Below are 288,358 nucleotides of genomic sequence, written 5' to 3'. Positions count from 1 at the left end.
TGTCAGCAACACTTTTACAAAGTCTTCTTGACACTTCAAATTCTCAGTGTATTTGTAAATAATGATGGCAGATTTTTTTAAATTTAATGATTTTATACTTAAGGATTTTATATCAAGTTATGAAGAAATAGCTGCCATTGGAACTTATCTTTCCCCATAAATACTTCAAACAGGATTTTTTTCTTTTAGAAAAGGGAGTCATTTATTAGAGACAAAACCAACCCTTTAAACCCTTCAGCAGAGTTTGAAGATGACAGAGGAACCAACAGTGTGGTAGTAAGCTGCTCCATTGACAAGGCTGGGCACTCTGCTGCAATGTCTGCAATGGAACAGTCAGACCACAATGCCAGTGACCAAAAGAAGGGACAGACTTCAGGGTCTGCTGTCTCACCCAACACAGGCAGCAGCGTACCAGTCTGAGATGAAGGTAAGCCATGCCAGACTCTGTACACTGACAGCGTAAGGTCGGGTTCCGAAGTCACAGCAGCAGCCTGCTCTGTCTCCAGCTCCTGGGCTTCAGCTCCATTTGCAGAGACTACTGACATTTGTCCCCAAAGCCCAGTTGTCTCCATAGATAAACCAAGACTGTAATCACAACACCAAGGACAGGACTGTGTTGCTTTTTTCTGTTTTGTTTTTTCGAAGGGTCTGAGGACATGGAAAATAGAGCACACCACTGAAAGAAAGTGTGTGTGTGAGCATATGTGTGTGTGTGTGTGTGTGTGTGTGTATGTATGTGTTTTTGTGTGGTGTGTGTGTATGTGTTTGTGTGTGTGTGTGTGTGTGTGTGTGTGTGTGTGTGTGTGTGTGTGTGTATACATAGCTAGTACATTATCATGATCAGAAAGCACAAAGACTCCTGGCTGCTAGAATACATGCACTGGTTCAAGAGGCAGTTACTGAGGACTATGAGGTAGAAGCTGTAAAAAGAAAAGGGTCAAAAAGTTCAAATTTTCACCCCTAATTTGCTACACTGATCAAAAGGAGTCCTCACGGCCCACGAGTCTATTAGTTTAACATGTCCACAGCTTACAACCACATGTGGCTCTTACGAGAGACGGCAGCTTACTCGAGGCAGCCATGGTAAACTCTTCTCCATGCTCAAATGACAGCAAGCCCCTGTTTGCTACACGGTATGATCTTAGCAGATTTAGTCGCTGTTTACTCATAGCTATCTATGTGTACATATGTATAAAACCGTGTCCTGCTCATTGCCAACACGGTTGGACACACTCATTGCACCAAACTCTTCTGTATATGATGTAAGAAGTCATTCAATGTCTGTAGATTAAATAAGTCACTTCATACCACAGAAAGTATTGAATAAATTTAAAAGAAAAAGTTAAAAAAGTAAAAGAATAGGACAAAAATTCTGCCCTATGTCTAGGAAATGGAGTACCTCAGAGGAAACTGGTACCAAAGTTTTGGAAGATTCCCTGAAGAAGCATCGGTTTGCTAATTGATTTTCATCCATTTAGTGCTCAAAGTTCTAGAACAGCTCCTTGCTGTTTGTAGTTTTTAAATAAGTCAACTTCTCCATTTCCCCAAAAGCTAACAGTCTGGGCTCCGGAGAGAGCCTGACCCTTCTGAAAGGTCCACTCTCCCAGAGCACAGAAGAAAAGGGCTCTCTCCATAGGGCTCCAGCACCCTCTGTGAATGCTCCCCTCAGTCGCAAACTCCAGTGACACTGCAGTTCTGTGAGCAGGCATACCTCTGAGTACCAGGCCAGCTTGCAGAGGGAACAAATCACGAGATGAGAGAAAAGGGTGAAGACGGTGCTCTGGTCACTTCTCACACGCTCCATCATACTTCCAGGGACCAGGAGCTGCTGGACTTGGAGTGGAATGGCTCATACCACATCCTTTGTAAGTCACCCTTTTAGTAGGCCATGGTGAGGAGGGGCAATAATGTAAATGGCACTAAGTAGAGGAGAGCTGACTGGGCAGCTTGGTGGATGTGAGGTGCCACAGTCCAGTCACTGTGAGCAGACCTACAAAGTACCGGATGAGGATGCGGTGGAAGTAAGAGACCTTCTGAATGTGCCCAGAGATATTAGCGGGACCAGGGGCCCCACAGGAGTCGCCACTGGCTTGTTTCTTGTAACTGTCATTGAGAAGAACAAAGCATAACAGGAGGCCAGGCATCACAATGTCCCCGATGCCCAACCCAGAGAAGCGACTGCCAGTGGACCTTGAGAAGACCAATTATCCAGGCAAAGACAGGCAAGAACATCCCGCTCCACATTGGTTCCTAGGTGGAACTTCCAGGACAGATCATCGAGGGGATTGTCAGTTGGCTGTGTGGCCACTTTCACCATGACATTGCTGTTGAAGATGTAGACCGAAAAAAAAAAAAAAAACACCCAGAAGACATCATAGATGAGAAGCCCTGAAAGAAGCAGGCAGGAAAACTTGAGGCTTGGCAGGCAGACAAAGGCAATCATGAAAACACTGAGGCCCGTGGCCAGAGCATCCATAAGAAGCCAGTATCCAATGAGAACCCAGATGAGGACGAGCATGATGAACAGGGAGAATGACAGCAACTTGGCAACACTGAGAGGCCCTTATTCTGAGGTTAGCAGGGTTTTGTTAAATACTGGCATATTAGGAGAAGAAAAGCAAAAGCTATTGTTGCAAGAACTGCTGAACATATTATGAAAATGACTTGTACTGAGTCAAAGAAGAAGAAGAACATGACTAGGAGACCGACATCCCAATTGGAAGGAACAGAGCTTGGGTAGAATCAATGGTCTTGATACTGTTATTGGTGCTGCTGCGGTTGAAAGAGCCAAAGGAGCTGTTGCTATCTTTCTCCTTATCTTGGTTTTCTTTCTTTTTTTTTTAAGGTGTGTGGCACCATCACCTGACTATATATATATATATATATATGAATATACTGTAGCTGTCTTCATACACACCAGAAGAAGGCAATGGATCCCATTATAGATGGTTGTGAGCCACCATGTGGTTGCTGGGACTTGAACTCAGGACCTAAGAGACCTGAAACTACCATAGACTATAAGAAGACTGGATATCAGAAATGTCGACACTTCACTGGAATCCACCTGGGAATAGGCCCACGAATAGGTCTGCTTCGCTGTGGGGCTGCCTCTCGGAGCTCCATGTCTTGCTCAGCCAGTGGCAGAGGGTCCCGCTAGGGGCCCGGCTGCTAGCTCTCACAGCAGACTTCTATGGACTCCAGTGGTCTCCAATGGACTCTGATGGACACTGATGGGTCCCACTCCTAGGCCCCAGAGCGGGCCCAGCTCCAAACCTTCAACTTGATCGGTCACCATGTAAAAAGTCCCAGAATAAAGAACTGTGACAAGTTGGGCTTTTCCTTCATCCTGGCCTCTGCTCAAAAATAACTTTTCTAAATAATAAGACCAAGGAGCAAAGTCCAAAATAATAGAAGCATAGGAAGACAGAAATCAAAAGGCCACTGTGAGAGGAGCTTCCAAGATTTAGATGCCTCAATGTTGTTCTCATACCTGTGATGTTCGTGCACACAGAGGAACATCAGGTATTGCAGATAAAATAAAATAAAATATAGGCTTGATGTGATTGCAATGTTCTAAAAAGACATTGAGATTCAGCCTAACTCTGAATGGAGACGTGGAAGAACATGCCAGAACGTTTGGAGTCCACAAGAAGGATCAATATCTCCTTGTGAATGGTGACTCCTAACAGGAAGGGAAAAACAGAAATTAAATGAATAACAACAGAGCAATAGTGTGTCTTTGACTGTGCGATTCTTCAGAATATAAATTCCTTCCAAGAACAAAATGTAATATCTCTTATTCTTTAATAAGGAAATGACTTGCCAAACCTAGAACGAAGCTACAGCAACATTAGATATTCATTTCTTTAATTATATTTTGGTATAAAATAAGAGGAGTTAAAACTGCTTTAAACTTTCACAATAAGAATCTGTAAAGGGAAAATTAGAGAAGTAATTAAAACAGAAATAATTAGAAGCAGAAAAGGAAACATGGCCATGGCCAAACAATAGTGAGAGCTATGAAACTCAGTCAGCAAAACACAAACTTCTAATGTCAGAAGTGTTGTTTTAAGGGAGCACAATGAGAGTTCTCTCTGACATTCAAATATTTAGGAAATCATTTTGTGAAGAGAACTGTCAATGTATTCAATAATTTAGGTATAATATAAAATTTCAAAATGTAATTGTCAAAATTCACATCAAAAGTAACAATAGTAACAGCTTCACTCATATTAAAAGGGTAATCTGTGTGTTTGTGTTTGTGTGTGTGTGTATGTGCATGATATGTGACAGGTAACGTGTCATGACACATGTGGAGGTAGAATGAAAACTATTTGTTATAGATGATGGCAGAATTGTTTTAATTTAATGATTTTGTTCTCCTCTTTTTTTTCCCATGGGTCCTGAGGAATAAACTCAGCTCTCCAGGTTTGTGTGACAACTGATTTTTTCCACAGAACTATCTCCCCTGTCTAAAAGGGTGCTTGTTCTGTGGGGTTTTTTCCAATTATCTGGTTTCACTGTCAAATTTCAATCTTTCATTGACCCTTGAAAACATTTGTGGTCTCTGCAATTCTGCGGAAACCTTCAAACTCATAGCTACTTTTTCTCTGACTTTCTTTTTTTTTTTTATGATCTTGTACACCTATTATTGTTTTTATTTTATACGTACTTAATGGATTTTCATGCCACTGAAAATGGTACCCAATAGCTTTTTTTTTTTTTATTAACTTGAGTATTTCTTATATACATTTCAAGTGTTATTCCCTTTCCTGGTTTCCGGACAAACATCACCCTCCCCCCTCCCCTTCCTTATGGGTGTTCCCCTCCCAAACCTCCCCCCATTGCCACCCTCCCCGCATAGTCTAGTTCACTGGGGGTTCAGTCTTAGCAGGACCCAGGGCTTCCCCTTCCACTGGTGCTCTTACTAGGATATTCATTGCTACCTATGGGGACAGAGTCCAGGGTCAGTCCATGTATAGTCTTTAGGTAGTGGCTTAGTCCCTGGAAGCTCTGGTTGCTTGACATTGTTGTACTTTTGGGGTCTCGAGCACCTTCAAGCTCTTCCAGTTCTTTCTCTGATTCCTTCAACGGGGGACCTATTCTCAGTTCAGTGGTTTGCTGCTGGCATTCGCCTCTGTATTTGCTGTATTCTGGCTGTGTCTCTCAGGAGCGATCTACATCCGGCTCCTGTCGGTCTGCACTTCTTTGCTTCATCCATCTTGTCTAATTGGGTGGCTGTATATGTATGGGCCACCTGTGGGGCAGGCTCTGAATGGGTGTTCCTTCAGTCTCTGTTTTAATCTTTGCCTCTCCCTTCCCTGCCAAGGGTATTCTTTTTCCTCATTTAAAGAAGGAGTGAAGCATTCACATTTTGATCATCCGTCTTGAGTTTCCTTTGTTCTAGGGATCTAGGGTAATTCAAGCATTTGGGCTAATAGCTACTTATCAATGAGTGCATACCATGTATGTCTTTCTGTGAGTGGGTTAGCTCACTCAGGATGATATTTTCCAGTTCCAACCATTTGCCTACGAATTTCATGAACTCGTTGTTTTTGATAGCTGAGTAATATTCCATTGTGTAGATGTACCACATTTTCTGTATCCATTCCTCTGTTGAAGGGCATCTGGGTTCTTTCCATTTTCTGGCTATTATAAATAAGGCTGCGATGAACAAAGTGGAGCACGTGTCTCTTTTATATGTTGAGGCATCTTTTGGGTATATGCCCAAGAGAGGTATGGCTGGATCCTCAGGCAGTTCAATGTCCAATTTTCTGAGGAACCTCCAGACTGATTTCCAGAATGGTTTTACCAGTCTGCAATCCCACCAACAATGGAGGAGTGTTCCTCTTTCTCCACATCCTCGCCAGCATCTGCTGTCACCTGAGTTTTTGATCTTAGCCATTCTCACAGGTGTGAGGTGAAATCTCAGGGTTGTTTTGATTTGCATTTCCCTTATGACTAAAGATGTTGAACATTTCTTTAGGTGTTTCTCAGCCATTCGGTATTCCTCAGCTGTGAATTCTTTGTTTAGCTCTGAACCCCATTTTTTAATAGGGTTATTTGTTTCCCTGCGGTCTAACTTCTTGAGTTCTTTGTATATTTTGGATATAAGGCCTCTATCTGTTATAGGATTGGTAAAGATCTTTTCCCAATCTGTTGGTTGCCGTTTTGTCCTAACCACAGTGTCCTTTGCCTTACAGAAGCTTTGCAGTTTTATGAGATCCCATTTGTCGATTCTTGATCTTAGAGCATAAGCCATTGGTGTTTTGTTCAGGAAATTTTTTCCAGTGCCCATGTGTTCCAGATGCTTCCCTAGTTTTTCTTCTATTAGTTTGAGTGTGTCTGGTTTGATGTGGAGGTCCTTGATCCACTTGGACTTAAGCTTTGTACAGGGTGATAAGCATGGATCGATCTGCATTCTTCTACATGTTGCCCTCCAGTTGAACCAGCACCATTTGCTGAAATGCTATCTTTTTTCCATTGGATGGTTTTGGCTCCTTTGTCAAAAATCAAGTGACCATAGGTGTGTGGGTTCATTTCTGGGTCTTCAATTCTATTCCATTGGTCTATCTGTCTGTCTCTGTACCAATACCATGCAGTTTTTATCACTATTGCTCTGTAATACTGCTTGAGTTCAGGGATAGTGATTCCCCCTGAAGTCCTTTTATTGTTGAGGATAGCTTTAGCTATCCTGGGTTTTTTGTTATTCCAGATGAATTTGCAAATTGTTCTGTCTAACTCTTTGAAGAATTGGATTGGTATTTTGATGGGGATTGCATTGAATCTGTAGATTGCTTTTGGTAAAATAGCCATTTTTACTATATTAATCCTGCCAATCCATGAGCATGGGAGATCTTTCCATCTTCTGAGGTCTTCTTCAATTTCTTTCCTCAGTGTCTTGAAGTTCTTATTGTACAGATCTTTTTCTCTGACTTTCTTTTATCGATACTTTGGACTCTAAGATCTTAAGTGTGAATTTAACATTTCTAGTTTATTCTCTTTTTGCATTTCTATTTTATTTTTTATTATTTATTTACTTTACATCCTGATTGCAGCTTCGACTACCTCTGCTCATCCCACCTCTGCTCCTCCCAGTACCTCCCTCTCACATCGTCTCTGCCCCTCCCCCTGTCTACTAGACACCCCTTCTTCTCTCCTCCACAGAAAAGGGGAGGCCTCCCATGGATACCAAAGAGCCTTAGCATATTAAATTGCAGTAAGACTAGTCACATCTTCTATTGAAGCCTGATAAGACAACTCAGTTAGGAGAAATGGATCCAACAGAGTTAAATAAAGTCCCTGCTCCTGCTTTGGGAGTCCTACATGGAGATCCAGCTACACAACTGTTACATATCTGCAGAGGGCGTAAATTCATCCCAAGCATGTTCTCTGATTGGTAGTTCAGTTGCTATGAGCCCCTATGAGCCCAGGTTAGTTGATTCTGTAGTTACTCTTGTGGTGTCCTTGACCCCTCCATCTCTTTCAATTTTTCCTCTACCTCTTCCACAGGATTCTCAAAAATCTACTGAATGTTTGGCTGAAAGGCTCTGCATCAGTTTTCTGGGTGAACTGTCTTTGATGACCTTTATACTACAAGTATAACAGAGTATCATTAATAGTGTCAGAGATGGGCTCCCTCTCATTGCATGGGTCTCAAACTGGACCAGTCATTGATTTACCACCCTTCATTCAAATTCTGCTCCATCTTTTACCCCTGTACATCTTGTAGGTCGGACAAATTGTGGGTCTAAGGTTTTATGGGAGAATTGGAATCCCAATCCCTCTATTGAAATCTTACCCGGTTACAGGAGATGGTCAGTTCAGGATCCATATATTCTGTTGCTTGAAATCTTAACTAGGGTCACCTTCATCGATTCCTGGGAGATTCCATTGTCCTAGGTTTCTAGCTTGTCCCAGATCTATTCCAGTACTCTCTTCCTTTGTCCACCCCATACTTGATAGCTCATGTTCCTATCCATACTCCATACCTACTCCCCAACCCAGCCCTGTCTCACCACCCCTCCCCCAAGTCTAATCTATTTCCATTTCTCAGTGAGATTCAAGTCTCCCAACTAGGTCTCCCATGTTACTTAGCATCTTTGTGTCTCTGCTTTTAGCATGTTTATCCTGAGCTTTATGTTTAATATCTACATATGTCTTATCATATTTGTCTTTATGGGTCTTGGTTACCTCATTCAGGATGATCATTTTTAGTTCTATCCATTTCTCTTCAAATTTCATGATATTGTTTTTAAACATGATCAGGTATTGGGGGGTGCGGGGGAACAGGACTAAAGCCCCGAGGGCCAGCAGAAAGATCGAAATAGGCAACCTCAGGAAGTAGGAGATGGAGAGACCCTCTGAAATGTATCAGAGACCTGGGAGGTAAGAGACTCTCAGGACTCAAATGGATGGATCTTAAATGAAATGCCCTACAGTGGGGAGAGGGAACTTGTAGCGTCTACCTCCAGTAGACAGACAGGGCATCGAGTGGAGGGATGGGGTTGCCATCCCACAGTCAAAAACTCCGACCCAGAATTGTTCCTACCTGAAAAAATGTCAGGGTCAAAATTGAGAAGAGCTTGAGGGAAAGGAGGTCCAGTGACAGGCTGATACTACGGCATGCTTATAAACAAGAGCATAGCATGATTGCCCTCCAAAAGGCCCAAGAACCAGCTGAAAGAGTCAGATGCACATATTTAAAGCCAACCAATAGACAGAAGTTGGTGCCCCATGTGGTCAAATTAGGAAAAAGCTGGAAGAAGCTGAGGAGGAGGGAAGACCAGCAGTCTCAAATAACCTGGACCCTTGAGATAGCACACACCCTGAACCACCAACCAGGCAGCATAAACAAGCTATCCGAGACCCCTGACACCTATACAGCTGAGGGCTGTGGGTCTTGACTCAGTGAGAGAAGATACACCTAACCCTCAAAAGACTTGAGGCCCCAGAGAGTCAGCAGGCCTGGTGGGGTGGGGTGGAGGGGTGGGGGAAGGAGGTATGGGATGTGGAACAGTCAGTGGGTGGACACGGAAGGTGATAAAGACTGCATTGTAAAAAAAGATTAATGAATAATAATTTTAGAAAGCTGAGTAGTGCTCCATTGTGTAAAGGTACCACATATTTTTATTTATTCTTCAGTTGAGTTACATCTAGGTTGCTTCCAATTTCTGACTGTTACAAATAAAACTGCTATGAATATAGCTGAGTTCCTGTGGTATGGTGGGGCGTCTTTTGGGTATGTTTTTAGGGATGGTATAGCTGGGTTTTGAGGTAGATATATTCCCCATTTTCTGAGAAGCCACCGAAGTGCCACTTACAGGTTAACTCGGGCTCTTACTCTGCTAGAATGAGCTTAGAAAAGAAACAGAGGATATACTTGGAGATGGTTGAATATGTCACACTCTAAAGGTTTACTAAAAGGTGGTTCACACCTATATATCCAGCATCAAAAAGCAGAGGCAGGATGATTGTGAGTTTGAGGCAAGCATAAGCTACAGGATCAAACTGTATAAAGCCGCAATAACTATATCAGTTATGGGAAAAGATGTTCAATTGACACCAAATTTAATCTTCCTATCATTTCTGAATGTATTTCAAGACCTTCTGCATAGGACTGCATGTGTCCTATCTGTTCTCCTCTGTGGGATATGCTCCCTGGAAAGGATTGGCCTTTTATATTGGCATATGGTTTCACTTTCCAACAGTAATAGAAGTTAAATCCCAGAGTTTTCTTTCCACACTACTAAGGTGGAGAGATTTCCTATTGTTTTCTCTCTGTTTAAAGGACCTGAAGTTGACCTTCAAGGCTAGAAGTGTCAGTGAAAAATGTGGGCTAGCCCAAATGAGGAAGTCTCCGGAAGTCTTGAGATGTGCCTCATAATACCCACCAGACCACAACAAAAGGCACTTTGTTAAATCGCTGATTTGTCAGTGAAATCAAAAGGTGGAATGAAATGATGGTTATTTCTAGTTTGATTCATTTTAATTTCTACTCTATATTAAAGACGATATTTAAATAGAAGGAATAGAAATGTCGGAGGAAAGAAAAAATAACCAAACCGGCATGTAAATGACATACACAGAAGCACAGAATGCTACAAATGGATAGTGAGTCAGTCCCGCTCAAGTGGCTCCCACTTTTTCATAGAGTAACCTGGAGGGATAGAGAGGAAAATTACCTTGCCAGAAGCAAACAGGGAGTCCATGCTGCCGTCTAAGGACAAGGTATCCCTGGACTCCCATATGCTCCTTTAGCTTGAACACAGACAGGGCTTGGGTTCTTGTCTCTTTGTTTTCATTTCATTGTTATATCTTTATGATTGATATGACTTTATTGTTGCTCTTTGGAACTGAATGCCCCAGACATTTGCTTTATTTTTTTTCTTTATTTTTCAATCATAGGTGGAATTTGATGAAAGCACTACAGAGTATTGAAGAGCACCGAGTGAACAGAATGATGTAAAACACCAAAATAATTTCAGTATCAATTTCTAAGTGCATGTTATGAACAAGAAATAATATTTTCAAAATGTGTGAGTGCTATATATAGTTACAACCCACTAGCTCAGAGCATCAGCTCTACGGGAGTTAGCCTAAGTCATTTGCACATATATCACTTACTAGTAGTTTGACCTTAGGAGAGTCGCTTAACCTCTTTGTATCTCACTTGTCCACCAGAAAAACCAGGATAATGACTACCAAGCCAGCAGGCAATAATGTGAAAATAGTCACTGTGTGGGGCATACTTGATGCTATGTGTCTGTCCAAGCTTATGTAATCACTCCTATTACTCTCGCTGTCATCACTCTGCTAGTGAAAAGTCTTCCTTCCCATCAGCACCAACTGCCTTTTCTTTGCATTTGTCATTCTCTATATTTCACTTAAGATTTCTGCCAAATCCAGCAAGGCTGCTTTACAGAAATTTTTATCTTGTTGTGCCAGTGGAAACAAAAAGGAGTTCTGAGAGACCAGAGTCAATAAGGTTCCAATTTTCCCCGTGTGTAAGTGAATGTGTGTAAAAGAATCCACAGGGTTACACTGGGGTCCAAACATCCAGTCTTTATGTAACTATCATGCATAAAGATGGCTCTTCTATGTCCCTGAGGAATGCAACTACATCATCACTATTCCGTAGAATTCTGTTCTACTCTTTCCACAACTGTCTGTGAAATATCTAAGAGGTGCCTTCTCCCTATCATAATGCATTCAGACTTCAATGTTTGTTACTGTATTATAACAGGGACTATAGTGTTTAAGTCTCTGTAGCATCAGCCCTATGATGCCTGCTTGGTGGCATACATATAACCCAAAGCTTCTTCACTTTTTTTGGTCTTTCAAATAGAATGCAGAATATAAAGGTTAATTATTTCTAACCACTAACAAATAATTGGTAATAGCAGCCGTCATGGTGACACTTGTGACAACTTTGTGATAACTCTGTGACAAGCAGTCATGGACAGCTAGCTATGCCATGTAGACAGAGCTCTGTCCTGTCTCTTCTACAAGAAGGACATGGAGCAAAGCCTCCTTAGAAGGCACTGTGGATGTATCAGAGGATGGCCTTATCTGATATCAATGGGAGGAGAGGCCCTTGGTTCTGTGAAGGCTGAACACTCCAGCATAAGGGAATGCTAGGATTATGAGGCTGAAGTGGATGGCTGGGTGGGAGAGCACCCTCATAGTAGCAGGGGGAAAGGGTGGGTACCATAGGGGGTTTGTGGAGGGGGAACTGTGAAGGGGATAACATTTGAAATGTAAATAAATAATATAACCAATAAAAAAAACATCATGGGGTAATATTTAAGCTTCATTTCAAGGAATAGAACTGGATAATTTGTGAAATAATTTTCCATAAATAATAGTCAAGTTAAAAGAGTAGGTAGAAAGTGCTAAAAATGCCAGGCAAGATGATGCTTAATTACACACTAAGAGAAAGGAAGCTAAAAGCTTACATTCTCACTAATGCACAAGGGTATAATAACAGATTCTCAACTCTACATGTACCTATTTTCTTTTAGTGAGTTAGATATATTTTTATTCAAAAAATTTTCAAGTTGAGGTCACATTAGGGATGCTGGTTATATTGACAAGAGCACACGTCTCTCAAAGATTCCAGCCATCTTTGTTCCCCTTTTGATACAGAGGCCTGAACTCAGAGCCTTCCTTCCACAAGCCATGTTGGTGCTCTCACGACAGCATTCTCAGCTTTACCTCTGGCAAACACTGGCAGACCTTTCAAAGGTGTGTCTAATATCTACTCTAAAATATGGAAAAGAAAAACAAACACTGTGGCCTGTCTGTGATGTGAGCTTCAAATATCACAGCTAGAAATTGGCTAGAGCTCACTCAGAGGACTATTTTGCCAGAAGTGCAACATAGGAGGCCTTGAATTTCTGTCTGTTCACCTGCAGTTTTCTTTACAGCTCCCATTTTAGAAGGGCTTGACACACATCTGTTTCTTCCTACACAGTAGATGTGCAGGTGTATGTCTGCCTCTGCCAGCAACGGTGTCCAGAGCTGTTCTCTTACTAATGCAGACCTCCCTGAATGTCACCATACATACACATCTCTGGTCATGTGTGAGTGAGCCAAGTTTCCTCTAGTTAGAGATATTTTAAAATTATTTCTCTTCTCTTACATCCCTACTTTCCCCCCATTGCTTATGCTAAATAATTCACTTCAATATTCCAAAATTAAATGAGTCACTCAATCCACCTCTATGTTCTTTCATGGTTAGAGAGAAGATCAAAAATTCAGGGGAAGAAGTCTATGCCTAATGGGCTTAGAGAAAGGACTTCCTATGTCTGCACATAAAATAACCTCTGCTTCTAAACAGAGACTTTTGTTTTTAGCTATATTTCGTTTGCCAAAACAGACATAATTTGGGGAGACTGTCTGGGCAAGGGAGTGAGAAATTCACTGTAGCTTTGTTGTTTATAGAGTGTCCTCTGAAGCCCAGGGTTTGGAGCCTTTGTCAGTATAAACTGGAAGCCCCTGTGTTACATAATGCATTCCTTGAAGAATGTCTCAGATACATATACACTTAGTGCAGGGCTGATACTTACATTAATCTAATGGGTGGTTTGTATATCTCCTAAGGGAAGGCATAGATTTTGAGCACAGCTCTTGGATTGTAATTCAAACACCACCTCATCACCCTAAACCTAGCTGGCAGCAACCACATCTACCAGTAAGGTTAGTTACTGCATTCATGTAGAAGACTGAGTGACTGCTCTGCCTCTGTTGCCTGCAGGAAATGCTTGCAAATCTTACCACGCAGGTGTCTGGAAGAAATGATCTGAAAAGAAAGGAACGAAGTTCTTTTGGAGACTATGGATGACTCTTCATTTAAAAGTGTGGGTTTTTCTGTACTAGGACTTTTCCTGAGAACAAAAACAATAAGTCCCCATTTATGCTAAAGGGTTAATTTAGTTTAATTTGATACATCAAACTGGGAATGTCTTATTATCGTTAGCAAAACCATATCATTCTTTATCTATTACTTATTTCTCAAGTGAGGCAGGTACTACAGGGAGAATTGCCATTGATGGCTCATCTTCTTTCCCTTTCTATAACACATTTATTTTAACCTCAGAAACCAACACTGACAGGAGACTTTATGAAGAAAAAATAAAAGTGTGAGATTGGAAATTCTTTTTAACCAGCTAAAGACAGATTCAGTCTTTGTCACCCAGTAAGTTGCACCTGTTTAAATAAAATCATCATTCCTTTTTCTAGCTTCAAGTGTATTTTCGTATTTTCCTCCAAAAGACTGGCATCTGAACTGAATGTCTTATGATCACATTTGATTATTAACAGGTGGCAGTGAGAATACATTAAACATAAGCTCAAATGACATTGGAAATGAGATATTAAATACTTTTTGGCAAGTAGAAAATGAATATATGGGTAGAACTTAGAGTCAAGGGCAAGTGTGTCTTTGCATTTAAGGAAAGACGATCCCAAATTGCTCACCTGAGGCACAGCCAAAAGAGGTTGTAAATCAAGGTGTGCACAGGATGTGTGTCTCTGGTCTCAGTAACAGTCATGTCTCTACTATTTCTGTGACATAACAGAAAGGGCAGAGTGGAACATGAACTGAAGAAGCCCCAGAGAACAGATGTACTTTGGAGTTCTGATATCAAGACTAATGGTGTACCTAAAAGATGTTAAAGATTTAGATAAAATTAACTACAGTTTAATTTTATTTCCTTTTCCAGGCCAAATTGTTGCTCTTTAAAACTCATTTTCTCCATTTCTCTGATATACCAGCTCTTTCTTTTTACCTTCCCAAATTTTCTGTCGGTCTCTAATAGTCTCTTTGGTTTTGTGATTCCCCAGAGGAATGTGAGTAAGATCCTCTTTGATGCACAGAATCAAATGTGCTCCATTAGTGATCTCTCCCAAGAATTTCTGAAGTTTCATATGTGGGTCATCAGTTTGACAGAAGATTGAGAAAGACCACAGGCTTTTATAGTTTTCAGTGTGATTTCAAATAAGTTTTCCTCTAAGAAATGCCCCCGAGCACAAAAATCCAGAGGTCTAGGATTTCCCCCTCCCAAAAGTGAGTGAATTTCTTTTATTGAGATTATAAGGTGATTACAACGTTCCTTCTTTCTCTTTTCTCCCTACCAGCCCCACCCCCGTACATTTCTGCTTGCTCTTTTCCAAATTAGTTGTCTTTTTATAGCTATACATTGCTTAGATGTATTTGCATAAACATATTACTAAATATAACCTGGTAAGACAATAAAACATTAATTATATATATGTTTTCAAGCATAACCATTTGGTGGTAGAAAATCAATTTGTGTGTTTTACTTTTTCTTTTTTTAAATTGGATAATTTTTATTTACATTTCAAATGTTATTCCCTTTCTAATTTTCTGGCCATTAGTCCTCATCCCATCCTCCTCCCCTTCTTCTATAAGGGTATTCCCCTTCCCAACCATATCCCCTCCCTGCCCCACAAGATTCTGCTGCACTGAAGGGTCCAACCTTGGCAGAACCAAGAACTTCACCTCCCATTGGTGCCCAACAAGGCTATCCACTGCTACATATGCATCTGGAGCCATGGGTCTGTCCATGCATACTCTTTGGGTAGTGGTTTAGTCAATGGGACCTTTGTTTGTTTGGTATTGTTGTTCTTATGGGGTTGCAAGCACCATCAGCACCTTCAATTCTTTGTCTAATTCCTCCAATGAGGACCCAGTTCTCAGTTCAATGGTTTGCTGCTAGCATTCCACTCAGTATTTGACATGCTATGGCTAAGCCTCTCAACAGACAGCTATATCAGGCTCCTATCAGCATGCATTTCTTGGCTTCATCAATATTATCTAGTTTTGGTGACTGTGTATAAATGGGCTGGATACCAAGGTGGGACAGGCCCTGAATGGCCAACCTTTCAGAATCTGCTCCATACTTTGTCTCCATATCTCCTCCTATGGATATTTTTGGTTCCCCCTTTAAGAAGGACTAAAGTATCCACACTTTGGTCATCCATAGCTGAGTAGTACTCCATTGTATAGATGTATGAAATTTTCTGTATCCATTCCTCTGTTGAAGGGCATCTGGGTTCTTTCCAGCTTCTGACTATTATAAATAAGGTTGCTATGAACATAGTGGAGCATGTGTCCTTGTGGCATGTTAGAGCATCATTTGATTATGTACTCAGGAGAGGTATACCTGAGTCCTCAGGTAGTACTATGTCCAACTTTCTGAGGAAAACTCAGACAGATTTCCAGACTGGTTGTACCAGCTTGCAATCTGACCAACAATGGAAGAGTGTTCCTCTTTCTACATACTCCCCAGCATCTGTTCTCATATTAATTTTTGATCTTAGCCATTCTAATTGGTGTGAGGTAAAATCTCAGGGAATTTTTTTGATTTGCATTTCCCTGATGACTAAGGTTGTTAAACATTTCTTTAGGTAGTTCTCAGCCATTCAATATTCCTTAGCTGAGAATTCATTGTTTACCTCTGTACCCCATTTATAATAGGGTTATTTGGCTCTCTGGTGTCTAACTACTTGAGTTCTTTGTATATTTTGGATATTAACCCTCTATCTGATGTAGGGTTGGTAAAGATTTTTGCCTGATCGGTTGGTTGTCATTTTGTCCTAATGACAGTGTCCTTTGCCTTACAGAAACTTTGTGTTTTGTGAGGTATAATTTATCATTTCTTGATTTTTTAAAATAAACCATTGGTGTTTTGTTCAAGAAATTTTCTTCCATGCCCATGTGTTCGACTCTTCTCCACTTTCTTCTATTAGTTTGAGTGTATGTGGTTTTATGTAGAGGTCCTCGATCCACTTATAATTAAGCTTTGTACAGGGCTATAAGAATGGGTCAATTTGTATCCTTCTACATGCTGACCTCCAGTAGAACCACCACCATTTGTTGAAAATGCTATTTTTTCCATTGGATGGTTATAGATCCTTTGTCAATATCAAGTGACCATAGATATGTGGGTTCATTTCTGGGTCTTCAATTCTATTCCACAAATCTATCTGCCTTTCTCTACAACAATATCATACAATTTTTAACACTATTGCTCTATAAAACTGCTTGAGGTCAGGTGTGGTGATTCCCCCAGGAGTTCTTTTATTGTTGTGGATAGTTTTCACTATCCTGGGTTTATTGTTATTACAAATGAATTTGCAAATTGATCTTTCTGATTCTATGAAAAATTGATTGGGAATTTTGATGGGGATTGCATTGAATCTGTAGATTACTTTTGGCAAAATGGCCATTTTTACTATATTAATCCTGCCAAGCCATGAGCATGGAAAGTCTTTCCATCTTCTGAGATCTTCTTCAATTTCTTTCTTCAGAAACTTGAAGTTCTTATCATACAGATCTTTCACTTGCATAGTTAAAGTCACACCAAGGTATTTTTATACTATTTGGGACTTTTGTGAAGGGTGCCATTTCCATAATTTCTTTCTCAGCCTATTTATCATTTGAGTAAAGGACAACTACTGATATGCTTGAGTTAATTTTGTACCCAGCCACTTTGCTACAGTTTTTTATTATGTTTAGTAGTTCTCTGGTGGAACTTTTGGGATCACTTAAGTATATTATCATATCATCTGCAAATAGCGATACTTTGATTTCTTCCTTTCCAATTTGTATCCCTTTGACCTCCTTTAGTTGTCCGATTGCTCTGGCTAGGACTTCAAGTACTATACTGAATAAGTAGGAGAGAGTGGGCAGCCTTGTCTAGTCCTTGATTTTAGTAGGATTGCTTCAAGTTTCTCTCCATTTAGTTTAATGTTAGCTACTGGTTTGCTGTATGTTTAGGTATGAGCCTTCAATTCCTGATCGTTCCAGGATTTTTATCATGAAGGGGTGTTGAATTTTGTCAAATGCTTTCTCAGCATCTAATGAAATGATCATGTGTTTTTTTTTCTTTGAGTTTGTTTATATAGTGTATTATATTGATGGATTTTCATATATTGAACCATCCCTGCATCCCTGAGATGAAACCTACTTGATCATGATGATCATATTAATGTGTTATTGGATTTGGTTTGAGAAAATTTATTGAGTATTTTTACATCTATAGTCAGAAGGGAAATTGGTCTGAAGTTCTCTTTCTTTGTTGGGTCTCTGTTTGGTTTAAGGATAAGCATACTTGAGGCTTTCATAGAAGGAATTGGGTAGTGTTCCTACTGATTCTATTTAGTGGAATAGTTTGGACAATATTGATATGAGATCCTCTATGAAGGTCTTATAGAAATCAGCACTAAACCCATCTGGTCCTGTACTCTTTTTGGTTGGGAGACTTTTAATAACTGCTTCTATTTCTTTAGGAGTTATAGGATTGCTTAGACCGTTTATCTGATCCTGACTTAACTTTGGTACCTGATATCTGCCTAGAAAATTGTCCATTTCATCCAGATTTTTCAGTTTTGTTGAGTATAGGCTTTTGTAATAAGATCTGATGATATTTTTTAAATTTCCTCAGATTGTGCTGTTATGTCTCTCTTTTCATTTATGACTTTGTTAATTTGGATATAGTCTCTGTGCCCTGAGGTTGGTCTGGCTAAGGGTTTAGCCTTATGTTTGGTCTTCTCATGGTATCCTGGATTTCCTAGATGTTTGGGGTTAGGAGCTTTTTGCATTTTACATTGTCTTTGATGGTTGTGTCAGTGTTTTCTATGGTATTTTCTGCCCCTGAGATTCTCTCTTCTACTTCATATATACTGTTGGTGATGCTTGCATCTATGACTCCTGATCTCTTTCCTAGGTTTTCTATCTCCAGGGTTGTCTCCCTTTGTAATTTCTTTATTGCTTCTATTTCCATTTTTAGATCCTAGATAGTTTTGTTCAATTCCTTCATCTCTTTGGTTGTGTCTTCCTATAATTCTTTAAGAGATTTTTGTGTGTCCTCTTTAAGGGCTTCTACTTGTTTATCTGTGTTGTCCTGTATTTCTTTAAGGGAATTATTTATGTCCTTTTTAAAGTCCCCTATTATCATCATGAGATGTGATTTGAAATCCAAATCTTTCTTCTCCGGTGTGTTTGGATATCCAGTATTTGCTTTGGAGGGAGAACTGGGCTCTGATGATGCCAAGTAGTCTTGGTTTCTGCTACTTAAGTTCCTGTACTTGCCTCCCCACATCAGGTTGTCTCTAGTGTCAACTTTTCTTGCTGTCCCTGACAATGGTTTGACTCTCCTATAAACCTGTGTGTTAGCACTTCTGTAGATCTCTTTGTTTGTTTGTTTTGCCAGATCTGGAGACAGAGTGCTGCTCCTGGTTTTGTGTGACCTGAAGCCTTCAGGTAGATCACTTCGAGCAGAAGAGTTGGTCTTGTCTCTGCTCTCAGGAGTGTAGGTGCTCCTGGCAACTGGCTTTTGGTTTTCCACGAAGGGTCCTTCCACCAGAAGGGCCCTTCTCCTTATTTCTCCTAGGTCCCTGTGCCCAGAGGGCACAGAGGGCACTAGGCGGGTTCCTCTTAGGTTAGGAATGTGGGCAGAAGTCTCCTCTGAGCTCTCAGGATTGTCTGTACTTCTGAGAGTCCAGCTCTCTCCCCCTGTGTGTTTTTCTTTGGGGAAGGCTGTTTGTCCTTTTCTAGGCTTTCCATAGTTACCTTTAATTCTTTTTGTAGGCTTGAGAGCATTCAACAAAAATGAAAACATGGATAACACCTGCTCCAACTTCCTAAGTAACTGGGTCCCTCAGTATCCAGGGACACAGAAATCCCCATCCAGCCAGTGGCATAGATTCCTTTCAGTCTGAACCTGTGCCCTGAGCAGACCTTAGGTGCTGACTCCCCACACATTCCCACAACACACAGAGGAAGCCCAAATCGAAGGTTCTCTGAAACACCTGGGATCACAAAATCTATCCCAACACAAGAATAAATGGGTCCTCCAAGATTCAGGAATGCAGGAACACCCACCCAGCCAATGGCACAAGTTCCTTGCAGTCTGAACCCGAACACAGAGAAGACCTGGGGTGCTGGTTCTGAATACACTCTTACAATACCTAGAGAGATCCTGACACCTAGGTGCTCTGAAATGTCCAGAATCACAGAGGGAGCTCAACTCACAGGAGATCAGAAACAACTAAAAGCACTGGAGCTCTGGCACTCTCAAGTTCACACTTAAGACCAAAACATCTTTCCCAACACCCAGCATAACTGGAACCCCCACAGGAACCAAAGGATCACAAACCCCCACACATCCAGAGGCATGGGGTCCTTCCAGCTTACACCTGTGCCCAGAGACAACCCAGGGCTTTGGCTCCCCACTCCCTCCTACAACACCCTGAGAAAGCTTGGTTCCCAGGAGCTCTGACACAAAAAGATTTCAAGAGTTTGGTCACACCAGGATTTCAGGAACCCAAAGGCAGCTTGACTCCCAGGAGCTCTGACACATCAAAGATCTTAGGATTCCAGAATAACAGAGTCATAGAGACAGCTGAACTCTGAGGAGATCTAGCACAACCAGGATCAAAGGAGGGACAGGCTTACATCAGAGACAGCAAGGGTATAGTAGCACTAAAGATAACCAGATGACTAGAGGCAAGAGCAAGAAACTAACAGAAACCAAGGCTACTTGGTATCATCAGAACCCAGATCTGTCACCACAGCAAGTCCTAGATACCCCAACACAACAGAAAAGCAAGACTTGGGTTTAAAAGATCACATCTCATAACGATGATAGAGGACATTAGGAAGGACATAAATAACTCCTTTAAAGAAATACAGGACAACACAGGTAAACAAGTAGAAGACTTTAAAGAGGAAACACAAAAATCCCTTAACGAATTATAGGAAAGCACAACCAAGCAGGTGAAAGAATTGATCAAAACAAACTAGGACCTAAAAATGAAAATAGAAAAAAAAAAGAAATCACAAAGGGAGACAACCTTGGAGATAGAAAACCTAGAAAAGAGTTCAGGAGTCATAGATGAAAGCATCACCAACAGAATAGAAGAGAGAATCTCAGGGACAGAAGATACCATAAAAAATATTGACACAACAGTCATGGAAAATGCAAAATGAAAAAACTACTAACCCTAAACATCCAGAAAACCCAGGACACAAGGAGATGTCCAAACATAAGGATGATAGGTATAAAAGAGAATGAAAACTCCCAACTTAAAGGGCCAGTAAATATCTTCAACAAAATTATAGAAGAAAGCTTCCCTAACCAAAAGAAAGAGATGCCCATAAACATACAAGAAGCCTGCAGAACACCAAATAGATTGGACCAGAAAAGAAATTCCTCCCATCACATAATAATTAAAACACCAAACATACAAAACAGAGAAAATATTAAAAGCAGTAAAGGTCAAATAACATATGAAGGCAGACCTAACAGAATTATACCAGACTTCTCAACAGAGGCTATGAAAGCCAGAAGATCCTAAGCAGATGTCATATGACACCAAGAGAACACAAAGGCCAGCCCAGGCTACTATACCCAGTAAAACTCTCAATTACCATAGATGGAGAAACCAAGATTTGTCCATGACAAAACAAAATTTACACAGTATCTTTCCACAAATCTAGCCCTACAAAGTAGACACAAGGAAAGAAACTACACCCTAGAAAAACAAGAAATTAATCCTTTTTCAACAAAGCCAAAAAAAGATAGCCACACAAAAATAATCCCAGTTCTAACAACAAAAGGAACAAAAAAACAACAAAAAGTATTCCTTAATATCTCTTAACATCAGTGGACTCAATTCCCCAATAAGAAAACATAGACTAAATAACTGGATACATAAATAGGACCCAGGATTTTGCTGCATGCAGGAAACACACCTCAGTGCGAAAGACAGACACTACCTCAGAGTAAATGGTTAGAAAAAATTTTCCAAACAAATGGTCTGAAGAAACAAGATAGAGTAGCCATTCTAATATTGAATAAATCAACTTTCAACCAAAATTTATCAAAAATAGAAAAGAATACTTTATATTCATCAAAGGAAAAATCTGCCAAGATGAAACCTCAATTCTGAACATCTATACTCCAAAGGCAAAAGTGCCCTCACTCATATAAGAAACTTTACTAAAGCTTAAAGCACACATTGCACCTCATACAACAAAAGAAAGAGATTTCAACACCCCACTCTCATCAATGGACAGATCAGGGAAACAGAAACTAAACAGAAACATAGAGAAATTAACAGAAGTTATGAACCAAATGGATTTAATAGATATTTATAAAACAATTCATCCGAAAACAAAAGAATATACCTTCTTCTCAGCACCTCATGGGACCTTCTCCAAAATTAACCATATAAGCAGTTACAAAACAGGCCTCAACAACTACAAAAAGAGTGAAATAATCACATGCATCATATCAGATGACCACAGACTAAGGCTGGTCTTCAATAACAACAAAAACAACAGAAAGCCCACATACACATGGAAGTTGAACAATGCTCTACTCAATGACAACTTGGGCAAGGAAGAAATAAATAAATTAAAGACATTTTAGAATTTCATGAAAATGAAGGCACAACATACCCAAACTTATGGGACACAAGAAAAGCAGTGATAAGAGGAAAACACAAAGCTCTGAGTGCTACAAAAAGAAACAGGAGAGAGCATACACAACTAGCTTGACAGCACACCTAAAAACTCTAGAAGAAAATGAAGCAAATACACCCAAGAAGAGTAGAAGGCAGGAAATAATCAAACTCAGGGCTGAAATCAACCAAGTAGAAACAAAAAGGACTATACAAATAATCAACAAAACCAGGAGCTGGTTCTTTGAGAAAATCAACAAGATAGATAACCCTAAGTCAGACTACTAACCAGAGGTCACAGAGACACTATCCAAATTAACAAAATCAGAAATGAAAATGAAGACATAGAAAGAGAAACCAATGAAATTAAAAAAAACAGATCCTACTATAAAAACCTATACTCAACAAAACTAAAAATCCTAGATGAAATGGACAATTTTCTACACAGATAGCAGGTATCAAATTTAAATCAGGATCAGATAAACCATCTAAACATTCCCATTCCCTCTAAAGAAATAGAATCAGTCATTAAATGTCTCCTAACCCCCCTCCCCCCAAAAAAGCCCAGGACCAGATGGGTTTAGTGCCAAATTCTATGAGACCTTCAAAGAAAACCTAATGTCAATATTCTTCTAACTATTCAACAAAATATAAATAGAAGGAATACTAACGAATTCATTCTTTGAAGCCAAAATTACTCTGTACCTAAACCACACAAAGACCCAACAAAGAAAGATAATTTCAGACCAAACTTCATTATAAATATCAATGCAAAATATTCAATAAAATTCTTGCAAACCAACTCTAAGAACACATCAAAACTATCATTCATCATGATGAAGTAGGCTTCATCCCAGGGATGAAGGAATAGTTCAATATATGGAAATTAATGTAAACTATTTTTACTTATTATTATAAAATAAATTATTTTTACTTATTATAATATAAATACTTACTTATAATAAAATTAATTATTTTATTAATAATTATTATTAAATTAATATATGGTATTAATGTAATCAACTATATAAACCAACTAAATGAAAAATATATGATCATTTCACTAGATCTTGAGAAATCATTTGACAATATTCAACACCATTTCATGATAAAAGTCTTGGAGAGATCAGAAATTCAATGTCCATATCTAAACACAGTAAAAGCAATATACAGCAAACCCATAGTCAACATCAAACTAAATGGAAAGAAACTTCAAGCAATCTTATTACAATCAGCGACTAGACAAGGCTGTCCCCTATTGTCCTACCTATTCAATATAGTACTCAAAATCCTAGCCAGAGAAATTAGAATACAAAAGGAAGTCAAAGGGATATAATATCACTATTTATAGATGATATGAAAGTATACTTAAGTGAACCCAAAAATTCCACCAGAGAACTTCTAAACCTGATAAACAATATCAGCAAAGCAGCTGGATATAAAATTAACTCAAACAAATCAGTAGCTTTCCTCTACTCAAAGGATAAACAGGCTGAGAATGTAATTACAGAAATGACACCCTTCACAATAGTACTAAATAATATAAAATACTCTAATGTGACTTTAATCAAGCAAGTGAAAGATCTGTATGACAAAAACTTCAAGTCTCTGAAGAAAGAAATTGAAAAAGATCTCAGGAGCAGCTCTCTGCTCCCAGACCCGGTGAGAGAGAAACCCAACCGCCTGGTCAGGTGGGCACTCCTGAGGCTGCAGAGCGGAAGAGACCACCAACACTGCTCACCCCTGCCCACATCCCTGGCCCAAGAGGAAACTGTATAAGGCCTCTGGGCTCCCGTGGGGGAGGGCCCAGGAGCGGCAGGACCCCGCCGGACCCTGAAGGAAACAGACCGGATAAACAGTTCTCTGCACCCAAATCCCGTGGGAGGGAGAGCTAAACCTTCAGAGAGGCAGACAAGCCTGGGAAACCAGAAGAGACTGCTCCCTGCACACACATCTCGGACGCCAGAGGAAAAAGCCAAAGACCATCTGGAACCCTGGTGCACTGAAGCTCCCGGAAGGGGCGGCACAGGTCTTCCTGGTTGCTGCCGCTGCAGAGAGCCCCTGGGCAGCACCCCACGAACGAACCTGAGCCTCGGGACCACAGGTAAGACCAACTTTTCTGCTGCAAGAAAGCTGCCTGGTGAACTCAAGACACAGGCCCACAGGAACAGCTGAAGACCTGTAGAGAGGAAAAACCACACGCCCGAAAGCAGAACACTCTGTCCCCATAACTGACTGAAAGAGAGGAAAACAGGTCTACAGCACTCCTGACACACAGGCTTATAGGACAGTCTAGCCACTGTCAGAAACAGCAGAACAAAGTAACACTAGAGATAATCTGATGGCGAGAGGCAAGCGCAGGAACCCAAGCAACAGAAACCAAGACTACATGCCATCATCGGAGCCCAATTCTCCCACCAAAACAAACATGGAATATCCAAACACACCAGAAAAGCAAGATCTAGTTTCAAAATCATATTTGATCATGATGCTGGAGGACTTCAAGAAAGACATGAACACACTTAGGGAAGCACAGGAAAACATTAATAAACAAGTAAAAGCCTACAGAGAGGAATCGCAAAAATCCCTGAAAGAATTCCAGGAAAACACAATCAAACAGTTGAAGGAATTAAAAATGGAAATAGAAGCAATCAAGAAAGAACACATGGAAACAACCCTGGATATAGAAAACCAAAAGAAGAGACAAGGAGCTGTAGATACAAGCTTCACCAACAGAATACAAGAGATGGAAGAGAGAATCTCAGGAGCAGAAGATTCCATAGAAATCATTGACTCAACTGTCAAAGATAATGTAAAGCGGAAAAAGCTACTGGTCCAAAACATACAGGAAATCCAGGACTCAATGAGAAGATCAAACCTAAGGATAATAGGTATAGAAGAGAGTGAAGACTCCCAGCTCAAAGGACAGTAAATATCTTCAACAAAATCATAGAAGAAAACTTCCCTAACCTAAAAAAAGAGATACCCATAGACATACAAGAAGCCTACAGAACTCCAAATAGATTGGACCAGAAAAGAAACACCTCCCGTCACATAATTGTCAAAACACCAAACGCACAAAATAAAGAAAGAATATTAAAAGCAGTAAGGGAAAAAGGTCAAGTAACATATAAAGGGAGACCTATCAGAATCACACCAGACTTCTCGCCAGAAACTATGAAGGCCAGAAGATCCTGGACTGATGTCATACAGACACTAAGAGAACACAAATGCCAGCCCAGGTTACTGTATCCAGCAAAACTCTCAATTAACATTGATGGAGAAACCAAGATATTCCATGACAAAAACAAATTTACACAATATCTTTCTACAAATCCAGCACTACAAAGGATAATAAATGGTAAAGCCCAACATAAGGAGGCAAGCTATACCCTAAAAGAAGCAAGAAACTAATCGTCTTGGCAACAAAACAAAGAGAATGAAAGCACACAAACATAACCTCACATCCAAATATGAATATAACGGGAAGCAATAATCACTATTCCTTAATATCTCTCAATATCAATGGCCTCAACTCCCCAATAAAAAGACATAGATTAACAAACTGGATACGCAACGAGGACCCTGCATTCTGCTGCCTACAGGAAACACACCTCAGAGACAAAGACAGACACTACCTCAGAGTGAAAGGCTGGAAAACAACTTTCCAAGCAAATGGTCAGAAGAAGCAAGCTGGAGTAGCCATTCTAATATCAAATAAAATCAATTTCCAACTAAAAGTCATCAAAAAAGATAAGGAAGGACACTTCATATTCATCAAAGGAAAAATCAACCAAGATGAACTCTCAATCCTAAATATCTATGCCCCAAATACAAGGGCACCTACATACGTAAAAGAAACCTTACTAAAGCTCAAAACACACATTGCACCTCACACAATAATAGTGGGAGATTTCAACACCCCACTCTCATCAATGGACAGATCATGGAAACAGAAATTAAACAGTGATGTAGATAGACTAAGAGAAGTCATGAGCCAAATGGACTTAACGGATATTTATAGAACATTCTATCCTAAAGCAAAAGGATATACCTTCTTCTCAGCTCCTCATGGTACTTTCTCCAAAATTGACCATATAATTGGTCAAAAAACGGGCCTCAACAGGTACAGAAAGATAGAAATAATTCCATGCGTGCTATCGGACCACCACGGCCTAAAACTGGTCTTCAATAACAATAAGGGAAGAATGCCCACATATACGTGGAAATTGAACAATGCTCTACTCAATGATAACCTGGTCAAGGAAGAAATAAAGAAAGAAATTAAAAACTTTTTAGAATTTAATGAAAATGAAGATACAACATACTCAAACTTATGGGACACAATGAAAGCTGTGCTAAGAGGAAAACTCATAGCGCTGAGTGCCTGCAGAAAGAAACAGGAAAGAGCATATGTCAGCAGCTTGACAGCACACCTAAAAGCTCTAGAACAAAAAGAAGCAAATACACCCAGGAGGAGTAGAAGGCAGGAAATAATCAAACTCAGAGCTGAAATCAACCAAGTAGAAACAAAAAGGACCATAGAAAGAATCAACAGAACCAAAAGTTGGTTCTTTGAGAAAATCAACAAGATAGATAAACCCTTAGCCAGACTAACGAGAGGACACAGAGAGTGTGTCCAAATTAACAAAATCAGAAATGAAAAGGGAGACATAACTACAGATTCGGAGGAAATTCAAAAAATCATCAGATCTTACTATAAAAACCTATATTCAACAAAATTTGAAAATCTTCAGGAAATGGACAATTTCCTAGACAGATACCAGGTATCGAAGTTAAATCAGGAACAGATAAACCAGTTAAACAACCCCATAACTCCTAAGGAAATAGAAGCAGTCATTAAAGGTCTCCCAACCAAAAAGAGCCCAGGTCCAGACGGGTTTAGTGCAGAATTCTATCAAACCTTCATAGAAGACCTCATACCAATATTATCCAAACTATTCCACAAAATTGAAACAGATGGAGCCCTACCGAATTCCTTCTACGAAGCCACAATTACTCTTATACCTAAACCACACAAAGACACAACAAAGAAAGAGAACTTCAGACCAATTTCCCTTATGAATATCGACGCAAAAATACTCAATAAAATTCTGGCAAACCGAATTCAAGAGCACATCAAAACAATCATCCATCATGATCAAGTAGGCTTCATCCCAGGCATGCAGGGATGGTTTAATATACGGAAAACCATCAACGTGATCCATTATATAAACAAACTGAAAGAACAGAACCACATGATCATTTCATTAGATGCTGAGAAAGCATTTGACAAAATTCAACACCCCTTCATGATAAAAGTCCTGGAAAGAATAGGAATTCAAGGCCCATACCTAAACATAGTAAAAGCCATATACAGCAAACCAGTTGCTAACATTAAACTAAATGGAGAGAAACTTGAAGCAATCCCACTAAAATCAGGGACTAGACAAGGCTGCCCACTCTCTCCCTACTTATTCAATATAGTTCTTGAAGTTCTAGCCAGAGCAATCAGACAACAAAAGGAGATCAAAGGGATACAGATCGGAAAAGAAGAGGTCAAAATATCACTATTTGCAGATGACATGATAGTATATTTTAGTGATCCCAAAAGTTCCACCAGAGAACTACTAAAGCTGATAAACAACTTCAGCAAAGTGGCTGGGTATAAAATTAACTCAAATAAATCAGTTGCCTTCCTCTATACAAAAGAGAAACAAGCCGAGAAAGAAATTAGGGAAACGACACCCTTCATAATAGACCCAAATAATATAAAGTACCTCGGTGTGACTTTAACCAAGCAAGTAAAAGATCTGTACAATAAGAAATTCAAGACACTGAGGAAAGAAATTGAAGAAGACCTCAGAAGATGGAAAGACCTCCAAGCTCATGGATTGGCAGGATTAATATAGTAAAAATGGCCATTTTACCAAAAGCAATCTACAGATTCAATGCAATCCCCATCAAAATACCAATCCAATTCTTCAAAGAGTTAGACAGAACAATTTGCAAATTCATCTGGAATAACAAAAAACCCAGGATAGCTAAAGCTATCCTCAACAATAAAAGGACTTCAGGGGGAATCACTATCCCTGAACTCAAGCAGTATTACAGAGCAATAGTGATAAAAACTGCATGGTATTGGTACAGAGACAGACAGATAGACCAATGGAATAGAATTGAAGACCCAGAAATGAACCCACACAGCTATGGTCACTTGATTTTTGACAAAGGAGCCAAAACCATCCAATGGAAAAAAGATAGCATTTTCAGCAAATGGTGCTGGTTCAACTGGAGGTCACCATGTAGAAGAATGCAGATCGATCCATGCTTATCACCCTGTACAAAGCTTAAGTCCAAGTGGATCAAGGACCTCCACATCAAACCAGACACACTCAAACTAATAGAAGAAAAACTAGGGAAGCATCTGGAACACATGGGCACTGGAAAAAATTTCCTGAACAAAACACCAATGGCTTATGCTCTAAGATCAAGAATCGACAAATGGGATCTCATAAAACTGCAAAGCTTCTGTAAGGCAAAGGACACTGTGGTTAGGACAAAACGGCAACCAACAGATTGGGAAAAGATCTTTACCAATCCTACAACAGATAGAGGCCTTATATCCAAAATATACAAAGAACTCAAGAAGTTAGACCGCAGGGAAACAAATAACCCTATTAAAAAATGGGGTTCAGAGCTAAACAAAGAATTCACAGCTGAGGAATGCCGAATGGCTGAGAAACACCTAAAGAAATGTTCAACATCTTTAGTCATAAGGGAAATGCAAATCAAAACAACCCTGAGATTTCACCTCACACCAGTGCGATTGGCTAAGATCAAAAACTCAGGTGACAGCAGATGCTGGCGAGGATGTGGAGAAAGAGGAACACTCCTCCATTGTTGGTGGGATTGCAGACTGGTAAAACCATTCTGGAAATCAGTCTGGAGGTTCCTCAGAAAATTGGACATTGAACTGCCTGAGGATCCAGCTATACCTCTCTTGGGCATATACCCAAAAGATGCCTCAACATATAAAAGAGACACGTGCTCCACTTTGTTCATCGCAGCCTTATTTATAATAGCCAGAAAATGGAAAGAACCCAGATGCCCTTCAACAGAGGAATGGATACAGAAAATGTGGTACATCTACACAATGGAATATTACTCAGCTATCAAAAACAACGAGTTTATGAAATTCATAGGCAAATGGTTGGAACTGGAAAATATCATCCTGAGTGAGCTAACCCAATCACAGAAAGACATACATGGTATGCACTCATTGATAAGTGGCTATTAGCCCAAATGCTTGAATTACCCTAGATCCCTAGAACAAACGAAACTCAAGATGGATGATCAAAATGTGAATGCTTCACTCCTTCTTTAAATGAGGAAAAAGAATACCCTTGGCAGGGAAGGGAGAGGCAAAGATTAAAACAGAGACTGAACGAACACCCATTCAGAGCCTGCCCCACATGTGGCCCATACATATACAGCCACCCAATTAGACAAGATGGATGAAGCAAAGAAGTGCACACCGACAGGAGCCGGATGTAGATCGCTCCTGAGAGACACAGCCAGAATACAGCAAATATAGAGGCGAATGCCAGCAGCAAACCACTGAACTGAGAATAGGTCCCCTATTGAAGGAATCAGAGAAAGAACTGGAAGAGCTTGAAAGGACTCGAGACCCCAAAAGTACAACAATGCCAAGCAACCAGAGCTTCCAGGGACTAAGCCACTACCTAAAGACTATACATGGACTGACCCTGGACTCTGACCCCATAGGTAGCAATGAATATCCTAGTAAGAGCACCAGTGGAAGGGGAAGCCCTGGGTCCTGCTAAGACTGAACCCCCAGTGAACTAGTCTATGGGGGGAGGGCGGCAATGGGGGGAGGGTTGGGAGGGGAACACCCATAAGGAAGGGGAGGGGGGAGGGGGATGTTTGCCCGGAAACCGGGAAAGGGAATAACACTCGAAATGTATATAAGAAATACTCAAGTTAATAAAAAAAAAAAAAAGAAAAAAAAAAAAGAAAAAGATCTCAGAAGATGAAAAGACCTGCCATGCTCATGAATTGGCAGGATTAATGTAGTAAAAATGGCCATCTTGCTGAAAATAATCTACAGAAACAATGGAATCTTCATCAAAATTCCAACACAATTCTTCATTGAATTAGAAAAACCAATTTGCAAATTCACTTGGAATAACAAAAAGAAATGAGGATAAAGAAAAATATTCTCAACAATAAAAGAACCTCTGGGGGAATCACCATCCCTGAGCTCAAGCTGTATTACTGAGCAATACTAATAAAAATGTAAGGTATTGGTACATAAACAGGCAGATAGATCAATGGAATAGAATTGAAGACCCAGAAATAAACCCACACACCTCTGGTCACATGATCTTTGACAAAGGAACTAAAACCATCCAGTGGGAAAAGGACAACATTTTCAACAAATGGTGCTGGCTCAAATGGAGGTGAGCATATTGAAGAATGCAAATTAATCCATTTTTATCACCTTGTACAAAGCTGAAGTCCAGGTGTATCAAGAACCTCCACATAAAGCTAGATACACTCAAACTTATAGAAGAAAATTGGGGAAGAGCCTTGAACACAAGTGCATTGGGGAAATTTTTCTGAAAAGAACACCAATGGCTTATGTGCTAAGGTCAAGAATCAACAAATGAAACTTCATAAAATTGAAAAACTTCTGTAAAGCCTTGGACACTGTCATTAGGACAAAACAGCAACCACCAGATTGTGAAAAGATGTTTACCAATCCTACATTTGATAAAGGAGTAATATCTAATATATACAAAGAACTCAAAAAGTTAGACTCCAGACAATCAAATAATCCTATTAAAAATGTGGTACAGAGCTAAACATAGAATTCTCCTCCAAGGAATATTGAATGGCCATGAACCACCTAAAGAAATGTTCAACATCCTTAGTCATCAGGGAAATGCAAGTCAAAACAACCCTGTGATTCCACCTCACACCAATCACAATGGATAAGATAAAATATCAAGTGACAGTAGATGCTGACAAGGATTTGTTGAAAGAGGAACACTCCTCCATTGGTGGGATTGCAAGCTGGTACAACTACCCTGGTTAATCAGTGTGACAGTTCCTCAGAAAATTGGATACAGTGCTACCTGAGGACCGAACTATACCTCTTCTGGGCATATACCCAAAATATGCTCCAACATATAGTAAGGATACAAGATCCACTATGTTTATAGCAGCCTTATTTATAAGAGCCAGAAGCTGGAAAGAACACGGATGTCCTTCAACAGAAAATGGATACAGAAAATGTGATACATTTACACAATAGAGTACTATTCAGCAATTAAAAACAACAACTTCATGAAATTCTTAGGCAAATGGGTGGAGCAAAAAAATATCCTGAGTGAGGTAACCCAATCACCAAAGAATACACATGATATGTATTCACTGAGAAGTGGATATTAGCCCAAAGCTTAGAATACCCAAGGTACAATTTACAGACCACATGAAGCTCAAGAAAGAAGACCAAAGTGCAGATGCTTGAGTCCTTCTTAGAATGGGGAACAAAATACTCACCGCAGGAAATACAGAGACAAAGTGTGGTTCAGAGACTGAAGAAAAGGCCATCCAGAGACTATCACACTCACCAAATCCAGTCACTATTGGGGATGTCAAGAGGTGCATGATGATAGGAGCCTAATATAGCTGTCTCCTGAGAGACACTGCAGAAGCAGGGGAAAAGGGGATAGGGGGTTTCTGGAGGGAAACCAGGAAAAGGTGATAACATGTGAAATGTAAATTAAAAAATCCAATTAAAAAAAGAAGAAAAATATGTCTGGTACTGGAAACATAACTCACTATTCAGTGCTAATGAAGTCATGGATAGTGGAGAAGATCTAACAACTATTTCTGTACTAACCAGCATAATCACTAGCAACTCACAGATAATATGTATTCTTCAACCCTTAGCAAGGATACTTTTCTTTGCAATAGAGAGAGACCACCAAGAAAAACCAAAACAAATCAAAGTACAGAGTTGTGTACCCAAGTTCCAGCTGGTACATCTACTAAATATTCCATCACCTATGCCTCATTTACCATTGCAGAAACACAGGCAAAGAATCAGAAAGTTTTCTATGAGATTGTGTCTTTCAGATATGTCAGAAGCTGCACTCATAAAGACTCAACAACATAACTGCTGAAACATGAGATGAACAAGAGACAAGCTGAAAAGAATGAGGAAAACCTATAATTTTATAATGCATATTTCTGATAGGCATTAGCCTAATTAAGAAGCAAACCTTACAAATTACATCCATTAGCAGCTAATTACAAAATCTTCAACCAAGCAATTAGCTTTATGTCTGGATTTTTCCTGTAAAACAGGGGTAAATAATCCATCTAATTCCAGAAAGCCTCCAAGTTCTGTGGGATGAGAAAAAGAAGGGACACCATTTCAATGGTGTTTCTGCACTGGCTCTATCTGCTAGTATAAAGAGATACATATCACGCAATAGCTTGATTACCTTCAAAATCTGGATTTTTCAGAAGGGTGGTAGAGGCCCTTATATTAGTTTCTTTAGGCTTTTGTTTAGATTCCTTGAGCACATTCTCTACACCCTTAATATTTTACACTACAAGCCATATTATCTTTTATTTATTGTTATCCTCATATTAATTTCTCAAAAGCAGCTGGTGTAGCAAGAGGGACAAGTCATTGATCTTCAAATTTATCTGCAGGTCTTACATATCCTAAGGTCAAAGTGGCCTAGAGAGATGGATAGAGCACTGGCACTCACCCAAAAGTTGTGTGTTCCTCATACATAAAAATAAACTATTGGCTTTAATATAAGTCCTCTCTACAATAAATATAGCAGGGCATTCTTCAATAATTGAATGGATGTCTAGGATTCTATGATGAAAAGGCTTGTGTGTGGAGTACTCAGTAGAGCTTTGTAATGGCAGGGGTGGTGCGAATGGGATGAGGGGAGATGAAGGAGGCTGTTGAGAGATGTCAGGTGCTCAAAAAAACAAACAAACAAACAAACAAAAAACAACCTGCTCTATTATTCCCAATCAAGTCTTGGCACAGAGTAAGCAACACGTCTTTCATTTTCATGAAAAGTTTTCAGTTCTCTAAGATAAACAATAGGACTCAGATATGTTACTGCCTAAAAGGCTACACTACATTAGTCCCAGATAACAGGTGAACACTGAATCGTTTATTGGCTCTCCCAGGGGTACACCTTTCATTGATCATTAATCAAAAGTATTCCATCTTTATCACATGTGAGTAGTGTTCCACAGCAGAGCTATCTGGGTCTCAGCTGACATCAGCTAACCTGAAGCCTTGTCCCTTCAAAATGTCTGCCCTCGAATTAGCATTCCTGGGTTAGTTCAGAAGTAAAGAATTATTTGACCACCAGGTTTCATTCATTTTTTTCTGTCTCTCTTTATTTCTGTCTCCCTTCCTTCCTTTCTTTCTGTCTTTATGTATTCTCTCCTTTATTTTTTGTCATGTGTTTCTTGTTCTTTTGCTGTATCTTCATTTTTTTCTTTCTGTCCTCATTTCTGTTTTTTTTTTAATTTCTTCCTTTACTTCTGTTTCTCCTCCCTTCCTTCCTCCTATCTGTTCTTTCTGTCAAAAAACTACACAAATGGACTTCAAGACAATACTCACATAATCGTCTAAATAGGTACAGGAAAAAGCCTTTTTAAAGAGGGAGTATTTTAGTGGGATTGCTTCAAGTTTCTCTCCATTTAGTTTAATGTTAGCAACTGGTTTGCTGTATGTGGCTTTTACTATGTTTAGGTATGGGCCTTGAATTCCTATTCTTTCCAGGACTTTTATCATGAAGGGGTGTTGGATTTTGTCAAATGCTTTCTCAGCATCTAATGAAATGATCATGTGGTTCTGTTCTTTAGTTTGTTTATATAATGAATCACGTTGATGGTTTTCCATATATTAAACCATCCCTGCATGCCGTGGATGAAGCCTACTTGATCATGGGGGATGATTGTTTTGATGTGCTCTTGAATTCGGTTTGCCAGAATTTTATTGAGTATTTTTGCGTCGATATTCATAAGGGAAATTGGTCTGAAGTTCTCTTTCTTTGTTGTGTCTTTGTGTGGTTTAGATATAAGAGTAATTGTGGCTTCGTAGAAGGTATTCGGTAGTGCTCCATCTGTTTCAATTTTGTGGAATAGTTTGGATAACATTGGTATGAGGTCTTCTATGAAGGTTTGATAGAATTCTGCACTAAACCCGTCTGGACCTGGGCTCTTTTTGGTTGGGAGACCTTTAATGACTGCTTCTATTTCCTTAGGAGTTATGGGGTTGTTTAACTGGTTTATCTGTTCCTGATTTAACTTCGATACCTGGTATCTGTCTAGGAAATTGTCCATTTCCTGAAGATTTTCAAGTTTTGTTGAATATAGGCTTTTATAGTAAGATCTGATGATTTTTTGAATTTCCTCTGAATCTGTAGTTATGTCTCCCTTTTCATTTCTGATTTTGTTAATTTGGACGCACTCTCTGTGTCCTCTCGTTAGTCTAGCCAGGGTTTATCTATCTTGTTGATTTTCTCAAAGAACCAACTTTTGGTTCTGTTGATTCTTTCTATGGTCCTTTTTGTTTCTACTTGGTTGATTTCAGCTCTGAGTTTGATTATTTCCTGCCTATTACTCCTCCTGGGTGTATTTGCTTCTTTTTGTTCTAGAGCTTTTAGGTGTGCTGTCAAGCTGCTGACATATGCTCTTTCCTGTTTCTTTCTGCAGGCACTCAGCGCTATGAGTTTTCCTCTTAGCACAGCTTTCATTGTGTCCCATAAGTTTGGGTATGTTGTACCTTCATTTTCATTAAATTCTAAAAGTTTTTAATTTCTTTCTTTATTTCTTCCTTGACCATGTTATCATTGAGGAGAGCATTGTTCAATTTCCACGTATATGTGGGCATTCTTCCCTTATTGTTATTGAAGACCAGTTTTAGGCCATGGTGGTCCGATAGCACGCATGGGATTATTTCTATCTTTCTGTACCTGTTGAGGCCCGTTTTTTGACCAATTATATGGTCAATTTTGGAGAAAGTACCATGAGGAGCTGAGAAGAAGGTATATCCTTTTGCTTTAGGATAGAATGTTCTATAAATATCCGTTAAGTCCATTTGGCTCATGACTTCTCTTAGTCTGTCTACATCTCTGTTTAATTTCTGTTTCCATGATCTGTCCATTGATGAGAGTGGGGTGTTGAAATCTCCCACTATTTTTGTGTGAGGTGAAATGTGTGTTTTGAGCTTTAGTAAGGTTTCTTTTATATATGTAGGTGCCCTTGTATTTGGGGCATAGATATTTAGGATTGAGAGTTCATCTTGGTTGATTTTTCCTTTGATGAATATGAAGTGTCCTTCCTTATCTTTTTTGATGACTTTTAGTTGAAAATTGATTTTATTTGATATTAGAATGGCTACTCCAGCTTGCTTCTTCTGACCATTTGCTTGGAAAGTTGTTTTCCAGCCTTTCACTATGAGGTAGTGTCTGTCTTTGTCTCTGAGGTGTGTTTCCTGTAGGCAGCAGAATGCAGGGTACTCGTTGCGTATCCAGTTTGTTAATCTATGTCTTTTTATTGGGGAGTTGAGGCCATTGATATTGAGAGATATTAAGGAATAGTAATTACTGCTTCCTGTTATATTCATATTTGGATGTAAGGTTATGTTTGTGTGCTTTCATTCTCTTTGTTTTGTTGCCAAGACGATTAGTTTCTTGCTTCTTCTAGGGTATAGCTTGCCTCCTTATGTTGGGCTTTACCATTTATTATCCTTTGTAGTGCTGGATTTGTAGAAAGATATTGTGTAAATTTGGTTTTGTCATGGAATATCTTGGTTTCTCCATCTATGTTAATTGAGAGTTTTGCAGGATACAGTAACCTGGGCTGGCATTTGTGTTCTCTTAGGGTCTGTATGACATCAGTTCAAGATCTTCTGGCCTTCATAGTTTCTGGCGAGAAGTCTGGTGTGATTCTGATAGGTCTGCCTTTATATGTTACTTGACCATTTTCCCTTACTGCTTTTAATATTCTTTCTTAATTTTGTGCGTTTGGTGTTTTGACTATTATGTGACGGGAGGTGTTTCTTTTCTGGTCCAATCTATTTGGAGTTCTGTAGGCTTCTTGTATGTCTATGGGTATCTTTTTTTTTAGGTTAGGGAAGTTTTCTTCTATGATTTTGTTGAAGATATTTACTGGTCCTTTGAGCTGGGAGTCTTCACTCTCTTCTATACCTATTATCCTTAGGTTTGATCTTCTCATTGAGTCCTGGATTTCCTGTATGTTTTGGACCAGTAGCTTTTTCTGCTTTACATTATCTTTGTCAGTTGAGTCAATGATTTCTATGGAATCTTCTGCTCCTGAGATTCTCTCTTCCATCTCTTGTATTCTGTAGGTGAAGCTTGTATCTACAGCTCCTTGTCTCTTCTTTTGGTTTTCTATATCCAGGGTTGTTTCCATGTGTTCTTTCTTGATTGCTTCTATTTCCATCTTTAATTCCTTCAACTGTTTGATTGTGTTTTCCTGGAATTCTTTCAGGGATTTCTCCGATTCTTTCAGGGATTTTTTGCGATTCCTCTCTGTAGGCTTCTACTTGTTTATTAATGTTTTCCTGTGTTTCCCTAGGGGAGTTCTTCGCGTCTTTCTTGAAGTCCTCCAGCATCATGATCAAATATGATTTTGAAACTAGATCTTGCTTTTCTGGTGTGTTTGGATATTCCATGTTTGTTTTGGTGGGAGAATTGGGCTCCGATGATGCCATGTAGTCTTGGTTTCTGTTTCTTGGGTTCCTGCGCTTGCCTCTCACCATCAGATTATATCTAGTATTACTTTGTTCTGCTGTTTCTGACAGTGCCTAGACTGTCCTATAAGCCTGTGTTTCAGGAGTGCTGTAGACCTGGTTTCCTGTTTCCTTTCAGCCTGTTATGAATATCGACGCAAAAATACTCAATAAAATTCTGGCAAACCGAATCCAAGTGCACATCAAAACAATCATCCACCATGATCAAGTAGGCTTCATCCCAGGCATCAGGGATGGTTTAATATATGGAAAACCATCAACGTGATCCATTATATAAACAAACTGAAAGAACAAAACCACATGATCATTTCATTAGATGCTGAGAAAGCATTTGACAAAATTCAACACCCCTTCATGATAAAAGTCCTGGAAAGAATAGGAATTCAAGGCCCATACCTAAACATAGTAAAAGCCATATACAGCAAACTAGTTGCTAACATTAAACTAAATGGAGAGAAACTTGAGGAAATCCCACTAAAATCAGGGACTAGACAAGGCTGCCCACTCTCTCCCTACTTATTCAATATAGTTCTTGAAGTTCTAGCCAGAGCAATCAGACAACAAAAGGAGATCAAGGGGATACAGATCGGAAAAGAAGAGGTCAAAATATCACTATTTGCAGATGATATGATAGTATATTTAAGTGATCCCAAAAGTTCCACCAGAGAACGACTAAAGCTGATAAACAACTTCAGCAAAGTGGCTGGGTATAAAATTAACTCAAATAAATCAGTTGCCTTCCTCTATACAAAAGAGAAACAAGCCGAGAAAGAAATTAGGGAAACGACACCATTCATAATAGACCCAAATAATATAAAGTACCTCGGTGTGACTTAACCAAGCAAGTAAAAGATCTATACAATAAGAACTTCAAGACACTGAGGAAAGAAATTGAAGAAGACCTCAGAAGATGTAAAGATCTCCCATGCTCATGGATTGGCAGGATTAATAGAGTAAAAATGGCCATTTTACCAAAAGCAATCTACAGATTCAATGCAATCCCCATCAAAATACCAATCCAATTCTTCAAAGAGTTAGACAGAACAATTTGCAAATTCATCTGGAATAACAAAAAACCCAGGATAGCTAAAGCTATCCTCAACAATAAAAGGACTTCAGGGGGAATCACTATCCCTGAACTCAAGCAGTATTACAGAGCAATAGTGATAAAAACTGCATGGTATTGGTACAGAGACAGACAGATAGACCAATGGAATAGAATTGAAGACCCAGAAATGAACCCACACACCTATGGTCACTTGATTTTTGACAAAGGAGCCAAAACCATCCAATGGAAAAAAGATAGCATTTTCAGCAAATGGTGCTGGTTCACCTGGAGGGCAACATGTAGAAGAATGCAGATCGATCCATGCTTATCACCCTGTACAAAGCTTAAGTCGAAGTGGATCAAGACCTCCACATCAAACCAGACACACTCAAACTAATAGAAGAAAAACTAGGGAAGCATCTGGAACACATGGGCACTGGAAAAAATTTCCTGAACAAAACACCAATGGCTTATGCTCTAAGATCAAGAATCGACAAATGGGATCTCATAAAACTGTAAAGCTTCTTTAAGGCAAAGGACACTGTGGTTAGGACAAAACGGCAACCAACAGATTGGGAAAAGATCTTTACCAATCCTATAACAGATAGAGGCCTTATATCCAAAATATACAAAGAACTCAAGAAGTTAGACTGCAGGGAAACAAATAACCCTATTAAAAAATGGGGTTCAGAGCTCAACAAATAATTCACAGCTGAGGAATGCCGAATGGCTGAGAAACACCTAAAGAAATGTTCAACATCTTTAGTCATAAGGGAAATGCAAATCAAACAACCCTGAGATTTCACCTCACACCAGTGAGAATGGCTAAGATCAAAAACTCAGCTGACAGCAGATGCTGGCAAGGATGTGGAGAAAGAGGAACACTCCTCCATTGTTGGTGGGATTGCAGTCTGTTACAACCATTCTGGAAATCAGTCTGGAGGTTCCTCAAAAATTGGACATTGAAATGCCTGAGGATCCAGCTATACCTCTCTTGGGCATATACCCAAAAGATGCCTCAACATATAAAAGAGATACGTGCTCCACTATGTTCATTGCAGCCTTATTTATAATAGCCAGAAACTGGAAAGAACCCAGATGCCCTTCAACAGAGGAATGGATACAGAAAATGTGGTACATCTACACAATGGAATATTACTCAGCTATCAAAAACAACGAGTTTATGAAATTCATAGGCAAATGGTTGGAACTGGAAAATATCATCCTGAGTGAGCTAACCCAATCACAGAAAGACATACATGGTATGCACTCATTGATAAGTGGCTATTAGCCCAAATGCTTGAATTACCCTAGATCCCTAGAACAAACGAAACTCAAGACGGATGATCAAAATGTGAATGCTTCACTCCTTCTTTAAATGAGGAAAAAGAATACCCTTGGCAGGGAAGGGAGAGGCAAAAATTAAAACAGAGACTGAAGGAACACCCATTCAGAGCCTGCCCCACATGTGGCCCATGCATATACAGCCACCCAATTAGACAAGATGGATGAAGCAAAGAAGTGCAGACCGACAGGAGCCGGATGTAGATCGCTCCTGAGAGACACAGCCAGAATACAGCAAATACAGAGGCGAATGCCAGCAGCAAACCACTGAACTGAGAATAGGACCCCCGTTGAAGGAATCAGAGAAAGAACTGGAAGAGCTTGAAGGGGCTTGAGACCCCATATGTACAACAATGTCAAGCAACCAGAGCTTCCAGGGACTAAGCCACTATCTAAAGACTATACATGGACTGACCCTGGACTCTGACCTCATAGGTAGCAATGAATATCCTAGTAAGAGCACCAGTGGAAGGGGAAGCCCTGGGTCCTGCTAAGACTGAACCCCCAGTGAACTAGACTATGGGGGGGAGGGCAGCAATGGGGGGAGGGTTGGGAGGGGAACACCCATAAGGAAGGGGAGGGGGGAGGGGGATGTTTGCCCGGAAACCGGGAAAGGGAATAACACTCGAAATGTATATAAGAAATACTCAAGTTAATTTAAAAAAAAAAGAGGGAGTATTTGTCCTGGGACACAATCAGAAGGGAAAGTCTATTATGATAGGGAAGTTGTGGCAAAAAGCAACTTGTGGCTGCAGCAGCAGAAAAATGGGACTGCTTGCTCACATCTCTGCAGGCCAGGAAGCAGAATAGGTAAATGTCCATTATAAATGCTTTGAACAACTAATAGAAGAAAAACTAGGGAAGCATCTGGAACACATGGGCACTGGAAAAAATTTCCTGAACAAAACACCAATGGCTTATGCTCTAAGATCAAGAATCGACAAATGGGATCTCATAAAACTGCAAAGCTTCTGTAAGGCAAAGAACACTGTGGTTAGGACAAAACGGCAACCAACAGATTGGGAAAAGATCTTTACCAATCCTACAACAGATAGAGGCCTTATTTCCAAAATATACAAAGAACTCAAGAAGTTAGACCGCAGGGAAACAAATAACCCTATTAAAAAATGGGGTTCAGAGCTAAACAAAGAATTCACAGCTGAGGAATGCCGAATGGCTGAGAAACACCTAAAGAAATGTTCAACATCTTTAGTCATAAGGGAAATGCAAATCAAAACAACCCTGAGATTTCACCTCACACCAGTGCGATTGGCTAAGATCAAAAACTCAGGTGACAGCAGATGCTGGCGAGGATGTGGAGAAAGAGGAACACTCCTCCATTGTTGGTGGGATTGCAGACTGGTAAAACCATTCTGGAAATCAGTCTGGAGGTTCCTCAGAAAATTGGACATTGAACTGCCTGATGATCCAGCTATACCTCTCTTGGGCATATACCCAAAAGATGCCTCAACATATAAAAGAGACACGTGCTCCACTATGTTCATCGCAGCCTTATTTATAATAGCCAGAAGCTGGAAAGAACCCAGATGCCCTTCAACAGAGGAATGGATACAGAAAATGTGGTACATCTACACAATGGAATATTACTCAGCTATCAAAAACAACGACTTTATGAAATTCGTAGGCAAATGGTTGGAACTGGAAAATATCATCCTGAGTGAGCTAACCCAATCACAGAAAGACATACATGGTATGCACTCATTGATAAGTGGCTATTAGCCCAAATGCTTGAATTACCCTAGATCCCTAGAACAAACGAAACTCAAGACGGATGATCAAAATGTGAATGCTTCACTCCTTCTTTAAATGAGGAAAAAGAATACCCTTGGCAGGGAAGGGAGAGGCAAAGATTAAAACAGAGACTGAAGGAACACCCATTCAGAGCCTGCCCCACATGTGGCCCATACATATACAGCCACCCAATTAGACAAGATGGATGAAGCAAAGAAGTGCAGACCGACAGGAGCCGGATGTAGATCGCTCCTGAGAGACACAGCCAGAATACAGCAAATATAGAGGCGAATGCCAGCAGCAAACCACTGAACTGAGAATAGGTCCCCTATTGAAGGAATCAGAGAAAGAACTGGAAGAGCTTGAAGGGGCTCGAGACCCCAAAAGTACAACAATGCCAAGCAACCAGAGCTTCCAGGGACTAAGCCACTACCTAAAGACTATACATGGACTGACCCTGGACTCTGACCCCATAGGTAGCAATGAATATCCTAGTAAGAGCACCAGTGGAAGGGGAAGCCCTGGGTCCTGCTAAGACTGAACCCACAGTGAACTAGTCTATGGGGGGAGGGCGGCAATGGGGGGAGGGTTGGGAGGGGAACACCCATAAGGAAGGGGAGGGGGGAGGGGGATGTTTGCCCGGAAACCGGGAAAGGGAATAACACTCGAAATGTATATAAGAAATACTCAAGTTAATAAAAAAAAACAAAAAAAAAAATAAATAAATGCTTTGAACATATTCTTTGAACTATAAGACATTTTAGAAAGCTCAATAATCTATACCCCTATACTATCAAGTACCAAATATCACATTTGGTTTAGCTATCTTTTGATCCATAGACTAAATAGTAGAAATTAGACTTAATTCAATTTGTTTTTCAAATTCCTCTAGGCATTGGTTTTCTATCTTTAAGGTATGTTTTCCTCTCTGTGGTAATTGTATGCTTTGAAATATGACAACATTATTTCCCCTTTCCATTTCCTTCTTCCAACCCCTCCCTTGTAACTCCCTCCCTCTTTTCAAATATATAGTCTTTTTTCATCAGTTCATTATTTCTACATATAAAGATGTAACCTGCATACTTTGTCTTCATTTTTATTTTATTTGTATCAGTATTTTGCCTATACGTATGATTGTATACCATGTGCATTCAGTGTCATCATAGTCCAAAAAATTACTGGAGCTGGAGTTCCAGCAAATTACAAACAACAATGTGGGTGCTGGGAATGAAACCTGTGTCCTCTTAAAGAGTAGGAAATGTTCTGAATACCAAGCCATTTCTCTAGGCCCCGTAATTTAAAAACCAACCAAAGGAACAAAGAAAAAAATTGTATGCATGTGTGTCTATATGTGTCTATGCCACATGGTTGTACCTCCCCAAACAAAGCCACACTCTCATTCTATCCTTTATTCTCTTCCTATCTCTTGTCCTGATTTCTCCATTTCTATTTTCTGTTCTCTCTCTATCCGTTATTTTCACTTTCTCCTTCTCTACGTCTCTTTCTACATTTATCTTCTTTCTTCCTTATATTCTCAAAATCTTGTGTATTTCTCTCTCTCTTTCTCTCTCTCTCTCTCTCTCTCTCTCTCTCTCTCTCTCTCTCTCTGCCTTTCTTTTCTGATTATCTGTTTGTCTAGTATCCAACACCTTCTGATCTCACAGGATACTGTAAACATTTGGTACAAAGACAGGCAATTTGGTCCTCTTTATTATGTCTTTTCCCACACCTATACCATGCAGAGTGCCGAAGAAAAAGAGAAAGAAGCAGAGAGAAAAGCTGAGGGAGAGGGAAAAAAGCAAGAAAGAAAAAGAAAGAAAGTGCTAGAAAAGGAGAAGGAGAGGGAGAGAGGTGAAGTCTAACAGTTTCTTTGGTGTCTTATGCTTCATATTTAGATCTTCCATGCCTTAAGAGTTCATTTTTATTCAGGATGAGTGATACACTACTTAATTACATTTTTGTATGTATGGGTATCCATTTTTACCAGTGCCGTTTTTTGCAGGTTCTGTCTTTTCTCTAATATGTGTTTCTGTGCATCTTTTCAAAAATCAAATGACTGTAATTACATGTTCTCATTTTATTTCTTGGATATTATTTACTCCATCTTCACATCTGCTTTTATACCTGAACCATATTGTTTTAATTACTGTCTGTCATATATCATGTCTGGAATACTGTCTGACTGTTATGGTGAACTAGAGTATTTATGGTTTGCTATTAATTTCAGGACAGTCTCTCGGTCTTTGTTTCTCTTTTTCTTTTCTTTTTCCCCTATTTCTGTGAAGGAAGAGGTAGTACTTTTAATTGGAATTGCACTGATTCCAATCAAGGCCTTAAGTAGAACAGTGACCATCAATCCTACCAATACAAATTCATTCTATTTCTTTCCTTTTCCTAGTGTCTTTCTCTATATCTTTCCTCATAGATCTGAAGTTTTTTCACTGTAGAGCTCTTTGTTAGTAAGTTGTCACCATCTACTTTTTTGGTGGACATGCATGAGTGATGGCAATAGGGCATTTTCTTTGTGATTGCGTGCTCTCTCGCTATCTATCTATCTATCTATCTATCTATCTATCTATCTGTTGTTTGTGTGTATACATTTCTACCTGTTTTGTTTTGTTTTGTCTGTATGACTGTGACTTTTCTAACTAATAAGCCCTGTTAAGGTATTAAGGGTAAAGTATAATAATAAAAAGTTTAAGCACCAAGTTTGAGAAAGAGAAGTCATGCCCTTTGCATATTCTTGAGGAATGGGTATCAAACAGCAGTGAACTTTAACACTTACTTATCTCTAAGTGCAGCTTCATAGGTTTGTCCTGCAGGAGAAGTGAAAAGTGAAATGAAGAAGGATACTTCAGCATGACAGGATCACTCTTAGGGTCCTAAAGAAAGCTGGAGTAGCCTTGTGGTTTTGCACATTTTTCCCATTCTAAGCTGTGGCCCCACCCTTCATTGTTTCTCCCCTAAAGTCTCTGGCACAACTTCAAAGTGCTATAAATGGATGATGCACATCTAACTTCTAATACATCTTCTTTCACCTCTGTATTTCTGGTGAAATAGACTGGTGCCAGCAAGTCTCATTTTCTCTCATTCAAGTTTGAGATAATAGAATTACACATCAAAGGACTCATTTGTCTATATATTATAATGTGTGTAGTTGATGAGCCATAAATTTTTAAAGAGACCCACATTTCTATTTAAGGAGTTCCAGATCTGGCTAGCAAACAAAGATCTTATTGATACCTCTCTAAGATTTATTAGTCCAGAAGATCACAGATGGACACAGACAGACAAAACCAAGTAGACATGCACACACATAAAATAAAAACAGAACCCAAAACAAACCAAAAACAGAGGCTAATGCAATCAGTCTTGCATGACCAACTTAAATTTATAAGATCAACTTATTACAGAGAACATCATTCCCTTCATACTCAGGATTAGAAAAACATATGTTTAAGTAGTACAAAACATGCTTTCATAGTATTCAAAATGCTATCATAATTGCTATCAATTTGTAACATTTTTGGTTATACCAGAAGTCCCCAGTTTTAGCCTGGGCACAAATAGTAGATGCAAGGTCATAAAGGAAGTAACTGTCCACCATCTTTAAAACTACAGTAAGAGCACAGACACCAGGTTCCAATTAGAAGAGAACAAAAAGCAAGATTACTCTGAGAAAAGTCCTCACCCCTCATCTTGGCAAAAGTAGACATCTGGAGAAACAGGCATGTGATGTCACAAAAGAAATAATGATAGTTAATCATTTGGAAATAGATAGATAGATAGATAGATAGATAGATAGATAGATAGATAGATAGAGTGGATGCTAATAAATTTAGAATACAGATGAAAATCAGTGGCTCGTTTGTTATGTCTGTATTTTATGTAGAGATGTGTTTTGCCTGCATATAGAACTATAAACCTGCCCTATGTATTCAGACGACAAATTTGGGCATCTTAGTCTTAAGGAACTAGAGATCAAACAAAACATTCATTAATGTTTGATGAGTGGTTCAAAATAGAAATTTTAAAAAATGTTTCAGAAACAGGAAGAACATTCCCAAACTTTCTATGAAGCTATTCACTATAGTCTGAAAGAAAATCAAATATGCAAGAATACCTCTAAGCAAGCAAGTCAAAGACATCTACAATGAAAATTTAGGTCTCTGAAGAAATAAAGTGAAAGTAATCGAAGGACATAGCATGCTTTTGGAATAGAAGTGGGGAAATTTTTATTCTATCAAAGGTCATGATGTGGAATTCAAATTAAAAGTCTACCCCATCCTTCACTAAAACAGGAAAATAAGAAAATAAAGACAGAAGGAAAGACTGACTGTCCTAAAATTTATATGGAATCACAAGAGACTCTGACACACCAAATCAATTCTGGTAGAATTCTAGATTTAAAAATATCATACAGAACCTTGGTAATGAAAGCAACATGTTACTGGTACGAAACAGACATATAAACTGAGAGAACAATGTTCAAGACAACAGCATGAGAAGTTGATATTACAACCATATAATATTTTTAAAAGATGCCAAGAGAGAAAAAGGAAAGAGGAAGAGAATGAGAAAGATAAATGGAAGAGAAGGGGCTGAGAGACAGAGAGATGGTGAGAGACAGAAAAGAAGAGAGAGAGGGAACAGAAAAAAGAAAGGCTGGTGGGAGAATATGAAAGAAAAATTGAAATGGATACAGGTAGAAAGAGAAAGGAAGAGGATTATTTAGAAGAAGACAGCAAGCAGAAAAGAAGAGAAGGATATAGATGGTGACTTACAGGCTGTAGTCTAGGGTATTCAACAGTAGGTACCTATGAGTCTAAGAATCAAATAGCTGTTCAGTCAACGATGTTGAATATCTTAGCAAGTCTTCAGAATACACCAGAACCCCAAAGAAGTAGGCTTTAATTAAAGCCAGCAAAGAAATACACTGGCTAATGAAGCAGGAGCAAGCAGACAAAGAACAAAACCATCCTTCCATATACTTATAAAGGCTTCCAGCAGAGGGCATGACCCAGATAAGAAGTAGATCTTCCCACCTCAAAAGGTCTAGATTAAGCTGTGTAGGTGAATCTGGGATTGCATTAGAAACCCCAAGTTGTTGGAGATGCCAGTGTTTTGGTATGCCTTCCAAGGAGAGCTACAGACTAGACATAGCCCTATCTCAATAAAGAAAAGTGTATTGCTGCCAGCGAAGCAGGGGGGAAAGAGTGATGTAAGAGTCCTTGACATCAAACATGGAGGTATAGGATTTGGAGTTTGCCCTGCTGGGTTTTAGTCTTCCTTTGAACCAGTGTTTTCTCTCTGTGTTCTCTTTCCTCCTATTTGGAATGGTAAGGTTTATTCTATTCTGTTGTATGTTGGAAGTACTTGAACTTTCTTATTTTGATTTCACAGGGGAACTAATAAGTCTGAGAATAGACTTTGGACTTTTGACTTTTAAACAACATTGAGGCTGTGAAAGACTATAGATACTTTGGACTGAACACATTATGGTATGGTGACAACCCTAGGGAAACCAGATAGTAGAATATTATAATCGAAAGAAAATGCTTCCCATAAGCTCATATTTAAATGCTTAGTCCACTAGTTAGAGGAGCTGTTTGGGAAGGATTTGGAGGTATGGGATTGTTAGAGGTGTGCCACTAGACTTAAGCATTGTGGTTTCAAAATCCTTTGCAAGACCTTGTCTCATTCTCTAAACCTGCAGCTTGTAGATCAGATACGAACTCTCAGCTACTACCCAAGCCCTATGGCTTTCTCTCTGTGAGCACATGACCTGACATGATGACAGTTGAAATGGCAAGTAAGCCCAAAATTAAATGTTTTATTTTATAAGTTGCCTTAGTCACGATGTCTCTTCACAGAAATAGGAAATGAACTAAAACAATGACTATTTCTACAAAAATCCAGGTTTGGAATCAGTTCAATTCCAAATAAAAGTCCCTCCTCATCTTCCCAGAAATACGAAAAGACATGAAAGCAAGAAAGCGAGGAAGGAAGGAAGGAAGGAAGGAAAAAAGGAAGGAAGGAAAGAAGGAAGCTAAAATACATAAAAATAAACACAAAAAACTGCAGTTTATCAACACAAGCCAAATAGCAATATATATTACAGACCCTTAGTGATTAAAAGAATACATTATGGCACAAAAACAGACATGTAGTTTGAGAGAACAATACTCAAGACTACAGCTTGAAAATATGTAACTACAACCATCTAATATTTAAAAAGATACCAAAAACACATATCAAATAAATGATAACAGTGTTAACAAATGATGCTGGGCAGAATAGAGTCTCCTATGTAGAGAAAAAAAATTACACACATATCTATCACCCTGCACAAAAACTAACTCTAAGCTGAAGAAAGACCAAAAGATGAAGTAGAAGATAATGCAAGTATAGAAAAATATCAATAATACCCTACAAAATATAGGTGGGGAAAGGAAATATCTGAAGGAGGTTCCATTTGTCCAGCATTGTAAGCCAATAACTGATAGCTGTAATATCATAAAATTTAAAAGTTTTTGGAAGGTAAAAAGACAATTAATGGAAAAATACATTATTATTTCTTTTGCTTTTAAAGATTCACTTAATTTTTATGTACATGGGTGTAGTGATTTGACTATGCTACTATTAGGAGGGCTTCACCTTCTTGAAGTAGGTGTGGCCTTGTTGGAAGAAGTGCAACACTGTGGAATGAGCTTTGAGGTTCTATGCTCAAGCTCTGGCCAGTGTGGAAAGACAGCCTCTTTCTAGTTGCCTGCAGAAAAGAGTCTTCTACTGAAGGATCAAGATGTAGAAATTTCAGCCCTTCCACAATGTCTGCCTTCACATTGCCATGCTTCCTGCCATGATGATAAAGAACTGAACCTCTGAAACTATAAGATAGCCACAACTAAATGATTTTCTTTATGAAAGTTGCCTTGGTCATGGTGTCACTTCACAGCAATGGAAACCCTAACTAAGACACTGGGTATTTTTTCTAAATGATCCATCTTTGCACCACTGGTTTACTCAAACCAGTAGCCAAAGGCTACAGGAGAGCATTGGATCCTAGAGGGAGAGAAACAGGAGGGTTAGAAGGGGCAGTAGGACAGAAAACAGGAGGAAGAGGATAAGGAAAGTATGAAAGAAAAAGAGGGAATGGGGGAAGAGAAAATGAGAGGGGGAGAGAACGCTAAAGATAGAGAAGAAAAGAAGGACAAAGAGAGAGAGAAGGACAGTGAGAGATATAAGAAATAAGGGAAAAGAGGGAGATGAATGAAGGGGGTGGGAGAGAACAAGACTGAGAGTGGTTGAAATAAAGGAAGAAAGCAGAAGAGAAGAAGAGGATGCTGAAAACAAAAAAAAAGATATAGTGGTTTGAATAAGAATGACCCCCATAGGCTACTGTATTTAAAAGACCAATCATTAGAGAGTGACGCTTCATGGGGATTAGGACTTGTAGCCTTGCTGGAGTAGGTGTAGCCTTGCTGGAGTAGGTGTGGCCTTGCTGGAGTAGGTGTGGCCTTGCTGGAGTAGGTATGGCCTTGCTGGACTACGTGTGGCCTTCTTGGAGAAAGTATGTCACTGGAAGTAGATTTTGAAGTTTAAAATGCCCAAACTAAACCCAATTCATTGTCTGTCTGTCTGTCTGTCTATCAGTTATCTTTCTATCTATCTCTATCTCTCTGTCTCTGTCTGCCTGTGGATTAGGATGTAGCTCTCAGCTACTACTCCAGTGATGATCCTACCATGCTCCCTGCCATGATAATGAACTAAACTTCTGAAATTATCATTAAGTCCTCATTTAAATGTTTAGAGTATTTTGTTTTCTTTAGTTTTTAAGTGTTACCTTGGTCATAATGACTTTTCCCAATAATAAAACACTAAGATGGAAGGAAGAAAAGGAAAATTGGCAGAAGTAGAAGGAAGAAGAGAGAGACAGACAGTGTAAGAGAGGGAGAAATAAAGAAAAGCAGAGGGAGAGATATATAAAGAGAGGAATTGAGGGGGGAAAAGCAAGAGACAGAGACATATGAGGAAGAAGAGGGAAATAGGAAGATGAAGAGAGAGTGGTGTAATAAAGAAAGGAAGAGAAAACATGAGAAAACAGGAAGAAAGTGAGAGTGGTAAGAGAAAGGGAAAGAGGATGGGAGAAACAGAGGGAGGGAGTACATGTGTTGTAAGAACATGTCTGAACATAAATTAAATGCTTTCCTTTGTAAAAGTTGCCCTGTATATGGTGTCTCTTCTCAGTAATAGACCCTAGCTTCCAATTCTTTGAGAGACCTGGTTTACAGGAAATAAAGCAATGATAGGGCAGGATACCCAAGGTTGTGCTCTGGCCTTTGCACACTTGCATATACAGAGATTTACGAGCCACCATGTGGGTACTGCAAATTGAACCCAGATCCTCTGGGAGAGCAGCCAGAACTCTTAAACACTGATACAGCTCTCCAAAACTTTGATCTTTATTTTATGCTATCCCAGTTAATATTTTTGTTTCCTTTTCTTTTAAACTAGAAATATTAGTAAAATCTGGATCAAAATGATTCAGTAAACACCAGTTTGTAATTTTGAATGTTCATAGATTGAACTACAGCAATTCCAGGAACAGGAAGGGAATTGGCAGAAATGATTCTCTGGTTCTAAGGCTTTTGCTAGTCAGGAAATAAGACTAAGGAATCCTTCTTGAACTTTCCTCCTTCTATTGCAGAAGGACTTGTCTCAGATAGTGTTTTTATTACTGTGAAGATTAGAAAGAAAAGCATTTTATTGCATTTTGCTTATAAGTTCAAAGGTTTAGTCCACTGTCACCATGACAGGAAACATGGTGGCACACAGTAGACATGGTTCAGGACATGTAACTGAGAGTTCTACATATATATTGACAGGCAGCAAGAAGAGAGCCATTGGGTCTAGCTTAAGCTTCTGAAACCTCAAAGTTTAGCCCCAGTGACATACTTTGTCCAACAAAGTCACATCTACTCCAACAAGGCCACATGTCCTAACCATTTCAAATAATGACATTTTTTTATTGGATCTTGTATTTATGTATTTTGTATTTTTTTAAATGTTATCCCTTTTCCCAGTTTTCCCTATGGGGACTCCCTATCATATCCTCCCTCCCCCTACTTCCCCACCAACCCAACCACTCCCGCACTCCTCCCTGCACTGGCATTCCCCTACACTAGGGCGTTGAGCCTTCACAGGACCAAGGGCCTGTCCTCCCATTGATGTCCAATAAGGCTATCATCTGCAACATATGTAACTGGAGCCACGGGTCATCCATGTGTACTCTTTGATTGTTAGTTTAGTCCCTGAGAGCTCTGGAGGGTCTGGTGGGTACATACTGTAGTTCTTCCTATGGGGTTGCAAACCTGTTCAACTCCTTCAAATCTTTCTCTAACGTCTCCATTGGGGACCCCTGGCTCAGTTGAATGGTTGGCTGCAAGCATCCACCTCTATATTTGTCAGGCTCTGACAGAGCCTCTCAGAAGACAGCTATATAAGGCTCTTTCCTGTTAGCAAGCACTTCTTGGCATCCACAATAGTGTATGGATTTGGTGTCTATAGATGGCAATCTCTGAATGGCCTTTCCTCCAGTCTCTGCTTCACACCTTGTCTCCTTATATTCTCTTTTGAGTATTTCTTTCCCCCTTTGGAGAAGGACTGAAGCATTCACACTTTGGTCTTCCTTCTTTTTTTTTAAAGATTTATTTATTCATTTATTATATATAAGTACACTGTAGCTGTCCTCAGACACACCAGAAGAGGGCACCGGGTCTCCCCACAGATGGTTGTGAGCCACCATGTGGTTGCCGGGAATCGAACTCAGGACCTCTGGAAGAGCAGTCGGGTGCTCCCAACCGCTGAGCCATCTCCCCAGCCCCTGGTCTTCCTTCTTATTGAGCTTCATATGGTCTGTGAATTTTACCTTCAGTATTCTGAGCTTTTCAACTAATATCCACTAATCTAATATCAACTAATATCCAACTAATATCAGTGGGTGTATGCAATGTGTGTTCTTTTGTAACTGGATTATTTCACTCAGGATGATATCTCCTAATTCTATCCATTTGCCTAAGAATTTCATGAAGTCATTGTTTTTAATAGCTAAGTAATAGTTCATTGTGTAAATGTACCACAGTTTTTGTGTCCACTCCTCTCTTGAAGGACATATGGGTTCTTTCCAGCTTCTGGCTATTATAAATAAGACTGCTATGAAAATAATGGACCATGTGTCTCTGTTATATGTTGAAGAATCTTTTGGGTTATGCCCAGGAGTTTTATAGCTGGGTCCTCAGGAAGTATTGTGTCCAATTTTCTGAGTAACTTCCAGATTGACTTCCAGAGTGGTTGTACCAACTTGCAATCCCACCAACAATGGAGGAGTGTTCTTTCTCCAAATCCTCAACAGTGTCCACTGTCACCTGAGTATTTGATCTTAGCCATTATGACTGGTATAAGGTGGAATCTCAGGCTTGTTTTGATTCGCATTTCCCTGATGACCAACGATGTTGGACATTTCTTTAGGTGCTTCTCAGCTCTGTACCACATTTTAAATAGGGTTATTTGGTTCTCTGGAGTCTAATTCCTTGAGTTCTTTGTATATATTAGATATTAGCCCTCTATCAGATGTAGGATTGGCAAAGATCTTTTCCCAGTCTGTTTGTTGCCATTTTGTCCTATTGACAGTGTCCTTTGCCTTACAGAAGCTTTTCAATTTCATGAGATCCCATTTGACTATTCTTGATCTTAGATCATAAGACATTGGTGTTCTGTTCAGGAAGTTTTCCCCTGTGCCCATGTGTTTGAGACTCTTCCCCACTTTCTCTTTGATTACTCTCAGTCTTTCTGGTTTTATGTAGAGGTTCTCGATCCACTTGAACTTGAACTTTGTACAAGGAAATAAAAACAGATTAATTTACATTCTTCTACATGTTGACCTCTAGTTGAACAAGCAGCATTTTTATCAATATTGTCTTTTTCCTCCACTGGATGGCTTTAGCTCTTTTAACAAAGATCAAGTGACCATAGGTGTGTAGGTTCATTTCTGGGTCTTCAATTCTATTACCATTGGTCTATCTGCCTATCTAGGTACCAGTACCTTGCAGTTTTTATCACTATTGCTCTGAAATACAAATTGAGGTCAGAGATGCTGATTCCTTCAGAAGTTTTTTATTGTTGAGAATATTTTTTCTTTATCCTCATTTTTTTGTTATTCCAAATGAATTTGAAAATTGCTCTTTCTAATTCTATGAAAATTGAATTAGAATTTTGATAGGGATTTCATGGAATTTGTAGATTGTTTTTCGCAAGATGGCCATTTTTACTATATTAATCCTGCTAATCCATGAGCATGGGAGATCTTTCCATTTTCTGGGATCTTCAATTTCATTCCTCAGAGACTTGAAGTTCTTGTTATACAGACTTTTCCCTTGATTGGATAGTCACACCAAGCTGTTTTATATTATTTGTGTGTATTGTGAAGGGTGTCACTTCCATAATTTCATGCTCAGTCTACTTATTCTTTGAATAGAGGAAGGCTACAGAGTAGTTTGAGGAAATTTTATATCCAGCCAAGTTGCTGAAGTGGTTTATCAGGTTTAGGAGTTCTCTGGTGGAACTTTTTGGGTCACTTTAGTGGACTATTGTATCATCAGAAACAGTGATATTTTGACTTTTTCCTTTACAAATTGTACCCCTTTGACTTCCTTTTGTTGCCTAATTGTTCTAGCTATGACTTCAAGTACTATATTGAATAGGTAGCAAGAAAGGGGCAGCCTTGTATAGACCCTTGTATAGATTTTAATGAGACTTTTTCAAGTTTCTCTCATTTAGTTTGATGCTGGCTAATGTTTTTCTGTACGTTCCTTTTACTGTGTTTAGGTATGGATCTTGAATTCCTGATCTTTCCAAGACTTTTTTCATGAAGGGATGCTGAATTTTGTCAAGTGCTTTTCCAACATGTAATGAGAAGATCATGTGGGGTTTTTTCCTTGAGTTTGTTTATATAGTGGATTACATTGATGGATTTCCGTATTTTGAACCATCCCTGTATCCCTGGGAACAAGCCTACTTGATCATGATGGATAACGATTTTGATGTGTTCTTGTATTCAATCTGTAAGAATTTAAATGAGTATTTTTGCATCAATCTTCAGGATCTTTGTTTGGTTTAGGTATAAGCCTAATTGTGGCTTCAAAGAACAAATTGGATAGTGTTCCTTCCCCTTCCTCTCCTCCTCCTCCTCCTCCTCCTCCTCCTCCTCCTCCTTCTCCTTCTTCTCTCTCTCTCTCTCTCTCTCTCTCTCTCTCTCTCTCGCTGCCTATCTCTGTCTCTCTCCTCATTTTTGTGCATGTATGAGCAGGTGTGTGTCTGTGTGTGTGTTTGTCTGTGTGTCTGTGTATCTCACTGTGTCTGTGTCTGTCTGTGTGTTAGGGCCATTGAAGAGAATGACTTTTAGGAATTGGTAGTCTTTCCTCACTCATAGTATCCCTTGTTTCTGCTAGGTGTGTAGTCCAGGCTACCTAGCCCAAAAGCTCAAGTGAGTCTCCTATCTCTGCCTCTCCTTTCACTATATAAGTGCTGAGATTACAGACCCATGCTACTACATATAGGTTTCTATGCAGCTTTGGGAAACAGTAAGGGAGGGAGGGGTGAACTCAAGCTCTGGAGACTTGTAAGATGAGCATTTTCCCCTGCTGAGTCATCTCTCCAGTCCTCAATATTGTTTTCTGAGACAGGCGTTCTTGAAGAGCCTGGAGCTCAACATTTAAGCTAGAATGAGTGGCCTGTGACTCCCACGGAACTATCTCTCAGTCTTGGCTTCCCAGTGTTGTGTTTTCATTCCTGCGCTGCTGTCTGTCACAGTCACACCTTGTTTTTTATGTGGGTGCTATTGGTCATGTTTGCGAGACAATGCTTTACCCACTGTCTTAGTAAGGGTTGTATTGCTATGAAGTGGCGTAATGACCACAGCAACTCTTATAAAACAAAATAAGTTAAACAAACCCTTCATTGGGACTGGTTTACAGAAGTTTAGTCCATTATCATCACTACACAAAGCACAGTGATGTGCAGGCAGGCATGGTGCCCGAGCTGAAAACTTTACATTTTAATCCAAAGGTAGCAGAAGGAGGCCATGTTCCACACTGGGCATAACTTGACTTTATGTTCACAGTCTGCCCCCACAGTGACACACTTCCTTCAATTAGGCCACACCTTCTCCAACAAGGCCACACCTCCTAATAGTACCGCTCCCTATGGCTAAGCATTCTAACGTATGTATCTATGGGAGCCATTCACTTTCAAACCATCACACAGGCCCACCAAATTATCTGCCCAGGTCCTCTAATAACTGATTTAAAGAAGAAAAAAGAAACTCTAGTCAGTTGTTATTATTCTCATCCAAAGTAGGGGGAATTAAGGTCCAAGGATGTGGGTAACTTATCTCAACACAGTTCTCCAGTTAAACTGATTCAAACTCTTGTTTTCTTTCAATGGGATGATGGTAACTATTAAATTATACTTGGCAAAGAAAAGTAAAAGCACAAAAACCTTGTGTGTGGACAAAAATGGGGCACTGTATGAATTACCCAAAGGGGGTCAAGATTTTCTATTTAGTTTCTGTGCTGGGTAGTTTTATGTCAACTTGACTTACAGTCTATCAAAGAGAAGGGACTTCCATTAGACAAGGCTGCAAGAGACCAATAGACAGCACTCTTCCATAGTCTCTCCATCAGATCCTGTCTCCACAATCCTGGCACATCTGCCTTCCATATGAAATTCCATATGAAATGGAATTGTAAACAAAATAAATCCCTTTCTCTCCAAGTTGCTTTTGGTAATAGTATCACCGCAAAGCAATAGCAATCCAGAGAGGAAAAATAAGGGAGGTGGGGGGAGGGTTTGCAAGATACCATTAATAGGCCACTAGGTGGCAATAGAACCCAAGAAATGTAATCTGTAGTCAATTGCTTTTACAGATTGAAAGTACAAAATGTATATTCTCTGGTGTTAAACAGGGAGGCAAAGTTTAGAACAGAGGCAGAAGGAACACCCATTCAGAGCCTGCCGCACATGCAGCCCATACATATACAGCCACCAAACTAGATAAGATGGATGAAGCAAAGAAGTGCAGGCTGACAGGAATGAGATATAGATCTCTTCTGAGAGACACAGCCAGAATATGGCAAATAGATAGGCGAATGCCAGCAGCAAACCACTGAACTGAGAACGGGACCCCCGTTGAAGGAATAAGAGAAAGAACTGAAAGAGCTGAAGGGGCTCGAGACCCCATATGTACAACAATGCCAAGCAACCAGAGCTTCCAGGGACTAAGCCACTACCTAAAGACTATACATGGACTGACCCTGGACTCTGACCCCATAGGTAGCAATGAATATCCTAGTAAGGGCACCAGTGGAAGGGGAAGCCATTGGTCCTGCCCAAACTGAACCCCAGGTGAACAGGATTGTTGGGGAGAGGGTGCTAATGGGAGGAAGATGGGAAGGGGAACACCCATATAGAAGGGGAGGGGGGGAAGAGTTAGGGAGATGTTTGCCTGGAAACCGGGAAAGGTAATAACAATTGAAATGTAAATAAGAAATACCCAATTTAATAAATATGGAGGGGAAAAAAAGAAGACATCTTCAAAAGAATAAAAAGAAAGAAGAAGGGAGTAGAGGAAGGGGAGGTAGGGAGGGACTTGGGGGAGTAGAGGGAGGGGCAACTGTAATCAAGATATGGTGTATAAAAATAATTTATTTTCAATAAAATTAAAAACTTTTTTTAAATTTCTTTTATTACACCAGATCTCTTGTATCCCAAGAAAGTCCCAGACTTGCTGTACAGCTGAGAAAACCTTCAACTTCTGATCTTTTTCCCTCTCCTTTCTAAGTGCAGGAATAACAGGTAGATACGTCCATGCTCATTCTGCAGTGTTGGCTTTCTACATGCCAGACAAACACTCTGCATGATCCAGATTCCCAGGGCCCCCAGTCTCTAGGTAAAAGTAAAATTTCCCTCAGGGGACATTGTCTGGCTACAATAATCACTACGACAACAATGTCTTTTCATCTTTAGAATATATTTTGGGGAGTGTCAGAGAACATGTGTGCAGGTGCACACAGAGACCAGAAGAAGGTGTTGGATCCCCTAAAGCTGAAGTTACCGGCATTGTGAACCACTAGCACAGGTACTGGGATTTGAACTTGGTTTCTCTTAAACAGCAACAAGGTTTTTAACCACTGAGCCATCTCTCCAGCCCCTAAACACAGTCTTGAACCCACAATGTATATTTTTGCCTCCATTTTATTTTTCTATGAAACTTTGGTGAGAAGCACAAAGTACACACTGCACTGAGAATTGTATCATTTTTCTTCTTCCCTTAGTAATCTCAACATTTTCCTTTCTTTCTTTGTTTGTTTTGGTTTTGGTTTTGTTTTGTTTAGTTTTTTGTTTTTTGTTTTTTGTTTTTGTTGTTGCTGTTTTTACTTCTTTGTTTGTTTGTTTAGTTTCTTTCTGGGGCTTCATGTTAACTCACCCATCCTCCTGCCTCGGTTTTCAGAGTGCTGGAATTGCAACCAGGTGACATTACATCCAGCTGGAGTTGGTTTTTAGGTTATATAGCAGTGCTGCATGTGTGGCTTTTTGCTTCTCAAAAACAACTTTTTAATTCCACCTGCACACTTAGAGTTTATCTTAAATCAGGGGCTAATGCACCATTGATCACATTAAAGCATAGTTGAGGCACAAGTGCAGTGTAACTGATAATAGAGTATTGCCTAGCATGCACTAAGACAAGCGGTCCTCTCCCTGCCACTGCCTGTAGTGTGTGAGAGTGAAGGCCTCTTTCACTGGAGAGGTGAAAGCAGGGGAAGCAGGAATTCTAAGTCATCCTTGGCTACACAGTGAGCTTGAAACAAGCTTGGGATACATGAGACCTTTCCAGTATTCAATAGGCAGAGTCATGTGGCTCTCTATGAGTTTACGGCTAGCCTAGTGTACATAAAAAAATTGCAGATGAGCCAGGGCTACATTGTGATTTCTTCTCTTAAAAGGTTGGAGATTGGAGGTAGATGACTTCTTGGCTTAGGACATCTATGACTTGCAAAGGCTATGGATTCAGTTTCCTGCACCCACATGTGGACCCCACGTGAATCTGCAACTCCAGTTCACAGGAAGCTTCTGTCTTCTGACTTCTGAGGGCACTAGGCCAACATGGTTTCACAAACACACATAAATGCAAGCAAAATATTCACACATATGAAATAAGTAAAGCCAATTTTTAAGGTCTTGCCTGTCTACCTGTAAATTTCCTTAGTTTTGCAATCACATTGCTCAGCAAGTGTCTGGATGCCCATACTGCTTCTACTGCGCTAACAGAAGAACAGGAGTGGGTGTCATAAGAAGCCAGATGGTACCAATTTTAGAAACCCACTGTCTGTAAATAAAACTATCAACTCTCTGATGTCCAAAATAAAAGAATTCAAGACATTTGATACTTGTAAAAGGTGGCTTCTGCTCAAATGTTTGGGTATTAACCTTACTATCCTCCAGCCATTTCATTCACAGTTTCTTCTGTGGTCTTGGAGTTGGTGGTGATGTAGGAAAGAATCAAACTCTTATCCATCAGCCAGCAAGAGACTGTACTATTGGAGCACTGTGTTACAAAGACACTGTTGGCAATATTTTTCTTCTGAAGCGACATGACATTTTCCCTTCTATTTTCCCTTTGCTGCTTTAGTAAATGATAAATGCTTTTCTATTTGTTTGTTTCTTTGTTTGCTTGCTTGCTTTTGAGACAAGGTTGTAGCTCTAATCCAAGCTTGCTAAGAACTTGAGGTACAGCTTAGGCTAACCTCAAACTCCTGTTCCTCCTGCCTTCACCTCTAAAGTGTTGAGAGAACATATGTACATGACTATGCCCATGGTTGTTTTATATTTGGTTTTGTGTCTTGTATTGAGACAGGATCTCCTTAACCAAATCTATGCTACCCTGTAAGTGCTGGGAACTGAACCCAAGTCATCTGTAAGAACAGTAAGTTTCCTTGACTACTGAGCCAATTCTCCAATCCTTAAAGATTTTTCCCCTGAAGAAGTAAAAGGAAATGTAAACATGTTCTATGATAGAAAGGGTAATGAAACATAAAAAACAAAAAATGGGTGTGGTGGCTGGAGATTTCACTCATTTGGTAGCATGTTCCTTCCACATGAGTGAAGAAACAATATAAAAAACAGATGTGGCAGCATTAAATAATCAAAAAGGAGTAATGTGAGCTAAACGTGGTCTCCTGGACAGATGTAACTCTCACTGTAGGAGCAAGGAGCCTCCCTCCTCTTCCTTATCTCTTTCTTTTTTAGTTTGTTGTTTTTGAGGCAGGATCTCACTGTGTAGCCCTGGCTGGCTGGAAACTCACCTTTCTGAAATTTAGAGAAATCCAACTGCCCCTTTAACCCCAGTGCTGAGATCAGAGATGTTTGTTACCATGCTGTTTATTGTTTCTTTACTATCTTTTTTTTTTAATTTGAGACAAGATTGCCTATAGTGAAGGCTGGCCTCTAATTATGTAGATGAAGATATCCTTGAACTTCTGGTCCTCTTGCCTCAACCTCCTCCTGAGTGCTAACATTACAGAAGAGCACTGCCACAACTGACCTAGAACCACATAAGCAAGTGACGCACACTCCCAAAACACTGAAATTCATACTTGGACACTGAATAGGACAACAGTTTCTCTGAACCCTTGGCACTACCATCCTGAGCTGCTGGGCTCTTTTACATCACATGTTCTATATGACTTGTTCAAGCTCTAGCATGAGGATTAAGTTAATTCCAAAGAAATCAGAACCAAGGGATTGGAAGAGTTATCTTCCCGATACTCTCGAGTATCTAGCCATATCTGAGCCAGCCATACCTGACATCTTGACTTTTTTTGTTATATCAATAGTATCCATTCATCTCTTTGAAAGTGGTTTCAACTTAATTTCTGTTACAGACAAATAAAAATGTTCTATTAGAAGTCATATTTTTTAAGGGTGGATATGTATATGCATGAGGTTTATGTCAGGAATCTCCCTTCACCTAATCTTCACCTTAATGTGTATGCTGTGGTGTGTGTTTGTGTTTTAAATATATGTGATTTCAGTACACAGAGTGTGCACCTGGAGAAGGGTGTCCTCCATCTCTCTACCTTGAGACAGTGTCCCTTATAGAACCCAGTGTTCATGCTTTTTCAGTAAGGGTGTCTGCTAGCCAGCACATTCCATAAATTCTCCTGTCTTACCACTAGCCCCATATCACTGAAGTTATATCCATTCCCAGCTTTCTGCATGGCATTAAGGACTTGCACTGAGGTCCTCATGCTAGCATGATAAGCACTTAATTTACTGAGAGATCTCTCCCCAGCTGTATGTCACATGTTTTCAATGAGTAAATATGAGTAAATATGCAACTATTGCTGAATTAAGAATGAAAATTTGATTGGAAATTTTCTGCTGCACGTGAACTCAAGAGCAGTGGTTCATAGTACAGAGGCTGCAAGGGGCCATAGAACATTCTGAAAACCATCACAACCAACTCAAGAAAGGAAAACCTTATCTTGACTTTTCTTCTCAGTAGGCATTATGGCCTTTAAGCAAAACTTCCAATAGGAGAGCAAGCATTTTTTAGAAGTCTGTTGAGGAATGTTTACAACCTGTTTTGTTAGGCCCAGCATACTTCTGTCTCCCTAGAGCAACCTTGGAGGAGCAGTTCCTCCCTCCTACAATGTAACATGTATTGCATAATTCAGATTCTTGGTCTGCTAAAACTGGCGGTGGCGGTGGTGTGTGTGTGTGTATGTGGGGGGTGGGGGTGAATTAACAAATCATTGAGCAGGTATAAATCAGTGAGGAATTCTAACCAAGCACCAGGGACACATAGGAGCAGTGGATATAGGATTTCACTTAATTGCTCCTCCCACATGCTGCATGTGTCAGGAGGTGAGGGTTTTCTTTAGTGTTAAAACAATCAGGTATTTATTTAACCACATCTTTTAAGAAGATAGCATGACCCCAGGGACAAAGCTTTTGTTTATTTTCTCTTCCAAAACTTGTGTTTTCAGATGGTTAAGGTATTGCATCACTAATACCAGCTTTTGGGGGGCTGAAGGAAGAGAATTGATGTAAGTCTGAGGCTCACCTGGAATACATACCATGACACAATCTCAACAAAATAAACAAACAAACAAGGTTGAGTAGATGGCTCAGCCAATAAACCATTTGTGACTCAAGAATGAAGACCAGAGTTTTGATTTCCAGAATCAATATAAATGATGACTAGGGGTCATGGTATACTTGTAATCCTGTAAAGAAATTGTAATCTAGCAACATGGATGCTCTAGCTAGTTTGTAAAAGAAAGCCGCCATATTTGAAAGTGATGTCTAATTGAAATGTGGTAAAGTAATGATTCAGAGAAAGATTGGATAGAATGAGTCAGAGTCACCCAACTCTCATAAGAACAGAGAGGAAAAAGAGGCTACTAAGAGCAGTGGAGTGCAATTCAGTTTAGTTCCTATAATGCAGTGGAGTGCAATTCAGTTTAGTTCCTATAATGCAGTGGAGCTCAGTTGAGTTCAGTTGCATGCAGGTCAGTACAATTCCATTAAGTACAATTGAGTCAGTGCAGTGAAGTTCAACAGAGTTCAGTTGAATACAATTGAATTAAATTGATTTCATGCAGTTACATTCAGTTCTGTTCAGTTCAGTTGAATCAGTTCACTAAGTACAGTTCAATTCCTGAAATTCAGAGGCAGTTTTTCCAAGGAAAGCAATTCAGTAAGAAACCAAGAGAAATCCAGTTTGAATCAGTCAGCTTGGAAAAAAGTTTTGTGCCAGTCAGCTGAGTTAAATCAGACATCCAATGTTCCAAAAAAAATTGAAAATAAGAAAAAGTGATCTTATTCAGCAGTAAGCCTTTGAGAAGACAGTTACATCTGGTAAATAAAAGTTACTTTTACATAATCCCAACAACAGGGTTCAGAGACAGGAGATCTCAGGGTGTACACTGACTACGTATAAACTAGCCAGACAGGTGAGGCCAGGAATCAATTGAGAGATGCTGCCTCAAAATATAAGGTAGAACGTGAGCAAAGAAGATAATTAATACAAGTTTTTGGCCTCCATATGTACACTTAAATATGCATGCACATCTGCACATGTCCCCACACATTCATACCACATATACATGCAAAATTCAATAAATAAATTGATGAGAATATAATTACGTTGGTAAAGTGCTTGTCCAGCATTCATGAAGCTCTGGGTTCAACAGTCAGCACTATATAAACTGAGTACGGTGGTGCATGCTGCAATACCAGCCTGTGGTATGTAAGGAAGATGATCTACAGTTCAAGGTTATACTTAGCTCCCGTGTTAGGGCTCTCTAGAGGAACAAAAGCAATGGAATGAATATTTATCACAAAAGGGGGCTGTTATATTGGTTTATATGATACAGGTTGAGTTTTCTAACAGTGTCTCTCCTGACACTGAAAAACTGAGAGTCCAGGATTTGCTTGATCAACACAGCTGGGTGTCTCAGCAGTCCCAGTCTGGCACTGGAGGCCTGGAGAATTCAATGTATGTTGGAAGCCTGAAGAAGCTGGGTTTTGATAGCAACAAAAGAGAGCAGCTGTGACAACAGCCTCTGCAGCAGTTAACACTGTAGATGAATTCACCGGCTGTGCAGGAAAGCAAGCAGGTCAACAGCAAGAAACTTTTTCTTAGGACCTTCTTTAACCTGGACTGCCATCAAATGATGCCACCCATGGTTTTGGTTTTCATTTGTTTGATTGTTCATTTGTTTGTTTTAAGGTGCATAAATTCACTATTGATAACTCTAACCTTTTCCCTTAAAAGAAATATGAGAGAAGCCACTGCCTAAACAGAGACAATCTTTCTGTAATGTCAATGCACTTAAGGATTTAAGTAGGGAAGAAAATCTTGTGCTAGTTTTTGTTAATTTGACATGCTCTTGGACATATCTGGGAAGGGGAGACCTCAAATGAGTGGCCATCATATTTGCCAATAGGTAAATCTGTGGGGCATTTTGCTTCTCTTGCCCTGTCTCCCTCTCCCTATTTCTGTCTCTCTACCTCTATCTCTTTCTGTCTCTATCTCTGGCCCTCTTTCTCTGTTTGTTTCTTTGTTTTTTTAAATAGATTCATTGTTCATACAATATTACATATATATATATATACATATACATATATATATATATATATATATATATATATATATTCTGATTAGTATAGTTTTTTCTTTAGCTCCTGGATTCTGAAACCAATTCAAACTAACCTGGAATGCTAGCAGTGCACCTTCATTGAATCCACTTACGCAGTCAGTTTCTTTGAGCCTCTATTTGTAATGGAATGTCATGCACGTCAGTTCTTACCTCTGAATTACTCACAGCTTGAGAAAGCATCCATAAGACATATCAGTGCACCTCAGGTAGAGTGGATGATCATTCCATACAAACAATCCAAGCACAGTTGGGCTGATTATGGTCAAGTAAAATGTGTATGATACCTAACATAGTTACAATCTGTATATATATACAACTGATGGTGTTTTAAGGGCTCCTGGGATACTGCTGCATTTTCTTTTTTTGTTGTTTGTTTGTTCAAGATTTGTTTATTTACTTCATGTATGTGAGTACACTGTCACTGTCTTTAGACACACCAGAAGAGGCATCGGATTCCCTTTACAGATGGTTGTGAGCCACCATGAGTTTGCTGGGAATTGAACTCAGGACCTCTGGAAAATCAGTCACTGCTTTTAACTGCTGAGCCAGCTCTCCAGTCCACGGCTGCATTTTCATAGCCCACCTTGTGTAACTACAGAAAAGAAGCTTGTAAGATTGGACAAACCTGTGGCTAAGGAGATCGTAGGCTTAGTATGAAAGTCGCTGCTGTTGTTTGGTGACATAGTGAGCCTCAGGTGAGTGAGAACAGGGGAGATAAGGTGGAAACAAGGGAATTCAGGAGACAAGGGACAGTGTGGAATCAGAAATGAGATAAATGGCTACTGGTCAAGAAGACTGGATACAATCAAGATTGAGTGAAAATTTTGAATATTGGAAAGGTTTTGGTTTTGTGATTGATTTTGTTTTATTTCTTTGGAAACAAGATCTTACTATATAGTCCTGGTTGGCTTAAAATTCAGTATGTAGATCAGGCTTGCCTCTTGAGAACGGGAGAGATAGAATATGTGCCACCACCCCTGCTTGTTTTGTACCTTGATTACAGTGTTCATAACTTCTACACTTGTGTCAGCAATGCTCATTCAACAGTATACTCCAAATTGTGAAATTAAATGAAAATTCATTCCTGTAAGTTATACATGTTAAGCTCCTTTTTATGAAAGAAAAACAGTAAGTACATTTAGAATGCTAAAAGAAGAAATTTGCAATCTTGCCCCATAATTAAATTGAAAATGTTATCATTTCTTTATTGTGAAAAGGCTGTATGACTGGCACAGATCAAAGTCCAAGGGACACCCACTGGAATTTCTTGTGACCCAGAGTAAATAACGGTACCAGGGACACATGTTTAGGAGTAGAAATAGAAGATAAACATTTTACTAAGAGAGAAATAGAAATAAACATTTCATTAAGAAACAAAAAGGAGAAGCCAAGTGTGGGATCCAAAGCCAAGCAGCAGAGTCAGGGATGACTCCTGTTGTGGTTGATAGGGCTCCTACATGAAGACCAAGCTGCATATCTGGTGTGGGGGGGTATGGGTGTGTGTAGGGGGCCTAGGTACATTCCATGCTTACTCTTTGATTGGTGGTTCAGTCTCTGTAAGCACCTATGGGTCTAGGTTAGTTGATTATGTAGGTTTTCTTGTGTCCTTGACCCATCTGGCTCCATCAATACTCCTTTCCCCTCTCCCACAATATTCCCCGAGTTCTGCCTGATGTTTGGCTGTGGGTCTCTGCATCATGTTGTTCCCAGACTGCTTCCCCACATGTAATGATGTCACTGCCTGAAATCACAGTCAGTGGGTCCTGACAGGAAGAATTAGGTGGGAAATGGAGACCTCAAACATTGAGTGACCATGATAAGAACAGACTCTCGGGAGAGAGGCTTCAGTGAACTAATTCATTTAATTAGAAAAACAAAAGCTATTTAAACCTTTAGGGAGTGAGTAGGGGTTTTCAGAGAGAGTATACATCACTAGCCAGGCCAGGGTGATGAGAATGCTTCATATGCATAGGGAATAATTTCAGATCTTGCTGGGCATAATTTTATAAGGAGAAGAAGTCCACCCAGGCAGACAGGCTACATGACCTCCTCTGAGGGACAAAGATAGGGCACAGGACTGCATGGGTATGGAGGCCCAGGGCAGGGTAAGGGGAGTATTCCCATTCCTGCCAATCTCAGTATGAGATATGAGTTTAGACACATCTCAAAACCACTCTTGCTCCATCCAGGCCAGCTCCCCATGGCTCTATGGCTCCATAGCCCTACAGGATCTGTTTCCAACAGCTGCCGGTTGAAGCCTCTCAGAGGACAGCTACACTAGATCCCTATCTGCAATATCATTAATAATATCAAGGATGGGCTCTCTCTCATGAGATTGGTCTCATCTTAGGCTAATCATTGGTTATCCATTCTCTCAATTTCTGTTCATCTTTAGCCCTGAATGTCTTATAGACAGGAAAAATTGTGGTTCAAAGGTTTCGAGAGTCAGTTGGTATCCCCATCCTTACATTGGAGGTCTTGCCTGGTCACAGGTGGTGGCCATTTCATATTCTATATCCCGTATTGTTAGGAGTCTTAGCTAGGGCTACCCTCATAGGTTCCTTGGAGTTCCTCTTCCTATGTTTCCAATTTATCCCAGTGATACCTTCTGCCAAAACCAATTCCAGTTCTCTCTCCATATGTCTTCTTCACACTTGATCCCTTCTGTTTACTTTCTGACCCTTTATCCCACCCAGATCCCTACCTCTATCCTCCCCTGATGTCTACTTTATTTCCCTTTCAAGTGGGATTAAAGTATCCTCCCTTAAATCTTCCTTGATCCTTAGCTTCTTTGGTTCTGTGGATTGTAGAATCCTATAGTTTATGGCTAATGTCCACTTAAAAGTGAGTATAGACCATGTGTGAGTTTCTGGGTTATCTCACTCAGGATTATATTTCCTAGTTCCATCTATTTGCCTACAAATTTTATGATGTTCTTGTTTTTAAAAGATGAGTAATGTTGTGTGTACATACCACATTTTCTTTATATATTCTTCAGGTGAAGAGCATTTAGGTTGTTTCTAGTTCCTGGATATGATGAATAAAGCTGCTATGAAAATAGTTGAGCAAGTGTCCTTCTGGCATGGTGGATCATCTTTTGGGTATATGCACAGAAGTGGTATAGTTAGGTCTGAAGGTAGAACTCTTCCAAATTTTCTGAGACTGCAAAATTGATTTTCAAAGTGGTTGTACAAAATGAACTCCCACCAGCAATGGATGTGTGTCTCCTTTCTTCATGTCCACACCAGCATGTAATGTCACTTGAGGTCTTAATCATCACCATGCTAACAGGTATAACATGAAATCAGAGAGTGGTGTTCACTTGCATTTCTCTGAGGATTAAGGACATTGCACATTTCTGTTAAGTGTTTCTCAGCCACTAAAGACTCTTCTGTCAAGAATTCTCTATTTAGATCTGTATCCCATTTTTAATTGTGTAATTTTGTTTGTTGGTGTCTAATTTCTTGAGTTCCTCATATATTTTGGATATTAGCCCTCCATCAGATATAGGGTTGGGGAAAATTTTTCCTGCTGTTTTTGTCCTTTCATGGTGTCTGTTAACTTACAGCGGATGTTCAGTTTCATAAGTGCTCATTTATTAACTGTGCCTGAGTTGTTGGTGTTCTGTTCAGGAAGTCATCTCCTGTACCTGTGAATTTTTCTTCTTAATTGCACTGTTCTAGCTCCATATTCATCTACTGATGCCCTTTTCACTCCTTTGGTGAGTCGTTGTTCAGTTTTAAAATTTTCCAAAGGCTCATAATGATGAATGTGGCTTTCATTTTTTTCTGTATGGACTTTAGCACCATACAAATCTTGCCACATTTCCATTTCAGTGATCCAGGCACACCCCATCATTTGTCTTGCACTTTTCATCCCCCTCTGAGATGTTTTAGCAATTTACATATTGAACTACCATATTGGGACCATTGCTTCAGAAAAAAGCCAATTCATGTGCTGGTTTAAAGTATTTCGATCTAACTCTCCTAGCTCACTAACATTTTGACCCATCATACAGCCCAACAAATCCACTGATGGTCAATACTGGTCCTGAGGTACCTGATGAATTAACTATTCTGTGAACACAACCTTATAGGCCCCGGTGAGCTATATTCCAAATGCTACCTCACATGTGTCCAGTCCCTTCAGTCTTCAATAATTTTGAGACCTTCAGCCAGCAGTGACCAAGTGAATAGTGGTTACCTAACCCCACATATTGCCTTGGATCATGCATCCTTATTTCAGCAAGAGAGGTATGTAGTAAAATCACTTGTTTTTACCACTTGCACAGCAAGTGGATGAATGTGATCTATCTGCCCTCATCTCTATAGCATCACAAGCTGGCTGCAATAAGACTCTCCGTGTATCAAAATCTTTTCTCATTAATGCAGTGTGGATGTGAAATATTCTAAATACTCTATTTTTTCTGTAGTGGACCTTTGTTAACTTTCTCATACTGAACCTTGGATTCACCTATATTTTGAGGCTATATCCACACTTGTGTGGTAAATCGTTTTCAAGAAAGTAGGCCATTGAATACCACAGAGATGAAGATAGGGGCCCTGGGCACCCCGACAGACACTACATTTTCAAATGGAGCATCATACCTACATATTGTATCACTCAAGTAGGGATGATGCAACTGCTAATAGAGCAAGAATGCATGCCATTCCACACTACATATGAAAGAACAACAATATTGAAACTACTCCCGCAGATTTCCACACTCAGATAGCTTAACTTAAATTTTATGTGTTGTCATCCATATCAGGGACAACAGTCTTTGAAAATAGATGCTTAGTACTGTCTGGTGCATGAGGCACTAAGATCAGGCCAAAGAGATGATTGTACCCAAATCTAGCTTGGTATAACAATTAACTTAATTGAAGCTACTTGCAGGATGATGATGATAAATGAGCTGTTAACAGGCACATGGGCAGCTGATATACAGCTGCACTAACTAAAAACAGTCTCTTCCCAAATAATTGTTATATATGTATGTATCCTAAAAGAGTGTGGAGACTTCATAGAAACATTATTTACTGCTGTGTAAGCACCAGTACTCCCTCCCAAAAGGGCATGTTAGCCAGCCCAAGATGTAGGAATCATCTGTAGCTATTCACAGCTACTCTGATTTCAAGAGCACAACTACCATGTTATTAGACACAGAAAACAGAGGTCAGCTTGAAGGCTGCTTTAAGAATGTACACTGGCAGCTGGCAAAGATGGTGTGTGCCTATAATCCCAGTAGTTAGGAGACAGAGGGATGAAATTTTCAACAAGTCTGAAATTTTCAACAAGCCAGGCCTATAGAGTGAGATACTAACTATAAAAAGAAAAGGGAGATAGGTATAATACATGTGGTAGACTGTTAAACTGGCATGCAAGAAGCAGAGGGTTCTGGTCACAACTTAAAGTACACGAACCAAGCACGGCGGTGTGTCTAATCCCAGCAATCAAGAGGCAGAGGCATAAAGATAAAGAGTGCATGTTCTCTTCATCAATATAGCAAGTTTAAGTTTTGAAGGCAACTTGGTACATGTGGCATATCTAAAACAGAAAGAGAAGACAGAGAGGAAGGAAGAGGAGGATATGAGGAGAGAGATTGTGATGGGGACAGAGAGACTGTGTGATAAAGAAAGATAAAAGGAGGGAATGGAATATGAGAGACAAAGAGGCAGTAGAAGAGTGAAAGAAACAGAGTAAGTAGGGGGAAGAGAATGAGGGTGAGAGTGGAGGAGAGATTGAGGGACAGAGAGGAAGGCAGAGATATAGTAAGAAGATAAGGGAGAAGAGGGGAAATGAAACTAAGAAACAAAGAAGTAGGTAGATGGGGAAGAAAGGGAGTAAGTTGAAGAGAGAAAAATAAATATGTGTGAGAGAAGAACAGAGGCAGAGAGAAAACGTGAAAAGGGGGAAATAAGGGTGAAAAAAGAAGAAGACATGGAGAGAAAGAATGGCAGAGTGAAAAAATGGGGAATCAAAAGTGAGAGAGAAAAGAAGAGGAAGGGAAGAGAGAGATGAAGGGTGACAAGGCAAGAGATAGAGAGAGGGAAAGGGAGAGAAGAGGGGGGCATAGTGAGAGAAATTGAAAGAGATAGTAGGATATAGAGAAAGACAGTTGGGATAATGAGACAGATAGATTGGGTGGAGAGAGACAAGGAAATGAGAGAGAGGAGAGAGGGAGAAAGAAAGAGGAGAGAAGAGAGGGTAGAACAGTAGGGGAGAGAGAGGTAGATGGAGGAAAGATATAGAGAAGGGTAGTAAAGAGAGTGAAAGAGAAGGAGAAAGAAGTATAGAAAAGTAGAGGAAGAGAATAGAGACGGAAGAAGAGGATAGGAAGGAGAAAGAGAAGAGGGAGGAGGAGACACAAAGATACAAAAGAAAAGTGAGACACAGGAGAGAGGAAAGAGAACAGAGAGATGAGGGAAATGGGAGAGTGGAAGGAGAGAAGATGGGGTGAAGTAAAAGAGAAAGAGCAGTATGAGCAGAGAAAAAGGAAAGTAGAGAGCCAAGAAAGAGGAGAGTTGAGACAGGATATCACAAGAGTCGGTGAGGACAGAGAAAGAAGAAAAGTGACAGGGAGGCTAAGGAAATAAAAGAAGGGTGATAGAAGAAAGAGAGAGAAGAGAGAAAGAGAAGAGAGGAGAGAGGACAGAGGACAGAGAGATTTGAAAGAGGGAAGAGAAAATTAAGGAAGATTTGAGAGGAGAGAAAGAAGGGAGAGAAACAAAGAGAGATAGAAGACTATAAAGAGAAAACAGAGATGAGAGTACCCAGAGAGGGTAAGAGATAAAAGAGAAAGAATGAAGATAAGAAGGAAGTTACCGAGATGGAGAAAGAGAGAGACTACATAGAGGCAGAGAGGGGAAAGTACCTGGTAGAAAGGGGAGAGATGGTACAGAGAGCAGAGAGAGGATGAGAAGGAGTAGAGGGGATGGGAGAGAAATTCAGAATAGATATAGATTACAAAAAAAGATGGAAGAGAATGGAGAAAAAAGTAGAGTGAGGGCAAGAAAAGAATTGTCGAAAGAGGGAAGATAAAGGAGAGAGGGAAACAAGGAGGAAAAGAGGAAAAGGAAGGGAGAAAGAAAAGACAAAAAAGAGAGTGTTTGAGAAAGGAAAGAAAGAAGAGAGAAAAAAGAACTAATAGTAAAATGAAGGGGAGATTAGAGCAAAACAAGAGAGGAAAGAGAAGAGACAAGAGAGAGCAGGGAATGGAGAAACGTGAGAGAGTCAGGAGCAAATGGAGGAGTAAAGAGGAAGGTATATTAGAGACAGCAGAATGAGGAGATGGGGAGAGGAAAGCAAAGGTAGGGAAGACAAATAGAAGAGAGAAAGGAGAGAGAGACTGTATATGTGTAGAAAAAAGATAAGAGACCGAAAAGAGAGTAAAATGAGAGAAGTGAGGTGAAGGAAAATGAATGAGTAAGGAGGAGGAGGGGAGAGAGAGGATAGAAAAGGAGAAATGCAGAAGAAAGGACAGAAAATGGAGTAAATGAAGAGCTGGAGGTAGAGGACAGAGAGAGGAGATTTGTAGGAGAGAAGAAGGTGAAAGAGTGAAGACAGAAAGAGGGACAGAGACAGAGGTAGGAGAGAGAAAAGTCAGGAAGAAAGGTGAGAAAAATAGATGAAAGGAGATAAAGAAGGGAAGGAATCATTAGAGGGACAAATAGAGAATCTAGATTGAAAAGAGAGTGAGAGAGGAGAAAGGATAGAGGAGAGGTAAAAGAATAAGACAAGTCAGAGGGAGAGAAATGTTGGAGACAAATGAAATGGGGGAGAGTTTGAGGATGTAGGGGGGAGATAAAAGAGAGAGAATGAAGAGAACAGAGGAAGGAAAGACAGACACTGGAGAGAGAGAAGAAATAGTGAGGTATAGAAGTGGTAGATAGAAGAGGGGTGGGAGAGGGAGAGAGAATGGAAATAGAGAAAAACAGAGAAAAAGTAAATATAAAGAGATGTGAGGACAAAAGTAGAAACAGGATCGAGGAAGAGGAGAAAATAGAGAAGAGACTTGAGATTAGCAGAAAGAGGCAAGACAGAGAAGAGAGAGTGAGAGAATGAAGGAAGAAATAGAGAGAAACTAGCAGGGGGGATAGAAAGATAGGAGAGAGTGGAGAGTGTTAGAGGAGAAAGAGTTGATACTGATGATTGTTATGGGGAGAGAAAGGAGGGAAGGAGAAAGAGGGGAGACAGAGCATGGGGAGAATAAGGGAATGGGAAAAAGTAGGGTAAATGAGGGATAGAGAGGTATTGTAAAAGAGAAGAGATAGGAGAGAAAAGTACAAAGGAAATGAAAAAGGAAAAGAAAGATGATAGAGAAGAGTGAGCAAAGAGAGAGATAGGGAGACAAAATAACAACAGGGAGAGAGACAGCAGTGGGAGGAGAGAGAAAAGACAGATGAGACATACCTAGAGTAGAGAGGGGATTTTGTGGGGGAGAGAGAGAGAGAAGGGGGAGAATGGGAGAAAGACATGAAAATTAGGTAGGGAGAGAGTAATATGAGGGTGAGAGGGGAAAGAGGGAAAAGCAACATTTGAGAAGGAAAGAATATGAGAGTAAGAGGTGAAAGAGTTTAAAGGACAAAGGGGAGAGAGAGAGAGAAGGGAAATGAGAATGAAGACAAAGGCAGAGAATATATATATATATATATATATATATATATATATATATATATATATACACATATTAAAGAGGAGGGAGATCCATGATAGGATAAGGTAAGAGAGATGGAAGAGACAGAGATAGAAAGGGTCAAAGATGGTGGGAAGAGTGAATTATTGAGAGAGAAGAGAGAAGAGAAAGCAAAGAGCAAAGAGAGGGAACAGGCAGAAAAATGAGAGACAGAAATTGAGTGAAAGAAACAGAAAAGGGAGAGAGGAGAGGGAGGACATAGTAAAATGACAGAGATCAGCAGGAAAAAGAATGGAGAGAAAGAGTAAAGAAAATAGTAGAATGGAGAAAGGTGATGATCAAAGAGAGGGAGGTAGGACATGGAACTATAGGAGAGAGAAGGATAAAAAAGAAAGAGTAGAGGGGGATTTCTAGGGAGAAATCAAAAGACAAAGACAAAAAGTGGAGAGATAGAAGAGGCACAAAAAGGAGAGAGATGAGAGATAAAAGAGAGAAGGGAGAGGTGAATGTTGAGAGAGATGGGAAAGAGGAGAGAAGAAAGAAAGGAAATTGGCACAAGATGGGGAGTAGGAGAGTGGCAGAGGAGATATGGGATATATAATTAATACTGGAGAGTGATAACTAGAGGGATAGAAGAGAGAGAAAGGAGAGAGTCCAAGAAAGAAAGAGAAGGGAGAAAGATAGCAAGGGGGATCTTAGAAGAGAAAGGAGTGAAAATGAGGAGAGGGCAGTGAGATAGTGGGCTAGGAGAGATTGAGGAGAGGAGAAAGGAGGAGAGAAAAAATGGGGGAGAGGAGAGAGAAAGGAGATAGAAGTAAGAGATAAAGAGAAGAGATGGAAGGGGATAGAGAAGTGGGAACTTGAATTTGGAGGAGCAGTTTGAAAGAGCATGAGGAGAGGAATAGGACAGATGGAGTGGTAGAAAGAGGGCAGAAAGGGTGAGGTTACAACAGAGACGAAAGACAAAGAAGAGAAGAAAGAGATTTGAGAGAGGAGACAGAGAGATGAGAGAAAAGGAGAGAGGAGAAAGGACACAGAGAACAAAGAGGGGGAGGTACATGGAAATCAGTTTGGAAGCTCCTCAGAAAATTGGACATTGCACTACCTGAGGACAAAGCTCTTGAAACCACTTTCAAAGAGATGAATGGATACTATTGATATAACAAAAAAGCTCTACCTCTTCTGGGCATATACCCAAAAGATGCTCGAACATACAACAAAGACATATATGCTCCACTATGTTCATAGCAGCCTTATTTATAATATCTAGAAGCTGGAAAGATCCCAGATGCCCTTCAACAGAGGAATGGATACAGAAAATGTGGTACATCTACACAATGGAGTACTACTTGGCTATCAAAGACAATGACTTCATGAAATTCATAGGCAATGAGTGGAACTAGAAAATATCATCTGGAGTGAGGTTACTCAATCACAGACAAACACATATGGTATGCAATCACTAATAAGTGGATATTAGCTCAAAAGCTCGAATTACCCAAGATGCACAGACCACATGAAACTCAAAGATGACCAAAATGCAGATGCTTCACTCTTTCTTTAAAAGGGGAACAAAAATATCCATAGGAGTGGATTGGGAGGCAAAGTTTAGAGCAGAGACTGAAGGAACGACCATTCAGAGCCTGCCCCACATATGGCCCATACATATACATCCACCAAAACTAGATAAGATCGATGAAGCTAAGAAATGCATGCTGACAGGAACCGGACATAGATCTCTCCTGAAAGACAGAGCCAGAACATGTCAAATACAGAGCCAAATGCCAGCAGCAAACCACTGAACTGAGAACGGGACCCTCGTTGGAAGAATTGGAGAAAGGACTGAAAGAGCTTGAAGGGGCTTGTGACCCCATAAGAACAACAATGCAAACCAACCAGTACTCCCAGGGACTAAACCACTACCCCAGAACTACACATGGACTGACCCTGGTCTCCAAATGCATAGGTAGCAGTGAATAGACTTGTTGGGGCACCAGTGAAAGGGGAAGTTCTTGATCCTGCCAAGGCTGAACCCCCAGTGTAGGGGATTTTTGGGGGGTGTTAATGGGGGGTTGATGGGGAGAGGAACACCCATATAGAAGGGGAGTGGGCTGATAGACAAGAAACTGGGAAAGGGAATAACATTAGAAATGTAAATAAGACATATCCAATTTAATAAAAATGTAAGAAAAAGAAAGAAAGAAGTATATGAAGAGAGAGAAGAGACATGAAGGGATATCTGAAATATAGGAGACTTGGATGTTGTAGAAGAGTGATAAATAGAGACAGAGTGTGAAAGTGGCAGGCAAGTGAAAGAGCAATAGGAGAAATGAGAGATGGGAAAGATGTGAATGAGGGTGAGGAAAGAGAGGGAGGTTAAACAGGAGAGAGGATAGAGAGGGAAAGCTGAGGGCAGAGAAAAGAAAAAGAGCAGAGAGTGAGAGGAAATAGAGAAAAGTTATATGGTTTTATAGATTAAAAATAAGCATGAAATCTAGAAGACACTAGAGAAGAGTGACTGATTCCTTTTTTTTGTTTAGGCTACTTATTATTTTAGATGTGCTGGATTGTACAGTTCACCATTGTCTGCTTCTATACTACTACATAACTATATTATTTATTAGTACATCCACAGGCACTGATATATCTATGATTCCTGCTAACACATCCATGTGTATTTCTGTAATAATACATCTATGTAAAACTGTACTCATGTTCTTCCAAGTCTGCTGCTTTATAAGCACTTCTGTAATGTTGAATCTTTGTGCATGCTACTATAAGAGGAGGTGTTGATTCCCTAATTGGTTCTTGATTGTGTCAATAAAGGAAGCAGAAGCTAATTGCTGGGCAAAGGGGGAAAGATGGGACTTCCAGGTACCAGGAGGAAGAGAAGAAACGGTAAGTTTTTGGACCAAGCTTGAGAGCGAGTGGGCAGCTGCAGACGTGTAGGTCTTGGGGACCCTAGAGTTTACAGCCTCTGCTGCAAGCAGGGGCCAAAGAGGATGGAGGGAACTAGTTGATTAGATTAGAGCAGGAAATTCTGCCTAGTTTTAAAATAATAAACTGTCTAGTGTTTTTCTTTCATGGCACTAAGTTAGACTGGAGGAAAAATGGAGCTTGCTGAGAGGAAGAGGTAATGAGGTAGAAGGCAGGCTCCTGGGAGGGAGTATGATCTCAGGGATAAGCTAAGACTACAGCCCTGGGCAAAGGAAAAGTATGGTTTTTTAAATTACATGCACACACTATTTGTATTTCCATGTTCTACTCAAACAATCATATGTGGGGCCTCAGAAGAACAAGTGTAACCAGTCCTGTGATACTGCAATATTGAATCATTGTATTGAATATTGATCACTGTTTTCATAGTACATTAGTGCATACTGTAGTAGTTAGCACACTGATCTGCACTTTTGTACCAGCAAATGTGTATTTTCATGTATGCTGCCTAATAATACATGCATGTATACTTTTGTTCACAGACATCCATGAGTTTCAGTGTACTAGTAAATGCATGGACACACTGATTAGAACATCAGAGTGTACAATTTACTTGTTCATTATTCACATCTATGTGCATGTGCAGTGCAGTAATAGTGAGTTTATGTGTACTTCTTTACAATTGAACACATTTTCACTGTTCTTTGTGTAGGTCTATGTCTGGTGCCATGGTAGTGCATCTATGTTTGCTGCTGTACATGTACATTCATATTCAGTACTGCACTCTAACATTGAGAAGAACTGACTTACTACTAAATAATGTGTGCGCTGATATTTTAGTATAGACATGTGCCCCCCTGCACCAGTATGTTCTGCTATCTTAGTTAATGCCCATCTATTTACACTGCATTAATAGGATTTCCATTTAGACTAAGACACTGATATGAAGTACATTAGTGAGAAAGACCTGTATGCTAAAATACTATTGCATCCATGTTTAGCGCTCTACTTGTGTGTTCCTATCTAGTACTTCCATTAGTGTTGGTTTACCAGTACATCTATTATGTCCTGCTATGATAGGACATTCCTATATGCCTCTATAATAGAACATCTGTTTGTAGAATTTAATAGTACATGCATGAGTGAGGCTCTACAAGTGTGTCCCTAATCATTACTCCACTATTAAATTCATGTGACCATATTTACTATTACAAACATAAATATTTCTGTATTACTATATTCAAGTACACTTCTATAGTAAATTGTGTATACTCCTGTACTAATGTATCAATGAATACTCCCAAAATTATTGTATCTGTGTGAACCATTATAAATCCATGTACACTGCTACAGTGGGATCTGCAGGTGTACTTCAGTATTAGTTGATCTTTGTGTACTGCTTTGCTGAGGCACATTCTTCTCTTCATCTGTACTGTTCGTCCTTCATCATTTATATATTGCTACATGACTATGTAACATTGTAGTATTATATCTATCTGTACTGCTGCTGAATACATCCATGCACAGTTGTAAAAATGTTCTTCTCTACTGTGTCACTTGTACATCAATATGCCGCAGAGTACAAGTGTTTCCATGTGCACTGCATTTATATTATATCCATATGAACTGGTTTAACAAGCCCCTTGGGTACATAGCTGTATTATTATATCCATGTGCACTGATGTCAGCCTTGTCATATACTATACAACTGTCTGCATATCTGTTTTGCTTTAGTTTTCACACAGATGCATATAACAGGCCATACTAGAATATCTGTATGAAGTTCTCTACTTCTGCATTAATTCATCCATTTTTAAAGTATTTGAAGATTTAACTATATTAAAGTCTGTTGCTTTAGCAGCACAGTCATGATCACTGCCGTCACAGAACATTAGTGCACACTGTAGTAGTTAGCACACTGATACTTGCTTTTGTACCAGTACATTCAAATGCACAGCTGCAGTATTGTGTCTGTGTGTGCTCTTGCCTTGTAGTTACTTGTGTCCTAGTTTATTAAAACATCTTTCTGTCTTTAACATTGTATGTATGTACACTTCTGTCATGGTACATCCTATGTGAATAGATGTCATAGTACATCAGCTGTGCTGTGGTTAGAGTACATCCATGCACACTGATCTTTACAGATCTCAGTCTGTACTCCTGTACTTGTATATAAATATGAAAACTTGTATCAGATCGTCAATTTGCATATCTGTACTCCCACATCAATAATTCCATGTCCAGATCACAATAATATATTGATGTGTATGGTTTTCAAGTAATTCTGTGATAACTGCTATGTTAGTACTTTTCTGCATGGTACACTTGTAGTACAACCATTCTTCCTGTGCTTTATATCCATGAGCACTGTGTACTTCCAATTCAGTTACACTGCTTTCCAGTTCAGCAATATGCACTGCCACTCAAGTATACCTTTATTTTAAATGTACATCAGCTTGTCTAGCATTTGTAGCACCTTTTTTGCAAAGATGCCATTGTGTATTGCTTTAATAATAGATCCATGGTCTAGTGATAAATCTACATGCCTTGATGTCTTAGTATATTCTTGGGTGTTCCTGTCTAGTACTTCCATGCATGCTGTTATAGTACATCCATGAGTCCTGCTGTAGTATTACATTTGGGTATTTCTGTAATATCTGGGTATAGCTGTACTAGTGAACCTACATGTGCTGCTTTGCAAGAACATGTATGATTAATTGTATAATACTTAATTTAATGTGTGCTCTATTACTTATTTCCCAAGTGTGCTGCAGTTCAAGTATATTCATGTGCACTGCTGTTCATGGACATCCATGTGTTCTCATGTACTGGTAAATGCAAAGGCATGTTGATTAGGAAGGATATCAGTGTGATCTGCTCTACTTCTGTACCAGCACATTTAGGTCTGTGTGCCGGGCAAGACTAGTATGTTCAGCTGAGCTTCTTTACTAGTGAATCTATGTTCACCTCAGATCCAATTGATCTATGTGTGCTACAGGTGTAGCACATCTGACTTTGCAGCTGTATGTGTATGTGTCCATTGGAATAATAGAACATTGAGGCACACTGATCTACTAACACAAAAGTATGCACTACTCATCTAGTACTTGGGCCAGGCTTGGTGGTGCACATCTTTAATCCCACCACTTAAGGGGCAGAGTAAGGGGATCTCTGAGTTCATGGCCATCCTAGTCTATCGAGGAAGTTCCAAGATATCCAGGACCTGGGCTGGACGTAATGAATCATGCCTTTAAACTGAGGACTAGAGAGGCAGAAGCCTCTCTAGTCGATGTCTATGAGCTTGAGACCAGACTATTCCACATAGTAAGTTCCAGGCCAGCATAGACAATCCATATCTTAAACAAAACAAAACAACAACAACAAAAATAAATAAATAAATAAATAAATAAATAAATAAATAAATAAATAAATAAATCACCTTGGCCCAATTAGGTGAATTGGCTTATAGGATAAAAATGCTTGTCTGTGAGCCTAACAACCAAAGTGGCATCCCTTAGAAAGAGAAAAAGGACATCTTAATTTACCCTCTGACCTTCACATTCACACTGTAGAACACCCTTTATCACCATGCATACATAAATCTTATTTATTTACTTTACTGAGGGACTCCAACATAGAAGTGTCTTGATCACAGCCTTGTTTCATGTATAAAATGTTCCAAGTGGTGAAAAACTGAAGGTGGTATTTGGGCGACCTCTTCTGGCAAATGGGTCTTCATGCGTTTTTCCTGAGCACTAACCCGCAAGATAGCTCCACTGCTTCATTTGACTCTCTAATGACATTTGGACAGAGAAAAAAAAATGATATGGCTATGTATTCATATGATATGGCTACATCTAGACGGAGCCCTCTGTTACAGTGATGTTTCATTTTTAAGTGGATGATGTAACCTTTGAACTCATTTTGTTAGGCTTCCTACATTTCATGAATATTATATATTCTTCTGCATGGGAAATACCAGCAGTACATTTCAGGTTAAGTTAAAGAGGCTACAGAAAGACAAAAGTGTAGTAGAAGGGTTGTGATTAGGAGAGTAGGGTGGAAGCAGGGATGGGGATGGGAATTGAGCATGGAAAGTTATCTAAGTAGTTAAAATAAGCACTGTATGTGATTTTGGTTCCCAGGACCCACCTAGTTAAGTTCCATTTCCTGAATATGAATGCCCTCTTCTGGTCTCTAACCACACGTAGCGTGTATGTGGTACACCTACCTATACAAACAGGCAAAATACCCATAGACATAAAAATAAGATAAAGTTAGCTGAGGAGAGAACATATGTGTACATGGATGGGATACAGCCCTTTTAACCAGGGTGTAAAAAGCTTTCCCTAGGCAGAAAAGTAAGGATAACTTATTACTCAACCAGAGCCACAATATATCAGAATTACATAGGCAATCAAAATTACTTGCATTCTGATAACAGAAATATCCTCATTTACACAGAAGGAATTGCTTTTTGGGAAATGCTAGGCAAAGCTGTTCACCCTAACCTAAAGAAAATTCTTCCTATAAGGCTAAGTCAGGGAGACTTAAGCTTTGATATATATTTTTAGCTTAGTTCACAAAGATAAACTTCTAATTTTAGGCAATGGCATTATATTCTTGCCTATAAATATCTATTGTCCCAGAAAGTAGAGTAGTAGAAGTTTATATATATATAAACCAGGGAATGCTCTAAGATATTTTATAAGGAAAAATAGTGCCTACATAAAATAATGCTGGAATAGGTTTTTAACATACTCATTTCTCCTAACACATTATATTTTTTAGGGTAGCTTACAAAATATCACGTGTAAAGCAAAATTTTTCTGGGCTTTACACTTTTCATTTTTATTCACTTAAGTGTGTGCGTGCAGTGCACTGGTTGTGAGGTTTCTGAAATTCATTTTAGCATAATGAAGGTTGATCTTACACTCTACTCACAAGTAACTACAACACTCTTGATATTATCTACAGTGACAAGATCATCTTAGCTATCCCTTTACTAAGAAATGTGTCTTGAAAAAAGAGGGGTTTTTTGTTTTGTTTTTCTGTTCGTGTTTAGCCTGGAACTATTGGTGTAGATGAGGCTAGTCTACTACCAGAAATCTGTCAGCCCCAGCTCTCCTCCTTGAGTAATGGAAGTAGTAGCACATACCACCATGCCAGGCAGTTTCTTTTTGACATCCCAAAACCACATATGATGAAGTTCATATCAGCTCATTCATTCATGTAGTTCAAGATAATGACTGAATTCTGCCATGACATCTGACATGATCTGTAAAATGAACTATTTGGAGGTCAGGGTCCCATTGAACTAGTCAAGAGACACCGGCCTGTGCTGTCTAATGACATTCAGTGCCTTGGGATTCCCTAGCCATACCTCGGTCTGAAAGATTTCTGGATTTTGTCAGGCTGAGGGGTTGGTATGTCTCCCACAGGAGAGCACATGTGAGTTTCCTTGACTAGTGTTGGGTTTCTGTTTGAGAGAGGAAATGTGTGTGGGGAAGGTGACTCAGATCTGTCTCCATTTTCAGCTTTGGGACAAAGCAAGGCAACTATGGTAAACATTGCTCATGTGCAGTGAATTCTTAGTTCCACAAGGTGGCAACCTGCATCTGATATTCACATCCTCATAGCCCCAGGACAAGAATGATGCATTTGCCAGAAGAGGTCAAAGCAGAAATAGTACCATTCATTTCCACCACCTGTTTAGTGGGACTACCATGACTGGCCAAGTAAGGACAATCATTATACACAGCACAAAGCTGTTGTCAGAATGGAAAAAGGTAATATTTAAAGTCATTTTATGGGACCCTAATATATCACACAATGTTATATTAAAAGCCTCTTGATGTAGAGGCATACGAATAGAAAAGGAAGAGGTAAATCATTTTTATGTGTAGATGGTATATTCTGAAAACTTCAAGGCCATCAATGAAAAGGTCACTGTTGGCCAGGGAAGCAGGTACACTAACTCAAGATCTTCACCTCTTCCTCTGCTCTTTCAGATGCAACTGCAGTGTTATCCTTAGCTCTACAGTGTACCACCTGTGGTAGACTCCCTTTGCTCCCAGCCCCCATCTCCAGCCACCTTCCTTACTAATTTCATTTCCCCAACTTGCTACTTTATCATAGCTCCCAACTACAGCAGGCGCCCCCCTGGAAACACACAGGCCACTCTGGCAAGGGAAACAAGAAGTCTAACTGCAGATTTCCACCTCTCCCTACATTTATCCTATCCAAACCCCAGTACTATCTCCAGGTCTGCAGCAGAATGCCTCCTGCAACCTCCTATTCCATTACCAGTGAATCTCACACATTGTCTACCCCAAATTCTCTCCCTTCCTGTCATTTCCATGTCCAAGCCCCCAATTCCAGCAGCTACTCCCTGGCCACTCCAACCATGAAAGCCAGTAGACTAATGGCAAGACATTAGGCTTCCCTCCAATTCTCCAAATTCAAATCTCCAATTTCACTCCCAACCCTGTAGCTGACCTTCTGCAGTAGTCTGTTCTCACTCTCTGCCCTTATGTCTAGGGACCTAACTAAGCCGATCATAGTGGACCTCCCTGTGAATCCTGCCTCTGTCCCTCCCCAGTGATCTCTGATTTCAAAGTGTCAAAATTCACTCTACCTGGATACCCCAGTGCCCACATCTTTCAGGATGCCAGAATTATTTCCTAAATGGCAACACACAACCAACACACTCTCCTAAGAAGCAGAGAGGAAACAGAAACCAAGAAACAAAACACCAATCCCAGAAAGACAAGGCAAGATATTAGTACCTATAATTAAAATTTTCCTAATACCAAATGTCGATACACCAGCATAAAAACATCATGAATAACAGTCAGGACAACATTTCACCATTAGAGCTCAGTAACTCTTACCACAGAAGACAGTGTATATTCTGGTGTGTGGTGTTGGTCTGGTGCTAAAATGTACTCAAATGCTAAACTCTATATCCCAAGATCTGCTTGCCCCAAGATGAGTATGAGAGAATTTGCAAGTACACCAGCTTTAATTTTGCAGGCCTTGCTCCCTAATTCAAAACTATTGGTTAAATAAAGATGGCTACAGCCAGTTACTGGAGGGAATAGATGTTGGCAGGTTTTCACTTACCTGGCTGGAAGTCACAGGTAGGAACCATGAGGAAAATGAAGGAGGAGTGTGAAGAAGAAAGAAGAGGAGGGAACAGGAGGAGTCCACTAGACATGATGGACCAGGAGCATCTTCCTGAGAAAAATGAACCCTGAGGACAGGCTGGTAGAACAGCAATAACCCAGGAAGACACAAACAGCAAGTATTTGTGAAGCACAGTTGGGGAGGTAGCTAGTCTAGCATTAGAAAATCAGATTAGTGATAATCCCAGTGATTGCCAGAACCACATAAATAAATCAAGGTCTGAGTCTCATTCATTTGAACGCCATGGTTAGATGGGGATAGAAATAATTCTGCTAATTTACATTTGCCACATCTTACTTGGGATGTAAAACTCAATTTAACCTGAGACAATAGTAGGTAGAGAGGCACAGAACACAGCTGCTAGGACAGACTAGGGTGGTGCTTTGAAGCTACTACAGGATTAAAAACAGATGCTGTTAGACAGTACCAACAGCACTGAAAGCTGTATGGTTCTAAATGGTCAAACCCCAGGCTAGAAAAAGCTAACTAGGGGACTCCCTTCCAACTTGACATGCTGCTGCATTCCCCAAGCAAGCCTAGGTGGAAAAGTCAACTGAACCAATGCACTTCCCAGGGGAGGGCACAGCTCCAAACATCTGGTTCATCTTCTCTCCTGGTAGCCTCTTGGCCCAACCTCCCTCACTGTGCCCCTGCATCTAGGCAAGAGCAGGGTATCAAAGCTCCACTCCCCTAGACTGCCTACACAGTGACACACTTCCTCCAAGAAGTCCACATATATTTTAACAAGGATACACCTCCTCATAGTGCTACTTTCATGTGCTAAGCATATTCAAACCACCCACATTACACTCCCTGACCCCTACAGGCTTACGCAAACATATGAGCTTAGGGGGAACCATACCTAGCCAGAGCAAAATACATTTAGTCCAACATCAAAAGTCTCCATAATCTCTCACAGTCTAAACAATGTTTAAAAGTCTAAAGTTCAAGTCTATTCTGAGAGTCTTGCAATTTCTTGAATGTAATCCCCTATAAAATCAAAATCAAAAAACATATCACACATTTCCAACATCACAGAATATACATTACCATTCCAAATCCTAGTGTGGAAATACTGGACCAAAGCAAGATAGAAAAACAGCTAGGCAAACTCCAAACACTGTTATCTCCTATCTAATGTCAAAGCATTCATCAGATCTCCAACTCCTTTCATCTTTGTTGACTGCAAAGAACATACTTTTCTTAGACTGGCTCTACTCCATTTTAGCAGCTTTTCTTGGCAGGTATCCCACAGTTCTGGCATCTTGAACATCTTGGGGGTATCCAAAGCAACTTCAACTTTATAACTTCTTATTCTAATTTCTGCTATCCACAGATGGTCTTCTGTGTTCCTCCAAAGATCTTTGGTCCTTTTTCCAGTTCTTCCCTCTGTAGCACTCTAAGCTCTGACAGACATCACTTCACTGCTGTTGCTGCTCTTGGTGGCCACCATATGGTACTGCATCTCCAATATGCTGGAGTCTTCTGCTGCAACTAGGCTTCACCAATAGCTTCTCATACACTCAATTCATGGTGCAAAGATTCAACTTCTTTCCATGACTGCTTCAGTCTTAGGCTATCGACTGCAACTGCAGCTGCACTTTCACCAGTAACCTTTCCTGACCTTTTATAATGCTGAGGCTCAGCTGCTACCCATGACCTTGTCATGCCTTGAAAACCAGTACCACCTGGGGTAATTATTACATTATTACCACCAGCTACTACTAGTATGAGGTCTGAATTGAACCTCCTCCAGGACCTCTTGAAATGAGACTCACAGAGGCAGTGATGGATGCAAAAGCAAGAGGAGTTTAATCATTCTGGCATGTCAGGGTCATCCCACTTCAAGGGAAGATGACCCTGAGTGGATTTTAACAGGGAATTATATACCTTGCAAACAACTGGGGCAGAGTCAAACAATTGGGGCAGAATTTGCACAGTGGTAACTAGGCAGGATACTATGCACATTTGGTGGAGCAAAAACAACTTTCAGATCAACTCAGTATACCATTTAGGACTTTTAGTTGGGAGTCAGGTAGCTTTGTGGGACAGTTTGGCTTGCAGCTGTTCCAGGAACTAAATCAGTTTATTTCTTCCTGGAAGGGAGGGGGCCTTATGCTCAGAGGTTTGTGGTGGGATTTTCCCACTGGCCCCTAACTCTGGCTCTTTTGCCAGCATATGGTGTCTATTGCTTGAACACAGCTTTCTTTGTGTTCTCATAAAACACTTCCCACAAGATTTCACCTCAGTGAGACTGGTCTCTTCTTAATTACCTCTAATTTCTTGGCTCCAGCTAAGCACCATCAATTTTTCCAGTAACCCTTTGTACTCTTGACTCTAAAGTCAAAGCCACATGTCCGAAGCTGCTGAATTCTGCTATTTGCTGGGACTATAACATGCCCCTCCAATTGTTCTATTACAGCATCACCCCCTTTCTGTTTTCCAAGTCCTCACCGTCTATGTTGGCTGTCCTGAAACTTGATCTGTAGACTGACCTTGAACTCCGAGATCTTTGTACCTCTGTCTCCTGAATGCTGATATTAAAGGTTTGTATCACCATGCCTGGATCCTAGCCTTTCTTTACTTTTTCACATGATCTTTATGAGTTTTATATTGTATTTCATTCCAGATATAGTGAAATCAATAACCCAATAGCCATCATAATCAATTCCTTGTCAATTTGACACAATCATACCTCCTTATGTCCAAATGAAAACAATAACCAGGTCAAAATAATGCCTAACACGATATAATTATCCTCAGTTCAACTGCAAAGGTGTAAACAATGCACAGAAATAGGTGGAATTTTGCCCAGAAGTCAGCACTCCCTTAATTCCACTTTATCCTTGAACATAGGATTTAGCTCCATTTCACTTCCTGAAACCTATTTAATACTTGAACCACATACATTGGTATTTTTTTCTTTCTAATCTTACTACACTTGATTAAAACACTTCTCATAACTACAGGACAAAGTCTAGTCTAGAATTGTTTGAGACTTCCTTTGTCAATGCAATTAATCTAAATCTCTTCACCTTAGCCTTAGGCAGACCCTTCAGACAAGGTAGATGCTCCTGGTCCATCATGTCTAGTGGACACTTCCTGTTCCTTTCTCTTCTTCCTTCTTCACTCTCCTCCTTCATTCTCCTCATGGTTCCTACCTGTGACCCCAGCCAGGTAAATGAAAGCCTGCCTACTTCTATTCCCTCCGGTAACTGGCTATAGCCACCTTTATTTAACCAGTAGTTTTAAATTAGGGAGCAAGGGAATTGTTTAAAAAAAAAAGGCCTGGGGTTGGGGATTTAGCTCAGTGGTAGAGGCCCTGGGTTCGGTCCCCAGCTCCGAAAAAAAAAAAAAAAGTCCTACATTACCTGCAGGAAATGACCCTAAAGGTACTTAAAAGAATGAAATTTGGTAAATGACTGTGATTCATTTTACAGAGTTTGGTAAACTGAATTATGAATATCATACTATAGACATATTCAGGATTTAAATGATCAACTGCTTTAACTTCTAAAAAGGTTGACTCTGTAATTATACATTTATTAGAAGTTATGGCCATTATGGGAATACTTATACAAATTGAGATTGGCAATGTTCAAGCATTTGTCTCTAATAAAATGTAGCAATTATTACATATTATAATATAAAATATATAACAGGTATACCACACATACTACAGAACCACCATACTACAGGACAAAAAATTATGGAGAGATCTAATCATACTTTAAAATAAATGCTTAACAAACAGAAAGGAAAAATACAGACCTCAGAGACAGATTACATAGTTTGTATTAACGTTGAATGTTTTAAATGTAAACAACAACAAAAAACTAATGCCTAGGAGATATTGGGTTATGAAAAAAAGCTGCTTAAATAAAACCTGTTTATTTTTAAATGATATAACCTCAGAATGGAAAACAAGGAATGTGTTACACTGGGTGAGAGATTTTATCTATGTTTTCACAGGACAGACGAGGCTATGGATTCTTTCTAAACTGATTTTTTTTTAAAAAAAAATAGGTATAACAAGGGGAGACCTCCTGAAGATCTTGGCTGCAGACAGAGAAAAATGAAATAAAAAAGACAGGTCAGGTAATATGATTTGCTTATCCCTCCATATGGGAACAGCTCTGAAATTGGCTCAGACATGAAAATGTCTCCAGTTAAAGCTGCAGCTTGCAAAGCAAATAATTATTTGGTTACGTAGGCCTCATGACTTATCATAGCATTATTTTAAATGGAATAGATAAAAATTTATATTACAGTTCAGTTACAATCCAAACTAGCTTAAGAAAGAAAGGTGTCTTTCACCTGTTCATACAAGAGCAAGGAATCTTCATTAACTGTTATGTCCACCTTGCACATTCTATATATGTTAATATAAAACTGTGTATTACTTGTGAAAGTTGCTATGCTCACAAAAAATAACAACCAAAAGTGCAGCCCTGACAAAATTCAATCTCGGGATGCTGAGACACCCAATTCTACCTCTCATTACCTCAATGATGTTTCCACAAAAGACTTATATCCAGAACAGCTTCTCAGCACACAGAGACCAAACAGCAAATGTTACAGCTAGCTTTCTTGAACATTTTCCAATTTCCTTGTCACCTCCCAAAAGAAATACATCACCTCAAATCATCAGGAAGCAATTTTAGAGAATGAAATTCCATTCTACTAGCCAGGATGGGTAGGTTTTGGTCATTCTATTGGGTGATGAATACTTGTCATACTAAGAGGTTGGTTACAAATTATTAAGTGGTCTTGATCCAAGAAAAGATAAGATATGAGAGATTAGACTTAGAGATTGTTCTCTTTTCTCTATTCTTTATTTCTTACAAAGGTGAGGAGTTGAAAAGAAAAAGGGGAGTGTAGGAATAATAATAGATTACTAAATCTACTCTTAACCCAAAAAAATTTATAGACATAATCTTATGTTAGGATAGATCTTTGAATATTGATACATATTAATATCATATTAATATGTCATAAGTCATATTTTGTTACTTTGGTATAGATGTTTATATACTGATACAAAATTTGAGGTTATTTGTGTTACAATATACTATTATATTATGTTTCAACTCTTTTTTTGTTGTTGTTTTCAGTTTTTTTTAATTTATTTAATATTTAATAATAATTCTTTGGTTTCCGGGCAAACATCCCCCTCCCCCCTCCCTTTCCTAATCGGTGTTCCCCTCCCAACCCTCCCCCCATTGCTGCCCTCCCCCCAACAGTCTAGTTCACTGGGGGTTCAGTCTTAGCAGGACCCAGGGCTTCCCCTTCCACTGGTGCTCTTACTAGGATATTCATTGCTACCTATGAGGTCAGAGTCCAGGGTCAGCCCATGTATAGTCTTTAGGTAGTGGCTTAGTCCCTGGAAGCTCTGGTTGCTTGGCATTGTTGTACATATGGGGTCTCGAGCCCCTTCAAGCTCTTCCAGTTCTTTCTCTGATTCCTTCAACGGGAGTCCTATTCTGAGTTCAGTGGTTTGCTGCTGGCATTCGCCTCTGTATTTGCTGTATTCTGGCTGTGTCTCTCAGGAGCGATCTACATCCAGCTCCTGCCGGTCTGCACTTCTTTGCTTCATCCATCTTGTCTAATTGGGTGGGTTTCAACTCTTACATAAGGTATTGAAATTATACAATTCACTTGAAAACACAATGTAAAGTTCTAGTCCCTTTACTGCTACTTTTACAACTGTTTAGAATAATTAAGAAATGCCAGTTGATAGACAATCAAATGCATGGCCTTGTTACTTTATCACAAACTTGTTTCCAAGATTAAACAGATAGTAGATAGCCAAGAACAAAGTTCACCTGGTCAGATATGTTATGGATAGATACATGGTTTTCAAAAACCTCAGAGACTTACAGAATATGCCATTTAAAGATTATTTTATTAACTTAAGGCCTTTTGTCATGAGATAGGTTACCTCCTGACAGTACACTATTTTACTTTAATGAAGATGATAAGCATCAGAAAACCTCCATATGGAGTTACTTCAAATATGGCAAGCTTCCACAGAGCAAAAACTGTCATTGATCTGACTGCAGACAAAATGTTATCTGAAAGGACAAACATAACACAGGAAAGTTGACTACTAAACTTTGACAATACTAGGTAAGCAGCCCTTCATAATTCCTACTTTATCAAAGGTCTGTCAGATATACTGGGCCAGGAGGCTGAAGATGGATCCTGCAACATTATAAAGACATTTCTGGAGAACTGTTCAGGTACACACCTATGTCTGCCATTTCTATAATTTTAGAAGCCACTTGCTCTGAACTTTCTGCTTACTTGGTAATACTTATTCCTTCTCAGATCTCTGATGTTGTTGAATACTAAATCATTTTATTCTCATAAATAAGCTTAAGTTGTTCAAGATTTAAGAAGATGTTTTTAAATCTAAGAAAATGTTTTTAAGTTAGTAATACAAGTTGTGATATAAAATGTTTTAGGTCCAAACTCTAAGCTCATCAAATTATGGTAGGTAATAGAATAATTTATTGAAAGTTGACAAGTTCAGACAGACTAGACTTTATGAATGCAACTCCTACAGAATACTTTCAATAATTATTTCTTTTTAATTCTTACATTATAGTGTTTGTTATTGTGAGAGAAGGTGTTTTTTTATTTAGGCAAAAAAGGGGGGGTTGGGGATTTAGCTCAGTGGTAGAGCGCTTGCCTAGCAAGCACAAGGCCCTGAGTTCGGTCCCCAGCTCCGAAAAAAAGAAAAAAAAGAAAAAAAAAGAAAAAAAAGAAAAAAAAAAGAAAAAAAGGGGGGGAGGAATGTTGGGGATTGGTCTGATGCTGATATATGTTCTAATGTTAATTTTTTTACCTCAAGATATGGTTACCCCAAGATGAGAAAATTCCCATGTACAGCAGCTTTCATTGTACAAACCATTCTCCCCAATTGAAAACTATTGGCTCAATAAAGCCAGTTACTGAAGGGAATAGAGATAGGTAGGTTTTCAGTCACCTGGGTGGGGGTCACAGGTAGAGACCACGGGGAAAGTGAAAGCTGAGAATGAAAGAGGAAGAAGTTGGAGGGTACAGGAGGTCTCCATTAGATATGATGGACAAGGAGTATCTTCCTGAAATAAATGGATGCTGAGGACAGGCTGGTGGAGCAGAAATAACCTAGAAAGACACAAAAAGCAAGTATTTGGGGAGTACAGTTAGAGAAGTAGCTACTATAGTGTTATACTAGTGGTGATACTCCAGTAATTGCCAGAACCAAATAAATAAATCAAGGTCTTATTCATTTGAAGTTAAATGGGAATAGAAATATTTCACTAAATCACATTACAATATAGCTGAAGCACAAGAACATCATTTATGAGGTCCTCAAGGAAGAAATGAAAAATCCCTTAAAGAAACCTATGAAAACACAAGCAAGTAAGGGAAGGAAATGAATAATATTGCTCAATAGTCAAAAGTTGAAATATAATCAATAAAGAAAACACACACTGAAATATCTTAAAATAAAAAAATAGGATCACAAATAAAAACCACAGAGAAAAGTTTCACCAACAAAATACTAGGGATGGAAAGAAGAATTTCAGACTTAGTAGAAGAAATGGATATGTTAGTCAATGAAAATGTTAAATCCAAAAAATTTTCTTGTACAAAATGTCAAAGAAATCCAGAGCTCCATTAAAATCTAATAATAATTGGAATAGAGGAAGGAGAATTCCCACTCAAAGACCCTAAAAAATATTTTCAACAAAACTGTAGAAGAAAATCTCCTTGGCCTAAAAAAGGAGATGCCTATGAAGGTACAAGAAGCATAAAGAACATGATGTAGACTAGACCTGAATGCTTGACACATAATATTGAAACACTAAACATACAAGAAAAAAAGAAAGATAATGTTAAAAGCTGCAAGGAAAAGGAACAAGTCACATATAACACAGGCCTGTTAGAATTAAAGACAACTTTTTAATAGAGACTCTAAAAACCAGAAAGCCCTGGAGAGACATTACACCACAGATACTAGCCCATAAGATTATACTGAGCCAAACTTTCAGTCATCTTAAATGAAGAAAATAGGACACTCCATGATTAAAAGAAATTTAAGAAATATACTATCTATAAAAGCCATAGAGGTTGTGCTAGAAGGAAAACTCCAACCTAAATAGATTAATTTTATTGAAGAAAACACAAGGAATAAATAATTCCAAACCTGCAAAGGCAAAAAGGGGGGGATGAATACTCATGCATATGTGCACACGCACGCGTGTGTGCACACACATGCACACACACACACACACACACACACACTCACTCACTCACACTATCAACACCACTACCACTATCAGAAACAAAATAATAGGAATCAACAATCATTGTTTGTTGAGATCTCTCAACATTAGTGGTCTTAATTCTCCAATGAAAAGCTACAGATTAATAGAATGAATAGAAAAACAAGATCCATCTTTCTGCTTCATCCAAGAAATACACCTCAGCTTAAATAATAGCACACTTCAGAGTAAAGAGTTAAAAAAACTATTCCAAGAAAATATATCTAAGAAACAAGCTGGCATAGCTGTTTTAATATCTAACAAATTAGATTTCAACCCAAAACTTTCCCGAAGACATTGGAAAGGACATTACATACTCCTCAAAAAAAAATCCTACAAGATGACATTTCAACTCTTAACATCTATGCCCCAAACACAAAGACAACCAAGTTTGTAAGAGAAATACTACTACATCTTAAATCACATAATGACTCTCACACACTGATAATAGGAGACTTCAATACCCCATTCTTATCAGTGTACATGTCATTAAGACAAAACCTAAACAAATAAATACTAAAGCTAACAGATATTATAAACCAATGAATCTAACAGATATCTACAGAACATTCTATCCAAACACAAAAGAATACACCTTCTACTGTGCACCTCATGGAACTTTCTCCAAAATTGACTACATACTCATACACAAAACAAGTCTTGGCCCATAGAATAAAACTGAAATAAGTCTCTGCATCCTATCAAACCACCAAGGACTAAGGCTGGATAGCAACAACATCAGAAACAACAGAAAGCCTACAACTCATGGAAAGAAACTGAACAATTCTTTACTGGATGAAAAATGGCTCAAGACAAAAAATAATGACATTAATAACTTTCTAGAATTCAATGAAAAATAATACACAGCATTTCTAATCTTATATGGTATAATGTTCATAGCATTAAGTGTCTACACTTTTTTAAATTGAGAGATTTCATACTAGCAGTGTAACTATTTTAAAGCTCTAGGACAAAAAGAAATGAGCATAGGAGTAGATGGCAAAATATAATCAAACTAAGAGCTGAAATCAAAATAGAAACAAAGAGAGCAACACAAAGAATCAATGAAAGAAGAATTGTTTCTTTGAGAAAGTCAACAAAATAGACAAACCCTTATCCAAACAAACTAATGGCATCCAACTTAACAAAATCAGGAAAAATAGTAGACATAGCAACAGACACTAAGTAAATACAGAGAATCATGAAGACATACATTAAAAAGATATATATCACCAAATTGGAAAATCAAAAACAAGTGGATAATTTCTCAATATATACCACTTACCAATGTTAAATCAAGATCAGGTAAATAATTTAAATAGACCTATAACACCTAGTATAATAGAAGCAGTTATTAAAATCTCCCAACCAGAAAAAAACAGGGTCAGATGGTTTTAGTGCAGAATTCTACCAAAATTTCAAAGAAGAGTTAATGTCAATATGCCTCAAATTATTCTACAAAATAAAAACAGAAGGAACATTGCCGTATTTATTTCATGAAACCACAGTTATCATGATACACAAACCACATAAATACTCAACAAAGAACAAGAATTATAGACCTATTTCCATTATGAGCATAAATGTAAAAACATTCAATAAAATATTTGCAAACCAAATACAAGAATACATCAAAAAGATTATCCACCATGATCAAGTAATCTTCATCTGACAGATGCAGGGATGGTTCAATATACAAAAACCAGTAATGTAAGTCACCATGTAAACAAACTGAAAGACAAAAACCACATGATCAGCAGGTGTAGAAAAAGGCCTTTGATAAAAAAATCCAATCATGATAAAAGTTCTGGAAAGATTAGGTATACAAAGAATATACCTCAATGTAATAAAAGTATTTTACAATAATATCATAGCCAACATCTATATAAGTGGAGAGAAACTCAAATCAATTCCACTAAACTCAAGAACAAGACAAGGTTGTCCACTCTCTCCATATCTATTCAATATAATACTTGAAGCCTTAGCTACAACAAAACAACTGAAAGAAATCAAAAGTATACAACTTGGAAAAGTGGGAGTCATTGTTTTCTTACTTGCAGGTGATATGGTAGTATACATTAATGACATGAAAAGTTGCACCAGAAAACTCTTACAGCTGATAAACACTTTCAGCAAAGTAGCTGAATACAAAATTAACTTTAAAGAAAACATAAGGAAATCAAGAGAACAACTCCATTCACAATAGCTTCAAATAGTATAAAGTATCTTGGGTAACTCTAAGTATTTGAAAGACTTGTATGATTAAAAACTTCAAGTCATTAAAGAAAAAAAATCACAGAACATATCATAAGATTCAAAGATCTCTTATGTTGATAGATCAGTAGGATCATAAAAAGGGCCATCCTACCAAAAGCAATCTACAAACTTATGCAATCCCCATCAAAATGTCAACAGTTCTTTCCAAATCTTTAAAGGAATTTTTCAGCTACACATGGAAATATAAGACAAACAGGATAGATAAAACAATCCTGAAAAATAAAAAGAATCCTAGAGGTATCATCATTCCTGATTTCCAGTTGTACTACAAAGCTAGAGTCATAAAAACAGCCTGATACTGGCACAAAACCAGGTTCATTGAACAATGGAATTAAATTGAAGCCCCAGGCACAAATCTATATACATCTACGACCACCTTATTTTGTTAAATAAAAGAAGCCAGAAATAAACACTGGGGGAAAAACAGTGTCTTCGCCAAATGGTTCTAGTCAAACTGGACAGATGCATGTAAAATTTAAATAGTTCCATACTTATCACCCTATACAAAACTCAACTCCAACTGAATTAAAGACTTCAACATAATACCAGATTCACTGAAGCTGAAAGAAGAGGAAATGGAGAATAACCTTGAACACATTGACACAGAAAAATTGACTTTCTGAACAGAACATCATTGGCATAGGCACTACAATCATCAAAGAGCCTCATTATATGGACAAAAGGGCAACTGACAGAATGGAATAATATTCTTACCAACTCCACATTGATATAGAACTAGTATAAAAACATAAGTAACTCAAAAAATCTAGATTTCAGGAAAACAAATAGCCTATTTTAAAAATTTGGTACAGATATGAACAGAATTCTCAATAGAGAAAACTCAAATGGCCAAACTTAAATGTTCAACGTCCTTAGGTGTCAAAGAATACAAATCAAAACTATGTTGAAATTTCACCTTATACCAGTCAGAATGGTTAAAATGAACAAAACAAGTGATGCCTTGTACTTGTAAGGACGTGGACTAAGAGGAACACTCCTCCATTGCTGGTAGGAGTGCAAACTTGTACAGCATCTATGGATATCAGTATGGTTGTTTCTTGGGAAGATGGAAACTGATGTACCTCAAGATCCAGCTATACCACTCCTGAGCTCATATCTAATTGATACTCCATCTACTCTAGAGATAAACTCAGCCATGCAAATGTTGTTCTACTGTTGCTGTATTCATAATAGCCAGAAATTGGAACAACCTAGATGTCCCTCAACAGAAAGATGAATTAAAAAAATGTGGCACATTTGAACAATAGAGTTTTACTCAGCTCTTTAAAAATTAACATCATAAAATATGCAGGCAAATGGATAGAACTGTAAAAAAATCATCCTGAATCTCTCCCCCTCAAATACTCATCTCCTCCCTGTCTCCACTTGATCGTATATTTCATCCCTCCCATCCATCCATAATTATCTATTTTATTTCCTTGTTCTAAGAACATATATTTGTTCTTTCTAGTCCTTTACTCTTTATCTAATTTCTCTGGGTCTATAGATTGAAGCCTGGTTATCATTTATTTAATAGCTAATATCCCCTTATAAGTGAATAGATACCATCTATTATCTGGGTCTAAGTTACATCTAATTGAGCTGTTGGCCAAAGGGTTCCATGGGAATCCCCAAACATCCCAGTATGTTGCCAAGACAATAGGCTCCTATACACAAACTGGTATCAAAGCCCCATTGTTGAAAACCACACACACACACACACACACACACACACACACACACACACACACACCTCATTGACTATGGAGAAGTGGAACTGGTGTTTACATAGAGCCCTACGTGATAGCACCTTTGGTGCAGGAAATACTCTCCCCTCTATGAAAAGACTAACATAAACACCAAGCAACCCTCTGATCTGCAATAATGTACTTTCGACAAAATTCTAGAGTAATGGTGGAACAAATCTTCTGGGAATAGCTATTAATAACTATTTAATAACTGATTTGACTTAAAGCCCTCTCCATGAGATGGAACCTGTAACTGACACTGCTTGGGGGACCAAGAACCAAAGTCTAGATAGCTCAGGGATCCAAGGTTAAAACTACTAGTCTATAAGAGAAAAGGTAGTGATAAAATACAAAGGTAATGATATTCATTGATCGGTGCCTTGGGTAGTCATCATCAGAGAAGCTTCCTCCTGCAGTAGATGAGAACAAATACAGAGATGCATGGTCAGACATTGCATAGAAAGTGAGAGACTTTGTAGTACACTTCTGTAAATGTGAGGTCTTTATTAAACTACTCCCATCAGATCTCAGACAGATAGTGTGTCAGGACCAGGCAGGTAAAGAACACCAGAAAACATACTCCTCTAAATCAACACAAGCAAAATTTCTTACGACCTCACAGAGACTGAGACAGCATGCCTAGGGTCTACACAGGCTTGCACCAGGTTTTCCACATATATATTAAGGCTTCCAGTTTAGTGTTTTCATGGGTAAATAAGGGTACGAATGAGAGAGACTCTGATTCCGTGTGCCTTCTCCTTGGCTCATTCCCTTTTTTTTTTTTTTATTATTAACTTGAGTATTTCTTATATACATTTCGAGTGTTATTCCCTTTCCCGGTTTCCGGGCAAACATCCCCCTCCCCCCTCCCCTTCCTTATGGGTGTTCCCCTCCCAACCCTCCCCCCATTGCCGCCCTCCCCCCATAGTCTAGTTCACTGGGGGTTCAGTCTTAGCAGGACCCAAGGCTTCCCCTTCCACTGGTGCTCTTACTAGGATATTCATTGCTACCTATGGGGTCAGAGTCCAGGGTCAGTCCATGTATAGTCTTTAGGTAGTGGCTTAGTCCCTGGAAGCTCTGGTTGCTTGGCATTGTTGTAATTTTGGGGTCTCGAGACCCTTCAAGCTCTTCCAGTTCTTTCTCTGATTCCTTCAATAGGGGACCTATTCTCAGTTCAGTGGTTTGCTGCTGGCATTCGCCTCTGTATTTGCTGTATTCTGGCTGTGTCTCTCAGGAGCGATCTACATCCGGCTCCTAGTGCTTCATCCATCTTGTCTAATTGGGTGGCTGTATATGTATGGGCCACATGTGGGGCAGGCTCTGAATGGGTGTTCCTTAAGTCTCTGTTTTAATCTTTGCCTCTCCCTTCCCTGCCAAGGGTATTCTTTTTCCTCATTTAAAGAAGGAGTGAAGCATTCACATTTTGATCATCCGTCTTGAGTTTCGTTTGTTCTAGGGATCTAGGGTAATTCAAGCATTAGGGCTAATAGCCACTTATCAATGAGTGCATACCATGTATGTCTTTCTGTGATTGGGTTAGCTCACTCAGGATGATATTTTCCAGTTCCAACCATTTGCCTACGAATTTCATAAACTCGTTGTTTTTGATAGCTGAGTAATATTCCATTGTGTAGATGTACCACATTTTCTGTATCCATTCCTCTGTTGAAGGGCATCTGGGTTCTTTCCATTTTCTGGCTATTATAAATAAGGCTGCCATGAACATAGTGGAGCACGTGTCTCTTTTATATGTTGAGGCATCTTTTGGGTATATGCCCAAGAGAGGTATAGCTGGATCCTCAGGCAGTTCAATGTCCAATTTTCTGAGGAACCTCCAGACTGATTTCCAGAATGGTTTTACCAGTCTGCAATCCCACCAACAATGGAGGAGTGTTCCTCTTTCTCCACATCCTCGCCAGCATCTGCTGTCACCTGAGTTTTTGATCTTAGCCAATCGCACTGGTGTGAGGTGAAATCTCAGGGTTGTTTTGATTTGCATTTCCCTTATGACTAAAGATGTTGAACATTTCTTTAGGTGTTTCTCAGCCATTCGGCATTCCTCAGCTGTGAATTCTTTGTTTAGCTCTGAACCCCATTTTTTAATAGGGTTATTTGTCTCCCTGCGGTCTAACTTCTTGAGTTCTTTGTATATTTTGGATATAAGGCCTCTATCTGTTGTAGGATTGGTAAAGATCTTTTCCCAATCTGTTGGTTGCCGTTTTGTCCTAACCACAGTGTCCTTTGCCTTACAGAAGCTTTGCAGTTTTATGAGATCCCATTTGTCGATTCTTGATCTTAGAGCATAAGCCATTGGTGTTTTGTTCAGGAAATTTTTTCCAGTGCCCATGTGTTCCAGATGTTTCCCTAGTTTTTCTTCTATTAGTTTGAGTGTGTCTGGTTTGATGTGGAGGTCCTTGATCCACTTGGACTTAAGCTTTGTACAGGGTGATAAGCATAGATCGATCTGCATTCTTCTACATGTTGCCCTCCAGTTGAACCAGCACCATTTGCTGAAAATGCTATCTTTTTTCCATTGGATGGTTTTTGCTCCTTTGTTAAAAATCAAGTGACCATAGGTGTGTGGGTTCATTTCTGGGTCTTCAATTCTATTCCATTGGTCTATCTGTCTGTCTCTGTACCAATACCATGCAGTTTTTATCACTATTGCTCTGTAATACTGCTTGAGTTCAGGGATAGTGATTCCCCCTGAAGTCCTTTTATTGTTGAGGATAGCTTTAGCTATCCTGGGTTTTTTGTTATTCCAGATGAATTTGCAAATTGTTCTGTCTAACTCTTTGAAGAATTGGATTGGTATTTTGATGGGGACTGCATTGAATCTGTAGATTGCTTTTGGTAAAATGGCCATTATTACTATATTAATCCTGCCAATCCATGAGCATGGGAGATCTTTCCATCTTCTGAGGTCTTCTTCAATTTCTTTCCTCAGTGTCTTGAAGTTCTTATTGTACAGATCTTTTACTTGCTTGGTTAAAGTCACACCGAGGTACTTTATATTATTTGGGTCTATTATGAAGGGTGTCGTTTCCCTAATTTCTTTCTCGGCTTGTTTCTCTTTTGTATAGAGGAAGGCAACTGATTTATTTGAGTTAATTTTATACCCAGCCACTTTGCTGAAGTTGTTTATCAGCTTTAGTAGTTCTCTGGTGGAACTTTTGGGATCACTTAAATATACTATCATGTCATCTGCAAATAGTGATACTTTGACCTCTTCTTTTCCGATCTGTATCCCTTTGATCTCCTTTTGTTGTCTGATTGCTCTGGCTAGAACTTCAAGAACTATATTGAATAAGTAGGGAGAGAGTGGGCAGCCTTGTCTAGTCCCTGATTTTAGTGGGATTGCTTCAAGTTTCTCTCCATTTAGTTTAATGTTAGCAACTGGTTTGCTGTATATGGCTTTTACTATGTTTAGGTATGGGCCTTGAATTCCTATTCTTTCCAGGACTTTTATCATGAAGGGGTGTTGAATTTTGTCAAATGCTTTCTCAGCATCTAATGAAATGATCCTGTGGTTTTGTTCTTTCAGTTTGTTTATATAATGGATCACGTTGATGGTTTTCCGTATATTAAACCATCCCTGCATGCCTGGGATGAAGCCTACTTGATCATAGTGGATGATTGTTTTGATGTGCTCTTGAATTCGGTTTGCCAGAATTTTATTGAGTATTTTTGCGTCGATATTCATAAGGGAAATTGGTCTGAAGTTCTCTTTCTTTGTTGTGTCTTTGTGTGGTTTAGGTATAAGAGTAATTGTGGCTTCGTAGAAGGAATTCGGTAGGGCTCCATCTGTTTCAATTTTGTGGAATAGTTTGGATAATATTGGTATGAGGTCTTCTATGAAGGTTTGATAGAATTCTGCACTAAACCCGTCTGGACCTGGGCTCTTTTTGGTTGGGAGACCTTTAATGACTGCTTCTATTTCCTTAGGAGTTATGGGGTTGTTTAACTGGTTTATCTGTTCCTGATTTAACTTCGATACCTGGTATCTGTCTAGGAAATTGTCCATTTCCTGAAGATTTTCAAATTTTGTTGAATATAGGTTTTTATAGTAAGATCTGATGATTTTTTGAATTTCCTCTGAATCTGTAGTTATGTCTCCCTTTTCATTTCTGATTTTATTAATTTGCACGCACTCTCTGTGTCCTCTCGTTAGTCTGGCTAAGGGTTTATCTATCTTGTTGATTTTCTCAAAGAACCAACTTTTGGTTCTGTTGATTCTTTCTATGGTCCTTTTTGTTTCTACTTGGTTGATTTCAGCTCTGAGTTTGATTATTTCCTGCCTTCTACTCCTCCTGGGTGTATTTGCTTCTTTTTGTTCTAGATCTTTTAGGTGTGCTGTCAAGCTGCTGACATATGCTCTTTCCTGTTTCTTTCTGCAGGCACTCAGCGCTATGAGTTTTCCTCTTAGCACAGCTTTCATTGTGTCCCATAAGTTTGAGTATGTTGTATCTTCATTTTCATTAAATTCTAAAAAGTTTTTAATTTCTTTCTTTATTTCTTCCTTGACCAGGTTATCATTGAGTAGAGCATTGTTCAATTTCCACGTATATGTGGGCATTCTTCCCTTATTGTTATTGAAGACCAGTTTTAGGCCGTGGTGGTCTGACATCACGCATGGGATCATTTCTATCTTTCTGTACCTGTTGAGGCCCGTTTTTTGACCAATTATATGGTCAATTTTGGAGAAAGTACCATGAGGAGCTGAGAAGAAGATATATCCTTTTGCTTTAGGATAGAATGTTCTATAAATATCCGTTAAGTCCATTTGGCTCATGACTTCTCTTAGTCTGTCGACATCACTGTTTAATTTCTGTTTCCATGATCTGTCCATTGATGAGAGTGGGGTGTTGAAATCTCCCACTATTATTGTGTGAGGTGCAATGTGTGTTTTGAGCTTTAGTAAGGTTTCTTTTACGTATGTAGGTGCCCTTGTATTTGGGGCATAGATATTTAGGATTGAGAGTTCATCTTGGTGGCTCATTTCCTTTTATTGGTTTATCTTATCCAACTTTGAGGTGGTGGAGGGTTTTTTTTGTTTTCTTGTTTGTTTGTTTGTGTTTTTTTTGTTTTTGGTTTTTTGTTTGTTTGTTTGTTTTTTTCAGGGCTGGGGACCAAACTCAGGGCCTTGCGCTTGCCTGGCAAGCGCTCTACCACTGAGCTAAATCCCCAACCCCTTGGAGGTATTTTTTTATCATGTTTTATTTTGTTATTTTTAATATTATCTCTTAGATAAGATTATTCTTTTTTAGTGAGAGACGGAAAGTTGGACTTGGATGAAAGGGGAAGTGAGAAGGAACTAGGACAATTAGAGGTGGTAAAAACCATAATCAGATCATATCATGTGAGAAAAAAATCTGTTTGCAATAAAAAGAAAGAAAAATAGGTTGGTAAAATTATCTCTTTGGCCATTGTCCATTGTCACCCCTTGAAAGTGTTCCACTTTACTCCTTAATCAATCCTGTCTTCCATATTTAAAAAAATACATGTCATAGTCCTATTATATCTCCATATCATTTTAAAGTAAATATATCTAGTCAGATCTTCAGCTCTACATACATATGTATTAAAGCAAATATTAAAGAAGTTGTAAAGTCCATGTTGTACAGTGACCTAAAATAAATCTAACTAAACAGCAAGAAAGAAAAAGAAAAGAAAGAAAAAGCCACTATCCATGTTAAGGAAAAGTTTCAAGCTGATTGAGCTTTAATTATCTATGAACTATAGGGGGAAATAAATCAAAAGTATGTCATAATATATTGGACAAAAAACTGGCTGTATTTTTAATTTTAATATTATTATTTAAAATAATAAAATTATTTTTTATTAATGGGATGTAAAAGTGGTTGTGGGTGTGCATGTGTACACATGGTGCAAGTACATGGCAAATGCTATGTGATCTTATTTTTAAAATACCCTACCATCTGCACACAGAACTCTGTCCTTCCAAGGCAGTTTCCCCAGTGGCTCTAGCATAAACGATACACTAAATATACATAAAGTATTCCTTCTACCTCCCTGTGGACAAGTGGCTTCATATTGACAGTGTTACATATAACACATAGTTTGTTTTATTTTTGTGTTTAATTCTAAATTTTCTTTTTTAGCATTCTAGAAAAGAAATTTTAATATGAGAGGGTCTATATATAAAAGTTCATATATTTATTTATTAATCATCTGTCTATGAAAATTTATAACTTGTATGTTTAACAATTTTATGGAGCAGTAATTGAAAAAATAAAATTACATGTGATATTAAATTTTAGGCTTCACTTCATGCACAATGTATTTTATTTTATTTGTTTTCATCTTTATTAAATTGGGTATTTCTTATTTACATTTCAAATTTTTCTTTCATTTTTTTACTAGAACCCCCTGCTATTATTTCACACACCTCAGCAGAGCTACAACTACATCTTCACAAATGACAGCACCCTTTTCATTGACTTGTCCCTGACCATCTCAGAACAGTTCTCTTTGCCCACTTCTGCTTGGACAGTGCATGTGATATGGATCCTTGCCACAAGAGGGCAGAAACTTGCTTTCAGAGGAAGGAATTCTTCCAGGTCCAGTGAGTCTTTGTAATAGCATAATTCCTAACCTGATGACACTGGACAGAGGGGATTTTTTTTTCCTCCTGACATTAGCACAAAGCAGGATCCTATCTTGTGCCCTGGTGTGGATTTTGAGCCAGCCAGGAATAGCTCTTGATTTCATGTCTGCCAGCTACAAACAGGAAAAGGGAGTTTTGTGTTTAAAAGCTCATGCTAAGAAAGGCTTAGGATTACACTCCAGTCCCAAACACCCAGGTTAGTCGCTGGCCAGCTAACAAAGTCTTCATTGACTTGAATGTGTGTGCAAATGATCATCTCTGGTGGATACCTACAACATTTCTAGAAATTCCAGAAAAAGCCCCAAAGACCATACCTCAGGATGCCAGAGGTCTTGAAGTCCTTGTGAGAGAAAAAGACTACTGCACTCAGACTCGTAAGGGGTGTGCAACCTGAGGCGTTCCAGAACCCTGGAACTCCATTTGATCCCTTTGCTGCCTACTGCATGACAGAATTCATTGCCCTTACCCCAAAAGAGAACAAAATTGAATGTCACCTCATCTGTCACCCTCAGAGGTAAGTCTGGTTGTGGTGCCTTCTGTTAAATACACAAAGAAGAGACCAGACACAGCCACTGATCCATGTGAGAAGTCCTCAAATTCCATTGGTATTTTCTTTCTTTTTTTTTTTTTTTCTTTTTTTTTTTTTATTAACTTGAGTATTTCTTATATACATTTCGAGTGTTATTCCCTTTCCCAGTTTCCGGGCAAACATCCCCCTCCCCCCTCCCCCTCCCCTTCCTTATGGGTGTTCCCGTCCCAACCCTCCCCCCATTGCCGCCCTCCCCCCCATAGTCTAGTTCACTGGGGGTTCAGTCTTAGCAGGACTCAGGGCTTCCCCTTCCACTGGTGCTCTTACTAGGATATTCATTGCTACCTATGAGGTCAGAGTCCAGGGTCAGTCCATGTATAGTCTTTAGGTAGTGGCTTAGTCCCTGGAAGCTCTGGTTGCTTGGCATTGTTGTACATATGGCGTCTTGAGCCCCTTCAAGCTCTTCCAGTTCTTTCTCTGATTCCTTCAATGGGGGTTCTATTCTCAGTTCAGTGGTTTGCTGCTGGCATACGCCTCTGTATTTGCTGTATTCTGGCTGTGTCTCTCAGGAGCGATCTACATCCGGCTCCTGTCGGTCTGCACTTCTTTGCTTCATCCATCTTGTCTAATTGGGTGGCTGTATATGTATGGGCCACATGTGGGGCAGGCTCTGAATGGGTGTTCCTTCAGTCTCTGTTTTAATCTTTGCCTCTCCCTTCCCTGCCAAGGGTATTCTTTTTCCTCATTTAAAGAAGAAGTGAAGCATTCACATTTTGATCATCCGTCTTGAGTTTCGTTTGTTCTAGGGATCTAGGGTAATTCAAGCATTTGGGCTAATAGCCACTTATCAATGAGTGTATTTTCAAGTGTAGGAATATGTGGTGGCCATCGCTGGTTGTCTTTAATATGTACTTCTTTGTGTTTCTGTCAGTTTTGTTGGTTAGATAAAATGGAAGTGGGAGTGAGCTGCCCTAGAACCCTGGACTCTACTGCCCCCAGCACAGCACACAATTTACTGCAGGCTCAAGAGTCATGCTGAGCAGTTCACCTGTGCTCTGCTCTCCCCCATTTCTGGAATTGATTATGGCTGTTGGTGCTGCTCTTGCAATGATGATGTCTGAGTTGTTTCCCAAGCAGTGACAGCCAGAGGTGTCCACAGCACCTCAAGGGAAGTTTTTGAAGATAAGGTCAAATATAACCTTTGTTTCTTGCATAGAAAACACCAAATGTATAAAATTGATTGGCCCTCTTTCGGGGTCAACTAGTCAAGTGACAATTCAGGCCATGTAGATCCAGATGACTGGAGATCCCAGCCACATTGAAAAATTTCCCTGTCTTGATCAGTGGCTCTCTTTGATGAGACAGAGAGACCCCTTGACTTAAGACCTGTGCCCTCCTGTTGAAAACTCCAAATCCTTTAGGTTCAGCCAGGTCATCCAGAGAAAAACAAACCACCTACATGTTCTCTTAGTCCCACCCTCCTGAGCACTCTCTCCCGGCTCTGACTCTGAGCAGTTGGTTGAGACAGGGGAAGAAAAAGTAGTTCCTCTGGCTGTGGCCCAGGGAAGAAGAGGAAGTTTCTCACCTTCCCCTTTCATGGTTTGTCTCCTTTTCAACCAATGATTTATAATTAGGAAACTCAGAACCTTTCTCCATACTTTGCTCCATACTTTGTCTTCATATTTCCTCCTATAAGTATTTCATTTCCCCTTCTAAGAAGAACTGAAGCGTCTATATTTTGGGGTTCCTTCTTCTTAACCTTCATGTGGTCTGTGAATTGTATCTTGGGTATTCCAAGTTTTTGGGCTAAAATACACTTATCAATAAGTGCACACCCTGGTGTTCTAATGTGACTGGGTTACCTTGGGATGATATTTTCTATTTTTTTAATTTTCTTTTTGTTTTTCAAAAAAATCACAGGGTTAGTAACAACAGCTACTACTTAATCACACTTTTTCTGTGCAATTTTATGGTAGCTAAAGAAAGCAGAGATTAAGCCCATTGTTCAAAAGGGAAAAAATGAAGTTCATACAATTCAGCCTAGCAATAGACTACTGGAACAAGGGTCTCAACCCAGATTCCAAATCATATGCTATGACTACATTATACATTTTTGAATTTCCAGTTTCATAAATGAAAAGCCTAATGGTCACATATTCATAGATAAAGGCCTGCTACTTACCTAATACAAGTATGTCCATTTTACTTTTTTTTTGTCTGAAGGGAACTGGCAGAATTACTATATGCAGTTACTCTGCTAATTAACCTTCAACTATTTGTATAGCACATAAGGGGATGATATTTTCTTTTTTTCTCCTTTTCTCCATCTTTATTAAATTGGTTATTTCTTATTTACATTTCAATTGTTATTACCTTGCCCAGTTTTCAGGCCAACATCACCCTAATCCCTCCCACTCCCCTTCTATTTGGGTGTTCCCCTCACCATCCTCCTACCCTTACCGCCCTCCCCCCAACAAACCTGTTCACTGGGTGTTCAGTCTGGGCAGGACACAGGCCTTCCCCTTCCACTGGTGCCATTACTAGGCTATTCATTGCTACCTATGCAGTTGGAGCCCAGGGTCAGTCCATGTATAGTCTTTGGGTAGTGGCTTAGTCCCTGGAAGCTCTGGTTGGTTGGCATTGTTGTTCATATGGGGTCTGAAGCCCCTTCAAGCTCTTCCAGTCCTTTCTCTGATTCCTTAAACGGGTGTCCCATCCTCAGTTCAGTGGTTTGCTGCTGGCATTCGCCTATGTATTTGCCATATTCTGGCTGTGTCTCTCAGGAGAGATCTACAGAGATTCTAGTCAGCCTGTACTTCTTTGCTTCATCCATCTTATCTAGTTTGGTGGCTGTATATGTATGGGCCACACGTGGGGCAGGCTCGGAGTGGGCGTTCCTTCAGCCTCTGATCTAAACTTTGCCTCCCTATTCCCTCCCAAGGGTATTCTTTTCTTTTTTTTTTTTTCAATTTCTTTTTTTTTTATTAACTTCAGTATTTCTTATATACATTAAGAGTGTTATTCCCTTTCCCGGTTTCCGGGCAAACATCTCCCTCCCCCTCCCCTTCCCTATGGGTATTCCCCTCCCAACCCTCCCCCCATTGCCGCCCTCCCCCCACCAGTCTAGTTCACTGGGGGTTCAGTCTTAGCAGGACCCAGGGCTTCCCCTTCCACTGGTGCTCTTACTAGGATATTCATTGCTACCTATGAGGTCAGAGTCCAGGGTCAGTCCATGTATAGTCTTTAGGTATTGACTTAGTCCCTGGAAGCTCTGGTTGCTTGGCATTGTTGTACATATGGCGTCTCGAGCCCCTTCAAGCTCTTCCAGTTCTTTCTCTGATTCCTTCAACGGGGATCCTATTCTCAGTTCAGTGGTTTGCTGCTGGCATTCACCTCTGTATTTGCTTTATTCTGGCTGTGTCTCTCAGGAGCGATCTACATCCAGCTTCTGTCGGTCTGCACTTCTTTGCTTCATCCATCTTGTCTAATTGGGTGGCTGTATATGTATGGGCCACATGTGGGGCAGGCTCTGAATGGGTGTTCCTTCAGTCTCTGTTTTAATCTTTGCCTCTCTCTTCCCTGCCAAGGGAATTCTTGTTCCCCGTTTAAAGAAGGAGTGAAGCATTCACATTTTGATCATCCGTCTTGAGTTTGATTTGTTCTAGGCATCTAGGATAATTCAATCATTTGGGCTAATAGCCACTTATCAATGAGTGCATACCATGTATGTCTTTCTGTGATTGGGTTAGCTCACTCAGGATGATATTTTCCAGTTCCAACCATTTGCCTACGAATTACATAAAGTCGTTGTTTTTGATAGCTGAGTAATATTCCATTGTGTAGATGTACCACATTTTCTGTATCCATTCCTCTGTTGAAGGGCATCTGGGTTCTTTCCAGCTTCTGGCTATTATAAATAAGACTGCAATGAACATAGTGGAGCATGTGTCTTTTTTATATGTTGGGGCATCTTTTGGGTATATGCCCAAGAGAGGTATACCTGGATCCCCAGGCAGTTCAATGTCCATTTTCTAAGGAACCTCCAGACTGATTTCCAGAATGGTTGTACCAGTCTGCAATCCCACCAACAATGGAGGAGTGTTCCTCTTTCTCCGCATCCTCTCCAGCATTTGCTGTCACCTGAGTTTTTGATCTTAGCCATTCTCACTGGTGTGAGGTGAAATCTCAGGGTTGTTTTGATTTGCATTTCCCTTATGACTAAAGATGTTGAACATTTCTTTAGGTGTTTCTCAGCCATTCGGCATTCCTCAGCTGTGAATTCTTTGTTTAGCTCTGAACCCCATTTTTTAATAGGGTTATTTGTCTCCCTGCGGTCTAACTTCTTGAGTTCTTTGTATATTTTGGATATAAGGCCTCTATCTGTTGTAGGATTGGTAAAGATCTTTTCCCAATCTGTTGGTTGCCGTTTTGTCCTAACCACAGTGTCCTTTGCCTTACAGAAGCTTTGCAGTTTTATGAGATCCCATTTGTCAATTTTTGATCTTAGAGCATAAGCCATTGGTGTTTTGTTCAGGAAATTTTTTCCAGTGCCCATGTGTTCCAGATGCTTCCCTAGTTTTTCTTCTATTAGTTTGAGTGTGTCTGGTTTGATGTGGAGGTCCTTGATCCACTTGGACTTAAGCTTTGTACAGAATGATAAGCATGGTTCGATCTGCATTCTTCTACATGTTGACCTCCAGTTGAACCAGCACCATTTGCTGAAAATGCTATCTTTTTTCCATTGGATGGTTTTTGCTCCTTTGTCAAAAATCAAGTGACCATAGGTGTGTGGGTTCATTTCTGGGTCTTCAATTCTATTCCATTGGTCTATCTGTCTGTCTCTGTACCAATACCATGCAGTTTTTATCACTATTGCTCTGTAATACTGCTTGAGTTCAGGGATAGTGATTCCCCCTGAAGTCCTTTTATTGTTGAGGATAGTTTTAGCTATCCTGGGTTTTTTTTATTCCAGATGAATTTGCAAATTGTTCTGTCTAACTCTTTGAAGAATTGGATTGGTATTTTGATGGGGATTGCACTGAATCTGTAGATCGCTTTTGGTAAAATGGCCATTTTTACTATATTAATCCTGCCAATCCATGAGAATGGGAGATCTTTCCATCTTCTGAGGTCTTCTTCAATTTCTTTCTTCATTGTCTTGAAGTTCTTATTGTACAGATCTTTTACTTCCTTGGTTAAAGTCACATCGAGGTACTTTATATTATTTGAGACTATTATGAAGGGTGTCGTTTCCCTAATTTCTTTCTTGGCTTGTTTCTCTTTTGTGTAGAGGAAGGCTACTGATTTATTTGAGTTAATTTTATACCCAGCCACTTTGCTGAAGTTGATTATCAGCTTTAATAGTTCTCTGGTGGAACTTTTGGGATCACTTAAATAAACTATCATATCATCTGCAAATAGTGATACTTTGACCTCTTCTTTTCCGATCGGTATCCCTTTGATCTCCTTTTGTTGTCTGATTGCTCTGGCTAGAACTTCAAGAACTATATTGAATGAGTAGGGAGAGAGTGGGCAGCCTTGTCCAGTCCCTGATTTTATTGGGATTGCTTCAAGTTTCTCTCCATTTAGTTTAATGTTAGCAACTGGTTTGCTGTATATGGCTTTTACTATGTTTAGGATTGGGCCTTGAATTCCTATTTTTTCCAGGACTTTTATCATGAAGGGGTGTTGAATTTTGTCAAATGCTTTCTCAGCATCTAATGAAATGATCATGTGGTTTTGTACTTTCAGTTTGTTTATATAATGGATCACATTGATGGTTTTCCGTATATTAAACCATCCCTGCATGCCTGGGATGAAGCCTACTTGATCATGGTGGATGATTGTTTTGATGTGATCTTGGATTCGGTTTGCCAGAATTTTATTGAGTATTTTTGCATCGATATTCATAAGGGAAATTGGTCTGAAGTTCGCTTTCTTTGTTGGGTCTTTGTGTGGTTTAGGTATAAGAGTAATTGTGGTTTCACAGAAGGAATTCGGGAGTGATCCGTCTGTTTCAATTTTGTGGAATAGTTTGAATAATATTGGTATGAGGTCTTCTATGAAGGTTTGATAGAATTCTGCACTAAACCCATCTAGACCTGGGCTCTTTTTGGTTGGGAGACCTTTATTGACTGCTTCTATTTCCTTAGGAGTTATGGGGTTGTTTAACTGGTTTATCTGTTCCTGATTTAACTTCGGTACCTGGTATCTGTCTAGGAAATTGACCATTTCCTGTAGATTTTCAAGTTTTGTTGAATATAGGCTTTTATATTAAGATCTGTTGATTTTTTGAATTTCCTCTGAATCTGTAGTTATGTCTCCCTTTTCATTTCTGATTTTATTAATTTGGACGCACTCTCTGTGTCCTCTCGTTAGTCTGGCTAAGGGTTTATCTATCTTGTTGATTTTCTCAAAGAACCAACTTTTGGTTCTGTTGATTCTTTCTATGGTCCTTTTTGTTTCTACTTGGTTGATTTCAGCTCTGAGTTTGATTATTTCCTGCCTTCTACTCCTCCTGGGTGTATTTGCTTCTTTTTGTTCTAGAGCTTTTAGGTGTGCTGTCAAGCTGCTGACATATGCTCTTTCCTGTTTCTTTCTGCAGGCACTCAGCGCTATGAGTTTTCCTCTTAGAACAGCTTTCATTGTGTCCCATAAGTTTGGGAATGTTGTACCTTCATTTTCATTAAATTCTAAAAAGTCTTTAATTTCTTTCTTTATTTCTTCCTTTACCGGGTTATCATTGAGTAGAGCATTGTTCAATTTCCACGTATATGTGGGCATTCTTCCCTTATTGTTATTGAAGACCAGTTTTAGGCCGTGGTGGTCTGACATCACGCATAGGATCATTTCTATCTTTCTGTATCTGTTGAGGCCCGTTTTTTGACCAATTATATGGTCAATTTTGGAGAAAGTACCATGAGGAGCTGAGAAAAAGGTATATCCTTTTGCTTTAGGATAGAATGTTCTATAAATATCCGTTAAGTCCATTTGGCTCATGACTTCTCTTAGTCTGTCGACATCACTGTTTAATTTCTGTTTCCATGATCTGTCCATTGATGAGAGTCGGGTGTTGAAATCTCCCACTATTATTGTGTGAGGTGCAATGTGTGTTTTGAGCTTTAGTAAGGTTTCTTTTACGTATGTAGGTGCCCTTGTATTTGGGGCATAGATATTTAGGATTGAGAGTTCATCTTGGTGGATTTTTCCTTTGATGAATATGAAGTGTCCTTCCTTAATTTTTTGATGACTTTTAGTTGAAAATTGATTTTATTTGATATTAGAATGGCTACTCCAGCTTGCTTCTTCCGACCATTTGCTTGGAAAGTTGTTTTCCAGCCTTTCACTCTGAGGTAGTGTCTGTCTTTGTCTCTGAGGTGTGTTCCCTGTAGGCAGCAGAATGCAGGGTCCTCGTTGCGTATCCAGTTTGTTAATCTATGTCTTTTTATTGGGGAGTTGAGGCCATTGATGTTGAGAGATATTAAGGAATAGTGATTATTGCTTCCTATTACATTCATAATTGATGTGAGGTTATGTTTGTGTGCTTTTCTTCTCTTTGTTTTGTTGCCAAGACGATTAGTTTCTTGCTTCTTCTAGGGTATAGCTTGCCTCCTTATGTTGGGCTTTACCATTTATTATCCTTTGTAGTGCTGGATTTGTAGAAAGATATTGTGTAAATTTGGTTTTGTCATGGAATATCTTGGTTTCTCCATCTATGTTAATTGAGAGTTTTGCAGGATACAGTAACCTGGGCTGGCATTTGTGTTCTCTTAGGGTCTGTATGACATCAGTCCAGGATCTTCTGGCCTTCATAGTTTCTGGCGAAAAGTCTGGTGTGATTCTAATAGGTTTGTCTTTATATGTTACTTGACATTTTCCCTTACTGCTTTTAATATTATTTCTTTATTTTGTGCGTTTGGCTTTTGACTATTATGTGACGGGAGGTGTTTCTTTTCTGGTCTAATCCATTTGCAGTTCTGTAGGCTTCTTGTATGCCCATGGGTATCTCTTTTTTTAGGTTAGGGAAGTTTTCTTCTATGATTTTGTTGAAGATATTTACTGGTCCTTTGAGCTGGGAGTCTTCACTCTCTTCTATACCTATTATCCTTAGGTTTGATCTTCTCATTGAGTCCTGGATTTCCTGTATGTTTTGGACCAGTAGCTTTTTCTGCTTTACATTAACTTTGACAGTTGAGTCAATGATTTCTATGGAATCTTCTGCTCCTGAGATTCTCTCTTCCATCTCTTGTATTCTGTTGGTGAAGCTTGTATCTACAGCTCCTTGTCTCTTCTTTTGGTTTTCTATATCCAGGGTTGTTTCCATGTGTTCTTTCTTGATTGCTTCTATTTCCATTTTTAATTCCTTCAACTGTTTGATTGTGTTTTCCTGGAATTCTTTCAGGGATTTTTGCGATTCCTCTCTGTAGGCTTCTACTTGTTTATTAATGTTTTCCTGTGTTTCTCTAAGTGAGTTCTTCATGTCTTTCTTGAAGTCCTCCAGCATCATGATCAAATATGATTTTGAAACTAGATCTTGCTTTTCTGGTATGTTTGGATACTCCATGTTTGTTTTCGTGGGAGAATTGGGCTCTGATGATGCCATGTAGTCTTGGTTTCTGTTGCTTGGGTTCCTGCGCTTGCCTCTCGCCATCAGATTATCTCTAGTGTTACTTTGTTCTGCTATTACTGACAGTGGCTAGACTGTCCTATAAGCCTGTGTGTCAGGAGTGCTGTAGACCTGTTTTCCTGTTTTCTTTCAGCCAGTTATGGGGACAGAGTGTTCTGCTTTCAGGCGTGTAGTTTTTCCTCTCTACAGGTCTTCAGCTGTTCCTGTGGGCCTGTGTTATCACGTGCAGCAGAAAAGTTGGTCTTCCCTTTGGTCCCGAGGCTCAAGTCGCTCGTGGGGTGCTGCCCACAAGCTCTCTGTGGCAGCAGCAACCAGGAAGATCTGCGCCGCCGTTTCAGGGAGCTTCCGTGCACCAGGGTTCCAGATGGCCTTTCGTGTTTTCCTCTGGCGTCCGAAATGTGTGCAGAGTGCAGTCTCTTCTGGTTTCCCAGGCGTGTCTGCCTCTCTGAAGGTTTAGCTCTCCCTCCCACGGGATTTGGGTGCAGAGAACTATTTATCAGGTCTGTTCCTTCAGGTTCCAGCGGTGTCTCAGGCGCAGCGGTCCTCCTGCTCCTGGGCCCTCCTCCACGGGAACCCAGAGGCCTTATACAGTTTCCTCTTGGGCCAGGGATGTGGGCAGGGGTGGGCAGTGTTGGTGGTCTCTTCCGCTCTGCAGCCTCAGGAGTGCCCACCTGACCAGGCGGTGAGGTCTCTCTCCCACGGGGTCTGGGAGCAGAGAGCTGCTGTGGGCTGGGATCCACGGGTGTGGCACTCCGGGTAAACACAGGACATGCCTGGTCCTAGAGGAATTCTGCCTCTGTGTGTCCTGAGTTCACCAGGCAGGTCTCTTGCAGCAGAAAAGTTGGTCTTACCTGTGGTCCCGAGGCTCAAGTTTGCTCGCGGGGTGCTGCCCACGAGCTCTCTGTGGCGGCAGCAACCAGGAATATCTGCGCCACCATTTCCGGGAGCTTCAGTGCACCAGGGTTCCAGATAGCATTTGATGTTTTCCTCTGGAGTCCGAGATGTGTGTGCAGAGTGCAGTCTCTTCTGGTTTCCCAGGCGTGTCTGCCTCTCTGAAGGTTTAGCTCTCCCTCCCACGGGATTTGGGTGCAGAGAGCTGTTTATCTGGTCTGTTTCCTTCAGGTTCCGGCAGTGTCTGAGGCGCAGGGGTCCTGCCACTCCTGGGCCCTCCTCCCCAGGTCCCAAGGGTATTCTTATTCCCCTTTTAAAGGAGTGAGGCATTTGCATTTTGGGCATCCTTCTTGAGTTTCACTGGTTCTATGCATCTAGGGTAATTCGAGCATTTGGGCTAAAATCCACTTATCAATGAGTGCATACCATGTGTGTTTTTCTGTGATTGGGTTACCTCACTCAGGATGATATTTTCCAGTTTGCCTATGAATTTCATACTCAGTGTTTTTGATAGCTGTGTAGTATACCATTGTCTAGATATACCACATTTTCTGTATCTATTCCTTTGTTGAAGGGCATCTAGATTCTTTCCAGCTTCTGGATATTGTAATAAGGCTGCTAAGAACATAGTGGAGCATGTGTCTTTGTTATATGTTGGAGCATTTTCTGGGGATATGCCCAAGAGAGGTATAGCTGGGTCCTCAGGTAGTGCAATGTCCAATTTTCTGAGTAACGTCCAGCCTGATTTCCAGAATGCTTGTACCAGTCTGCAATCCCACCAACAATGGAGAAATGTTCCTCTTTCTCCACATCCTCGTCAGCATCTGCTGTCACCTGAGTTTTTGATCTTAGCCTTTCTGACTGGTGTGAGGTGGAACCTCAGGGTTGTTTTGATTTACATTTCCCTTATGACTAAAGATGTTGAACATTTCTTTAGGTGCTTATCAGCCATCCAGCATTCCTCAGCTGTGAATTCTTTGTTTAGCTCTGAACCCAATTTTTTAATAGGGTTATTTGTCTCCCTGTAGTCTAACTTCTTGAGTTTTTGTATATTTTGGATATGAACCCTCTATCAGTTGTAAGATTGGTGAAGATCTTTTCCAAATCTGTTGGTTGCCCTTTTGTCCTAACAAAAGTGTCTTTTGCCTTACAGAAGCTTTGTAGTTTTATGAGATCCCATTTGTCGACTCTTGATCTTAGAGCACAAGCCCTTGGTGTTTGGAAATTTTCTCCAGTGACCATGTGTTCGAGACTCTTCCCCACTCTTTCTTCTATTAGTTTGAGTGAATCTGGTTTGATGTGTAGGTACTTGATCCACTTGGACTTAAGTTTTGTACAGGGTGATAAGAATGGATCAATCTGCATTCTTCTACATGCTGACTTCCAGTTGAACCAGCACCATTTGCTGAAAATGCTATCTTTTTTCCATTGGATGGTTTTGGCTCCTTTGTCAAAAATCAAGTGACTATAGGTGTGTGGGTTCATTTCTGGGTCTTCAGTTCTCTTCCACTGGTCTATCTGCCTGTCGCTGTACCAATACCATGAAGTTTTTATCACTATTGCTCTGTAATACTGCTTGAGTTCAGGGATAGTGATTCCCCCTGAAGTCCTTTTATTGTTGAGGATAGTTTTAGCTATCCTGAGTTTTTTGTTATTCCAGATGAATTTGCAAATTGTCTGTCTAACTCTCTGAAGAATTGGATTGGTATTTTGATGGGGATTGCATTGAATCTGCAGATCGCTTTCAGTAAAATGGCCATTTTTACTATATTAATCGTGCCAATCCATGAGCATGGGAGATCTTTCCATCTTCTGAGATCTTCTTCAATTTCTTTCTTCAGAGGCTTGAAGTACTTATGATGCAGATTTTTCACTTGCTTGGTGAAAGTCACACCGAGGTATTTTATATTATTTGAGACTATTATGAAGGGTGTCGTTTCCCTAATTTCTTTCTTGACTTGTTTCTCTTTTGTGCAGAGGAAGGCTACTGATTTATTTGAGTTAATTTTATACCCAGCCACTTTGCTGAAGGTGTTCATCACCTTTAGTAATTCTCTGGTGGAATTTTTGGGATCACTTAAGTATACTATCATATCATCTGCAAATAGTGATATTTTGACTTCTTCTTTTCCGATCTGTATCCCTTTGATCTCCTTTTGTTGTCTGATTGCTCTGCCTAGAACTTCAAGAACTATATTGAATAAGTAGGGAGAGAGTGGGCAGCCTTGTCTAGTCCCTGATTTTAGTGGGATTGCTTCAAGTTTCTCTCCAATTAGTTTAATATTAGCTACTGGTTTGCTGTATATGGCTTTTACTATGTTAAGTTATGAGTGTTGAATCCTTGATCTTTCCAGGACTTTTATCATAAAGGTGTGTTGAATTTTGTCAAATGCTATTTCAGCATCTAATGAAATGATCATGTGGTTTTTGTCTTTCAGTTTGTTTATATAATGGATTACGTTGATGGTTTTCCGTACATTAAACCATTCCTACATGCCTGGGATGAAGTCTACGTGATCATGTTGGATGATTGTTCTGATGTGCTCTTGGATTCAGTTTGCAAGAATTTTATTGAGTATTTTTCCATCAATATTCATAAGGGAAATTGGTCTGAAGTTCTCTTTCTTTGTTGGGTCTTTGTGTGGTTTAGGTATAAGAGTAATTGTGGCGTCATAGAAGGAATTCCATCTGTTTCAATTTTGTGGAATAGTTTGGACAATATTGGTATGAGCCCTTCAATGAAGGTCTGATAGAATTCTGCACTGAACCCATCTGGACCTGGGCTCTTTTTGGTTGGGAGACTTTTAATGACTACTTCTATTTCTTTAGGAGTTATGGGTTGGTTAAATGGTTTATCTGTTCCTGATTCAACTTTGGTACCTGGTATCTGTCTAGGAAATTGTCCATTTCCTGCAGCTTTTTAGGTTTTGTTGAACATAGGCTTTTGTAGTAGGATCTGATGAATTTTGAATTTCCTCTGATTCTGTAGTTGTGTCTCCCTTTTCATTTCTGATTTTGTTAATTTAGACACACTCTCTGTGTCCTCTGGTTGGTCTGGCTAAGGGTTTATCTATCTTGTTGATTTTCTGAAAGAACCAGCTTTTGGTTCTGTTGATTCTTTGTATATTCCTTTTTGTTTCTACTTGGTTTATTTCAGCCCTGAGTTTGCTTATTTCCTGACTTCTACTCCTTCTGTGTGTATTTGCTTCTTTTCGTTCTGGAGCTTTTAGGTGTGCTGTCAAGCTGCTCATATATGCTCTCTACTGTTTCTTTCTGCAGGCACTCAGAGCTATGAGTTTTCCTCTTAGAACTGCTTTCATTGTGTCCCATAATTTTGTGTATGTTGTATTTTCATTTTCATTAAATTCTAAGAAGTCTTTAATTTCTTTATTTCTTCTTTGACCAGGTTATCATTGAGTAGAGCATTGTTCAACTTCCATGTATATGTGGGCATTCTTCCCTTATTGCTGTTGAAGACAAGCTTTAGCCCGTGGAGGTCTGATAGGATGCATGGGATTATTTCTATCTTTCTGTATCTGTTGAGTACTGTTTTATGACCAATTATATGGTCAATTTTGGAGAAAGTACCATGAGGTGGTGAGAAGGAGGTATATCCTTTCATTTTAGGGTAGAATGTTCTATAAATATCTGTTAAGTCCATTTGGTTCATGACTTCTCTTAGTCTGTCTATGTGTCTGTTTAATTTCTGTTTCCATGATCTGTCCATTGATGAGAGTGGGGTGTTCAAATCACGTACTATTATTGTGTGAGGTGCAATGTGTGCTTTTAGCTTTAGTAAGGTTTCTTTTATGTATGTACTGTATTTGGAACATAGATATTTAGGATTGAGAGTTCATCTTGGTGGATTTTTCCTTTGATGAATATGAAGCGTCCTCACTTATCTTTTTTAAAGACTGTTGGTTGAAAATCAATTTTATTCGATATTAGAATGGCCACTCCAGCTTGCTTCTTCAGAGCATTTGCTTAGAAAGTTGTTTTCCAGCCTTTCACTCTAAGGTAGTGTCTGTCTTTGTCTCTGAGGTGTGTTTCCTGTAGGCAGCAGAATGCAGGGTCCTCATTGTGTATCCAGTTTGTTAATCTGAGTCTTTTCAGTGGGGAATTGAGTCCGTTGATGTTGAGAGATATTAAGAAATAGTGATTGTTGCTTCCTGTTATATTCGTATTTGGATGTGAGATTATGTTTGTATGCTTGTCTTCCCTTTTTTTTTTTTTTTTGTTGCAAGACGATTAGTTTCTTGCTTTTTTCTAGGGTGTGGCTTGCCTCCTTGTGTTGGGCTTTACTATTTATTATCCTTTGTAGTGCTGGATTTGTAGAAAGATATTGTGTAAATTTGGTTTTGTCATGGAATATCTTGGTTTCTCCATCTATGTTAATTGAGAGTTTTGCTGGATACAGTAACCTGGGCTGGCATTTGTGTTCTCTTATGGTCTGTATGATATCTGTCCAGGACCTTCTGGCTTTCATAGTCTCTGGTGAGAAGTCTGGTTTAATTCTGATAGGTCTGTCTTTATATGTTACTTGACATTTTTCCCTTACTGCTTTTAATATTCTTTCTTTATTTTGTGCATTTGGTGTTTTCACTATTATGTGATGCAAGGAGTTTCTTTTCTGGTCCAATCTATTTGGAGTTCTATAGACTTCTTGTATGTTTAAGGGCATCTCTTTCTTTAGGTTAGGGAAGTTTTCTTCTATGATTTTGTTGAAGATATTTACTGGTCCTTTGAGCTGGGAGTCTTCACTCTCTTCTATACCTATTATCCTTAGTTTTGATCTTCTCATTGAGTCCTGGATTTCCTGTATGATTTGGAGCAGTAGCTTTTTTCATTTTACATTATCTTTAACAGTTGTGTCGATAATTTCTATGGAGTCTTCTGCTCCTGAGCTTCTCTCTTCTACCTCTTGTATTCAGTTGGTGATGCTTGTATTTACAGCTCCTTGTCTCTTCCTTTGGTTTTCTACATCCAGGGTTGTGTCCCTTTGTGCTTTCTTTATTGCTTCTATTTCCATTTTTAATTCCTTCACCTGTTTGATTGTGTTTGCCTGTAATTCTTTCAGGGATTTTTGTGATTCCTCTCTATAGGTTTCTACTTGTTTATTTATGTTTTCCCGTGTTTCTCTAAGGGAGTTCCTTATGTCTTCCTTGAAGTCCTCCATCATCACGATCAAATGTGATTTAAAATCAAGATCTTGCTTTTCTGGTGTGTTTGGATATTCAGTGTTTGCTTTGGTGGGAGAATTGGGCTCCGATAACAACATGTAGTCTTGGCTTCTGTTGCTTGGGTTCCTGTGCTTGCCTCTCACCATCAGGCTGTCTCTGGTGTTACCTTGTTCTGCTATTTCTGACAGTGGCTAGACTGTCCTATAGGCCTGTGTGTCAGGAGTGCTGTAGATCTGTTTTCCTGTTTTCTTTCAGCCAGTTATGGGAACAGAGTGTTCTGCTTTCAGGCGTGTAGTCTTTCCTGTCTACTGGTCTTCAACTGTTCCTGTCGGCATGTGCCTTGAGTGCACCAGGCAGGTCACTTGGAGCAGAAAGGTTTGTCTTACCTCTGGTCTCATGCCTGAAGTTGTTCCTCGATGGCTGTGTTTCAGCTCTCTGTAATGGCAGCAACAAGAAGGGCCTGCCCTGCCTTTTCTCGGGCCCCTGTGTACAGGGGTTCCAGATGGCGTTAGGTGTTTTCCTCTAGAGTCAGAAATGTGGGCAGAGTGTAGTCTCTTCTGGCTTCCCAGGCATGTCTGCCCCTCTGAAGGTTTAGCTCTCCCTCCCAAGGGATTTAGGTGCCGGGAGCTGTTGACCGGGTCCCTTCAGATCCGGACAGTGTCTGGACGGCAGGGGACCTGCTGCTTGAGTGCCCCTATCTTCCTGTTACCAGAGGCCCTATACAGTTTCTTCTTGGGCCAGGTATGTGGGCAAGGATGGGTAGTATTGGTGATCTCTCTCACCCTGCAGTCTCAGGTGTGCCCACCTGTCTGGACGGTGAGCTCTCTCTCCCACGGGGTTTGGGAGCAGGGACCTGTGGGCCGGGTGATATTTTCTAATTCCATCCATTTGCCTAAGAATTCCATGAAGTCATTGTTTTTAATGGCCAAGTAGTACTCCACTGTGTAAATGCACTACATTTTCTGTATCTATTCCTTTGTTGAAGGGCATCTGGGTTCTTCTCAGCTTCTGGCTATTGTAAATAAGGCTGCTATGAACATAGTGGAGCCTGTGTCCTTTTTATATGTTGGAGTATCTTTTGGGTATATGCCCAGAAGTGGTATAGATGGTTCCTCAGGTAATACTATGTGTAATTTTCTGAGGAACCTCCAAACTGATTTCTACAGTGATTGTACCTGCTTGCAATCCCACCAACAATGGAGGAGTGTTTCTCATTCTCCACATCCTTGCCACCATCTGTTTTCACCTGAGGTTTTGATTTTAGCCATTCTTACTGGTGTAAGGTGGAATCTCAGGGTTGTTTTGATTTGCATTTCCCTGATGACTAAGAGAATAAGTTGAACATTTTTAGGTGCTTTGTGGTCATTCAATATTCCTCAGTTGTGAAATCTTTGTTTAACTCTGTATCGCATTTTTAATAGGATTATTTGATTCTCTGGAGCCTAACTTCTTGAGTTCTTTGTATATTTTGGATATTTGCCTTCTACCAGATATAGGATTGGTAAAGATCTTTTCCAATCTGTTGGTTGCCGTTTTGTCCTAATGACAGTGTCCTTTGCCTTACCGAAGCTTTGCAATTTTATGAGATCCCATTTGTTGATTGTTAATCTAAGAGCATAAGCCACTGGTGTTCTGTTCAGGAAATTTTCCAGTGTGCCCATATATTTGTGGCTCTTTCACACTTTCTCTTCTATTAGTTTCAGTGTATCTGCTTTGATGTGGAGGTCTTGTTCACTTGGAACTGAGATTTGTACAAGGAGATAAGAATGGATTGATTTGAAATCTTCTACATACTGATCTCCAGTTGAACCAGCACCATGTGTTGAAAAGACTGCCCCACCTATGTATCCCATATACAGTCCATCCCATATATGGACACCAAACCAGACAATATTGTAGATACCAAGAAGTGCTTACTGATAAGAGTCTGAGATAGTTGTCTTCTGACAGGCTTTGCCAGAGTCTGACAAATACATAAATGGATGCTCACAGACAACCATTGAACTGAGCAGAGGGTCCTCAATGGAGGAGTAAGAGAAAGGATGGAAAGAGCTGAAGGAAGGAGAACAATATCAAGCAACCAGACCCATCCAAGCTCCCAGGGACTAAACCACCAACCAAAGAGTACACATGGAGGGACCCATAGCTCCAGCTACACATGTAGCAGAGAATTGCCTTGTCAGACATCAGTGGGAGTAGGGGGCCTTAGTCCTGTGAAGGCTGGATGCCCCAGTATAGGGGCATGCCAGGGTGGGGAGTAGGTGGAGGAGTACTCTCATAGAAGCAGGGGGAGGGGTAATGGAATAGGGGGGTTGTGAGGGGAAATGAAGAGAGGGGATAACATTTGAAGTGTAAGTAAATAAAATATCCATTAAAAAATTAAAAAAGAAAAAATGAAAACACAGAACCTATCATTTTCTACAAAGAGTAGGAAAGCTGCCCCAGAGCTGAGTCAAAGTATTGTTGCTGGACAAGATGGCCCTGATAGAATGTATCTTCCCTTCTGTCTGAACTAACTGAACATGAACTATGAACAAGGTAAGGATGCTTTGAACAACTTTTGTCAGGCCCATTTTTAGAAGGATTAACTATAGATGTTAGAAAATATTGTTTTTTTTTTATTCAGTTGTTCCCACATATTAGAAAAACAAAAACAAAACAAAAAGTTAGAAGTTTGAGAGTATAAATCTGTTCCATTTGGAGATTACTGAAATGGTTTACAATAGTCTTGACTCTGTAGAAGGAAAACAAAATAAAAGAATAAAAAAATCCCAGTTGGGGAAGCCAGCAACACTGGAAACAGCAGGGGTAAAAAAGAACATGACATCCTATGTAAGTAACTACCAAGTGGTCCTTGCTCAGATACTTAGACCTTGGAGGAAGCCAGTGGCTTTTCTGTCCAAAAGACTTGACCCTATTTCTGCCGGTTGACCAGTTTGCTTATGGGCAGTTGCCATTATAGCCATGTTAGTTTAAAAACAAGCAACAAACAAACCTGACTGGCCCTAACCACTCAGCAGTTTGCTGAGGGTATATAATGCCCACATAATACATTATCCGGCACGTCTCTTGGACCAGCCACATATTGTAAAACTTTAGCCATCACCCCAGCTAGCCTGCTGCCAGACAATAACCCAAGATAGCCATTCCAAGACAATAGCCAAATTATGGTCTTCAGATTCCATTGACCAAATGAGGGACACAGCAGGAGTTCTGTGATGATTCAGTAGATTCAGGCAAGGTCTCCTGGCACAAAATCCCAATGAGAAGAGGTATGATCCAAGTGCTTACTGGCCAGTCTGGCTCTAGGCAGCAAGAACTTACAGCTCAGATTTTTACCAGGTGCTGGCAATGCAGAAGCACTTTTGGCCGTGGTGTAAGAAGGACTCAGAAGCTTCAGCCCCCACTTCAGGCTTGGCCCCATTCCAGACTGTTGCTGTCCCTGCAACTGCAGAAACTGCATCATCTACTCTGGGGATGGGCCTCCTGCCTCTTCACAGTTCAGTCCATGAGACCTGAAGACATACTATACGGTAGCAGTTTTGTTCCGGATGAATTCAGGTATGCTGGGGCCAAAGTTGTCACCTTGGACTGCATGTTAGATGTGGTTTCTATTGTTGTGATGAAATACCATGACCAAAACCAAACTGGGGAAGAAAGAGTTTGTTTGACTTATACTTTCATAATGCTGTTCATCATCAAAAAAAGTCAGGACTGCAACTCAAACAGGACAGAGACCTGGAAACCATGGAGAAATGCTGCTTACTGCCTTGTTCCACATGGGTTACACAGCCTGCTTTCTTATAAAAATTCAGGACCAGCAGCCCAGGGATAGCACAACCCACAATGGGCTGGACCCTCTCCACTATCATTATTTAAGAAAATGCCTTACAATTGGATCTTATTTGGGGCAATTTCTCAATTGAGGTTCCCTCCTCTCAGATGACTCTAGCTTGTGTCAAGCTGACACAAAATTAGCCAGCACAGACTTGACTGGCTGGTGGGGGCCCAATCCCTCAGTCAAAGGACTTCAACACAAAGGACTGAGCCTCTGGCATTTCCTCAGCACTTTGCTGGGAAAAGGACAAAGGCTATCACTGTATTCATGGGCAGTTGATATACATTTGCCACAGCCTATAGCCATGGTGCTCTCTCTACATAGAGAGAGGACTCCTCATTTCAGTCAGAAAAGAAATCAAAAACAAAAAAAAATTTATGGCCCTACTAGAGGCCATATAGTAGCCATTGTTCACTGCAAAAGGCATCAAAAGGAAACTCACTAGAGGTCCAAGGGAACAGGGCAACACACTTGGCCACCTGGAAGGCAGTCCTAGTGCCAATTGGGCCTCCCCAGATATTGTTTAGCCTGCCTGAACATGGATTGCTCAAGAGCCCAACCTATACATAAGAAAACAGGTGGGCAAAAGGGAAAATGACAACCAGAAGACAATGGATGGTGGTTCTTGCCAGATAAGACATTTGTACTCACTGCCATTATCAGAAGATGAATGATTGCCAAACTCCATCAGGCCACCTATCTGAGAGCAACAAAAACGGATGAGTTACTCAGATCCAGATATTCCAGATATTCCAGATGGGCTAGATTTGGGCAACAGATTAGTCTTTAGGGCCAAAGTTTCCCTAAATCTGACAAAGGTTCTAAATATTTACTGGAAACTACTCTGTGCCTAGAGGCCACGAAGCTCGGAACAAGTGTAGTGGTTGAAATAGGTTTGTCCCCATGGATTCCTGGGTTTGAATTCTTCACCTACCGGTAGTGACGTTATTGGAAAGTGAGTCCTTGTTGGAAGAAGTGTGGCCTTGTTGGAGAAAATGTGTAATTATGGGGGTGAGCTTTAAAGTTCCTAAGCTCAAGCTCTGCCCAATCCAGAAGAAGTAATCTGGTTGCCTTCAGATCAAGAAGTAGAAGTCTCAGCTCCTCCTCCCGCACCATGTCTGCCTGAACACTGCCATGCTTCTTTTCATGAAGATAATGAACCAAACCTCTGAAACTGTAAGCTAGTCCCAATAAAATGTTGCCCTTTATAAAAGTTGCCTTGATTACTATGTCTCTTCCCAGCAATGAAGACCCTAAGACAACAGATAACCTAAATATCTCCTTGAGACCAAAGAGAATTGAACCAAGTTCCTACCTTTTTCCCTCTTAAGGACCAGGTGTATGCCATATCAATACAATAATAAGGCACAAATTACTAACCACTCCCTCCTCAAGACCTCATAAGCCTTGCAATAGAAAGAGAGGACTGGGGGTTGGGGATTTAGCTCAGTGGTAAAACGTTTGCCTAGCAAGTGCAAGGCCCTGGGTTCAGTCCCCAGCTCCAAAAAAAAAAAAAGAAAAAAAAAAAAAAACGAAAGAGAGGACTATTCATCAGACAGTTCAAGAAGTTGTGCCTTTTTCCATGTCAGAAGTTCCAGTTTCAAAATGTTGTATGGGTAAAGAGGGTCCCAATCTTGAACATGGAACCATTATAAAAGGTCTCATAACCTGCAGTATTCACCACCTCTACAGCAGTGAAGGTAACCATATTACCACATGGACCCACCACATCCAGCTAAAGAAAGCACAGAATATAATGACAAATGGGTTGTCACTATATCCTCCAATCCCCTAATTATAAGACTGAAATGAAATATATAACTCTGGCTGTACTTTTTTGTCATTCCATAAGAAAAGGCTCCAAACCCCTTTCTAAGACCTTGGTATAGGAATTAGGAAAAGCTGTAACTGGAAAGCTCATACCCAATCTATCCACTGAGACCCAATGCACCTTCCAAGTGGATTTCTGTTCAGTTTTGCATACAGAGACTATTGGGGGATGGTTCACCCACTCTTGGAAGAAGCATGCCACTAGGGTGGTGGGTCCAATTGTTAAATGATGGGTTCCAAACTATCCAGTGTTGCCTGTGCACCGGACAGCTCTCCTTCCAACCCTACCTGCCTTGGTGGTTCAGGATGAATTTGTGCAGAGTCAACAACACAGACTCCTGGAGCAGGTGCGAAATACCACAACAACCTCATCTGAGCACTGCTACAAGCTCCTTTATTACCCTCTACCCACACCCCCATTGGTCTCAAGAAAGCATCTCTTCTAAACAGCAGTTCCTGGTTGGCTGGCATTATTCACACTAGCAATCTTGATCTCTCAGTAGTCCTCAGTTAGATCCTCCTGCAGAAATGCTAGAGTCACAGGGAGTCCTCAATTAGGTCTTCCTGAAGGAGATGCTTTTGCAGCTGTGCAACCCTCAGCATTTACATAGAGGCAGCCCTGCTGTTATTGCTATATATCCACCCTTTTGTTTTTAGATTTTGACAGCCCCATGGGAGCCAAAGTGTCATTGCCTCAACATTGATGACCATACCTTGGAGGATTCTCAGTATACTGAACTGTGACTGTCTTACATTGTCCTGTCTTCCAAGATCTTACCTGTCATTGCTACCAGCCCTCAAAGAGATATCACTCCTGAAGCATGTCACACAAAGGGGACATAAAGAACAGCCTACATGGTGGTCTCATGGTGCTCTGTCATCCATGCTTTGATCACTTCCTTGGAGGGGCTGCAATCAGGATTTTCAAGATCCATCAGCGCCTGGAGGGTCACCTTATTTATGGAATACTGCCTGGAGATATGCTGTGCAAGGCACTTAAACAAAATAATTGTTAGTATGACAATTCCTCCCATACGTGGCTATCCATGAGAGGTCAAATAGCTTCTTAATATTGTCCTGTTGAAAAAACAGCCACACTTTAGGAGAATAAAGGGGCATAAATCAAGACAATTAGAAGGGCCACATAAATCCCAGTTGCTCATAATGGGGTCATATCGTTATCTAATAGAATCCCTGTTAACATAGGAAGTAATATTGGAAGCATCATGTGAGGCAGACCTCCACATAACAAGTGTGAGGTTAGATGTGAATATCATGTAGTCCCCAGCAAATTTTATACCTAACACAAAAATTTTATACCATCTGCTTTGATATGATTGAGGAGACATACATGACAAAATGTGGCCACAACTTTTGCTACAAGTCATCAGAGTTTGGAGAACAATAATAGATGTCCCAAGTGTAATTATGTTATAAACAATATTGACCATCTCTATCCTAATTTTTCAGTGATAAAGCTCATTCTCAAACAGAAGCAAAGATTTGAGGAAAAGAAGTTCAAATTGGACCACTCAGTTATCAGTACCAATGGGCACAGGTGGCAACATTTTAAAGATTTGCTAGGAACTGATAACCTTGATTTGGCCAATGTCAACTTCATGTTGGAATAACTAGTGTAGACTGGCAGTGCTCCCAAGGGATAGGAAGTCCCATGAAAGTGGGCATTGGTGGGACTCTTGGATAATGAGGCAGGGGTGAATGTGATAAGCTGGGGGGATCCTTTGGGGTTTTGTAATCAGTAAGGAGAACATGAAGTTTCATACCTAACATGGTACCCTAAGTTAGATTACCATCAAAGCCTCCCTAAAGCACACCACAGGTAAGCTGTGTGTACCTCCAATAGGGCCAGAGCTGAAGGGCTAATGAATGAGAGACCTTGAACAGTGGCACTAGAGGAAAGCATAGAGTCTGACAGCAGGAAAATGGAATAAAGGCACCCTAATTGCCATTGCTATAATCAACCTATTTGCCTGGAAAAAGTGGGAAGGGATCAGTAATGGAAAGGGGAATTACATTCTGAAATTCTGATTCTGAAACACTGATTCTGACAGTGTTTGTTATGGGCAGCCACCACTTCCTCTGGTGAAGAATTCTTAAGACTGGTGATGACTACAAGGAGGATGGACATAAAGAACAAGGGAGAGATAATCCCAGACTGTACCTCTTGCTTGCTGGCAAGCAAGAGAACACGTATCCAAAGGTCAGGGTCCTATATGTCTTCCAGGGATATACAGGGGACTAATATAGCAACCTCCTCCCAAAATTTTTCCAGGATATGAGTCTTAAACCTTGAGACCTCGAGTAACCAGAAGGGTTTTCAGAGTCCTAATTTGGAGTTCCTTGATGGTAGAGGGGAAAGAACCCATGACGATGAGCACAAAAGAAAAAAACAATGAATACATATGACAAATATGTCAGAGGAGGTGACAAAGTCACAATGTACTTAGTACAGGACTCGGGTGTAGCACAAAGGCCTAATACCTGGATGGTGTACCCAGGAAAGAAAAGGCATTCAGGAGCCGGTTCCTGGTACTATAACCTGGGAACTTAGCCCCTATGTCAGGTATTCGGATGAATCCACACCAAAAGTGAAAATAAGTAGACAAGGACAAAGAAGGCAGAAAAGATGGCTACTGTACTCTTATCGCACCACACTCACTCAAAAACAAAGATAAGGGAAAAGAAGTCTGATGCACTCTCGCTGCATATTCACCCTCAAATTCAACCAAGACCAAAAGTAAGATTACTGGGATGGATAGACACAAAAGTCAAAGAAGACAGAAATGAGATCCTTGTGTTCACCTTCACAGAATCCACAACATAAAACACTAAGGGGCAAACTCACCAAAGAAGCAACCGAAGGGGCATAACAGCAGCTCCAGAAGGAGAAGAAGAGCCAATCAGGTTGAACCATGAGCATACTCCTTTCAGCAACAGGCAAAAATGAGCCCCCCAGAAAAGGAAACTGGTAAGCAGCCACAGAAATGAGAACGATGAAGTAATCCATTGACCAGGTTTGGTGGCAGATGTTGCCTGTGCCCTGGACAGTTTACTGCCCGAGCCTACCTGTTCTTAGGGGTTGAGGGTGAGCTGGCATAATCTAGTACTTTGCCAAGTTTTTATTAATGAGGTTGTGAACTCGAGTCTTTCTGAGGATACACTGGTCCCTTCACTTCCCTAGAAAGGAAACTATCATCACCTACCTGTGGTCACAGGCAATACAATCTCATATCTGTTAAAAGTAGGGTCTAGCAGAAAGCTAAAGATTATCATTGGGAAACCAGTAGAACATGGGGAGTTAGGTTGTTCCTAAATGATCTAGATCATTTTTCTTGGTCCAAAGGAAACCTATACAGAGTCATCTAGTCCATTGGCTCCATATAATCCATCTTGGCACCCTTGCACATATACATACACATGTATTATCCCACTAATGTAGGAAGTTCAAAAATTCCAATTTCCCCAAGAATTCCTTTGGTATCTTCATAGACAAATGTCCAGAAGGCAGCAGAAGCCAGTATCTCAGAGTTTAAGATGATGGAAAGATGCTAGCCTAATATCAGTTCCTTAGCTATTCTCATAGCTTATCTATTCTTGTAGACATTGGTCAAGACTGCTGGCTATGTGGACCCTGAACCTCCATACTCTGTTATAATTAAAACTAATTAAATGATAAGCTTCACTTTTAACCCTAACTTCTGTAAATGGGACTAACCTAAGCTCACCCTGGGGGACCTCCAAAAGAAGGGTGCATACATAATGTCACCAGGATAATGCATAGATCAGTGATTTTCAACCATCCTAATTCTGTGACCATTTTAATACAGTTCTTCATGTTGTGGTGGACCCTAACCATAAAATTCTTTTGTTGATACTTCATAATTTTTGTAATTTTTCTACTGTTGTGAATCAGAATGTAAATATTTGATATGCAGGATATCTGATATGTGAGACTCCTATAAAAGAGTCATTGGACCTGACCCGAGAAGGGGTCACAACCCGTAGGCTGAGAACTACTGCCCCAATTGGTTTCCCCTAAGCAGATTTCTGTAGCCATACACAGCAGACTAATTCCAAGATTGGAGGTTGATTTTAATTAATTACATTAATTCCAAGTTCCAGAGACTACCTTGTTTGCTTGCAATAATGGCTTAACCAAGTGTGAGTTGTCTGAATCTTTGGCACCACAGGAGAACCCACTTCTTTCCATCCTTATGCATGTTATACCACAAATGTTTGTCTATACATGAGAAGAGGGCAAGGCCTACTAAAAACTACATTCTGGGCCCCTTGCATAACAGGCAGTCCCCATTCTCATTCCTCTATTGCAGGCATCAAGGCATGAACTACTGCCATTGGAAGACCAGTCCTAGATATGAGGTTTAACGTTTAAGAACTTTAAAAAACACAAGGCTCAAGTACACATGGACCTAAGCGATCTACAGAATTCTGCTCCCTATCTGGAAGTCCAGTTAGGTGCCTTAGCTGAGGTTGTTCTGCAAAATCAAAGAGGACTGGACCTTCTCTTTATGACAAAAGAAGGACTCTGTATGGCATTGGGAGAAACTTGTTGATTCTATGTCAGTCGCAGGTTATTAGAGAAACTTTAGCCATGGTCAGAAACAACCTTCAGGAAAGTGAAATATCAAGAATCTAACAACTGGTAGATTCTTTGTTATTTTGGTTCCCCTGGTTAACTAACTACTCACAGCCAGGTTTGGGTGTGGGGATGTTTACATGCATTGTGTGAAGATTGGTCTCAGTCCTTCCTTGCCTGCCTAAGACATCTTGGTAAAATAAAAGACCTATGTCCTATAGCAAAAGACAGAAGAGAAGGAGGGACAACCAGCAGAGAGAAAGGAACTCTGGGAAAGAGAGAGAAGTGGGAACATTCACTACAAAGATACAGAGGAAGTTGGACATATAAAACTGAGGTGAAGTAACCAGCCATATGGCAGAATTTAGATTAGTATTAATGGATAATTGAATTACAAGCTAGTAGGAACAAGCCTAAGCTAACACCAAAGACAAATAAATAGTCTTTGTGTCATTATTCACATAAAGGATGGGCATAGAAAATACCTGGACTATTTATTATTTTGCTTCTAGCACTCACTTTAGGACCCTTCCTACACAACTAACTACATAACCATGTAATACAGAGAATTCAGTAAAATACTAGTGATGTGGAGAAAATAAAACCCTGGCCCCATATGAGTCCATGATTTGACTCATGCCAAGAAATCCAGTGGACAATATTGTGGACCCCCAGACCTTAGCACAGTGGATGCCATGATGGCCACTGGAACACCAGCACCTGCAAAAAGTAGAACAAATGCCCAAATCATCAAAGCCCATATATCTGGAAAGGACCTAAATGCAATAACCTTGTTTATTGGCTTCTGTAGCTTCTACTTATGGCTAACTATTCTTCTATCTGAGGTATGTCAACCTAGGGTAATACCCCACAGCACATAGACATACACATGTATGTATACAACATAAACATACATATGTACACACTTTAATATACACATATACATGCAGACATGAAAGTATGTATATATAAACTTAAATATACACATGCACATACATATACATATACAAGAAGAACACACGCATAAGCATTCAATATAAACAAAAAAGTTAAAATGTTCATGTACACACAAGTATAAACCCACATAAAGTCATAGTTAACTATATACATATACTCACACAAACATAAATATACACATGCATACAGATAAATATACACATATATACATATGAATATACATATGTTCTCATAAAAATATACACAGACTCACATATAAACATACACATGTATGCTTACATAAATATATACATGGACACACAGAAACATAAACTTGTACACACAGAAATGTAAACACAAATTACATATCTTAAATATAAATATGAAAAATACATAACCATACACATATACATCCACTTAATATTCACATACACACATATAAAAATATACTCATGCACCCATTCATAAATATACACATATATACATACAAAAATAAACAAATGTAAATATGTAAACGTGCATATATAAATTCATGTAAGTATACAGATGAATACATATAAAATATATACTTTTACACATGTAAAAACCATGGACCCAGATAAATATACACATAAACATGAAAAATACAAATACAAACAGAGATATACATATGTAACACTAATATACACACATAAATATATATGAGAACAAACAATAATTTTCACATATACATATGCATAAGACACATGTATATACTTATACACACTAATATAAATATACAAAGGATATGCACACATAAACATGCACATGTTCACACACATAAACATGAACATGAAACATATACTCACACATAAATATATATTTGTATACACATATCAATATATACATGTATACAAAGAGAACTATACACATGTACACCAACACATAAACATACACATGAACAAGCACAAACATAGACATACACATGAACTCACACATGAATATAAATATCTACACACATAAATGTACACATATACTACATAAATATACACAAATACTATTGTACTTTAACTCACTCTGAACACTAGGTAGTGGGTCTCCTAACAGATCAAAGTATGGATACCACCTAAGACCATCTTGGTGAAGCATGAGTTATATTGTGATTACATACAGGAATGTGGGTGAAGGGTTAATTACAGGAGCAGAAATGACTCAGAGAGAGCTGCAGCAACAGGGCTCACCTAAACATGGGAACCTGGAGCACACTGCACAGTCTTCAGGCAGCTCATCAGGTTGAAGAGTGTCCTTCCAGGTGCTTCAGTTGAAATAAATCTCTTCCAGGCAGCTCACCTGGTTTTTGCTTCTTACAGGTACCAAGTATGGTCATGGAGTCATCTCAACTTTTCTCCTCTAAGTCTTTTTTTCCACTCATTTTCCTTTTATCTGAGGACCCTCAGTATAAATGTAAGTCCTGCTGAAGTAATTGTCATCTCTGAGACTTACTGCCTCTATCTGCTAACTAGGCCTAGTCCTAGAAACTTCTAACCTCCATATAATCTTATCTAGGCCCAGAATGCTTTCAGCCTCTGGGACTTACTGCTGAATAAGCTTACTCTTTCTTCTTTTTAATCTCTGAATGGCTGGTTCAACTCAGCAGTTCTGGCTCAAACTCCTCCCCAAGAACACTGGTTTACCTCTCCCTCTCCCTCTCCTCCCTCTCCCTCTCCTCCCTCTCCCTCTCCCTCTCCCTCTCCCTCTCCCTCTCCCTCTTCCCCTCTCCCTCTCCCTCTCCCTCTTCCCCTCTCTCTCTCCCTCTCCCTCTTCCCCTCTCCCTCTCCCTCTCCCTCTTCCCCTCTCTCTCTCCCTCTCCCTCTCCCTCTCCCTCTCCCTCTCCCTCTTCCCCTCTCCCTCTCCCTCTCCCTCTCCCTCTTCCCCTCTCCCTCTCCCTCTCCCTCTCCCTCTCCCCCTCTCCCTCTCCCTCTTCCCCTCTCCCTCTCCCTCTCTCTCTCCCTCTCCCTCTTCCCCTCTCTCTCTCCCTCTCCCTCTCCCTCTCCCTCTTCCCCTCTCTCTCTTCCTCTCCCTCTCCCTCTCCCTCTTCCCCTCTCTCTCCTACTCCCTTCCTCTCTTCCTCCCCCTCCCCATCCCCCACCAGGTGTGTGTGTGTGTGTGTGTGTGTGTGTGTGTGTGTGTGTGTGTGTGTGTGTGTGTGTTTTCTGAATGCCTCTGGTAGCTTCAAACTAACTCTGACAATCTGTTCTAATCTTCTCGCTCCTTCTCATTGTCTGGATCATTCTGTCTTTACCTCTGTCTAGCTTGATCTGTCTTCAACCTACCTCTGTAAAACTTCTTCCTTTCTCCATTTTTTTTCTCACAGTGCTCTCTTAAATAGCTTCTCTTTTCTGCTCTCATGAAAGAGTTGGTCATATTCTATTGTATGCTTAGATTTTTGAAAATCTACTTTAATAAAGTTCTTAAATGCTTTAATCTACATTTTGCCTATCAATATTCAACAAAGCCTTAACTTTCTATCAATATTAAACAAAATTTTAAATTTCTATCAATATACAATAACTCAAACAAAAACCTTAAATTTTACCAGTATGTAATAATTAAATAAAAACCTTAAATTTTATCAACATGCAGTAATTCAACAAAAACCTTAAATTTTAAACAAAACAGCTTTAAATTTTTATCAATCCCTTATCATAACCAATAACAACCTTCCACCCTAGATGATAACAACCATAACACATCAAATAGCCAAACTTATCCACCCCAATTTAATAGACTGGAACAACACTCTTTTTAGAGTTGCTTCCTGCTGAATGGGGGCAAAGAATACTTGTTTGATGCCCAAGGGGGAAAATGGTTAGTCTGAAAGAAGCTAGCTATGCCATTTCATGCTCAGTCTCTGTGTCCATCCAGTCTCTGTATTATATGTTCAGTCTCTGTATTGCCTTTCAAGTCTCTGTGTGAGTGATCATTACGGCTAGCCCTTTGGCCTTAGCTAGGATTTTATTGCTGTGAACAGATACCATGACCAAAGCAACTCTCATAACAATAGCATTTAATCAGGGCTGGCTTATAGGTTCAGAGGTTTGGTCCATTATCAAGGCAAGAGCATGGCAGCATCCAGTCAGTCATGGTGCAGGATGAGCTGAGAGTTCTACATCTCCATCTAAAGACAGCTAAGAGAAGACTGGCTCCCACATGGTTAGAAGGGGGTTCTCATTGCCCACCCCCACAGTGACATATTTTCTCCAATGAGGCCACACATCCTAATAGTGCTACTACCTTGGCCAAGCATGTTCAAACCACCACATTCTGCTCCCTAGCTCCATAGGCTTGTTCAAATACTTGAGTCTATGGGGGCCATACCTAGCCATAGCATCATACAAAATGCATTTAGTCCAACGCCCAAAATCCTCATAGTCTATAGCAGTCTCAACAATGTTAAAAGTCCAACGTTCAAAGTTCCCTTGGAGGTCGATTCAATCACATAACTGTAATCCCCAAAGCAAGACAGAACACCATCTGTGCAAATGCCAAATTCTGCATCTCCATGTCTGATGTCAATGTGGTCTTCAGATCTCTAACTCCTTTTTCATCTTTGCTTACTGCAACAAACTTCTTTCTCCTGGAATAGTTCCACTCCTTATTAACAGCCTTTCTCAGCAGATACCTCACAGCTCTAGAATCTCAAACATCTTGGTGTCTCCAAGGCAACTTCAACCTTACATCTTGTTCCAGTGACTGGGATACACACATGATCTTCTGGGCTCCTCCAAAAGGCTTGAGTCACATTTCTAACTCTGCCTGCTGTAATATTCTAGGCTCTGTCTGACTCTACTCCACTGCTACTGCTGTTCTTGGTGATCATGCTATGGTACTGATAACTCCAATAGCTCTATAGTCTTTCACTGTAACTAGGCTTTACCAATAGCCTCTCATAGGCTTTCTTCATGGTGCCAAGCATCAACTTCTTTGCATGACCCTATCAGTCCTGGGTTTGTTGATTGTATATGAGATGGACTCCCAGATGGGGCAGTCTCTGGGTGGAACTTTCTTCAGTTCTGCTCCACATTTTGTCTCTGTGTTTTATTCTGTGAGTATTTTGTTCCCCCTTCTAAGAAGGACTGAAGCATCCACACTTAGGACTTCATTCTTCTTTTAGTTTCATGTGGTCTGTAAATTGTATCTTGGGTATTCCAAGCTTTTTGGATAATATCTAATTATCAGTGAGTGCATAGCATGTGTGTTCTTTGTGATTCGGTTACTTAACTCAGGATATTTTCTAGTTTATTCCATTTGCCTAAGACTTCCATGAAGTCATTTTTTAATAGCTGAATAGTACTCCATTGTGTAAATGTACCACATTTTCTGTATCCATTCCTCTGTTGAAGGACATCTGGGTTCTTTCCAGCCTCTGGCTATTATATGGCTGCTATGAACTTAGTGGAGCATGTGTTCTTGTTATATGTTGGCGCATCTTTTGGGTATATACCCAGGAGTAGTACAGCTGGGTCCTCAGGTAGTACAATGTCCAATTTTCTGATGAACCACCAAACTGATTTCTGCATGGTTGTACCAGCTTGCAATCCCACCAACAATGGAGGAGTGTTCCTCTTTCTCTGCATCCTCGCCAGCATCTGCTGTCACCTGAGTGTTGATCTTTTCCATTTTGACTGGTGTAAGGTGGAATCTCAGGGTTGTTTTGATTTGCATTTGAATTTCTTTTCTGGCCCAATATTTTTGGTATTCTGTAGGCTTTTTGTATGTTCATGGGCATCTCTTTCTTTAGGTTAGGGAAGTTTTCTTCTATATTTTGTTGAAGATATTTACTGACCCTTTAAATTGGGAATCTTCTCTGTCTTCTATACCATTCTCCATAGGTTTGGTCTTCATATTGTTTCCTGAATTTCCTGGATGTTTTGTGTTAGGAGCTTTTTGCATTTTGCATTTTCTTTAACTGTTGTGTCAATGTTTCTTTGGTATCTTCTGCACCTGAGATTCTCTCTTCTATCTCTTCTACTCTGTTGGTGAGTCTTCCAACTATGACTCCTGATCTCTTTCCTAGGTTTTCTATCTCCAGGGTTGTCTCCCTTTGTGATTTCTTTATTGACTCCACTTCCATTTTTAGGACCCGGGTGGTTTTGTTTAATTCCTTTACCTATTTGGTTGTGTTTTCCTGTAATTCTTTAAGGGATTTTTTTATTTCCTCTTTAAGAGCTTCTACCTTTTTACTTGTGTTCTCCTGTATTTTTTAAGGGACTTTTGTCCTTCTTCAAGTCCTTTATCATCATCACAAGATGTGGTTTTAAATCCAAATCTTGCTTTCCCAGTGTTATGGGGTATTCAGGACCTGCTCTAGAGGGAGAACTGGGTTCTGATGATGCCAAGTAACCTTGGTTTCTGTTGCTTGTCTTCTTGCACTTGCTTCTCACCATCTGGTTATATCTTGTGCTACCTGTCCTTACTGTCTCTGACTGGAGCCTGTCCCTTCTGTGTCAGAACTCCTCAGTCCAGCTGTCTCTGAGATCCTGTGATTCTTGTGTCCTGTGATCAAGAGTCCTGGGTGTGTCAGACCCTGGGAGTCAAGATGCCTCTGGGATCCTGAAATCCTGGTGTGACCAAGCTCCTGAGATCCTGTTGTGTCAGAGTTCCTGGAAGTCAAGCTTTCTCAGGGTGTTGTAGGAGTGGTGGATGGGGAGCCAGAGCCCTGGGTTTGCTCTGAGCACAGTTGCAATTGGGAAGGATCCTGTCCCTGGCTGTATGGAAATTTGTGTTTCACTGGTTCCTGTGGGGGTCCCAGATACGCTGGGTGCTGGGAAAGGTGGCCTCATCTGTGATCTTGAGTGTGTCAGAGTTCCAGTCATCCTGGTTGTATCTGATCTTTGGGAGTCGAGCTTCCTCTGTGATCCTGTGATCTTGGGTGTTTCAGAGCACCTGGGAGTTGGACTTCCTCTAGGGTATTGTAAGAGTGGATGCATAGCCAGTGCCCCAGGTCTGCTCCAGGTGCAGGTTCAAACTGTGATCCTGGGCTCTAGCACCTGGAAGTCAAGCTTCCTCTGGGTGTTGTGGGACTGGGTGCAAAGCCAGCACCCAACTTCTGCTCAGGGTACTGGTTCAGACCAGAAGGAACCCATGTCCCTTGCTAGATGGGAGATCCTGAATTCCTGTATCCTTGGGGACTCAGTTTCTCCAGGTGTTGTTGGAGCAGATATTGTGGTCTCTCTTGTGATCCTAAGCTTTTCAGAGCACCAGGAGTCGAACTTCCTCTGGGATTTGTGGGATTGGGTGTGGAACCAGAGCCCAAGGTCTGCTCAAGACACTCGTTCAAGACTGGAATGGGGGCTCTTCTTAATCACTGATAATTTCTTAGATCCAGCTAACCAGCATCAATTGTCCCTGTAATTCATTCTATTTTTTTACTCTAAAACCAGAGCCACATGGCCAAAGTTGCTGAGTTTTGCTGCTTGCTGGAGCTGGAATATGTCCCCCACCCCACTTTGTTCTATTACATTATCACCAGCTGTTTCCCAACTCCTTCACTGCCTTAGATTGACTATCTTGGAACGTGAGCTGAAGATTGACAATAAACTCAGAGATATGCATGGCTCTGTCTCCTGAATGCTGGGATCAAAGAATGTACTACCACTCCTGTATTTAAGCTTTTCTCTACTTGGAACTTTACACCACCCTGTCCTTCTACTCAGAGATTTGCTTGCCTCTGTCTCCTGGGATTAAAGGTGTGTACCACCAAGCTTGGACCTAAGTTTAGCTGGATGGTATCTTGTCCCAAGATCACCATTCCGCTAATCTGTTTTTGTTTTTGTTTTTGTTTTTTTTTAAACATAGAATTAAGCTCCATTTCACTTCTGGGTGCCTCTTTGTTACTTGAACCATACATTTTATATTTTTTCTTTTCTCAGTTTGATCCTTTTCACTAAAACATTACTCATAAGATTAAACTTTAGTAATAACACAATTGAATTTATTCCAGGCTGTGATAGTTTGTATATACTTGGCCCAGGGAGTGTCACTTTTAGAAGTTGTGGCCTTGTTGGAGTAGGTTTGTCACTGTGAGTGTGGGCTTTAATGCCCTCTATTCTTAGCTGCCGGGAAGCCAGTATTCTGCTAGCAACCTTCAGATGAAGATGTAGAACTCCCAGCTATGCCTGCATCATGCCTGCCTAGATGCTGCCATGCACTTACCTTCATGATAATGTATAGAACGTCTGAACCTGTAAGCCAGTCCACATAAATATTGTTCTTTATAAGAGTTGCCTTGGTCATGGTATCTGTTGACAGAAGTAAAACCCTAAGACACAGGCTGTTTGAAGACTTCCTTTGTCAATGAAATTAATCTAAATCTCTTCACCATAGCCTCAAGCAGACTCTTTGGACAAAGGGAAAAATATTCAGGTTCTTCACCAAAATATCACAAAGACAGTCTCTAGGCCACATATAGACTTCTCCATTGAAACCTCTTGGATCAGCAAACTTAAAGAGTTTAAATCACCCTCAGCAATACTGTCTTCCATCTTCCTACTTAGATGACCCATTAAGCCCCCATTAATGTACTCCATGATTTCCCAAATAAAAAGTTCAAATAATCACATTCTTCCAAACAAAAACATGGTCAGGCTTCTCACAGTAATACCAGTCCCTGGTACCAACTTCTGTTTTAGTTAGGACTTTACTTCTGTGAATAGACACCATGACCAAGGTAAGTCTTAAAAAAACAATCTTTAATTGGGGCTGGCTTACAGGTTCAGAGATTCAATACATTATCTTTAATGCAGGAGCATGGCAACAACTAGGCAAAGCATTGTGCATGAGGAGCTGGGAGTTGTACATCTGAAGGCAGCTAGAAAAAGACTGGCTTCCACATGGTACAGAGGAGGGGCTCATTGCCCATCCCAACAATGAAGCACTTCCTCCAACAAGGCCACACCTACTCCAACAAGGCCATACTTCCTAATACACTACCTGGACCAAGCATATTCAAACCACCACACCTTTTGAAGTTGATTTAGATGCTTTTTTTTTTTTTTTTTTGAGAAATCAGTAGCTGAGACAGATACTCTGTGAGAGTGAAAATCTGGGCTATTTTCTTTGTGGAGATATTCATGTCTCAGCTAATAAGTGGTTTTTCCATGATCAGATGTAATCTTTATAAGTTTTGTTGATAACAATATGTTTTCATTCCCTGTAAAGAAATAAGTATAGCAACACTTTCATCTTAAATCCAATGCAGGTTTCTATTCTAATGTCAACACATCTCTGTACTATATAGTTCTTCAGTTTTTGTTTTTGTTTTGTTTTTTGATAACCCTATGTCTCTCAACTGCTGTTCTTTTTCACCAACATTAAGAAAATTTAGAGTTAACAAAGCATTATTTATTCTGTCCCTGGAGGGTTTTACTCTTCCTATTTGTTTAATAGACATATCTTTTAAGTTTAGATTGGCTCTTTCTATAACAGTTTATCCTTTGTGTGGTATACCTTTACCATGCTTTATATTGTAATATGCAAAGAATTATTTCATGTTATTCGATACATATGCAGGAGCATTAGCACTTTTAATTTGTGAAGGTATACCTGTACTTGCCATTCCTTCCAATAAGTATATAATTGCATAGTCAGAATTTTGAATTTAAAGCAGTGACCCATTGAAACCCTGAGTGCATTCCAATGGTATGGTTTATATACCTTTCTTTTCCAAAGTCTGTAAAATGAAAAATATCCAACTGCTAGATGTCATTTCTTTTGGTACTCCTAGGGTTACTACAAGCAGTTAACAGAGTTCAGTTATAGAGAACACATAGGAATTTTTTATTAGTTCTTTGGCTTATTGGTAAGTTGTAGAATTTTTTGTTCTTTAAATCTTTCCCATTAATATGTTTCTCATGAAATTTTGATACTTCTAACCCATTTTCTATTAGTAACTGGCCAATTTCATCATTTTCTTGAGCTAATTGCAACCCTGTATGAAATTCATATGTGTGTGTGTATATACATACATATATATATATATATATATATATATATGTATATATGAGTAATATATAACGGATAGTTTCTACTTCTGATGGCCTGTTGCAATTGTATAAATAACAAAGCTAATTCTGAGTTATTGGGTACAAATTTAGCAGTCTTTATATGCAAAACAACTCTTTCTTCATATAAAGAACCAAAAATTAAGTTAAGAGATTCAGGATAATCTAATAATACCATAAGGTTGCATATAATTCTGATTTTGAACTGAGGTATATGAGCTTTTGATCACTTTGCATATTTTATCTGACTTATAACCTGCCATTCCCATCTTGTTTGCATCAGTATAAAAGGTTGTTGTCTCTGGAATTGGTGACTTTATAATACTTAAACAATTATTTTTTTATAAACTACAAATGTTTACTTTTCAGATATTTGTTATGAATTTTGCCCAAATAGTTACTACAAGCTTTTTGCCAATCTTCATTGATCACCCATAATGACATAATCTTGGCCTTTATCAGAGATACTACAATTTTGGTCAGATTTGTTCCTGACAATTAATGTAGTCTTATTCTACATTTTATGATTAGTTCATAAATATTTTCTATATATGTCTTCAATTTTTACTTTGTTTATGAGATAGAAAATTCATTACATAATACTGTCTTCCCTTTACATAATAAGCGGAGTAAAAGAATGAGTTCGAGGTAAAGTGACAAAAATACAATCAAGGTTAGGATCAATTGTATCCACACATGCCTCTTGCTGTTTCAGCTGTTAGATATCTTGAACTGTTTAAATTTGAATCTCCTTTTAATGTTTAAAACAAATTACTTAACTCATATGTAGTTAATCCAATTGTAGACCTCAACCAGTTACTACCTCCCATTAATATTTGAAAATAATTAAGAGTTTGCAACTGGTCCCTATGGATTGGTAACATATGTAGTAGAATTTTTTGTTGACTGATTTTACAACCCAAATAACTAAGTATATCTCCTCTTTGTATTTTTTTCTAGCACAATGTAAAACCCCCAGCATGGGAGAATTCTTTGTGTTACCTTAAATGTATTCTCTAATACACCTGTCAGGGGGGTTGGGGTTTTAGCTCAGCGCTAAGAAAGCAGAAGGCCCTGGGTTCGGTCCCCAGCTCCGGAAAAAAAAAAAAAGAAAAAAAAATACACCTGTCAGAAGCAGCCAACAAAATGCCATCCATATAATGACAAATGATAGATCAAAGAAATTGCCTATGAATTATTTCTAATGGTTGTTGCACAAAATATTGACATAAACTATTTAGCATTCTCTTGCTATTACCTTCCAGTGGTATCTCTTTTGTGGGTGACTGTGGTTCAGAGCAAATCCTAAGAAAGTGAACTTTCTTCTTTCTTGCTCATGCAAGTGTACTGTGGGAAAAAAAAACAATCTTTCAAGTCAACTATTATTATAGGTAATGGTTTCAGTAACAAAGAAGGTAAGTAAAGTTCAGGTTGCAAAGGACCCATTGATTGAATTACTTCGTTAACTGCTCTTAAGTCTACTGTCATTCTCCTTTTACCTGATCTCTCTTTTTTTTTTTTTTTTTTTTTTACAAAACAGGGAATAGACTCTTTTATATACTAAGCCTCCAACTGCTGCTCCTCTGTCAGTAGTTCAAATGCCTGCAATTTTTCTTTTATTACCGATCACTGCTCTTGTTATACAGATATGTTTGATAACCATTTTAGGAGCATGAGTATTGATATGTCAGCACTGACCCTTTTTATAAAATTTGTAATTCGATCCCTATAATGTACTGGTTTTTGACCATTAGTACAGCTTGTGATTTTTCTTGATCACCAGAATCATTACCTTCCCCAATAGCATTGACCATTACATCTCTAATTTTCTTATTTTCTGTCCCCATTATTGCACAAATATTAATTTGAGTATGGCATTGTAAAAGATCCCATCCCCATAAATGTATGGGCATGTCACCAAATAAGGTCTCAACTTCCCTGTTTGCCATGTTGGCCCCACACAAGTAATGCATTGGATACTTTGTCTTACATGATAATTTACCAATTCCTACAAAATGTGTGTGAACCTTCTGAAGTGGCCCACCTGGATTGGAAGACTTTGGGAAAGTATGCTAACATCACCTCGTATATCCACCAAACCTTCTATGTCAACACCAGACATTTGTACCATTAATTTGAGTATCTAATCATTGACCCTTGTTTTCCAGAACACACAGAACTCTGTTTGTTCAATTTGAGCTGCTTGCCCTTGATCTAAGGAAATACTAACAATTGAGCAATTCTATCTCTTGCTTCAATTTGTACCTCCTTCTTCATATTTGTCATGATTTTTTCTTCCTTGCTATACCTATCTACTATACTTGAATGCCAATAAATCCTTGAAAAGTTAATCCACTTTGTCCCAACATTATTTACACTGTCCCTGAAGTAAGTTACCATAAACATCAGTGATTGACTTGTAACATTCAACTTTGGTGAATAATGTAAGAGGGGCATCTGTGGCCAGATTCAAGGCTACACTTCCTTGTACAGCATGTATAAGGTCAGAAATACTTAATTGTGATTTTCTTGCCTGCTTGAAACCTCCTGGATGACTAAAGGAAGTTGGCTCATATTGTTTGCTGCAGGCCTTTGAGCTGACAGACCCCTCAGTTTGTTTCCTGATGGCAAGCTGTTACCTTATACATCTCTCTTGGACTGACAATCCTTAGATCAATGTTTGCCCTTTCCAGAGCAGCTACAATACCCTGGACGCTTTTGTGGCTCATAGCAACCAGGACCTGCTTGATATCTTTTATGTACCTGATTTTGATTTTTGTTTGTTTTGTTTTTTAGCTTTAAATCTTCTAGCCTTACAATTTCTTTAGAAATGACCAAATTCACCACAATTAGAAGATTGGACATTTTGATTTTTGATACTTCTAGCTTTGATTTGCACTATGATGTTGGAGGTGTGCTCCTGAGGACCAATACAAGTCCTCTCTCTCATCCATCTGTCTATCAAGTTCCTCATGCATTCAATGGTCTGATTATTCTCTTACATTTAGTATTTGTATTCCCCAAGGCCAACATTTCTACCAATGATTGTCTGGTTTTAGGGCTTATATGGCTTCATTAACAGCTAACACAATCTCTGTAAGAAATTCATAAAGACTTCTGCAGAACCTTGCATTAGGTTGGTATATGAGGTGAATTTTTTTCGAGGTTCCCCAGTTATATCCCAAGAACTAAAAACTGCAACAAGACATTGATCAATGACCATCATCAGATCAGATTGTAAGTCAGCATAATGCCCTTCCCTAAGCAATTGGTCTTTAGTAACATTTAGCCCCTTGTTAAATTATATTGGTTTTTTTTTTGTGGCTTTGTGCCTGTACCACAGCAGTCATTGTAATTGCTGACCAACTTCTAGTACAGTTGACAAAAATCTCTTGCAATCTTGAGGAATAACTCTATTCTGAGTAGGCCAATTACTTAACATTTCTTTAACAAATGGAGAATGTAAGCTATATAATAAAATATCCTGTTTAAAATTCCTTGGATATAGCATTTCTACTAGATGCCATATCACTTCATTGAATCATGTCCACCATCATTAGCAAGATTATGCTGCGTAAAGACTAGAAAGGCTGAAGGTACCTTAGCCCCAAGCAAATCTTCTGGTGCTGCTCTTGATTGTACATTAACCCAATTTTCCTTCCTCCTGCTCTTCCTGGCCCCTTGTCTCACTAAGGTGCTTTGAGCACCTGACTGTGAATATGCATGGAGCAGGGTGAGGTGGCAGTTTATCTTCCAGACAAATTTACGTACTGCTTTCATCATGTGGTAAATTCCCAGTCTCAGACACCAAGCCTAAACACTATTGTTCTCTTCCTACTAGTTCATTTTGCTTTGTAAGCATTTTAATGTCCATTCAAAAACTCTCTACATGTACAGCCAACTCTGCAATCCTTTCTAACACAAGAGAATTCAGTGAGCCTTCTGAGTTTTTCAGCTTTCCCCTCATTCTTTTTCAAAATGGTATACATAGCAAAACTAGAAAACCCCCTTTGGGGACATGGTAGGAGACCACCCAGCAGCAGTAGCTGACATTTTGTCAACCTCCTTAAACAGTATTGCCCCTCATAACTGGCCTTTTCCTCTTTTACATAAGAAGCAGAGTTATACATTATACCTAAGCCACATTGGGCACCATCTGTAGGCTTAGATTTTTCAAAACCCACTTTAATAAGGGTTCTTAAATGCTTTAACTTCCCTCCAGCCCACCACCTACCAAAGGTAGTAGAAAACAAAGATTGTTAGAAAACTGGGGAAGTGGAACTATTTAGGAATAGTTCTTTGGGGCAATTCCAATTGTGTCAGGATATCAGCAGTCTACTTGAAAGGCATCACACATAAATAAGCAGTGACAGCCTAGTCCAGAAAAAAAAACTGCAAGGATCTGCCAACCAGCCAAGTCTGTGGAAGCAACAAGAAGCACCAGAATATCAAGAGAAGTTCCTTGACAAGTTACTTTCTATGAAGTCACAACAAGCAAAGAGTCCCAACGTGATATAAGGCCAACCAGTGCCAGCGCAGCAGCAGCAAAGACTAATGAAGTGGTCCAGGGCAAGCCAAAGCATTGCCTTCCCACGATCTGTAGTCATATTTATATTCTTTCTAAACATCACTTTTGCTTTCACAAGTCTGTTTTAGCAAAACATCCTTTTACCTGTATCTGCTTCAGCAAAACATTCTTTCACATGTCTGTTCGAACATTCTTTCACGAGTCTGCTTTAGAAAAACATGCTATCACCTGTCTGTCCCAGTCAAACATCATCATGACCTAACTGAATTTCCAGAGAAATCAGAAAGTCCCACATCATCCTAGTCTGTCCAATCTTTCTCTTACTCATTGCTTTGCCACTCAATTAGACATCACTTTTAAACATGCTCCCTTCTACAATCTAACGTTAACTTCATTGTTTGGGATTAAAGGTGTGTACTGTCTGTGTTCCAGCCAAAAGTATTAAAGGTATGCACTAAGAACTGAACCTCTCTACAACTAGAAACACATATTTTCAGTAAATAACGCAACCTCAGGGTTCACAGTATGATCAAATATCCTGTAACATCTCAGTTTTCATTGTTTACTCTGAAAGAAAGAGACCTAATGAATCTGGACAGCTTCAGGAACTTCCTGAAGCTCTTTTGGGTTATTTACCTTCCATCTTAAGGAGTTTCTCTGTAGGATTGTCTATTTCAACCTCAAAGAAAGTTGTTATACCACACCCCACTATGTCCTTCAGCCCTTACAATCTTTCTGTTCCCTCTTCTACAGTGAGCACTGAATCTTGAAGAGGGTAGAGATGTCCACCTCTGACTCAGAAATAGACTATCATGCCACAGTAACAATTACTTATTCTCAGGAACTTCCAGGTAGTTTTGAGTTGAAGTTGATAACAACAGTGATCTATAAATATAAAAACACATGTTTATAATGCAGTATGCTAGGTGAATCATAACCATTTAGAAAAACCATAGAAGTTGCTTCCCCATTGGGACCTATGACCTACCAATCCCTGTCCTAGTTATAGTACCAAACTTAAATTCCCCCTTGTAGAGTAGGCCTTAAATCAAATTGGAAGGTTGTTCATGTTACCAACAATTGCTAAGCTATGATTGCACAAGTAGGCTGTAGTAGAATGTCTTACATACTGTGTGGAAGCATCAACTATTATAGAAAAGTCTATAGTCAATTAGCTGAGGCAGGATTAGAAGGTGGGATATGTGACAAAGAGATTGGATTTTGGAGATAGAATCAGTTACAAAGAAATGATTCTCCCTGAACTCTGAGGAAGATGGTTGTATGAACCTGAGGATAGGTAACTAACCATGTAACAGGACTTAAAATAGAATAAATAGAATAACTGAGTTATGAGTTAGGGGAAATGAACCAAAGCTTTTGGCTTGGGCTTTTATTCATCTTTAATTTAGTCTCAGAGTTGTTGTTAAAAGGCCTGTCATTACAGTTGGCATATCCTGCTTGCATGTCAGTATTTTAGCACACAAATTTCATAGTCAAGCAAGAATGATGGTGACAGTTCAGCAACCTACAGGTACCATCCAATACTATGAAAGCCACCCAGCAGGATGGGAGTTTTCAGTGAAGTCTAAATTTAATTTCTCAATGTTCTGCAGTCAATGTGTACTATATCTCCAGCAATAGGATCATATAGTCAAATCCTGGGATACAGCCACTAGCAATACAATAGCCTTTATGAGTTTGTGGGACCTTACAGGGAGATAGCATAATCCTGGCCCTGCGGGTTTCATTAATAACCTTATGCCATCTAGGAGCATCCCTTTCCAACCATGTAGAATACATTTTGAATTTTTCCTTTCTTTCCATTAAACCTTTCTGTAGGGATATATGGTAGATGGAAGTACCATTTAACCTACTTGTCTATTCAATGACTCTCAAATCTGAAAAACATTAGGAAGTTAGCATATCTCATTTACATACAGAACCGTTTCCAGTATCTATCATAGTCTCAACACTGGTTTAAAGTCTAAGATTCAATGCTCAGTCTGCAACTTTCCTCAGCAGATATCCCATGATTCTGGCATCTCCAACATCTTGGGTTTTCAATGAATTCCAGGCTTCACTTTTGCAGCTTCCTAAAATGGCTTCTTTGAGGGTTGGGGATTTAGCTCAGTGGTAGAGCGCTTGCCTGACCCTGGGACCCTGGGACCCGGACCCTGGGTTCGGTCCCCAGCTTTGAAAAAAAATAAATAAATAAAATGGCTTCTTTGGGACCCTAAGTAAAGACACCCCCGACACATGCCTGGCCTTAGCCACAAAGGGAGATTTCACAATCCCTTTTCTGTATCCTTGACTCTAATATTAGAATCATGTGGTCAAAATGGCCAAATTCCGGTGCTTGATGAGACTGGAACTTGGCCCCTTCATTGAGGAACATTTGCATCATCTTTCTATTGATGGTGGTTCACTTTACTGACTAAGCTTTTCTTTAATTCCTTTTCACAAAGTGAAAGCTTAGTTGAGTGGGACCTTGCCCTAAAGTCACCACTCCCTTTATCCCATTTAGCATCAGCCTTTTCTTTAAACTTTTTATCCCCTTGAACATTGTACTTAAGTCTAATATAGTTCATGGTGCTCCTTTTCTCCTTAAACTGTGTATTTTGTATATTTCCTTGCTAGGCTTAATCCTTTTCATTTTAGATATCCACACACATGGCCACTAATCACCATATGACACAACCAGTACTAGGCCATCTTGAAATCTCCTCTGCTAATGCCATTGAACCAAAACTCTTCAATTTAGCCTCAGACATATTTTTAAGACAAGGCTAAAAACCAGCCAAATCCTTTTCCAAAATATTACAAGAATGGTCTCTAGACCACTCACTTATATTCTTCACCTCTAAAAACTTCTTGAGATTAACTCACACAGTTCAAATAATGCTCATAATTGTCTTCCATGCTTCTACTATGAAGGTCCATTAAGCCACACTTGAAGTGTCTAGCAATTTATCTAGTCCAAAGTTTCCAAAAATCTCTAAAGTTCCTCCAACAATCAGTATATTTAACTGTTACAGCAATATACCACTCCCTGATACCTACTTCTGTCTTAGCAACTGTTTCATTGATGTGAAAAGATGTAGAGAGCGGCGCGGCGAAACAAAGATGGCGCCGACATCCAGCCTTGTCTGGATATAAACGACTTACTGCGCATGTGCAGGCTTGTCCCCTTGCTAGGGCTCCCTCTAGTGGTGAACAGCGGTACTGCACATGTGCGGTTTATGCACCAGGTGTTAGTTGACCGTTAATATGTTAATGAGGTGATTCATTCTCTGCCAATCCCTGGAGGACAAGTAGTGGGGTGATCCAAGCCCCACCAATCCCTGAGAGATAATTAGCATACTGTTGTCTATATAAGCCGAGCGATTTTGCTGCTCGGGGTCCCTGTTCAGAAGAGCTGTAACACTGAGAAGAGCTGTAACACTAAGAAGAGCTGTAACACTGAGAAGAGCTGTAACATAGTAAAGGCTTGCTCGCAGAAGAATCCTGTTGCCGCGCGTCGTTCTTGCTGGCGGGACATTGGGCGCGCGACAAGTGGTGCCGAGACCTGGGAACCAACATCGCCGGTGCCGAGGGGAACCTTCAGTGTGCTGAAGAGGATTCAGAACTTCGAGAAGGTAAATTAAAAGGCAAGCTCCGAGAGGCATTCCCCTTTTTGGATTTAGTCTTGCCATGGAGGGATTGTTGCTCGTTTTTATAGTGACTGTTGTCTTCTTACTAGTTGTGTTAAAATGTGAGGACATAGTCAAGGCAGGACAGAACATTCAAGAGAGCATGTCAGAAACGGAGCAGAGTGAGAAATTAGGAGCGCACAAAAAGAAAAAGGTTACTAAAACAAAAGTGAAAGAGATACAAAAGGCGGAAGAAATGCCGCTGGAGGAAAAAATAGATATACCCCGGAGGATGAAGTACAAGTCATCCGGAGAGGATACTTTGTATCCATTAAAAGAATCAGAAGCCTTAGAACTGACTGGTAGTGACTCTGAGCAAGAGTTGTCAGAGTCGGAGGAGGAGGAATTAGAGGAAGAGGCAGCCAGATATGAGGAAGAAAGATATGGGCCTAGGTGGAGAGCCACTGTGAAGAAACCGAAAGTTATTAATGCCTCGGTGGCCTCCACTCCCCCGCCTTATATAGAGGGGAAGTGTGAGTACTCTTTCTGTCCACCTGAAACACAGCGAGCACTTAGGCAAATGTTTCCTGTGTTTGAGGATGATGGCGTTCGTTCTCATCAGCCCCTAGAGCACAAACAAGTTAAGGAACTGGCAGAGTCTGTTCGTGCCTATGGGGTTACTGCTAATTTTACCATGTCACAGGTAGAAAGACTAGCAAGCATTGCCATGACTCCAGCAGACTGGCAATCTGTGACAAAGGCCTGTCTCCTTAGCATGGGACAGTATATTGAGTGGAAGGCATTGTGGCACGATGCTTGCCAAGCACAAGCACGCGCAAATGCAGCAGCAGGACAACCTGCCTGGACATTTGACATGTTAACTGGACAAGGGCAATGGGCCAATAATCAAACTGCCTTCCCCTTGGAGGTATATGCCCAGATTGCTATTAGTGCTGTCAAGGCATGGAAAGCTCTAACTAACAGAGGAGAGGTGTCCGGGAACCTGACCAAGGTCATCCAAGGACCAAGTGAGCCTTTCTCAGATTTTGTGGCCCGCATGATGGAGGATGCTGGTAGGATTTTTGGAGACCAAGACCAGGCCATGCCCTTAATAGAACAGTTAGTTTTTGAACAATGTACCAAAGAATGCCGCAATGCAATCCTCCCCTGGAAATCTAAGGGGCTGCAGGCTTGGCTGAAAGCCTGTAGGGAAATAGGAGGACCACTTACCAATACCGGTCTAGCTGCAGCTATATTACAAGGACAAAGGCAGCCTGGCCTCTCTAGCAGAGGCATCACATGTTTCCAATGTGGAAAGCCGGGTCATATGAAAAGGGAGTGCAGGAATCAGAATCCTGGCTTTAATCCAAAGAAAGCCCCAGGACTGTGTCCAAAGTGTAAGAAAGGGAAACATTGGGCCAATGAGTGCAGGTCAGTAAAGGACATAACGGGGAAACCCTTGGATATGTCAAAAAACGTCCAATGGGGCCCCCCGTCCTCAGGGCCCTCAAATATATGGGGCAACCAGCTCCCCAGTAACCTGGGCTCATCAAACTTCCCCAGGAGAGCCACCCCGGGTTCCGCAGGATTAGACCTCCGTGCCACCTCCAGAATCATCCTAACCCCTCAAATGGGGGTGCAGCCTATCCCCTCTGACTTTCATGGCCCTTTACCACCCAATACAGTTGGGCTGCTTTTAGGACGCTCCTCTACTACTCTTAAAGGATTGTGGTACATCCTGGGGTTATTGATCAAGATTATGAGGGCCAGTTGAAGATCATGTGCTCCTCCCCACGAGGTCTCTTCTCCATTTCCCCAGGTGACTGGATTGCACAATTGCTTGTTTTACCCAGTTATCACGCCCAGTTTAAATCGGGAAGTACAAAAAGAGGAAAGAAGGGTTTCGGCTCTACGGGCACTGATTCAGCATATCTTATGGTCGATTTACATGCTCGACCTACTCTGATCCTAACCATTGAAGGAAAGACATTTGAGGGAATTCTAGATACAGGGTCAGACAAAAGCATTATCTCCACTAAATGGTGGCCTACAAAATGGCCCATTACTCAATCTTCCCATTCATTACAAGGTTTAGGTTATGAAGCTAGTCCAGCTATTAGCTCTAGGCCCTTAAAGTGGAAAGCTCCAGAAGGACAGGAGGGTAGTTTCGTCCCATATGTTCTTCCTTTACCTGTCAACTTATGGGGAAGAGATATTTTGGCTGAGTTAGGGCTTAAACTTATGAATGAGAATTCCCTACCAGCACAGAGAATGGTAAGGGATATGGGGTATGTCCCAGGAAAAGGCATTGGTAAGCATCACCAAGGAACTACAGAGCCAATTCAACCCACTGCAAAACCCGATCGTCACGATCTGGGTTTTTCTTAGGGGCCATTGAGGGGGCTATGCCCATACCGTGGATAACAGAGAAAGCTGTATGGGTTCCTCAATGGCCTCTCTCCTCTGAAAAGCTGGAGGCCGCTCACCAATTAGTAAAGGAACAGTTGCAATTAGGACATTTGGAACCTTCAAGCTCACCCTGGAATACTCCAATATTTGTTATAAAAAAGAAGTCAGGAAAATGGAGACTATTGCATGATCTTAGAGCAATTAATACACAAATGAAATTGTATGGATCAGTCCAACGCGGTCTTCCGCTTCTTTCTGCCTTGCCAAAGAAATGGGAGGTTATTATAATAGATATTAAGGATTGCTTTTTCTCTATTCCTTTACATCCTAAGGATAAAGAGAGGTTTGCCTTTACTCTGCCTGCAATAAATCATGTGGAGCCTGATGAGCGCTATCAATGGAAAGTCTTGCCCCAGGGGATGGCAAACAGCCCCACTATATGTCAGTTATATGTACAACAGGCCCTGACTCCTGTCAGAGGGCAATATCCATCACTAACGATTCTTCATTACATGGATGATATACTCCTCTGTGGATCCAAACCTCAAGAGCTTGAGATAGCATATGCTGACTTAATTAAACATTTCCAACAGTTTGGGCTAACTATAGCTACTGAAAAGGTTCAGAGATCACTGATGGGCAAGTTCTTAGGAGCCGTTGTACATCCAGAAGTTATTACTCCACAAAAAAATTGAAATCAGGCGAGATCACCTACAAACCTTAAATGATTTTCAAAAACTTTTGGGAGATATTAATTGGCTACGGCCATTCCTGAAAATATCTACTGCTGAGTTAAAACCTTTGTTTGATATATTGGAAGGGGATCCACAATTAACATCCCCGCGATCCCTGTCTATGGAGGCTGTAGAGGCCCTCCGAAAGGTGGAGAAGACTCTTTCTGAGGCTCAATTAGTAAGGATACAACCTGATGAACCTTTTGAGCTATGTGTTTTGCAAACTGCTAAATTACCCACTGCAGTGTTATGGCAGAATGGCCCCTTACTTTGGATTCACGCACAAGCCTCTCCAGCTAAAACCGTAGAGTGGTACCCCTCAGCGGTGGCAAGATTGGCTATGAGAGGACTAAAAGTAGCTGTAACTCATGTTGGTAAACATCCAATAAAAATTGTTATACCCTATACTGCAGAACAGCTCCAAGTGCTGGCTGCTACAAATGATGACTGGGCAATACTTGTGTGCATCTTTTCAGGGGTGTTTGATAATCACTACCCCAGGCACCCCATTTTGACCTTTGCAAAATGTCATCCCCTTGTGTTTCCCCGGGTTACCAGCATGGAACCCCTTCAGGCAGGGGATATTGTTTATATGGATGGATCGAAAACTGGTTTGGGTACTTATGTGCATGACGGTAAAGTGGTAACTAAGCAATTTACCCCTAATTCCCCTCAATTAGTTGAGTGTCAGATTGTATTAGAAGTGTTCCGAGTGTTCCCTAGTCCATTAAATATTGTTTCAGATTCCTCCTATGTGGTTAATTCAGTTAAATCTTTAGAAGTTGCGGGAATGATTAGAACCACTAGTACAGTGGCTTCTATGTTTCTGGAGATCCAGCAGGAGTTACTATCTCGGCATTCCCCTTTTTTCATCACCCATATAAGGGCTCATTCAGGGTTGCCTGGCCCAATGTCTCATGGGAATAACCTGGCCGATTTGGCTACTAGAGCCACTACGTTTGCTGTGCTGACTCCTGTGGAAGCTGCCACCCAGTTCCATTCCTTATTTCATGTTACTGCTGAGACCTTACGCAGACGTTTTCCTATTTCTAGAGCAGAGACCAGAAAAATAGTGCTTCGCTGCGGTAATTGCAGTGCGTTTATTACCACCCCACATGTGGGCATTATTCCCCGTGGCCTTCGACCCCTGCAGGTTTGGCAGATGGATGTTACCCATGTCCCCGCCTTTGGAAAATTAAAGTATGTGCATGTTTCCATCGATACATGCTCCGGGGTCATAGTTGCTTCTCCCTTGTCTGGGGAAAAGGCCTCTCATGTCATTGCCCACTGTCTTGAGGCTTGGAGTGCTTGGGGTCTTCCTAGGCTGCTCAAGACCGACAATGGCCCTGCTTATACTTCAGAAAAGTTTAAACATTTCTGTAATCAGATGGGTGTTGCACACCTGACAGGACTTCCTTATAATCCTCAAGGCCAAGGAATCATTGAACGTGCCCATCGCACATTAAAGGCTTATTTAAATAAACAAAAAGGAATTGGTGAGGTGCCGCCAACCCCCAAGGTTGCCATCTCCACTGCACTTCTTACTTTAAATTTCTTAAATTTAGACGCCCATGACTATTGGGCAGCAGAATGCCATGGGCAGTGGCCTATCCTACCCAAGGATCAGGTGAAGTGGAAGGATGTACTCACTGGAGAATGGAAAGGCCCGGATCCTATTCTAATACGATCCAGGGGAGCGATTTGTGTTTTTCCGCAGAATCAAGAAAATCCAATTTGGGTACCTGAGCGTTTGACTCGAAAATTGCCTTCTGCTCTTCATGAAGATGAGACTACGAACCCTACTATTACTACTGGGAATGGTAATACAGGTTAATTCGCTCACCCTGTGGGCTATTGCCAGATCCTGGCCAGTACCCATGCCAGTTCATAGCAATTCTACTGTTTTGAGAATAAGACTGACAAGCATAATCTCTGGCCTTGGTTTCAATGGATGCTGTCCAATGAGCAAGGGTTATATACATCCCTGACCCCCTTTGCTAGGTTGATGGGAGAGAACTTTGTGCTGTATAATGTTTCAGCTACCAGAAAAAGGTGATACCAGGTTGATCAATATTCAATATAATAACCTCTTGGTAAATAATACTGCCACTAGTACTTCAGTATGTGCTAGATCACCTTTTTTCTGATAAGCACTAATGTAAGCAGTGGTGCTTTAAATTGTAATAGCTCTGATGTAGTCTGCTATTTAGCTGAATGCTGGGATGGCACCAATGACACCGCAGTGATGGTTAAGATTCCCTCCTTTGTGCCAATCCCAGTGGAGGCAAACCCAGATAGCTTTCCTATTCTTAATTTGCTGAGAGCCAAAAGAGATTTTGGAATTATGGCAGCCATAATTTCAGCCATTGTGCTGTCTGCTGCCGCAGCTACCACAGCTGCAATCGCTATGACCAATCAAATACAGACGGCTGAGACTGTCAATCAGAACTGCAGTGGCGCTAGAGATACAAGAAGAATTTAATACCCATTTGGCATCTGGCCTTCTATTAGCCAATCAAAGGATAGATTTAGTTCAAGAACAATTGAAGCACTGTATCATATGACACAGCTGTCTTGTGTTTCCTCCCTTCGAGGTTTATGCATTATTCTTTTGCGAGCTAACTTTTCTCAGAATTTTCAACAGAACAAAGAAATCTCGAATTATCTGAAAGAAAACTGGTCCATGAAAGCAGAGCAACTATCAAGACAATTGCTGATGCAGATTGCTGTCCTCAACAGCACTAGGCTGGACCCCATCACAGTTGAAGACTTTACCTCATGGATTACCAATGCTTTCTCCCTTGTTAAGGAGTGGGCGGGCATGTTTGTCCTGGGGAGCTATTGTCCTACTGGGATGCGGAGTAGGTCTCTGGCTTATTGGCTGTTTAAAAAGAGAACATGCCAGACACAAAGTGGTTGTTTACCAGGCTATGACCACCATTAAAAAGGGTACTTCTCCCAACATATGGTTGGCCTCTTTGAAAGATCAAGAGTTCGCCCTAGATCATTTTTGTCACAGTCATGTGGAGTCATTGTATCCAGGGACGGGCAACTTTCCTCGAACTCGGACCAACCTAAGACACGGGGCCCGGTGGCGATAGGGTAACTCTATGACGGGTAAGGCCGAGTTTGGATGAGAACGACCTAAGACAGGAGCAATGACAAGATTGACGTGACACCCAGATCTAGACCAGTCATTTTATTAAACAAAAAAGGGGGAGATGTAGAGAGCGGCACGGCGAAACAAAGATGGCGCCGACATCCAGCCTTGTCTGGATATAAATGACTTACTGCGCATGTGCAGGCTTGTCCCCTTGCTAGGGCTCCCTCTAGTGGTGAGCAGCGGTACTGCACATGTGCGGTTTATGCACCAGGTGTTAGTTGACCGTTAATATGCTAATGAGGTGATTCATTCTCTGCCAATCCCTGGAGGACAAGTAGTGGGGTGATCCAAGCCCCACCAATCCCTGAGAGATAATTAGCATACTGTTGTCTATATAAGCCGAGCGATTTTGCTGCTCGGGGTCCCTGTTCAGAAGAGCTGTAACACTGAGAAGAGCTGTAACACTAAGAAGAGCTGTAACACTGAGAAGAGCTGTAACACTAAGAAGAGCTGTAACACAGTAAAGGCTTGCTCGAAGAAGAATCCTGTTGCCTCACGTCGTTCTTGCTGGCGGGACATTGGGCTCGCGACAAAAAGATACCTTGACCACTGCAAATCTTAGAAAAGAAAACATTAATTTGGGGCTTGCTTACAGTTTCAGAGACCTAGTCTGTAACTTTAATTTTTTCAAAGCCTACTTTTAATGATTGTTCTGAAACTCTTTAATCTCCCTTCCGGCCTACTACCCACAAGGAGTAGTGGAAAGGAAATGATGTAGAAGAAGTGGACCTGTTTAAAATGGTTCTTTGGAGCAAATTTTATCTGTGTTGTTAGGAAATCAGTAGTTCAGTTCACAGGAATCAGAAGCAGCAGCTTGATCGACTCCCAAACACTTCACAGATATATAGATACCAGTAGTACTGTTTAGCAGCATAAGGCCATGACCTTCTCTCAGTAAAGCAAATATCAGTGAAGATGGGAGACCAAGAAGCATTTAGTTATCTATGTGAGCAAGCCAAGCTCAGCCTCCATTACTGTCTGTCCAATTCTTTTTATACTGTCTCCAAACATCACAAGTCTTGTCTTATCACTCGTCTGGTCTCAGCATGTGAGTCTGACTTAGTAAAATTCCATGTGAGTCTGTCTCAGCTGACACCATTATGCCAATTACCCTAAGTCTGAGGAAGCTGTTGTGTTTCTCTCTCTTGAGTCCTAGCAAATGGAACTCAACTACCCAATGTGAAGTGAGTGTTGTTAGCAAAGAATCCTTCATCATGTGTCTTTTTGCGGATTGTTGTCTTTATGCAGGTGAGGGCTGGCACCGGATGTGGCAGGGCCTGTGGTTGGGAAATGAGAAAGTGGGGTGGAGACAGAGTTTTGGTAAGGGAAGAGAGAGGAGAAAGAGAAGAACAGAGATGGAGGCAAAGAAAGATGACCGAGATCTGTGTCGCCTTAAATAGCCACAGGTAGTTATGAATGTTTCTTAAGGGATGGATTTTTATGGGTCAATGTATCTTATCTAGGTGGGCAGTTTATATCATTATCAATTGGTTGTGAGTTTATCGTGCAGATGTTTTGTGGGGTTTGAACTTACTGATATAAATCTGATTGCTAAATTATAAGCCTTTTGAGTCTTGATTTTAACGGGTTGCTCGGAGTCGTGATTATAACCATTAGGGGGCAGATGATGGGAATGTGAGCAGAGTTTGTTGGCAGAGAGCCAGGAGGGCAGCTGCCACTGGAACAAGAGAATAGCTAGAGGTAGCGTGGCATGGTGCCCTAGAACCAGCCATTGCTGAGATGAATATACCCTACTAATTCCATATGGCTCATCGATGCAGGCTAGGGAGGTTTTGTGGTTATTTTTAATATTTACTGCAGCATCCTTTCACATATTTGTTTTAGCAGAATATCTTCTCACCTGTGTCTTCTTCACTGAGACATTTCTTCATGACTCTGCCTTATCCTGTGTCTGCCTCAGTGAAATGTTCCTTCATGTGTTTGCCCCAGGGGGAAGAAAGTCCAATACAATAGACTTTCCAAAGAACCCTTAAGCTTCCATTCATATTTTATTATCATCAAGGCAGGGTATAATGCAGCATGCATGGCAGGTATGGTGCTGGAGAAGTACTTAGAGAGAGTGGGGTAGACATAAGCTTTTGAAACTTCAGATCTCACCCTACCCTCCATGAAATACTAGTCCCCACCTCCTAATCTTAATCCTAAACAAATTCTACTCCCTGGTGACTAAGCATTCAAATATATGTGCCTATGGGAGTCATTCTTACTCAAACCACTACAAGAACCTTCTGGATTTAAAGTCATTTAGATAATTTTTTCATTTATGTGGAGTAAATGAATACTCAGTATTTACTCAGTAAGGGAACACTCAGTAGCTGTAAAGGACACTGATCCTAGGACAGACTGCATTATTGCATCAGTATCAGAGCTTGTACCTACCACATCTCACTGCTGTAAGTATGAAAGTCATCTGTGTACAATTGTTTCTATGTCACACCAGCAAGTAGTTATGCTATGAGGCCTTCAATCTATACCGTCACTGAGGTGGAACCTGTTATGGATTCCACCTGTAGCAATGCTTTATATGCCTCACACAATTGCTGTTCTAGTGCTGTATACAAAGATTCTGCTCCTTTCAAAATCCTACTGGAACAGGTTGCTTAAGGCATAGCCTCCCAGCTATAGCCTCTGAACTGGTGACGTTTAACTGGAAGAGATACTGGGGCAGTGGGTCACATAGCTGTTTGACCTGTCTTTCAAGAATCTGAGTCTGCTTAAATTCCTTTCAAATTTTTCTGTCCCAACTCCATATACAATTTATACAGAGGATAGAGAGCTTAAGCAGGATGTGGTATGACAATCTGTCAATATCCTAAGAGTCCCCAAGTTTTTGTAGCTTCTTTACATTTACAAGTGCTGACTATTATGGGTTTTGTCAATAACATTACCAAGTAGCATACACATATTATCAAACCATGATACCCAAGAAATTTTATAGCTGTGACTGGCCCTTACATTGATCTCCCATCCTCATTCTTTTAGACACATTTGTATGCCTCTCTAATGGATCTCTAAATCTCCAAAACTCTCAGAGGCTAACTGTAAGGTAACAGGCCTGTGAAAAATCACCCCACCCTTGGCCTGCCCTGAAGCTCAGAGGCTTTAACAGCCAAACAAAGGTTCAGAGTTAACAGCTAAGCAATACTTCCAGCTACACTGTACCTTGCCAGTACCTCACTGCTCATGCTCCACTAGCTCACTGTGCATGCTCCAAGACCCTATAAAAGTCCACATGTCCTCGCAGGCCTCTGCTTTCTCTCTTCCCATTCAGAGACAGCCTCCATTTTCCTACAAGTCTCTTATGAGATGTTTGTTGCATGGTGTGACTCTGTGGTATTTTTTTGGCTCCTGATGGCTAAGATACCCTTGTGGTGTAAAAAAAACCTTTCATTATTTCCAAAGCCTGGATAGTCTCTCCTGGAGCTTGTGTCTGTACCCACCAGCTCAGGGTCTGAGACAAATCAAGACTCTAATCCTCATCTCATGTCCACCTACAAACTTACCTTCCAACTCATTATTGTTTTGCATCCCATCCACCAGTTATAATTCAATAAGTTTCCTGGTTGGTAAATGATTCCTTAGGTCTAATGAAGTGATTGTTGAAGGTAGTGATGAACCACTAAATGGTTTGGTCTTCTTCCGTCCTCCCTGAGTCCAGGGAATGCCCTTAGCTACAGGCTGCTATGATCTTTTTTTCCCACCCCTTTCTCATCCTTGGAAATGTTGACATTCATCTCATAATCTTTTTAGTATGCCTTTTAGAAAAACTCCAGTCTTTCCACCTGGCACCCAACCTAAAACAACCCAAACTCACTCATTTTTGCAATCAAATTTAGCCTCAATATCCCTTAGATACCCAACCCAAATGGCACCATAGATCCCAATATTATTTGGGAATTTGACAACTATTGTAAGCAATCAGGAAAATGGAAAAAAATTCCCTATCCCCAACCCTGCAACTTCCTCTTATCTTGTTCCAAGTCCCCTCTCTGAATGGGACACCCAAAACTCCTGTATAGCTAAATGCCTTGTCCATCTTGTTGCCTAATTACAAAATGCTACCAATTAATCACCCAGGCTCAATGCCGTCTCTCTCTCTCTCTCTCTCTCTCTCTCTCTCTCTCTCTCTCTCTCTCTCCCTCTCTCTCCAAAATCTCAGGGGACTTAAGCCTCTTATCTCTGACTACTTAAGGAAAGGCTTTCTGTGTCTCTACTTCTTTCCCTCTTTAACATTCCCATTGCAGTTAAAAAGACTGACAAAACCTATCAGTTGACTGGGGGACCTCTGACTATTGACTCTGCGGTAGTTCCTCTTTATCCTGCAGTATCTCACCCTATACGCTCGTTTCATTTCTACCATTCCCTCAAGGATCTCTAGTTTCTTTATCCTCAAAGATGACTTCTTTTCAATTCTTCTCAATACGAAGTTATGAAATACATTATCTTTGCTTGGCTTGACACAGCATCAATATTTCTACCAACTCATTTGCATTATCCTACTCCAGTGCTTCCAGGACAACCCACATTTATTTGGACAGGCTTTGACCTCTGATTTACTCATTGTCTCTTTCTGAATTTAAGCTTACACAATAGTTGATCTTCTTTAGGGTCCAGCTCCACAAATTAGTCAGCCTGACACCTCTACTCTACTAAACTTTCTATATGACCAGATATACAGGTCTCACTTTAGAGATCTCCCCCTCTAAGTTCCAGCTATCTAACCTTCAGGCCATTATCCTAGATAGAAAATGCCTAATCCAGTCACTCACAATCTCCACTGCCAAGTATAAAAGCCTATGCTTCCTAGGAATGGATGGCATCTTATGAGCTCAGGTCTCCTCTTTCTCTCTTCTTGCTTACCCCTATATAAAGTGGCCCTCGGTGTCTCACATGAGCACTCCTGTACCAATTGCCACTCTTTTTGACAGGGACCAACAGGACTTCCCAGCCCAACTGCTAATCAACAGGTTGAACTAATAGCTCTTGCCCATGTGTTTCTACTAGCTAAGGGACTTGGCTGCCTCAAACTATGCATCTAATCTGACTCCAGCTACTGACTTGACTCTCCTAAGGTGTGTATGGCCTTCTTCTGGCTTCCGCCCCTCACCATATTTGATTCCAATATGCTCCCAATATATTCCCAGACTCAATGCCTTCTCTCTCTCTCTCTCTCTCTCTCTCTCTCTCTCTCTCTCTCTCTCTCTCTCTCTCTCTCTCTCTCTCTCCTTCTCTCTCCAAAATCTCAGGGGACTTAAGCCTCTTATCTCTGACTACTTAAGGAAAGGCCTTCTGTGTCTCTACTTCTTTGCGTCCACCTCTTCAAGTGCTTCTTCCCTCTACCTACTTGAACAATTCATCTCTCTTCTACTCAGTAAGTGTCCCTTCCCTGGCTTCTCAAGCCTTGTTATGTCCTCCAGAGTGCCCACAACATGGCCATTTCCTGTTGCCTTCTACAGCCCTACCATGTGGGCAACTCTCTAGTTACTAAGACACCTACTTCTCTCACTCTATTGGAATCCTCCCTATTTCTTTGCCTCCTCCCCCAAGGAGCTGCTTGATAAGTCCCACAGCATCTTTAAGCCCTTCTGGATGTCTGTGACCTTGTCCTCCTATTTTTCAGATATCCCCTGAAAGTTTCAAAGCTTTTCTATGCCATCATGGACGTTTCTCTTGTTTCTTAGCTCCCACTTGGAACTTACAAAATTCATTTTGTGACACCTTTTCTTTTTTTAAAACCTCACTCTACTATTACAAATAGTTTGACCTCAATACAGCCCAATGATCAAAATTGGCATGCTCAATTTTCAAATTCACTCATATGGTAACAACACCTGCCACTGCACAAATGATCCAAAACTGTTTTATATATAAACTTTCTCTCTCCTCTTCTTTTTTTTTTTCCTATCAACACATGTCCAGGGTAACTCTTACATACGAATGCTTAGCTTTCAAGAGACCCTTCATCAACAGCCAATCCTAAGTGGCTTTGAAAATTATTCTTATGCCAACTGTCAAAAGCCATTCCAATATCCTATAACTCCCTTATCCACCACCTTCCTGACCAGAGTTTACTCTCTTTACCGGTTTTCTCTATGACCAAAAATACTGCAAACGGTGGCCAGAAACTTACAGAGGACAAATCTTGTATATAGAATTTATTTTTTATATACAGGAGGAATCGTCCTGCTTCTACCTTCAAGACCCATTTGACACTTGATGGGAAAAGAGTGTCACTGGCAAACTATTATGACTGTTCATCAGGTGCCTCATGGGCATGAGCAAAATACAAAGAGTATACACCCCACTGTTCCAACTTCTAGTTATAAAAAAAATGTGATCCAGCATTCATCAAAGTCTCTTATCTCCCTAACACCTTCCCACTTGAATGACTGACTGATCCCACCACTCTGTACTCGCAGTCACTACGCCGTCTCTTGTTTCAGACCTTGACCTCTGCATATCAGCTATTAAATAATACTCCCTCTGGCCACTTAGGAGAATGATGGTTGTGGGTTTCTCCTAAGTCAAACCCACAGCTACCATTCATGGCCTTACCCCATTGGTCTATTAGACTCTTTCAACTCACTGCTCATTAACTACTCTGCACCAAATATCTTAGACTGATTTAACTTTCAGGGACATAAGCACACTAGATTAATGGTCACACTGGATTCTTTTTTTTCTTGTTTTTTTTTTATTAGTTTTTGTAATCAAACCCACGTAGATAAGACCTTACATATTTAATACAGTGCATTACCCCTGTACAAATTGAAAAAATTTAAGTTCAACATTTCTAGACCAATATGGCTGTTAATTTCTGTACAGTGCCAACTCAACACAGTAAACGGGGATACTTTTTTCCAAAGTTGACAGCACAGCTAAAGTTTCCAAAAATTCAAATTATATATCTGTATATATATATTTATGTTTATATAAAAAGACCAATAATAGCAGTGTGTTATGCATCAACAGCAGCAACAGCTTTTCCAGGTTCTGCAGTCATCTGAACAAAACTGTAGAGACATCCAGCACACTCCATTAAAAAAAAAAAAAAGTAAAAAAACAAAACCCGAGAAAACAGCACAGTTCTGTTACTCTTGTCGTACCTGGCACCATTTTTTTTAAATTAGCTTCTCAGTCATCATCTGGAAAGAAAACATTCTGAGCAACATCATTAAAAACAGCTCTGATAAAGCACGGTCACTACTATGTATCATAAAGCAGGTACAAGCTATTTTACATCCACAGAGGTATGATACAGTACTGTCCTACATCTATAATACTAGAGGATACAATTTAAAAGGCATTATTTGAGACTTGATTCTACTTTTCCAGCAGAGGGCCCAAAGGATGGTGTGACACAGCTTTGTAAAGAAACATACTCTAGACAGGATTTCCTTTCACTAGTGGCACAGTTCTAAGGATTCATTCTCTCCATGAATGTCAGCTAAAACCGTTATTTAAAAAATGAAATATCCCTAAAACAAAACCGTATAACCACCGGATTCACATGAAGATGACCTAGTGGAGACAAGCTAGACTTCACCTTACCAACAAGCTATCAAATCTGTTATGTTTAAACAGTGAGACCTCCAAGGAAAGAGATGCCAAGTAGTGCTTCAAAGCTTCGGACCACAATCAAACACAGCATCATTTTCAACAGAAGCAGAAGATCATCTGAATATGCTCAAGGATGCTGACATCAACATTTAATCATCTACTCACTCATCGAGGAAGAAGGGGAGATCAGTTGCTACTGTACTTTATTGTGTTCAACCAAATCACCATGTTACAAAAATAGCAAGCTGCCATAATAAAAAATAAGGCTCCTCTATCCAGCACCAGATAGCATCATTTTACTTTCAAGCCTAGAAATTGCACACTTGTATATAAACCAACCGAAGATGAGGATTGAGAGTTCATCTTGGTGGATTTTTCCTTTGATGAATATGAAGTGTCCTTCCTTATCTTTTTTTTTATGACTTTTAATTAAAAATTGATTTTATTTGATATTAGAATGGCTACTCCAGCTTGCTTCTTCTGACCATTTGGTTGGAAAGTTGTTTTCCAGCCTTTCACTCTGAGGTAGTGTCTGTCTTTGTCTCTGAGGTGTGTTTCCTGTAGGCAGCAGAATGCAGGGTCCTCATTGCGTATCCAGTTTGTTAATCTATGTCTTTTTATTGGGGAGTTGAGGCCATTGATGATGAGAGATATTAAGGAATAGTGATTATTGCTTGCTGTTATATTCATATTTGGATGTGAGGTTATGTTTGTGTGCTTTTCTTCTCTTTGTTTTGTTGCCAAGACGATTAGTTTCTTGCTTCTTCTAGGGTATAGCTTGCCTCCTTATGTTGGGCTTTACCATTTATTATCCTTTGTAGTGCTGGATTTGTAGAAAGATATTGTGTAAATTTGGTTTTGTCATGGAATATCTTGGTTTCTCCATCTATGTTAATTGAGAGTTTTGCAGGATACAGTAACCTGGGCTGGCATTTGTGTTCTCTTAGGGTCTGTATGACATCTGTCCAGGATCTTCTGGCCTTCATAGTTTCTGGCGAAAAGTCTGGTGTGATTCTGATAGGTCTGCCTTTATATGTTACTTGACCTTTTTCCCTTACTGCTTTTAATATTCTTTCTTTATTTTGTGCGTTTGGTGTTTTGACTATTATGTGACGGGAGGTATTTCTTTTCTGGTCCAATCTATTTGGAGTTCTGTAGGCTTCTTGTATGCCTATGGGTATCTCTTTTTTTTAGGTTAGGGAAGTTTTCTTCTATGATTTTGTTGAAGATATTTACTGGTCCTTTGAGCTGGGAGTCTTCACTCTCTTCTATACCTATTATCCTTAGGTTTGATCTTCTCATTGAGTCCTGGATTTCCTGTATGTTTTGGACCAGTAGCTTTTTCTGCTTTACATTATCTTTGACAGTTGAGTCAATGATTTCTATGGAATCTTCTGCTCCTGAGATTCTCTCTTCTATCTCTTGTATTCTGTTGGTGAAGCTTGTATCTACAGCTCCTTGTCTTTTCTTTTGATTTTCTATGTCCAGGGTTGTTTCCATGTGTTCTTTCTTGATAGCTTCTATTTCCATTTTTAATTCCTTCAACTGTTTGATTGTGTTTTCCTGGAATTCTTTCAGGGATTTTTGTGTCTCCTCTCTATGGGTTTCTACTTGTTTATTTATGTTTTCCTGGAATTCTTTCAGGCATTTTTGCGATTCCTCTCTGTAGGCTTCTACTTGTTATCTAAGGGAGTTCTCCACGTCTTTCTTGAAGTCCTCCAGCATCATGATCAAATACAATTTTGAAACTAGATCTTGCTTTTCTGTTGTGTTTGGATATTCCATGTTTATTTTGGTGGGAGAATTGGGCTCCGATGATGCCATGTAGTCTCGGTTTCTGTTGCTTGGGTTCCTGCGCTTGCCTCTCGCCATCAGATTATCTCTAGTGTTACTTTGTTCTGCTATTTCTGACAGTGGCTAGACTGTCCTATAAGCCTGTGTGTCAGGAGTGCTGTAGACCTGTTTTCCTGTTTTCTTTCAGCCAGTTATGGGGACAGAGTGTTCTGCTTTCGGGCGTGTAGTTTTTCCTCTCTACAGGTCTTCAGCTGTTCCTGTCGGCCTGTGTCTTGAATTCACCAGGCAGGTTTCTTGCAGGGGAAAAGTTGGTCCTACCTGTGGTTCCAAGGCTCAAGTTTGCTCGTGGGGTACTGCCTAAGTCCTCTCTGTGGCAGCAGCAACCGGGAAGATCTGCGCCGCTCTTTCCGGGAGCTTCCGTGCACCAGGGTTCCAGATGGCGTTTGGTCTTTTCCTCTGGCGTCTGGACGTGTGCAGAGTGCAGTCTCTTCTGGCCTCCCAGGCGCGCCCGCCTCTCTGAAGGTTCAGCTCTCCCTCCCACGGGATTTGGGTGCAGAGAACTGTTTATCTGGTCTGTTTCCCTCAGGTTCCGGCGGTGTCTCAGGCAGGGGTCCTGCCGCTCCTGGGCCCTCCCCTATGGGAGCCCAGAGGCCTTATACAGTTGCCTCTTGGGCCAGGGATGTGGGCAGGGGTGGGCAGTGTTGGTGGTCTCCTCTGCTCTGCAGCCTCAGGAGTGCCCACCTGACCAGGCGGTGAGGTCTCTCTCCCACGGGGTTTGGGAGCAGAGAGCTGCTGCGGGCCGGGCCACACTGGATTCTTTAGACTGTAGTAATAGCCTAATCCTCAGCACTACTACCCAGTCTTCATGCCCAAGTGTTCATAATGACTCTACCCTTTGTGGTACTGCTCTCTACCCACCCGGTGGTCTGGAACTTATGCTCTGGTATTCCTCTCTCTTAAGTTAGGGTTGTTATCCACTGAAGAACTGTCACTAGTTACTATCTTGATCCAAGACGTCAATAGGTGCCTAAGATCATCCTCACTCTTCAGGGCCAAGTAGACACATTGGCAACTGCAGTACTATAAAAGCAGCAAGGATTAGTTTACTAAGAATATAGAAGGGTGATATTTGCCCCTTCCTTGGGGAGAAATGTTGATACCATGCTAAGCATTTGAGTATAGTAAAGGACAAGATCTGACATCTCCAGGCAGATGTACAAAAACATCTAGATGCTTCTGGTCAATGGATAGTTGATAGTCTAATACCGAATAGAATTTTGCCTTTTTAGCCTCCCTTTCTCCTCCTTCTGTTGCTTTTTCCCCATGTATTTTAAACTTCTTGTCTAGATTTCTTCAACAGCAAATTCAAAAGAGGTCTAACCAGCCTTTTAATTGGTTGTTATTACAGGATTGTCAGCCCCTGGCTATGGAATCAGAGGCCCACCCCAATGACTTAGCAGGAAGTATGTAAGGAAAATGTTGCCCTTTTTCCTGACCCCTGATTAATTATCAATAGAAAAAGAAAGGCAGGGGAAGGAATTCATTAACATTATGTCAGCTATATAACAAAACTTTTTCCAGAGGATGGGCAGGACAAGGCGACATCCAGAAGCACTATCCCATACCAAACAGGGGTCACAAAGGTAATCTTGCTGAAACACTCTGAAAGTCATCTGTTCTAAGCAAGTGTTAGATAATCCCAGCGGTTTACAACTAAGAAGATACTGAATTCAAATATAAGTCTGAGTTAAGATAGCATGGAAAAGTTCCATCCGTTGTATCAGTTGCTTCCTCTACAATCAAAGTTGGGTACAAAGCATGGATAGAGGTGCCAACATAAATAGTTCCCTGTAATCCTCAGTCATTCTCTGTGAGCCATTCTGTTTTCATATCCTGGAGTCCTTCCATGGAGCTTCACTACATTTCTCTATACCTGATAAACTTAGTGGGCACAACTTAATCTGTTCAGTCCTATTTGGTGTCAAAAGTGAATATGGTCTTGCTTTCCCCTGCTCCATCTGCTTGCTTCCCAGTTCAGAGAGACTCTGAATTGGTGCAGAAGCTATTGCCCCATCATCCACCATAGTTGGGTGTTAGAGGTGTTTGTGGCTGTTAGACCATTTCTACACCTAGGATAACCTGTTGCTGGAGAGAAATGCACCCTCCTTAGTTACAGGTATAGTCACACCCATGAAACGGCTTGACTGCCTTCACCTAAATTGTTCTATCATTGATGTCTCCTGTGAACTGTGGCTGGGGCTTTAAAGAAGTAGTTCTCAACCTGTGGGTTGAGACCCCACAGGGTCACATACCCTGTATATCATATATATACAGCAAAATTATAGTCATGGAGTAGCAACAAAATAATTTTATGGTCAGGGCCACCATAATATGAGGAACTATATTAAAGGGCTGCAGCATTAGGAAGTTTGAAAACTACTGCTGTGAATGTCTCTAGCTCCTAGCATACGATTTGGCTCTCTATCAATTCTTTCCATAGGAACACCAGCATGACATAAATTCTGACACATTGGTCTTCAAGTAGCCCAGCCATGCCTCTTCCTGTTTTACCATTTTTATATTTCCTCTATCTTGTTCTTTTACTTTATGAACATTCTATATGCTGGTCTAAATCCCTGATAACTGTCAAAGTTTTTCCCATTTTATAAAGAGCCTGCCCCAACAAAGAGTTCAGTAAAGCCACTAAAGCTCCAGACCAGTCTGAAGGCAACCTTTTCTTCAACCTCTCAGTGAATGTAGTTCTATCCAGTCCAGAGAACAGTGCTCAAACACAACAATGCTTCTTCCTAGTTTCTCTCAATAGCACCTTTCACTCTACTATGGTCCTCCAGCCTCTGGTGCTTATGGGGACTTCAGATGGTGATAACCAAGTGTTCCTAGTGGCTTTGATAAGCTAGGCCTTCAGAAACTAATGTCCCTCATACCTTCTTAGGTTATGCTGTGTTTAACTTAAGGATTGATGGATAGTTACACTCATTACTCAGTTTTTCTGCCTCCACAACAGTCAGACTGACCCCATCTGTGCCTGTTTCCCACAACCTCAAAAGCCAGGCTGAGACATGCTCTTTCATGGCTTGTTTAAGTTTTCCCTAATTTCAGCAGTTAAAGCGCTGAGTATTTCCTAATCATCCCTGTTACTTGCAATGGCCCATGATTAGTGCCCCATCTGCATACTGGATTACAGGTTTTCCCTCTTTTGCTACTAAAGTTTGGACTTGAGAGGTATCTTTTATTACTTTTACCGTCTCTCAGTCAACTTCTTGTTTATATAACGTCATTGCCAAACCAGAGAGGTTAGCACAGAGGATGCTAGCCACATCTTCCTTTATTGCTGCAATTTCTCCTTTACTTGAACAAGTTCCTGCTTTACACAAATAAGTTCCTGCTTGTCCTCCATCTCAGTCTCAGATGCATTTCTAACTACACAGAACACTGACCAGGCAAACTCTATCACTGTTTGCCAGCACTCTTGCCTCCTGTGCACTAATCTCAAAGACAGGAAAAATATACTCTATACCTTTAACACCTATCAGGGCATTTCTGTATTTACTTGGTGGACCTCATTCATAAAGCAGACAAGCCACCCTCTCCTATACAGATGAATACTGCTATCCCAGCATTCCTTCCACAGATACTCCTAAGCCTCATAGTTCAGGATTAGATATGTTTCTCATTACCCATAGCAAGAACTATTCAACTGCTGTCATAACACAAGGGCACCATAACATACACAATACAGAAAAGGACAACTGTATCTGAATTCCCTCCATAGATGTTCCCACCTCAGCCACTTTGGCCTCAGTAACATGCAAAGGGACTCTAGCAAACAGAACTCTGGCAGGCCTTCCCTTCTCCCTCATTTACTTGACTTGCTATAAACTGTTAGATTACATTCCTAAAGCTAGCCACCAAGGTCTATTTCCTTATTTCGCCATTTCCTCCTCTTGAGGCTAATTACCAAGGTCCAGCTATTAAAGTATTGAATTCCAGAAATCTAAAGCCCCTTTGGTTCACCTAATTAATGTGTTCAATTAAAATTAAACAACTAATCCTAACACATGGTTTCTCCTTTTACCTTTATAAACCACCATTTGCCTATGGGCCATGTCTGTCTTCTCTCTATCCAGAGGCAGCCCTTTGACCCCCTTCTGGACAAATACTTCCTTCCTGTCTCCCTTGTTCCCTTCCCATTCTCCCTCACCTTCTATTTCTTGCTTTTGTCTTCTATTCCATGTGCTTGAACAAATACATCTCCTTTGTGGTGAGAACTTTGTCTTAGGATATTTTGAGCTGATACCTTTCCCTTTAAACATGCCTTGCTACCCATAGCTAGGACAGTGCAATCACTCCTCCACAGCTCATCTTTGGTTCTGTCAGATTCCTGTTTGGGCACCAACTATTAGTTATCTGACAAAACTTTTCCTACAGAGACACAACACAAATGTTACTCACTGCAGCTAGGCATCGCATGACAGACCAAAGCACAGATACTGCCACAGTCCAACTTGGAGAACCATGAGCTTTATTGACTTTATTGGGGCTACATGCAGAAACATGGCTGAGGATTTATTACAGGAGCAGAAATGACTCAAAGACAGCTGTATCACCAAATCGCATTTGTGTGTGGAAACCTGAAGCACATTGCATAGCCTCCAAGCAGCTCAACAGGTTGAAGAGTGTCCTCCAAGTGCTTTAGTTGGTCTAAACCTCTTTCCAGGCAGCTCAGCAGGTCTCTGGTTCTTCAAGGCAGCTCTGCCTGATCTCAGAGTTCCTTGCAACTTTCCTCCTCTGAAAGTATTCTTTGCAGCTCAGTTTCCTTTCATCTTAGAGGGACTCTCAGCTTTTATTGTTTACTAAGGCAGGGAGGGACCTACAGAATCTGGTTGGTCAGTTTCTAGGACTTTCTGAAGTTCTTTTGAGTTGTTTACCTTCCTGCTTGAGGGGACTGCCCTGAAGGATAGAATGTTTCAGTCATAGAGAAAATTGTTACATAAAATGTACACACACATAAAAATATACAGGTACATACACACACAAAATGTACACATGTAAAATAAATATATACTTATGCATACATATACACATTCATAAGTATACACATGTACACACATTAACATAACCATATATACACATAGTCATAAATGTGTATACACAGATTATGTGTGTTTATGTGTATTGTTATGTTTGCATGCATGTGGATTAATGTGCATGTCATTGTGCATATGTATATATTTATTTGCATGTACATTGGTATGTTATGTGTGCATATTGTCTGTTTATATTTCTACATGTGTATAACTATATGTGTACAAGGGTATACTTATGTTTATGTGTGGAGATGTGTATATTTTGTGTGTTTATAAATTTGTATGCTCATGTTTGTATGTGTACATGGGTACATTAATACATGTTTACATATAAACATTTATATATGTGTTTACATGGTACATATTTATTTGTATGTCTATGTGGACATTTATGCATGTATACATTTGCAAATTCATGTGAGTATATTTGGACATTTATATGTGTGCACATGTGTATATTTATGTGTATGTTCATGTGTTTATATGAATTTCTATGTGTATTTTTGTCTATTTATGTGTGTGTACATGTGTATTTTATGTTTGTGTAAATGTATATAATTATATTTCTATACATGTCCAAATTATTTGTGTACATATGTATATTTGTGCATGTGTATATGTGTATGTTTATATGGTTTTGTACATATTTATCTTTGTGTGTACACTAGTATGTGTTTCATTTTGCATGTACATATTTATGGGTTTTGTATGTGTTCATGTATATATTTATGAATGTCCATATTATATATGTATACATATTCATGTTCATGTTTGTGTGTGCATGTGTATGTTTATGTATGTACATATGTATGTTCATGAGGGTATATACTTGTGTAAATTTATGTGTATACACAAGATTATGTTTATGTGTCTGCATGTGTTTATTTACATGTGTACATGTATGTAGTCATGTATGTGAAGATGCATATATTTATGTGCGCATATGTTTGTGTGTGTATGTATTTATATTTGTGTGTACAAATGTATTTATAAAATAATGCCTCCCTCTGATTTCAGAAAGAGTATTCAATCCTCAGCAAGGCTTGGCATGAACACAGTAAAAGAATATCTCTTCACAATCCTGTGTTATTCCCTTGCTATATTGACTATCATCTCTAAATATCTGGGTTATTTTCTCTAAATATCTGGGTTATATACAGCAAATGTATTATCACTGGCACCTCTTGCTTTGCTCCAAGTACCATGAGTGAACAGTCTCATATTGCTTGTTTTATAAGGAGTCACTACGTTAGTGTACATACATTTTTAATGAGCAAGTAAATGAAGGAATGAATAAACAAATTCTACTCCACCAGGCGTTTGATACACATTTTACAGGTTCCATACATGCTTTAAGAGAGAATGAGTTATGCCTTCAGCACCATAGGCTGGGAGTGGTGCAGTTGGGCCCTCGGAATTGTGGACTTTCCTCACCAGAATATTTCATCTTGAAGGGAAATGACTCTGGGCAGCAAATGCAGCTTGGCTGAATAATAGACTAAGTCCCCAATGGGAAAGTGCATGACAGAGATTCCAGTGTTTCTACCTCTGAGAGAGGTAGCCCTGCCAGCATGTGGCTTAAGGATTACATCCAATTCCAAATTCCAGACTGCACTTGGGGCACTGCACACAACCAGTAAATACCCAGTGATCATCAGAACAGTGCCATGATTGTTTGGGCAAGCAAAAGATACCCATAAGCTTGAGAGAAGGCCTGATATTTTAGGACCTTCTTCAGAGGTTGTTCTAATTTGGGAGTGAGGGAATGACAAAGCCCTTTCCACTTCCTTTACACAATGTGGCTGGCTGGATTTGGAAGATTTTGTCATTTCTCGGGCCCCTACTGCTGCCCACAAGCAGCTCTCTCTCTCTCTCTCTCTCTCTCTCTCTCTCTCTCTCTCTCTCTCTCTCTCTAAAATACTGCCTTCCCCACTGATAATAAGCTGGCAGCCAGAAGCCATCTCTGTGATTGTAGAATGACAGTTTCTATAGAGAAAATTTGGTGATGTGAAGAGAGCCCTGAAACAGAAGTCAGAAGTGGGAAGGCAGATTGGCATCCAGCCCGACTTAAGGGATCTTATTGACCCACAGCTCCTCCCATGTAAGGGGTGATTTGAGTTTGATGGTGACTTGGGAGTAGGAATGTTAGAATCTGACGCTGATTCAGCTGCCATTTTGCAGTGTGAGAACCTATCAAGACTCTTTGTTTCTGTAAATCTTGGTTCACCACTCATACTTGATGTGTTTGGAGGGGCTGGAACTTAAGGTCATTCTAACAGTGTAGGTTCCGTTAAGCTACTTCATTACCAAGCAAAAACAAATACATAAAGCATTGAGCCGAACCTTCCTAATAGTGACCATTCAATAGTTACCTGTCCTGTTTTGACATTTGTTCCTTTGGTAGACCATTCAGAGAATTGCATTTTCTTTAAAATGGTGTTTGTCTGTCACTCAGAAGCCAGCACAAAATTAATACAGTTGCCATAAAGGGGACATCATAGTCTTGAAGGACTACATACCCTCAAAAGCACCTCAAATAGAGAGAGGAGTCAGGTGCCCACTGTGCCAAATGCTTCTCAGTCCTGAGCTCCCCTCTGGCAGGTCCAGGCTGTGGTAAGGAGACTCATCAGAAGGCACAAAGTGGAAGGAATGTGACTTTGCTGCCAGTCAAGAAATTCTGGCAGTGGAGTCTCAAGGACATTGTACTCTTCTGTTCTTCACATGAGGAAAGACAGTTGAGGAAAAGCAGATGTATAACAATGTTTTTTGAATGTTTATGACTTGTAAGGTTTTGGCTCAATGCCTTATAAAATTGTTTTTGCTTGATGATGCTTATCCTACCAAGAGAGAAATCAGGAGAGTGAGCCAAAACTGAACCTATGCAGCTAGAATGACTAGGGCTGTGTCTAGGACTTTTATTATAGAATTGCCTGACTTAACAACAACACCCATAAAAAATAATAACCAAAGTGAAGAGAATCAATAAGCAGTGATGGAAACCACGTTGGAATTGAGGTCTAAAGTCCTCCAATTTGTTACCTTGGTAACCTACTTTGAGTGACAGTATACTTCTTCATGACAAGGGAACAATCAATCTTTACTTCACAGTATAGTGTTAAAGGACTATGTACAGCAGGTGCTTCCTGTTGGATCCTAACATGTAATAAATGCTCAGTAAGTCACTGTTGATGTCAGTGCTACTGATACTGTCTACATCTCCCAGGACTGCTACAGAGCAGACAGGAAGTACAGACTGGGAAAGTGCTACTTGCTGTGGGCTTGTCAGTAATCCCACTTGTTACAATTATAGAAATCTAAGGGAAAGATTTATTCCAGAAGTTCAGACCCCATTCCTCCTCAAAATGGTTCAAATTCTTTGCTCTGCTGCCAACGGTGGTGACGAGCAAGGGTTTGACTCAGCGCCCACTGTGAATGACGTCCTTCAACATCTCAAAGAACTGTGCAGCAAATGCTTTTTCTGGACTTATTTTAACATCAGAGGGACTTTGAAGCTGGGTTTTAACATTTAACATCATTATTTAGAGATAGTTCTTTTCAAGGAATATAGGTTTGTGACGTGGGGCATGGTGGGAAGACACGACCTTAGATGCAAGCTAGTTCTGTTGTTGATTGCTAACTGGTTTTGAGAACAGTGGATGTGCATTGAAAAAATATTGGAAAATGCAAAAATATGTGGAAAAAATTTTAGAACATCCATAGGGCAGTCAGTCAAAGCAAAGAATGCTTATAGTTCAGTGTATTAGGACTTGGCCATTTATTCTGTATTATCCTTGTACATGTATTACATAATTTTAATCATATCAGTCACATAATTCATGTTTTCCATAATTTTGTACTACTGGAATGTGACTTTACGTCATGTTATTTTTAGACTCAGTTTTTATCTTTATGTCTTTGAATGCTCGCTTGCCCTCCCTCTCCCTCTCCCTCTCCCTCTCCCTCTCCCTCTCCCTCTCCCTCTCCCTCTCCCTCTCCCTCTCCCTCTCCCTCTCCCTCTCCCTCTCCCTCTCCCTCTGCCTCAAGTGTGTCTCCATGCCCATTAAGGAAGATGCTTAATTCCTTGTAGCTGAAGTTACAGGTAGTGCTGGGAACTGAACTTGGGTCCTCTAGAAGAGAAGCAAGATCATTGAGCCATCTCTGCAGCCCATGGATGCTTTTTAGATGCTTCATTTTCCAACAAAAAAGCATAGAGTGCAACATATTTAATCAATTCCTCTTAATTGTTTAGGTTTTTCTAATTTTTATTATCCTTTTCCCCTGTCTGAGGCAGGATCTCTAGGCTGGTCTTAACCTCTGCCTTTACTTCCACTGTCTTGGGATCATAAGCATCTGCGGTCATGCCCAGCACTCCATTTTTATATGTCAATACGTACATCTAATTATTTGTTTTCTTTGAGTAGAATCTTAAAAGTGGGAAATAAGAGTCAAAGAGAAAGGACAAGTTCAAGGCTTCTTAGAAGGCTTCGATTTATCAGTTTCTACAGTCTAACAGTTGTCAAACTGTTGAGTGACACTCTCAGGTCAGTACCTAGTATAACTGATTTTAGAACTTGCTGATTCCATGCAAATCAGTAGATTTAAAAGGATAGCAATCCACCATCTTGATTTGCAATGCACTTCATGCCTTTTAGTCACGTGTATTTCCTTTCCTGGGAGTAGTCTACCAGTGTTCTTTATTGGGAAGAGTTGATTCAATGGTGGCCCTGCCAACCCTAGGGTAAAAGATGCCAAACTTTGCATTCACCAGCATCTGATAGGAGACCAGGCTCTGGCAACATTAGTAAGACTCTGTGCCAGCGCTGATGTTTCAGGAAAACCAGAAAGGGCAAAGTGTCTGTGGATGAGCCTCTGCTATTATATTTTTAATGCTTTTTGATTCTCAATGCATCTTTTCTTTTTTTCTTTTTTTATTGTATTTTTTTTATTTACATTTCAAATGTTATTCCGTTTCCCGGTTTCCCAAAGCCCTAGATGCCATCCCCCCTCCCCTTCTCCTAAGAGGATATCCCCCCCAACCACTCCTCTTCCTGCCCTGACATTCCCTGGGGGCAATTCCCTAATGTACACTGGGGGTTCCAGCCTTGGCAAGACTAACGGCTTCTCTTCCCATTGGTTCCCAAAAAGGCCATCCTCTGCTACATATATAGCTGGGAACCATGGGTCTATCCATGTGTACTCTTTGGTTTAGTCCCTGGGAGCTCTGATTGGTTGGTTTTGTTTTTCTTATGGGGTTTCAAGCCCCTTCAGCTCCTTCAAGCCTTTCTCTCCTCCAGTTCAATGGTTTGCTGCTAGCATTCGCCTCTGTATTTGTCATGCTCTGGCTGAGCCTCTCAGGAGACAGATATTATCGGGCGCCTGACAGCATGCATTTCTTGGCTTCATCAATATTGTCTAGGTTTGGTGGCTGTATGTATATAAGCTGGAACCCCAGGTGGGGCAGGCTGTGAATGATCATTCCTTTAATCTCTGCTCCAAACTTTGTCTCCATATCTCCTTCTGTGAATATTTTTATTACCCCTTTGAAGAAGGACTGAAGCATCTGCACTTTGCTTGTCCTTCTTGAGCTTCATGTGGTCTGTGGATTGTATCTTGGGTAATTCGAGCTTTTGAGCTAATATTCACTTATCAGTGAGTGCATACCGTGTGTGTGTGTGTGTGTGTGTGTGTGTGTGTGTGTGTGTGTGTGTATGTGTGTGTGTGTGATTGGGTTATGCTGCTCTAGCAGGAGGGATAAATGTGTCTGACCTTCAGTACTTCAGTATTTGCTTTTGGCATACTGTTATGTGTAATACCAGTGGTCACATTAACAGATTGGACTGTAGAGATGAGAATTGGCTTTGAAGTCAGGCAGATCTTGGGCGAGTCTTAACCTTTTAGAAGTTTACTTTCCTCTTCTTTATTTTTTCAAACATAGGTGATAGTTCTAACCCTAAAGAATGAATGTGTTCCTGTTTTCATGGTGTTAAATTTTGATCAAACTCAAAGTCCCACGAATGCAAGCAATCACTCTATTCAGCTTCCAAAGTGCAAAACAGTAAAAAGCACTTGTCCCATCACAAGACTCGTCTTATCTCCAGGATACCTAAGCTGATTCTGTGGATTTCATGCTAATCTGGTGCCCAGCACAAACTGGAATCAGACTGAACCTTCCAAAGTATTTGTAGTTAGTGCTCAGACAGCTAGCAGGACTTCTCTGAATCTTTGTGGCCATTATTCCCATAGTGGGGATGGCAGCTCTCTTCTGGGGCAACAGGGAAAGTACTGGTCCTCATTCTGTCAGGGCTATCAGTTTTGTCTTCTCTTTCAAACATAATTTCATGAGCATTTTCCCTTTACAGTTTGATGCTGGTCTGAGTCCAGCCACTCTCACTTGCTAAGTGACCTTAGGCAAGCTGTTTAACTTTTCTATGCCTAGCTTTTTTTTTGTCTGCAAAATACAGATAATAAAATGCTGTAACGTGAATGCTGTGCCTCTCTATAACTTGTGTGTTGAAATCCTAACACTATCCCCATATGGTATTTCGAGTCCTTTAGAAGGCAGTGGGTCAGCAGGCCAAAAGCCCTTGTGAATGGGATCAGTGTCCTTATAAAAAAGACCCCAGACAGCTGCTTTGTCCTTTCAATCACAAGAAGACAGCGAACGGATGGCATCTGTGCACTTGAGTGAAGTCTCTTCCCAGACACTTAAGAAGCTGGTATCTTGATCTTGGATTTCTTAGTCACCAAAACTGTGAGAAATGTTTCACCACTGTAAGTGCTTTAGTTTTTGTTATAGTAGTCCAAGTAGTCTAGGACATATCCTTTGGGGTGGTGTGTCCTAACGGTTAAACGAAGTAATTCCTGGGTCTCTTGGTACAGTGCCTGGGAACTTGCAAAGTCTACTTTCTATTATTGATATGTTATACTTCCATGATAGCCATGTTATATAGTTAAATTAAACACATGTATTTCTATCTATGATGGTAGATATGTTTTTCCCCGTTTTTAAATATAAACTTACACAAGTCATGTTGGTCATGATGCAATTCCAGTATTCAGGAAGCTAAGATAGGAGGCTGTCATAAACTCTAGGCTAAACTGGACTACATAGGGAGTTCTAGGCCAGCCCAGATTGTAAAGCACTGTTTCAGAAAACACAATAAAACAAGCCATCTTTTAGTTTGTGGTATAGAAATAAAAGGATGTCAGTGAATTGAAAACTTTGGACTGGTTAGATGGCTCACAAGATAAAGGTAAGCACTTCGAGGCCTGGCAACCTGAGTGTACGAAACCCAAGTAGTAGAAGGAGAGAACTGGCTTCCCCCAAATGTCTCTTTTACATGCAAGCCAAGCAAGACTGTGTTCATGTATGTACACATATAACCACAAACAAAATAAAGATTTTTTTAAAAGTAATAAAAGAATCAAAGTTGAAGTAATGATAGTATATTTAAGTTACCTTACAGGCAGGCCTTGATTGGTGGTTATTTCTGGGATCCCAGCACTTGGAAGGCCAGCTAAGGTCAATCTAAGCTACAAAGGGAGACTGTCTCAAAATATTATCTTAAAAAAAATTCAACTTTTCCTAGACATATTTTTGGTGAATTATCCTATCTGAGATGTCCTGCATGAAATGTCCTTTTCCAAGGCACAGCAAACCTGAATCACTCTGCAAGGCCTTAGGCCTTTGCTCTGGGAGTCTCCTGACTGAAAAGCCAAATCAGCTTTTCCCCTCTAGTGGTAAAGAATCTCTGATACAGCACTGCTCAGGGCCAACCCAGCAGTTTTTAGATACCATTTGGAAATATCCAGTAGAGCAAATGTCAAGCCATGTCACCTGATCTGGAGTTTTTAGGACAGAGGTTTATGCTGTAGTCTTTCAGCTAACAAAACTCAGAGTTAGCAATAGCAATTGAAACGTGAAGTGACAATAGAGTATAATTGGTGTGTCAAAAAGGCGCTGTTAAAAAGGAACAGTTCTGTTTGATCTGTTTAAAGAATTAATGGCCTCGTTTTAAAGACAAGGAAACTCAGGTTCAGAGAGGGTAAAGTTTTCCTCCAAGGAAACTGGATCCAAGTCTGTGACTCTAAAGACACAAGCTTCCCTGTGAGAACAACAGGATCTCTTTCAGATTAATCAGCATGCCTTAGTGCTCACTGCTAGGCACTGGAAAACAGAACTGGATGAAATAGATAGGCAGGGGTAGTAATCACAAGTTCTAGTCCTAAGGTTGATGAGTACCCAGGAGAAGTAATTCAGTCATGTGGGTGGTTCGTTTTATTTGTGGTACTTATGTCTGAAAGCCATCATTAATCCTTTTAGGAAGAGGCAGGGGTTGATGGATCAGGACTAGAAACAAAGGCCAGTAGGGAACTAGGGAGGGAAGAACTCCCACTGAGAAATCCAAGTCCTAGAGGATATGGCATTTTGGTTGGTGTTGAGAAACCAGAAGAATACAGGGGTGGGGCATGCCACGTCCACTCCCTTCCTAAAGACAAGTAAAACAGAACATTGGCCAATTCTTGCTAAATATTTGTCTTCAGAACAGTTTCATGGCCCTCTCATTTTTGCCTCTGTTTCTTACATAGGTAGGCCTATAAAGACACACTTAGAGGCAACGTCACATTCAAAAGCAGAAAATTCACACAAAACACACACTCGTGAGCATGCATTAATATCCTTAACAATTCACATGAAAACACAAGTTTTCATATTTGAGGACTCAGAGATACCATCTTCACAGAAAGACTCACAAATGTGTTTATGCTTCCATACACAAGCTCCAACATATCCTTTCCCCACCCACTACTCACTCAGGCAAATAAATGCATGCTTTTGTTAACACACAGGAGTTCACACACAAATCTCATCCTGCCTGTCTGGTTAGAGGAGAATGACTAATGGGAAATCATGCACAAAGGCAAGCATCCTAGGAGAGGCCAGGAATGGGTTTACAGTGAGGCTGGTGTGATGGAATTAAGCCATCAGATGACAAACTTGTCCTGCCAGGCTGCACCTAAAAGTTGCTCAGCTGAGGCTACAATGTCGGACAGCACTGGATCTTGGGTGATGGTGCAAGTTTGCCTGCCTGATTTCCAACTTCCTCCAGAGTTTCATGTCATCCAGGGTCAAGCTCTGTTATCAGCCCAACCCCAGTGCCGGCAACAAGCAGGACTCTCTGGGGACTCAGGGGCGGTGTGGGCTGCTTTCCAACCTTAGGCTTGTCCTGACATAGTGCAACCCCAAGTGGTTAGCATTAATGACGGTTTACAACGTTGGGCCAAGCATTGGGTTAAGCCCTTCATGATTTCATTTTCACAACTCTGTGAGGGGGATGGGGTGTGCCCTCTCATCTCACCATTTATTTAGGTGGTTAAGAAAATTGCTTGAGCCACAATTCAGCAAGAGAGACAAGGAGCTGAAATCCAACCTGGTCCTATTCTATCTTTCCGAGGTTCTGGGCATAAGGTGTGTATGCCAGTTTGTCTCCTCTGGGTCAGAAGCTTGCTTCTTGTGCTTATGATTGGGCTCCAGGCCGTCCCATCCGGCTTAGTGCGGGGCCAGGCGATCAGCAGGTGCTTACCGGGGGCACAGAGGTTGGCTTGCTGAAGCTGTCAGCAAGAGCTTTAGTTTCCCCATCTCTGAAATGGGGATGGCAGCGCTGACCCCGCAGGCCCGAGGTCAGCTGTCTTGAACAACACAGTGAGAGCCCAGCTCCATCTACATTATCGTTGCCACCACCCTCGCCCATCCCAGGGATGCAACACACTCCCCGCCTGAGTCCGGGTGCGGCTCCGGTGCCCCCATTGTTCAAAAGGGCGGAGATGCTGCCCACAGGGACCCCCGCCCCGAGTCCAGCTCGCATCCCAGTGAAACAGATAATCTGGCCCAGAGTCGGCCGCGCGGGCCGTGTCCTTTGTCTGCACGGCGGCGTTGGGTGCCCAAGGCCCGCGCCCCGCTCTGTGGGTAGACAAAGCCGGAGCGGCGGCGAACCCAGCCGGCTCCAAAACCTCTCGCGCCTCCCGACGTCCCGCCTTCTTCCCCCTGATTCCTCTGATTGGTTTGTGCCATTACAAAGAGGCCGGGAAGCTGGCGGGTCACGTGAGTATACGCGACTTCCAATTGGTTGGGCTCCGCTGCCTATCGAGGAGGGCGGGCAGTGCGCGCTCCTCCCCGTCGCTCCCTCCGCGTTGAGGCCCGCCCGCAGGGCCGGCCGCCTGTCAGAGGGAGGTGGCGATGGTGCTCTTGGTGGCGGCAGCGGCGGCAAAGCTTTCCTTGGGCGGACAGCAGGGAAAAGAAGATGACTGACCGATCAACTGGATGAATGAATGAATGAATGGCGGAGCCGAGCGCGCCATGAGGAGCCTGCCGAGCCTGGGCGGCCTCGCCCTGTTTTGCTGCGCGGCAGCCGCAGCCGCTTCAGCAGCCTCGGCAGGGAATGTCACCGGTGGCGGCGGGGCCGAGGGGCAGGTGGTCGCGTCGCCCAGCCCTGGGCTTCGAGAACAGACCAGCAGCCCTTTCTCTAAGGCCGCGGCTCCCACGGCGCAGGCCCCGCGGACCGGCCCCCCGCGCACCACAGTCCACAGAACCGGGGCTGCGACCCCGTCAGCCGGCTCCCCGGAGACCATCCCTGTCCGCACCAGCGCACAACCCGCAGCCACCCTCTTCCCGGTTGTGGACCTGTCGTCCGCCACCCCTTCGGAGGACGGACACACTCCCACCACCGAACCACTGCCTTCCAGACCCGCGCCCACAACTCTTGCGAGCACAGCTGGCCAGGCGCCGACCACCTCTGTAGTCACCACCGCTCAGGCTTCCAGCACTCCGGGGACCCCGACTGCCGAGTCCCCGGACCGTGGCAGAAACAGCAGCAGAGTCCCGCCCACCGCACCTGTCACCGAAGCCCCTACTCCTCCTCCCCCAGGTGAGTCTCGGCGCTTCCTAGTCTTCTGGACCTTTCCCAGGCACTGCCTATTTACACACCAGCCTAGTCACCCTGGCCTCTTATTACCCAAGAGCTTCCCAAGGGAAGATCCAAGCTCCAGCTAGAGTAAACCCCCAATCCCTCCAAATCTAGAAAGTCTTTTGTCCCCCAACCCAGTGCTGTGCTCCATCCAGAGGGAGCTGCTGCTATGAGGAAGATGGGGGACTCTTCCAAAAACAGGGTTCTCTGGCTTTTGTCAGAGTCCAGGAATGGGCACAAACTTTTGTATTGGATCAGCCCAGAAGGCCACCCCACCTGAGATATTTGGGGGAAAGTTTGAAAGCTAGAGTGGTGCTTTATCAATGCCTAGGTAAAAACCTTTAAGGGATTCTCTCAAAGCTCTAGTTTCCTTGTTTCTTTAATAGTTAATAGATGCTGGTGTCGTGTGTGTGTGTGTGTGTGTGTGTGTGTGTGTGTGTGTGTGTGTGTGTGTGTGTGTGTTGGAAAAGATAAAGAATATGTTTTGCTTACAAACATGCCACTTCAGGCCTGAAATTAAAAATAAAAACATCATTGTAGTCGGTGTTTTCTCTGCAAATAAGTAGACTTGATAGGTCATTTGGGACAGGTGTGTATCTAGGTTGAGCAAGTTTATAAATTAGGTTAAATCCCTTCCTTGCACCACTTCATTCTGTCTCCATTCTAAGGTCAGTGCTTGGGCAAATGCCATTTAAGCAGGGATGCCCATTTTTGCCCTTTTTAAAATGAGGATATTCCTTACTGCTGATGCTGACATGCCAATTTGTGCCTGAGCTCACAATAGGAAATGTAGCTCTTCTACTGGTAAAAGTGTTCATAGTTAAGATATTCTTTCACCCTCTTGCATCTTAAGTAGGCCAAGAGCTCAACCAATAAGGCCTACTTCTTTAAGAAATTCTGCAAGTTTCTGAGATCTTTTGCTTTGCATTGGGGTGGAGATTTGCCCAGAGCACTTACTTGTCTAGCTTGATCTGATCGTTGACCTAATTCTTAGGCTCAGTGGTTTACTGTGGAGTCAGGTATGGACTTTGGACTACAGTTGAGTTGGTAGAGGATTTTCCCAGATGGCTAAGTCTTGAATCGTGTGTTGGAGCTTGGCAAAGGCATAAGTAGGAATGCGGATTATTCACCCCCAAAAGCCACATTTGGATCTCTTTTAGCTTCAAGGAATGTACTAACTAGCTATTTTTTAAACCTATGGTGCTTTTTTAGCTTTTTATAGAGATTGACATGTTACTAAAAGTTAGACTAGTATCTAAGTGTAGACTCTAGAGTCCATTTTTTAGGTTTGAATTCCAGCTTATTGCCCCACTTTGTGTGGGCAGGACCTTGTGTTCTCACTTTCTTCAACCTCGAGATGAAGGTTATCATAGTCCTTATAGGTTTGCTTTGAAAATTATGTAAAATGGGACTGAATGTTTATATTATTGATGTATTGAAGAAGCAAAGACAAGAGGAGCAGGAGTTCAAGCCAGTCTTGGCTACATACTACATTTAAGGCAACCTGGACTACGTAACAAGACTTTATCAAGAAAGAAAGAAAAACAGTAGAGAGCGGTTAGGAGAGGAAAGAAAAAAATTCACCAAGTCAATGCATACCTAACTAGTGCTTAGAATAGTTTCTGTGCTTGATAAGCACCACCTGTGTGTGTTGTGTTTTATTTATGACCAGCTCTGTTTTCTGATTAGAAAAATATCAAGAAGCCAAGTATTGTGACTTTTAAACATTGTTTTAGTAAATAGAAAAAGGATGAGTTAGAAATTCCGAGTTTTTAAGCATATATTATTTAACTAGAAGTTGCTTCCTTTTGTTAGTATCTGATAAATGAACATACAATTAATGTCACTTCATGTTTGACGTATTAAGAACACAAAGATAATCCTTACTGCCAAAAGAGATAATCAGAAGCCTACAAGAAAAGGACAACAGTCACTCCTTCACGGCTCTCTAGTTCTGGTTCCTAGAGGACCTAGAGGTTACTCCTAATAGTAGTTTGCTCCATCTTACAACATTTTTTTTGAGATGTATATCAACACAAAAATATTTTAAAATAATTTTAGGGCTCAGGAGTAGAGACTTCTTTACTGTGAATAATCACCAGTCACCACCAAAGCTTAAGTAATTAATAATTTGTAAAATTAAAATGGAATTATATATCCATATATATAGTTTCATCTTGATGTACCACTTAACTGTGTAACATCAAACTTAGTTATTTTCATGTTAGTACCTTCCATCTACTGTATTCCTTCCAATAGTATTTTTCATTGTAAATATGCACACAGAAAGTAGACTTGTTTAACCAATTCCTTATTAATTCATTTAACCAGTTCCTAATTCATACATACATACATAGATTGCTTTGAAAAGCACAGAGAAGAATGTATTCTTATTAAATCCATCATGTATTTATTATATCCTCTGATAGTTTGATAACAAATTGTTGCTTAGAATCAAATACATTTTAAGTGAAACCAAGCTTGGTTTATGAATATTTATTATTTGAAACGTTTTTTTCATAATTTCTGTAGGCTAACATCTGTATGGCTGTCTTTCTGTAGCAAACACTTCAGAATATCAAACTGAGGTCTTTTACCTTTGTTTAAAAAGTGTGTAATTTATAGTCCTCTGTAAATTCATTCACAGAATTGTTTAGTTCTCATTAGCTTGCCTGACTTTGTGGTCTACTGGTAAGCAATTTTAGCCTTACAGTGATATATTCAACTGGGACTTTTTAATTATAGCATGGGCTCCAATCTACTTTAGATAGTAAGTATAGCTCTTCAAAGGAGGAAAAACTACTATATGAATTTGAAAAAGCTGATTTGGCTTGCAAAGCTGGATTTCCTGCCATTGGGAAAGATGGTTGTAGAATTTTATTTCAACATTTCTATGAGAACTGGTTACCGTTTATCATTTGATTGGAAAGGTCTTGGAAAGTGCTATATGAATCAGTAAAAATTTCCCTCCTAGAGATTTAGCTGAAAGCTCTTACCTACCAGTCAGTTGGGATCCTGTTGTTTACACAGGGACACTGATATGCAAACTGAAACTAATTACCCAGCAAGCAGACACTTTCTTCTCACAAACCTGGTACAACACTATACTGATTGGTTGGATGAAGGGTGGATGGAAATGCTGTGATCTTACTAGAGAGTAATAATCAGCAGAAAGGCCCTAAGGTAATGACAAATGCTTCCTTGTTTGTTTTATGTGGATTAATAGAATATTAGAAGCCACTAAAGCCCAGCATGGCTCTACATTTTAAGAAATACTTTTATAAGCTTAGGTGAAACATCTCTGCTTTAGCTAACATTTGACTAAATGGATTGTAGCCTTTGGAAACATGTACAAGTCTGTTTTCTCAGTGCACATCTTCAGATATGGGGAATGAAGTTGTACTCTGAGTACAAATAATTTCAGCTTCTTCATTCATCTTTACTTGACGTGACCTCATATTTCTTCACTATCTTGTTCACCTCTATTGTGAACCTTTTCAGTTTTGTGTAACTTCCCTAAACACAGAACAGAGCTGAACCCAATAGTCTAGATATATTCCAGCATAGCTCATAGCAGAGAGAGTGGTTACCTTGTTCTTTCTGGGTACAATAGTGATTTTGTATTTAGTCCCCTAAGCACAGCATTTTTTTTTCTTGCAGCCAAATTGTGTGGTTGACTCACTGAATACATCAAGATATCTGACTATTTTAACTTATTATTTAAAAGATATGTGTTAGATAAATGTTCTTTTATCTGGACTTAGAAATGTTTGTGATTTTTGTAAAATACCTGAAAATTTTGCCATGCTTTTAAGATTGATTATGTCAAATTCAGATGTTTATTACAGCTCAAATTGTACTCCACCCAGGGTGTTAAAATGACTTGCAGGGTGTTCCTACAAACCAAGTCTAAGGACAAGTCAGGGCAGGTTATTCTTACCTCACTGGAAGAAGAAATTTATGGATGTTAAAACAGTTTGGAAGGGAAAGGATAATAGCTTACACTAGTTCTCAAGGGTCTCTTTCAGCTCTTAGGATCTGTGATGATTAAATGTGCATGAATCAAGGCACATTTATACCTTATAAGGAGTCTTAATTGTTTACTTATGATCCAGACTACAAGAAGAGACTTTGTTTAAGCAAGCCTCAATATCTAGTTTGAAATCTCTAATAGCATGAGGAATGAATGCAATATTACAAATGGATTCTATTTGATTTGTTTTGTTTGCTTTTTTTTTTTTTAAGATAGGGTCTAGCTATATAGCTCAGGCTGACCTAGAACTTGCTATGTGGCTCAGGCTGACCTCTAACTTGTAATCCTCTTACTGCTACCCACCCCCAAGGGGATGGTTGGAGGTACCACCATGCCTAACTAATCCCTTAGAGTTCATTTGACAAGAACATTCTAGAAATGTAGGATCCTCCTAGCTGGACCAAAAGCTGGTTTTTTGTTTTTTTGTTTTTTTGCCCAATAGTCTTTAATGGTAAGCCCAGAGTCTTATTATATGTAGTTATTTGTGTCTAGTATTTGTTTTATGAAAATACAATCTGTATAGGTTCCGAAGAGAAGATGGGTTCAAAGTCTTTTATCAAAAACCTATGTGTATAGAGATATATTGGAGAGTTTTTCATCCTGGTGAAGCTGGGAAAATAGCTAGTAATCAGACTTATGAGGACATTCATATTAACATGCTCAGTATCAACAACTCAATGGGATAAGAATCATGAGTACCCTTTCCTTTGATCAAGTCAGGCTTTATTGAAGTGTATTCAAGGTAGAAATTGCAGGACAGACAACCTGGTTCTTTACCAATCTTGAAATACTTACAAGTACTTCCTTCCGCACCTTGGATAAGGTTTCACTATGTTACCTAGGTTGGCCTTATATAGTGGGCTTAAGCCATCCTTCTGTGTCAGTGTAAGTAACTGAAATGTGTCTGGATTCTTAATAATTTTCTTCAATATTTGTTGGGTCCAGACCTTGCATCAGCTGGCCAATACTTATAAAACACTTGAGCCCAAGTTTTGTTTGTGAGCTATTGGCAAAAGCAAGATGAAGCAAAGTCCTAGCTCAACTCTGCTAAACGAGGACAAAAGAATCCTGTGGTCAGTATTTCTTTATGTCTGCCTGGGAAGGGGACTAGGTGGTCCAAGTCCAGCTCTATGTCTTGAAAGAGGGGCTCTAGGCCACTGATATTAAAAGCTGGGAGCTTGTCTGTGAACAGTGTTCAAAACTTTATGGGTTACTGGCTCATCAGAGCTGCAGTTTGGGTGTCCATCCTAAACCCTGTCCCTTCCCTAGTTCAGTTGTAGCTTGGTCCTAAAACTGAGCTGCCCTCCTTACCCCTCTTCCTCCCAGTAACTGCAGTAGGTTAAAGGGAAAACATGGGTGTTTGTGAAAAGACAGGTGGATACTGAGAACACCTGCATAGCCTTCTTATCTGAAGACAATATGAGAGTCCAGTGGGTTCTGTGTCACTCCTGCCTTATTGACCGGAGAGTAAATGTTAACACCATGAAAAGATTACCAGTATTGGGGACCTCACCATGCTTTTGTTCTAAGAGGTCCACTTGAGGCTAATAAAACTTAAACTCTCTTTGGTATCTGTTCTAAATCTTGGTATCTTTTGCTACTAAGACTAGCAGAAAAATATTTGATTTTGAATCTTCTACCATTTAGCATTAGGTTCGAGGGTTGTGAATCACTATTATAGTAATTGCAAACATACTGTGCTTCTAGCACAAAATGTCTTACACACATTAAATAATTTATTCTTAGAATAGTGAGGTATTGTTATATAGTATAATTTTCATTTTCTTCTGGTGCTGGGCATTAAATTCAGGCCCTTGCATATGATAAGTACATACTCCTCCTTTGAGCTGTAACTTCAATCCTATTTTATAAATAAGGATACTGGGGCCCCATGCTCTTTGGTGTTTACTGTATTGTATACTGCTCATCCATCTTTAACATTTCATTTTATAATAGTTTATGGTTATGATATTAAACTATAGCTCATCCTTTTGAATAGGGTTTGTTTTGCTTTGATGGATGTATTTGTATGAATTATCTTTAGGTCTAGTCATAAGGACATCTTATATTTACTGTACTTATTCCTGGCTTTAGTGCATACTTTTGGGTAGAAATTCCTTAGTTTGATTAGTTTCTGGAATAGCATAAACTCTATAACATTAGTTTAGAGTCTCCAGGAAGCCTTCTGGCTAGTTGAAAATGTACACATTGAAATAATCTGACGAGGTCTTTTTATCTTGATTTAACTAAAGACTCATAAAATTAAAGTGCCTTACTTTTCATCTTAGCATTCTAAACATATGTGCATTATCCTCCCAGATGTCCTGGTATCCTTATAAAACAGAATGGAGCGAAGTATTACAGTGCTGTTTTTACTGACGGATAAATTATGGGTAGGGAGATTACTGCTTGAGGGTACTTCATAGAGAAGAAGCAAATACAGATAGAGGATCTTGTTTAGCTGAAAGAACATTAGATGATATTTTTAATTACATATACATTTATTTTATGCCTTTGCCTTGGTCTTGATTTTTTGTTTGTTTTCTTTAGATGTAAAAATCTTTATTGTTAATTTCAACATTATATTACAGGTATTTCTTTAGCTACATTTAGGTCTTTTTAAAGTATAGATTTTAGTTTACCGTTTCATTAGTAGAAACATCTATACCATCTGCAGTTGCCACTTTAAAAAGAGATTTTGTTTTAATTGTGATAAAATAAAAGTTATGCAAGGATCCATAGTAAATGTTTGCTAAAAAGTAGTAACCTATCAGGTTTTTTGCTCAAATATATCCAATAAATTTATGTCAAAATAATCTCTCTAGTAATGCAACTCTTCCACAGGTAATTATCTGAGAACTCTTCTACTTTCCATCTTTATTTGCTCATGTGTTCAGTGCAAACTCCTCCATGAGTTTCTCTTACTCTGTCTCATTCTTGAGCCCTACCCCTTTTCCCTGTTATTTAAGAAGCCGAATTACCCTCTCTAGTGAACAATTTACTACTTTGTCTTCCTCAAAGCCTGATTCTTCCAAGAGATCTTTCTAGATGAACAAAAAGTCCTTGAAGATGTCTTGGTATCAGGGTACTTGGAATTGAATTCTGTTTATGCAGAAGAAAACCTCTCTTTTTTTCTGTGACTTTTTTTAAGCAACAAAATATAAAGTATTTTAAGGAGCAATTTTGTTTTTCTGTTATGAATAATATTGGCTATTTTTTATATACTGCTTTGGTATATGAGGCTTAACTGGATTGAGAAACAAGTGTTTTGATCTTTTGAATGATAGAAATTTCCTTGCATAAATACAATTAAAGTTAATAATGAACAGAATGCTTCTAATAATTAACAAGTATGGGTTTCAAAGTGCTCTTGGAATCTTCTAGAGCTTTTCATCTACCTTGAGGTTAATTTCTGTGTATTATATAAATGTAAAAAGGCTTAGTCTCTGTCCACTATTCTGTTATTGGTTATTTGATAGGTTTCACATTTGATCATTTTTTTTCTAGCTGTTGTCCTTGGAGTTTATTTGCTGAGTTTAATCCTTTGGTTGATTTTACTGCTCATATCTATATAGCAGAAAGAAGGTGACTAGAGGTTAGGATTGTCTACATTTCTTTCCTAGACAGAAGCTGGGAAATGTAATAAAAAGAACCTAGTCATAATTAAAGATAAATGGTATGGGAAATAACAAGTTAAGCTATGGCATTTGATTAGGAAACTCAAATACATTTCTCTTCTTTATCTTAAAATTTTTATGTAGGAATATGAATGGTAAGAATCTGTTTAAAACTATCTTAATCTACCTCTTCAGTTGTGTTACACCAAACACAAAGTTCTGCTCGATAGAAAAGAGACTTCATTTCCTTTCTACTCTAATATTTAACATGGTGGCAACAAATATAACTGAGTACTTATATGGATAATTTCTTATCAGGCTTTTAAAATATACATAATTTTTTCTTAAACATTAAAGGAGTTAAATGTCATCATCCCCACCTTATAGATGGCAAACTGGGACTCAGAAAGCTTCAGAAGAAAGGAGACTAGTGATATGACTCAGCTGTAAAGGTGACCCTCACCACACAATAATTTGGGTTCATTTCCTTGAACCCACATGGCAGGAGAGTACTGTCTTTCATAGGTTGTTCTCTGACTCCACATGTGTATGTAAGTGCTCTCTCATTTGTAAGCATGCTCACACAACACATCTACCTCTCCAGTAATAAATATAACAAGAGAAGGAGAGAATGGACTCCCCCAGTTGTTCTCTTACCTCCCACACACTTGCCATAGTACCTATACATAAAATAAATATGTGTGATTTTTAAAGAAGTAATTTACATTTATATTGCCATTGAATATCCCCAAATAGATTTTCAGTATTTAGTGACCAAATGAATGAAGAAAGAGTGGTTGGTACTTAGAGTAGGCATACAGTATGTTCTTGAGGAATATAATACAATCATGACCTTCTCTCTTAAAATGAACTTCCCTCTAGCTTTTCTCTTTTTCTCAAATCAATAGAGCATGTCCAATTCTGAGAACTTATATATTACACTAATTATTCAATTTTATTACATAACTTTGTCCTTTCTATTTTTCTTAGCTAAAAGAAAAACCAAATAGGCAATTGAGAATCTGATATTTTGGGTAGAAAGAATTGCCAAGTTAGAAAGCTGAGTTCTTGTATATAACATATGGGCTTTGTGGTCATTTTACTAATCTCATGATTTGGGCAAATAATTTTATTTATAAAATGAGATGAGAACTTTGACTTATAAACTGTGTTATGTGGGTACTTGTACTTCCTCAGATGTGTTTGGGAGCCAGCACTAAAATAAGAGAATTCAGGTAGGTCTACTCATGTAGTCACCAAGCTTCAGTCCTCATTTTCACTCTCATACACAAGTTACACACCAATCATCTATATTCTCAACTGGTTTATATAATGGGTACATTCTCTTAATAGAGATTTAAAACAGAATTTTCCTACTCTAACTTTTATGGTAAATAAATTATACTGCTTTCTGAATTATTGTAGTCATTAAAAGCCTTTCAATAAGGAGCAAAATACATAGGAAAAATCTACCAAAATAAGCCAAGGAATAAAATTATGGGTAAAATTTAAATCTTTTGATATTTTGATGAAATTTCCAGGTTTTTTTATTCACTAGATCCAATTTTTATTCTATAGTCATAAGATAACTATAAAATAAAAACAATGGACAAAAGTTGTGATAAGCATGGTAAATCTCTCTTTACATGAGGTTAAGTCAGATGATGTGACACAGAGTCATGTAATTGGCTGAGCAAGTTTGATGTGCATCTGAGATACTTGCTCAGTGTCAGGGAGATGCCATTCTGAAGAAAGCTGTAGAAGATGCTGTCTGAAATAGGAAACCTCCTGAGGCTTGACAAATCTACAAGATTTAGACAGGCAGAGATGATGGATTAAATGTATTTTTCTTTAGGAAAGATTAACTTCAGTGATTGATAAAAACTGAACATGGGATATTGTGTCTTTTTTCCATTTTACCTAGTCTAAAGGATTTGAAACAAATACTTTAAAGTTAATATTAATGTACCTGAAGAGAAGAGGGGATTCAATTCTTATCTTTCGCCTTCTATAAAAATCAATTAAAAATGGACCAAAAACTTTAATTTAAAACCTGAAATACTGCAGCTTCTAGAAGTAAACATAAGGGATACCTTTTGAGATATAGGGGTAGGAAAGAACATTTTAATAGAACACTAATATGACAGGAACTAACTTCAAGTGTCAATAGACAGGGGTCTTGTAAAAATTAATAGTTTCTGTACAGCAAAGGAAACAGTAGAGCAAACAGCCCACATAATTGGAGAAAGATTTTTACCAGCTGCACATCAGACAAGGGGCTAAAATCTAGACTTTACAAAGAATTACTGAGATTAAGTTCTAAGAAAATAAAACTGCCAATCAACAAATGAAAATATATACTTTAAAAAGAAGAAATAAAAATGGCCAATAACTATTTTTAAAATGTTCAATGTCCCTAGCCATTGGGAAATTGAGCTATTTTGAAATACCACCTCATCCTTGTCAGAATGGATCTCATAAATAAATATGACAACAAATATTGGACAGGATGTAGGGACACAGAAATTTTATTCACCAGTGGTTGGAATGAAAACTAATACAACCATTGTGAAAACTAGTTTGAAGATTTCTCAAAAACTTTGAAATAGAACAGCCGTACTCTATTTCATTCCTGGGCATATACTCAGAGAATTCACATTCCACCACAAAGATATTTGCATCCTCATGTTCATTGCTGCTTTATTCATGGTAGTAATCAACCTTTGGTCAATCAACAAATGACTGGCTAAAAAAAAATTCCTATATCTATGGACTACTATTCAGCTGAAAAGTGAAATCAAAGATTTGCAGGAAAATGAATGGACTTAGAACTATGCTTTTAAGTGAGGTCACAAAATCTCAGAAGGAAAAGTAAAACATGTTCTTCTCTATCTCTAGAATCTAGCTAATAATATATGTAAATGTCTAAGCAATGTGCATGTGGGTACAGTATAAAATGTAGAAAAGAAGACAAGAATGACTAAATAGTATATTAGGGGATGGGGAAAGATTGAATGCAGGCAATGAACATAAATTGTGAAAGAGGATATAAAGGTAATTGTTTTTCTAATTCTAATTTTGTCATGTATTTTTCATTTTTGACAGATAAATGCATAAAAATATATTTGGTAGTGAGACTGTAAAATCCAGGATAAAGCTCCAGAGCTTCCATTCCCAATACTATTCTACCTCTATAGAAGTTCATTGAGTTAGAATTTAAGGTCGGGTTAATTTTGGTGTGTACTTTTTTATTTGCATTTTCAAAATACATAATAAAATTTAAAATAAGAAAAATTAAACTTTATTTATATAGACACTGTTTAAACCGAACAATATTTGAATTCATGGCATTTTTCTACTGTCCTTTACTAATAGAAATCTGATATTTTTCCCCTTAAAGGCACACTGCACCCTAGAAGTTTGGTTTCAATCTGCCCATATGTTTTGCAATTAGATCAGATGGGGTTGCTTTTATTCTGGTAATAGAACAGCTGTTCTATATGATGCCTTGCCAGGGAGACAGCTAAGCTCCAAGGAAAGGAGAAATTTATTCATTTGGAAGATGGAATGTGTTCTGCCTAGTCAAAGAGAAAGTGATAAGGAGCAGGAATGTTTTCAACTTACAAGAGGAATGTTAAATAAATTTTAGTTAGCCAATGTTATGCCCTTGAGATAACTGATTTTGAAAGTTTGTTTCAGTATTTTGTTGTTCTTAGCAACTAACATATGCCCGGGGATCTTTTTATATTTTCATGGTTTCTTTTAAATCTGCTGCTTTTACTTCATGAATGTGGGCAAAGGGGTAAGCTGTGAGCAGGACATGATAGCTCTGAGTTCCTCTTAATTTTCAGGGAGGCGGGAGGAAGTGGGAGCACCCTCATAGAAGCAGAGTTGGGGGGATGGGATAAGGGGTTTCTGGAGTGGGAACCAGGAAAGGGATAACATTTGAAATGTTGATAAAGAAAATATCATTAATAAAAACAATAAATATAATAAAATAATATATTAAATAATAAAAATTTCATTAATAAAAATATATGTATGTGTGTATACATACACACACACACATAAGTGTATTCTAGGAAATATTTGGATGTTGGACACTCTGAAGGAACTTGGGTGAACTGAATAGCATTTTAGTTTTCCTTCAATCTTGTCAGTCATTTATAGAAATGTAGTCCAGGTGTGGAAAGGGTTAGTGGGAATAATAGGGGCCAATAGACGTGGTCAGCATTCTGACATGCTGCTTTTTGTCTCATTTTCCTGTTGAGGTTTAGTTAAAAGAAGATATCAGGCCTTTACTGCTGTACATTTCTTATTTGGCTTTATGTTCCTTACAGTCCTAGTTCTGAGCGTACAGCATTAATAATACAAACCCACCACCCACTAACAATGTGTGGGATAATGAATAGCTAGACAGTATACCAAACACACAAAGCAATTTGGCTGTTGGGTATTATTATACTGAATTGTTGGTGTATTGCCTGCAAACCTATCCCGTTTAACTGGTTTTAATTTCTGTGTTAGTTTGTTGCTTCAACTTGTCCACAAATGCAGGACTAAAAGTTTCAGTTAATCAGTGGAATGGCAGTCAGATCTAAATTCCTGTCCTCCTTTCATTGATTTTATGTGTTAGTGAACATAATCTCTAATGATCGATGTCAGGTTCCCTATCTATAAAATGAAATATATTTTCCAGAGTCCCAAGGTTTTTGAGAAACATGTAACTTAATTTGGGTTTTTCTCAGACAAAAAGGCTTTATAGTGTTCAAGCTTTCTATTCAGATTATGTGGTTTATATTTGTTCATAAAATACTGTGACTAGGATAGCTTTTGAAAACAAACAAAAAGCATATACAAATTTATATGAGTTTATACATGTTATATTTTATAATATTTATTTTTTTGTATAATAAACTGCTGTTATGTTTAAATTTGGGACACTTTAGTGCCATTCTTTGCTGATTAGCTTGATGAAATAAAACATAATAAATCAGGCTTTATAAATCTTTAATATTATTTTAATCGATTTTTGTTTGCTTGCTCATTTCAATTTTTGTCTATTGTTTATTCTGAAATTTCACTGAAGGTTAGCCTTGAGCTTAGGCTAGCTCTAGTCTCTTATGTTCTGGGATTATAGGCATGTGCCACTAGGCCTGGATTATGGTCGTGCTTTTTTGAATGGATTTTGCTTCACCAATTTTATGTTCAAGTGTATAAATATATGTTTTAGAATATGAAAGCAATTGCAAAGTTAAAAAGTGAACTCAGATATAATAGAAGTGACAGTTTTTAGTGGTAACTGCAGATATTTTTATATCAGCTTTGTTTTCCTCTCCTTCCCTGTCACTGATAAAATTATATATGTATGTATGTATATATGTATGTTTATATGTATATAGTGCATAAAAACCATTCTTTCAGATAATGTCACAAATGTGAATATTTTAAAGTAAGATGGGTTCCAATTGAAGTTGTTAGTAGAACTGTAGTGTTATTATGTTAATTTATTTTATCAAACACTGAGAGCTTGGTATGTTCAAATTACCATATTAGATACTTCCAAATATTTGCAGGGGAGAAATTATCTTATAAAGCTTTGTATCACCAATTTTAATATTCTGTTGCTATGCATATTGCTCCATTCTTCACAGCAGTAAATGAGATCACTTATTTGTTAAGAGAACAAATAATCAAGTTGAATTTAGCACTCTGGAGTTAAATATATGACTGATCGACATGGAAAAATTCACCACATTTAAACAACTTATCTGACCTCCATAAAGAACACAAATCTCCTTTACATATGACTTGAGATGATTTGCTTGGTGTTCTCTGGAAGAACCAGATAGGTGACTTGCTCTTGTGTGTATCTCCTGGGTTCAAGGGGCCCCTGAAAGCCTAAAGCATTCTGGCACCAAGCCTGGCTTGTAATATTTTCAGACCTGTGGTAAGAAAGCAGGGTGCCCATCTGCCCAGCTCATGCATTGCCAAAATGCTTAGGTGCTATGCTGAGGACATGGCTTCAAAGTAGTCCTGGCCTTCTAAAAACTGATATGTGTCCTATACAATGATCTGTACTTTCTGAATTTTGAACTGCAAAATCTATACTGAAACATAATGCTAAGAAAGAATTAAATTATTTAATGTGTATGGCACTGTTAAAAGATCAGCACTTCTCCACTATGTTTATAGCAGCCTTATTTATAATAGCCAGAAGCTGGAAAGAACCCAGATGCCCTTCAACAGAGGAATGGATACAGAAAATGTGGTACATCTACACAATGGAATATTACTCAGCTATCAAAAACAACGAGTTTATGAAATTCGTAGGCAAATGGTTGGAACTGGAAAATATCATCCTGAGTGAGCTAACCCAATCACAGAAAAACACACATGGTATGCACTCATTGATAAGTGGCTATTAGCCCAAATGCTTGAATTACCCTAGATGCACAGAACACATGAAACTCAAGAAGGATGACAAAAATGCGAATGCTTCACTCCTTCTTTAAAAGGGGAACAAGAATACCCTTGGCAGGGAATAGGAAGGCAAAGTTTATAACAGAGGCAGAAGGAACACCCATTCAGAGCCTGCCCCACATGTGGCCCATACATATACAGCCACCCAATTAGACAAGATGGATGAAACAAAGAAGTACAGGCAGACAGGAACCTCCTGAGAGACACAGCCAGAATACAGCAAATATATAGGCGAATGCCAGCAGCAAACCACTGAACTGAGAATGGGACCCCCGTTGAAGGAATCAGAGAAAGGACTGGAAGAGCTTGAAGGGACTTCAGACCCCATATGAACAACAATGCCAAGCAACCAGAGCTTCCAGGGACTAAGCCAGTACCCAAAGACTATACATGGACTGACCCTGGGCTCCAACCTCATAGGTAGCAATGAATAGCCTAGTAAGAGCACCAGTGGAAGGGGAAGCCCTTGGTCCTGCCAAGACTGAACCCCCAGTGAAGGTGATTGTTGGGGGGAGGGTGGTAATGGGGGGAGGTGGGGAGGGAAACACCCATAAGGAAGGGGAGGGGGAGGGTTTAGGGGGATGTTGGCCCAGAAACCGGGAAGGGGAATAACAATCGAAATGTAAATAAGAAATACTCAAGTTAATACAGATGGGAAAAAAATCAGCACTTAAATTAATAGACACCACATACTAAACACTCAAAATTAGCTGTCATTATTATTTATGTTTCTTTATTACCTATCAATAATGTTAGGGTAATGTCAGAACATTGTAATTCTAGATTAATAAACTTACTCTTTCTTGACAGTCTGACAAGACTTTCATAATTAGGAAAACATACATTGTCACAAATCACACTTCTCTAGTAAGTGCTTTAATATGCAGGGTAGGACCAGTGTCATTTCAAAGGCTATGCCCTGTCCTTTAGAGGGGCCCAGTTCAAGTGAGAATCGTCCCCAGACATGACAGCGCTGGACTATCCGAAAGCTATTTCAAAAGGTGAATGTAAACAATCAGTAGTTAGGGGCAGGAGGATCAGGATGCCAAGACCAGTTTGAGAGAAAGAGAGGTGGGGAGAGAGGAGAGGAGAGAAAAGGAGAGAAAGGGAGAGGAAGAGGGAGAGAGAACCTGAAGCAATAAATGCAAACTTTTAAGGAATTTCTGGAATAGCAATTGGCAGTCTGTTAAGTGTGCATGCCTCTGGGATCTTTTGTTAGTACCAGGTTGCAGTCCTAAATGGCCTCACAAAGTGTAAGTCTGTGTGTTCAATTCTGTATTGGTAGCATGTTGTTCTTTCTCAGAAGATACCAAATAGACTCTGCATGTACAAGTTATACCAGCTACCTGGCCTTCAGTACTACCTCTGTAACTTTAGTATAATAATGCTTACTTAATAGCCCATTCATTTAAAGCCAGCTCTTCCTGACTCCAAAGGCTATGCACTTTTCCTCTGACTTAATTGTGTTGCATTGCCAAAGCAGATGGGAGTAGCAGAAAATGGAATAAAGCATCAAGTGGGTACAGATCTCATTTTGGCTTCTGATTTTCTCACCTTTTCTAGCCTCCTCCAGCAAGCTCATATTTTTTCTTTCTCAGTACTTGGATCCAGTTGTACATACTGATCCATGTTTGCTTTCAGTAGCTCCTACAAAAATCAAAATTAGATCAAAGAGCCTTTCTCAAAGGCAGTAGAGTGGGTGGAGTAGGAGTAAAGAGAGGAGGTTGTGGTAAGAATAAGATGAGGACAAACAGGTGGATGAGCATGGGAAATGTTAAACAGAACCAAGGAGTGACTGTGAGCTTGCCCTTCAGCACCAGATGGTTAGGGCTGACATATGACCATGTAGTGCTTGTTAGAATTTGGCAAGTGAAACCATACACTGTGAAACGGAAGTATTGATTGTTCTTGACTGACAATAGGGCCTTTCATAATTAACTTAAAATGAGCTCTAGATCAAGATGCTGATTTATAATAACCTATACGAAAGTCACAAAAGGCCAGAAGAGCAAATATGAGTCAGACTTCTGCCAGTCACCTCAGGTTGCAGCCCTGTCTCCATCTAATCAACTTCTTAGTGAAAAATTAGTTTCTTTCAATCTGATCCACTCAAAAAACATTGACATATGATGTGTAAAATTTTGGAGGGTTTGTTTGTTAAAAAGAATGAATAAATAGCTTCAGTGTGGGGGGAATGACTATTCAACAATAATGCTATCACATCTGCAAGTGGACAAGAGCAGAGGTCAGGTCCAACTTTAGATATAGGGCACACATATACAATGAAAAACCCAATCATGTCAATCTCATAATTAATAATTTAATATTTAGAGTATAATACAATAGTCCTGCTGAGAACAGTAAGTAATCCCAGCCCATAAGGCCCAAGTTGTTTAATGACTTAAAAAAGTTCTTCATTATCTTTGTTCTCAGTTTCTTCATCCTTCAACTTGTTCTTTAGACTCTAGTAGAATCCGAATGCCGTATTTTCCACCATATACATACTTACTGTGATCATTAGTAATAGTGCAGGAAGCAATCATCTGTGAAGGTCTTTTTCTGTGTCCAACACCAAGCTTTAGATAAATTGTATGACCTCATTTAATACTCAGAAAGTATAATAATAAAATGTATTATGATTCCTGTTCTTTTTTGCTGAAATTGAAGTTTTAAGATTTTAAAGAGAATGAACAAATTTTCATAGCTATTAAAATGTAGAACTTTGATTTACATTCAGCTTTTTAGCCTCAAAGCCTGTTTCCTTAATCATTAAGCTAACCAGACCATTTTACTTTGTTTATGCTTTCTTCTGCCTAGAGTGTCTTTGTCTTCAGTTTAAATAGAAGTCTTAATTGTAAGTAACAGAAATTAACACACTGATTTAATCGGAAATTAGGTTTATTACAAGGATTTTGAGGGTATCAGAAAATTACCAGGAGAACCCAATATAGGCCATAAAGCTGGCAGTGATGCCTGATGATGCCACCAAATGGGCTGCTGACATTGCTACTGAGCACTGGATATAGCTTGATGAGAACACGAGTACCTGGGCACTGAACCTGATAGTAGGCCCATTGTTACACTACATCATCTCCTCAGCCAAGAGAGAGAACCTCATGCTCGTTCCTTGGACCCATAGTTTCTAAAGTAGTTTTAAAGACAAGGAATGTGCATCTGACTTATTTATCTTCAGTCATTATACATGTCCTGATTGCAGGGAAGGCCAGGGATATAATATAAGACTCTGACTTAAACCATTTGATGGAGAATCAGAGCTAAGAATATGCATAAATACACTACATAGAAAATAATTCTGAAATACCAAGGAATTTTAACAGCAATCTGTTGAAAAGAATGCCAGATGTCAAACACCTCTTTCAGCCACCTAACAAACTTATTTGTCCTTGGAAAACACCGTTCATGCTGTCTTTTAGTGCTATTGTGAATTATGCGTTCTAACATTACTGAATGTATGAATACTTGCTTTTAAGGGATTCTTGTTTTAAGTGTCAGTTGTCTCAGAACTGGCTCTCTGTCTTCTTATTTAAACGTTTATGCTTTATTAATGTTTACACTTTGACATCATCTCATCTTTAGCATGAAAGGCTCCATTGCCCTGAAGTATACTTACTGCCTACCACCTCTAGAAAGTAAGCTCTACAAAGGCAGGCCCCCTCTCAAACACAGGCGCCTAGATTAAGTCCTTGTATGTGGTAGTTCCTTGGTAACTATTGGATAGGAGAAGACTCCTGAAATAAATTATTTACCTTTGGGAATGAAACAGTAGCCAGAGAGACCTTTGAATGAGTGACCTGTTCAGAGCATTGTTTCATAGTTTCCAATTAGACTCCAAACAATAAGTGAGTGGAAACAGTCTTATTTATCTTTGGTCACCTCTTCCTCTTATCCAGAAGCATAACCAGAAAAAGTTAATTGGGAACTTCCATAGATCTGCTACTACGGTCAGTAGCCACAAAAATGGCCTGAGGATACTATATTTGTACTTTATGAACCTATTTTCCCCTTCTCTATTATAACTAGTCACATCTGTGATTATCATCTTTTCTGGGTTGAGAGTGATCAAGGAAGACAGCTGGTATCAACCCCTGGCAGAAGATATGTACATGTACACACATACACACCCCCTAGAAGAACATGTATATACACACAGACGGTAAAATTAAAAACTCTATTGAAGAAAGGAAGTTTAATAATGCTGAAATTAATTTGCATAGGAATAGTGAGATAGTAGAAACACAGTCTAGAATTTTTAGTTGTTAATGTTTTATCATGAATGAAAGTGTAATTTAGTTAGACTGAAAGAGAGCTTTTCAAGTTGATAATTATGGTCAATGATGACTACTATCTCTGGATCAAAGCTGTCCAGTTGTAATTTGGGCTGTGCTACCTACCTAGTATCCTCACCTATATTATAGACAATGGGAGTTATTGTATGAATTAAACTAATTTAAGGTTTCTGATATAAATTGGCTTTGTGTTAGCTGTACATTTTACTGCTATAATTTGAATATCTGTTTCCCTTTACTACTTCCAATTCTTGGTTATTTTGTTCTTCTAATCCTTCCAAATCTGGTGCTTTTACAATGGAGAGCCAAAATCTAAAATGAGGTCGGGTTGCTTATTCAAAAATCATGTGGCTGAGAAGTGCTAGTTATGGGATTCAAACCCAGATGCATCAGACTTTTGAAGTCATTCTATCATGGCAAATTTGCATGCTAGAAATAGAAGAACATAATGCTCTCTGTTATATTCTTTCTTCCATTCCTATTAGTTTTAAATGAATCATTCACTCACTCAGCGTGTCTACTTCTCTTTTCTCACTTTGTAGTCTTTTAGTTTGTCTAAATTATAAATCTATTTACTACTCTCTAGCTTTTCTCGTGATCCTTGTATTTGTAGTAGGAAGTTCGCACATTATCGGAGACAACAAAACATTGTCCAACACTACACTGCTTTTATTTTTGCTTTATTTTCTGCTGCTGCTGCTGCTGCTGCTGCTGCTGCTGCTGCTGCTGTCGTTGTCATTGTTAGTTAGCCTGACTGGTCTGTATAGTGGATTTTTTTCCAGAGGAACTGATATGAATCAGATAAGTAAACATACATTATCCAGGATGTCAATTAAGGAAATATATCATACATCCAAGCACTAAGGGCCATTTTAGCTGGTATAAAAGATGAGACATAAGTTTCTCAGAGTGGAAGACAGTAGCAATGAAGATACTTGTTTTGCAACCTTAATGTGAAATTTTGTGTTTGTGTACAAGACACTTGAAATATTTCAAGTAGATTCTAGATATTTGTCAAAAAGAAAGGAGAGGATAGGAGAGGAGAAGAGAGGAGAGAAGAGAGGGAAGGGAAGAAGAGAAGAGAGGGGAAAGAGATCTTTAAACTTGCTGTAGCTGTTCTGGAGACTTACTTTTAGTAATATCGCACACCAACCCAGTTTTTAGCAAGTCTTTTAATAGCTTATCAGAAATCCAACATTTGTATTTATTGTACTTCTTTTAATTTATAATCTGTGTAACAGAGTATGCATTTATGAAAACATTCAACCAAAGTCAGTGGTCACTAGTTTTCTAGGACTAAAGTCACAAATATATTTTCGATGTTATCTTCCTTTTTTTTTTTGTTAACTGTTACAAATTTTTAGATCTTTTCTTTCCATATGTCTATATCCATGCTCAGCTATACATCATTAACATGATTAAACTCCACATTACATTCTCATTTATTGTCTCTGTGATGATTGAACCCAGGATATTCTACATGTTCTGGATTGTACACTCAGCTACATGTCTAGCCATGTATTTATTTTTAGTTATGTAATAAAAACTTCACATTTGCCCTACTCATAGCATAGTTATTACTGGCAGTTCTTTTGTCCATTCTTCAGGTCTGTTAGTTTTCCACTACTGAATGCCTGTTAACCTAGTTGCTGGAGGAACAAATAAGACAGGATTTGTGTCCTTGAGAACACAGTGGAGAATAAAGAAAATTAGATCAGAGGCTAGTATGGGCAGAGAAATTAGAGGAGCAAAGAAGGGACTCCCCACTCAGACTTTTAGAAGGTCTAGGAGGATGATACAGAAAGCTTTCTGCAGGAAATTTTTATAGATGAATCTTGAAAATATGTAGGAATTGTTGAGATGATAGAGAAGGTGAACCTAGGGAAGTCCATGGGAAAGTAGAGGTAGGAGAGCACATAAATGGGACGTTTGGGAAGTCTTGAGTGGCCTAGCATTGTCAGGGTGATCCAGGGAACGGTGAAGCCTGGATTTGGAATGGGTCAGCAGTGTCACATCATGCACTGCTTCCCAGGCCATATTCAAATATTTATTCTGAAAGCAATGAGTTGCAGTGTATGCCAGAAAGTGATATGATAAGGTTTTTGCTTTGTAAAGATTGTGGAAAATGCATTGTTCTTCCAAAAGTGTGCTGACGCCCAGCAAACACAGTTAGACCACTGGCTATTTCTTTTCTTCTTTTCTGCCTCTAATTGTGGATTAAAGGGCTTATACCATAACATAGTAATAGAGGAGTATGAATTAGTTGTCTAGCTTCTCTTGTTAAGAAACCATTTAAAACCTATTTGACTTGTTGGTGTGATATTCATCCTTAGATGATTAAAGTAAATTAAATAGACCCAATAAAATTCTCAATTGATGCTGGACCTTGCAAAGAGCCTGGTGTTTGTCTGGCCAAATGCAAGCACCTCCTGTGTGCCAAAAAATTTATTTGTGTTAAAGGCTGGGGAGAGATGATAGATTATTTAGTCCTTTGTAGCTTGATAGTCTTGGATAATAATTTGAATATTCTAGGTAATTACTATATTCTTTTACATGCATTTCACTTTGTAGCCTTACTGCAAACTTGTAGGATATGGTAAGGAACCTAGGAGAAATAATGAACTTTCTCAGAATCATGTCATTTAATTATGAGTAATAAATAAGCACAATTCAATATTTTTTCATTTACTCCTATCATATTTTGTTAGTTTCCCTGACAAGGCAGTATTTCTGTACTTTCAACCTGAAGTCTTTCCCCTTCTCTAATATTATGAGAAAATGTTAGCAAACCACTTAAACATTAAGAGCTCAGAAGGAAGAGCTTAGTTGTTAGAATCACCATTGGAATAGCAACTTATCTCTGTTCCAAACACTTAGGAAACATGGTAACACCCATTTAAACTGTTGTACTGTATTCAAATTAACCTTGGTAAAGAGTCTTTTACTGGCACACATTTGAACTTTGGCTTTTTGTTCAGGTTCTGAGAAACCTTGTCATCATAAATACACATCCAATAAAGTATGGCATGAGAGTAGCTTAAACACTTCTTTATTGTAGAAAATTTGGGGCATATGCCAAAATTAACATAATAGGAACATGACTTCTGTCTACCTGGGCAACCATTTTCTTGGCCCCCCAAACAAGGCATTTTCTCATAGATACCTCCATCTGATTACCTTATTCTGAAATTATTTTTAAATAAATGCCAGTCATTCTATGATGTATGAATATTTCAGAATGAATGTATTTTTGAAAGAAGTGGGTTCTCCATTCTAAATCATTTTCAACAAAAACTAAAGGTTTTCTTAATATAGTTTAATGGAGATTCAGGAAATCATTTTCTTTTTTAACTAAAGAAATCTATTTTGTTTGCTTGCTGTTAGATATATTTAGAGACTTGACTTTGAACATATAAAAAAAATGCACAAAATAGTGACCCTTCCTGTTCCTGTTACCCATCTGGACTGCCATTACCTCCTATTGAGCACTGCCTTATCAACACTTCCACCTATTTACCTTACAAAAGCTAAAGCTGGGCTGCTAGCTTAGTTTGCTTTTGTAATGTAAATCGATGGCTTTATGTCATTGTCTCTCTGCACTATTAAGTATCTAGTATAGCCCAATTGAAGATAGAGGTGGGAAGGAACCCTGGGACTGTTTTGATAGTGTTAGGTACAGATTAGAATGCACTTTCTCAATGTAGGGAATCTGATTCAAAGAGATGATTTATCAATATGAAACTGTTAAGTAGTTGTTGAAATTTGCTATTTGAACAATGCTTATCCATAAATGTATATTAAATGTGAGAAATTATTTGTATTCCTTTCTTTGGATATTATTATTAATGTGCATAAATGTTTTGCCTGCATGTGTCTAAGGGCATTGCATGCCTCCTCCTGTTGAGATCAGAAGAAGATATTGTATTCCAGGAACTTGAATTACAGGAGACTGTGACTAGCAATGTGGAGGCTGAGAATCAAACCCAGGTCCTTCATAAGAGCACCCAGTATTCTTTTAACCATGGAGTCATCTTCCCAGTCCCTTAGATTTCTTTTCAAATGCTTATTACACATAATTTTTACAATGATGTATTTTTTACTTTAAATATCTAATTTCTTCTGCCCTTTCTCATGTTGTTCTTCCTCTGTCTTACCCTAACGTGAGTGATTTTAGGGTTCATAAAGAAACAATTTTGATCTACAACAGAGGGTCATTTGCAACTATGAAAACAACTCAAGCAAATAGTCCATTGGTGGAAGAACTTCTCATTGCAAAATGTTCTTTTTAAAGTCCGGGATATTGGTTGCTCGGTCACTGAGGAGTCTGGACTGCCATTCATTGGCACCCTGGATGTTTGAGCAGACCGGGATAGGAATGTACTGTTCATTTTGAGTGAGAGAAAAGGACAGAGAGGCTGCCTCAAACATTGCATCATCCAAGCCAAATATTCTATTTGTTTGATACAAGCCATTGATCTTAGAGTATAACCTCAGATACAAATAGGTTTTGTTGAGAGTAGGACTATTTTGCCTGGTCTCTCAGGTAAGGAAAATTGTTTTATGTGTACTAGGTCTGGTGTTGTCAGAAAATATGCACTTTGCCTACCTTTTTATTTCTGTTGAATTTTCAAGCCCTTGCATCTCATAATTATCCCCTAACACTTTGCACACTGTCCATTTAATAAGAATGTAGTGCTGATGGACTATGACTTTGATATTAACTCAGTTATATATCTGGAATGTTTATTCCCTTGAGCTTTCCAACTGAGGGAGCCCAGCATGAACTCCTACTTTGGAAAATATCTGAGTGGGCAGGCCTGTTTGCCACATTACCCTCATTGTCTGTCTTTGTTTATTCAGCTGAAAAGCAATACTTGCCTCTACATAGCCTAGCACAAATCTCTAGCTCTCAGAAGCTATTAATGTGGGTAGGAAAATTGTTTAGGGAAGAGAAAATATGAAAATTGTCATTGGCCATTGACATACTATACAGGTGAAGGTGCTTTCTTATGTGAACAATGTAATGATTTTTGTGAATTATGCAGCCTAAATCTGAAAACATTTTGGTGGGCTGTTATATTAGGGTCTTTGCTTTTATATGCCTTTTTACCTTCTGTATTCGAGGCACTGATAACTTACTGACACGATTTATTTGTTTTTACTACCATAAAAAGAATCCTAGGTTTTTAAGACACAAGCTGCCTTCAGGTACAGGTGATGATGAATTTCCTGTGGTCGGGTTAACAGTAACATATTCTTGGCCATTTTCTTTGGTTTTCTTTGTGTCTTAAGTGAATTATTTTAGCAGACTGCTAAGATTTCTTTGCCTTCATTCTTTCCCAGACATTTTCCACATTGTCTCTAGAGTTATAATTTTATAATGCAGACCTGTGATTCTTATGTAAAATTCTCCCATGGCTACTCAGCCCTCACATGTCACTACTTCTGCTTTTACTTCTTGCCCTAGTTACAATGAAGTGTCTTAAAATTTCTAGGGTATGTTTCCTTGTCCCCAAATCATATACATGCTGTTTCCTAACCTCCATCATACCTCCTCATTCTTTGTTCCCGGTTAGATGTTCTCCTTCAGAAAGCCTGGGCTGTACTGTACTTTTCTTTAATACCACATGAATATCTCCATATGATACCTAACAGAATATATTGCTTATTTGTTTTTCTTTTTTCCACAAGACAGTAAGTGGTTGGAGATCAGGGACCATATCTGCCTTCTTTGTTGTATCCACATTACCTAGAAATTATAGACTCTATTTCTGGCATAATGTAGCTTGGTAAATGATTGAATTAATAAACTTATAGTTTGCTGAGAATCCTTTCTTTGGTAAATGCAGAGAACATTTTAGCTCTCTGTTCTTGTGTTCTTGAATTTTTCCTACTTAAGTTCTATTAATATTCATTTGTTCACTCATTGATTGTCAGTTTGGCTGAATCTGGAATCACCTATAAAATAAGAATCCAGGCAAACCTGTGAGGGATTATCTTGGTTAGATAAGCCTCTGACCTAGCCTGTAAGGAATTATCTTGAGTGGGTTTATTGAGATGGAAAAACCCACGCATTGTGAGTGGCACCATTCCATAGGTTGGGTTCTATACTATATAAGAAGGAAAGTGAGCGGAGCTTCTCATTCTCCACTTCCTGACTGCAGAAACAGCAAGACCAGATATCTCAAGCTCCTGCTGCCACCTTTTCCCCACCATAATGTTCTACTGTACACGTGAACTGTGAGCCAAAATAAATCCTTCACTAGGTTGCTCTTGTCAGGATACTTTATCATAACCACAGGAAAAGAAACTGAAACCTACATTTTACTCAACAAAATGTTATTTTAAACTTTTTGAACCTCCGTGCCTTCTCTGGAAAACTGTGACTACGTAATATTGGACTCCTGCAACAGGAGGAAGCCCCTCCCCAGCCCTCTTTCCTGAACTGCTTTTCTACCTTAGCATTTGACACTTTTTTAACTAACAGATGAACCATCCTTCCTGGAGCATGGCACGATATTGTATTTTTTGTTTAATTTCTACATTCTGTAACGATAAGGAAAGTGAGGCCCAGGGTTAACTGTTAGAAACACTGTTGGATTTTAGACTGTCTAGCTTCAAAATTGGTCTGGAAAATAAACATACTTCTCTTGGCCTCAGGTTCACTTAAGAATAGAGAAAAAGGAAGTGGTAGAGGTGAGCAGATACTCAAGTGGCAGCATTGAGACTCCCTCAAATCCTTGGTTGGCTAAGACATGTATACAGACTTACTATATAATGTTAGTTTTCCGCTAAAACAGTTTGAATTTGCTAAACTACAATTTAATAATATTGTATTATCTCAAGAACCTTTTCATCTTACAAACCTAAAATTTTGTGCCCCTTTAAAGGTCCCCATTCTTCTTTTTTTAAGTCCTGGTAATTCAATGGTTTGTTTTTATGAATTTAGCTACTGCAGAAAATCTCCCTAAGGGTCTTTTGTGGCTTAATTTTATTTAGTGACTGAAAGTTTCACTTCTATTATAGTATACTACAGACTTTCATTTTTAAAATATACTGTTGGATGTGTGTGTGTGTGTGTGTGTGTGTGTGTGTGTGTGTGTGTGTGTGCACATGCACGCCTGTGCGTGCATACATGCCATGTTTTAAAAATTCATTTACTTTGGATTCTTACACTTTGAAATTGAAACATCGGGCTGGAGATGTGGTTCAGTGTTTAAGAGCACTGACTGCTCTTCCAGAGGTCCTGAGTTCCCAGCAACCACATGGTGGCTCATAACCATCTGTAATGAGGATCTGATGCCTTCTTCTGGTGTGTCTGATGACAGCAACAGTATACTTATATATAATAAAGCTTTTTAAAAAGCAGTAAGGTATACATTTAAAAACAAAAAAAGGGGCTGGGGATTTAGCTCAGTGGTAGAGCGCTTACCTAGGAAGCACAAGGCCCTGGGTTCGGTCCCCAGCTCCGAAAAAAAGAACCAAAAAAAAAAAAAAAAAACAAAAAAAAAACCAAAAAAAAAGAAAGTGAAACATCCTCCACAGTCACATGTGTTTGAGGACTTGATACCCTGTCATGGGAGCTGTCCCCTGAGAGGCTCTGCCAGACCCTGACCAATACAAACTCGAATGTATGCATCCAAACATTGGACTGAGCAAGGAAACCCCATTGGAGAAGTTAGGGCAAGAACTGTAGGAGCTGAAGCGGTTTACAACCCCATAGGAAGAACGACAATATCAACCAACCAGACCCTCCAAAGCTACCAGGGAGTAAACCATCACCTAAAGGGTACACATAGGTCCATGGCTCCAGCTGGATATGTAGCAGAGGATTGCCTTATCGGACATCACTGGGAGGGGAGCCCCTTAGTCCTATGGAGGCTCAATGACCCAGGGTATGGGAATGGGAGGACACTGAGGCAGGAGTGGGAGGGGGAATCACCCTCATAGAGGCAGGGGGAGGGGAGGGGATAGGGAGTTTGTGGAGGGGAAACTGGTAAGGGGGACAACATTTGAAATGTAAATAAATAAAATAACCAATTAAAAATGGGAAAAAAAGAGAGAAATGGAGCCTAGCAGGTCACTGTAGTTGTTGAAGGATATATCTAATGCCTTTTCAGGCACACACACTTTGCTCTCTGATCTACTGAGGTACTGGGAGACAGCCTAGCCTCTTGCACCCGTGGATTGAGCTAATTGTTGTCATGCCTTCCCTGTCATGATTGGCTATATTTACTGAGCCAGGCTCTAAGATAAATCCTCACTTCCTCAAGTTGCTCTGTCAAATAATCTGTTACAGTGACAAGGGAAGGGATCTTCTTTCTGAAACCCTGTTCAATATTTCAGGACATAAATACTCAGAAATGTTGGGTCATATGGAACGTCTATTTTTAATTTCTTGAGGAGCTGCCATACTGGCTAATTTTGATTGTCAACTTGTTGGAATTTAGAATCACTATGGAAACACACTTCTGAGTGCTTCTGTGAGGATGATTCCAGAAAGGTTTAACCAAGCAGGAAAGACCCATTCTAAATGGTAGGTGGCTGGGGTACCTGACTAAAGGCAAGTTTGGCAGCACCATTCACAACTCTTTGCTTCTTGTTGCAAGGGTAGTGTTGACCAGTTGCTTCAATTTCCTTGCCATAATACATTGCAGCCTCTCAAAACAACAGACTGAAATAAATACTTCTTCCTTTACTTTACTTTGTCAGGTATTGCCCATAGAAATAGAAGAGCATAACTAATATACAGAATATTTTCTTCCTCCTCCCTCTTACTCTCTTAGTGCTGGGAATCAAATCTAGGGTCTTAAGCATGTTGGACAAGCCTTTTATTACTGAGCTGTATTCTCCCTGACCCCAACTTCCTTTAAAGGGAGTCTCTCTCTATGTATCCCAGGTTGGCCTTACACTTGTGATCTTTATGCTTCTGGTTCCTAAGTTCTAGAATTACAGAACAGTGCCACCACACCCAGCCTGCCATACTATTTTCTATGGTGTTGCACCGTTTTACAGTACTACTGAGACTGTTAATACACACAATAGAAAATGGGAGAAATAAAAGCAGAAATGAAGGAAACAGTTTTGTTAGTATGAAGGAAAATATCACTTAGCCAATTTACTTCTTTTAGCTTTTTCAGTTGACACTGCTTTTTTCTTTTCAGGGCTATTACTTAGGGAAGAGTTTTGAGTTATGGTTACCCATCATCGTTCACTGAGAATTTCTAAATTTACAAGCTTTGATAGTACCTTAGCAATTATTAGGGGAGCTTGAGGGTTGTGTTTTGCATTTTTCTTTGAAGGAGTTTATGTTAGAATGATGGTGACATGAAGCCTTTTTAAGAATTCTAATGTCTTTGTGATTCCAACTTTTTAATTGAAGTGTTGTAATCTATGATTTCTTATATCTCAACTTCCTCTTCAAGATTCTGTGTGTGTGTGTGTGTGTGTGTGTGTGTGTGTGTGTGTGTGTGTGTGTCTGTGTGTCTGTGTTGCTCAGGAAGTGGTTGAATTCCATCAATGTATGCAACATGACGAGCAAGTAGTGCCATAAGAAAAGGTTTTCTTTTTTAATATGAAGTGTTACCCAAATGCTTAGTCATGATGATAAAGCAAAGAACTTTGCAGTTTGCACAGCAGAAAAGTGTTACAATGATCATACTGAGTGGGGAGAATTTGTCAACTAGTTTGGGGAATTAAGAGGATTAGATAGAGAACACAAAGTAAGGATAGACCTCTTCCAGTTCCAAAGAGAAGAAAAAGTAGATCTATTTAAATGTTCTTTGGAATGACTCAAAACTCAGTTGTTTTCTTACCTTGGAGGCACATCAATTAAATTTGTAGCCTCTTTGATGACTATAGAAGAGTGTTTTCCACTTTACAGCATTTATTCATTCAGAAAGCAGCAAATAGACTTAATTATATTGTATAACACAAAAGAGAAACTTTATTACTGTGCCAAATCCATATTTCAAAAAATGGTTTTTGCTGGTGGTTCTGTCCAAACCTGAGTTGTCCTTTAGACAGCTGAAGTAATTTACTAATAAATGTATTGCCTCTAGTCTCTTTTATTCAGTCCTTTCCTTGCAGTGCTCCTGAAGTTAATCTAATCCCAACTGGTCTCTGTTGCCATCACACCCTGGAAAAATTGATTTCTCTGTATCTCCATTCCATTGTTTTATCCTAAGATAAAGATAGTACCTATCTTTTAGTTTCCTAGTAAATTAACAACTTAGTGCATGTAGAATACATAAAATGATTATGCTGTGTAATAAGGAAATAAATAAAACAGTAAAGAATAGTAGAGATAGTTACTGTTGTTTTTGTTTGTATTATTTGTTTTTGCTTCTGAAGTAGAATTCTGGCTACCTGTTTCAATTTCATGTCAACCTGACCCAAGGTAAAAGTCTTCTGAGAGGAGGGAGCCTCAGCTGAGAAAATGTCACCATAAGATTGGCTGTAGGCAACCCTGTAGCATATTTAATTAGTGATTGTTGGGGAAGGGCCCAGCCCATTAAGAGTGGTTCCATTCATGGACTATATAAAAAAGCAGGCTGAGTGAACCATGAGGAGCAAGTCAGTAAGCAGCAGAATTTCATGTCATCTATACCAGCTCCTGCTTTCAGATTCCTGCCTTATTGAGTTCTTGTCCTGATTCCCTTCTGTGATGGACTATGATGTTTTAAGTGTAAGCCAAAGAAATCCTTTCCTCTCCAACTTGCTTTTGGTCCTAATGTTTCATCACAGCAATAGAGAACCAAACTAAAACATGACCTCATTACACTGATCAAGAATTTTGAATTTTCCTTTGCTTGTGACAAACCTTCCAAGTATTTTCAAGTGATTATATTGTAATTTTGTATAATTCCAAGTACCACAACCAGATCTGATGAACCCCAGGAGTGTTCTCTAGCTACTGGTGCTGGAATCTTCAGTGTTGAATAATTCTATGATCAAATCCAAACATACTAGATTCAGGGATCAAATAACTGTTTCTTCATCTGTTCTTCCTTACTTTTTGCTGCAGCCATGGTAAGTAAATTTTCTCTTTGCTCAACTGTTTACCGCTATAACTCCTGGGGTCTGTTAAGATAGTATGATCTAATTCTGGTATCAAATGCATATATCCTCAGTAAGCTATCCATTTAGTGATATGTTTAACAGTTGATTGCATGTGAGTGCTAACACTATACTGTATAATCTTCTTTAGGTTGTATCACCAGCTGCTTTAGATCAGCAGCTTCTAATTGACCTGTCCTTTTGTTCTCTTTGCACTCCTCTGAATGACTTTTCCAGGCATTAGAGTGAGTAAATAGTTCCAGGCTTTAAGTTGCCCAGCTGGCTTCTGTAAACAGAGAGACTAAGGCAGATTCAGTCCAATGACAGAAGCAGTAAGTAGTGCTTGAAATTGAAATTCTTTCATCACGTTTGTTTTCTGCTATGTTAATAAAATTAATATATTAATGAAATTACTTAGAGTATTTTAAGAATATTTAGTTATCTCTGATGATCTTTTTAATCTACAATTCTTGCTGTTTGTAAGGATACTGCTTTTCAGAAAGATTCCTTATAATGAAAATGTAAGGTGGAGAGAAAAAAATCTATTACTGTAGATTTTCTTTTGCCTTGTATCTTCTACTCCTCAATTAAGTAACAAGTATCCTAACTTACAAGCAAGCATGAAACTCAAGATTGCAAAGCAATAAACAGTGGTTTCATGTTTGACCCCAAGTCCCTTGACCTTATAGAATGACTTCCTTCCAGTGTTGTCTGGACCTGGATTGCTGTTCAAATTCAATTTCTGTGTTTACTTTTAACAACCACTTCCAACTCATTAAACTCAGGACTCCTGTGCTCAGGCTATCAAAGAAGAGACCCATATACATGCAAACATGGTTTCTAAGATGGAGGAGCAGCCCAGCAAGTGGTAAGATAGAGCACCCTTTCAGTCCTCGGGCAGCAAGTACTGGGCTAATCCTTTTAGTGCATTTTAAATTTGACAATGGCATATAAAATTAATTATAATAAAAAATTCTTATTAAATGGAAAAGTTTTCACATGGGCTTTTAAAATGTGTACAGACAGAGAAATAGCAGCAAAAAAAATTGAATATCTAGGTTCAGGTAGCAAGTTGTAGTCTGCTAATTAAATGAGGATGCATTTAAATAAAATAAAGCAGTGACAAATATTAAAACAAGAATACGTACCTTTGGCTTTCTGTACAATATATTAAGACTCATAAGTAAAGAGCAAATGCAAGATACTCTGTGTCACCAATTGAGAACTACTTTTGTCTCTTCAGCAACTGTTTCCTCCCACCCCCCATTTGGTAATCATTCAACTTGATGTCACTTGCTTACATAGGGTAAGTAAATGAAAGAGATATATTGAACAGTACTAGGTAAATGATCCATCTCTTATGTGAAGTAAAAAGCTTGTGTGGCGAAACGAAATGAATAAACACCAGAGTAAGACAAGTGTAAATGTGCCTGCTGCCTCAGCCACTTACTGCAACTGTGGACTCCGGCAATTACTGCACTTCTTTAAGGTTCAGTTTTCCTGTTAATAAACTTAGGCTTGTAATCCCTGCCCCTAAAGTTTGGGTGGTCTAAATGTTAATAAGTAAAATGCTCAACAAAGGTTGGAGCATTGTTGGTAATAGTGAACGGTAATTTTTCTCACTGTAATTAATAATGATAAGTCTAATTATGCTAGTATGACTTATATTGCTATGACAAATCCCTGGGAGAAGTAAAATAAAAGGAAGAAGAATTTTCTGGGATCCTACTTTCAGAGTTTCAGAGATTTTAGTCCATGATCAATTGGACCTGTGCTGAGACAAAATATGGTCATAAGAATATGAGGCAAAGGAGGCAAAGAGGCCTGGGTCAAGACCATATTGCCATTTTGGCCCCAACTCTGGAATATTCTATGACCCTCCCCCAATAGTACCATCGAGTGATTCATCAGTAGATAAACTCATTGATTATGTCAGCACTCTAAGCACATAATTATGTGAGTGGATCCATCTGCTTAGGATCAAACCTTCAATACCTGTGCCTTATTTATATCCACATCCAAACCATAATACTGAGTTAGAGATTACACTAATAGTTGTATGAACTAGTTTGTTGACAAGGTTCTGGTCCAGGAAAGTTAAAATATGTTGTTACCCAGATAGGTATGACCTTCAGTGGGTAACCTTACTTAGAAATAGAAATAAATCTTATAGAGATTTAAGTAGGGAAACTGTCTGGAATAAGTTCATTAGAATGTTTCTGCATATCTCAAAACATAGATGTAAACAATTACTACTTACTAATGCTTGATAGAAGATATAATGGGAAAAGATCAGTTTTTACCACTGCTGATAATGACTAAGTAGTTTTGAAGTAATCTCCACAAGATTTATATGACACTTAATGTAATTTTAATAATAAAAATTTACTGGGCAATAAAAATTCTGAATAAATTAATTGAAAAGTGAACCAGTACTTACAATTAGGAAGTTTGAATATTACAAAATCTACTCATTCTTGGTATATTAATTTTTAGGGTAAATGAAATTGTTAGAAAAATTACCAAAGAATTTTTTGGGAGGAATGTGTTAACAGTTTAGAAATATAAATAATTATGAAGGATTAAAGGCAAATGTGGAGAAGAACAAATTAATAGAATGTTATAAAACTGTAGCTAATAAAACCATTTTATGCTTTCATATAAATAGATCAACATAAGTTTAAAAAAGAAAAAAAATATATATAGTGTGTATATGTGTATGTATAGTTTCCTGTGGATGTGTGTGGAAATGTGTGCACATGGGTGGAAGCCAGAGTCATCCTTGGGTGTCATTCTTCAGGTGTCATTTACCTTGTTTACTCAATGGGGGCATGTGTCTTGCCCTCATTATGGGAATGGGGGGTAAAGGGTGGTGTATCACATCATCATGTGTCTACCCACTCCCACCACCCTCACCTGCCAAGACAGCAATGCCTATGGGTCATTAAAGGGTGCTGAGATTGTTTTATTGTATATGAGTAACCACTTATACAGTGGAGCACATTACCTTAGATTGGATAGTGAGCACTCATACTACCAATGTCTCTATGTAGAATAAGCACATCAAAAAAATTACATGCTACACTCTCCATGTCTCCCTTAATAAAATATATGCCATCGCCTCCTGATTTTTATGTGTTTTTTGATGATTGAACTCAGATCCCCATGTTTGCATGGTAGGCACTCCTCCATGTAAATATGTTAGGATTTTAGAGTTCTTTGTATATATGTGCAATAAATATGATTTACAAATATCTTGTCCAGTCTGTGACTTGTGACTTGAAATTTCAGTTCTGAGACATCTCTGAAAAAGTTCATTTTGTTTTATTTTAGTAAAGTCTAGTTTGTATGCCCTTCTTTTGTGGATTTTATTTCTGTTGTTATATTTAAAAGCTCTTCCTATAATACAATGATTTGTCTAACCCAATCAAATTTTTCTGTTTTCTTCTAATATGGTTTTATTTCCATACTGTATATTTATGATAATGGTTCTTTTGATAAAACTTTTGTGTAAGTATGAAGTTAGATCGAGTTTGTCTTCTTCTTGCAGAAACTTGTGATGGTATTAACTGTCAGGTTGACAGACTCTAGGATCATCTGGAAGATGGGCCCCTGAACATACTTGTGGGAAAATTTTCTCACTGAGTTATTTGAAACCGGAAGACCCACATTGAATGTAGGCAGTACAACTTCATGGGCTGCACCCTGAAATAAATGGAAAGGATGGAGCTGAGCAGCAAGCATGCATTCACTGCTCTCTCCAAACTGTGGATAGGTGATGTGAATAGGTGCTTCAGGCTCCTGCTGTGCCTGCCCAAGAGTAATTGCCTACAACTGTGAGATAAAACAAACCCTATCTCCTTTAGGATGCTTGTATCAGATTATTTTATTACAGTATCTAGAAAGAAAACTAAGAGTCACTGCAACTCTTTAAAATTATTTTAATGGAAAAAAACTAGCCTTTTTTACATATGATTGGCTTTTCTCATTGTCAAAAAATTGGTTGATTAGCTGTGAAGGAGCAGATAAGGAGGGATTGAGGTGTGGCACGCCACAGGTGTGGAGGTCAGAGGCCAGTTTGTGGAAGTCAGCTTTCTTCTTCAGTAGGTCCTGAGATAGAAGTCAAGTTGCCAGGGTTTTTCTCTCCAGCCATTAATACCTGTTCTCCACTGATAAAACAGTACCCTGATAGCTGCTGTTTTACAGGAAGTCTTAAAACCCCCTTTTATGCGTTCTGCACTTTTCTTCTTTGCTCTTTTGTTTTTCATGCTCATTTTATTTTAAAACCTAATTGTGAATATTTTTTCCAAAAAATTATTCTGGGTCTTTAATTAAGATTCATTGACTCTGTAGATATAATTATTACAGTATTTGTCTCCAATTGTTTAAGTCTTCTTTTGTTTCTTTCACAGGTGTTTTGTAGCTTTAAGTCTAAAGGCTATGAACATTGTATTTAGTTCATACCTAATATTACATATTAGGTGTTATTCTTAAGAGTTTCTTAAAATTTAATTCTAATTGTTTATAACAAGGGAATAAAATTGTTTTCTAATATGAAAATATTTTTTAGGATTTATATTTAGATATGTGTGTATCTGTGTGAGGGTATATCTCTGTGGGTTCTGTGAAGACCAGGAAAGGACAGTGTATTCCTTGGAGCTAGAGTTATAGACAGTTGTAAGCCACATAATGTGGGTGCTAGGACCCATGTTTGGGTCTAGTGGAAGTTCAGTAAGTGCTCTTAACTGTTGAGTCACTTCTCCAGTCTACCTGATTTTGAATCACTGTTGACTTTGGATTGTGCACTCTTTACTGATGTCTTTGTGAGTAGTAGTAATGTTTGTTTCCCAGGGTGGCCCTACATTTGTGGGCTCAGGTGATTCTCCAGAGTAGCTGAGACAATATGCACGTGATACTATGTCCAGCATAGGATCAATGATAGAAAAGAGTTTGGTTTCTGGTATTGAATTATCTCTTGATATTATGGATAGTCTCTGGCTTGATGATTTTGACTTTATGATGGTGTGAAAGCAGTATGCATCCATAAGAAACTGTATTTTAGATTTTTAATGTTGACCTTTTTCTGAGTGAACAATATGTATTTTGACTTTCTTATGATGTGAGGCAGTGGCAGTCAAAGGTAAAGGTAAGCAGTGGCCTCACAATGGCCTCCACAGTTGCTAAGCTGGTGTTTGTGAGGTTGAATATATGTTGACGTAATATTTTTAAGTTTAAGTATAAACTCATTGTCAATTTAGGAGCATACATACTTTGTAATATGTTTTTCTGATTTAGAATTATTAAAGTTATAAGTTGTTATTTCCCATACCTTAAAATATTATTTGGAAGCAACTTTATTTATACATAAAAATTTAAAAATGCTCTTACTGAGTACCCTCCTTTTGTTTAAGATATTATTGAATTTTACAATGTTCTCTACAAGGTTCCTTATGTCATCATAGTTCCAATACAGGATCTCACATTGGATTCATGTATTCATTCTTCTTAGACAGCCCTAATAAGGAATAGTTCTATCTGAGATTGTTTTTATCATTTATGACCTGGATACTTCAAATAATACTAATCGCTAATTTTGTCCAGTATTTGAGTTTGAGTTTGTGTGTATGCATTTGTGTACACAAGTGGTGTGTGGGTGTGTGTATGCATGAGAGAGAATGTGTGTGTGTGTGTGTATGCACACGTGCATGTGCATGTGCATGTGTGTGTGTGTGTGTGTGTGTGTGTGTGTGTAGACCAGAGGATTATTAAGCACCTTCCTCAGTCTTTATGGGCACAGCCTGTGTATCTATCCTAGTTGTCAAAATAACTGTCACTCAATTTTATTCCATTCTTATTTTCAATCATTACCCTAGCTAAATAATAAATTTTCTATTGTTTTTACTTTCATACTGGGGATTGAACCTAGTGCCAGCTAGGTAAGTGTTCCTGTTCCTGTGCTATATCTCCAGGCTCTGTTTTTTTTTTTTTTCTTAAGTTGAATAATTGAATTGGATAATTCAATTGGATAATTGAAGCCATGGACAAAAGGCTATTGATATTATTCTTTAAGCCTAGGTACCTTCTGTCCTATGGCCAGCTCTTCTGAATATATACAGCATTAGCATCTGTTTCCTTGAATGGAGGCAGAAAGCTACACATATTTCTCCCAGGTTCTTGAAAGGCATTCACGACCTATTGAGTTTACTCAATCTGGATTCCCCTTCTACATTTTCTAGTCTTGTAAGAACAAACTGTACCAGCCTTGCTTTTGCCAGAAGAGCTCCTGGTAAGCAGAGAAAAGAATCTCTAGACTTATCCTGCTGACTCAGCTGCCAAGTTCCCCCACGCACTTGCTGAGCTCCCTTCTGATGCCAAAGTCCACATCTTGCTGTTTTCTGTCATCCTCCCATATTAGTTAGAATTTTACTGAAGCAAAAGCTCTCCCTTCAAACTATTTTTTAGAACTTATTATTTATTTAGATCATTGTGGCCCTGTGACATTTAGTTGTTTTTAAACTGTTAGCTCTTTCAAATCTCTTTTTATATGTTTGGATTTTGGAGTAAAGACACAATAAACCAGTAAATAAATAAAATGTAGTAAGGACAGAGAAAACTTTTTGTAATTGCACAGTATAACTGTACTTAACCATACCTAATCCTTAACTTCAAAAGTTTAAATGGTAATTCTCTAGAAATAGAAAGTCTAAGATGGCCTCGGATGTTTGATGTCCCACTGGGAATGGGTGGATAGCCAGCTTTTTTTTTTTTTTCCTTTTTTTTTTAAATTTTTATTTCTGTTCATTGGTTGGATGCACATATCTGCATCTGATTCAGCTGCTTGGTGTGTCTTTTGGAGAACAGTCATGGTAGGTCCGTTTTTGTGAATGGTCCAAAACTTCAGTGATGGTGTCAAGTCTTGGGGCATCCCCTTGAGCTGGAACCCACTTTGGGCCTGTAGCTAGACCTTCTTTTTTTCAAGCTCCTCTCCACTTCCATCGCTGAATTTCTTAAAGACAGGAAGAATTATGGGTCAGAGTTTTCACTGTAGAATAGCAACCCCATCCCTCACCTGATACCCTATCTTTCTGCTGGAGGTGGATTCAAGAAGTTCCCTCTCCCAACTATAAACCCTTTCGTCTACCCCCCTCCCCCCTTTGGATCTTGAGAGTCTCTTACTTCCCAGGTCACTGGTACTTTCTAGAGGATCCTCCCAACCTGTTTCCTCCCAAGGTCACCTGTTTCAATTCTTTCTGCTGGCCCTCAGGGCTTCAGTCCTTTACCCCCACCCAATACCAGAACATGTTCCCCTCTCCCCTGACCTCCAAACCCTTTCCCTCCCCTGGCCCACCCCCTCCCCCATTATATTGCTTTCTTCTCCCTCCCAAGTGGAACTGAAGCATCCTAGCTTGGGCCCTTCAGCTTGTTGACCGTTTATGAGTTCTGTGGACGGTATCTTGGGTATTTTGTACTTTTTTTCTTTTTGGCTAATATCCACTTATTTGTGAAAACATACCATGCATGTCCTTTTGGGTCTGAGTTACCTACTCAGTTCCATCCATCTGCCTGTAAAACTCAGGATATCCTTGTATCTTAATAGCTGAGTAATATTCCATTTTGTAAATGAACTGCATTTTCTGTATCCATTCTTCTGTCGTGGGAAATCTGGTTGTTTCCAACTTCTGGGGATAACCAGCTTTTTAATCAGTCAAATTTCCTTAATTGTCTTTAAGTTAGATTTATTCATTTTACTTTATGTGTGAATTTTTTTTCCTTAGTGTGTGTATATGCACTATGTGTGTCTTTGGTCAAAAGAGGACATCAGATCCTTAGAAACTAAGGTTAGGAATGGTTGTAAAATACTATGTGGAGGCTGAGAATTGATCTTTGCTCCTCTATCAGAGTAACATTTGCTCTTAACTGTTGATCTATCTTTCTAGTCCCCTGTTTGTAGAATTTCTTATTGGATAGTTGTTTAGCTCAGGTAACTGGGCTAACTTAATCCGTCTTAAGTTAATGAAGCAGAAGATGTAAGATGCTGCAAGACCAGGTCTAAAACTGTCCCCTCACTTATGCTACATTTAGAAGGCCAGTTAGGGGTTTCAAATAGACTCTGTCTTTTGATGAGTAATTACAACAACATCACAGTGCAAAAGAGGTGTGGACACAGGAAAAATTCATTGGGAATCATTATTACAAGGATTTACAATGATAGGGACACAAGGAAAGGATAGGAATTTATATAGTAAGTTCTCAGTAAATAGTCAAAGTATTGTTGGAAGGAGCGGGTGGGAGAATGTAGGTTAGTGATGGTGCTCGTACCTAACCTGTGAGTTCTGGGTTCATTACCCGTACCCACAGCCACACCCACAAAATAAGAGATAACGAAAGATTGAAGAGATATATAGCTGAGGAGGAAGACTCATATTTGCACCAGTATTTTTTTTTTGAGAGAGCAGTTTCAGCAGTTCAGAGATTATGGAACATTAAAGAATCCGTGGTGACATAAGGAAGGGGAGGGGGGAGGGGGATGTTTGCCCAGATACCGGGAAAGGGAATAACACTTGAAATGTATATAAGAAATACTCAAGTTAATAAAAAAAAATGAAATGTAAAAAAAATATAGATGGCTCTGAGAGGAGAAAGAAACACAATTGTGTTCACAATGAAACACAACTGTCTGTGAGACTCATCCAACAGAATCTAGAAAACAAATAAGAGCTAATAATAAGCTTAGGAAACAGGCAGGATACAGTATTCGGCTGTGGACAATGAGAAAGCAAACTAAAGGGCTGGGTGTACAGCTCAATGGTTGAGTGCTTGCCTCATATGTCCAGGGCCCTAGGTTCCATCCCCAGCACTGCAAAAATAAAAGCAAACTAAGATCATTTATAATGTTATCAAGAATATAAAATACTTGGGATAAGCTTCCAAGAAGTGTGTAAAAACTATATATTGAAAAATGCTATACTATAACCAAAACAAGAGAAATTCAAAGTGATCTGAATGTATGAAGGGCAGAATTACATTGCTGAATCAGATTTACTATTTTTTTATGACTTTTATTCTCTTGAGGTCAATAAATATGTTCAGAGCAAACCTAATTATAATTCTAGCTACATTTTAAAAGTATTTTTGTAGCAGTTCTAGAGACTTGCAATGTCTGCTTTTAAGATTTTGATGTGGCTGCAAAAACCACACATTTACACTTTTTGTAAAAACATTTATATTTCCTTTGATAATGAATAGTGATCTGGGAAGGTATAAGTCAAATAAACCCTTTCCTCCCCCCCCCCAAAAAAAAAAAAAAAAAAAAAAGAATCCGTGGTGAAGAAAGGGAACCAAATCAGTATTTTAGTTTGAGAAATTTTATTTGGAAGATAAATGGTTTTTATCTGGGCCAGGAGATTAAAGAAAATATATTTTATGTTCCTAGAGTACATATTTAAAGGTAGAATCTATGAAAAGGTATTATAGGAGGCAGTGAAGAGAGGGCAGAATCCTGGAAAGAGCTGGGAAAGGGTGTGATAAAGAGCACAGTTGAGAAACCAGCTAGTTCATCTTGAAGGACCTGGGCAGTCTGAAACTGCAGAGACAGGTAAGTAGACAATCAGAGGAAGAGAAATAGTCTGTGTGCATGACACTGAAAATGAGAGTATTTGCATTTCATAACAGTATTTTTAGACTTTCTAGGATTACTATGTAAGTCATTTTCTCAGTTATAAAGCAGGGTTTTTATAATCCAAAGGCAGTACATGTAATCACAGATAATATGACCTTTTATTTACTTATTTTTAATGATGCATGCTGATGCTCAGGGCACATACATAAACACACATGCATGCATACACACACACACAGAGAGAGAGAGAGAGAGACAGAGACACAGAGACACAGAGACACAGAGAGCACAAAAAGCTAGTCAGTGATCCCTAAAGTATGATTTTAAGTGGTTATGTGGTTATGTGGTTATGGCTTTTTAAAATAATATTTGTTAATTTCTCTGGTCCTGGTTAGTTATATGATTTATTTCTTTTTTGTAGCATCAGATTTCATACTCACAATCCCCATGTCTCAAGATTGCAGTGGATAACGGAGATCATTTGTGTTATTTCTAAGATTATATCTGATACATGTAGCACATACTCAATGACTGGTGATATCATTTTCATTATTGATAGTAAAGGCTAGCTGTTAGCCTTTTAGAGCTTGTCATCTTGTCCCATTAATTAGATGAATTATTGTTGAACTGTAGAATTCTGGCACTGAGCCAGAGGTAAGACACACTAATAACATAATCTTGCCTATGAAACAGCAAAATTTCTACAAAAAGTTCACTCCTTTATTCACAAATGTCTACAATAAAATAAATGTTTTACTATAAAAATGTGTTGTTGGGAAGTTTTGTGGCTACATCCTTATCTTTAAAAGGAAATCTTGGAGCATTTATTTACAAATGATGGCTTTTAAACTTTTACATTTCTGTGACACCTGTTTTAACTCAAGAAACTCATCAGCTTTAACATTGTTTGCCAGAATTTAAAATATTTATGACCCTACCCTAGCATAACATAAACATGAAATGTAATTTGAGTATCAGTTCTATGTTAAAGTAAGACACTTTATTTTAAAAAATCTGGTAATTGTTACTTTTCCTTAGAATGAAGACTTTCCAAGATTTATTTTTTCTAAATATTGAAAAATGAAACAGTCTTATTAAAAAGTGCAGTTTGGAGCACAGAATAACTTTAAGAAATCAGGCCTCTGGTCAAAATATAAACTTTCCGGTTTACATAGGAAAAAAAATGGCCACCTTACTAAAAGCAATTTCCATTCAATCATTTCCAGATTCAATGCAGTTCCCATCAAAATTCCAACATAATTCTTTACAGACCTTGAAAGAGCAATTCTTACTTTCAAATGGAAAAATCAAAAACTCAGGAGAGCAAACACAATTCTGTACAATATAAAAATTTCTGGATATATCACCATCCCTGAACTCAAGCTTTATTACAGAGCAATAGTGATTAAAAAATGCATGATATTAGCATAAAAAGAGACAGGTTGGTCAATGGAATAGAATCCTATGTACACTTAATTTTTGACAAAGAGGTCAAAACCATACAATGGAAAAAAGCAACTTCAAGAAATGGTGCTGGTCTAACTGGATTTCTTCATGTAGAAGAATACAAGTAGATACATATTTATCACCCTGTACAAAACTCAAGTCCAAGTGCATCAAAGACTTTAACATAAAACCACATACACTAAATCTCAGAAGAGAAAGTGGGGAATAGCCTTGAATTCATACATACAGGAGTCAAGTTCCTGAACAGAATACCAATGACTCTGGCACTAAGAGCAACAATTAATAAATGGGACCTCATAGAACTGAAAAGCTTCGGTATGGCAAAGGACACTGCCACCAATAGAACAAAACAGCAGCTTATAGAAAGGGAAAAAATTGGCAGATCTTCCTGGTTGCTGCCACCACAGAGAGCTCGTGGGCAGCACCCCGCGAGCAAACTTGAGCCTTGGAACCACAGGTAAGACCAACTTTTCTGCTGCAAGTGACCTGCCTGGTGAACTCAAGACACAGGCCCACAGGAACAGCTGAAGACCTGTAGAGAGGAAAAACTACTCGCCCGAAAGCAGAACACTCTGTCCCCATAACGGGCTGAAAGAAAACAGGAAAACAGGTCTACAGCACTCCTGACACACAGGCTTATAGGACAGTCTAGCCACTGTCAGAAATAGCAGAACAAAGTAACACTAGAGATAATCTGATGGCGAAAGGCAAACGCAGGAACCCAAGCAACAGAAACCGAGACTACATGGCACCATCGGAGCCCAATTCTCCCATCAAAACAAACATGGAATATCTAAACACACCAGAAAAGCAAGATCTGGCTTCAAAATCATATTTGATCATGATACTGGAGGACTTCAAGAAAGACGTGAAGAACTCCCTTAGAGAAACACAGGAAAACATTAATAAACAAGTAGAAGCCTCAGAGAGGAATTGCAAAAATACCTGAAAGAATTCCAGGAAAACATAAATAAACAAGTAGAAGCCCATAGAGAGGAGACACAAAACTCCCTGAAAGAATTCCAGGAAAACACAATCAAACAGTTGAAGGAATTAAAAATGGAAATAGAAGCAATCAAGAAAGAACACATGGAAACAACCCTGGATATAGAAAACCAAAAGAAGAGACAAGGAGCTGTAGATACGAGCTTCACCAACAGAATACAAGAGATGGAAGAGAGAATCTCAGGAGCAGAAGATTCCATAGAAATCATTGACTCAACTGTCAAAGATAATGTAAAGCGGAAAAAGCTACTGGTCCAAAACATACAGGAAATCCAGGACTCAATGAGAAGATCAAACCTAAGGATAATAGGTATAGAAGAGAGTGAAGACTCCCAGCTCAAAAGGACCAGTAAATATCTTCAACAAAATCATAGAAGAAAACTTCCCTAACCTAAAAAAAAGAGATACCCATAGGCATACAAGAAGCCTACAGAACTCCAAATAGATTGGACCAGAAAAGAAACACCTCCCGTCACATAATAGTCAAAACACCAAACGCACAAAATAAAGAAAGAATATTAAAAGCAGTAAGGGAAAAAGGTCAAGTAACATATAAAGGCAGACCTATCAGAATCACACCAGACTTTTCGCCAGAAACTATGAAGGCCAGAATATCCTGGACTGATGTCATACAGACCCTAAGAGAACACAAATGCCAGCCCAGGTTACTGTATCCTGCAAAACTCTCAATTAACATGGATGGAGAAACCAAGATATTCCATGACAAAACCAAATTTACACAATATCTTTCTACAAATCCAGCACTACATAGGATAATAAATGGTAAAGCCTAACATAAGGAGGCAAGCTATACCCTAGAAGAAGCAAGAAACTAATCGTCTTGGCAACAAAACAAAGAGAAGAAAAGCACACAAACATAACCTCACATCCAAACATGAATATAACAGGAAGCAATAATCACTATTCCTTAATATCTCTCAACATCAATGGCCTCAACTCCCCAATAAAAAGACATAGATTAACAAACTGGATAAGCAACGAGGACCCTGCATTCTGCTGCCTACAGGAAACACACCTCAGAGACAAAGACAGACACTACCTCAGAGTGAAAGGCTGGAAAACAACTTTCCAAGCAAATGGTCGGAAAAAGCAAGCTGGAGTAGTGATTCTAATATCAAATAAGATCAATTTTCAACTAAAAGTCATCAAAAAAGATAAGGAAGGACACTTCATATTCATCAAAGGAAAAATCCACCAAGATGACCTCTCAATCCTAAATATCTATGCCCCAAATACAAGGGCACCTACATACGTAAAAGAAACCTTACTAAAGCTCAAAACACACATTGCTCCTCACACAATAATAGTAGGAGATTTCAACACCCCACTCTCATCAATGGACAGATCATGGAAACAGAAATTAAACAGAGATGTAGACAGATTAAGAGAAGTCATGGGCCAAATGGACTTAACAGATATTTATAGAACATTCTATCCTAAAGCAAAAGGATATACCTTCTTCTCAGCTCCTCATGGTACTTTCTCCAGAATTGACGATATAGTTGTACAAAAAAAGGGTCTCAACAGGTACAGAAAGAGAAATAACCCCATGCGTGCTATCGGACCACCACGGCCTAAAACTGGTCTTCAATAACAATAAGGGAAGAATGCCCACATATACGTGGAAATTGAACAATGCTCTACTCAATGATAACCTGGTCAAGGAAGAAATAAAGAAAGAAATTAAAAACTTTGTAAAATTTAATGAAAATGAAGGTACAACATACCCAAACTTATGGGACACAATGAAAGTTGTGCTAAAGGGAAAACACATAGCACTGAGTGCCTGCAGAAAGAAACAGGAAAGAGCATATGTCAGCAGCTTGACAGCACACCTAAAAGATCTAGAACAAAAAGAAGCAAATACACCCAGGAGGAGTAGAAGGCAGGAAATAATCAAACTCAGAGCTGAAATCAACCAAGTAGAAACAAAAAGGACCATAGAAAGAATCAACAGAACCAAAAGTTGGTTCTTTGAGAAAATCAACAAGATAGATAAACCCTTAGCCAGACTAAGGAGAGGACACAGAGAGTGTGTCCAAATTAACAAAATCAGAAATGAAAAGGGAGAGATAACTAGAGATTCAGAGGAAATTCAAAAAATCATCAGATCTTACTATAAAAGCCTATATTCAACAAAACTTGAAAATCTGCAGGAAATGGACAATTTCCTAGACAGATACCAGGTACCGAAGTTAAATCAGGAACAGATAAACCAGTTAAACAACCCCATAACTCCTAAGGAAATAGAAGCAGTCATTAAAGGTCTCCCAACCAAAAAGAGCACAGGTCCAGAGGGGTTTAGTGCAGAATTCTATCAGACCTTGATAGAAGACCTCATACCAATATTATCCAAACTATTCCACAAAATTGAAACAGATGGAGCACTACCGAATTCCTTCTTTGAAGCCACAATTACTCTTGTACCTAAACCACACAAAGACCCAACAAAGAAAGAGAACTTCAGACCAATTTCCCTTATGAATATCGACGCAAAAATACTCAATAAAAGTCTGGCAAACCGAATCCAAGAGCACATCAAAACAATCATCCACCATGATCAAGTAGGCTTCATCCCAGGCATGCAGGGATGGTTTAATATACGGAAAACCATCAATGTGATCCATTATATGAACAAACTGAAAGAACAAAACCACATGATCATTTCATTAGATGCTGAGAAAGCATTTGACAAAATTCAACACCCCTTCATGATAAAAGTCCTGGAAAGAATAGGAATTCAAGCCCCATACCTAAACATAGTAAAAGCCATATACAGCAAACCAGTTGCTAACATTAAACTAAATGGAGAGAAACTTGAAGCAATCCCACTAAAATCAGGGACTAGACAAGGCTGCCCACTCTCTCCCTACGTATTCAATATAGTTCTTAAAGTTCTAGGCAGAGCAATCAGACAACAAAAGGAGGTCAAGGGGATACAGATCAGAAAAGAAGAAGTCAAACTATCAATATTTGCAGATGATATGATAGTATATTTAAGTGATCCCAAAAGTTCCACAAGAGAACTACTAAAGCTGATAAACAACTTCAGCAAAGTGGCTGGGTATAAAATTAACTCAAATAAATCAGTAGCCTTCCTCTACACAAAAGAGAAACAAGCCAAGAAAGAAATTAGGGAAACAACACCCTTCATAATAGACCCAAATAATATAAAGTACCTCGGTGTGACTTTAACCAAGCAAGTAAAAGATTTGTACAATAAGAACTTCAAGACACTGAAGAAAGAAATTGAAGAAGACCTCAGAAGATGGAAAGATCTCCCATGCTCATGGATTGGCAGGATTAATATAGTAAAAATAGCCATTTTACCAAAAGCGATCTACAGATTCAATGCAATCCCCATCAAAATACCAATACAATTCTTCAAAGAGTTAGACAGAACAATTTGCAAATTTATCTGGAATAACAAAAAACCCAGGATAGCTAAAACTATCCTCAACAATAAAAGGACTTCGGGGGGATCACTATCCCTGAACTCAAGCAGTATTACAGAGCAATAGTGATAAAAACTGCATGGTATTGGTACAGAGACAGACAGATAGACCAATGGAATAGAATTGAAGACCCAGAAATGAACCCACACACCTATGGTCACTCGATTTTTGACAAAGGAGCCAAAACCATCCAATGGAAAAAAGATAACATTTTCAGCAAATGGTGCTGGTTCAACTGGAGGTCAACATGTAGAAGAATGCAGATCAATCCATGCTTATCACCCTGTACAAAGCTTAAGTCCAGGTAGATCAAGGACCTCCACATCAAACCAGACACACTCACACTAATAGAAGAAAAACTAGGGAAGCATCTGGAACACATGGGCACTGGAAAAAATTTCCTGAACAAAACACCAATGGCTTATGCTCTAAGATCAAGAATTAACAAATGGGATCTCATAAAACTGCAAAGCTTCTGTAAGGCAAAGGACACTGTGGTTAGGACAAAACGGCAACCAACAGATAGGGAAAAGATCTTTACCAATCCTACAACAGATAGAGGCCTTATATCCAAAATATACAAAGAACTCAAGAAGTTAGACCGCAGGGAGACAAGTAACCCTATTAAAAAAATGGGCTTCAGAGCTAAACAAACAATTCACAGCTGAGGAATGCCTAATGGCTGAGAAACACCTAAAGAAATGTTCAACATCTTTAGTCATAAGGGAAATGCAAATCAAAACAACCCTGAGATTTCACCTCATGCCAGTGAGAATGGCTAAGATCAAAAACTCAGGTGACAGCAGATGCTGGCAAGGATGCGGAGAAAGAGGAACACTCCTCCATTGTTGTTGGGATTGCAGACTGGTACAACCATTCTGGAAATCAGTCTGGAGCTTCCTCAGAAAATTGGACATTGAACTGCCTGAGGATCCAGCTATACCTCTCTTGGGCATATACCCAAAAGATGCCCCAACATATAAAAAAGACACATGCTCCACTATGTTCATCGCAGCCTTATTTATAATAGCCAGAAGCTGGAATGAACCCAGATGCCCTTCAACAGAAGAATGGATACAGAAAATGTGGTACATCTACACAATGGAATATTACTCAGCTATCAAAAACAATGACTTTATGAAATTCGTTGGCAAATGGTTGGAACTGGAAAATATCATCCTGAGTGAGCTAACTCAATCACAGAAAGACATACATGGTATGCACTCATTGATAAGTGGCTATTAGCCCAAATGCTTGAATTACCCTAGATGCCTAGAACAAATGAAACTCAAGACAGATGATCAAAATGTGAATGCTTCACTCCTTCTTTAAAAGTGGAATAAGAATACCCTTGGCAGGGAATAGAGAGGCAAAGATTAAAACAGAGACTAAAAGGAACACCCATTCAGAGCCTGCCCCACATGTGGCCCATACATATACAGCCACCGAATTAGACAAGATGGATGAAGCAAAGAAGTGCAGGCCGACAGGAGCCGGATGTAGATCGCTCCTGAGAGACACAGCCAGAATACAGCAAACACAGAGGCGTATGCCAGCAGCAAACCACTGAGCTGAGAATAGAACCCCCATTGAAGGAATCAGAGAAAGAACTGGAAGAGCTTGAAGGGGCTCGAGACCCCATATGTACAAGAATGCCAAGCAACCAGAGCTTCCAGGGACTAAGCCACTACCTAAAGACTATACATGGACTGACCCTGGACTCTGACCTCATAGGTAGCAATGAATATCCTAGTAAGAGCACCAGTGGAAGGGGAAGCCCTGGGTCCTGCTAAGACTGAACCCCCAGTGAACTAGACTGTTTGGGGGAGGGCGGCAATGGGGGGAGGGTTGGGAGGGGAACACCCATAAGGAAGGGGAAGGGGGAGGCGGATGTTTGCCCGGAAACCGGGAAAGGGAATAACACTGGAAATGTATATAAGAAATACTCAAGTTAATAAAAAAAAAATAAAAAAATAAAGAGCTACTAAAGTGGGTTTATTAAAAAGAAAAAAAGGGAAAAAATTTTACCATCCCTACAGCCAACAGAGGACTAATATCCACATACATTAAGAAGTTAAGCTATTAAACAACAAGAAACCAAATAACTCAATTTAAAAATCGGGTAAAAATCTAGATAGAGAATTCTTAATAGTGGAATCTTTACTGGCCAAGAAGCACTTTAAAATAAAAGGAAATGTTCAATATCCTTAGTCGTCAGAGAAATGCAAATCAAAATGACTCTAAGATTCTATGTTATACCTGTCAGAATGACTAAGGTCAAAAACACAAAAGACAACTAGTTCATGGGGGCAAGGATGTGGAGCAAGGGGGTACACTCCTCCTTTGCTGGTGTGAGTGGAAACTTGTACTTTGGAAATCAATTTGGAAGATTCTGAGAAAACTGGAAATAGTTCTATCTCAAGACCCACTCCTGGCCATATATCCAAAAGATGTTTCACTATACCACAGGGACACCTGTTCAACTGTGTTCGTAGCATCTTCATTTGAAACTGGAAATAACCTAGATATCCCTCACCTGTAGAATAGATAAAGAAAATGTGGTACATTATTCAGTGGAATACTACTCAGCTATTAAAAACAAGAACATCATGGAATTTGCAGGCAAATGTGTAGAACTAGAAAACATAATCCTGAGTAAGATTACCATACCCAGAAACACACACACGTGGTTTATGTACTCACTTATAAGTATATATTAATCATGAAGTGAAGGCTAACCATAGTACAATCCACAGACCCAAAGAAGCTAAGTAACAAGGGTCCCAAGGGATGATGCTTGAATCTCACTCATAAGGGGAAATAAAATAGAGATCAGAGGTAGATGGAGTGAGGGAACTGGATGGGACAGGGGTAGAGAGGGGAGATGGGATTTAGATGTAGTGTGGGGAGATAGAGCTGGGAAAAGAAAGTGGAAATTGGTTGTGGGGGGTGTTTCTCTAAAAGGAGCCAGAGATCTGTGACAGGGTGGTTCCTGGGAATCTATGGAAGTGACCCTACCTGAAACTCCTAGCAGTGATATGGAGCCTGAAGTGGCCACCTCTCGTAGGCAGTAGAAGGAGAAGGACACCAAACCCTCCCCCTAAATCTTTGACCAAAAATTTGTCCTGTCTACAAGACAGGTAAAGATGAAGCAGAGATTGAGGGAATGGCCAACTAATGACTGCCCCAACTTGAGACCCATTCTTTGTGAGAGAACCAACCCCTGACACTAATAATGATAGTCTGCTATGCTTGTAGACAGGCGCCTAGCAAAAATGTTTTCTGAGAGGCTTCATCCAACAGCTGATGGAAACAGATGCAGAGACCCATAGCCAAACATTGGATGGAGCTTAGGGAGTCTTGTGGAAGAATCGGGAAAAAAATTGAGGGAGCTAGAGAGATCAGAGTCATCACAAGAAAACCTACGGAATCAACTAATTTGGGTCCATGGGGAGCTTACAGAGACTAAACCACCACCGAAGAGCATGAATCCATTGTACCTTGGTCCCCCACACATGTTGCAGATATACAACTTAATATTTGTGTGGATCCTCTAACAATTGGAGGGGAGGCTGTTTCTCATTTTTTGCCTACATTTGGATCCCTTTCAGTTAGCTGGACTGCTTTGACTGGCTTCAGTGGGATAGGATGTGCCTAGTCCTGCTGGGACCGGACATTCCAGAGTGGTTGATACCTATGGGGGAGCCTAGCCTTCTCTGAGAAGAAATGGGGAGAGGAGTCTGATGTTGGGCCTTGGAGGAGAGGAGAGAGGGAGGTGGTGATCAGAATGTAAACTGAATAAATAAATTAATGGAAAAAGAATAGCTTGATGTACAGGTGTTGAATGTAGTATCCTTTGATTTTGTCAGTCTTCTTCCTCTCTCCTTCAGTTTGAGAAACCAAAGAAATGGTTACTGTAGGCTTCTTGGAAAATGGTAACATTGTATGTTGGACACACTATGTATACACATCAAGTTATTATACTTAAAATAATTTTCCTAGCCTGTGTATGAACTTTTAAAAAATCTCAAAAGGAAATAAATATATGAAAAGTGGGAGAGGAATCCTGTTGCTCTTCATCTCTCACCGTATCCTCTCTTATAGCCATTATAATCCAAAACTTAAGCTTTTGTTAGTTCAAGTACATTTCTTGGTATCTATGTTTGAAGGAAATGCTTACTTTATGACCATTATTTTGTTATTATCAATTTAACATTTCCTTTCCCAGAAATTTACATAGTAAATAGACTAAGGACAACTTTTCATTTCTTTATTTAAATCTTTGATTTACTATAGTTCTTTTTCTTCTATAAAGTGTTAACCCACTGTTCTATGAAGTTACTTGAACCTTTAAACATCAATGGTAATTCTAAGGTTTTTAACATTCAGAAAGGACTTTAAAAGGAAGCATATGAAGAGGGCACACATTGACACATTGACTATGTCTCACTAAGTTGCCTAGTTTGGCCTCAGACTCATGATTCTCCTGCTTCAACATGTAAAACAGCTTTGGTTATTGGCATGTGGTACCACTCCTAGCTGAGCAAAGATATAGATGATAAAAATTAAATGGAGAGAAAAAATACAAATATGTAGAAGTCCCCTAAAAGATCAGTTATATATTCATGAGGCTAATGACCTCCCAGAATAGGTATTTGCATGTAAAGAAGAGTTGTGGTACCTGCAAGACTGAATCCCCGCCCCCCAAAAATAAATAAAAGCCAAGGAAGTTCATCTCTTGATCTTTGGTAAAGGGACACTTGAGGAAATGTGCTGTTGGGTATAGATTCAGTGACACTTTCACATAAGGATTTTTCCATAAATTCACGTTCTCAGAGGAACTACTACCTTTCTCTGAGCCTTTATACTCTTTTTTTTTTCAAACACTTTAATCAGTTTGGTACCAGATTTTAGGTTTTTAATTTTTCAGGGTACAAATCACTATATTACCATGCTCTTCAGAAACTAGACAACAATAAGATTACCTAGTATAGCAGTCTGTCTGTGAGAATTTGCATTACTTTTTCTAGTTATGTCTCTATAGAGTTTTTTCCCTAAAACTTGAAAGTTTTGCAAGCTACTTACTTGATAAATAGTATTCCACATTCAGTTCTCAGAAACTGAAGGAGCTTTTGGCATTTCCACACTCTCCATGATTAGCTTCTGTTCCTTCATTTCCACAGTGTCTGCCCTGGTGACTCACCATTAGTCATGTTATTAATGTATTGCTTTGTATAGCTCTGCTGTCTGTGATTCTACTTCATTAAAAGTCAGTACTTTGATTGTTGCCTTGGGCACCCAAAAGTTCTTCATATTATGTTTAATAACTAAAATTGCATTTTTTCATTTCATAAAATTTTCCACTAAAGTGATTGCACTATTTCTGTATTGACTCCTATCTACATGAATGTCTAGAATTATGAAAGGTCTGAGAATTTCCTTACAAGTTAAAAAACTACCTTGACATAATATAATGGCTGCTCACAGTGTTTTGTATTTATTGTAGTTGCTCACATCTCATTTAGTATGGGCCATTTTATTTGAGGACTGTCATTGTGATAGAGCTCAAAATCTGACCTATAATTTAAAAGATGCATATACCCTCTCACATTTGCTCTATCTTCCTTTCCTTCATTATTTTGGGAAGATTATCGTGATATTGCATCATTGCTTTTCCCTGTCATTGTATTGGTCTTTTTTTTTGCTTAAATATCTTAATGACTCTGTTACTATTAGGATAACCTAATACCACAGTACCAAAGTATCTATTCAAATCTGGGTGGTATCATTTCTTATTCTTGAAAAATCTGTCTTAAATTCTTCTACTTGCATCACTATATCATAGACTTATATATGAATACTGCATGTAACCCACTATACACAGGATATTGTAACATTTTGTTTTCTATATATTGATTTTGTTTTCTATATATTGTTTATAAATGATCTCATCCATATTGCATATTGAAGTTGCGGCCTATAAATTTACCACCTGAATGACACTTGTGGTGTTTTGTGTGGTATCACTACTCTAACATTCACTACTATAGTACTGTACACCCCATTCTGGGACTATGACACAAATGCCATCACTCCACACTGTTTACAGATAAAAACAGGAGAGCAAGGGAGAGTAAGTGAGTTCTTAGGCAGGATTTTAAATGTTAGCTGACTGTTTCTATGGTCTCTTTGATTTATTGCCTCTTTAAACTACTCTTGTATTAGGGTTACAGGGAGTACGTTATATTTTCTTTCACAATGTTGACATGAATTTTACCTATTTCTTGAATTTCGGCCTAGCAGAGGTCTTGCCATGATAAGTTTGCAAACCACTGAATTCATTATATACAAAAAGATTATTCAAATAACAAAGTTGTGTGTGTGTGTGTGTGTGTGTGTGTGGTGTGTATGTGTGTGTGTGTGTGTGTGTGTGTGTGTGTGTGTGTGTGTGTTTACTGAGGCTTACATCCAGGTAGGAAAATGTTTTACTGAGTTATAACCCCAAGCCAAAAGTAAGAATTCCAAATTTTAGGTAAAGCTGATTCTGTTCCTTAGTCTTGGTACTAAAAAATGTTTGAACTCTCCATTAAATTTTATAGTTCACTACACATGCTTGAAATATCAAAAAAAGGAAACAAATTATCTACTAGTATATTCATTACATCTATAGATAAAAAGGAAATGGAAGGAAAGAACTGATACCAAGGCTTAGAAACTGAGAATACATGGGAAGTTGCCAAATGTGAATTTTGTGGAATCTTTTGTTTTTACTTGTGCAGATACACTGTTTTTAAATTGTATTTGTTTCTCTAAAGTACAAAATTAAACACCTTTATAACTTTCTATGTAAGACTCTGGATTTCCTGCTATTTGATAATTTTTTAAAATAATTTAGATTAATATTAAGATTACATTCCCAAATTAAAATTTTAATGACTATGCTACTTTATTTAGTGCCTTAACTACTAACAAATACAATTTTTATCCTGGTTTATCCCTATTTGGGAATGAAAGAAGCTGATCTGTAGAATATACACAAAATTTTATTATTTTCTCCTACAGTTCATTTAAAGAACATCTTTTGTACAAACTTACAAAGTCTTCTGTTAAAACTGGGTTAAATTCTGCTAAAAAATACTTTCCCTTTGCTAAAACCTCCTAAATGAGTGTTTGCATTCAAAGGTTAAAGCTGGGAGCTTCTAAATCATTTTCATCCAAAGAACTGTTTGAAATCTACTTAAGAAAACATTTAGGTTCTAAATAACCATATTTAGAAAAGATAGTTGAGTTGAGATTGGTTTCTGTCAGGATAAACTGGCCCTTCCTTCTCTGGGCTTATTTCTCACTTTCCTCCCCTTATAGTTTAGTTCTCCATTTCTTCCTTGATGGAACACTGAACGTCTGATTGCAGCTGCGACCCAGTTTTATACGACCTTGTATAACTTACTGGACTTAGTCACCTGAGTCTTAGGCCTTTGCTGCTCATGGTAGGGTTATTTATTATTTAACATGTTGTCATTTCTTTTTTTATCTTTATTATATTGGGTATTTCTTATTTACATTTCTATTGTTATTCCCTTCCCTGGTTTCCAGGCCAACATCCCCCTAACCGCTCCCTCTCCCCTTCTATATGGCTGTTCCCCTCCCCATCTTTCCCCCATTACCACCCTCTCCCCAACAATTCCGTTCACTGGAGGTTCAGTCTTGGCAGGACCCAGGGCTTCCCCTTCCACTGGTGCTCTTACTAGACTATTCATTGCTACCTGTGCAGTTGGAGCCTAGCCTGTCCTTCAAGCACCATGCAGATAAGCCTGCTCTCAGAGGCCTTTAATTCAGAAACGTGCATAATTACACTACACACGTATGCATGCATGCATGCACGCACGCTGCCTTAGAATAAGCAAGTAGGCAATGAAGAGAACTAGAGAGGAAATTGAGAGTGTCTATAATTATAAACTCTATATGTGTTATGAACTCTGCTGTATTTATTTCTAAATAAGCTGCATAGTCTAAGAAGCCAAAACTAGAATTATTTTTTCTAGCACTAAAAATTTATCACAAGTGGTTTTTTTTTAACAAAAACTAGAGTTTAATGATGACTTTCTTTTGTTTTCAGAGTATATGTGTAACTGTTCTGAGGTTGGAAGTTTGGATGTAAAGCGCTGCAACCAGACCACAGGGCAGTGCGATTGTCATGTGGGTTATCAGGGTCTTCACTGTGACACCTGCAAAGAGGGCTTTTACCTGAATCACACTGTTGGTCTCTGCCTGCCATGTCACTGCAGTCCACGTGGAGCAGTTAGCATCCTCTGTAACAGGTAAGCAGCAGCGTATGGACGTGAAGTCTATTGTATTTTGTAAGGAGAAACTGTGTTGGGAAACTTGGAAGAGTTGGAAGAGGAGACTAGAAGGTGGGTATGACTAAGATTTCATATATATCAAAGAATTTTTTTAAAAGACTACCCTGTGGAGAATCAGTTATTTAATTAAAAGAGAAAACCACTGTGCCATAGATTTATACAATGTTTTTTACACTTTAATTCTGTTACTTTGTGTATTACTATCAGAATTACAAAGCTTTTGTTTTTTGCTCTTTGATAGTTTCTCTAAGTTTACTGAAATAAATATTGATGAAGGATTCTGGCCACTGGAAGGGGTTTCCCTTTTAGGCATTTCCAGTGGAATATCTTTATTGTTGTATCTATTAACATGACTGGATATTAAGGAAACATATTCTTGGTTTACTTTCGTATTATCAGAAGTCTCAGATTTCATATATGCTTTTTTGTTGTTTGTTTTTATTTTGCTTTTTTATTAAAAGATATTCATTGTGTGTGTTGTGGAAGGGGTATGCCTGCCATGATACTTATGGAGGTTGAAAACAACTTATATGAGTTAGATCTCTGCTTCTAACATAGGGTCCTGGGAATTGAGCTTTAGTCATTAGGTTTTGTGGGAAGTACCTGTACCTACTATACTGTACCTGTTTCTTAAATGACTGGAAAGTAGACATTATTTGGAGGGGGGAGGAGAGAAGAGGGAGAGAGAGAGAGGGAGAGAGAGATCAAATTAAGTTATCTTCTATTTCGAAGTGACTCAATCTCCTGGTACCATACCACATTGTGGAAGTAGTTGTTATTTGATTTTATATAAGTGAATACCTAACTTTTTATGGACCTCAAGGCATAAAGCTGAAGAGAGAGCCATTCAAAGTGACAAGGGCAAGAAATTTGGAGTTAATGTACCCTGAATATGTACCCAAGATCTGGTGCCGCTTCTGAACTGCACCGTGTTATTGGCAAATACTCTCATTTCAGTGACTCAGTTTCTTCTCAAGGTTTCTATAAAAGCTAAGTGGGTTGTTATATTTGTTATAAATGTTATGTATGTTACAAACGGATGTGGCACACACAAATCAAGAAATACATGTTTGTCTTTATTTCAAAGGAATATTAAATTACATGAAAAAATTTTAAATATTTTAATTTTAAAATATTTTAATTCTTTGAAAATTTCATACATGTATGAATATATTTTATTATATTTATCTCCCACATTTTGTGATGAAATATTTTAAAGGAACTTTTATAGCTCCTTGGTTAAAAATATACTTTAGACTCAGCAAGTGGTGGTAGCACGTTTTTAATCCCAGCACATGAGAGGCAGAGGCAGGCAGATCTCCAGATTTGAAGCGAGCTTACTCTACGTAGTGAATTCCAGGACAGCCAGGGCTACACAGAGAAACCCTTACTACAAAAACAAAACAAAACAAAACAAAACAAAACAAAACAAAACAAAACAAAAAGTGTTTTAGACTACCAATAGGTATTTTAGATGTTTTATAAATCATATTGCGCTATTGTGCAATATTACACTAAGTACTTGTATTAAACTATAGAAATTAATTTGACTGAGAAGTCTATAATTTGAAGTGAAACAATGATGAATGTTTGTGAATTTTTAATAATTTCAAAGTTAGTCTTAATCTTCATAGCAACTGTTTATATATAGTAGGTTAGTAGGTCACAAAAATATCAAGTGGCATAAAAAATAATTCCAAATTAAGTTTTCCATGCCCAAGTCCTGGATTTATTACCATGCCACATGCCACCTATAATGGGAAAATTGAGTCTCTTTTAATATTGAGACTATAGTACATTTTTTTTTGAGAAAGGGTTTCACAGTGTAGAACTCTTAAAACAGGCTGTCCTCAAACTCATGGTGATATATCTGCCTCTGCTTTCTCTATGTCTATCACTTCTGCCTCTACCTCTCAAGTGCTGGGATTAAAATTATATGCCACTACCCCTGGTCTATATATAACTTCTTTACCATGCCCCAAATACATAGCCATATAAGTTATATTCACTTACTTTTATTGTGGTATTAGCAGCTAACCCTGAGCATGCTAGGCAGGAACTCTACCACAGAGCTACATCCTGAGCCCAACACACCTAACACTTTTCCCTTTTATTGGATTTTTAAAATTTACATTTCAAATGTTATTCCCTTTCTCAGTTTCCCCTCCAGAAACCCTCTATCCCGTCTCCCCTCCCCCTGATTCTACCTCCATCCACCCACCCATTCTCTCCCACCTGCATGCCCTGACATTTCCCTACACTGGGGCATCAAGCCTTGACAGGACCAAGGGCCTCTCCTTCCACTGATACCAGGCAAGGCCATCCCCTGCTACATATACAACTGGAGCCATAGGCCCATCCCTGTGTACTCTTTGGGTGGTGGATGAGTCCCTGGGAGGGGACTCTGGGGGGGGGGGGGGCGTTGGTTGGTTGATAATTGTTGTTCTTCCACTCCTTTCTCTAATGCTTCCATTGGGGACCCCGTTCTCAGTTCAATGGTTGGCTGCAAGCATCTGCTTCTGTATTTGTCAGCCTCTGGCAGAGCCTGTCAGAAGACAGCTATATCAGGCTCCTTTCAGCAAGCATTTCTTGGCATCTGCAATATTGTCTGGGTTTGGTGTGTGTATATGGGATGGATCCACAGGTGTGGCAGTCTCTGGATGCCCTTTCCTTCAGTTTCTGCTCCACACTTTGTCTCCACATTTCCTCCTGCAACTATTTTTGTTCCCCCTTTTAAGAAGGACTGAATCATCCACACCTTGGTCTATTTCTTCTTTAGCTTCACGTGGTCTGTGAATTGTATTTTGGGTATTCCAAACTTTTGGGCTAATATCCACTTATCAGTGAATTCATACCATGTCATGCCTACCATTTTAAACAACAGGATGCTAACAAGCTGATAGTTTGCTAACTAGCTTAATAACTTAAGATATATGTACTTTATGAACTTTAGTGTTTAATAATATGTTTGTATAATATGATCAATATATTTAACATGAAGGATATCTCTGAGAATTAAATTTTTGTGTGATATATATGTATATGTTCTCATTGTGAGTGGTGTATAGATAGAGCTCAATAACCTTTGGAGTTGAACCTGATTTGTTTGTTTTGTTTTATTATAAAGTGAGCAATATAATTACTATCTCACAAAAGAGAAGGAATAAGTCAGCTAGACTTGAATATTCCTGTCTACTGTGGTACATCTTTTCTGAGAAAATCAAATGCTGAACCAAGAGAGTGAGCATTGTGTTTTTTAGCTCTGATGTTTGACTAATGCACTCAGAGTACTTGTATTGTTAAAGGTTTTCTACCATTTGTCATCTGATAATCAGATCCTGACCTTGGTGAGATAACTCATGCTAAATCAGAGCTAATCCCAATGTGCTGTTAATAGATTTAGGAGTTAAAGATCAGCCTTGTGAGTAAGTGTCTTATGTGATGTTTAGTTGCTTTCTCATTGCATTTGCACCTTGGCATAAAAGAAAAATGTATAATCTGTGTAAGACTAAAGGCATACACTACTAGGAAATAACACAAACAAGTCTAAATACATGCCTGGTTTGTAAGCAGAACATTTTAGCTACCAAAGGCCCTCAGATGAGTCTTTTGGGGTATTACAGGGAGGGAGACCTAAAATTCTAGAGAATTTTCTAAAATAATGCATGAATATGAGAGATCTCTCCCCTTAATGCCAGCTAAAGTCTTTTGTCTTGATCTCTCTGTTCTCATTAAAAATGAATAGAAATAAGAGTTCTGTCCTGACTCACACATTGAAGGACTGTGGAACAAACAACTGACTTTAAAAATTCATTTTCCCATTCTCTCTGTCCATATGTTTTAGTGGGAGTTGGTCCAGTGCAGGTAGATTTTGGCTCTAGGAGTTAAATGTGGGTTGAGTAATGTCTTTGTATGCAAACACAAAGTTCTCTATGTACTGATAGAAGGTCACACCCTTGTGTCAGTATTGGCGTTCTAGTCTGTTTAACTGGAAAGTTGGTCTGTACCCTCTGAACTTTTTTATTTTTGCTTTTGGGTTATATTCCTAGTGGTTTCCAGATTCAGATCTTGATGTTTTATTAATTAAAAACACAATGTTTTATCCAAAAATGAAGTCTGCTAGTAAGGTCGTGGATGTCATCATATATATTTCTTAAGATGTTATCATATTTAATGTTAATGCTTTAATGCAAAATATCAAAATATTCATAATAAATTAGAATACATGATTCTGTACTTTATATTATCTGAGTGAGGTAATTTCTGTGATAACCTAATAATCCTCCTCTCCTTAAAGTCCAATTTGGGCTATATAGTGTGTCATGGAATATATATTACTTTGCTTTCCCAATTATTGGAAGATGTTCCAGATCAGAAGGCAAATTATAATTATGTCATAAATGAAAACAAAAATTAATTTTATTTATTATTGGATGTTTTATGCATTTACATTTCAAATGTTATCCCCTTTCTCGGTTTCTTCTCCAGAACCCCCCTATTCCATCTCCTCTCCCCCTGCTTCAATGCCCACTACCACCTCACTGCCCTGGCATTCCCCTACACTGGGGAATTGACCCTTCACAGGATCAAGGGTTTCTCCTCCTGTTGATGCCAGACAATGCCATCCTCTGCTACATATGCAGCTGGAGCCATGGGTCCCACCATATGTACTATTTGGGTAGTGGTTTTAGTCCCTGGGAGCTCTAGGGGGGTCTGGTTGGTTGATATTGTTGTTCTTCCTATGGGGTAGCAAACCCCTTCAGCTTCTTCACTCCTTTAAATCCTCCAATGGGGTCCCTGTGCTCAGTCCAGTGGTTGGCTGCGAGCATCTGCCTCTGTATTTGTCAGGCTCTGGCAGAGCCTCTCAGGACACAGCTACAACAGGCTCCTGTCAGCAAGCATTTCTTAGCATCTGCAATATTGTCTGGGCCTGCTGTTTGTATTATGAGATGGATCTCCAGGTGGGGCAGTCTCTGGATGGCCTTTCCTTCAGTCTCTGCTCCATACTTTGTTTCCATATTTCCTTTAGACAGGAGCCATTCTAGGCCATTCTGGATATGATTTACAGGTTCTCCCTCGCCTCTGTTGGGCATTTCAGCTAATCTCATCTCTTTTGGGTCCTGGGAGCCTCTTGATTTCCTGCAATCTGTGACTTGCTGGTGACTACCCATAGAAAACTAAGACTCATCCAGACCTTTGCCTATATAGGGCACTAAAAATCACTTTTTGTGTAGTGTTTAGGAGCAATAGCTGGTATAAAATAGTGCTTTGTGAATGCAGCTTTTGAAGATTTAAAAAGAAAGCTAGTTGGTTGCTAGAAACAATAATGTGGGAAGCTTGGTCATTTCAAATTCTTATTTTTCAATTGTATTTGCCACCCATGTCAAAAGATATTGTCCCCGTTCTCAAGAAACTCACAGGTTAGAAGAGTTCCTGTGAAAAATCAAATGTTAGAGCTTGTAAAGTGTACAAGTTGTTTCAGGAAGGTCTTAGGAGAGAATTCATGTTTGAAATGGAATTTGAAAACTGAGTAGAAATTTGTATGAAAAGAAAGGTTCACTGTTTCTAGAAGGCAAAGAGTAGTAATGGCAGTGAGGAAGGATTAAAAGAGAATAGGAAATAGAACTCTTGTCTATTTATTTGGGGTTGTATCTTGAAAATTTGGCTATAGTAGAAATTCAGTAAGCATTTGGTGAGTGAACAGAATAGATGAATGAAGAATAAACAGCTAGACCATGAAGGAGCTAGTGGCCATCACATTCAATAAATATGCTTGATTAGGGGGTGATCAGAAAAATCATCTATCTGGTGAACAGAAAGAGTGCTCAGGCAAAGAGACTAGTAGCAAACTGTTTAACAATGTAATCAAGAGAACATAAGGCCATATCTAAACCACAGTGAAGGGAACCAGGTTAAGAGTTAAATGGTTACCTTAAATGTATGAAGTAAATGGGGGAGAGATGACAACTGTGTGTCTTTCTAGCTTGAGCATAGAAGTGGAAGAAAAGAAATACTCCATTAGACAAATGAGAAAATAGTGGTGTAAGTTAAGTAGTGATGCTGTTTGGTTTTAACCATGTAGATATGAAAATGACTAGTAGAACTGTCTTAATGATACATTCCGATATGTTCTCTAACAAGCTCAAGATATATTCTGTTATTTTTTAAAAGAAGGTTTATCTTAAATTATATATGTATGCATGTGTTGTTCATGTGAGTACAAGTGCTTCTGGAATTCAGAAAATGGTATTACATTTCTAGAGTTGGTCTAACAGAGCCACATAATGTAACATGGGTGTTTAGAACTGAATTCAGGTCCTCTGCAAATAACTATCTACCTAAAATACTGTATTTTATGCTGTTTTGTAGAAAAAGAGGATAGCACCTTATAATTTTAGTGTATATACCAATTATTATTCCTGCAAGTCACCAACCTCAAGTTCAAAGTTTTTTTTTTTAATCCTTCAATATGCCATCCTTGGAAGTGGAATTTTTAAAGATAATCATAGTGGTAAAAGTAGGTATTTGGCCTGTATTTCTGAACCATGGTTTATTTGTTCCAGTAAGGATTTATATATTGCTAGATAGTTTATATCTTAGAAGGTATATTAAGGTCATTATATCAAATGACTTATGGAAAGAAAACTTGGAATAAACTATGATTCTTAAGTGGTCAGAGGTGGCTTTGTTCAAGAATGGGCACTGAGAATACTGAGACTTTTATGGAAATAAAGCATATTTAAAGTAGTCTGGATAATCTTATCTGTTTTGTATCTAAAGGTTCCATTTCATATCAGGCACAATTTGCCCTCCTAGTCATCCAATTATTAACTAGATAACAACTGTAGGCAAATGAATGGAAAAAACCCTCTTTCCAGCTACTCCTGACCTTTGTCACTCTTTCTGAATCTTACCATAGACTCCTCTTGTTTAACATCACTTTAGAACAGTTTTGGAAGGTAGAATTTAATGTTGTGTTATTAGTAATATTAAGTAATATTTCTTTTGCTTTGAATAGTCTGTTGCATTTGTATGCTAATGGTAAAATCAAGTTCCACAAAGTATTAAGATTATGAGAAGCTGGAAGAGATCAGTATTATAGCTGAAACCAGTGAAAACCAGAACTGAATAAAATGAGGTAGTAGCATTTGGTCTGTTTTGAAGAAAGGATTTAGACATACAGGGTAAAAAAGTAGAAAAAGACTTTTTAGAAGAGGAAAGAGGATTAATAACTCATAAATGCACTCAATATAGATGTGAAGTCAAAAAGAAGCAGGGTTAAGGGATGAATCTGGTAAGTACTTCTGGGGTCAAGTCATAGATAATATATTAAAAGCCATATAGCGGTTGGGGATTTAGCTCAGTGGTAGAGCGCTTGCCTAGCATGCGCCAGGCCCTGGGTTCGGTCCCCAGCTCCGAAAAAAGAAAAAAAAGCCATATAAATTAAAATGTACTTATTACATAAATTTTAAGGACTTATTTTTTAATTATATGTATGTATCTATGTAATTTGGGCATAGGAGTGTAGTGTACATAGATACCAGAAAAGTGAATTTGGACTTGAAGTTACAGATGGTGAGCTGGCTTTTGTTGATGTTGGGAAGTGAACATGAGTATCCTAAAAGAACAGTAAGTGCTTGTAATTTCTGAGCCTTCTCACTAGGTGCTCCTTTGTAAGCCATCATCCGTAACAGCAGGTGTAGGATCAGCACTGTATTGTAGCAATCTCCAATGTGGATATGTATGATAGTGAGTTGTTAAAGGCAGAGTGAGAATTAGTAAGGATCAAAATATGGGTAACACAACAGGAATGAGAGAATAGTAGGAAAATAAAGGATGAAGTACTGTAATAGTCATGTTTCTGTGCATAATCTCTAGGAATTAATGCTTTGTGTTAATTCAAACAAATGTAAGTGTAGTTCAGGTTCCTAAACTGAATTTATAGAAATGTGCATCAGTTTCAGCCTCCTTCTCAGATCTATATTCTCTATGTGTGCTTTCTATTCTGTTGCTGCAAGCTGCAAGGGTTCAATGGCTACACCCCATGGGATTTTAATCCCCCCAAGTCTTGCTTTTGAGTATCAAACAAAGCCTCCATACCTAAATTCTTTCTATGCTGTTGAATATAAATCCAAGGCCCCTTCACCTTTTAAAAGTGTTGGAGCTGTTATTCATTATAAAGAAGCATCTGATGTACAAAAATAATAGATGAGGGAAAGTCAAAAACTTGTATAGTTTACAGTTTTCATAAAATTTCAATAAAATCATATTTCTACTTAATCACTCTGACCCTCATATGCAGTAGGAGAAAGTGCAGTGCCCTCCTTTTGAGGTCATCGATTGTTTAACAACTCTGGGCTCAGTTCTCCTGTGACAGTAAGTATAAAAGGAATGATTCTGATCAGTTCACTGATGCTGATTTTTCCTGATGTGTGGAATTATTTGTCACAGCCAGTTCCCTAAACGTCTGGATGCTTTATATGTACTCACTGCTGTAATGGTATATTACCCTCTGTCTGTATCCTTACAACTAACAGCGATTTTTCTTGTTGTTTTGTTTTGACTTGTTTTGTTTTGTTTTGTTTTGTTTTGAGAGATGGTGAATTTAATCCCACAGTGCCAAGTTCTCATAAGGATGTTCTGAACTGAACTTCCTAAGTTACAGATCTTAACAGTCAGCTTCTTCAGTTTAAACATGATGCAGAATAGCTTTGATGCATGGCAGAGTCAATAAAAATTTTGGAATTTTTTATAGCAAACATGGAATCCTCTTCCTTTCCTAAGGGTGAGGAACCTTTCATTGACATTCAAATTGCAGAGAGTTTTGTTAGACCCATTTCTCCTAATAAGGGAACTTGTTCAGTCCATATTCATATCACCAATGGAAACCTAATTTAAATGATAGCATTTAGGCTGATCAGCCTTAAGCTTATTTTCAACTTCTATTTAAATGGCAAAACAACCATCAGTTTCTCTTGCTTAAGAAGAAAGAAACTACAAACAAATTTCTCAATAAATATCTTTCTCATAGGCAATTTTATTATACTTTAAAAGGTTAAAGCCTTATAAACATATAGTAGTATTAATGTGTAGTCTGACTTCCTTCTAAGATGAGAATACCACATAACTTGGAAAGTGCTACCTTCATGGTATTATACATGCCATCTCACCCTTCTAAAATACTTAGAACCAGAAGAATGTTTTACATGTTAGACATTACTATATCCATTACCATATGAGCAACCATAATCCATAAATTCAATATCTGATACAGATTTTCTAAAAGAAACTATTGAAAAGCTTCAAGTTCATAACTAATGAGGAAGGACCTTGAAGTTACAAAATTGAAGAGACTCCTTTAAGATATGACTAGTAAATGCTAGCTGGTAGCTCGGGAACCTGAAACAAAAGGACATAATTAGAAAATTTAGGAAAATTTAACTGAAGTCTGTAGTTCACAGCAGTGATGTTAGTCAGAATGCTCTAGAGCAACAGAAATTACAGAATTTATACATTTAAAGGGGATTTATTAAAATGGTTTACCTACCGTGGTCCAGTCAATCCAGCAATGGCCATCTACTGATGGAAGTTCCAATAATCCAGTAGTTTTTCAGTCCATGAGGTCAGGTATCTAGCTGGTCTTCATTATTCACTGTAATCCTGAAAAAGTAGTGTGCTGACTCGTTTTAAGTCAACATGGCAAGCAAGAGTCACTGGTAAAGAAGGAACCTCAATTGAGAAAAATATCCATAAGATCAGGCTGTAGGTAAGCCTGTAGGGCATTTTCTTAATTAGTGTTTTAAGGGGGAGGCCCTATCCATTGTGGGTGGGACCACTCCTGGGCAGGTAGTTCTGGGTTCTATAAAAAGTAGGATGAGAAGGTCATGTGGAATAAACCAGTAAGCAGCGGCCCTCCATGGCTTCTGCATTAGCTCCTACTTTGAGTTTCTATCCTGACTTTCTTCAATGATGAATACTAATACGGAAGTATAAGCCAAACAAACCCTTTCTTCCCCAAGTTGCTTTGGTTACGGTGTTATATAATAACAAGAATAACATTAACTAATACAAATAGCCAGTGAAGGAACAGACTTGCTAACGAAAGTAAGGGCAAGCAGGTAACGTGAGAGAGCTTCCTTCTTCTATGTCCTTTATATAGGCTGCCAGCAGGTATGGCTCATATTAAAGGTGTATCCTCTCACTTAACAAGATAAAAGAGCATCTTCTTACTTCAAATGATTTATTTAAGAAAAAATCCCCCATAGGTGTTCCCAGCTGCTTGGGTTTTAGTTAATTCTAGATGTACACAGGTTGAGAAACAAGGATAACTATTATAGCAATATATTAACTTTTCAGCTTTTACAAATGTTCTGTGCTTATATAAGATGTTAAATTGTAGGTAAAGTTGGATAAAAGCCATATGAGAGCTCTCTATACTTTAAAAAGACTCTTTCTTAAATCTCATATTTTATGATTAAATGTCAATAAAATCATTATTGTGAGTAGCCAGAAAGGTATTGTGGATAGTATTGCTGTCTTGCCATGAAACTTGGTCCTAGTGATACCTCATAGGTATAACACTTTGTTGCATGAACATTTGCAGGTTTAGATATACGATGTTGTGGTAAGAATATACAGTTAAGCTGACAGCCTGATTTAATGTCCTTCCTTCAGATTTTAAAAGTAGACTTTCTAAAACTATGCTAAAGACTTACTTTGAAATAGAAGTACTGTTGTTGCTACAGAGAAGGCTTTGTCTTCCTCTGTGTCTGAAAGCAGCATGACTTTTTCCATTTCTGATTTTTTTCATCACACATTTTTTTAAAAAAAGCGTCTTACCAGGCAGAAATACTTGACTGTAGAGATTTTTTGTTCTACCAGAATATAATTTCCACTCCAAATGACTAAATTTGCCAACACAAAAGGATTTGGATATGGCATTTCTTCAGATTTCCTAAGAGAAAAGTTTAAATCCATCAGCAGTATTGTGGCCTTCAACATGTGTGGTTCAGTCAAAAATTATAAGTTGCTCAGTAGTTCTCTGATATGATACAGTGCACTTTGACAATTGCATATTTCGTTACATTTTTACTCATATATAAAATCAAAGGTTATAGATTACATGAATATATTGTTTTATTCACATTGAACATATATGTTTCTCCTCAAATATTTATCACTCCTTTATAGTAAAAAAAATCAAAATCCTTTCATTTATCATTTTGAAATACAGAGCACATACTTAATATCTATAGTCACCTTACAATGCAGTGGCCCATCAGAAATTCTTACTCCTAGTTCCCACTCCCTCTGTGCACATGTGTGCACGTGCGTGCGCACACACACACACACACACACACACGCACGCACGCACGCGCACGCACACACACACACACACACACACACACACACACACACACACACACACACGCACACTCTTCCTCTTCATCTTTTTGACCTTCTATTCTTCCAGTACTCTGGGGAACTATCATTCTATTTTCAACTCAGTGAGATCAACTTTTATTCTACATATAAATGAGATCATGCTGTATTGCCTTTCTGTGGCTGGCTTATTTCATTTAACATAATGATCTCATATGTTGCCTCAAGTGCCCAAATTTTATTCTTTTCTATAACCAAATAGGGTTCTATTATGCACATTTCTTTGTCCATTCTTCATCTGATGGACAGTTGGGTTTTTTTGCATTTCTTGTCTCTCATGAATGGTGGCACAATAAACCAGATGCCTCTTCAGTCTGCTGGGTTTCTTTAGTAATGAACACTGTAGTTGGATTGCTGGATTGTATAGTTGCTTTATAAAAAATATTTTGAGGCACTTCTGTACTATTTTTTCATAGCTGTATTAGGATACACTGCACTCAATAATGCACCACTTCACTTTCCATTGAGTGTTTAAAGTTCCAACTTACCATAGTAAATTCAGTAGGTTTTGTAAGAATGTTAATTTATCTTCAAAGTAATTTACAAATGACAGTATATTCCTAATTTGATTCAATAGAACTGTGAGAAATAGGTAAGTTTGATTGATGGCTTCTAACATTGTATGTTATTTACTACTTTAGATTCTCATGAAGTTTATCTAGCTATAGTGGCACACAGGTTGCTGATGCAGGAAGAGACCACAAGTTCTAGGATAGGCTGGCTTAAATAGCAAGCCCAGTCTCAAGGAAGAAAAACAAAAAATGTAAGTAGCATTTTGTGGAATAGGTTGAAAAGTATTGGTATTAGGTCTTCTTTGAAGGTCTTACAGAATTCTGCACTAAACCCATCTGGTCCTGGACTTGTTTGTTTGTTTGTTTGTTTGTTTGTTTAGGAGACTTTTAATGACTGCTTCTATTTCTTTATGGGTTATGGGACTGTTTAGATGGTTTACCTGATCCTAATTTAACCTTGGTACCAGGTATCTGTCTAGAAAATTGTCCATCTCCTCCATATTTTCCAGTTTTGTTAAGTATAGGTTTTTGTAGTAGGATCTGATAATTTTTGAATTTTCTAAGTTTCTGTTGTTTTATCTCCCTTTTCATTTCTGATTTTGTTAATTTGGATACTGCCTCTCTGCCCTCTGGTTAGTCTGGCTAAGGGTTTATCTCAAAGAACCAGCTCCTGGTTTTGTTAATTCACTGTATAGTTCTTTTACCTTCCACTTGGTTGATTCAGCTCTGACTTTGATTATCTCCTGCTGTCTACTCCTCTTGGGTGAATTTGCTTCCTTTTATTCTAGAACTTTCAGATGTGCTGTAAAGCTGCTAGTGTATGCTCTCTCCAATTTCTTTTTGGAGGTATTCAGATCTATGAGTTTTCCACTTAGGACTGCCTTCATTGTGTCCCATAAGTTTGGGTATGTTGTGCCTTCATTTTCATTAAATTCTAAAAAGTCTTTAATCTCTTTATTTCTTCCTTGATCAAGTTGTCATTGAGAAGAGCCTTGTTCAGCTTCCATGTGTGTGTAGACTTTCTGCTATTTTTGTTGTTATTGAAGACCATCTTTAGTCTGTGGTGAGCTGGTAGAATGCAAGGAATTAGTACAATCTTCTTATGTCTGTTGAAACCTGTTTTCTTTATTGGTTATATGGTCAGTTTTTGAGACGGTACCATGAGGTACTGAGAAGAAGGTATATTCTTTTGTTTTAGGATGAAATGTTCTATAGATGTCTGTTAAATCCACTTGGTTCATAACTTCGGTTAGTTTCACTGTGTCTCTCTTTACTTTTTGTTTCCATGATCTGTCCATGAATGAGAGTAGTATGTTGAAGTCTACTATTATTGTGTATGGTGCAATGTATGCTTTGATCTTTAGTAAAGTTTCTTTTATGAATGTGGATGCCCTTGAATTTGGAGCCTAGATATTTAGAATTGAGAGTCCATTTTTGTAGATTTTTCCTTTAATGAGTATGAAGTGTCCTTCCCTTTTTTTGATAACTTTTGGTTGAAAGTTGTTTTTATTTGATATTAGAATGGCTATTCCAGCCTTTTTCTTGGGACAGTTTGCTTGGAAACTTTTTTCCCTTTTACTCTTAGGTAGTGTCTGTCTTTTTCACTAAGTTGGGTTTCCTTTATATATCCAGTCCTTTAGGCTATGTCTTTTTATTGGGGAATTTAGTCCATTGATGTTAAGAAATATTAAGAAATACTGATTGTCTCCTGTTATTTTTGTTTTTAGAGAGGGAATTATTTTGTGTGGCTTCTTCTTTTGGGTCTGTTGCAAGATTACTTTCCTGCTTTTTGTAGGATTCAGAAAAAATGCCTATGAGAAATACTATCACCATCTTATAGACAAGAGAAACACCTATCCAGAATAATAAATTTAAATGTTGCCAGATAGCAAAATCACAATACATTTATCTTAAAATATAGACTGGCTTTTATAAATGAGCCTAAAAACAAACCCTACTGTTATAAGAAGCAATCATCTGTCATGTCTTAGGGCAAAACAGATTGGGATGTGTTCAAAGTTATCAGTGTAGTAATATCAATAACGAAGTCCCAGTTAATATTCATATTCCTTATTATAATAATAAAAACAATATTAAGAATAAAAATGTAAGTAACAAAAACCCCAAAAAGGTTACAAAAAAGTAACAAAACCCTAAATACCTTCATGGCATTTAATGTTGGGTTAGCATGTGTGTCTGTTCTCTAGGCCAAGAGTTCTCAATGAAGAGAACACAAGAAATGTGTTGATGGGTAAATATACTTTTCAGTAGAGATTTTTATGTTGTCAAAGACTATAATGAAAAGATAGCTTCTGATGTCAGTGACAAGACCCCTTCTTCTCTGTGTCTCCTTTCAGATACATACTATGACTATTTTATTCAATTTTCACTTTTTAACTTTGAAGCAATTTTTAAAGAGATCAGAAAATGAATAGGATTTACAACAGAACATATACTACAACTATTTAACGGAGAAATATATGACTTTCCTTGCCTGACCTATTTGTTAAAAAAAGCAGCATAATCGAGGACATCAGGAAGATTAATGTGAATGTGGTTAACTTTTTGTGTTTGGTACTTAACATGTACACATTCTCTGACTTAAGACAATTCAAATCATTGTTCTCTCAGAAGCTAAGTTATTTAGCAACATGGACTAAATAATAAATAGCAAAATTTATATTTGAGTCAAGGGGAAAAAAAAAACCTCCAAACACTTGCACATGTTAGACAACTGCTTTTGAAGTTTGTAAATGAAATCTTACAGTTAAAAAATAGTTGTACTCAGTTCTGTTTGGCCCTGAGGCTCTTTATACTGTACACGGAAATAGAAGAGGGCAAGATTATATATGGCAGTGTGGGTATCTCATGTAAGTGCTTGGTTGGGTGTGGGTGAGTATGATTCATTGGTGTAAGGGTTGGTCATTCGAGAGAGATAAATTTAGAAATCACTTTTGGACCACAATGAAAATGAGTACTTCAAAGATGGTAACATGAAGTAGTGAGAGTATATATTAAGAATCATTTGAAAGGAAAAGACTTGAAGTAGAAATAATCCTTTCTATGAAAGAATTTAGAGGATGTCATGAGTTAATGAAGAAATTACATGACTTTTGAAGCCAAATGAAGTTTGCATACTGCAAATACAAGGGAGAAAGTACGTAGAACCTCTTGACTTCACAAAACTGATTTCATAAAGGAGGAAACTGAACAAGGTAACAAGAAAAAGTGATATGAAGTATACTTTGGTATCTGAGGGTTCTCAGTGGATCTTACTAGAGCTTTGGTTAACATACACAAAAGTAAGTTTCAGGCAGATTGAAGACATTAAGTGTGAAAGCTAACATAAAGCTGTAGGAAAGCATCTTGATGTCCTGAAGGACAGAGAGATTGCTTCAACAGTAATATAAAAATATTGACAGCACACGGTTTTAACTGTGTCAGAAACTGTTCTGTTTATATGCCTATCGGATATGTTTACTAAATTAACCTTTATGGCTTTTGTATGAGATGTTTCTGCATCTTATGGATAAGAAAAGGGGTTAAGTAATTTACGCAAAGTTTAGAAAGGAGGTTAAATGATTTATGCAGTGCTAGAGAGATGGCTTAGCATTTAAGAACACTTGTTATTTGTTTTAGTCTTTGTTCCATTGTGAAGAGACACCATGACCTTGGCAACTCTTATAAATGAAAATATTGAATTGGATCTTGCTCACAGTGTGAGAGATTCAGTTCATTACCATCATGGCAGGAAGCATGGCAGTACACAGGCAACATAGTGCTGGAGAAGTAGCTGAGATCTACATCAAGATCCACAGACAGAAGGAAGACAGAGACCCTCTGGGCTTGGCTTGACGTTTTGAAATGCCAAAGCCCATCCACAGTGACACACTTGCTCTAACAAAGCCATTCCTCTTCATCTTTTCAAATAGTGCCACTCCCTAGAGACCAAGCATTCTAATCTATGACCGTATAGGGACCATTCTCATTGAAACCAACTGAGTATCCTTCCAAGGACTGGAATTTAGGTCCCAACACCCATAATGGAGCTTCATGTAATCCCAGCTCCAGGGGATTCCACACTATCTTCTAACTTTGTAGGTACCCATGTGCGTGTGCATGTTTACACATGAATTAAAATAAAAATGATCAATATTTTTATGTATATTCATTATATATATATGTATGTGAATATTTTGCTTGAATGTATGTATTGCACCATATGTGTATCTGGAATCCATAGGGTTCAGAAGAGGGTGCTGGGTGTCCTGGAAGTGGAACAAAAGCATGTTTATGAGCCAGTGGATGCTGGAAATTTAATCCAGGTCCTCTGCAAAGCAACAACAAATCCTTCTTGACTGTTGAACCATCTCTCCAGCCTCATAAACTATAATCTTTCAAATATAGTTTACATAGTTATGGCTTGTAAGAAAGCGAAGATTTGAATTCAAACATTCTAATTCCAGAGTTTTTTGTTATTTTTATGTTTATTTTTCACTAATACATAATATATAAAAATTGTACACTAATGTAGTACATGTAACACATTAGTGCATGTTCGCTTTGATTTTTGTTTAAATCTGGTTAAATATATCTGTTTCCTCCAATATTTATCCATTACTTTATAGTAAATTTTTTCAGAATCCTTTCTCTTGATTAATTATTTTTTATGAGTATGGGTGTTTTACCTGTAGGTGCATATATATGCACCACTTGCGTTCAGTGTTCTCAAGGCCAGGAGTGGGACCATCTGTTCCCCTGGGACTGGAGTTATAGGAGGTTTGTGAGCCACCATATGAGTGCTGAGAATGGAACTTCAATTTTCTAGAAGAGCAGCCAGTGCTTGTAACTGTGAGCCATCTCACCGGCCCCATTAGTTATTTTAATAATGTATGAAGTATTATTGCCATAGTGTTTATATTCTTAGTTTTGCTATGTAAAAATGAAAATTCTGAACAATTTAAAGTATTAAAAGTAGAGGCTTCTGTTTATAGAACAGTCTTATAAGATGGTAAAGACAACCACATACTAGGAAAGGACAGTTACATATTTGAACATGACAGGACTGCTTTCCCAGAAACATTTCAAGAGTTTCTAGAAATAAATGTGAAAAATACACTTTACAGAAGAGCAAAGTCACATGACCTACAATAATGAAGACATACTTCATCACTTTAGTAATCACAAGAATGCCAAGTGTTGGTAAAGCTCAGAGTGCCTTCCTCCATTGCAAAACATGTGCTGCCTGGTGAATCAGTTGCCTAGGAATTTAGTCCTTGATGCGCTCCTTAGGGAGAATTGTACTCAGGAGTGCAATAGATCTGTAAGAGGTTCACAGAATGTAGTGCACAACACTTAAAAGGCTGAAAACAAGCCAAGCATGATGGCACACGGTTGATTTTATCACTTGGGAGGCAGAGGCAGAGGGATCTCTATGAATTCAGTGCCAGCCTGGTTTGCATAATGAGTTCAAGGTCAATTGCCAGTACATAATGAGACACTGTCTCAAAAACATAAAGAAATCACCGTCCAAACAATGGAGTAATTGAATGGGCTGAGAATTCTTAGAGGCCTGTTTTCTTCTGTTGAAGAAAAAAAGGGAAGGGAATGAGAAATAATGTTCCTTTCTAAATTAAGCCAAACTTCTAAGTCATAGCCCTGGGAATATGATACTTTTATGTGTTTTGCCTCTAATTTTCTTCTGATCTTTCAAATAGGTTTTAAATTTGATAATGGTAAGATTTTTGTACTTAGGCAATACTCTTTTATTATTAGGAATTTCTGTCTGAATTTGACTTTTCTCTTATGTATTATGTACTATGTGTCCTCAAAAAATACAAGGAATGTTTGGCATAATAGCCCACTGTTTTCAACAATAAAGCTATCCTTTTTTCCTCAAGAAAAAGGAGCTTTTCTCATTGTATAATGGCCTTTTTCCATGACTAAAAAAATAAGGAACAGACAGTCTTTAGCCAAAATGTCCAATTATTGAGTATTTTTGGTAATAAGAAAGGAAGCAGTATTTTTCATCACCTTTACAAAACCACAGCTCAAACTTGAAATGAAGAATTGTCAGTAACTTTTTATTTTATATTCCTATGTAAAAACTTTCTGGTGGCTAAACTTCCCTACTACCTAGTAAATATTATTTTAATCATTTGAAAGAGCTTATAAATCAACGGGGTTTTTTTCTGACTCTATTTTAATTAGCCATCTCAATGTCTTGCCAAACTAAATTGTTCTCCCAAGTTAAAGCAAGAAAAAAGAAAACTGATAGACTTAGTTAATGGAATTTTTCTGTTTCTTGTTCTCTATGTCTGAGTGCCAACATGTAACCTATCTGAGAAAGAGAGAAAAATGAGTAAGGCTCTTTAGTGACCAATAACATGTATCTATTTTGTGTATGTGTGTGTACACACCTGTGTTTAAGGTTTCCCATGAAGGCCAGGAAGGGCACTGAATCCCCTGAAACTGGCATTAAAGACATTTGTAAACTGCCTGATATAGGGAAAAACTCTGTTCTCATACAAGAACAGCAAGGGTCCTTAAACTCTGAAAGGTCCCTCCAGATCCTACTGACCAAAAATACATCAATTAACATATATTTAGTTAAAGTTAATGACAGTATAACTAAATGTGTATATGAACAGGTAATTTATATCCTGCAAATCTTAAGAATCATATAGACAAATGTTTTAATGACAAAAACATGCCAAGATGTTTGATACTTAAAAAAATAAATTAAATCGTTAGCTAGTTGATACATATAGTCTAGCTGGCTTTGATCCTGCATAATGTAGGACTTCCAGAGTTTTCCCTTCTCACTTGTAAAATATTCTTTCTAGAAACTGCAAATGTGTTCGTATGCTCTTTGCCTAGCTATATGTTGTTCTAAAGCAGTGAAAAAAAATTAAGTGGTTATCCTTTAATTTCTTGCTGGTTCTTAAAAGAGGATCTTAAAAAAAGTCAACAACTCCGAGTTTTCCCTGTGTTTAAATACTCCTATTCTAATGAGTCCTAGGGGAAAAACATGATCTAAGAATATCATTACTACGTCACAGTTGCTATCATGTTTGAGTTGAAGTTTGTGCTTAGGCTGTGAATATAATTTATAGTTTTCACAATAACCCTATAAAAGTTGTAGTTATTTTCATTGCATAAATAATAACTAGGCTATTGGGGAGAGTTCATGCTTTGTACCAAGAACTCACCAGCAAAGCTGGATGAGAACCAAGGTGAGACTCCTTGGTCTGTTTTCCATAAACTCTGATACCTTCTCTCTTGTCTTCCACTCCTCCCAGTTAATCACTATGAGGATAAAATAATGGAATTTTATTTAAAGAAAAAGATTGGATAGTACTTGTTGCACAGATATATGCCAAATCTTGAAATGACAGACTTTGGAGGATATTTTTTAAATGAGTAATTATTCGTGTTGGAAAAACATTTGCTTTACGTAATTACTTTTTGGTAAAGATTAAACCCAGGGTCTTGCACAAGTTTGCATGCTCTCCAGATTGGGCTGTAACATCATCTCTAAGAGATAATTTTCTGTAATACTTTACTGACTTTGTTTTTGAATAGATCATTCATGTATAATGTAGATTCTGAATATTAAATCTTCCCAATGTATTAAAGCCTCACAATATTTATTGTACCAGTGATTATGTAGAATGTGTAAACATTGACACTATAAGAAAATCTGAAAACCCATTGGAATAGTTTAAGAAATGTGGAGTATATGCCTAGATTTCCTACATATTGTAAGTAAACTTTTTCTCTGTAGAGTGTTCAAAGTTTGCTAGAAATTCGAGTCCCTAGGATATGACACTGGCGGAACAAATTCTACTTTAAATGTCTTGCTAGTATATCTTACAGATTTCTGATTTCTATTCATATTGCGATGCTATGCTTTTACTTATTTTACAGAGAGGAAACTGTGAATCTTCAGTTATTTCCTTTCAAATCTGTGGATAAGCAGAGGCTTTTTGCAGCTCCCTCCCCCACATTTATATCCTTGACCTTTGCCTCAGAAAGCAGCAGTCTGTAACAAGGAGCCCATGAAAGAGAGTGTTGTACAGCATTATTCTATAAAAGAAGTCACACAGGCTAAGCTTTATGTTTGCTGAGTGATTTAATTCTTACACATGCTGGAATTGGCTGTGGACCATGCATAACATGATGAAAAAGCACTTTTAGTGCAATATCACAAGCAAACTTCCCACTCTACTCCATTGGGATTTTTGGGGTTTTTTTTTTTTTTTTTTTTTTTTTTGGTTTTGTTTTAAGTGAAAAGAAAGCACTTACTTTCCTGTTATTAAAAAAAAATCTACCCAGGAAAAGTGAATTGTGGTATCTAGATCCAATCACTGGCTTCATTAGGATTCCTGAAATTACTCTGGTTGGTTTTAAAATAAGCTACTAAGGGATATACTCTCCAGGGGAAAGGATGCCAGCTGACATCAGTGTTTTGAGTTCCCCACAGAATTCTAAAGGGAAAACATAGCCAGCAACAACAACTCAGGAAACATGGCTATATCATAGCTACAGGGTGTTTGTGACTCAGCGTCCCATGGCAGTCTAGGTAGACCCTCAGAAGTTGTTCCTGATCCATTCGAATACTAAGTAATGACTTAGAGGAGTGAAGAGCAAGCATGTTTTCATGGACGACGGAAATGTTTGAAACGTGGCTAATAAGTGCAGTTAGAAATCTGCAGGAAGAGTGATTTTCTTTATAGTTTTCTCATATGTCCTTTGTTTCAGACATGATGAATGTCCATCTTCTTTGCCAAATCATGTAGTGGCTTTAGGGTATTCTTGGGTAAAACTAGATATCAGTGTATCTTTTCTGTTTTGCAAAGTTACTTAAGAGGCATGCTTGGTAAATGTCTACTGAACCTTTTAAAATACCAGAGCTCATCCACTCTATGGACAGTACAAAATTTAAATTCTAATCTAACTTGAATATCTAAATACTTGATGGTATATCCTCCGAGAACCTTGTACTTTGTTACCCTATGACAGTTTTCCAATTATCACATTGTTCAGCTTCTGTTTCAGAATACTTGATTTTTACTGACCGTGAAAAAGAGATGTTATTTATTCTAGATCAGGTATAAAACAATCAATTATCAGAACCTTAGGAGTAGTGAGATATGAGAGATAAACCTAACTCATTGATTGTAAACAATAACTCTGCCTTCCCAGTAGCAAATGAAAGATTGTAACTTCCACTAGAAGAGAGATCCAGAGGATTAATGAGGATATTATTTTTAACATTGGTCTTCAACACAGTGGTTTATTGTTTATTATTATCATTATCATTATTATTATTATTATTAGTAGTAGTAGTAGTAGTAGTAGTAGTAGTAGTAGTATTGTTATAGTGCTCCTGCTTTTAGGATATCTCCATTTTAAGTCCTTTTTTTTCTTATTTGCCAGGAAATTACATGGGTGAATGGACTAGGTAGCTTTGAATAAAAATGCAGTTCAATACAATATTTTTATTTAACATACAATATTGCAGAGGTAGTATTTAATATTAACCCAATACTGACTTTCTTTTCTAGATTAGATTTATTTGAGTAAAGCTGTAATAAATTTCCATGTAAAACTGAATGGATTTATTTTTCTACTTTTATACTCCTTTTTGACAATTCTTCAGATAACCAAGAGGAAAGAAGAGAAAAGTTTTCTTAGCTACTTTTCCTATTGTTATGATAAAATACCCAGGCAAAAGCCGCTTATGGCCAAAAGGATTTATTTTGGTTTATAGTTCCAAGGTACCACCCATAATGGTGGAGATGTTCTGATATCAGACCTCTGGTCTTATTGCATTGCCAGCCAAGAAGCAGAGGAAAATGAATGTCCATGCATGGCTGCCTGTCTCCTTTTTCTGCATTCCAGAATACAAGCCACTTTTAGGACAGATCTCTTCACCTCAAATAACCTATTCCAGATCATCTCTGGAGTGCCTCAGGTTTTGCCTTCTAGATGATTCCAGATCCTATCAAGTTGACAGTCAACATTAACCATCACAGAAGCAAACTTTAACTTAAAAATATTTGCTTATGGGTAGAACATAAAACTTATTGTTTATAGTAGTGGTATAGTAAACTGATAAGCACATCTCAGGTTTCAAAAAACAAAAATCAAAACAACAACAACGAAAAGCTTGGATTTGTACACTACAAGTAGAGTAGATTTTCAAACTGCAAATAGATTATTCATGGTTAAAAGTCCTATTACTTCTGCAAAATTCAGTTCAGAGTCTCAATAATCTTCTAATTTAGAACTTCTATTTTTATTATAGTAAGAGAAAGTGGGGAGTGACAGGAAATTGCATTAAGTGATATGTTAAGAGTTATTATTAATTATTAATAGTTTTAGCATGGCCTCCTGAACTGAATAGGTTTCTTTAGGGAGTCAGTATTAACAACTAAATCTCTAAGAAAATTATTTTTTAAATGCGGCTTTAAGTTTAATCATCTCCTATCTAGTGTGACTGCTGCCAGGATTCCATAAAGTCTAAACTTGTGAGCTCTAGAAGAGACATGTAAAGAAATATTTTAAAACATGTAAAGAAAAGCATTTTCCTTTGAGTATAGTGGTATACTTACAGCAGTCAGAAGGCTGAAAGAGAGTTAAGAGCCGGCCTAGACTAGATGACATACTGAATGCCTGTCTATGTAAAAGCAAAACAAAGAAAGAATCCCTATTGAGGTCAAGAGTGTGCAAAGAGAAAATTAGGGTTTTTTTTCCCTGAATACCCTGGCAATTGGTGTTTTTAATCTTTTACTCTTCCCTGTGCCTAATGCCAAAATTTAGTCTGTATATTTATTGAAAAATCATGAGGGTGTTGATATTAAGTACAGACAACAAACCAAGCATTTACTTTCTTTACATTTTTGGAGTTGCCATTGATTACCTATCCCTGAAATAAGAACCCACTTAGCGAGGTGTACATTAAAACAGTCTGTTCCAAAACACAGTCTTGTCTAACACTTATGTTAGGTCTTGACAATAGGAAACCACATGATGGGCTGTGTTTAAGGACTTTTATAATCTAATGGGAGATGGGAAGCTTTACATGTTGAAAGGTTACAGAATAAATTACACTTGGGATTGAATAGTGCAGGTAGATCTCGGAGTTTGAAGGTCAGCGTGTGTACAAAGTGGGTTTCAGGACAGCGAGGGCTATATAGAGAAGTCTATCTCAAAACAAAACAAAAATTGCATTTGGAATTAAAATGTAAATGTGGGAAACCACAAGATCTCTGTGGACCAGCTAGAGAAACATTTCATTGGAAGATGCCTTGAAAGCAGGAAAAAATTTTAGAGGTAAAGAGGAACAAGGACTATTCTAGGAAAGTGTATAGAAGAAATAACTCTACCAAGAGTTACTTGAGGAAAATTTGACACACATAAATGACATATTGGACATAAATGAATGATTATAAGAACATGGAGTAGAGAGAATGAATTGAAAATGATCCAGAGGTACCTTTGTGAATGTATTAAATGTTGTGAAAGTTATGCCCGATTCAGCCATTTGGAAATGCTGTGCTTTGTGCCATGGGTTATGGTCATTTTGATGACTTCTGTTTTATTGAATAGAGTATAACAGGCTGTGGTTTTATTCACACATACCTAGAATATATTGGATCCCCTACAATTGGAATTATGGGATGAGATGTGGAGCTCTGGCACCTGGGACTTTCCACAGTGATCTCTCACCCAGCTAGGTGGGTTCAGGCAAGGAAAGACAGAACTCAGGCATGGGTAGGGGGTGAGACTGCGTTTACCACCTCAACTGCTGGTCCTTCTCCTTTCTGCCACTGCCTCTTCAGTTGTTCAGCCAGGCTGAGCCTTCAGGAGATTGACTAGCCAGTGACAAGGGGTGCAGGAAGGCTTTTGGCTGAAATTTTGAGAGAGCATGTCTCTTTCCCATGTGTCAGTATTACGGGTCTTAAGACAGAAGTTCTCAAAGGATGGAATAATTCCTGCACACCTTTAATCCTGAACATGACTCTTAAATACAGTTTTTTGGATGGGTCAGTGTCTGACAGCAGGTACTTCCTATTGCTTTGGCCTGAGAGCTTGGGAAGACCTCATGTACATATTCAGGGTCCTGCTTCTACATCTGTCTTGAGCCTACATGACCTGTGGTCACATTCTCACCTGTGGAGGAGGGATTTGGAGCGCTGTCCTCTATGACTGATCTGTCTTGAGCCCATGTAACCTGTGGGCACGTCACATCCTCACCTATGGAAAAGGGGCTTGGGGCTCTACATGACTGGTCTGTCTCAAACTCTCTACAGGGGTCTGTAGGGGGCTGCAGCTAGTGAGGCCTTGATCTGGGAGAGTGGGAATGCACCTGCCATCCCTTTTAGGATCCCTGGGGACCTATCTCGACTAGGAATTAGGGTACCTTTCACAGCCCATTACCCCACAATGCGAGCCACAGTGCAAGTTCTGAGAATTGAAACTGGGTCCACTACAAGAACAAAACATGCTGTTAATCACTGAGCCAACTGTCTAACCCATTACTTTGTATATTTCTGCCCCAACTAGCTATGGTCTTCCTAATGTCTTCATTTCCCCATGAGCCACTGAAGTCTTTGTTCAACCCCCTTCCTACTTTTTGCCATAGGAGTACAATAAGACCCAACTGTGTTTCCCAACACTTGTAATAGTAAGATGTTTAAAGCAACCTAAATTCCATCTGGGAAATTAAGTAAGAGATTGTGCATTTGCATAATGCTATGCTGCTATGAAAGGGTTCTTTAGGGAAGGAATGTGATGTAGTTCAATGGTAGAGTGTTTGCCTGTTTGCCTTTGGTTTAAATTCTCAGAACTCAAAAAGAAACCCATATACTGATATGGGTCTTCCCTGCTGGGTGCTTATATAGATGACAACCACAGGACATCTTCCTTTTGTCCCTTCAGTTCACTGTTAATCCTGATCTGCCTGTGTATGGTGGGAGGCTGTCTTACATGGGTCACAGTAATGAATGTTCTACTGTATATGATGGAAGAAAGTTTTATATAGGTCACAGTAACGTATGTTCTTGCCCTGTGAGTTCTTTTTGATTCATTTAATGGGAGTCCCTAATTTAAGCAAAAAAACTGGGTTTGATATGGCAGCACATTCCTTTAGTCCAAGAATTTGGGAGACAGAGGTAGGCGTATCTCTGTGAGTCTCAGACCAGCCTGATCTACACAGTGAACGACAGGATTACACAGAGCAGTGGTTCTCAACCACCTAATGCTGTGGCCTCTAAATACAGTTCCTCGTGTTGTGTTGACCCCACTCATAAAATGATCTTCATTGATGTTCCGAACTGTAATTTTGTTACTATTATGAATCATAATATAAATATCTGATATGTGGTCCCCTGAAAGGGTTGTTTAACCCACAAAGTGGTTGTGACCCAGAGCTTGAGAATCACTGACATAGAAACCCTATCTTAAAACAAAACAAAACAAAAAATTAGACAATTTTAAAAGAAAATAACACAAAAGTTTTATATTTTAATAATTGAGGAGTTGTTATTATTATTAAAATGGCCATTTAAGAAAAGAATATAAATAGAAATTGATAGTATACTGAATAAATTTTTAAGTCTTTATTTATTTTTACTTTTGGGTAGTTAGCAGCCTTCAACTTTTATAGAAATTAATGTAGGAGCTAGAAAGGTTGTTTGCTATTTAAGAGTGCTTGTTGCTCTTGCAGAGGACTACCTTGTCTGGCAACTCAAAATTGCCTGGAACTTTAGCTCCAGGGTATCCAGTACCCTCTTCTGGCTTCTGTCAGTATCCACAAACATGTTCTTAGGCATGCAAACACATAAATAAAAAGAAATCTTAAAAATTTCACTAGGCATCACCATTCTAGTCATACTTACTTAATGTACACTCCACCTTACTTATCAGAACTATGATTTAAATACATTGTAGACTTAAAATAGAGAATCATATCGAGTCTCTAGTTTAGAAATTGGTGGGAAATGATTCATCTATCAAGATTTTATTCTTCATATGTGTGAGACAGGAGCTAGGTAAAGTCTAATTCTTTTTTCAAAATTGGAACAGATATCTGCAGAGTGATGGTATAATCTGGAATAAGATACAGCAGTGATACATATTCTAAATTCCAGTGTTCAGTAAAGAAAGGCTTTACACTAGAAACTTCTATTCTCCGTGGGTCCTTTGTCATGTATTTTCAACTTCCCAAGCACAGAGGATAGAATTATCATAAATGGCTATCAATACTATTAGCTGAAATATGTCCATAAATTTCTCTAGTTTAAGTGGCTGGGGCAAGGGGATTATGAATTTGAGGACAGCCTAAGTTGCATTGTAAGTTCCACAGCAGACTGTGCTATGCAAAGTGAGACTAGGACGCCAGAAAACAAAACCAATCAAACAAAAACCCTAAAACAATATTAATCCCTTTTATGCTTTTTATAATGTATTATTATTGATTTAGGAACATTGGTGGTTTGACTGCATGCATCTTTTTGAGGGTATCATATCCCCAAGAATAGGAGTTATAGACAGTTGTGAGTTGCCATGTGGGTGCTGGGAACTGAACATGAGTCCTCTTTAAGAACAACCAATGTTCTTAACCATTAAGTCATCTCTCAGGCCCTCTTCTATGCTTCTTGGAAGTAGAATCTAGTAGAAATTCTTGGCTGTGTTAAGATAATCTATGGAGCCCCAAACTACAGTTTTCAATATCACTTACTTTTATTCACTGTCTTTGCTTTTATTTGCAGTTCTGGGAATTGCCAATGCAAACTGGGTGTCACCGGCTCCATGTGTGACCAATGCCAAGACGGACATTATGGCTTTGGTAAGACAGGCTGCTTGCCCTGCCAGTGCAACAACCGGTCTGATAGTTGTGATGTTCTCACAGGTATGTAGTTTTCTTAATAGCATCATGAAATTATTCTTTATTCCTTCAATCTTGAAGTCTTAATGTATTGATTATTTTCATATAGTTTCTAAGGCCTTGAACTTTTATGTAGATATAGTAAAGCATATAGCAAGTCAAACTTTTACAACAACTTAAAATATTTAATGAATTTCAAAAATCCTACAGATTGAAGATTGGAGAACAACACAAGTGAAGTGTTAGACTTTGCAAAATACATTAGAGCTCATCTAAGCAAGCTATGCTTCCTTGAGAATTCCTGTGTGAAAGAACTGAGACTCCATATGACTTAGGAAGACTGAGGCAAATCCAAGACTGCAGAGTGAAGTTTACTGTGGGGTTACTTACACAACTAGAGTCAAGGGTGGAAACTACATTGGCCAGTCCTCACAACTTGAATCAGCAAATAGAGAATTGTGTGGTTTTAAGATCAATGGTGACTTTCATTAAACCCAGAATGTAGCTAATTTATCTCAGGCTAACATCAAAGATGTCCAGCATGTTCCTGGTGCTAGTGGAGAAGGTCTAGTCCTAAAGTCCCATTATCATGCCATTCTTTTTCTTTTAATCTGCAATGTGCAGGAAAGCTATATAAGGAAAGGGTGTAGGATTGCTTAGGCATAGGAATAAAAGTTGTGGCTCAAGATGTCTCCAGTTAAGTTAGACTGCATCAATACACCACATGATTTCTTTCCAGTAGAAATTTGCTGATTCTGAGCACAGGTTAAGGGGTAAGGGTTGGCCAAAGGAAGGGAAAGCACTCTTGAAGGAGAGCTTTTGACAGCCATCTGGAGCATGCATAATAGGTGGAAACTAGAGGAGCCCAAAACACAAGGACAGTTTTCCCAACTCTGAACTAAGATGTCTGGGCCAGAAAATATTTTATGCTGAGGAGACAAAATCCTTTTAAAGAGAAGAGGGCTTGTTATAACATGCAGCCAGCTCTTTCTTAATACATTGCCAAACTCTGAAGATGCATGGAATGGGTCTGAATGGTCGAACCCCCAATGTCAAGACAAAGGTCTGCCAAATTCTTAATCCAAAAGGTCATGCCAAGAAATTGTGAAGAACTACTGTTGAGTTGGCAGATAAGAAAACTGAGTCTGTCTGTAACCCACCGTCATGCCTGATTGAATTGAGGCCATCATTTTCGTGTATTTGCCTATTAGAGGAAATAAGAACCCTCTTCAGTTCTAGCTTAGTTTAGTTTAGTTTAGTTTAGTTTAGTTTAGTTTTTCAAGGCAGGGTTTCTCTGTGTAATAGTCCTGGACTTCTGGAACTAACTGTAGACTAGTCTGGTCTCAAACTCACAGAGTTCTAAATGTCACTGCTGGAACTAAAGATGTGTAGCACTACACCTGGCTGATTCTTTTATATATCAGGTATGGTATACAATACAAAAAAGACTACAAAAATGGAAAAATGTGGCTCTTAAAAAATATAAACAATGGAATCAGAACTACAAGTAATACTGTTACTAGAATTCAGATGGAAACTTCAAAATAACTAAAACTACTATATTGAGGAATTATAGAATTGTCTTATTAGGAATAAGACAAAATCAGTAAAAAGATAAAATTTCACTAGAGAATAGCTCTACACTGCACATACACACTCACATGGGATGGGGGCTAGGGAGACAGCTCAGTTAGTAAAATGCTTACTATGCAAGCATAGGAACCTGGGTTGTAAACCCGTGTTAAATTGCTGGGCATAGTTTTATACATATGGGTACTGCATCTCATGTATGTCTGTGTACCAGTGTCTAAAAGGGCATCTGATCCCCTGTAACTGGAGTTACAGACAGTTGTGAGCCACTGTGGGTGCGAGGAGGTGAATGTGGGTCCTCTAGAAGAGCAGCTAGTGTACAGAGCCATTTATCTCTCCAGCCCCAGTGCATGCAGTTAGAATCTGAGTGCTCAGGAAACGGAGACAGGAGGATTCCTGGGACTAGCTGACCATCCAGTATACCCTAATTGATAAACTCCAGGTCATTGAGAGCCTCTCCTCTCAAAGGAACTGGACAGCATTCTTGAGGATGGCACTTGAGATTATCCTCTGACTTACACACATACATATGTACTTATATGAATATAAAGCTGCAAACACATACACACAGATTTGAAAAAAGCAATCTAAGGGCTGATGAGATGGTTCAGTTGTTAAGAACACTGGCTGTTCTACCAGAAGTTCTGAGATCAAATCCCAGCAACTATATGGTGGCTCATGACTATATATAAAGGGATCTAATATCCTCTTCCTGCATGCAGGTATACATGCAGACAGAACACTCATGCATTAAAAAAGAATACATAGATAAATATTTTTTAAAATAGAAGCAACCTAAAATTGTGATATTTGAAGATAATACAAATTATGGTATTTAAAGATAATAACTTATTTGCAAGAGCTAGGAATAGGCTTTACCCAGTGAAGGCAAGATAAAAACCAAATAAAATACAATAAAAGCTGTCAAAACTGAAGCATTTTTATAACAAGGTAGTAGAAAAAAGGCAGGAGAGATGAATAGGGTACAGCCAGAGTCTAATGTTTAAGGGAGCTCAAGAATTTATGGCCAAGAATTTTCTAAATGATTAAAAAAAATTCAACCTACAGATCAAAAAGCTCAGCAAACGCCAAGCCGTCTAATAACAGAGAAAACCACATCTAAGCAAACTCAGTCAAATTGTCAAAATTAAATTTCTGATCTTCAAATTCCCTAAATGTAAGTAAGATTAGAGGACCTTCCTGGAAAGTCTTTTAATATCAACATGGAAAAAAATCAGGACATATGATTTTGAGAAGTGCATGACTTTTTATGAGAACAGAACATCAGAATAAATCTAAGCTGAGTGGATCCCCAGAAGAATCACACTAGGAGCTTATTCTTTACACTTAGTCCTCGACACTCTACTGAACCATATGTAGAGAAAGCTGTCTTGAAGACGTTGTGTCCTCTGTCTGTAGCTACTTACCTAATGTTCTTTTCCTTTACTCTTGTATTGTCCCAAAATGACTACGCATATTCTTCCCCCTGACAAGAATGGCCTTTCCAACTCGCCTCCATCCACACCTTAGACCCCTTTGCCTTATTAAGTCATAGACTTCATCCAGGTCCTCTACAAAAGGTGATTTCATTAGCATTTCCTGTTGCCACTCAGTAAATGGAAAGCTCTCTCGCTACACACTGTCACAGGCACTTGCAAGTTTTCAGAGCACGTGTCCCAATTGGTTGAAATGTTTACTTGTGGGCATTACTCTCATGTACACATGCCCTACATGGTAAGTTCTATCAGGGCATGAACAGAATCAGCGTCATCCTGTTGTTTACACAAGCTCTATCACACTTATTGGCACATATTTAATCTTTGTTGGATTAATGAACAAACTAATGGTAAAATATGAAAAACAATGGTGAGGTTCATCATTGGCTAATAAGAAGAATGTTTTACTGGATCATATCATCAGTTATTCTCTGGGTGGTTTAAAGAACCAGAAAGCCATTTGTATGACTTTTTTATTCATAGCAGGTGGCAGCTATCACACTGACCCTCATGTGCACTGGAGATAAAGTAAAATAAATCCATTAAGTAATTCTGACTTCTAAAAGACATTTATAGTTTACCATATTAAAAATATAATAAGTCTGGAATCCAATGTGAAGGAGTGAGCACTTTACTGAAAACAGCCAATTTATATACAATTTTTATCACAGTTGAGTTTTCAAGAGTGCTGTGACACTATCGCCCTCTGGTGGCCACTTTGTATGTTTGCATAGTTATTCTTCCCAGTATGTCTTGAATTTCTGTTTTAGATTGATTTAGAGTTTCAAAGTTCTCTTTTGAAGTAAAATATATTGGAGAAAATATCACAGGGACAAATTTGACAGTAGATATGAAAAGGCTCTTTAAAAATATTTAACCCAGAAATTCTATTTTCAGGAACCTGCAGAGAAAATAATTCTAAATTCATAAAAAGCTTATGTTGATTTAAAAAAATGCTCACCAGAATGATAGTTATGATGATAAAAAGCAACACTTAGACACCATAATTTATAAAAATATTCAATTAATACTGATATATAGATAATATATGATTGAAAACCCAGAAAATCAAAATTTTACTGTATCTTGGGCAAGTTATTTAATGTGTTTCTGTCTCCATAAACTTGGGTTAACAATAATCACCTAGTAGTTTTGCTGTAAAATTAAATACATTTGTGCTTCTCTACAATACCTTGATCATCATAAGCAGTCTGGAAGTGATAGCTATTAGATTTCATTACAGTGTTTTCATGAATGGCATATGTGAATATTTGGGCTTTAAAACAAAAAGTACCATATAATTAGACTGCTTCAATGACAAAACCCAAATCTCTATAAATAAGTTAAAACTCCAAGGAAGGTATCCCAAATGTTAATGCATTGTCTGGGCATTTTTCTTGTCCTTTCACTTGTTTTCCAACTTTTCTTTATTGAGCACATTTTTCTTAAATGAAAGTGTAAGAGAGTCAGTTATTTTTTAACTGCCAACTTTGTCTGGCAGGCTTATTTTTAAGAACTCAAGGCACTTTTGTGTCTTGGTCATATCGCATGAGAGTGAGACTTGAGCAGCCTGATTCACTGACTCCCTGGACTGCTTAGTAGCTGCTTTGCTTCAGGATGCTGCTCTCCCTGGCCTTCTTCCTCTATGGCTACATTTCCTTTTCTGTCCGTTGTGCTCCATCTCCCTAGGTCAGCTCTATACTGGTGCCTCGGAACTCAGAGCTTGGCACATTTGTCCCCTCCACTAGTACTTTCCCTTTGGGTGATCTCACCCAGACCTTAGACTTAGTTGAAATGTCACCGATATGCTTGTTTATTCTCAGTTTTGCATTCCTCCCTTGATCTCCATGCTCATTCAACAGGCTGCTTCATTTGAATGCTTTTCATTAACATTAAAATCCTAACACCCAAAACTCTTATTTTCCACTAATACCTGTCTCTCCTTCCTTTGCAACAACCACTGATAGTGCGTCCTTCCCCAAGCCATTATCACCTGTCTGAACTGGTTGACCTTCTCTTAACTGATCTTTCTGCCTCTGTCTATTGCCACTTCCCTGGGTTTCTATCCTATCACAGTCCAGTCTCCATGTAAGAATTTTTAAAATTATAATACTTAATTATGACATTCCCCTGCTAAAACCCTACAGTAGCCTACTGTTATTGTTGGAGTAGAATTAGGATATGCTTCTATGGCTTGAAACAAAAATAATAAAAGCTAAAATTAAAATACTTTGTTTTAAATCCAAATCCACAGTTGTCTGTGATATTTTAAGCAAACTTTTTTAAAAGCAAAAATTTTTTGTTGTTATAAAATTTATAGCTATAGAGTTACCAGAATATAAGAAGATTTAGAAAGAAAGCAGTGTCAATGTGTTTTTGTCCCTGTATGAGTACATACTCATATACATGAAAAATACCTTCAACACTGTCATATGTGTAAAAAGTTTCATGATTTTTAGCCAGGCTTGATAGCCCCTGCCTGTAATGCCAGAAGACGGAGATGGAGGCAAGAGAAATGTATATAAGAAATACTCAAGTTAATAATAAAAAAAATAATAACTGTTCATATAAATCAAACAACTCAAAAAAAAAAAAAAAGAGTACCAAGTATTCCAAGCCAGGTTCAACAAAACAGTAACTTCGAGACTAGCTTGAACTATAAAGCATCATTTATAACTAAATATATTTTATATGTTTTTAAAAGATGATATCTACATGAAAATTCAGTCAAAAATCAAAGTATCCAAATAACATAAAAATATCTTTCCTAGTAAGTCATGAAATTCCTGTAATCCTTTAGGAATTGAGAGCACACATTATTAATATTTTCATTGTTTTGGCTTTCACATCTTGTTACAGTTGTCATATCATTTTATAGTCCAATCAATTCTGCCACACTCGATTTTGAAAATATTACATGAGTAAAAGAAATGTATCCAGAAAGTCTCCGTTAGTATCAGCTGTTTTTAGCTTGTAAAAGTTAAACACATTCCTGCTTTTTTGTGTACTTAAATTACACCGTAGCAGTAGCAGTAATTGTAAGTCTGATTTATACTGCATTGTCTCAGTCTGTACGTAGATGTGATGCTGCTATGCCTCTCTCAAGAATCCTTTGTCATAGGGTCCCAAGGAATGTTGTCCCAAAACACACAGCTCTGCCTTCTTCCTGTTTTTTTTACTAGTCACTTCTAAATTTTTCACTTTGCATTGTCCTAATTTGCTTTCTATTGCTGTGCTGAACACCCTGATGGGAAGCAACTTGGAGAAGACATGGTTTAGTTCATCTTTCACATCTTAGGTCACACTCTATCACTGAAGGAAGTCAGAGCAGGAACTCAAGGCAGAACTTAGGGGCAGGAACTGAAGCAGAGGCCAGGGAGGAACACTGCTTACTGGTTCATTCCTTGTAGCTTACTCAGCTTGCTTTCTTTTTTGCTTGTTGTTTGTTGTTTTTGTTTTTCTGTTTTTATTAATTTATTCTCTCATACATTTCAACCACAGTTTCCCCTCCCCGCTCTTCACCACTATCCCCCCCTACTTTCTCCATCCCCATCCACTCCTCCATTTCCCTTCAGAAAAGTCAGCCTGCTTTCTTATGCAATTCAAGATCACTTCCTAGAGTTGTTACCTCCCACACCAATCATTAATAACGAAAATGTCATATAAACTTGTCTAAAGTCTTTTATTGGTTACTTTTTAGTTCTTTTATAAAAACACCATAAGCTAGGCAATTTATAGAAGAAAACGTTTAATTAGCCTTATGGTTTTAGGGAGTTGGAGTCCATCATGATTTGGGGCAAAATAGCAGGAAACAGCAAGCATGTTGTCTGAAGCAGCATCTGAGAGCTCATATCTCACTCAGTCCAGCCCTCAAGCAGCAGGCAGAGAGGGCACACAGAGAACAGTTGGAGTCTTTTAAAACCTGAAGGCCCATCCCAAGTGATATAGTCCTCCAATAAAGCCAGGCCTCCTACTCCTTCTCAAGTTGTTTCACCAACTGGAGGCCAAGTATTCAAGCACAGGGGCCTATGGAGTCTATTTTCAATACAAATGCAAACCACCACACAGCCAATAGAGGCATTTTTTCAAGTGAGGTTTCTCTCTTCTCAAATGACTCTAGCTTCCCAACCATAACTTACTACAATTAATTAATTATGGAAGCTGCACTAGCAACGAATTTGTTTCTGATGGGTAACCCCATGAGATTATTTTCACAGCACTTTTTTTCCCTTCAGTTATTAAAACTTTTGCCCCACAAAGACTTCCTGTACTTTCTACTATTTAGACACATGTAATCTTTGAATAAATGTAATATTTGCCATAATAAAAAAAATGACTCTAGCTTATATCACTTGACAAAAACTAATGAATATTCATGTATCCACCTCTAAATATTTTGCCACCATTTTGCTTCATACTTATCCATATATGTATAATTACTATATTAGTCAGGGTTTTCTAGAGGAACTGATAGAATGAATATATGTATAAATGAATGAATACATATGAATATATATATATTTATGATTTTATTATTATTTTACTGACTGTGGTCCTGTTAGTCCAACAATGGCTGTCAACAGAGGCAAAGTCCAAGCATGCAGCAGTTGTAGTCCACAAGGGTGGATATGTCAACTGGTCTTCAATATACACCAAAATCTTGAAGAAGTAGTTTCTAATAGCAGTGAAAATGTGGACCTGCAAGCAAAGAAAAAAAAGGTTCTGTCCTCCATATTCTTTATATATGTTGCTACCAGAATACATAGTCCATATTAAAGGTGAATATTCCCACTTCAAATCATTTAATTAAGAAAATCTCTCACAAGTATACCAGCCACTTGAGTTTTAGTTCATTCCAGATGTATTTAAACTGAAAAATAAGAATAACCATTACAACAGATATTTGAAATGGAAAATTTCAAAAAAATAGAGTGCTTGTTTTCTCAGATATATTTTCTTTCTCCTATTCATGGAGACAGTAATCCATATTATTCCTTAACTGTCTCTGTCCATACTTAAAGTTTTTACTATGTATTTTTTTGGTTTAATGTATTATATATTTTTTGTATATGTTTACACTTTATGTGTATGACTTGTCTGAATGCATGGGCAGCTCACAAGCATCATAGAGTTCTGATTACCCCTGCTGGTCTCCAAGGGCAGTGCACAGAAACACACATAGGCACATACACATAAGTAATAAATTTTTTAAAAAAATAGGTGTATTTATTTTATTTGTTTATGTGTATGACTGTTTTGCCTCCATGCGTGCATGTGTGCCTAGTGCCCAAAGAGGTCCGAAGAGGGTGTGGAATCCCCCGGACAGGAGTGGCCATTGTGAGGTGGCACACAGTGCTGGGAATCCCAGACTGTCTGTGAGAACAGCAAGGCTTTTACCAGCTCAGCTGTCTCCATCCCTCAATCCTTCTCTTTTCTTTTCTTTTCCTTCCTTTCCTTCCTTTCTTTATTTCTTCCTTTCTTTCAAGAAATAACATAGAATAAAACTAAATGGTACTCCTGCTAATTTTTCTGTATAACCTGTGGTTTTCCTGATGCAGGCAGGATTTCTGAACATTCCTTAACATTTAAACAATTAATTTGATTCTTTTAGGTGCTTGTTTAAACTGCCAGGAAAATACTAAAGGTGAACACTGTGAAGAATGCAAAGAAGGATTTTATCAGAGTCCTGATGCTGCAAGAGAATGCCTTCGCTGCCCGTGTTCAGCAGTGACTTCTACAGGCAATTGCACCATAGGTAAGGTCTTTTTCTAGATCTTCACTTTCTTCTCTGAAATAAACTGTATTGATGTATTAGGTTCTAGAGGACATAAGTGAAAGTGAGTTATTAAATATCACAACAGTTTAATTTCTATGAATTTACAACCAAATTTAATCATATATGAAATGAAAATTTAGACGTCTTATCAACACTGTGCATGTATCTGGATTCTTTCCTGTAGCATATTTTCAATGTTCATGCATATTGAAACAGGTATCCGTAATGCATACTTCTTGTTGTAAATTGTATAGAAGCCATATTTTATTTATTTTTCCTGACTTGGTGGATATTTAAAAGTTGTCTGCTGTAAATAATGCAGTCATAAACATTTCTGTTCATGTTTTGTATATATAAATGTTGCCAATATACCCTCAAGTCAGTGGCTGTTGTATGTTTTCCCCACTGTTGAAGAGTGAACTTGGGAACTTATTTGTGTGTGCTAGCCAAGCACTCTGCTTCTAATCTGCATTTACCAGTGTTTCTGTGTACAAGGGTTTTCATTTCTCTGGGGCTTGTCACTAGGAGTAGAATTTGCTATGTCATATATCAATTCTGTTTGACTCTATGAGGAAATATGAGATGGTTTTCCAAAATAAGAACACAATTTTATGTTACCATTTTGTGGGGGTGGTGTATGTATATTGTGTATGAGTTTGTATGGCACAGCATGTTGTGTTTTAAAGGCAGAGATGAACATCATGTATCTTCAGCCTCCCTCCACCCTACATGTTTAAGATTTATTCTTTTGTTTTTAGTTATGCATATACATGTTTATCTATGGAATATCAAGTGCATGTGAGTGCAGTGCCTGTGGAGGCCAGAAGAGACCATCCAATCATCTGGGTCAAGATGTTTCCCTGTCTCCCAATATTATTGTTTTTAAGAAGTATAAGTGAGGATTTTAAATTGTCAACAGACTCAGAAACACTTATCAGCTATCTCCTTTATAACTACAGCCATCCTTACGGATGTGAAATGGCATTCATTACACTGAGGTTTTAATTTGTCTGTCTCTGATGTCTGGTTATATGTTTATTGACCAGTATTGTATTTCTTTTAAGAAAACACCTTTTGGTATTCTTTTGTTCATATCTATCTTTTACCATTGTGTTTATAGAGTAATATATACAAATCAGTTTTCAGATATCTGATTTGTAAGAAATGAGTATATAGCTCCATGTGAAAGCTATTGCCTAGTAAATAGAAGATTCTGGGCTTGATCTCTAAATATTATAAAATACTTAAATGAAAAGGTTTTAAAAAATAATTTATAAATATTCCAATAGCACAATTTTTCACTTGTTTCATCTCTTTTTAACACAAATGATTTTTTTGTTTACTTGCTTAATTTCAGAGGCATTCAGTTTAATTTTCTGTTATTGTTTATGTTGGTTTGGAATTAATTCTCATGAGTCAAGATGTTAGGATTGTTGTCAGTAGTTTGAAGGTTTAATTGGGACTGTAGAATCTGATTTCAATATGGCTAACTCATATGGCTTGCTAAGGGCAAAAAGATTCTATTGGTCATCATATGGACTTCGTCAGTAAGCTACTTAATATGCTTGCAACATGGTAGCTGGCTTCTGCTAAAAGGGAATGATCTAAAAACGGGAAAAAGGCAATCTGTGGTATATTTTATTATATAGTCTCTAAAGCCAGAGAGGTGCTTGCAATACCCAATTAACTTACTTATACCTATTCTATCAAGTAAGAACATGTGATACTCCAGGAGTTGGGAGTATTTGACAGCATCTGGGAAGTCAGTTGATATACCTAGTAATAAACGAGAAATGGTATGTTTCTCATTTCATAGGAAGCTACTTAAAAATCTTTCATTTTTCCAAATAGTAATTAATCACCAGTACATGTTTTTCCTTGCTATAGACAAGGATTATAAAAATGTAAGGTATGGGTTCTAAAGGAGCATTCAGTGTTATAGAAAGGAAAACACACAAAGGGTCAAAAGTAGCACAAAACTTATGGGTATGAGCTTGCAGGACATGAAGAACGTTGTACCATTATCCCTGGGACTAGACCTCTGTCTCTTATTTCTCCTAAAGAAGATGATACCATCACATGGCATACATTTTTATTTATCCCTTTATAAGTATGCAATCTCAAATATTTACAATAAGTTAGGATTATCATTTCGTGTCAGGAATATAAAGATTGAATATTAATATCTAAATTTACATCTGCAATAAAAGAATTCTAGAGCATACATATTGGTGTGCTGTTAATGACATTTAAGATCTTTTTAATATTTATAAAGCAGAACTTTGGCTGCTCAAGTTCTTGGCTCATCTTGAGTAATATTTTTTTAAACATGGGGCTTTGCTTAATATACTGCTTTTAGTTGAGTGATTCCCTGGGTTCTCTTTCATATGATGAATTTAAAATGAATAAAATCTCTGTGGAAAGAAAATCCCTGTGAAAAATAATGTGCTTGAAAGCTTTGTTCTTATATGCCTTTTCTATACACTATATACTGCACTATAATAGAGATGATGTCTATATTTTAAATCACTTAAATCTCTAGCCTCAGTATATAATTTATGCTGATAGTACATGTTGGGTGAGTAGAAAAAGGGACAACCATCTCAGGGGAAGAGAGTAATTAGGTATGTAAAAATGGACTGGGAGACCTTTGGAGAGATTTATATTTCTTACTGGGAAATACAGAAAAGTATGTATGGAACACCTTACATTTAAATGGAGCCTTGAAAAGTAAGGACTGGGATACTTAGAGATGTATCCATGTAGTAGCAGATCACAGCCAGAAACTGAACTGGAACATGAGCAATCCGATTAGGCTTGCATGTGCCTATAGGAGTAGAAAGTACTAAGCCAATTCAATTTGATACTTTCAGAGACCGCTGTGGTTGTGAATTAGCTAAACTGCTTTGTGTTCCTGACAGGTCGCATGTGTGCACCTGCCCAAGAGCTATTCGGATTTGTGAATGAAAGATACATACACTAGTTAATCTTAAATATATCTTTACTAGCTCAAAGGCTGAGCAGTTCCAATCCTCCCTGAGGCTAGCACATATTTCCCTCCAGTATTCCTCCTGGCTTAATGTCCTCTAATTCTATATTTTATCTTTGTTGCCCTGGCTCCTGGGCAGAACCCTAATCTTTGCTGCTCAAGATGCTTCTGGGCAGCCCTTCTGGGGGTCGCATTTCTTTTCATCTACACTTTGGATTTTAGGGTTGTTTTGTTTTGTAGCTCTAAGTCTGATCTGCCTCCCTCCGAATCCTGATTATTTTCTTTTGTCTCTCCCATTCCTTAGCCCACACAAATGTAAAAGTCTTGTTTTAGTCTACTTCTCTACCCATTGGCTGCTGGCTATTTATTTATTTTATTAGTCATTTTATTCATTTGCATTTCAAATGATACCCTCCTTCCCAGTTACCCATTCCACAACCCCCCACATCACCCCCTCCCCCCTCCTCTTTGCCTCTATGAGGGTGCTCACCCCACCCAGCCATCCACTCATGGCTCACCGCCCATGCATCTCCCTATGCTGTGGTATCAAGCCTCTACAGGTGCCTCCTCTCCCATTGATGTCAGATAAGGCTATGCTCTGCTATATATGCAGGTGGAGCCATGGGTTTCCCCATGTGTACTCTGTGGTTGGTGTGATTCAGTTCCTGGGAACTCTGGGTTGTCCAGTTCGTTGATATTGTTCGTCCTACGGGGTTGCAATCTTCTTTACCTCCTTCAGTCCTTCTTCCTCTTCCATTGGGATCACCTGGCTCGGCCCTATGGTTGGCTCTAACTTGCGGCTATATTGGTTAGGTGATAGTAGACCTCTCTCAGGGAACAGTCATACCAGGCTTCTGTCAACAAGTGCTTCTTGGCATCAGCAACAGTGTCTAGGTTTGGTGTCTGCAAATGGGATGGATCCTTAGGCGGGGCAGTCTCTGGATGACCTTTCCTTCAGTCTCTGTTCCATTTTTTGCCCCTGTCTCTTTTTTTTTTTTTTTTGGACAGGAGTATTTCTGGGTTAAAATTTTTGAGATAGGTGGGTGGCCCCCTCCCTCATCTATGGTCCACATCTATATACTGGAGGTGGTCTCTATAGGTTGTAGCTTTCCTTTGTTGGAAATTTAGACAAATGTCATCCCCGTTGGGTCCTGGGAGCCTCTTACTTCCCTGGTGTCTGGGACTTTCTAGTGGCTACCCCCAGTTCCCCACCCCACCCCCACTGGTACATATTTCTATTCAATTTCCTGACCCTCTGTACTTCTGTCCCTTCTAATACCTGATCCTGCTCCCCCTTTTTTCTCTTCCCCTCCTCTTTACCTTCCAGGTCCCTCCTTTCCTCTATCTCTTGTGATTATTTTGTTCCCCCTTCTATGTAGGATGGAAGCATCCACACTTTGGTCTTCCTCCTCCTTATGCTCCACAGAGTTTGTAAGCTATAACATGGGTATTCTGAGCTTTTGCCTAATATCCACTTATCAGTGAGTACATACCATGTGTGTTCTTTTGTGACTGAGTTACCTCATGCAGGATGATATTTTATAGATGCATCCATTGGTGAATTTCATGAAGTCATTGCTTTTAATAGTTGAATAGTACTCCATTGTGTAGATGTACTACATTTTCTGTATCCATTCTTCTGTTGAGGTACATCTTGGTTGTTTCCAGCTTCTGGCTATTATAAATGAGACTGCTATAAACATAGTAGAACATGTCCTTGTTATATGTTGCAGTATCTTTTGGGTATATGCCCAGAAGTGTATAGCTGGATCTTCAGGTATAACTATTTCCAGTTTCCTGAGGAACCACCAAATTGATTTCCAAAGTGGTTTTACTGTTGTCTCTTTATTGAAAAATCAAAAATTAACTGGGGACAAGGACCTTTAACATATAGACACAGATTTTCGATCTGGGGGAACAATTAATTCAAAGCACTAGAACCAATCCCCAACATCTCACCCTTTCTGTATAAAAAAAAAGGATTGTCTTAAACATAAATTGAGCATAACCATAACAATTGTGTAAATTATAAAGTATGATATACAATTAGCATCTAGTCTATTATATTCAAAAATTATACAAAGTACTTGATCACCTAGCCAAACTAAAAAGCTTATAATTCTGTACCTGAATTAGGTTTTGATTTTAGCCTGTATCACCATCTGAAAACTATCTTTTTAATTCTGTATCATCTCTCTCAATGCTAAATAACTTGAGTTTGATAATGAGACTATAACTAGTCTTCAACCCTATCAGAAATCCAGGAATCAATTGAATATTACCTGAATATAAGGGAAACAAAAATATAACTTCCAAAACTTAAATGGTAGAGACAGCTGACTACCTCGACATTCTCCAACAACTGGAGCATATGTCTTTAGTGTTTTGACTCAGAACCATCTGGCAGACCTTGCAATTAGGCAGGAATTTAAAGGACTGGCTTACCCTGTCTTGACAGAGCTTAGCACTCAACTATCCCACATCTGTTCTCTTTGGACAGTATTTTGTCTGTAGATGAATAGGACAATTTTTGTCTACTGAGTACCTTGTCATTATTGGAGCAACTCTATATGGAGGTTTTGATGCTCAATTTCTTCTTTGGAGAAAAATCGGGAAGCAGACATGTCACATTGTCAAGTGATTCTTAATAATGTAATAACATTAAATGTCATATTTGTTCATTTTAGATGTTTTTGAAGACTATCTACATAAAGTATCTCGGAACTGTTAAACCTTAACTTCTCTTAGCCATTTCTATTTGAGTAAATTGAAAACACATTATTATAATTAAACCAGAATCTAGCATAACCTTGAGTTTACTATCTGACCCTTTAAATTTGGTTATTTATTCATTCTAAACAGTTTGTAATAGCAGCTGTTAGAAGGATTGGGTTAAAGCCTTGTATTCTTAAATGACTTTCATAGGCACAATGTCTATCTAAGAGTAACAGTATTAATTTCAATTTTGCATCAATATATAGAATTCTATCAATAAAAACCTTAATTCTATATCAATATATAGATTCTATACCAATGTAAGAAGTTATAACTTTAATTTTGTATCAATTATAATGATTTCTATTAATGTAAGATTATGGCTACATAATGTTTTGTTCAAGAATAAATTTAGTAATCCATCCCATCTATTTCCCCCTTGTTCAAAAATTACAACTATTTCCAAATTATCTCTTCAAATGACAATCTATCTATAATTTGTAAAATAACCATACCAAGACACCCAAATCCAAGTGATCAGGATGATTACTCTCCATGGCTTCTTCCTGCTGACTAGGGGCGACAAGAAATTCTTTAAAGGGCTGGGAGGATAGGAAAGTTAGAAAAATTGATTAGACTTAAAGCTAGCTTTAGCATCTATTATCTAGTCTCTGTATGCTTAGAAGGCTTAAGGCTTGACTGAAGTTTTGACTGGATCTGTCTGAAAGGTTGGACTATAGATCATCTGGAATTAGTAGTAATTCCTGAAGCTGTTCTAGAAGTCTCTGGACAGCATCAGGAATCAGGAGGTTAGAACAGCAGGCCAGTTTAGCATCTCTAAGGTTGAATTTTGTCAAAGCTGTACATTCTGTAATATATGAATCTCATAACCAAAATTTTAGTAACATTAAGCTATTTTTATGGATTATGTAAGGTGTACAAATAAGGATGAATTTTGTTCCCTTTTTTTAAGCAGCTGAAATACAACTATCCTTTTATCAGTTAATTTGATCAATAACCAGTTGTAATAAATCTTCATTCATGTCATATGAAGGAGGGCACAAAGAATCTTAAGTATTCTATAACCAACAAGATTTATTGTCTAATTTTAGCTGAAGTTTTGGCTAGATACATTTTTATGTCTAAGCCAGTATTGGGCTGTTCCCATGGTGATGAATCAGCAAATCGAGTTACCTGTCTTGTTTGATTGTCTCAAATTTTTCTTTTTGGTTGTCAAGGTCTTAGGGGTTGGGGGGTCTACTCCATATGATTCTGGAAGGGGTCCAAAGTCTTTTTCCTTTCCTGTTAACACAAATATAGAGCCTCTCTCCCTAAATAGTATATCCTTGGTCCAGTAACTAGAAATCATAGCTTGAGCTCTCTCTCAGAGAAATTTTAATGTAACAACCAAACTCATAACCATTCGTATTTTGATAATTAAAACAATTAAAGCAATTAAAGAATCTAAACAAATATTATTTGTTGAGACAGTGTGTCTTCACTGTCCCCTCTCTTGTTCTATATGAGATCAAGGCCAAAGTTGTTTATACATCTATATAAGCTTAATCCTCGCTTCTATAGAAATTAGTATCTGTATGGGTACATATTAGTAATAGGTCCCCTTCTTTTTAAATAATTATCAAGACCTAAGTTTTTATTGTTGGAAATAGATTAGGCTCCCTATCCCCTACTTTTTGATCTAATTTTTAAAGATCAACCTCCTCAACTATCTATACTTCTATGTAATCTTACTATATATGCCTATTTCCAGTCTCTATTTTGTCATGCCAGGCAAAAATCAATGTCAGAAATCCCATGTAGACCATGACCAAAAATCCCAAGTATTTGTCCTGGCAAGAGTCTTAAATTAGATTAAAGCATTTTTTTTCATTGAATCTCCCTAAATTCTCCCTTCTTGACTTTATTTTATACATTTGAGATCAAATGCTTGGATTTCTTAATTCGATATATAGTTAAGAACATTTAAAAAATTATCATTATATTTTTCTATCCTTAAAAATAATTAATCAAATTTTTTTTATTAACTTGAGTATTTCTTATATACATTTCAAGTGTTATTCCCTTTCCCGGTTTCCAGGCAAATATCCCCCCCCCTCCCCTTCCTTATGGGTGTTCCCCTCCCAACCCTCCCCCCATTGCCGCCCTCCCCCCCATAGTCTAGTTCACTGCGGGTTCAGTCTTAGCAGGACCCAGGGCTTCCCCTTCCACTGGTGCTCTTACTAGGATATTCATTGCTACCTATGGGGTCAGAGTCCAGGGTCAGTCCATGTATAGTCTTTAGGTAGTGGCTTAGTCCCTGGAAGCTCTGGTTGCTTGACATTGTTGTACTTTTGGGGTCTTGAGCCCCTTCAAGCTCTTCCAGTTCTTTCTCTGATTCCTTCAACGGGGGACCTATTCTCAGTTCAGTGGTTTGCTGCTGGCATTCGCCTCTGTATTTGCTGTATTCTGGCTGTGTCTCTCAGGAGCAATCTACATCCGGCTCCTGTCAGTCTACACTTCTTTGCTTCATCCATCTTGTCTAATTGGGTGGCTGTATATGTATGGGCCACATGTGCGGCAGGCTCTGAATGGGTGTTCCTTCAGTCTCTGTTTTATTCTTTGCTTCTCCCTTCCCTGCCAAGGGTATTCTTTTTTCTCATTTAAAGAAGGAGTGAAGCATTCACATTTTGATCATCCGTCTTGAGTTTCGTTTGTTCTAGGGATCTAGGGTAATTCAAGCATTTGGGCTAATAGCCACTTATCAATGAGTGCATACCATGTATGTCTTTCTGTGATTGGGTTAGCTCACTCAGGATGATATTTTCCAGTTCCAACCATTTGCCTACGAATTTCATAAACTCGTTGTTTTTGATAGCTGAGTAATATTCCATTGTGTAGATGTACCACATTTTCTGTATCCATTCCTCTGTTGAAGGGCATCTGGGTTCTTTCCAGTTTCTGGCTATTATAAATAAGGCTGCGATGAACATAGTGGAGCACGTGTCTCTTTTATATGTTGAGGCATCTTTTGGGTATATGCCCAAGAGAGGTATAGCTGGATCCTCAGGCAGTTCAATGTCCAATTTTCTGAGGAACCTCCAGACTGATTTCCAGAATGGTTTTACCAGTCTGCAATCCCACCAACAATGGAGGAGTGTTCCTCTTTCTCCACATCCTCGCCAGCATCTGCTGTCACCTGAGTTTTTGATCTTAGCCATTCTCACTGGTGTGAGGTGAAATCTCAGGGTTGTTTTGATTTGCATTTCCCTTATGACTAAAGATGTTGAACATTTCTTTAGGTGTTTCTCAGCCATTCGGCATTCCTCAGCTGTGAATTCTTTGTTTAGCTCTGAACCCCATTTTTTAATAGGGTTATTTGTTTCCCTGTGGTCTAACTTCTTGAGTTCTTTGTATATTTTGGATATAAGGCCTCTATCTGTTGTAGGATTGGTAAAGATCTTTTCCCAATCTGTTGGTTGCCGTTTTGTCCTAACCACAGTGTCCTTTGCCTTGCAGAAGCTTTGCAGTTTTATGAAATCCCATTTGTCGATTCTTGATCTTAGAGCATAAGCCATTGGTGTTTTGTTCAGGAAATTTTTTCCAGTGCCCATGTGTTCCAGATGCTTCCCTAGTTTTTCTTCTATTAGTTTGAGTGTGTCTGGTTTGATGTGGAGGTCCTTGATCCACTTGGACTTAAGCTTTGTACAGGGTGATAAGGATGGATCGATCTGCATTCTTCTACATGTTGACCTCCAGTTGAACCAGCACCATTTGCTGAAAATGCTATCTTTTTTCCATTGGATGGTTTTGGCTCCTTTGTCAAAAATCAAGTGACCATAGGTGTGTGGGTTCATTTCTGGGTCTTCAATTCTATTCCATTGGTCTATCTGTCTGTCTCTGTACCAATACCATGCAGTTTTTATCAATATTGCTCTGTAATACTGCTTGAGTTCAGGGATAGTGATTCCCCCTGAAGTCCTCTTATTGTTGAGGACAGCTTTAGCTATCCTGGGTTTTTTGTTATTCCAGATGAATTTGCAAATTGTTCTGTCTAACTCTTTGAAGAATTGGATTGGTATTTTGATGGGGATTGCATTGAATCTGTAGATTGCTTTTGGTAAAATGGCCATTTTTACTATATTAATCCTGCCAATCCATGAGCATGGGAGATCTTTCCATCTTCTGAGGTCTTCTTCAATTTCTTTCCTCAGTGTCTTGAAGTTCTTATTGTACAGATCTTTTACTTGCTTGGTTAAAGTCACACCGAGGTACTTTATATTATTTGAGACTATTATGAAGGGTGTCGTTTCCCTAATTTCTTTCTCAGCTTGTTTCTCTTTTGTATAGAGGAAGGCAACTGATTTATTTGAGTTAATTTTATTCCCAGCCACTTTGCTGAAGTTGTTTATCAGCTTTAGTAGTTCTCTGGTGGAACTTTTGGGATCACTTAAATATACTATCACGTCATCTGCAAATAGTGATACTTTGACCTCTTCTTTTCCGATCTGTATCCCCTTGATCTCCTTTTGTTGTCTGATTGCTCTGGCTAGAACTTCAAGAACTATATTGAATAAGTAGGGAGAGAGTGGGCAGCCTTGTCTAGTCCCTGATTTTAGTGGGATTGCTTCAAGTTTCTCTCCATTTAGTTTAATGTTAGCAACTGGTTTGCTGTATATGGCTTTTACTATGTTTAGGTATGGGCCTTGAATTCCTATTCTTTCCAGGACTTTTATCATGAAGGGGTGTTGAATTTTGTCAAATGCTTTCTCAGCATCTAATGAAATGATCATGTGGTTCTGTTCTTTCAGTTTGTTTATATAATGGATCACGTTGATGGTTTTCCGTATATTAAACCATCCCTGCATGCCTGGGTTGAAGCCTACTTGATCATGGTGGATGATTGTTTTGATGTGCTCTTGAATTCGGTTTGCCAGAATTTTATTGAGTATTTTTGCGTCGATATTCATAAGGGAAATTGGTCTGAAGTTCTCTTTCTTTGTTGTGTCTTTGTGTGGTTTAGGTATAAGAGTAATTGTGGCTTCGTAGAAGGAATTCGGTAGGGCTCCATCTGTTTCAATTTTGTGGAATAGTTTGGATAATATTGGTATGAGGTCTTCTATGAAGGTTTGATAGAATTCTGCACTAAACCCGTCTGGACCTGGGCTCTTTTTAGTTGGGAGACCTTTAATGACTGCTTCTATTTCCTTAGGAGTTATGGGGTTGTTTAACTGGTTTATCTGTTCCTGATTTAACTTCGATACCTGGTATCTGTCTAGGAAATTGTCCATTTCCTGAAGATTTTCAAGTTTTGTTGAATATAGGTTTTTATAGTAAGATCTGATGATTTTTTTAATTTCCTCTGAATCTGTAGTTATGTCTCCCTTTTCATTTCTGATTTGTTAATTTGGACGCACTCTCTGTGTCCTCTCGTTAGTCTGGCTAAGGGTTTATCTATCTTGTTGATTTTCTCAAAGAACCAACTTTTGGTTCTGTTGATTCTTTCCATGGTCCTTTTTGTTTCTACTTGGTTGATTTCAGCTCTGAGTTTGATTATTTCCTGCCTTCTACTCCTCCTGGGTGTATTTGCTTCTTTTTGTTCTAGAGCTTTTAGGTGTGCTGTCAAGCTGCTGACATATGCTCTTTCCTGTTTCTTTCTGCAGGCACTCAACTCTATGAGTTTTCCTCTTAGCACAGCTTTCATTGTGTCCCATAAATTTGGGTATGTTGTACCTTCATTTTCATTAAATTCTAAAAAGTTTTTAATTTCTTTCTTTATTTCTTCCTTGACCAGGTTATCATTGAGGAGAGCATTGTTCAATTTCCACGTATATGTGGGCATTCTTCCCTTATTGTTATTGAAGACCAGTTTTAGGCCGTGGTGGTCTAATAGCACGCATGGGATTATTTCTATCTTTCTGTACCTGTTGAGGCCCGTTTTTTGACCAATTATATGGTCAATTTTGGAGAAAGTACCATGAGGAGCTGAGAAGAAGCTATATCCTTTTGCTTTAGGGTAGAATGTTCTATAAATATCCGTTAAGTCCATTTGGCTCATGACTTCTCTTAAGTCTGTCGACATCACTGTTTAATTTCTGTTTCCATGATCTGTCCATTGATGAGAGTGGGGTGTTGAAATCTCCCACTATTATTGTGTGAGGTGCAATGTGTGTTTTGAGCTTTAGTAAGGTTTCTTTTACGTATGTAGGTGCCCTTGTATTTGGGGCATAGATATTTAGGATTGAGAGTTCATCTTGGTGGATTTTTCCTTTGATGAATATGAAGTGTCCTTCCTTATCTTTTTTGATGACTTTTAGTTGGAAATTGATTTTATTTGATATTAGAATGGCTACTCCAGCTTGCTTCTTCTGACCATTTGGTTGGAAAGTTGTTTTCCAGCCTTTCACTCTGAGGTAGTGTCTGTCTTTGTCTCTGAGGTGTGTTTCCTGTAGGCAGCAGAATGCAGGGTCCTTGTTGCGTATCCAGTTTGTTAATCTATGTCTTTTTATTGGGGAACTGAGGCCATTGATATTGAGAGATATTAAGGAATAGTGATTATTGCTTCCCGTTATATTCATATTTGGATGTGATGTTATGTTTGTGTGCTTTCATTCTCTTTGTTTTGTTGCCAAGACGATTACTTTCTTGCTTCTTCTAGGGTATAGCTTGCCTCCTTATGTTGGGCTTTACCATTTATTATCCTTTGTAGTGCTGGATTTGTAGAAAGATATTGTGTAAATTTGGTTTTGTCATGAAATATCTTGGTTTCTCCATCAATGTTAATTGAGAGTTTTGCTGGATACAGTAACCTGGGCTGGCATTTGTGTTCTCTTAGGGTCTGTATGACATCAGTCCATGATCTTCTGGCCTTCATAGTTTCTGGCGAGAAGTCTGGTGTGATTCTGATAGGTCTGCCTTTATATGTTACTTGACCTTTTTCCCTTACTGCTTTTAATATTCTTTCTTTATTTTGTGCGTTTGGTGTTTTGACAATTATGTGACGGGAGGTGTTTCTTTTCTGGTCCAATCTATTTGGAGTTCTGTAGGCTTCTTGTATGCCTATGGGTATCTCTTTTTTTAGGTTAGGGAAGTTTTCTTCTATGATTTTGTTGAAGATATTTACTGGTCCTTTGAGCTGGGAGTCTTCACTCTCTTCTATACCTATTATCCTTAGGTTTGATCTTCTCATTGAGTCCTGGATTTCCTGTATGTTTTGGACCAGTAGCTTTTTCCGCTTTACATTATCTTTGACAGTTGAGTCAATGATTTCTATGGAATCTTCTGCTCCTGAGATTCTCTCTTCCATCTCTTGTATTCTGTTGGTGAAGCTTGTATCTACAGCTCCTTGTCTCTTCTTTTGGTTTTCTATATCCAGGGTTGTTTCCATGTGTTCTTTCTTGATTGCTTCTATTTCCATTTTTAATTCCTTCAACTGTTTGATTGTGTTTTCCTGGAATTCTTTCAGGGATTTTTGTGTCTCCTCTCTATGGGCTTCTACTTGTTTATTTATGTTTTCCTGGAATTCTTTCAGGGGTTTTTGTGTCTCCTCTCTATGGGCTTCTACTTGTTTATTTATGTTTTCCTGGAATTTTTTCAGGCATTTTTGCGATTCCTCTCTGTAGGCTTCTACTTGTTCTCTAAGGGAGTTCTTCACGTCTTTCTTGAAGTCCTCCAGCATCATGATCAAAAATGATTTTGAAACTAGATCTTGCTTTTCTGGTGTGTTTGGATATTCCATGTTTGTTTTGATGGGAGAATTGGGCTCCGATGGTGCCATGTAGTCTTGATTTCTGTTGCTTGGGTTCCTGCGCTTGCCTCTCGCCATCAGATTATCTCTAGTGTTACTTTGTTCTGCTATTTCTGACAGTGGCTAGACTGTCCTATAAGCCTGTGTGTCAGGAGTGCTGTAGACCTGTTTTCCTCTCTTTCAGTCAGTTATGGGGACAGAGTGTTCTGCTTTTGGGCGTGTAGTTTTTCCTCTCTACAGGTCTTCAGCTGTTCCTGTGGGCCTGTGTCTTGAGTTCACCAGGCAGCTTTCTTGCAGCAGAAAATTTGGTCTTATCTGTGGTCCCGAGGCTCAAGTTCGCTCGTGGGGTGCTGCCCAGGGGCTCTCTGCAGAGGCAGCAACCAGGAAGACCTGTGTCGCCGTTTCCGGGAGCTTCAGTGCACCAGGGTTCCAGATGGTCTTTGGCTTTTTCCTCTGGCGTCTGAGATGTGTGTGCAGAGAGCAGTCTCTTCTGGTTTCCCAGGCTTGTCTGCCTCTCTGAAGGTTTAGCTCTCCCTCCCACGGGATTTGGGTGCAGAGAACTGTTTATCCGGTCTGTTTTGTTCAGGTTCCGGCGGTGTCTCAGGCAGGGGTCCTGCCGCTCCTGGGCCCTCCCCCACGGGAGCCCAGAGGCCTTATACAGTTTCCTCTTGGGCCAGGGATGTGGGCAGGGGTGAGCAGTGTTGGTGGTCTCTTCCGCTCTGCAGCCTCAGGAGTGCCCACCTGACCAGGCGGTTGGGTCTCTCCAATCAAATTTTATTTATCCCTATCCATTGATTATTTACTTGTAGGAAGTAAGCTGTGTCTATCATCTGATTCTCTGTCTCAGAGCAGTCATCTTATCTCTTTGTATAGCAGGGACTCACAGCATCTCAGCTAAGGCTTTCTGAGGTGGCTAGAATTTTTTAAAAGTGTCTAGGGTAGCTGAGTAATATTCCATTGTGTAGATGTACCACATTTTCTGGAAAGGGAATAACAATTGAAATAAGAAATACCCAATTTAATAAAGATGGAGAAAAAAAGTAATTGGAGAGATAAAATAAAGAAAGAAAGAAAAGAAAAGTGTCTAGGAGAGATCCCTGCAGGAGGCTGTGTTCCTTTGTTCTAGTTTTATGGCTTGTATGGGAATCACATGACTCAGATCCTCTCACTGAAAAACCAGTTCTCCCCTCCTCCTAAACTTACCTCATGGTGTGTGTGATTCCACTCGGAAATCTAAATTATTTTTAATAGTGAGTTCTCACCTACCATGTTTCATCCATCTGGATGTTGAAGATTGGCTCTAGTGCTTTGAATTAATCCAGTCCCCCAAATCAGGAGTCTGCATGTCTAAATGCTAAAGATATTTGTCCCCAATTGGTTTTTGATCAATCAATAAAGAGCCAATGGCTGGGCAGGTAGACTGAGGCAGGACTTAGGGATTTGCATGGGCTAGGAACTATAAGAGAGGAGAGCGAGAGAGCACCATTTTTAGAGGGAGACGGATCAGATTAAGAGCTGCAGAAGAAAATTCATTCAAAATGTAGGTGGAAAGTGGCCCTATGGGAGGGGCTGTGCATAAGGTTAGGCAGCAAAGGTAAAACAGATTTAGGAGGTATTGAGCCAGGAGTTCTTGAGGGAAATGTATGCTAGCCGGGCAGAAGATTAGAAATGCCCAACTTTTGAGCTAGCTCAAGACAGATTTAAAATTAACTGACATGTGTGTGTGTGGTGTGTATAGGGGTAGTCTTCCATTCGAAAATCCAGATAATGCTTGGGCAGGTGTGCATGTTAAACCCATCAGGAACACAAAGCAACTTAGATAAACTACCACTACAGATCGCTGGGTCTAATGCTCAAACATACAAATAAGTTCTGAATAGTGACTAAGTCTATAATATAATGGTTATACTAAAAGGGTGTCTTAGTGTTTCTGTTGCTATGATAAAACACCATTACCAAAAGCAACTTGGAGAGGAAGGATATATTTCACTGTAAACTTTCAGGTAACAGTCCATCTGTGAGCAAAGTCAGGCCAGAACTCAGATAGAGCAGGAACCTGGATGCAAGAACTGAAGGAGAAGCCATAGAAGAGAAGCCATAGAAGAAAAGCTTACTGGCTTGCTCCTGGCGTCTTGCTCACCCTGCTTTTTTCATAGCATCTAAGACTTTCGGGTGTACTAATACCAACAGTGAGCTGGGCCCTCCTACATCAATCATCAATAAAGAAAATGCCCCATAGTCTTGCCCATAGGCCAATCTATGGGGGCAGTTTCACAGTTGAAGTTCCATTTTCCCAACTGACTCTAGCTTATGACAAGTTGAAATAAAATTAGCAGCACAGGGGGGGAACATTCTACACTAGTGAGGGAGTATCAGTAATAGTTTCAGTAAGTGATTGATGGTCTTGTGATAAGAGCCAATGAAAGGAAAGACATTTCAAGTCATGAAATCATTATCCCAGCCAGCAGTGGGTAGGAAGAGTCAAAAGGATCATAAGTTCAAAGCTAGCCTGGGCTACACAGTATGACACTCTCTAAAAACAAACACACAAGAACAAAAGCATAGTAGGAATGTTAAAAATCACTGATCTGACTTCTTAGGTGTGCCAGAAGCAAAGTGCAAGGGAGGAAGAGTAAAACAGGAAGCAGATTTTAAATATCTCATGAGGTCCACGGAGTATAAATATTAGGGAGATGAGGTACTCTCACAAGTCTCATTCCAATCCTTCTATCTGTTCTATCTACAACTTTTTGAAATGGAATTTTTGTTACCTATAAAAATGTAAACATGGCACTATCATGAGTTATGAGCTTCTTAAAATGAAGTATAAACTTTTTTGAGTATTTTTCTTATATATCATCTGTTGTAAGAGTTCTGAATTCATTCTGTTGTCATTATTCTTTATGCAAATTAATTTAAGAATTTCTTGTTTAAAGTCCTTGTTTGAAAAATAGAAAATCAAGGTTCTGAATTTATTAGCTTAACTTGATGCCACATGACCAATGAGACTATAAATGTTAAATTAAATTTGTTTATCACTTATACAACTCTGACTTATACTCAAAACACTTGACTTGTATACTTTAAATGACAAATTATGAATTGTTTCTCAAATGAAACTCTTAATAAAATAGGCAAAAGAGATTCCCTTTTTATCCAAAGTCTGAGGAGTCCTTGCTGTAGCTTTCATGCCCACTGTAAATTATTCTTTCTGTAATGAAATACCATGTTTAGAGAAAATTATTATTCTGTTAGCAAATTCGTAAAATCTAAGAAGTTAAGTTACAACTTACTATTAAAAATCACTTATCAAATCTAATTGATAAGCCCAAGCTATAATCATATAGAGACTTGAAAAGAGCAAATAATTATGAACCAGTATGTTCCCAGTATAAAAGATGAAATTATGTAAGTAGCAAGCATTCATTGAACAGATACTGAATGTTAGATGCTACAAAAATACTGGAGGTAAGGATGGAGCACAAGTAGCTTACAACTTAGTTGGTGAAACAAGAAACTAATCCAATTATTGCATCTTAAATGTTAAGTGTAAACAGAAAATCAGGTACAACCTTTTGTGCTTCTGAGAATTGAATTGCTGCAGTTTGCATTTGTAAGATGATGAGGGTAGGGGACAAGAGGATGCTGCATGTAAAGAAAACAGTATAAATGAAATTTTAGAGAGAGAAGAAAGCAAACATTCTTTAGGAGTGTCCTAATCCATCTGACAAGCTTGAAACATAGTATATGATGAAGTGTGAAGAGAAATGAGATGAGCTTAAAAAAATAGGCATGGCTTCAATAATTTTCAGTAGAAATTTTTATTAAATTTTCACTTAGTTCTTAAGCCATTAGAATTGTAGCAACTTCTGTAGAGAGGCAATATGTGTATTCAGATTTACTTTGAAGATCATAGAGACTGTAGGAATACACTGTAGTAAAGAAGTCTTAGGAAATATTGAGAGAACCGGAACTAAGAAATGATGACAGCTTTAACCAGGAGCATAACACTGGAATTGATACATGTCACTAGATTAGGAATATTTTAATGTATCACTGAATTGAACTGATAACTGCCCCAAAGCAGGTAGGAGATAGAGAGCTGAGAGTTCTTAGCTTTGGTACCTAGGCAAGTGGATGAATATTGGGGTCATTCACTAAAATATGGGAAACTTTTTTGAGGACAGACATCTATGTTAAATTTGAATTATTTGTAGACCTAGATATCCAGGCAATCTGTATATCATATATAGTTTGTAATTTAAGACAAGAGAGATGAACTGGAGATACTTGTTTTCCATTGTTGATTGTACAAGTAAGTAACCTCACCCATGGAAACATAGAATGAAAGGGAAACCAAGCAGAGCACTCAGCACAGAGAATAATGGTCTCAGGTGTAGGTCAGTGCCAGAGGGTACTTGCCCTCCACGGAAGAGGTCCCAGATTAATACCCACCCAGCACCACACAAAAGAAAAAGACTCCTAGGAGTATCAACATTTAGGGAAGTGGGAGATGGAGAATGTTTTTCCTTAAACCATATTCTATGTAGTCTTTCATGCCTCAAAGGAAAGAAAATTGTAAAAGTAATGAATAAACATACAAACAAACCAAAGCTATGTAAGGACCTGTGAGGTGGTTCAGTGGGCAAAGATACAAGCTAGAAAAACTAACAACCTTTGAGTTTGATCCCCAGAACCTACATGATGGATGGAGAGTACATGAGCAAGTTGTCCTCTGATATACATACACATAGTGTTGCCCATATGCATCAGAGCATGCACATTATACACACCCACACTCTATGTAAGGGACAGTATATCACAGTTATTGAAACATCTAGCGAAAGCATATTTCTTTTACCCTCTACTACAGCAGGCTTTCTAGACAGGCTCATCTTTCCTTCAATACACTGGAAAGTTAATAAACTAAATTAGACTTTTGATTCTATATGTCTCTTCAGAAAAGATACCAGAGAGGATTTTGGAGGGCAAAATAGTTTTCTATTTTTTAATGTAGCTTGAGACTTTACTAATTTATTTTAATGTTCTTGTATTTCTATTTCTGTTATTCTATTAGAATTTGGTGCGTTGGAGCCTACATGTGACCAGTGTAAAGATGGTTACACAGGCCAGAACTGCAATACATGTGAAAATGGCTATTACCATTCTGACAGCATCTGTCTACAGTGTGAATGTCATGGCCATGTGGACCCAATTAAAACTCCAAAGATTTGCAAGCCCGAGAGTGGTGAGTGCATCAACTGCCTTCATAACACCACTGGGCTCTGGTGCGAGAAATGCCTAGAAGGCTATGTTCGAGACCTTCAGAGAAACTGCATCAAGCAAGGTAAAACTCCAACTAAAATTACATATTGAGTATCTGAGGCTTGCATTGGGTGTTTCAAGACAGCTGCCAGTAGCTTTGTAAACCTTCCAGTCCTACCAGACGAGTTTCTGGAAATAAATTTCGCTAGGTATTTGCCTAAAGAGGTTTCTTTCCCTTCTTATTGTCTCCTGATCCTCCAGCATCAATTCCAGAAATGTGAAGACCAAGACCAAGTCGTTGTGACAATGAGACCGAGTGCACTCATGTTTCTCTTCTTCTCTCTGTTAGAATTGAAAGGTCCTGAAAGTTGTTTTCCTTTGCTTCTTGACACATCATTTCAGTGATCATCCATCTGGGAAACTGCAGTTCTTGATAGTATCTTCACACTTTGAGCTGACATTGTCCATGTGTGATAGATAAAATCTTATTAATATTCCCTTTGAGTTTTAAAATAAAAGGCATAAGGCATATAAAGAAATGTTCCTTATAGGAGTGTTCATTGAGAATTTAGAATTCAGGAGGAGCTAGGGATATTTAGGGATTATTGTTCCACAGAGAGATTAAACCCTGCTCTGTACAAACCACTCCTTGATATTCCAATGTTTACTGATTACTGAACTGAGGTACAGTTGGCCAGTGACCTGTGGTATCTTTCTTCTATATTTGGTGTTCTGCTATAGTGATAAGATTGAACCACATCACTAGCATAAAACTATCGCATAGCATTCCACCATGTATCCAGACAAAAGTGCCAAGAAGATAGGATTTTGATGAGATTTTTTTTAGCCATGAAAGAGTACAAGCTTTGCCTATTCAGTACCCATAATGTTCACTAATGTACACATAAAATTCCCCAAGAGCTCTGTGATGTAGACATTGTTATTCATGTTTAACAGATGAAGAATCTAAAATTCTAAGAGATTGATTGACTTAGCTGTAGTCCAAACCTAGAACTAACCTAGTGGAAAACCTAGTCCAAAGCTTTTCATCCTTCCACTGAGCCAAGAGATCTAAAATCTAGTTCCTTGATTATAAAATAATTCAGCAACACACAAAGCAAGAAATCTCTACACATTGAATTAAAGAAAACCTTCTTTCTCTTTTGGCTAACATCAACTCTTAGCATTAAATTCTGTTTTCTGGGATGGACTTTTATACTTCTTTAAGGAGAATTTCACTTTCATAAAATGCCATCAGATGTGCTGGACATATTTTACATCAGATAATTGTCATTTTAAACCAGGTGATTTAGAACTTGGTAGTGACACATTTCCAGCCTTTGCAGAAATGTCCATGATTATACATGTTTAAGAAGGGATGGAAAACTTCCATGTTAGAATTTTTCTAAAGTTTCATTATGGATGTTATGCACATTGAAGAACAGACCTGGATGTGAGATGTAATAAATGAGCTGTCTAGACTCCATTTCTTATCATTGTATTTATTTAAAAATTATTTTTAACTTGCATTCCTCTAAGCAGGGCACCATGTCAACATTCCATATCAACTTTCACTCTCATGTGTATTTCTTTTATTGTTTTTCAAAACTAGATAATTTTGTCTTTTACATTTCATTCTCTGTTTTTATTTTCAGAAGTTATTGTTCCAACTCCTGAAGGTTCTACCATTTTGGTTTCCAATGCCTCTTTGACCACATCAGTGCCCACCCCTGTTATAAATAGTACATTTGCCCCCACAACCCTGCAGACTATCTTTTCAGTAAGCTCTTCTGAAAACAGCACCTCAGCTCTTGCTGATGTATCATGGACCCAATTTAACATCATCATTCTGACAGTCATCATCATTGTGGTAGTGCTGCTAATGGGATTTGTAGGAGCTGTGTACATGTACCGAGAGTACCAAAATCGGAAACTCAATGCTCCCTTTTGGACCATCGAACTGAAAGAAGACAATATCAGTTTCAGCAGCTACCATGACAGCATACCCAATGCAGATGTATCGGGATTGTTAGAGGACGATGCCAATGAAGTGGCTCCCAATGGGCAGCTGACCCTGACAACGCCCATTCATAACTACAAAGCCTAAGAAGCTGAGTTGTCCTCCTGGATTTTCAGAACATAGTGCTCACTAATACAGCACCTGACACCTGGCTGCACAGAGCCTGGGTAGAGTTTGCTGAGAAAGGTACTGTGCAAATGTTCAGGTACAAACTGTAGTGCACTTAGCCTGTCTGTTGCTCTTAATTCCCCATGAAGATCTGAAGCACTCATCATTGAGGACTTGAAGTAAAGTATATTTTTGTAGCAAACCACATGTGTGTATGGAAAGGCTGAATCTCACAGAGCAGCCTAAGTCTACCTGGCCTCTCAAAGGACTGCTCAGAAAGTGTTCACCTCACCAGGAGTGACAGAATGTTGATGTGGAGGAGAAAGACCGATGGAAGCCTTCATCTACATTTTGGAAACATATTTTATAAAAGAGAGGCAGGGAATGTGTTCATTTTACTATATTAAGAGAGATGATATCTAGGCTATACAACAGTAAAAAAATCTTGGTCATGTGTAGACTAAGGGTAGCCAGGTCCCAAGAAGTTCTGTAGAAGGGCTTGGCTTTCCACCCAAGAGTGTCCTTCAAGAATGGAATTAAAGCACAGGATAAGCTTCCATGGTGAGGGCAGGCACAGCACCCAGAAAGCAGAAAGCTGATGGTCCTCCTTGGAGAGGTTCCTGCCTCTAAAGAAGAAACAAGGTGTACATAATTAATGTAGCATTATCTGGTCAACATTGTACTTGTATCTATTTGTAAAAAATCATGTCCTATTTTATCATCTAGACTTTATCTGTATAGCAGTTAATGGTGTTGTAAAAAAGAAGAGAGGGGAAATTGGTTAAAATACTGTAAAATAGATGACAATATTGCTAGAGCTGGGACTCTGGTGAGCATCAGTCATTTTAGTTCCTATTTGGACAGTTTTGAAATTTATAAGAGGTCAAATTTTTCTAATCTTTCCTCCCTCAACCTAGAGTCATATGCTAAGTGACTTACCATAGATTCAAGCAATAGATTTTGAAGTCTATAATTGTGAAACTGGAACACAGGCCGCATTCTCCAGACCCACCTAATTAGCCACTCTGTTTTACAATGCTCAGTGTAGATATCCTCAAGAAAAGACTTCTTTCCTGAATGTAAAAGACAGTCTTCCAAAGGATAGTAATTTTAAATTAAAAAGAAAAGCCATCACATCACTTTGGGTCCCTTGTTTTTATACCCATGAAATATTTATGTGCCTCCCATATCTGCCAAAATAAAGGCCTCTGACATGTGAGTGTAACCTGTCACCCGTGCATCCTGAGGAATGCTTGGCTTCTTCAGTGCTAGAGTTCATCCATCTTCATTTCTGGGCAGAGGGGTCACACTAGCTGGGTGTGTATTTCGTCCTTGCTTTCTGTTGCCATTTTTCTCTGAGGCTGCTTTCATTTGTGGGTTGAGAGCCAAGAAAAGTGACTCAGACTATGAAGTAGTCAGGGGGAAACAGAACAGAAACTAAACCTTGGAAACTCAGATTTCTTTGCTTACCTCCTCAGAATATAGACTTTGGTCATCCTTTATAGGAGACCCCACCTTCTTCTCAGGGTTTAGAAATGACTGTATCCTAGAGGATCCATAGGAAACCTGAGTGTGCTCTGTGTATTTGGCTGTCTTTATAAAGGTAGATATTACATCTCATTGTGCGGAAACAATTTACAAGTGGCTGATTGATTGCCTAGCATATGAGTCTATGGGTTTAATCTTTAGAATTACAAAAGATATTAATATTTATTGTCATTTACAAACAACTTTGTCATTTTCAAAATCCCTTTCCATGTGTATTCTTTCATCCTCACCATGGCCTCCTTAGGGACTAGTCTTGTACTCATGTCATAGGTGTAGTAACTGAGGCACAGAGAGTCGAAGTTCAGCACTATACAATGCACAGCATTATTGCCTGAATCAATTCACACCTCTACTTCATTGTCATTTTGCTATGTGATAACATAGAAATCTACTAGCCATGGACCCTAGAAGGCTGGAATGAAAATTCTCATTTGTAGATGCTTCTAATAGAGCCCTTGTGTGCTCTTGAGTGTACTTCCCCCACTGTGTGGGGGGAGGGGGAGTATGTGACTCACAGCACAATACAGGACCACATAGCTACTAAGGACTTAGTTAAAAGAACTTTCGAGGATTTCTACCTAAAGACAGGATTAATGATGAGAAGGCAAAGCTGCTGATAAGTCTTCATTAAAACAAGTGAATTCCTGAATTGTGGGGGGAGCAGGGAGACATTTCCTAGCAGTTGCAGCACAGGTGTATACAGTCATACATCACACAGTTCCAAAGCACTAAGCACCCAGTGACTACTTTTCTGATACCCCATCTCCTGCCAAAAATAATGGTAAGAAGATAAAAAAATCAAACGTTTGTTAAACAGATGTTTACCCAATAAATAAATAAGGAGTGTTTGTATGCGTCTGAGAGCCAAATGAATAGAGATTCCATGATACAGTTCTTAAAAGATAACACTAAAACTAAACCACAAAATTATCAAATACCTGTTAATAGCTCCTAAATCATGATGTTTAAAATGAAGAAAACAGTCCTAAAATGTGTTTTAAGTGACATCATTTAATGATCAGTGCTCTGCTTGTAGAAATAATTTTGCTGTAAAAATCAACAATGAGGTCAACGCCTTTTGAAAGTAGAGTAGGAAACCAATATAAAACATACTGCAGGGTTTTCATTCCTCTGAAGCTATCGCCACCCAATGCTACAGGGCCTCTGCAAAGCTGGAGCAATTTTTGTCTAAGAATAGAGAAAATATTGTTTTGAAAATATACTACATACATGAACCTTAATGAGAAATGAATGTGAGTGTTACCTTCATTAGATCCCCTTATTAAGCCCTGCACATTTCTGATATGTGGATGTTGTAATCAGTGTCAACCATGACTTTGACCTCCCTTATCACCACCATCCCCTACATTGCCTCTAAGGACTCTCTTATTTACAATCTCCCCAATTGCAGAGGAAGCAAAATGATAATAAAAGCGTCTTATTTATATGAACAT

At 38.9% G+C, this 288,358-nt stretch overlaps 1 protein-coding gene, 1 non-coding gene and 1 pseudogene across 2 annotated transcripts; 1 reads left to right on the top strand and 2 right to left on the bottom strand.

Moving 5' to 3' along the window:
- Window positions 1-1,803: 1,803 nt before the first annotated feature.
- On the bottom strand, window positions 1,804-10,211 carry Sppl3-ps1 (signal peptide peptidase like 3, pseudogene 1; annotated as a pseudogene).
- A 92,528-nt stretch (window positions 10,212-102,739) lies between these two features.
- Mir3084c (microRNA 3084c) lies at window positions 102,740-102,808 on the bottom strand. Its single transcript, NR_128676.1, has one exon. It is a non-coding gene; the product is annotated as a microRNA 3084c (primary transcript).
- Window positions 102,809-174,564: 71,756 nt separating this feature from the next.
- Megf9 (multiple EGF-like-domains 9) lies at window positions 174,565-286,617 on the top strand. Its single transcript, NM_001107940.1, has 6 exons — window positions 174,565-175,339; window positions 228,560-228,761; window positions 255,538-255,677; window positions 264,351-264,494; window positions 283,041-283,310; window positions 284,884-286,617. Exons 1-6 carry the CDS (start codon window positions 174,748-174,750, stop codon window positions 285,333-285,335), a joined length of 1,800 nt encoding a protein of 599 aa, NP_001101410.1. The 5' UTR covers window positions 174,565-174,747; the 3' UTR covers window positions 285,336-286,617.
- Window positions 286,618-288,358: the final 1,741 nt, after the last annotated feature.

The sequence above is a fragment of the Rattus norvegicus genome, chromosome 5 (genome assembly GCF_036323735.1).
Source record: "Rattus norvegicus strain BN/NHsdMcwi chromosome 5, GRCr8, whole genome shotgun sequence".
Lineage (NCBI taxonomy): Eukaryota > Metazoa > Chordata > Mammalia > Rodentia > Muridae > Rattus > Rattus norvegicus.
This window is presented reverse-complemented; position numbering and strand designations above follow the sequence as displayed.

Excerpts from the sequence above, each read along its gene's own strand:
- Megf9 (NM_001107940.1), top strand. The coding sequence starts at position 174,748 with ATGAATGGCGGAGCCGAGCGCGCCATGAGGAGCCTGCCGAGCCTGGGC. Across the intron at positions 175,340-228,559 it reads CCCTACTCCTCCTCCCCCAG|AGTATATGTGTAACTGTTCT; the intron begins GTGAGTCTCGGC and ends TTTTGTTTTCAG. Across the intron at positions 228,762-255,537 it reads GTTAGCATCCTCTGTAACAG|TTCTGGGAATTGCCAATGCA; the intron begins GTAAGCAGCAGC and ends TTTTATTTGCAG.